The sequence below is a fragment of the Onychostruthus taczanowskii genome, unplaced genomic scaffold (assembly GCF_017590055.1).
Source record: "Onychostruthus taczanowskii isolate IOZ18803 unplaced genomic scaffold, ASM1759005v1 scaffold52, whole genome shotgun sequence".
Classification (NCBI taxonomy): domain Eukaryota; kingdom Metazoa; phylum Chordata; class Aves; order Passeriformes; family Passeridae; genus Onychostruthus; species Onychostruthus taczanowskii.
The window spans coordinates 3,852,190-4,096,108 of record NW_024502791.1 but is presented as its reverse complement, the minus strand read 5'-3'; the positions used below and the strand labels follow the sequence as shown (position 1 = coordinate 4,096,108).

At 37.1% G+C, this 243,919-nt stretch overlaps 1 protein-coding gene across 1 annotated transcript; it reads left to right on the top strand.

Annotated features, from left to right (window-relative positions):
- The first annotated feature begins 395 nt into the window (after positions 1-395).
- ANOS1 (anosmin 1) lies at positions 396-127,263 on the top strand. Its single transcript, XM_041416523.1, has 14 exons — positions 396-584; positions 24,758-24,805; positions 70,156-70,218; positions 73,432-73,654; positions 78,203-78,387; positions 85,449-85,578; positions 94,873-95,075; positions 97,554-97,701; positions 102,477-102,626; positions 121,070-121,164; positions 123,176-123,347; positions 124,511-124,731; positions 126,333-126,474; positions 127,152-127,263. The coding sequence occupies exons 1-14, from the start codon at positions 396-398 to the stop codon at positions 127,208-127,210; spliced, it is 2,028 nt and encodes a 675-aa protein (XP_041272457.1). The 3' UTR covers positions 127,211-127,263.
- The last annotated feature ends 116,656 nt before the right edge of the window (positions 127,264-243,919 follow it).

Sequence of the window (243,919 nt, the reverse complement as noted above, 5' to 3'; positions counted from 1 at the left end):
CAGAGCCGGCCCCCCCGCGGCGGGGGGGGGCGGGCGGTGGGCCGGGGCGGGCGGGGGGAGGACGAGGGTGAGGGGAGTTGAATGATTGAACTTTCTTGTGTAGTTTCTGCGGCGCGGAGGTGTCCGTCCCCGGCGCAGCCCGGCACCAGCCCAGCGAGCGGGAGCCAGCTCACTCCGGTGCCTGCAGCCCCCCGCGGTGGGCCGGGGCGGGCGGGGGGAGGACGAGGGTGAGGGGAGTTGAATGATTGAACTTTCTTGTGTAGTTTCTGCGGCGCGGAGGTGTCCGTCCCCGGCGCAGCCCGGCACCAGCCCAGCGAGCGGGAGCCAGCTCACTCCGGTGCCTGCAGCCCCCCGCGCCGCCCGGCCGCCCCTCTGCCCTCCTCTCCAGCAGAGCGATGGTGCGGAGGGCGCCCGGCGTGTCCCTCGCCCTGCTCCTCTGGGTGACGGCCGCCTGCGGCAGCCCCGACGGGCCGGGGGCCGCCGCCGCCCGAAGGCAGGACGAGGCTTTCGCCACCGCCAGATGCACCTCCAGGTGCCTGAGCCTCCAGATCACCCGCATCTCCGCCTTCTTCAAGCATTTCCAGGTAGGGGCATGGCACAGCGCAGGGAGCCTCTCTGCCACCGTCCGGAGAGCGAGTGTCCCCCGGGGCGCGGGGTGGGGGCGAAAAGGACGGCCGGGCTGGGGCTTGGCGAACGTGGGGGCCCGCACCCCCAGGGGATGGCCGGCACCTGGAGGCGCCGGACAGGTGGGCACGGCCCCGCGGCAGCGCCGAGCCCCGTCGATGCCTGTGGGTGCCGGCCGGGCTCCCCGCCTGGCGGGTCGTGGGGCTCCTGGCACGCTCTGCCCTGGCTCCTCGCAGGTGCCCGGCGCTCCCGGCCGCTGCCTCCGGTGGTGTCCGCGGCGGCGGGGCGGGCGCACACGGCGCTCCCGGGCCGGCGGTGCGCTCGTCCTGCCGAGCGACGGGCGGTGCGGCGGTGATCCCGCGGGGCTCCGCCTGCCTGCCTGCGCGCCAGGCCGCCGCAGGTGGTTCGCTTCCCCAGCCCCGTGGGAAAGTTTGAGCCTATTTTTTAAGAGCGATAATCATGAACGTGTCGTACTTAGCTCTGACCTCCTGGAAGGTGAGGGTGGGGGTAACGCTATTTTTTTTTTTTTTTCTGGGACAGAGAGGCACATCTCTGGCTAACGGGACAAATAGGGATGAAGTGGGAAGAAATGGAATTGAAGTGGCGGGAGACCCGCTGGAAGCAGCGCGGAGCTAGTGCAAGAGCAGCGGGTGTCTGTCTCCCGGTCCTTTCCCCTCTTCTAGTTGCACACGTACCTATCCCTTTCCCCACCTGTTCTTCACTGCGCAAATATTAAACCTACTCGAATTCATGCAAATGACGGAAACCCTTCCGAGCTGCAAGCCGTTCTCCCTCCCCAGCGCCGCAGCCCCTTTGGGGAAGGGCTGGCCAGCTCGGTGTGAAGGGAGCCACCTCGGCCCTTCGGGGTGGCACGCCGGGGACACGCCGCTCGCTCACCCCCGGCTTGCCGGGCGGTGAGAAACCGGGAGCGCCCGGACAAGTGCTTTGGGTGGAGTTGCGTTCGGTGCAAAGGTGTTGGCACCAGAGGCAGGTCTCAGAGGTATTTAAGGATAAACTGATTTAAAAAGAAAAAAAAAAAAAAAGGCGTGGGGGAGTATTAACTGAGAGCTGAGTGTGTGCGTTGTAAGGGCAGCAGCAAGTTGGTTGGGTGCCTGCAACCAGGTTTGGGTTGAAGAGACTGGGTTTGCGAGCCGAGACGGCCGGAGAAGGGGCCGCCCTGCCCTGTCCTGCCCGCTGCTCGGCGGGGCTCGGCCGGGGGCGGCTGTCAGCGTGCTCCGTGCATCGCGGGATGGCCTGAAAGGAGGATACCCATTAATATAGTTCATTGTCCCGGAGAGCGGTTAGTGTTTTTTATTGCGTTGTCAAGCGGTTGTAACTTACTTGTTTTACAGTTTCAGTGGCTAAAGAGGCAGTTTAGATCAAGCCGATTCATAGTGAAAGGCTTTTTTTTTTCTTTCTTTTTTTGTGTGTTTTCTTGGCAAGATTTCTTTTTCAACGTAAAACTGCTGACTGAATGCGCACTGCAAACAATCGTGATTACGTTTTAATTAGCTAGAGTAAAATAAGTAGAGAATTACTCAGTTTGGACTTGATAACTGGCTGTTTTTTGTAATCAATTGAAAATCTCAGAGTTTTAACCCCAACCTCCTAAAGCATGTGGTAATTTATCTTAATTACTACGGATTAAACTCCTGTTAGACATGAAACGACTGTAATGTTTGGAAGATAAAGTGCTCTCGTTTATAAAAGTTAAGCTCTCCATTGTCTTATAATGAGGAAAAGGAGGAGAGTTTTAAAGTACATCAAGCATCCAGTGTTCTCATAGGAGACTGATAAAGCAGTGTGGCCTGTAGGATGTGCAGGTTTGGGCCAGATTATTCCATGTGGGCTAAAGGGTATGATGTTCCATTCCTTTCTCTTCTCCCTCCTTCTAGCCATTCCCCTCCCCTTTTCATCTCAACTGGTAGCAATTTCTGGAGTTCTTTTCATTTCAGATGTCCACTTATCTTGTAATCTGATTCAGCCTTTGAAGCAAACTAAACACTAGCTCTTCCCAATCAGAGCAGGAAGGAACTCTAGTGTCTCCCAGTTAGGCAAGAATTGAAAGACTGACCCACTCATTTCTCAGCCCTGCTTTAGATACGGCCTCAGTGGTGGGGGTTAGGGTGACAGCAGCTGGACATGCTTTGCAAGAGGTGATGTCCCCAAAACTTCACAGAGACTTAATTTCACATAGTTTATGGTACTAAAATCACGTTACTAACGACTTTTTAAAGAGAATCAGGTAGTATGAATAAGAAGTCTGTCTCTTGTTTGAATGGCGGCTAATCTTATAAATGTTCATAAGGGATTTTAACTCATTCCCACCCCCCCGTCCCCGGGAGATGTTTCACCTATTTTTCTTTACTATCCTTATTCTTAAAAGTTTCAAGAGAGGTATTCTTTCTAAAAAAACCTATTTGTTAATTTGCACTTGGGAAGCAATTCTAAGCCTATTTTAAATGTACATTGACAGTAGAAATTATTTTAACTGAAGCATAGGTCAAATAATATTTTTTTTCCATGTAGACTATTGATGTAGGCTAGAAGAAGAATTGTTTGCCTAAATCAAAAATCTTTCATCTTCAGAATACTTGATGAAGGGGCATGGATGCCTGCTTATTCCTATAAAATCTCCATGGCTAGGGGGGTGTTCCAGTTCTGGTGATGTTGGGAAGTTCCATGTAGAGGTTATACCAAAGGATACATGACATTATTATGAGAGTTATGTACCACGTGGGTCTTAGACCCAATGAAATGTGTGTGTTTTATATCTAGGGCATATTTCCAGGCCATGATCTTTCACAGAGAGCATGCTAGCCCAAAGGTCTTTCATCCTAAGCAATCAAACAAAAAATTGTAATCAGGAGGGGTCACAGTGGATTCTTCTTTTATATAAAACTTATTGATTACATGCTCATCCACAGTAGAGAATTATGTTTAATCTTTAAATGAATGGGCTCCAACATATCTCTTCTGTCTTACTGGAATGCATTCAGTAGTGGGCTTTAGCTTGGTCTGAAATTTTGCAGATGAGAGCATTTTTATCCCAGCTGTGTGACTTAGGCCCCTGGACAGCACCGAATGAAGCATTCATTGACCTGTGACCAAAAAGAGTAAGGGCAAAGAGAACTCATCTCTTTAGCCTTATGTTCAGAGTACTTATTTAAGCCATTTTAGGTGTTGACACTAGAGTTTTACTATGACTGTTGCAAAAGATGTATGAGGGAGTAATTGGAGCATTCACTGGAACCTGTGCTCTTGATAAAGCAGAGTTCCTAGTGGCGTGTTTCTTTTTCTGACAAAATTCTCTCTAAAACACCTGAACAGGGCAGGATGGCAAGAATGCTCTTCCAGTAAGCTTGAGCTTTACCATCAAATGGCCTGCTTAGGAGAAGGTGCAGATTTGAGCCTTGAAGTCCTATATCATAATCAGCATTGTGTGCATTTGGCTGTTAGCTAAAAGAGCATGCCTGGGTATTAGCATGGTGCCCTTATAAGATGGGAAGGGCAACTCCTCCTCTAGTCTGAAATGAGAGGAAGGACTAAGGTGTCTAGCTCCATAAGAAACACCAAGACTGTGAATCCTGTGTGGAAAAAAGGCATACTCTTTTTGGGACTGAAGTTGAACGGTAATGTCATTGGATATATTCTTTCCTCAACATTTTCTTATTAAGGCAGTTTCTGTCTCAGGGTTTTAGTTGATCTCCAGGAAAAAGGTACAAATTTTAATTTGATTTATTCAAAGTTTGTTTGTGAATCTAGTTTTATAGTAATTTAGTACAGTAGGTAAAGCCCCCATGAAGATCAGGTCAGTTACTGCACAAGTTTTTGTTTTTTTTGAAAAGGGTATGAGTATAAACAGGGACTGCATACAGCCAGCTGGATAAGAGGCCTGAATGCTCAGATTAGTTTTGGTAGGGCTTTTCTGCATAACCTGTTTTAGTGGAGTGAGATTAAACTCCTTGCATTGCTATCTGTGGGCGTAGCCTTTCCCATGTGTGATATTAATTGTGGATGAACTTGTTTTGTTTTGGGGGAGCACACATGGCAGTGACCTTTTTAGTGTTTTGTTTTCAAGCTGAGTGAAAAAAACAATTTGGATTTTAATCTCTAATCCCAGCCATCTGAGACATGTTTTACAACTGGCATGATTAAAATTTTCTTTGTGAATAAGAGCTTGAAAATCACTGTAACTACTTAGGCTAAAAATGTTATGGTGAGCAAACTTTACTTTGACCTGTGGACTCGTTGATCTTTGTCTCAGCTGGGATCTGTTATAGACCTCTCAAGCTCAAGTGCCTTCCTGCATAATATGTGCAACTTGATAATTTACTTAATACAGAGGACTGGTCAGTCTTGTTTACTGGGTCAAAAGCTGAGAGGGTGGTAGAACATGTCTTAAGAATTTGGGGTAGTTGCCAGTAAAATTGCCTGTGTTTGTGGTGTGGAGTCGCTGGAGAGGTTACAGCTCACAGAGTATATGCTGAGGTTGAACACCAACTCACGGCAACTTGTTCTAGCTAGCATTTAACCACCCTCACAGTAACAAAGAAGGTGTTTTCTACTGTTCACCACCTCATGGCAACTTGTTCTAGCATTTAACCACCCTCACAGTAACAAAAAAGGTGTTTTCTACTGTTCAGATGAAGTTTCCCATGTTTCAAATTTGGCCATTGCCTCTTGTTGTGTTACTGGGCTTCACTGAGAGGAGTCTGGCTTCATTTTCTTTACTCTTTCCCATCAGGTACTTAGAAGCATTGATGAGAAACCATTGAGGTTTTTCTATTCCAGATTAAACATTCCCAGTTCTTTTAGCTTCTTCTCATGTGAGAGATATTACTATTCCTTTTCAGGGCTCCGTCCACTAAGTCCATCTCTTTCCATGTAATGGGGAGCCCAGTACTGGACCTAGCACTGCAGGTGTGGAGGAGTGACTAGAACAGAGAACAGGATTAGTACATTTTAAAGATATAATGCCTTCCAAATGCATTTTCAGGATTTAGGTTTTCTTACATGAATTCATATATGACTGTTTATGATTGTCATTGCTTTAAAACCACAATGCTAATGCTAAATCAAATTTTTTCCATCTTTTTAGATATTGGTACATCTCACTATAGGTTTAAATTTTTTTGAGGGGGTAATCTTCAGTAGTAAATTGAATCTTAGCAGATCCATTTCTTCATTCATCAGGGGAAAGTCCAGGTACATGGAGTTGTAGACATGTTTTGTGATCCAGCATTGTGATAGCTGCTTGAACAGGCTCATGAGAGATAGTTTAAACTTGTTAAAATGGGCACACCATGGATGACCTTGGTCACAATGGGGTTCTGTGTTCATGTTGACTTATTTGTGAAGTGGATGAATTGTAGCTGAAAATTTTGACACAACATAGACATCCCTCAAGTGGTAAGCCAATTTTGTGATATATGGAAGGAAATTAGAGAGAAATTACCTCTTGTAAATGTGATTTAGTGTAAATCTAATAGTAATATACTATGATTTAGTACTTAGGAATTAGTACTAAGCTAGATGAGCCAAGGCTAACTCAAAATTGTTTTTGAAAGTATGGAAAAATATTGTTTTAAGCTAATAGAACCATATGTTGCATAATGTTTAGTAGCTGTAAAAGGGAAGAGTAAGGCCTTAGCAGTATGTTATATCGAATGATTGATAACTATATGGTGGTAGGAGGTTGTTTTTAGTGTTGTAGAAGGACTCTTGCCTTTCAGGACAACTGAAGTTTTTGAAGAAAAACAGGCAATTCTTTTAAGTAAGTAATAAAAGGTTCTCAGATTTTATATCTGCAAGCAAATAATGTGCAAGTGATTACCTCTAGATAAGCAATACCAGATTTCACCTACAAGTCAGGAAGCTAGTTGTCTCCATGCCAGCACATCTGCCTTCAAATTGCCTGTAACTCTGAAGTGACTGCACCTGCAATAATCTGCAATGGGTCCCAGCTGGGAAAGTGGTGGCCAGGCTGAAAGTCCAGGATGCATGTGTCTCTCTATGCTCTGCTGTAGAGAAGCTGGAAATTTTAGAGAAACCATTTATTGTAACTGGCTTGAATAACTGTGAAACTATAAATTGTTTTTTATTAAATCTTTTGAAAAGATATGTGGTACTTCTGTAATGATATGTGGTAGATATGTATTGTCTTATTCCCCAAATGTTTCAGTTCCAGTGGACAGGCTGCCCAGGCACTGAATTTGCTTAGTTCTGTGACATGTTCACAACCTTTTCTAAATGTGAGGATGTGTGCCATCTGCTTTTGTTGCTGTTTCAGTACTCATCTCCTTTCCAAAAATAGCTCTTGTGTTGAGTAATTCTGACTTTCATATGTCTTGCAAAGCACACTGCTCCTAATTTATTTCCACAGACAAATTGTAGCATTTGTCATTACTTTGTTTTTCTCAAAACTCATTAAAAGGCCCAATCATTCTCCTGTTTTTTTATGTTCATATGGCATATGATCTGGATCATTATTCTGGCATTTGGTGTGCCCTGATTATCAAGATCTGCAATAGTGAACAAAAGCTGCACAGATCTAACAGAATCCTGGGTAAAACCTGTGAAAATGAAAGGTTTGTTTTGAATGACAATGGTTACATCTAGTGAAAACAGCTGCATTGTTCAGTGTATTGTGTAACTGAGCCATAGTTAGTCTTTGCTGTTGTAACCTGCTCCGGTATGAACCTCCCTGATTTCTGATTTGAACCTCCCTAAGTGGAGGTTTTAACTCTCATAACCAAATCTCTTTGCCCTCACTGGATGCTTGCATAGTTGATATGAGTGCAGAGGTTTACATCGTCTGGTCATTATTTTCTAGCGACTTTGACTCAGAGTTGCTCATTGCTTTCCTAAATGAAAATATTTGTCAGTGTCTCAAGTGTACGTTTAAATGCAAATCAAGTGAACTGTATGAAAATGTAAGTAAATGGTGAGCAATTGTACTGAACAATGGGAGTTGCCAAGATATTTTTCTCACATTTACTTGTGTATTCTTACATATTAAGAAAAAAATTTCTTTACGCTTATGTTCATAAAATTAAAATTGCTGTTAATTTGGTCAATGTGCAAAGGTGTAATAAGCCCAACAGGAATTACTAATAGGTTTTAAAGCAGACATTTTATGTATAGAAAATATTGGGAAAGAATAGTTTGAATGTCACAGTCATGTTGGTGAGGGGGAGGAAATGCTGCTTTTGAAAAGCATTAGAAAATTTCTGAAAGAAAAACGCTGTCAGTTCTAAAATGTAAGTCTTTTTCCATTGGAAGATATAGCCACTTAATACAGAGCAAAAGATTTTTCATATGGGTAGTGTTCATATTAAAACTATTGCTAAAGCGTTATTTGTTGTCAGAATGTGGGTTGCCACTGTGATTAACTAGTACTCTGAACTCAATTTAAATGTATTTGATTTTGCAAGTGTTGTATAAGGAAAAAACCCCCAAAACATTAGATTTCTGAGACAACTTGAAAAGCAGACTGATTTTCCAGATGCTCATCATTTGTCATTTTGTAAAGGGCATCTTCTTAAGATTGAGTGCTGAAATCATGTTTACTGATAGACTGTTACTCACATTCTGACCTACATCTCCACTGGCCATTCTATGTGAATTTTTACTGTTTCACTAGCTGAATTGGAGTACATAGCCAACTTTTGTAAACAGAAGAAAGTGCTATAATTTAGCATCTGTATCTTTAAAAATTGGAAGTAGGAGTAAGTATCAGGAGCATCTTACAGAAGACACGCACATCTGTATCGATATTGAGTAGCTGGTGCCTAGCAAATGTAAACCTTGCACTAAAATGCCTTGCCTAGGAGTTTACACCAAGAATCTTCATTTTTTGATCTCTCCCACAGCTGAGCCTTATAAGGCTTTATACTTCAAAAACCTTTGAAGTCTGTGAAAAGCCTTCTGTTGATTTCAGCTGGATCAGGTCCATGTGTGAGCACTAGGCCATGTAGTCAACAAAGTAGAGTGCTGTGAACTTGGTGTCCCAGCTTCAGTTGTATCTGTTTTTCAGTCTTTTAATGACCAAGAGGTCACAAGACACAGAGATGGAGAACTGGGGGTGTTGAAAGGTAAGTGGACCCTTTAAACTTGAAAGTAGAGTACTGTTCTTTTAATCTGTGATTAAAAAGAATCACACATTCTTTCCATCCACTGAAAAGAATATCAGATATTTCCAGATTTGGGGAACAACCCCAGTAAAGTTTTAATCGCATTTCTGTTGTCTTCTGTGAATAACATTTTCACCAATGCATCTCTCTAGACTGTCAAAGAGATGTGACATCAAAGTTATGTACATGCATGTGTAATTACATTCCTTTAAAAAAGAAGAGACTTGTCTCAAGTTTGCAAAGGACAGGACTCCTCTGGTAAGCAGCTGACATTGCTGAGGAGCACATGTCTTCAGAACTTGTAGGAGAAGCAAGAAAAGGGATGGAGTCTCAGAATGGAGAAAGGTGGAGATAGGTGGACTTTAGCAGGCTTGCAATAATGAAAGGAGAAATTATGTGAGAGTAGAGGGCACTGCAAAATTTCCTGTGACACAGTTAATTCAAATTAAGGAATTATGGAAGCAGAGAACAGAGGTAATGGGTCTGTAGGAAGAGTAATGTAACTGTTTCTTGTGAACATGTTTTATTTCTGTCCTTTCTCATCTGCTTGAAATTTTACTTGGTTTAAAAAATGTAATTTTTCTTTTTTGAAACATAGTAAACATGCTTTGAAAACCCTTTTGTCTTCATTGAAGCGGTCACTTACAGGAAAGGCTGCTATGAAAATTCACAACAAAGCTCTAGCTGACATTGTCTTTCATGTCAGAACTCAGACAAACTGCTGCCACTGTAATTCCTCAAGTGGTCACTGCTGAAACTGCAAACCTGGCCAAGGTGGTGAAGCCTGGTTTTTCTGCCAGTGAGGGCTGCAATCTAGCTGTCATGGATCCTGTAATAAGATAATAGGAGGGAAAAAGGATTGCTTTGGAGCAAATGTCTTCTGTCCAGACAGTCAGAAATTGAGGCTGATGGTGAAGATTGGATGAGAATAATGTACTCATTTAGTCTAGTGCAAACATAGTTCAACTTTCCTTGCCATTCTTATGAGAATTTAGAAGCATAGTTCTGTTTTTCTTTTTTTGATATATTACTCTGTAGGGAAGTTATCTTCACAGTAATTTATATTTGAAAAAAAGAAAAGCAATCTCAGTTCATGTACATGAATGTGATTTCTCAGCTAGTGATTTAGGCCATGAGCATAGAGCAATATGTCATTTGTATTTAACTGATCATGTTTTTTAACTGCTAATGACTGGAACATTCCAGTCAGGCCTCAGGGCATTTTTGGACCTAGACACTACAAAATTCATTTTTTTGACCTCGGTGCTGCAAGACTTTGGGTTTCCTTTAAATTTAGCACATGGCTGAACAGATATGTGAAGCAGCAAACAGTGAAGAAGGGGTGATAACAATGTATTATTATGATGATGATGTCTTAATACAGTGACTATTTGTCATTCTCTTCCCTAGAATTTGTATCCCTATATATAAACTATTTCAACTGTGTGGCTTTTTTTTTTTCTTTTTTGATTAGGTGATGGTTGTTGCTCCTTTGACAACAATAAAATCATGTTAATGTGTAACTACAACTACAACAATAATGAATCACACCATTATCTGCCCCCATTTTAATTAGTTACAAAGAGTGTATAATATGTTGACATTTAATTTGTACCTAACAATTTTGGGAAGGGAACTGGAACTAAAAGAGCTTGAGGCTTTCTTCTCTTTTGAAATTTCCTTCTATGCAGCTGTGAACTGAGATCAAGAATTAGCCAAACATTGGTCAGTCTGGATATGCAGTAGGTGGAAGAAACGTTTGGGCTTAGACAAACTGACACAAAGAGGTAAAAATAATCCAATTAATGAAGAGTGTGTCACTTCATATAGTACTTAGGAGCAGCTATGGGACATGTTTGTCAGGGTAGATAAGGAAAGAAGATGCAGATTTTTACAGCTAGGAGCTTATTGCTGGATTTTTTCTTTGAGTTAAAAAGTTGAATACACAATGAGAAAGACAGTAGCTTTCTGGTAAGTTTCATGGGTTTTCTGTCCAGTGGATCCTCACTGACCAAGTGGAGCAGAAATGCACACATGCTGTACATGCAGCATATTAACTCATCTTGTAAAAAAAGGTTTGGATTATTCATAGATTCACACCTGTGTGTTTGAGCCCTGGACAGCATCAAAGCCAGAATTTTCAGTAGCAGTTGATGCGGAACAGCAAACAATAATTATTTGAAGTCTTCTTCCTGTGTTCCAAACTGTCCTTATGTAGAAAAAAAAAAAAAGCAGCAGTGTGAACTAAACTTGAAAGTTAAACTTAACCTCAGCTGTTTTCCGAATTGTAGAAAAGTGAACATTTACAGTTTCCTAAAGGATATGCTGGCTGCCTTTGTTTTGGAATAGAAAACATGACTTGATTAGTTTAAAAAACTGAAGAGCTTTAAAAACTAATGTAGGGTAGGCTCATGTTGTTTAATTCAACTGGGGGTCTTTCAGATTTCTGACTGATACTCATTGATTCTTCCATTTATATAGTTAATAGCTTAAGATGGGATTTTTCTGAAGTTATTGTTTCTGGCCTGAGTCTGATATCTCTACGCTTGATAGTAATGCATCCAATGGTTTCAATGGAAACAAGCTTAGGCCAGTGAAAATATACTAGAAATATCTGTTTAGAGTTTATTGATAAAAACAAGAAAGTTCTCAGTATGCTGTTTAAAGAAGATTAGCTTCGTGTCATGACATCTTTCTTTTCAGTTCAGTGGTAGTAAATAACACAATGCCATTAGAACAAAGTAAAACGGAATTGCCAGTTATATGCTAGATGCAAAGCACCTTTAAATATTTGTAGAAGAGATTCTCTCAGATGACAAGGGAAGGTAGAAGCAATTTAATGTAACCAGAGCTAAGTACCTCTAAAGACAATAGACAAATATTTTTTTAAAAGGTGAGATACTGCCCAGTTTCTGATTGTTACTCCATGTATCCAGGTGTCTTCAGGGATTCCAAAGTATCCCTTTAAGTTTCATCAACAGGCGTGGCTTGTGCTCTTAATAATAGGAGCAGATGTCAAATTTTTATGCCTCTTAAGATGCTTAGTCATACCTAGGAGATCCATCTGGTATAGATTGAGCCTCAGTTAACTTGTTCTCACCCATGAACTTCCCACTGAGAAAGTAAATCGAGCAGAGCTCCTCAGTCCAATGAAAAAGAAACATGAATATTATCAATCTACATATAGTACCAGAACCCCCTTCACTGGCTTTCTTTCTTGGTTGCTTTACACAGGTGACAAAGCTAGTAAAATGGAAGGAAACTTTATAATTGGGACATAATTCCTGGAGCATATCACCAGTACAAGTGACTTTCCAAAAAGGAACAACTGAAATATTTGTCAGTTCTGCAGAAAAATGTGATTTAAGAAAGAGAAACAGAATCTTAATAAAAAATGCCTGCTGATAGCACAAGTGATTGACAACTGGTATTAACTGCAGTCATCCACATTTTATGAGCTTAAGGATATATATTACAATATATATCCTTATTCTTTTGTGGCTGTTGATTTAGATTAAAGATATAAAAGCAAATGCTGGGCTTCACAAGTGGTGTGATCCCTGCAGTGGAATTCTGTGAAATTCCATATCCAATTGTTTACATTAACTGAAGGCTTTAAAATGCTGTGGCTTGGGTAGGGACTTAGGTTGTGCTTTGACATCTCTCATGTTACAAGCCTTTCAATAACTTCAATGCAAATTAACATGATTTAATTTTTAGCTCTTTCACCTGGTGCCAGGAAGGTCTGAAACATGATGGACTTGTCAGCAAATGCTTGTTCTGCATAACAGCTACATCTCTGGTAACCATATGTGTTAATGACAAATGCTTCAGTTCTGCCTTGAAAGGAGATTTATTTTCCTTTAATGGTATGTCTTCATTAGTTAGTTATAAGACTGTATTCTAAAACTCTAACATATGATGTGCTTTTATGTTTGTGGGAAATTTTATGGCAATGTGATGAAGCAACATAAATTTCCCACTGAAGATTGTCAGTGAAGAAAGATCAAGTTAATACCCCTGTACCTTGAATTGTATGAGTAGTTTTAGTATTTTGCTATCAGTAGAAGGTAATGTTGATTTCTTCTCTCTGTCATCTGTCCTTTCACAGTCTTAGGTGGCTTGCAAGGTGGTCTGGGACACTGGACTGCAGTAATTGTCCCATGGAATATAAATTTTTTGTAGCATACAGTTCTTAAAGTGGAAAAAGTCCCAAAGAAAACGGGAAGAATCTATTGTAACTTGCATTAAAAGGCTGTTTCTCTCAGGAATATACTGGCAGTATTGCAGGCCCAAAGGGGCTCAGCTAGGATCAGGTTAGCAGATGTGTTAAATTTCAAGTGGAAAGGCAAAGACTCACCCACCCTTCAGTGTGCTTCTTTGCTCGGGGCCTGTTTTTCATCCATTGTCACCACAATGTCATCGCAACTTCTGCTGTTGTGGGATCTATTACCATTCCTTAAAACAGGAATGGAGTAAGAATGTGGTCTACACACAAACACCAACAGGGTTTTCATGTCTGGGAGCTGGGGAAAGACAGCAGCACTGGCTGGTTGGAGAAAGGCATCATGACTTCCTCCGCTTGCGTGCCACTGTTGGGAGAAGGACGTTCAGTAAGTGATGTGATGTGCGGTATCTGAGCAGATGCTACTGGCATCTCCTAGTCTTCAATAAAGGTTTAATTTAGAAGCCGTGTGTGTTGGCCTTCTGCAGAAGTGAGAGCTGCGTTGCGAAGGGACAGGCCAAGGACCAAAAAAATAGGAGCAATGGAGAGATGAGTGTTAACCTCTCTGATAAAATTTTTGTTGAGCTGTGCTTTAGAGATGAAACAATAAATTGTGGCCTTATCAGACTGCACCCATGACATCTTTTCTGTCTCCCTGCAACATCTACAGTGAAGGCAGATATATGGAAAGATTAATAATTAAAATATATCAGGGAAATAATACTTGTTGGTTTTTTTTCAGAAATGCTGCTTTAACAATTATGGTGAAAGACTCTTTTTGTGTGTGTGTGGTTTCTAACAATGTTGTGATGGATTTGGTTCAGATTGCAGATAAGCAAAAACTATTGTGGTGAAAGACTCTTTTTGTGTGTGTGTGGTTTCTAACAATATTGTGAGGGGTTTGGTTCAGATTGCAGATAAGCAAAGTAGCCTAAGTCCAAGGGTCGTTTTTATTTGAAAAAATCTCTTAATTCCTGAACGGCCACAACCCTTTTGCAAATGTTTCTAGGAAATCCCAGGTCTGGTGAGGTGCACTTCACTCACTGAGACAGTTCTTCTGTGGAAAATGGAACAAAAATCCCCAAAGACCATTTACACAACTCTTAGACCTCCAAGGACTGTGTTAAGTTTTACACTTTACTTTTGAGAGCTTTTCTTTGCACTTTAATAATTCATCCAAAATATGATTTTGTATAAAAAAATGTTACAAATATTAATAGGTCTCTGGAGCTACCAATGAATAGTTATGGTCAAATTTTAGACTGCATATTTCGTCTGTAGAATTTGTGCTAAATTTTACTGCTGAAATTATACTTTAATACATGCTTTAAAAATATTAAAAGATAATGAAACACAGTATTCATATTGGCAATTATATTTATTGAGTTTATTGCCTTCAAAGAGGAAAAATTTTATAGTAATACATCAAGACAATAGGAATAAGGAGATACTTGTCACAAATATTTTATGTTGAGAAAGGTGCTTCATGGAATTAGTATTTTCATTTGTGTTCCTTTAAAAGGGAAATGAAAATATATGTATCCATCAGCCTGTGGAGATGTGGCTGCTAGTGTGGTTTGAAATATTTAGTGTCTTGTAAACTAGTAACACATGCCAAAAGCAAGGAAATGCATTCCTGAAATTTATCGTGTGAATTTCTTGTGATTCTATTGGAAATAAGTAGTCTCTTAAGCCCAAGAATGTGAGTGTATAATTTGATGATACCTGACTGAGTCATAGTAATATGGCTACTGAAGAGGTGCTAAATTTGAAGGACAGGTGTGTGTGTCCATACTCTTGCTGTAGTTAAAAGTGTAGTATATAATGATGTCCCTCTCATACGTGCCAGAACAGAATAGGAGAAAATGCAGTGAAACGTCACATGGCCAGTATGTGGTACAGTACAGTGCATGGAACACCCATGTATGTTGCACTGTCATGGAGTAATTTCTGATTCCAGTTTTTGGAATCAGAAATTACTCCATGACAGTGCAACATACATGGGTATTCCATGTTTGTGTAGTTTATGGTTAGACTATAATGGGCATTTTACTTGATATAAAAATGCATAGTTGTTATTCTTATTGTGTGTGTGTGGTTAGTTTCTTAAGGATGTGAGGCAACAGAACCTTAAGCATTTTGCGAGTTCAGAAGGGAAAGCTGCCCTGACTGACTCTGAAACTGTGGCTTTTGAGGAAATTCAGTGTAATAGGAAGCACTGAATTACTAGTCTTGTGTGTTTGGGAGATGTTAGAAATGTCTGAGATCCAACTGCACATTAGTGTTTTAATGTGGATCAGAGTTTGCCTTGGGAGTGAGTCTCTTAAGTATCATGATCACCTTTTCTTTCTCATTATGGACCAGTCTGAGAGTTCATGCACTGGACTTCTGGATTAACATAACTGGGAGAGATAATCCAGGGGGATATAATGTGCTTTAGCAACTAATGGGCATAGTGTCCGTGGGACCAGACTAGAATTAGTTGAAGGAAAGGGGAAAGTTGAAATATGTGTAGTGCATACAATCAAGCCCATCAAGACCAGGTGTTTTGCTCAATAGATGTGTTTCTGTGGTCCACATGACTTCCTAGGGGGTTTGTAGCTGATTCTGGAATGCTCTCTTGGTAGGCAGTGGAGGCAAATGCAGCCTATGATAAATAAAAATAAACCACATCACATGCTGTGGGGACTCGCCCAGCTAACCAGTAATCTTCTACAGAATAGTAATATGGACTGTAGTTTTCAGTTATAAAATCAAATCAGCATTCAAAGCAGCATGCAAACATTTCTGAAGCTTTGAATCCTACAGTATATTGAGAACCAGCTGTAGGTTGTATATGTCTACATTTATATTGTATTTTACATAAGCAAGCATTATGTTTTTAGAATGCATTTTGTACTTTTTGATGTTAATTTCCCAAGGCTACACTTCTGTCACATCCTTGAGCCAGCATATACTTTTATTATCTCATTATTTCATATGAATAGCAAATCTAGTTTATGACACAACAGAAGAGGTGCATTAGCATTTTGAAAGTGTGGGGATTTTGAAATAGAGCTTATGAACAAGTAGTTGACAAGCTATCTTTTACTTCCCATATTAATGCTGTTAGACTAGTTTCTGTTCACTTCAACTGGATCCCAAAAAATGGGTTCGAAATTTGGCCCAAATATAGTTTGAGATTCAATATATAGCTTTAATACCTTCAAATTAGTGTCTGTGTGTTTAATTTCTCCTGTTGCATGGAGAAGTGAAATTTATTTCATCTGGATTCTTTTACGGATTGGTAAAGACTTCTGCTAAAGAGAATAAGACCTCGGTTGAGATCAGTCTTAGAAGTGGTAAGAGTGAAGTCTGTGAAACCACAAGAAGGCAGTCATAACTCACAAGTGTGTGGAGACACAAGGATTCCTGTGCTCATTTGTTTTTACAGCTTGTGTTTATTGAGTAGTTTTTCTGTGCATTTGAGAAGACAGTGCTCTAAAAAGAGTAAAGGTGTCCCATACTTAGAGATGCAAATATAATCCAAGTAATGCATAGTCTATTTTCAAAACTACTGATCTTTTGCTGTTTTGTTGGTAATGGCCTTTGGATTTTGATGATTGTCTTTCTAGGAACCTACTGATGATGACAGCCAGAGAGCAAATAGTGTTGTGGTTTGTGATAGAGGTGATAATTGGTAATTTTCTGAATTTCTTTTTTAATTACTCTGGTCTAATTTTTTTTTTTTTCTGTTTTTGGTGTATGTGAAGTTGTATCTTTTAATAGTTTGGTCTGTAACAACAATAAAGGTTGATTTTGTATAAACTGTTTAGGAAATATCAACGCAAAGTTTAGGACAATATAGTTCTATTTTTAGCCATCCATCTACAGGAGGACCCACCATATCTTGTGATAGGAGCTAGCACATTACAGATGATGGCAATGTCCCATAAATCCAAAAGAAAACCTGACTAAGACTTTCTAAAAAAACTATTTGCGATATCCATTTTCTGGTGTCAAATCCAGATGTTTAAAATTAGGTGGCAGTGAGAGTCACACTGTGACCCATGATAAATTAATTTTGGTTTATAGTTGCGAATTCAGAGAACAAATTTTTAGGATGATCCTTTTTATAAGTATTTCTTGCATTCAGTCATTTCTTTTACTTAATTACTTTGGATTAATCGGTAACCAGCATTGACTTTTCTATGGTTTAAACATCTGTGGTATAAAAATGGTTTCCTCTCAGGTCATTGTACATTTGATTTAGTTGTAAGGTATCACAGTTAATTACAGTAACAGAATAACTTCAGGTGTTTGTTCCAAAATGTGTTCTTGCCCTCATCTTCTTTTTTCAGGATACTGTTGCTTGGTGGTTTTTTTTTTGGTTTTTTCATGTTTTTTTAAGAGTTGTATGTCATTCTAAGATGGCAGAGGAAATATATATGCATAGTTAAGCTTAATGCTGAATTTCTACATGTGTTTATATAACACAGTCCTAAAGTTATTTGATAGTAATATATTAAACATTGTGATTAATATGGTGCTAAGTGCTGTTTGTGTTCCTACCTTTTCTCACATTAGAGTTCTATGCTGTATTTTTTTATTGCTGTTTTTGTTTTGTTCTGGTAGGTTTTATATGCCTTTTTGTTTTCTCTTGTTTGGGTCATCTTTATTTGGTTTTGGTGTTGAAGTTTTGCTTTGTGCTTTTGCTAACTAGGATAAGGGCATTACTTAAACATCAGAAAAAAATGAAGAAGTTATTTAGACCTTAAAGCAGACTTGTGCTGTGAGTCTCAGCCTGGGCTGGCTCCCAGGGTATTGAGAGCCAGGGGCTGGGGGTGACCTCATTGCAGGCTGTGGCCCCTGAGGGATGGGCAGAGCTGCGTGCTGGCATCCATCAGGGTCATCAACAGCCTCAGGCATGGCAAAAGATGATCCGGGGTCAGGGAATGCCAGGCTCAGCTGTGGGATGTGTGGGTTCATGGTGTGCTGGCTGAAGGACTGGGCTCAAGGGTTGTAATCGATGGGGCCACATCTGGCTGGTGTCTGGTCATCACTGGTGCTCCTCAGGGTTCAGTTCTAGAGCCAGCTCTGTTCAATACATTTATCAGTGCTCTGCATGCAGCAGGTGAATGCACCATTTGTGCAAGTTTGCTGATGATACCAAATTGGGAGGTGCTGGTGGTTCTTTTGAGGGATGAGAGGCCTTGCATAGGGATCTCGATAGGTTAGAGCATTGGGCAATGTTTAATAGGATGAAATTTGCTAAGTAAAAAATGCTGGATTTTGCATAATGCTGGGCATAAGTATAAACTGGCAGAGAAGGAGTTCAACAGCCCTGCAGAAAAAGACCTGGGGTGACTGGTCAGTATCAGGCTGAATAGGAATCCAAAGCAGCTGAGAGGGAAAATCACATCCTGGAGTTCATCAAACACAGCCCCACCAGCTGCTGAAAATGGTCATTATCCCACTGTATTCAGCATTGATGCAGCCTCACTGAGAGCGCTGTGTGCAGTTCTGGTCCCCACAATTTAAAAAGGATGTGAAAGTCCTTGAATGCTCCCAGCGGAGGGCAACAAAGCCAAGTGACAGGGCTGGAAGATGTCCTGAGAAGTGTGACTGAGAACTTTGGGCTTGTCTAGTTTGGAGAGGGAGAGGAGGCTGAAGGGTGACCTCATTGCTCTCTATCTGAAAAGGGGAAGTGGAGAGGAAGGTACTGATCTCTTCTTCCTGGGATCAACTGACAGAACAGATGAGAATGGCTCAAAGCTATGCGGTAACATTCAATTTATTATTCGTTGATGCTTACTTTTTTCAGTTTCATTCTTTATTAGAAGCATTATAAGGCAACAGAAATCCCTTACTAAGGAATTATTTCCGTAAAATACACAAAATGTACAATGAAATCAGAAACTGTATAAAGAGCAAAATGTAGTCCTTTCAGTTTGTATTTCCTTCCTTTCTTTACTGAACAGAAGCCAAGGAACCAGAATAGTATTGCTATTTTGTTGTATTTTACGGGTATTTCCATCTCATACTGTTCTTCTTTTATCCATGGCTTCTTCAATGAATGGTCCTCAAACTTGACATTCACTGGACAAGCATGTAGTAGAAACAATGCTAGAAATATGCCCATGAAAGAGCCAGTCCTGTTTCTGAGGTGGACCTCTCTATTGAACTTCATAACTTTGTCCTTCAACACCTGCAGTTCCATGTTTCTGCTGTTCATTTCTACAGAGTGGTTTGGTTTCACTGGCCAGGTTTTAGTCTTTACTCTAGCCTGTTGCTCAGTCATCTCAAAGTGCATAAGGGCTTAAATTTGCTGTAACTTGGTGAAAGACTTCTATGAAAGGTGTTCATAGTGTTGTATAAGAGGGTGTCCTCTCTTCATTTTCCTGCATTATTTTCAAATAAAAATATATTCCTGTTATTTATATACAAAAGCATAACTAAATACCACAGACCAGGAGAGGTGGTACTGTGGTTCTCCTGCCCATACGTTTACTACAAGTTTGTGTTTAATCTCGGTAGAAGGGCTTTGAGAAATAAGTTTATCTTTGGCATTTCCTATCTGTTGGTTTTGATATCTCTCCCCACTAAATGTACAGACTTACATGAAATTCATTCCTAAGTGCATACTTTTGTATTTGGGATCTGGGATGCCTAGTGTGATTCTGTTGATTCCATTTTGCACCTTAGTTCCACATTTCAGAGCTGGGCCTGGGGACACACAGCACTGACATAGATAAGTACCTGTATTAATTTGTGTCATAGTGAACATGCAGTCAGGAAATGCATGTTAAACCCAAGTTATACTTTACTGTTACTTTTAACTTCAAGCTGTTGAGATTTTTGAAGCGGTACAGAAAATGTATATTGAGCCTCTTTTTAAATTCATCATTGCAGCAGTTATTGATTTGTCTACTTAAATGTTCTGTTTTACTTCAGTGGGTACTGTTATTTGAAAGATTTATTTCTATGCTTTTTTGTCATTTTGAAAGAATTAGTGAGGTTGTCAGGAGAGGCCACTTCTGAGATACAGTGGTGGGCAGGGGAGAAGAGGCTTCCAAAACTGATAATAGATATGCAGCTACTGTCATAGCAGATGAAGTGGCTAGTTAATTTTCATATCTCATGTCTGGCATTTCAAAAGAAGGGTTGTATCTCCTAACGTAATTATGGACAGAGATGCAAATTGAGTAATTTTATACTAGTTTTTTTTTTTTTTTTTCTGCTGTTCCAATTAAAGACTGGTTTGTACTTGCTTGTGAATGTTATTAACTTTTTTGCCCCCCATGGGGCCCACTGTAGGTAGAAGAAGATTGATTTCTTTTTCTTGCTTCTCTACATGCATTTTTTTTCTTACAAGAAATGCTGGACAGCTTTCCTTTTTTCAAGGCACAGAATATAGATGTTTGTCTTAACTGTTTAGGACGAAGGGCATCTGTAGTTTAACGAAGGAAATCAAGTGTGCACAAATACTTGCTGAAATGAATCTTGTAATATAATCTTGTAATCCTATGAGTCTTGTAATATTTATCTGTTGCTTTGTTTTAGTTTTTTTCCCCTCCTGTTTTTGCTTTTGTAAGCTCTTTTTCTTGTACATGTCAAACAGCCCTGGTCTTTGAAGGTCTGATTCTTGAAGTTTGTCTACCATTTCCTTCCTGGCAGATTGAAAGTGTGTGGGGCTCAGGTGGTGACCCGAGTTCCTCTAATCCATCTCCTATATGCTGTTGGAGACTGCTTTAGTTTCCTCTGCCTGACATCTTTCATGTGATGTGTCAGGCCTGGGAAGATGGGATACTTGGAGTCTGCCCTGTTGAGTGCAGCTTGCTGTCTTCAGTATGCAGATTAGGATGTTTCAAGGTTGCCCTGAAGATATGCTGTGCAAGGTTTATAAATGGGTAGGAAAATTGGTATTTAACTCTTCCTTGAGGCCATTTTTGCACTGCAGATTGAAGCCACCACTAAAGATGAAGGCAAAAGTCTCACCAGCATAAGTCAAGTCAGAATTGGGTTTGAAGAAAAACAGACATGAGGGAACTGAGAATGCAATGTGGAAACATGTAAAATGCTACAGAGAAAACACAAATTGCTGATTATTTGAAATTATGGTTTCATCCAGGTACACTGGCATGAGCAATAATCACAGCTGAATGTTTGTGATGAACCATGTGTTAGGATGCAGATTGGAGGAGAGCCTTCATTTAGAGTTTGTGCTTGCTCTGATACCTTGCTGTTCAAAGGAAGCCTGTAGAATTTGTTTTTCCTTATGCAATGAAAGATCATTCACACCATGTTAGTTTGTATGACGTTGAAATGGCTTATCAATATTTTTACCTTTTGATAGACTTCCTTTTTAATTCAGGTGCTAGTAGGTTTCAGTAGAAAAATTAAAACAGTTGTAGATGTTGAAATTATCAAGTAGGGGAACCACACATCTGGGCATTTATGGTTTTATTGGCTCAAGTAACAGATCTAATTTAAAAGCAGAGGTGCATTTTCTAGTTCAGTGGAAAGTAGCAGTGTAACTGAAACAAAGTGGTGAGCTGCTACTGATCTGTTATTGCAATCAGCTACTTCTGTCACATTTTATGTGAAGAAGAAAGGGGGATATATTGAAACTAGCACATAAAATATTGTTGTAACATTGCTGCTGGCTAGATTTGTAAATGGAAATAATAAATCCTAATACAGCATTGAGAGTAATACTAAAGAATTCCCACTGGTTTATGTTATTTACAGCTGTTCTAAAGTTTTATTTCTTTTATTTATGTCTCTTTCCAAAGGGTTGGACCTGAGATGGTGCTCATAGTTAGCTAATCTTATGCTATCAAATCTCAGTTTTAGCTAAATTTTATGATAATGACAGATAAAATTGGTATTATGAAATCAGGTAGTATTGCATGGTAATCTGCTGGAAGATAAAATAAATTTTCAGAAAATATTGAAATTAAATGGTATGAACTGTTTGTTTTAAAGTGCTCCTAAATAACTGCAAATAAGTGAAAAGGAGTGAAAAAAAGTGAATATGTCTTTATGTTTATTATCCCCATAGCTTCCTTGGTAATACAGGAGTAGAAATTGTTAGCATTTCAGCTCATATGAAAAAAAAGACATATATAAATTTTCTGAGGTTCAGATTAAGGGTTGTGGTGAATGACAAATCATTCTATGATTCTGACTATGGAGATAGTTGAAGTCACAAAATGATGGAAATTGGAAGGGATCTTTAAAGACCATCTAGTTCATCCCTCCTGCCCTGGGATCTTCCATGAGCTCATATTGGTTGTTGAGCAGTTCTAATGATAGAGCATCCACCACTTCTCTGGGCAACCTGTTCCAGTATCTCACCACCTTTATCTAGGGAAGAAACTTTTTATGATCCAATCTGAATTTGCCCTCTCTGTTTTCCTGTGTTGCCCTTTGTTCTGTCCCTACAGGTCTTGGTCTGTCTTTCTTTCTTGCAAGTCCCCTTTATATAACAAAAGGCTGCAATAAGGTCTCTCTGGGGCGTTCTCTTCTCCAGGCCGAACAACCCCAAGTGTCTCAGCCTTTATTGAAAGGTGCTCTGATCCTCAGATCATTTTAGTGGCCCTTCCCTGGACCCGCTCCAACAGGTCCTTGACTTTCTTGTCCTGAGGATCCCAGATCTGCCTGCAGTTCTCCATGTGTGACTCATGAGAACAGACTAAAAGAGGACGATCCCTTCCCTTGACCTGCTGGCCACATCTTGGAAACTTTTGTGACTACATACTTGTATGAAGGCATGCACAAACATGATCTTCTTAAACATTCACAAAGAGAGATCCAGCTTCAAAGCATAGGCTTCATAGTTGTGGTAGAAAATCACTGTATTTAAGCTTACAGGCTTTGCTGAGATCAGAGCACAGTTTTGAAAAACTATTGTGGTTGTCTCCATTACATGATTCTAATGTTTCTATTTCTCCTTCTGAATTGTATATTGGCAGAATAATTTTTACTTAATCTGTGTGAGTTATCCATAAAAAGTTTTGTATTGTGATTAAGAGCTAGCTGGCAACTAAGCTTGACATGTGCTCATTCAGTTTATCTGTGGGTAGGACTGGGGAAAGTATCAGAACAGTAAAGGTAGAAAAACCTCATGGGTTGTGACAAAGACAGTTTAATAGGTAAAGCAAAAGCCATGCACACAAGCAAAGCAAGGAATTATTTCACTGTTTCACAGAAGCCATCCCCTTCATCATGCCTAGTGGTAATTTGGGAAGACAAACACCATCACTCCAAATACCCATCCCTTCCTCCTCCTTCTCTTGGCATTATATGTTGAGTGTGATGCCATGTTTTAAGGAATATCCCTTTAGTCAGTTGTGGTCATCTGTCACATCTGTGTCCCCTCCCAACTCCTTGTGCACCCCCAGCCCTTCCTGGTGGGATGGGGTGAGGAGCAGAAAAGGCCTTGATGCTGTTTGTGAGCACTGCTCAGCAGTAACAAAAACATCCTCATGTTATTAACACTGCTTCCAGCACAAATCCAAAGCACAGACCATACTGTGGGGGCAGTTATGCCAGATGAAACCAACATATGTAACATATGTATGTCATTCCATTATTTTCACTCTAACAAAAAAAAAAAAAAAAAGAAAGAAAAATGAGAGATATAGAGCTGCTGTACTTTGCATTCTGGCCTACCTGAATTCCTCCTCCTTGGAAACTGATTTCCAGATCTGTAGTTGGTGCCAACAGTGACAGAATACTGCAGTCACATTCCCTGTGGGAATACCTTGCCTAATTCCTATGAAAGGGTGTCCTTTTAGTCCCTCATGGAATTGTAGGCCAGTTCTGAACAGCAGATTTACCAGACTCTTCAGCCATTCTTTTTCCAGAGTATGGATTTATAAATGATGGAAGAAGTACATACATATAATGTCCTAAGTACGTCAGCTTAGGATATGTTGCAGGGTTTGTACCTCATTTCTCATGTTCAGTCATTTAGGTCTTCCTGATCTTGTTTCAATCTTCCACTCTACAGAAAGTAAATAATTACTTTGTTTCATCTTTTAACACCACTTCTGGGCTGTGAGTTTTTTCCAAAATTGACCTTTCAGAAACATCTCTAGAAGAACAAGAAGTTGTTGTTTGCCCCTTTGCCAGTTTCATACTTCTCTTTCTCTTCTCATCGTGTTTTCCTTTAGCTTAAATTATTATTTTGCATGTTATACTCTACTGCAGGTTGTTTTACTGCAGTCAGGATAAATCAGAGCTATACTGTTTCCTTATCTTGGAAATGCACTTTATTATCAAATGTATAAAATAACACTGACACAGGTGTCTTTTGGGAAACTCATATTGCATTTAAATGAATTTTCCATTTACATAAAGGTTGTTCATTATCTTTGCTTGACAATTTGTTTTCAATGTTGAGCAATATTGAAATGCAACTAATGGACTTTTCATGAATCACTACTAATCTATATAAATTTCTTAAATGCAAGTGTTACCTTTTGCCTGCTACTTAGCAATTCTAGACAGCAAGTGTTTACAAAGATGGACTGAAAGATGACTTTGTTCAGTTTTCCACCAAACTTGCCTGCTGAAATGCTTTCCTAACTTTTTAATGTTCACTTTACACTTGTGTGAGCCTTTAACTCCACAAAAGGGGCTAGCAGTCAGGATTGGTACTTATGTTGTGGCACAACATCATTATCTAAGCAGAACTGGATGGTGTATTCCATTTAAATATGTTAGGGTGAATATGTCTAGCCTGAAAGAAATATTGCAATTCATGTGCATTTCCTGTGTCTTTCAGAACAATGGGTCACTTGCTTGGTGCCAGAATCATAAACAGTGTTCAAAGGTAAGTCCTGTTTTTTCCTCTCTCATTTATGTTACCTATCTGCTTTCAGTCTCTTGACTGTAGATTAAATGCTTTTTTTCTTAGCTTGTTTTCAGAAGTAACTGTTTCTATTTTATTTGTAAACCTCAACCTGTAATAAAGTAACAAAAATAAAAACCAAGTGATTTACTCTTTCAGGACAAAGGAACCATGTTGGAGGATACATATCAAGTGTAGTTAAACCAACATAATTCTGTCATTTTAAGAAAGTTTACACTGGCTAGAAACTGGTGTCTCATTTGTGGTTTTGTCAGTATTTTTGGTCAGAAGAGAGTAAAACTGTCAATAACTTCAAAATCCTCCTCCAACAGCACCAGGGTATTTCAACATTCAACATTTAATTCAGTTTGGGTATTTAATTTTTATCTTGAACCTGAGTTTCTTGAAAAGTATTCTTGACTCAAATCCCAGTGGATCTACTGACGCCCCTTTCCCATTCTAGCATTTAAACCCTGAAAGCCTAAAGGGTAGATGGGCTAATTGTAAACTGATTCTCTTGTGCAAGGGTCTTCTGTGGTGCCTAGGTGGAAGCAACAACAATTTGGGAGCTTTAGTGGGTTTAGCTCAAGAGGAATTGCATATTTGTTGCTGACTGTTCATAAACCTCATGGAAGCTGCATTCATTGGAAATTTGCCTAAACGTCCTAAAAATGTGTTTCTATGACAATTTAGGCCTTTTTATTCATGAAGGTTGCACTGAAAATGGAAATAAATCTAAGTAGCATTGTTCTGCATTGTTTCAATAATGCAGTTGATGTTAAATGCTGAATGCTAACCTTTGATTTTAACACATGTTAATTTCTTGTGTACATTTAAAGAATGAGATTACACATTCGCTGATCTAGCTTCTGTTGACATAAAAGGGAAAATGGGCCAATTTCTTGACTGTTCTGTTGCAGGTAAATAAAACAAAGTTGATTGCTTTTATCAGTATTAAAATCCAGAGCATAACAGTGTCAATATAATAAAATAATGGAATGGAACATTTCCTATTATCTATGCCACATAATCCTGCTAAGGATTTCATGATAACTGAATTGCCTTTGCAGGAAAGCATGAGGGCCTTGTTCCATAGTGATCCATCACTTGTTCCATAGTTGGATATTGATCCTGATACATTTTTTAAAAAATTTTGTTGCAAAGCCTACTGTGGTAAGTAATCTGAAAGGTTTTCCAATGGTTTGTGCCTGCCCAACAAAGAAGGAATCACACAAGAAAAGTAGTCCAGGTTTTAAAGCAGGGCAGAGGTTACAAGAATCTCTCTGAGTCACTCCCAAGTTTATTGAATCCACATGAATTTTACCTTAAAATTGAATCAGTATCTTGAAACCAGTGTAAGAACGCTACAAATTAATATTATATTGTATTACAAAACAATGATATTTAAGTTTTAAATTACTTAAAATGTGCTTTGCAGTCATGTTACTCTATGTTTTTGATTCTTTCTTGGGAAGGTAATATATTTTCCTTAAGAAAGCAGCTTTGCTGTATTTAGAAAATAAATAAATGTAAACTTGGCCAAATTTTTAGCAGAGCTAAACTTAAGCATAATATTGTCTTTCCAGCATGGCTTTGATTTTCTGTGTTTTGCAATGCAAAGTTAAACAATTGCTTTAGCTAGCTAAAATTTTCAGAGTGATTCAGGGAATTCAGTTAGCGTTTTAAAAAATGCAAATTCCTTTTACTTCTTCTCAGCACCTCGGTGGAGGAGGTTTGTATGAGTGTGGCAGGTACTGGAAGATTCCACAAGGAACAGTGTGCTGCTCAACCTACTACAACTAACATGGAAGGCCTTGTTGGAGTTATAAAGGTTGAGGGCAGCCTTGGCTGCAGTGACAATGAGATTGTGGAATCCAGTATTAGGCAAGAAGGAGGCAGGGCAGCAAGTAAGCATGGACTTCAGGAAAGTAAGCTTTAGCCTCTTTAGGGATCTTCTTGGAAGAATCCTGTGGGGAAGAGGGATCCAGGACAGCTAGTTGATCTTAAGGATCACTTCTGCAAGGCTCAAGAATGATACATCCTGCTGAGCAAGAAATTTGGCAAAGTGGGCAAGAGACCTGTGTGGATGATTACAAAACTTGTGACATTTCTCCAATGTAAGTAGGAAATACACAGGAGATGGAAACAGGGGCAGACCACTTGGAATGAATACAGAGAGGTTGTCAGAGTGGGTAGAAATGAGGCAAGGAAGGCCACACATCTGGAATTAATGAAATGGGGACCGTGGTAACAGAGGACAAGGAGAAGGCAGAGTTGCTGAACTCCTTCCTTGCATCAATCTTCATTGACAAGACCAGCCTTCTGGAATCTCTGACACAGGAGATCTGGGTAAAGGAGTGTTTGTTGTAAGGTTTCCCTTGGTTAGGCTCTGATGGGATGCACCCACAAGTGCTCAGAGACCTGGTGAACACCGTAAGTAGACCAAACACAATCGCCTTTGAAAGGTTGTGACAATCGGGGGGAAGGGCCTGAGGACTGGAAGAAAACAAATGTCACCCCAGCCTTCAGAAGTGGCAAGAAGGAAGACCTAGGGAACTTACCAACCAGGCAGCCTCAATCTCTGAAAAAGTGGTGGAGTGCCTCACTCTGAAGTCCATCTCCACATGGATGACAAGTAGATTATCAGGAGCAGTCCTTGACCAACCTGATGGCCTTCTACAATGAAACAACTCATCTGGGTGCATGGGGAAATGAAGTGGACATTTTCTACCTCAATTTCAGCAAGGCTTTTGACATTTTCTCGCAATATCCTCATAAACAAGCTCAGGAAGGAAGGACTGGATGGATTGAGAACTGACTGGCAAATTGCAGAGGGATGTAATGGGGCACAGGGTCTGGCTGGGGCCTGGCACTTGTGGTAGCCCCCAGCGTTCACTACTGGGCCCAGTATTGTTTCTCTTGTTCATCAGTGACTTGGATGAGAGGGCAGATGCCTCCTCAGCAAGTTCACTGACAACACAAAGCTGTGAGGAGTGGCTGATAACCCAGAGTGCTGTGCAGCCCTTCAGGAGGATCTGGACAGACTGGAGAGGTGGGCAGGGAAGAACTGCCTGAAATTCAGCAAAGGCAGGGTCCTGCACCTGGGGAAGAACAGCCCTCTGTGCCAGGACAGGCTGGGGGCTGACCTGTTGGGGAGCAGCTCTGTGGAGAAGGACCTTGGGTGCTGGTGGACAACAAGCTGTCCATGAGCCAGCAGTGTGTCCTGGGGGCCAAGAAGGCCTGTGGGATCCTGGGGGGCATTAGGGAGAGCATTGCCAGCAGGGAGGTGATCCTGCCCCTCTGCTCAGCCCTGGTGAGGCCACCTCTGGAGTGCTGTGTCCAGTCAGGCCCTACCCATAGGAAGGTCTGCTGCCTGCTCCTGGGGGCCTGGGTAGGGATGCCACACAGAAATTTCCTAATCTGGAGCAGTCCTGAGACTACTACTCATTACTGATTTTCCACATAGGAGATGATGAAGTGGCAGCACGTAGTCCAAGGATGATCAAAAAGGACTTCAGCGCCTTGGAATGTTTGGCAAGGGAATCCGAGGCACAAGTTATAATTTCCTCTATACTTCCAGCTGAAGGCAGCAACGCTGGAAGAAACAAATGGGCTGAGTCTATTACTGCATGGCTCTGTGACTGGTATAACCACCAAAATTAGGGGTTTTTTTACCATGGAATGGTCTATGTAGCACCAGGCATGCTTGTACCAGTAAGGACTCACCTTTCTCAGGGAGGAGAGTTGCTGCTTTGAAACCAGAGGAATCTATTGATAGAGCTTTAAACTAGTTGTGATAGGGAATGGGTATAGTATCAGGTTTGTGCCTGGTGACCTGTGGGGTGAGAAGTGAAGGTTAAATGGACAGCATGCAAGGGGACCCTCTGCCAATGACTCTGAAATGTGTTGGCCACACTGGAATGCACTTGCAGTCTTATGGAGACTAGCCAGGGATTCCTGATGTAACAGAAACCAACAGGGAAACACCAGAGAATTATCTCAAAGGACTAAACCCTAAAGGGCTGTTCCTTTAGGAAGGCAACTGGCTGACAGGCCAGCTGAGGTGCCTTTACACCAGTGCATGCAGTGTGGGCAGCAGACAGGAGGAGCTGGAAGCCACTGTGCTGCTAGAAAGCTGTGGCCCTGTCGCTATTTCCTGACAAGGGGAATGGATTTGTGTGTTTGTGTAGAGGCATTTCAGCCTTCCACATTCCTGGGAGCTACTTAACTGTTCCCTCTAGCATTGACACACTCATTAAGATTGATACTACATGGTATAGAATTGTTTGTGTACTGAGGTTCCATTCATATTTGGTCTAGGTAATGAAAGTTAAAATATAGTATTTATTTTCTTTTCCTTTACCAGTAGATTGCTGCCAGCCTGTTGGAATTGCTGAGTAATGCAAAGGTGAACTCATAAACAACAGCATAAGGAATTAGAACTGCAAAGTGGAGAGGCTGAAAAAGAAAATGGGCTGGATTGAGCTGGGCTCCGTATTTCTTAACACAGTTAAGAACCAGCACCAGAATTCAGGACCAGCACCTGGATCTCAGTCAGCTCAACTCATTCCTAGACACCACAGGGGTAAAAAGCTTATCTGGGTTGAGAACCAGACAAACAGACACTCCCTTCTTTTTTTCTGTATACATGACTACATAAAACCCCAGTTCCTGTTGCTGACAGCTGGTTCAGCAAGGAATTGAAAATAGAACCTCTGCGAGGTTATTGTCTGGTTGAGGAAAGACAGTTAAAGCTTTAGATGAATCTAGTTTTCTTATGCATCTGGCCTAAAGTCTTCCATCACAGCCAAGTGTTTGGCAAAATATTGCAAAAAATACATTAATGCCTGTCATTTTCAGAGTGTCTTTAAATAATATTTTGACATGGGCTGTGCCTGTAGGTAGGCAAATATAACCTATTTTGGGCTTATTCCTCCTTTTCCCATCCCTCCGATTCCCATAGTTGGATAACTAATCGTATTTGTTATGATACATCAAACTCTGAGTAACCTAAGTGATTATTTTAAAGCATTATGAGGTACAGGTTATATACAGGATGAAGTAGTATCTGTATGTGTATAGATTTCATCTAAAACATAACTCAGCTTATTTCCAACACAGGTAGTCAGTCAGCTTTGCTACTGGAAGAGGTGCTTCTCCTATTTGGTAATTTTTGAGGCCCATGTCTGGATCAGCTCTAGGAGGAGCACATATTTCCTGTGCTGAGGAGCCCAGAGCTGGAAGCAGCACTCCAGGTGGGGTCTCACTGGAGCAGAGTAGAGGGACAGAATTACCTCCCTCAATCAGTTGATGACACTGCATGTGATGCAGCCCAGGATGCAGTTTGTGCAGGCACACGCTGTGGGCTCATATCCAGCTTTTCACCCACCACTACCCATAAGTCCTTTTCCAGGGAAGTTCTCAATCCTTTCATCCCCCAGCCTGTGTTGATACAAAGGATGGTCTCGCCTAGGTCAGCACTTTGCACTGGGTCTTGTTGATCCTCATAAAATTCCCATGAGCCCACTTTTTAACTTGTTCAATGCCCTCTGGATGGCATCAAGCGTGTCAGTCACACCACAGAGCTTGGTGTCATCTGCAGAGGGTCTTGCTTAGGGCCCCCTCAGTCCTGCTATGCCACAGATGACAATAGTAAGCCGTACTGATGCCCAGGGGTCTGTTAACCTCTAGGGAACACCACTATCTGGATGAGACCAGCCAACCAGTTTCTCTTCCACCAGAGTCCAACTATCAAATCCATCTCTCTAATTTGGAGAGAGGGATGTTTTGAGAAACCCTGTTAAAGGCCTGATTAAACCAAGCCATGCCATGTGTCTCAAATCACCTCCCTATTCTCCATGTGCCTTAGCCTAGCTCCTAGAAAGATCTGTTCCTTGATTTCCCAGGAACAAGGATGAGGCTGACAGGTTCATAGTTCCCAGAATCCTTCTTTCTACCTTTTTCAAAAATGGGTGCAGCTTTTCCCTTTTTCCAGCCACCTGGATCTTCACCTGTCTGCTGTGACTTTTCAAATATTATGGCAATACATCAGCCAATTCCCCCAGGTCTCTGGGAGACATTTCATCAGGTCTCATACACCATGCATGCTCCAGTTCCTCAGGTGGTTATGGGCCTGATCTTTGGTTACAGGTGGAGTGACTTTGCTCCTCCAGTCCCTCTCTTGCAGCCAATCCACTCGTGAGGTGTGGGGAAAAAAGGTTGCCTCTGAAGTCTGAGAGGAAAAATGCTGAAATACCTCAGCCTAACCCTATTTGACCGTGTCCTTGTATTCTTGCCCGGATAGATGTGCGTACTTCTACTGCCTGTGCATTTCCTTCTTGCCCTTTACCTTGACCAGAAGGTCTCCACTCATCTATGCAGGTCTCTTGCTATCCTTTCTTGATTTTTTACACTTGGGGATGAGAGTTCTTTTGCTGTGTGGAACATGTCCTTAAAGATCTGCCAGGTCTTTTCTGGTCCCTTGTCCTTTAGAGTACTTTCCCAGAGAGTCCTGTTGACTATCATCTTGAAGAGCTGGAAGTTTACTTTCCTAATATTTAGGGTCCTGACCTTATTCTTTTTCTGACCTTATTCTTTGCCTGATCCATATCCCTCAGGACTGTAAACTTCACTAGTCCATGAACATTGCATCCCAGGCTGCCTCTAACCTTCATATCACTGATTAACTAACTTGGTTAAAACATTACAATAGCCATTAAATTTGCTGATCAATCTTTCCCTAGCTGCTATATGTGGATTTAAGAACTACTTGATAGATGAAATACTGTCAAAACCTGGTCTAAGAAAATAATATGCAAGGCTGACTGAAGTAGTTCAAGGGTAACAACTTTGCACTGGAGGTTTGCTCTTTTTGTAAATAGCAATAAACTGTTCTGTGTTGTGTTTTGAATTCCTTCACTGACTTGACCTTTGCTCTTGGATTTAACTTTCACATCTTTACTTAATTCCTGGGTTGGGTTTTTTTGCCTCTCCTTAATTTACCCTCTAAAAATTTTTATGTGATATTTTGTCTCTTTCTCTCCACTAGTGTCACTATTATGTGTGCCTACCTATCTATCTGTTTGTTAAAAATATATCGAAGAATCAGTGCGATTGTTGGAAAACCCTTTTACATCTTTTAATGAGGGGTCAACTAGAGCAGGTTGTCCAGAACCGCATCCAGCTGGAATTTGAGTATCTCCATACATGAAGACCGCAACCTCTCTCAGCAGCTTATTCCAGTGTTTGACTACCTGCACAGTAGAAGAGTTTCTGTATTTCTTGTTTTTCGATTTGTGCTTATGGCCTCTTGTTTAGTCCATAGGCATGAGAAGAGCCTGGCTGCCTCCTTTTCATTGCATCTCAATTGATATTTATAAACATAAGTAAGATCCCTCTGAACCTTTTCTCCAGGCTCATCAGTCCCAGGTATCTGCACTTATTTGTATATGGCAGATGCTCCAGCTCCTTAATGAAATTCTTGGCCAATATATTCTTCTTCTTTTCTGCTTATGCTTTCTAAGCCCCAGATGACTCATTCCTTCTGCCATTTGCAAAGTTCTGTCCTTAAAATCCCATTGACTTCCAGTGGCCATTCTTGTTAAATTGGATGTAAATGCACAGCTTTTGCTGTTCCTGCTCCCTTTTTCCGGTTTGTTTTTACAGTGTGAGCTCCACAGTTCCAGCGCTGTTCTTGTCAAGTACTTGGAAGTGCTGAGTATATAACAGGTGCTTCCCTGTAAAAACAACAGAGCTGATTGCTGCTGAGAGTAACCTGAAAGGGCAGAGTTATGCATTGATGCTGGCTTAGTGAAAACTGTATTTTAGACCTAAGGTGGTATAAAAGGGGGATGAAATGACTGGGAAAGGCATTTCAAGAGTTTGTGAAGTAGACATAATTTTTTTTTTTTTTGTGGCTCCTTACACAAGGCTTTTTTTTTTGTAGGCAGCTGAAAGTCAAGAGACCAGTAGGCATAATTTAGAGCTGCATGTGCTGTGGCATTTACAAGGACTGGAGATAAATGGGGATCATCATAACACACTGTGAATTGCAATACAACTTTCTTGTTCCCAGTGGCCAAGGCCATGGTCCCTGATTGATTGATTGTGAGAGGGCTGAAAGGCTGTTTCATGAGTTTTCAGAACTGAGAGGAAAATGTGAAAATAAAGATAAACAATTTACAGATTCTGCAGCCAAATAAACATAGTGTTTGACTATCTCAAAAAGACAGTTTACTTTCTATTTAGAATAATATACACTCCTGAATTCTGTATTCCAGCAATTGTTTCAGGCTTCCAGCTGAGCTCTTTCCAGAGATAATGCAGGTGGAAAGATGAGTTAATGGTTTAAACAATTAGAGATTTGATGCAGTGTTCCATCTGTCAAAGCCCACTGAAATGAAAGCTCACAGTTTTAATTTGTGCCTCCAGCATCTAACTCAGTCTGAAATGGTGTCAGCGATTTGCCCTGCCCACAGTAGTGTTATTCTTATGTTAAGCATTCTGTGCACACATGCTGAGAGACTTCTATCAAACATATTAGTGTGCATTTGAGAGATCATTAGCCTGAAGTAGCTGAAACATTCTAGGTTTCTTAGCCAGGAGGCTCACATCTCTGCTGGAAAGTGTGTTGAGCCACTGTTATTTACACAATAAAGCTAGGGCAGGATAGGGATAGCTTTGTAAAGTTTAGCGGGAATAGTGATACTGTGATTGAAGTGGCACCCATAAAAGGGTGAGAAAATGAATATTTTGGTTTTTTGTCTAAAAAGATGGAAGGAATAAAAATTTCTTTCTTGATCTCCTAGACAGATAGCTTTTACTAGATGAAAGAAAAAACAAAGGTAGAGCCATTTAATAGAATCGGAGTTCATAAGACCTGATCAGATTATTGTTCTGCTAAATAGATAAAAAGTCATAAGCATATAAAAAATAAGGCAGATGTGATGTTTATTGTTGGCATTCTCATGGATGATTTTTTTTTTAATATTTAGCTATAAAAAGGTAGAGGGAACTGAGAGAACCATAGTGGTTAGATGATTAAAGCTGTACTAGCTAATAAATAGGGTGACTGAAGTTTCTGGATATTTGTTTGGGGAAATAGAAGAAAGAGCTTTGTGATTCAGTGTTTGTGTTTATATGATAGCATTAGTGTATAAGTGTGTTGTAATTACAGGGATCCCTTTGTTCCTAAGGGGCTTGAGAACTGGCAAATAAACAGAACTGAAATCCAAATAATATTTGCAGTACTCTGTAATACTCTGATGTATTGCTCTATGTTTGTAAATATCAAGTTTTATTTTTTGGGGTATTGAAAAAACAGTTGTGTTATAATATGAAATAAATGAACGTGAAGTATTCTTCACGTTCATATTCTTTACTATATTGCTATATTGGATCACATCAGTCATCCTTCTAGTCAAACACGTGAGTTGCCAGCTGGATTATCAATAGATAAGTAAACCTGTAGGTCTGGAATACCTACTGCTAGAAAAAAAAAAACAAACTAACTTAAGTCCTATTACTTGTTTTTGTGTGTTACTGTGCAACCTAAATGATACATCCTTTTCAGTTCAATAGTTTTGGCTTCTCAACTCTTGCTGCTTGCTGTTTTGTGCACCTTAATTTTTTTTGCCTTGGAAGAACAGATATCAGGACTTTATGGAAGGTGTTTTGCTTGGCCTTCTCTCTGAATGATGCTGCTGATAACTTTCTGTCTCTAGTAAATCTGGTTAGAATCAAATTACTTTTTTTTTTCCCCTTGCTAAAAGATTATCACGACTGCCCAAGCCCTTATGAGAGATAGAGAGGAAAGGATCAGATTGGTTTTATGTCCCTGTAGCCCAGGTTTTGTTAATGAGGAGTGCTGAGTTTCTCACTGATCTTTAGTATGGCTTTACAGAAAAGTTTGGTTCTTTGGAGCTTGTCCTTTTGGCCAGTTGTATCTGTTCTAAGGAGATAATCAACTGTGGTCACTGTGCTGTTTGAAATTTGAACTCCTGAATACTGAACAAACCGAGCCAATGCTGAGCAGAACCAGCTGAAGATTAAGTAACCCTCTTTCAGAGAAAGACACAAAATTGTCATTAATGACTGAATTGTGCCAACACTGGCTTTGAGGGTAATAGCATAGCAGTCTCAAGTCTGTTCTCAGAAAAGCAAGTGCTGGCTTTAGATTTAAATCTGCATACACAGTGGTAAATAGAGACAAACACTGCAGCTAAAGGGAGAAATGTGTGCATGGGGGTGCTCACATATAAACACAGCAGATATTATTGAAGCTGGCGTGCTGAAGCACTAAATGCTTCTTTAACTTAGCTTTATCTGCTTCAGTGAACACTCTTCAAAATCCAAGGACATTCAGACTGCGGAATCCTTTATTTAGAGGTATTTGAGCACAAAAATAATCCCTTCCTAGAAACTTCTGAAATACCAATGCAGCTATTCAGTCTAATCAACTGTAAATTTTTTGTCATTTGAAAAGCAGTTGATTAACATCTAGCAGAAGGATAATTATCATTGGAGCAACACTGGTCAGACAGTAAAGACAGACACAACTGCTGAGATTAAAGAGAATTAGCAGTAAATCTTCTTGAAACAAGCAGCAGATTTGTATTCCAAAATCTTCAGTTTTACCAGGTCTCCCACCACTCAGTTTGCTCAAAGCTTGTGCATATTTTTTTCTCGTCTTTCAATAACTTTGCATGCTACCTGCAGAGAGAAATATGTGACATGAAAGTGTATTTGGGATTTTGATTTCCCAAATACATTCTTAGTTTCCAAGGCTTGACTGCCTGAATTATTATTAGGAAATTTTAAGTCAGAGAATCTGTACAAAATTTATAAATTTGCAGTTGAGATGAGAATCTTAATTTTATCTTAATATGTTACATTTCATTAACCTAATTAATTTGTAGTGCAAAACAGGCTGTAATAGTCTGTTCAAATGTATGGTCCTTTTCTCTTTTGGGAGACAATTGCAGAGTTAGGTCAAATACAGCTCTAGTTAAGTGACAAAGACAAAATGTACTTGCATTGACCTTTAATGTAGTAATAAAATACATTCAAGCCACTGGAAAGGGACATATGTCTGTACCTTAACCATGACTTCAAAAAGAGTTTTGCTTGATTAGACCCAGGGCATTATTCAAAACCCATTGAAGTAAGGAATACTGACTTTCAACAAGCTTTATACCCATCTATAAGTTAAGATTGTGCTTTTTCAAGTGACCTCCCTTGGAGTTTCTGCATTATTCTAACATTGAAGGAGATATAAAAGTGTGCTTAAGTCGATGGAGTTACTGTGCTGGGAGGGAGGCAACGGTCTTTGAGGCAGACAGGCAGGGATGGAAGTGCCCTTTTCTCCACACATTCATTGAAGTGTAAGGAAGGCATTAAGCTGGAAATGAGAGCTATGACTCTTTTCTACTTTTGAGTGCCTGCAAAGAATTGAAAAGCTGTCTGAGCACAGAGGCGTGATCTGTCCTTAAACAGAAATTGCAGGTTTTATTTGGTAACACTAACTGTGATATTTAATCGGACGCTGAAGAGTTAATTGCCATTTAGCACTGTCTGTATATTAGAATAACTCTCTGTGCACAACAGACAAAAATGCTTCTGAAAGGGTGCAGTGTTAAAGAGCGGGTTTTGTGCTATGAATTTTAAGTAGATCTCCTTATTGAGTTTCCTTAAAAACGTTCTGCTTAAAGTCAATTCAGGGTGTAGTCTCAGGTGAACGGGTCAGAAAGGTAATTGGTTCTGACAGTTTTTCCATAATATTCACACCTACTATATGGATTACAAGCATACATTCTGATCTTAGTAATATCAAATGTTTTTAGCTATTTCTGTGGCCTGAGGAATTTTAAGTGCACAGTGGAAGCATAAAACTGTACAGATAGAAGTCCCAATATGGAGAGAGTGACAGGGAAATATTCGGCCCTTTCTTCTGATACCATAAACTTTCTGAAGTCTGCAATGGTCCTAAAGGCAACTTCCTGCAGTGTAATTTACATTTGGTTTGCATCCTCATTTTAAACTAGTGAACTATTACTTGGGGTGTAAAGTGAAAGGGAAATTCAAAGCCATATTTATTGAATGCTGACATATGCATTTAATCCATATGGAAGATGTGAAGCAGTGTTTTGGGTTCATGTTCAGCGTAAGGAATTGCCCATGCAGGAGTGCCAGCAGGATCCACTACACTGAAACAAAAGAAGACATGGATAACTATTCAGCCTTGTTTTGATGCTGGTGTGTGTGTGCAAAATGGATTTCTTGCTTCAGGTAGGTGTTTTCAGCTTATGCATTTAGAAATTAAAGGATTGCTGTAATGAAATCTGTAAATAAATTTTTTTCCTGTGGAGTGTGAACCAGAAGACTGAGTTATGAACAAGGACCCTTTCCCAAATATATCTAATATTCTGTTTGCTTTAAGTTGTAAAACCCATGGGTTCCAAAGAATGTTGGAGTTTGCAGCTCCTGACTTTGAATAACGAATATAGCTGACTATGTTTATTTTTCCCATAGATGTGATATTGTTATATCTAAAATCCGTTAAATTTCAAAATCCACAAGAAGTCAGGGTATGGGCAGGAAAAGAAAACTGGGTTACAGCACTTGGGATTTGAACTGCACCCTCCAAAAACAGTAGAAATTTTCCAGAGCTAGGAAAGAAGAATCAAATTTTAAAGTGGTTTCATATTAGGAATGAAATATTTTCATTTTTTTGGTTTATGTGAAACATTTAGCTGCATTGGTTCTCACTGAACTTTGAGCATCTTCAGGAAGGAGATAGACTTAATTTTGTTTTACATAAATATAACCACCTTGTTAAGCCTAGTAAACAACAAAATATTGGTTAAACAGTAGTTACTGCTTTATAATTTTTTTTTCAACTTTTTCCACTTCAATCAGGCTTTAGCATTGCATGGATTCTCATGTGTGCTTTTCCTAAATCTGGAATTCTTTCAGTTTGGCCTGAGAACCCGATGCAGAGCACCAAACACATCCCTGGCCTGGTTCATGCAGTTTGGCTGGAAGAACTAACCAGGTTTGCTTGCAGGAATGCTCATGGGAGGGATGGTCAGACCCAGCAGGCAGAGCTCGGTCTGGCTACACTTGTTGCCTTTTGTTTGGTTCTGGACCATACATCACTCATTGTTGAGTGATATCGGAGGATATCGTTATTCACTCACCAGGAGGCAGGTCTAGAGCTCCTAAAGGGCCAGCAGCAAGGGAGGGAATTGCAGTTTTTTGGGTGCGATTTTTGAAATGTTAGGATTTGTATCTGTAAAGAAGTGCTGAGACAATAGACCTGATGAGTAACTGTTTCAATCATTGAAGGCGCTACCAAACCTGGCTCACCAAACCTGGCTCAGCAAATGTTTCTTAAAGAAACATTGTTTTTTCAGAGAAACTCTTCAGCATCATTCCACTGCTGATCTATTCTGCTTATATATTATTCAGTGTTCTATTTTCCTTTCCTAATTATTGTTGCAGGTATCTGCATGACAGAAGTATTGTGTTTCTTTAGAGTTCAGCTTCTCCTGCTGTACAATTTCCTCATCCAAAGTCATATTTCAATTTGTGTCAAATACAACTCCTATGATAATTGTAACCTATGGTTTTGGAGGGGCCATGATACAGAAAAGAATACCCTTTTAATTGCTTATTTTCTTCAAAAGATGAATTAAATCTTTCTGTATCATAACTGAATATTTAAAAATTAATCTATAGTTAAATAACATATTTGAATAAAAAATGAGTGTTTTTTAAAAGAAAACATATTTAGTTGGTAGCTTTCTTGCCTTACTTTTTCCTTTTCAATTTCTACCCCTCCCATTAAATAAACTGAAACCAGGAAAACTAAATTGGTGTAGCTTTATTGTGGAGCTACAGTTTTTGTTAAATAATAATAGTGGTGCAAAAAATCACAATTCAAGTCATATCCATTTGTAAGGGAAATCATCAGATTTTCATGTTTTCTCAGTTTAGGAAGTGTTTGAACATATTGCAGATTGAGGACTTCAATTCCTTAAATGGCAAGTAAGTAGGTCATCATCATCTTCAGGGAAAGACTTATTTGTCCTCATTATTCCTGGGATCCAACATTATGCAAATTTACTTCATAATACACTTGAAAGTGCTTATTGTAAGGAAGTGGGTGTATCTATAGGCAGTAGTTTAAGGATTTTTATCCTGACAACAACTACAGCAAATAGATTTGCAAACACTATTCATATACATGAATGTTTTTAATCACTAATAGGGGAAGATTGAATTAATTAGAAATTCAGCTTTTCTTCCCCCTTTTTACTGGTTCTATGGTAGAAAGATTGTCAGATATAATACTGATTTAAAAGGTTTAGTGACTTGAAAATGTACTAATGGCTATTTAAACTTCTACTTTTAGCAGATTAAATAAAAATGTTAAAAGACATTCATGGTACTCTGTAAAAAAAAAAAAAAAAGTAAGGGCACAGCAGGGTGGTGAAAGAGCAATGAACAGGCAGCATACTAGTGTAGGCAGATCACATACTTGCATCTTTACCAACAAATGTCAGGGACCATTCCTGCTCTGCCAACAGGATCCTAGTGGAGGCATTTTGCACCTCTGCCATCTGCCTACCACACCTTCCTCTTCTTAAAAAAAGGAGTTGTGTTTTTAATTGTCTAGCTCTTATTAAAACAAATTAAAAAAAAAAAAAAGGAAAAAAGAAGTTGTTCGCCATGGAATTGAAGGAAGGAAGAAAGAAAGAAAGAAAGTGCCATACTGTAATAATTTGAAGGCTTTTTTACCCCCATTGTTGTCAGTTTTCTGGGTAGGTCAGTGCAATTCAAACAATTGCGTGTGTGGCAAGTGTATTTTCTGTTTGCCCAGAAACTCTTAATTGATCACTTAGACTGGGGTGACATTTTTAGTGCATTATAGTTTGGTTTGTTGGGGTGTTTTCCCTGGGGAAATGATGAAAAACCTCAATATAGTTGTACTTTTAGTTTTATCAAATAGTGAGTTTAGGCATAAGCTCTTGAGTATGTTTTATTATGCTGTCACGGAAAGCTAGTGCATTTTTTCTTTATTGCTAACATTTGTTGGGTGATGACAGGTTATCAAACAGTACAGAGCTGTTTAACACCTTGGAAGAAGACAATAAAGAAACTGGTGACACTTGCTTAACAAGAAGCACAGTGTGTTTTGGGAAATCTGTCAGTGAGAAGACAGGCCTGTAAAGATGTCAGGCCTATTTTGACCTTTCTGCCCCTTGTTTGTATTCTACTGTTTCAGCTTTGCAGATGACTCCACATTTGGTACTTGAATTGAAAGTAGGCATCACATAGCAAGAAAAGGACACAAATAAGTTTTAGACAAGTATTGGAAAATGAAAAAGATGGATACTCAGAAAATTATTATGCATTTTTTTTCATGGCTCCATAACACTATTAAAGGAAATAATTTTAAAAAAATTTAAATGAATGATGTATGCAGTTATTTTGGCGTGGTCTGTCAAAGTGGAGGATGTTGCATTAAGTCCAACTACTACTGAAGCATGTACTGTGTGCCTACAGTAATGTGAGCTCTCTGTAATGATGTATGACATTCACTCTGCATGCTCAGTGCTGTATTTTATCCACCATTTGGATAGCATGATATTCTGACCTTGTCTGATTGGTGATCTCATTTTCTGTGAATGTTGCAAGAACAGTAAACAAAGCCTCGAAGAATTGTCAAGCTGACAAGTTGTATTGCTATGTATCTTTTCAAGACAAAGCCATAGAAATTTATGTGTCTTGACACCTTTGTCTCTTGTATTAAGAAAGCTTTAACTAACTTCTCCTAGATTCTGTAGTCCACTGTCTAAAAATGCCACATCTTATAAAGATAACAGATAGATTGTCTTTTAAGGAGAGACTTCAGAGAGATGGAATAAGTTAGGAAAAAACCAGCAGCAGCTAAATTGTGGAAGGAATTCCAAGACTAACAGGAGTCCCTCATCAGAAGAGTGTATGAAACATTTAAATGACAATTCTGTATTAAAATTTATGCATGGCTATGTATAAATATGTTTTACAAATATGTTGAGTAGAATAGTAGAATTTGAATTCTATTCAAATATGTTGAATAGAATCGCTGTGCATGAATCCCACAGCGATTTACAATTGTCAGTGATTGCAGAAATGGTTTTGTTTTATTGTGTTTTCCTTTCACCTTCCTCTCTCACTCCCTCAAGAAACATATAAAAGAGAAATGTTCTACTCTGTTGAAACCGTGTGGGGGTTTTGCATCTGGAAAATTAGAACCTAAATCTGTATGTAACTTACTTTGAGTTGAATACTGAGCTTGTTTAATTTGCATTATTTAAACTCTATGTTTGAAAGATAAATTATTGGATATAGAATTACATCTGGATAATGTAGTTGTACTTTAATTGCTTAGACTGGCTTTAGTAACTATTTTTGCTTTTAATGGGAAGCTGCTATTGACTATACACATTTTCAGCAGGTATTTATAAACAATGAGAACTTCAAAAGTGAGGGAAATATATGGCTAAGTGGCAGTCTGAATCCAAAGTGGGATTACAGCATACTTCTACTGGGATTTGGGTGTAAGGTCTCTAATTTATTTATAACAAAGTTAAATCATCTTCTAGTTGAGCAGTTAAATACTGAGGACATCTCTTTTTGGAGTCGTCTTATGCTTCAGCCAATTGACAGAAGATAAGCTTCTGTACCCATCCCTCCCAGCACTTTCAAAGCGCAGTGGAGCTTATTATAAATGAATGACTCATACACAGGGTGGAACAAATGCACCATTGGTAGCCTACAGAGATAATAACACTGACCTCCGGTCATTTTACAAGGGAGCTCTCTCGTGTAGGTCGACTTCCCACTGCTTTAAACCCAACCTAAATAGACTATTCACAAGCAACTGGATTGACAGATTAGAGATTTATATGCACAAGTGTGGGCATTAGCAGCATGGTCCCTGCACATCGGGACATGAGAAGTAGTAGTTGAAATATCTGACCACTAAAAGCAGAGGGACATTTTTCTGTAAAGAAGTAGGTTTCTAAACTTTCTTCAAACTTTTGAAATATGGGTGGTAGGGCAGTCATAAAAGTCCAAGCTTTCAGTGTCTGTTTATGCAGGACTTCCAATAATGTGAAATTGTTTGGAAATAAGGGTTATGGTAGGGCTGCCACTTCCCAGGGAACAGTGGAGTAGGTGAAAAGAAGACATGATTTTAGGTTCTAAGTCAAAATATGCTGTATTTGCTTTCTCCTCTTCAATATGTATATATACACAAAGTGAATAAGCAGAAATAATTTTGTAAAAGCATGAAGTTTAATATTTGTCAAATTATACCAGTTTTAGGAGGAGCTTGTGGTACTGAATGTAAGCATGAGAATACAAACGTGATAATTTTTACTAACTCAGTGTTTTGTACAAGGTATGATATAAGTGTGTCAAATGTCTTCATCTTTCAACTGTGTTAATGATAATGAAATACAATTTGGCAGTAGAACTCATCCACCCAGCGTGTACTAGAAATTCAATTTGTGCCTTTCTGCAGAAGGAGATGTGTTCTATTGCCTGATCTTAACAAAAGGTTATATTGAAAGGAATGATTTCAAAGCAGATGACAAATTACTGAAAAGACATTTTTATTGTACAAAAGCATGCTCCCACAAAGAAAAACAAGGAGTGAGTGGGACACAGTGCTGTTCCCCTCCAACATTCTCTAACACTAATTTAAGGAAAAACACATTAAGAGACAACCTTCAGTGGATTTATTATTTTCATTTCTTTAGAAGAATCTTAACAGGTTCTTTTTTTTTGCTTGGGCCAAAAGACATTGGAGACATTAGGACAGGCAGCTGGATCTCCCAAGAAAGGTTGTTTTCTAAAATTGTTATTCCTGGTTATAGTCTATCTGCAGAATATGCGGCAAATACATTAATGATACTTGATTTGTAGAGACAGAAATTATAAAAATGTGTTGGAAATCTGTTTGAAAGATAATTGTGAAACAACTGAGTAACTCTGTCTCTCTATCTACTATCTACTGTCAGTCCAAGTGTAGATAAACCAGCCTGACCCCCTTAGTCAGCCTTTATGTAGAATATGAGAATTTTCAGATATTCCTAGCTCTGATAATGTAATGATAAGGAAAACATATCATAATGTGATATGTTTTCAAGGTTCTAATTATCTAAATATGTTCTGATACCATAGTTCCTGACTTTTACTGAAAGCAGTGAAACTTTTCCTGCTTTTTTCACAGGTTTCTATGCTCTGAACTTGTTCATTTAATGCCTGAGATTTGTAATGCAGTATGCAGATTGTCAATGCTGTATATATGTATCTAGATATTTATTTGAAAATATGTAATTTTTATTCTCCCTGAAGCAAGTGAATTGACATTGGCAGTGATATTCAATTATCTGGCCCCGGGAGGCTTTTGTTGAGACCTGAATCCAGAGGCCTTTGCTTGGTCACACCTCCCAGCGAACAAATCCGGCACAGCAATTTCCTGGGCTTTTCCTTACTTTGTATCCAGGCAAAAATTTGGTGAAACTCAAGAAACTGTAGTCATACAAAGTCTTCCTCCAGCAATTATGTCCTTTGAATTGAAGATTTTGCAAGTGGGCTTCAAACTCGCAATTTTTCTCTTTGGAAGTTGCAGGCTGCAGCTGGGATAATGCATACATATTCATTCTCTGTGACTGGGTTATGGTGGATGTTTTTACCAAATATCAGGTTTTACACAGAATTCATATTTCAAGTCTGGTTGTCTTGTCCCATATCTGAGCTTTTAACAAATAACAAATAATAAAGTTGAAACTCGTGTCTGGGAGAGATAGAACATTTTCCCCTGTATTTCTGCTTATCTGCTTATTTCTGTTATCTACATGAACAAGCATCCACCTAAGTAGAAATGCACAACTCTCAAAGATGCTAATCTGTCCTGCTTTCTAATTTCCACTTGCTTAAATTCTAATTTGAAAGGGCCATGTGTTTGGAGAATCTTTTGATTCTTCAAGTATGTGGATTAGTCTTAACCTTTGTCATGACTTTGCTAGCATTTACAAGCATGTGCCTTTGATCATTAGAGTTGCTGTGAAAAGGAAGAAGCACAAACATTTGGTGTTTTCTGCTTGCACATGTCCTACACATCATCTCAACTCATCTTTCAGCTTCCATTCTGTAGTGTCACTTCCCTGAAAAAATTTAACTGCCTTACCCTGAGTCCAGTATTTCATTCAGATAAGTAGAGGCATCCTTTTCTTCCTAGAAAACTTCCTTGAAAACTGTGATTTTTAGTTGGTTCTAAGTACAGATTAATTTTTTCTCTCTGTATCTGTTCTTATTTTTGCTGCTTCACAAAATGTTGCTTTCATACTACAAGAGATGATAGCCTGTGGCACACTGAGAAAATTGTTTGGGACTTTTGCCTCTCTTTGAGCTTCTGAAATGAGTAAAACAAACTGCTCATCTTGGTAAATACATTAGTTCCTGTGAAGTTTTTGTCTGCTTGTTTCTTTAACATTACACAATATTTCCAAACTCTATTTGTTTTGCTTGCAATGCAGTTGGCGAGTCATCCTGATTTTCATTTTTGTTTTAGAGTATTTGTTTTTATAAGGCATGGCCAGACAAGCATATGTCCAAAATGGCCATATTTCCTCTTGACTGTAATAAGGCTTCCAAAATAATGACAACCATCAGGATATTCTGAGAGAAAACATTTTTTAAGAGACTGTGCAGTGAGAGGTTCCAGTGAAAAACTAGAAATGTGTTAAATTTGTAATCGTGCATCATAGATTTTTCCACTGGGGCCCCAATTTAGAGGTACTTGTACATGCTTTCTTTACTGTGTTTTTCAGGTAAAAATCCAGTCCCCAAGGAAGTCAGTGTAATTTTCTCTGAAAGTGTCAGTGTGGTAACAGCACTGAAGTTCATTGGACTTGCAGCACCATCTTTGCAGATAGTGTAATTCTGAAGTTAAACAGTGGCGCTCTACTTGGAGCAGTTCTTACTACTTCAGGACTTGCTTTTCTTTGTTGATGCAGAAATACTTACAGAGGATTACAGCCTGAGCTCCTAGAAACTATGGAGTGCTATTTGCAAGAAAGTCTAGATAAAATGTCTATGCATGTATAAACTCCATCTTACTGAAGAATTACATCTGTCTAAAATACTAGGATGATACTGAAGTTGTTGTTGCTATTTATAAAATAGGTTAAATATCTGTTAGTAACTGATATATCTAGTTAGGCAGAATTACAAGAAGAAAATTGCTAAATGCCTAATGTTGCTTTATTTATCTTTCTGTCCAGTATCTAATTCATGTCTAAAAGTGAATCCTCAAGTAGTGCTGTTCCAGGCATAACCTGAAGCATTCCCATGTCTTGGCCTTGGGCAGCCCTTAAAACACAGCAGTTTGGTGGCTTTTTATGACAGTATCATTTGATTTATCTCTAGTGTTACGTTTGTTCTGGTGGTTCTGCTCTATGGTGAAACAGACACTCTGTGAAGGCTGAGCATATCTGTAATTATAGTTACTTTTTTATGTATAGTGCTGTAGTCTTTTGTTGAATAATTTTTATTTGCATGGGAAACAAAGGAATTATTTCTTATGGAGCTTTTGTGCATGTAGCAATACAAGATCCTAATATAATCAAAGAATGACCCCTCTCTGTAGCATAAAAGCATATACAATAGCAATACTCTTTTCTTTCTGTATGAAACAACTTGCTTTAATGGACTCTGCTTTGAGCAGAGGGAGTTGGACTAGATGCTCTCTGGAGATCATTTCCAGCTTTAACTATTCCATGAAGTAGCTATAGGTATCATCTTGAAGTACTATCTAAATTAGAAAACAGACCCTCTGATTGTTTATAATATTATGTGCTTATTTGGACAACACATTTCTTACCAGCCAAATTAATGGATTTAAGATGAAAAATTGAAAAGAGGAGATAAGAAACGTGAAACACAAAAGGAAGAGTAGGCAGATACGCTCTTTATTATCTAACATAAAAATGTCTATTTCCTTTGAAATGCAGATTTTGTTTAAAAGAGGAAAAATAAGAGAAGCCGCATTTAATTCATATTCAGGTTGATGTGAATATTTTAAAGGCATGGATAAGACACCTTGGAGGAGGGTGATGTGCTAATTTTAGGTTTGCACATGCTGTTTTTTGAGCTGCAAGAAAGTATCATTTAATTCTTAGCAGTCTACATCACCAAGGAGTATTGCAGGTAGGACTGATAGTTATTTGGTCACTTTATAATTGCAGGTGACTTTATTCTCAAGGGCACACTGCTTGCACTTTTGGAATTCATAGTTGTAAGAGGAATACAGAAAAAATATATATTACTCTAAACTGAGTTGTGATAGGACCATATTGTTATTACAAAGAGTTATGCCAGTGTTAAATTGCACAATAGCTACCCTGCTAAATTATGTCCTTGTTTTTTTGATTTACATTCACACTTGTGAGAGGCTGCCTTAAGTCCATGGATGAGAATTAAATCAATCACTTTTTCTCCTCTCCTTTGAAACTTGTAATTTACCTTCAACCTGTTCTATTACTAACTTCTTCTAGTTCAGTTGGCTGGGCTATCTCACAGTGAGCATTCACTTAGCAATTGTTCAGAGCTCAGGTTAGTGCAGTGCTAACCAGGTAAATTCTCCTCCTAGCACCTTTCTTGCAAGCTGGACTACGGATTCTGGTTTGTGCACTGTTCTTTCTGGGATTCTTACAGTACCACTGAAGAGGTTATTGTCCCCCAGCTGATTATCATTTCTTCCCTCTCTGCACTATCCCCATGATTACTGCTTCTTCATTCTGCTGCTGCAATGAGCACATCCTAACCTGTTTCAGTCAAAAGAAGTTAATCTGGACAAATTTACAGTTTTTGATAAGCAGCTTAATTTTGATTGGAAAAAGTCAAAAGACCCACCTGCTTGAGGAAATCTCAGGGTACAGTATTCTGTTCTGCAGAAGACAGAGGTGGGATATGGGGATCACCACAGCAAAATCTGAACGTAGTACTTCAGGCTTGGGGATGTCTGTGCCGTCACCTGGGGATAGAAAATTATTTTAAATGGTGAGTTGCTTATAGGTGTCTGTAACTCAGGTGGGAGTAAGGTTCTTTTGATTTACCTGCAGTTGAGAAATGCACATTCTTATTGCTGATAAACTTGAAGTTGCACAAGTTCTGTGCTCTCTGTATTCTATAACTTCCCTGGATCTGTAAAATGGAATAATATATACCTCCCATTCTTTGTAGAATGAAGTATTTCAGTGAACATAGGAGGCTTATACTGTCTAGTGTCTTTGTTAGGAGTCTGCACCAGCTCAAGTCTGGTATGAATTTATGGAAGTAAGCAATGAGACACAGGGAAGAAAGAAATATGAGTACACAACACATTAACAGAATAGCATCCAAGGGCAGCTCTGGTTGGAAGGAAGCTTAATTTCTTGTCATATGTTAGTCCTAGTTTTATATTGCTTTTTGGTTTTTTTCCCCAAGTAAGAATAAGACAGTAAAGTTATTTTTAGGCTGCACATGCAGGCATATAGGGTGCTCGTCACTAGTGTCTTCTTGGATAATTAATACTATCAATACTATATCATTTAATACTATAATCATTTTTTCATGGTAGCTGGTCTAGTACAAGGAAGAAATAAAGAGTAGCAAATAACACAACAATGAAAAAGACTCATTATAATCTCTACCAAGAAAATCATTTACCTTTTTCACAGTTTCATGTAATTATATTAGTGTTTATGTTTTATTGTGCTAGGTAGGTGAAGGATTACACTATGGTATAAATGGCTTTCCCAAAGTGGAAGCTTTACTGGCATATTTATGGACTATTCCATGTATTATAATGTAAGATATGTTCCTCTTTGCCTGGATTTGCATTTTGGATTAATTCTGGCTTTTTTCCCTGCTTTTGGATAATAACTGACACCACAATAAACTGATAGGAGTGAAAAAAATCTGCCATAGTTTGTTTTTCTATTTCCAGCACTACAGCTAGATGGATAAAGAACTTGATTCTTCTTACATGTCATCAACTGTTCTAATAGATTGTTTTAAATTAATGTCCTCTTAGTAATATTTCATGAGTTAATTTCAATTTAAAATATATACCTGTCTGTTGTGAACATTGACTGTGTTGATTGTAGTTAACTCCTGCTAACAATAGACAGTGAACTTCTTGCAGTTTATGGGTGTAATGTCTTTGGACAACAGTTGGCATAGTGGAATGAGAAGAGGACTAGTAGATTGGTGGCCTACATAGTATTTTGCCTGCTTTCACCTCTATATAAATCCTTGCCATCCTGACTGAAGTTGTCACATGCTGCTGTGTAAATCATCTCAGTCTTTTTAGTGATGGTGGTTGAAGCTGATGATGAAGATGTGAAATGTTATGAAAATATAGGTTTATTTCCTTTATTGTGAGCCAGAATGTAAAAGATACAGTAATAAGGTTCATAGGAAATCAAATGCTTTACTTCTCTTCCCTGTGAAACTAAAACTTTTGCTCTATTTTATGTTGCTCTCCTTTGTTTCTTTAGCTTGAGTAAAAAACTGGCTTTCATGTTCATATTTAAATCAGCTGTAAGAGACTAAGGAGCTACAGATTGAGTCTGAGACAAATCTAATTTAGAGTTCAGATTGAATAATTTAATACTGAAGCATCCTGTATGTCAGCTGAGTGTGGGAAACAATCATAGCTAACTTTTTTAAATATGCAAGGTGGGGGGATGAAGGAAGCATTTGGGTGAGCCTATAATGATAATTCTTCTAATTTTCTTTGAAAGCAAAACAGGTCTGGCCTGGCTGGATATTATTTAAGCTGCCAATTGTTCTAATGTGTCTTACAATGAGGAAAGAATTGACATCAGAAACCATCTGCAGCAGCTCTTTTGGAGTTAGCATAGAAGGGTGGTTACATAATGAAATAATCTACAAAGTTGTCTGCCAAGTCTTTGATCTGTGGATCTTGCTTTTTCCTAGATGGCATGTCTCCTAAAATTATGACAATATGCAAAACATATTGTATGACTCAGAAAATAAAAAGTGAAGTTAATATATAGTTGTTTCAGTCTCAGAGTATTTATACTAAAATTGACTTAAAAAATTCTTTACAGGATTTTCCATGTTTTTTTCACTCAACAGACAGAATTAATGCAACAGCAGTTTGCCTGCCTAACAAAAATGTGCAGTATGACAAATTCAAAATAAAAATACAGATGAAACTTATGTGCCTTGTGATACACACAAAAAGTGCTGTAGCTGTGACAAAGTGACACCGTCAAGCTTTCAGGGAGAAATTCTTGCTGTGTCCTAAATCCCAGACTAGGACATCGCATTAATTTCTTCTCAAGGCTGAGATAATACTTGAATCAGTTTCAATGTGACTGGGAAATTATTTGAAGCACTTCTACCCTTCAGAGGAAAATATTTAATCTGAGAAAGGCATAGAACAGCAGAGTCTTCTGGAGTGTTGTTCCCCATGTGGAGCCAGCTCTCTTCCCTGAGAATCCAGAGTCTCTTTGCAGACACACACAGGCAGGTCTGTGTCTAGGCACACAGTTCCTTCTTGCAGGAAGCTTCTATTGCTGTGTAATGTCAGATTCTCTGCATCCCATAAATCTTGCTAGCAAGCACTTCCAACCAGGCAGATACAGCTGGAGAAGCTGATGGGTCTGCAGGAATGTTGGGTGGGGGAATCCAGCTAGAGGGGCAGGCTTGAAGGGAAGGAGGAAGGGAGAGAGAACTTCAGGTGAAGGCCAGACTGCTGGGCATCTCTTCTGTCTCAGTAACTTGGCAGGTATGTTGTTTCACTCTTTTTGAGGGCAAATCAAGAGAAGTCATCTATTGCCCAAATCATAAACAGACTTCATAGGGGAAATCACATTTTAAATTCTTTGAGAGCTATTTCAGGAGCTTCTTCAGCACTTTTATAGAAGTATGGTGCAGTGCAGAAGTACTAATGCCACATATTGCTTCCATCATATAATTTCCATATATTTTAGACTTTGAAAGACAACCAAACATGGGAAAATATAAACTGTTGTGTATGTGCTTTTCTATTTTTGTAATAAGAAAGTCCTGTTAAGTTTTTAAAAATCTCATTGCTTGCTAAATGCCATAAATCCTCATAAAAATGTAATTGCATGTAATTTTCGCACATACAGTACTAGACACAACTTAACTGTATAATTAATTAGTGTATCAACCTAAATTTTTTTCTGCATCTGTTGTTGGAATCATCATATTGCAGAAGCTATACTTATAATCTGTATATATGTACAGACAAACATTTTGAAGAGGAGTCTGGTGTGTTTCAAATTTACATAAGATTATTTTTCTCAACATCTTTTCCTGTTTATTAAACTATAATGACGTTACATCATTTGGAGTCAAAGTAAGGAACTGTTGTAAATATAGATTAAGATTTCATCAGATATTATCAATAAACCTAGTCGAAATTGAATGTCTGGGAAGAATTCCAACTTTTATCAAATCGTACAACCATTTATAATACTTCAGAGAAAAATAACAGGAAACAAGAAAATGTAAACTCATAAGTTTTCAACAGGTCTTGGAATTTTTAAGTGCCAAACATGTTTTGTATGCTCAGAATCTATTGACCAAAATCCGTTTTGAATTACAAATTATTTTCAGGCTGAAAGCCTGTTGTTAGGGAAATGCAGCCTGTGAATACTAATTTGGATCTACTTTAGCAATTAAGAATTGTAGTTTGAGCTGGACACATTTTCTGTGAACAGTTCTTTATTATAACTGTAAATGCAACACCTAGAAGTTATGCTAATCAAGTTACTATCAGGTTTAAAAGACAATGTTAGTAATTAAACACAATATTTTTTAAAGCGGTAAAAAGTTATAGAAACCAGTACAGTTGTAAAGTTGTTGTAGAAATTTGTGTATTCTGCATTGCTAAGAAGCTTCAGCCGACAAGGTTCACTGTTAAATCCTGTGCAATATTTTAGGTACTCATTGAATGGTATAGACAAGAACTATGAGGACACAAGATTAATAAAATCACCACTTATTGAATTTTTTACAATAAAATATAAACATTTACATATAATATTTATTGCTTTAAAACTGCTGAAGTTTAGCAAACAAAGTTTTGAATGTTTCATATTTTGAAATTATGCTGAAAATGTGCTTCTCTGTGGAAAAAATTATCTTCTAATCCTTCACTGATAAAATGTAAAACTAATTGCACTGGAAAGAAATGGTAGGACAGAATTGCAACTTTTCTTTAAAGGGCAAGCTGTTTCACACCTCAGGTAAACAAATGCATAAAGAGAATTGAACAATGTAAAACTTTTACTTTAGAAGCTGCTGATGAAAAAATGCACACTTGGATAAGTATTTATATAAAAATTAATTCATTCAAACAACAGATGGTTTGAAATGAGTGGGGAAAAAAGACCTTTTGTGATTAATAGTCTCAATTTTCAACTATCTATTATCATGATGTGTATGATATGATCAGAAGTTATCTTTCAAGACTCAATTAAAGCAATTATAGTTGTATTGAAAACCTGCTGAAATAAATGCAGATATCATTCATGTCAGTTGACTTCGATTTTAAACCTTATTGGCTACTTGTGATTATCTTTTTCAGTTTTAAAAATCTTATTTCTTATGATAGAGTTTTCAGAATGTAATTCCTTGTCCTTCCTCTGATTGTTTTTTATTTTGCCAGTGGTATATCTTCATTTCTTCCATTTTAAGCTTTTCAGTGTTTGATAAAGATCTGTTAATTTATATTTTTGCTGTCTACCAAAATATCAGTTTTAGGAAAGATGAAAGATATTTTTCTCTCTCCTTCAGACTGGATTCTTCATGTTGCTGAGAAGCACTTGAGAAACTTCTGAGCTTTTTTTAAAAAAGAGAATTTCTGAAAACAGTTGCATATTGCCTAAAAGTCTTGAGAAAATGCAGAGCAAAGAGTGTGTAGTTGGCATGGAGGGTGAGATATTGTGGAGTGGTAAAAGGCAAGGACAGTTCACAGGTCGGCTGAGATTTGGAAATTGTTGCTGCAGACCATGGAGGCCAGAACTGAAACCTGGTAAATTCTCCAATTCCCATAACTTCTTGCTTTCAGAGGGGACATGTGAGATTAGAATAAAAAGCTTGACTTCGCCCCTTAATACAGGTGTCAGTTTGAAAATAAACTAAGAAGTTGAGATATATGCAATATAATATTGCAAACAGTATTGTCCAGCCTTAAAGTGTATAACCTTTTTGCCTGAATTAGTAGCAAATTAAACAGTATAAAAATGATTTAATTAATAAATTTTTTGTGTGAAAATTTGTTTATTAGACCAGTCATAAGCAGCATGGTGACATTAGTGTCTTATTTGTGAGTACATTTTCTAACTCTTGGATTGCTCAAATTTATGTGTCTGCATTTGAGAACTTGAGCAAAGGCACATCATGCTTTATTTAAAGTACAATACTCCTTTCAGGATTATTGCAGCAGTTCACATCTTCTAAAGGCAGGAGAAAAAAGTATTAGTGTTTCATTTTTTATTTGTTTAATGGTCACTTTAAAATCCCAAATTATTTTTCAGTTTAGTAAAAGGATGAGGAAAAAAGAAAATTTCCAAGACAAAATTTATTTTGTAGTTGGCTGTCCATAAGGCTGTTTTCTGTATCAGCTGATGTGTGAAGGGAAGGTCTTCCTCAGCTCCAGGTCCCATCCCAGTGCTTTGTGTTGACTTGGCAGTGGGCAAGGTCAGCTCACACATCCGGCTGGAAGCTGCTTGGACAGAGGAGAGGAGCAGGTGGAGGCTTTTCAGCACTGCCAGCCTAAAAGTGTGTTTACTTTTTAAACTGAAGTACTAAAGAGCAAACACAACGGGCAGCCCGGACAGGGGCAGAGCTTCTGCCCACAGTTGGTTTGGTTTATGCTGTTCTTGGAGCCTCACCTGCTCGTGTCTGCCAGCTGCTTGCTCACTCTGGTTATAAAGGACAATGGGAGTGAAGTCTCCTCTTGCTTGCAATACTTTACAACTGGGGGTGAGAATGCCATTTCTGGATTTCATATTGACTAATACTTTTGTATGCCTCTCACTTAACCTTCGCTGATTGCTTTATGAAGACTCCATCTCTCATTCCCAAACTGAATTAAATGAGTTGGAAGCCACTGTTGTTGTGTTTTCCTATCACTTGGGTTGTGCTTGGTTGGAATGGCTCTACAAGAAGCAAAGCACTGGAAGGTAAAGCCCACTACAGGTCTTGTGCTGTGCATGGTCTGCATAAAGTTCAATAAAGATTTTGTAAAGCATTAGCATAATTTGGTGATGATGATGGTGGTGGAGTGTGTGGAACTAAACAAAAAAACACTGAAAAGCTTTAGCATATACACACTCTCAAGCATATTTATATATAGGGAGATGATGGTAAGTATTCTGGACTGATGATATGTTCCTTGTGTAGACTTGGAAAGTAAATGCCACTGTTTAGTCTGCTGTTGCTTTCCTATGTTTCTGAAGACATGTTTCAAGCATTAAATGTCCCTATCTTCTCTACTATGTATGCTGTTATATTAGTCAAAGCGATCCTTTTAAAACTACATTTCTGGTTTTTTTTTTAAAGGAAATCTTGCTATAAGGTAGTTATCATTTAGAAAAAACTCAGTAAAATGCTGTGATGGGCGAAATAGCTTTTGGACATTCATATAGGAAATTTAATGATTGATTGTCCTTCTTGGGAATAACTGGAGCAGTTTGAGTTATTAATATGGTACATAACAAACTTCAGGGCATTTTTTTTCTTCTGAGATATTACATGGAAGTTTGCAGAGTAAATGAAATTTAGTTCTACTATTACAGTGGGAAAGGGCAAAATGTGCCAAAAGTATCCATGAAGGAAATAAAATAAAGCTCTTAAAAGAAAGCCTTAGATTATAGTATTTGCAGTGCAAGTCAGTTACTTGAGAACAGTTAGTGCTAATAAATTAGCTTAAAATGCATTACAGATGAGGCTGGTATGTTTTTTCTCTTCAGCTTCTTGGATTGGATTTGTGCCTGAAGAGATATGGTGACATTTTTCCAGAACTGAGCTATAGTGGTTTTTGGCTAGAAGTGTTCTGCTTTAAAGGATACTTTAATGGCCTTAACACCATACCTTTGTCACACAGTTGTCAGGTCCAGGAGAGGAGACAAATACAGAATTTTATCAGCAGCTGGTTTGGCAGTATAGAGCTTTTCAATACTCCTCTATCAAAATACTTACAGGGATGTAATTAAAATGGCATAAAAGGGCTTTTACTGGCACAGACTATTTCAACTTAACTGTAATAGGCTCTGCCTTTAAGAGCACATTTTATGGTATTGTAAGATTTGTCTAGATTAGAATGACTTTGTGTGTATCGTGTGTCTTAGTAACCAAAATAAAGCCTGAGATATACTCAAGAAGTTTAGATTTTCTAACACAGATGAAGTCCATCTCTGCCTATTCAGATGCTCCCTTGCTGGAAAAGCACTTACGTTGAAAATACCTTGATGTATTTGTTTGTCTTTGTTGGTCATCTTCAGGCCTGGAAAGGACTGCAGTAGTAACAATAAGCAAGAAAATGCATGAAGGGGATGAGAAAGAATAAGTAAGTCTACTGTAATGGCTTCAGTTTAGGATAATAGAATCTTTAAGCTGCTTTTTAATGTCTGAAGGAAAATTATATTCATAGAAGGAAATGAAAAAAGACATTATTTGAAGTGTCTTAAAAATTCAGGTATAGATTAGTCTAAGAGGTTAAAATTGAAAAGAGATTGATGTATTTGGACAATGAGTTGTGACAGCTGTTACTGCTCTTGCCTTTTGTAAGACTATGAGTAGAAAGATTGTTTATGTAAATGGCTTGGCCTAAATGTCATTTTGGAATTTGTGCCAAATACATAAATTATTCTTAAGATACTTTGAGCCAAAATCTGTCTCCTTGATTGCCTAGGCGGCTTATACTAATTTTAATGAAGATTGCATGTTTTAATTGAAGTACAAAATTGGGTCTCTGATACTGAGGTTGTTTCTATATGAATGTGTAAGCAATTTTAGGATACTTGAAGAGCACATTTGTCAGATGCATGCACACTTTTATAGCCTTCCATTAGGCAATTGTAAAATGCAGAACAGAGGGATTATATTTCTTCAGTCAGGCATTATTCAGATGTTTTTAGTTGTCAAATTCTGAAATATTCTTCATTCTCATGTATCTAAAACCTCTAGTCAAAACTTTTTGAGCTATTCCCTAAAAGGGTTGTTTTTTCCTGATTTGATTTGTAACAATTGGCATTTACAATAAAGACTGTATATTTATTTTATGTTACAAGTAATTCTATAAACATTTTCAGTGTACTAGTAGTTTTGTCTCTAGGCCATGACAATTTTTCGTGGTGGTAGGAAACTTTTATCTAACTGTCTTGTGGAGGTTAGTGAAAATGGAGAATTAGTTTTTATTATACATTATCAATTGATGCATTTATTCAGACAAATATAGGATGGTTACCATAAGGTGCTTATATATTAACCTCTAGCAATTTGCCCAAAGTACTGTGGAAAAAATAAGAAGACAAAACCAATTTGCTTGAATAAACAAAAACTAGTGTCTTGTTCATTCCATATATAGACCTAAACATATTTGAAATGTTACAGCACCATAAAATTATATAAATTAAAATTTGGTTGAGGGAATAAATATGAGTAAAATCATGTAGCATGTAAAATCATGTGTCTGGTGGTGAAACATTATATTTTATGTCTTGTACAGAAGTCTCTTCTTGAGAAGTTTTCTGTCTACTTTTCTGAGTATTCTTGTATTTGAGAAACAGAATATAGCTACAAGATTGTAAATGTATGCCTGAAATAGTAGTTACAGAAGTATTCTGTTTTCAGGAATATGCTGGAATATTACGGTTGCTGGGTTAGAAATGGTTACTCAACTATAATTCCTCCATGCCAGTGAAATTAACAATACGTTGACCAGTGATAGGATTTGAGATTCAGACACCTGAATTTGAATTCTGTACAGGTTATGTGATGGAGATATCCAGGCTGTTGTCAACAAGGATCAAATTAGTAACCTGCAGAGAGATAATTATCCTGTCCTGTAGTAAACACCTGGGTGTCATCCACTTAGTGGTTCTTCACATGCCATTGAGTGTATTGATGAGATCCCCATCAGCTAATGACAAGTTCAGTTCCTGTCACTTGTCTCATGCAGCTTAGATATCTGAGCCTGAGTCCTGCAGAAGGGCCATATTGTTTTTTACACATGAACACCTGGTTCCATTGGAGCCTTTTTAGAGTTCTGGAGGCATCCATGTGGGGCTGACAGGTGTGAGATACCTAAGAAGTTTGGCTTCAGGAGTAGTAGCTGGAAGCTAGTTGCCATTATATTGGGTGTAGGTATCTGTGAATGGATAATGGTTCTTGGTACTTTCTTTCCTGATGTTTGGTTTCAAAAGGAGAAGTTAACTAATAAAAGAAAATCCCTAGAATATTTAATTAAAAGAGCTATAGAGAAAATAAAGTTATTAGAAAATAAAAGACATGGTAATATCCTGACTGAGTGAAAAGCTGCAGTATTTGTTTATGTACTGCAGTCCTTACAGATGACTTCACACAGAAAGGTTTGCAGGACTGTTTTTTTTGCATTCCCACCCCCTTTTCTATTACCCCTCATCAATTGTTTTGTTTCTTCCAATTGAGGGAGTCCTCCAACCTGCCATCTTATCAGTCCTGCCCAACCTAACCCTGTTTTGTATGGAGATGTGTGGTAAAAAAAAATCATCCAGTTAGAGCTGTTGCAACTCCAGAGCTCTGAAGTAAAGATTTTTCAAGATTGTCAAATTGTGCAGTTTACAATGACAGTAGCTACAGGCCAGCTCACAGCTACATGCTTTCTGTACTACATTGAGCATTCTGGTACTCTTATCTAGAAATGCCATACTGTGAGATTTAGGATGCCTCTAGGCAATCAGAGGGAGTCAGTTCCTGAGATTGGTGGGCACCTGCAATCTGTGCTGATTTAATCTGGAATTATGACTTCTGGTTCAGACCCTTTGGCTGTAGTTCATTAACTAGTGTGCCTTTCCTTGCATATATTTGCATAAAAAGGCAAGCTATCCTTTTTGTCTGCCAGCATAGTGCTGTGCAATGTGCTGCTTTCAAGACAGTTGTTCTCTGGGGGTTTAATGCCAACTTGCTTCCATAATCTTGCTCTCTGATTCCTCTGAGAACTTGCCCAAGAGTCCTGTTAAGATAAATGGCAGAAAACTAGGTGAAGCATTACATGTCCCAAATGCCCACAGAACATTTTTTTGCTGTGCTACAGCATCACCTTTATCACAATTATATTCCATTTCAAAGAGTCATGGAATCATTTAGGTAGGAAAGCTCATCACGTTCAAGTGTTAAAGATCATTTCATGATCTTTACATCTGCACACTATGATAGTTCACTTTAGGATGTCTAGAAGTGTATTACTCTCAGTCTTTGCCTTTATGTATTGCAGTTCGTGACAGGAAAGATCAGCGTGTTTGAATAACATTTGAAATCAGTAGATAATTAATGAAAATACACAGCTTCCAAGTTAAAGTTAAAAAAACCCCATACCCTTTGAGTCACAATTCTAGAGTACTTTTAGGAATGATGTGTGATACCTATCAGCTAAATTTCAAATTTAAGCAAAGCTTTAGGAGAATTTTGTTTACCCAGTTATCAATCTAAGTTTATACAGTGATGAAATGTAGTGATGCCTCCTTGAGCTGCAGAGGTGAACTATAAAATTCATGTGCACTGAAAGCTGAGTGTACTCCTGTGGTGCAGTCTGTGACAGTCTGGACAGCCAAATTGTCTTCCCTACTGCCTTGGAAGTAGAAATGCCCAGACTATTGACAGGGAAAATGTATCCAGCTCAATTCTTCCAGCACAAGGCTGAAGTTTGATTTAACAGTTTATGTTCTATGACAGTTTAATCAGAACTATTTATTTATTAACTCAGCTGCTAGTTTGTCCTGCTTACCTCTCAGCACCATAATGTTAACCTTCATTACTCAGCCTTGGAGGGAAAATCAGATATTAGTTGGTTTTTAGACTGTGGTTTTATGGCTGGCTTAAGCTGTTTTAAGTTCAGACTCTCAGTTAAAGAGGTGTGTACAGACTCCTCTCCCGTTCCTTTTTGCCCAGGTCCCCAACCCAGACATCTGATTTTTATACTACTGAGTGAGTTGAGTGGGGAAATTTGCTTACCTAAAAACTGGTCCGTTTTTCATCTAGAATGCCTCTTTTAGCGCATTTACATCAAAAGAAGTAAGCCAGTAGGAGCTAGTCCCAGTTCAGGACTGCCACTGTTTTGATGGCATTATGGATTTAGATTTGCTTATGCTCATCACATAATCATAACCTAAAAATCCATTACAATTAGAGATAAAGAAATTTAGTATGGATCTGTAGCCTTCCTTGTTCATATGTAGCATGTATTGAAAAATAATAGGAGAAGTGGCAGTTTTTAATAGCTTGAAAAGATTTGAAACAAAATAGCTATTTCAGATTTTTTTCCCCCTCAACTAATATGTGGAACTATCTAACCTTTAAAGTATTTCCAAGCAGTGTTTCTTTTATGAATTATCATTCAAACTAAAAGAATTGTAGCAATTTCAATATTTCATTAGACTGTGTTAAGATACATGAAGAGATTATTGTGAAAGGATTCACATTGTCTCTTCACAAAAGATTCAGTGAATACAATAGGCTTTCTAAACATGGGACAGAAAAACATTCAGTGTATAGAGAGAATATGTCCGAAAAAAGCCAAGATAAATGTAGAAAACTGCAGGAATTTCCTGTAACGTTTTGCCTTTTTCTTCCTGTTGTACTTGGGATTAATGGAATTATAACTTCTGCTTTTATAGAATTAGGCAATATTTCTATTACATAAACAGAATGCAATTCTAAAAGTACCTGTAGGAGCACCATATTGTTTGTTATTGCTGATCATCTTCACTGGTTTATTCTGAAATTTAGAAGTTTGCAAATTTATTGTCCTTAGATTTTTTTTCCTTCCTCTCAGATATTTGTATCATCAGTCTACTTTAGGTCAATAGATCTTCCATTAAAACAACAAGCATAATTTCTGAGTACAATGAAAACTTTCTAGCGTTACTATTATTAGAATGATTGGTCTATCAATGAGGTGGACAAGAAATATATTTAAAACTATTTAGCCAGGCAGTAGAATGTGAATCACATGCTTCAGAGTAGGGGGATTAATATTTTTTTTTTCTAGACAACCTCCTTTTTAATTTTTCTCTTCCTTTTCCTCCCTCTTTTGCCATAATTGCATGAAGAGGCACACACAGATGCCTGCTGCCAGCGTGTGATGCTTAACCTGACCATCAGAGCAGCCTCACAAAGGAAGGCTTTTCAGGTCCCCCAGTGAAACAACCACTGCATTTTATTGTGGCGTGAAATTAGAAGTGAAAAGCCCTATGGCTCTTGCTGTTTAGTAATGCAGAATATGTCGTTTCTGATGGTGATGGTAGTGCTGGGAGGGAAATGGAAAGCCGGGGGAGAGAAACAAAGTAACAATTTAGACAAAGAGGGCCTCCCTTTTTTTTTGTCCTCTCTGATTGTTCGGTGGTCTATAAAACCATAGAACTGTGGTGGATACAAGCAAAAAGAACATTTAGCTGCGGCTCTCTCATTCAGAAATGTATGTGTGAATTTGCAGGGTGATGTATAAGGCAAGTCATCTGTTATCAGAAGAGTTCACTAGTTTAACTCATTTATAAAATGGCAACAAAAAATTTGACTTTGCTTGGAGAGAACAGCGCTGCTCTGACAGACACTTTAAGTTGCACAGCAAGATGGTGTTTATAACAAGACTGTGTGTGGCTTTCTGAAGCTGCCTTGTAACAGATTGGAAGGGGAAAGTGCCAGCTTGAAGAGGCTTTCCCTTGTCTGTTTAAAATTAAAAGAATGATGTTTTCTTAATGGAAATTCTGTACGTATATAAAATGTCAAAATATTTATGCTCACTTTTACTTTAAAAGTATTATGTAATCACTAAAGCAAATGGTCAACTATTAGAAAATGAAAAGGCAGTTTATGATAAGACGTTTTAGTACATAAGATGGGTTTATTTTTTATAGAATCATAGAATCATTTATGTTGGAATATACCTTTAAGGTCATCAAGTGCAACCGTAAAGTTATCTGTGAGCTGAGCGCTATCACTGCTGCTGGAAACAACTGGTGAAAGTCCATCCACAATTCCCATGTCTGGAATGGAAAGGCTGCTACATTTTGCAGCCTTGTCCTGTTAGCAGTAAATATTACCCTTATTTTTATTCTATCTACATGGAAGTGGTGGCAGGGAACAGTGGCCTAGAAACAGTGGGGACATACAGGTGGAAATTTTCTAATTGTGTTGCTTACTGTCTAAGTTCCAGATGCAATCTCGGAGAAGCTTTAAAAGCAGAAAGGAAAGGTTGACTGATCTATGACAGATTGGTGGAACAGATGTATACATGGCAAATCAGTATATTGGTAAACTGCACTGCAGGACTGCAGCCTGAAGAAAGTTTGGACAGAGAAGCAAAACTGCGAATATTGTTTCATTCAGGGAGCTCATTTCACTGTTCATTAATACAGTAGCTACACTGCCAAAGTCTGTATGTAAGCAATAACACACAATAAAGCAGGAAAGACCTAAGCAGTTAAAGCTATTACCACTATCAGAAGGAGTATATTAAAGAGAGCTTCTTAATATTTTTAAAATGTATCACCCTTAGTTGGATTTAAAATAATTTATGCCCTTTGCTGCAGTATTATTTTGTGTCTGCACTTGTGTTCCAGGCTTGACTTGCTGCTTCATAGCATTTTGCCAATACTGTGCCTTATACCTTGGTAGGTGAGAACTCAGAATGTGGAGATTTAGAATAAGGGCTAGGAAGGGGTTTGAAAAAAAACCAAACAAATTAACTGTCTCTTGATGCAGCACACAGAAGCAAGGTAACAGAAGGATAGGGAAATGGTCTTTGAGGTAACAGTTTGAATAGGGGTAATTAGAACAACAGTTTTAAGTCCATGGTAGGTTGGTAGATGAATCAAAGATGTGAAAAAGAGTGTAAGAGAGTATTATCTCTGTAGCAAAGAAGTGGTGGTGGAAGAACTATGGCACTGAGAAAGAGCCAGAATATTTGTACCTATTCTAAGCATTTCAAAAGAATTCCAGGAGGATCAGAAATGCTGCTAGGGCATACCCCTCCATGGTGAAAGGCTGACATTTAAGTCTCTCTTCTAGAGAAGAGCTCATTGCTTATACAAGAGGAAACAACTTCAGCAGGAGAGAGAAGGCTCCATCATATACTCTATGTTTAGGAGATTAATATTGAAGGTAGGAGATTTGAGTTCAATTCCATGTTTCAAAATGAGGCAAAGTAAGAGCTCAAATTATTCATCTTCTTTGGAGACTGTTAAACTTCAGCTTATGAGGCAGAAAAAGAGAAGAAAGTACATGTCCTGGTTTCATATCCTGATACAAAATCTTGTAAACAAATTTTGACAAGAACTGGTCAGGAATGAACTAATGTTTGGGAGCCAACTTTCAGTTGACATCGATGGCCATGATTTTGATTTGGTAACAAAAGAATGTTTTCTAAAGAATAGAAACATAGAAAAGAGTCTTAGGATTATTCTGTCATTTTAAGCAAACACTTCTGCTGGCAAAATTTGACATGCCAGACAACTGAGCTATACAGATAGATACCAAGATGTCAGAGTTGAAAGTTGTTTTCATTCTAAAAGGATTTTGGTTGAAAGTCCTGCATTTCAACTGAAGTGTCATGGTATGACTTCCCTCTTTCTTTTTTCTATTTTTTTAATTTATTTTCTTTAATAGTAATTTACTTCTCAGATATTTAATGTCAAAACAGTTCCTTTTTCAACACTTGCAGTGATTCTTGCTTTCAGTATGTGTACAACTTTTCTGGCACCTTTTACTTTCTGTTTAATTTTGGGAATCAACAACAAAGGCTACATGGACTTCGAGAATATTTGACCTGAAGTTCTTGGCAATGATCTTGGTCTTTCTGGTGCCATAATTTTAGTAACAAAGCCTGTAATGCTACTTTGTGTATTTAAAGGTCTGACAGACTTAACTGATATACTGTGACTAGCCCTTTTCCTATCTCTGTTCCAGGAAATACTGGTACTGTTCCTAGTTAGATCCTATAGGTCCTGTATTTGCTTAGGTTATTGAAGGTATTCAGTAACTCAAATTGCTCACAGTTAATATTGTGGGACTGGCACCCTGATGTTGTGTACTGAAATGAACTGGGCAATTAAGAAAAATATATGTTGCAAGCTCATGTTTTTGTTAGATAACCAACAATTGGCTCTTCTGGATATTTCCTTTACTCTAAGTCCTAATTTGATACTCGTAAGTTTGCATAACCGTGCCGAGTGGTAATGCCTGTCTCTGTGTGTGCTTTCAGTCCCTCCACACCCAAGTAAAATAAATACACACCAAATGCAGCTATTTTCTATAGCAGTTTAAACTACGCTGCTCAACTTTGTACCCAGTTGAGTTTCTCAGAAATGTTCCATTCTGCTGTGAAATAATAATTTGAATGACGAGGCCACTCTCCAAAGTGCTGGTAACAGACAGGAGACAGTTACACCTAAATCTGCTGTAGGTTGCTTCACTAGCTGTGTTCCTAAGCCTTGTATGAGGCTGAGTGAGGTTTGACCTCGCTCAAAAAAACCTCAGGTTTTTGTGGTCAAGGTTTTGACCACATCTCTGCTAAAATAGAGCTTCAAAGAAGTGTGTCACTGCATTCTCCTTCTCTTACTTATCTGGATATTATTTTTAACTTTTTTTTCCTATGTCCTTCAGAACTCTGTAATTGGAAAATACTTACAGGTATATTCTGCATGGCTTGCTGAAGTGAAGGTTGTAGTGGACTGCCATGAGACACTGACAGTTCCATCTGCAGAAACCCTTTCCTGTTCATTGAGAGCACACTTCTTGGATGTGAAACCAGAAATTAAACTTTTTAATGCTGGTTTAGAAATGCAATTTTAAAAAGCATTTCATATCTAAAGTTAGTAGTATGTCTTAAGTTCTGTATTTCACCTGGAGGTTGTATATGTCATCCTCCTTAGATAAGAATTATGAAAAGTAAATCTCAGTTGCATATATAATATATTTTGTGTCTCTGATATACAGTTTTGTTATTATTTTCATAAGGGATGTAGCAAAATCTGCCAGGAAATACCCTCTTGACTAAGGTCAAGGCTGAATAGCTTATACTCCCTCTTATGTTTTGATGTTAGAACGCAAGACAAAATGCTGTATTCCTCAACCTAACCCTTGGCACTTTTAATGCCAAGTAGCTTTGCATGAGGTCCCATGTGAATTGACCAGGGAAGTCTATTGAAGTGTTCATCTCAGAATAATGCCAACCTCCAAGTGCACCCTTGTGTGGTGTGTTACAATATAATGTGATGGTGGCCATGTGGCTGCTGTTCCTTGTCCCTATCAATTTGTAATTGCTACTGTAGGACCTGGAGGTTTGTGCTTCATTGTTTTACCCTACAGTTGTTGATGATTCAGGATAGTTAAGGTAGCTGTGACTGCACCTCCAACAGAGACACCATTCCCTTCATTTCTGTGCCAGCCATTTTGTTGTTTCCTTGTTCTGAGCAGTAGACTTCTAAAAAGTACAACACAATCATTATTAGCCCTAAAACATAAGATTAGACTGTCTGAATGTTGGTTACAAATGAAGGATTTTTCTTTACGCATGTATATAAGCATTTATTAATTAGAATAAAGTTGTACTTGCAGATGATAAATTCCACGTTAGCAACCTGTTCTGTATCATCTATCCTACCACAATCCATATCAGGATGTCATCGATACAGAACAACAAGAAACACATTTCAAGAAATCTAAAACCATCTAACTATTTAAAACCTGGCTTTCATTCAAAACCAGCTCTACAATTAGCAATACTTTTAGACAGTATCAGCTGGATTCCCAGTGTACATGATAATGTCACAGAATAACCCCAACTGTAACTAATTTAATTAGGACTTGATCCTTGAATACAAAATCACTCCTTTTCACCAAATCGTGATGCTCACTGACCTACGGGAGAGAAAACAGGCAGCACAGACAGGGAACTATTCTCTGTCATTTAACCCTTTTGTTTATTCAGCTACAAGGGAAATATATTACTAGTGTAATTCTCATGAGTACCTTTTTAACATAAACAGAGGAGTAACTCCAGGTAGCCACATGAAACTACTATTTTACACAAAAAGATTACATTGCACAGTTGTTTCTATTAGGCTTTCAAAGTTTTGAAGATATGTAGACCTCTCCCAGTCTACATTGTGTAACTGAAGTGTAGGAGTTGGTTGTGGTTTAAACCGAGCTGACAACTAAGCCCCACACAGCCTCTCAGCCAGTTCCCCCCATGATGGGATGGGGCAGAGATTCAGACGAGTAAATATGATAAAACTTGTGGTTTGAGATAAACACAGTATCATAGGTAAAATAGAAATTGTGCATCTGAACAAAGCAAAACACTTCACTATTTCCCATGAACAGACAGGTGTTCAGCCATCTTCGGGAAAGCCAGGCTCCATCGCATGTAACAGTGACTTCGGGGGACAAAGGCCATTCCTCTGAATGCCCTGCGCTTCCTTCCTCTCCCATCATTATGTGCTCAGCACGATGCCACGTGGCATAGGATAGATATCCCTTGGGTTGGTTGGGATCAACTGTCCCTGCTGTGTCCCCTCCCAGCTCCTGCACCCCCAGCCCTCACTGGTGGGATGGGGTGAGGAGCAGAAAAGGTCTTGATGTGTATGTAAGCACTTGCAAGCACTGCTCAGCAGTAACAAAAACATCCCCATGTTATCAGCTTGTTTTTCCAGGACAAATCCAAAGCATATCCTGTACTAGTACTGTGAAGAAAATTAACTGTATCCCAGCTTAAACCAGCACAGAGCTAAAATGTCACACTGAGTTCTAGAAAGCTGATGACTAGTGCTCTGATGATTCATTCTGCTAATGAGGGAGGAGAGGGAAAAGAGAGAAGCAAGAGACTGACTCGACATAAAATGGATCTCACACAATGGTCAGAGGCTTCTTGAACAGCATACCTCAACCTACAAGCTAATATGACACCTACTGATTCTGCAGTAGAACCCTCCTCTTTGGGTTCATGGATTTTTTCAGCCTGAGTAACTGATTTTTTAGGTCATCTTTACTTCTAATAGTTTATTTTAAACAAGATAGCTGTGTTCAGGGGGTGCCTGACCTAATAGGGTGCGTGAGCACCTGAAATTGCTGAAATAGCTGAAGTGCTGCAATGCCTCATCTTTGGCACTTGGTCACAAGGAAAGTTGCTCACAAGCTGAGTGCAATACCATGTGATATACCATGAGCCACTCACCATGATACCGTGTGAAGCCTTTGAATTAGTCGAGCTGCCCAGTGTGGGTTTTGGAGAGCATTGGGAATGATCCACTGGGGCAATGAGATTCACCTACCTGCCTGTGTAGGATTCTTCACCCTTGAAATTCTCACTGCATATAGTCCTGTTGACCTGAGCTTTTAATATTATTACATACAGTCACACCTATGTTCCTCGGGGAAGAGATTAAAAAAAATAGAACAAGGGTCTTTAATAAAGTGTGTCTAACTTCAGTTTCAGAACCAAACACTTTCATTTTAATATACAGAATGCAAGTAATTTGCTGTTAATCTTATACCCATCTAAAAGTTTAGGAGGACACAAATTAACAGGAGAGACAAATGTGTAAATAGACTTTTATAAAATGAATTGACAAAAATGATGGACATTCCTCAAATGGGCAGCCAGACTCCTAATATTTTCCACCAAGCTACCATGCTGTTCATTGGTTTGAGCTAAGTAAATGTGCAGCCATGAATTTACTGTTCTTCAGACATCTCACAGTCTGATTTTTGAGAAAGATGTTTAAAAACATCTTAAAGATGTTAAAAAAAATTTTTTAAAACATTAAAGATGTGTAAAAAACCCCAAATATAAAAATTTTTATTTCTCTCTTGCTGTCTGTTTCTGTTTTATGTTTTTGGTTTACTGCCACTGTGCTGGGATTTCCAGATTCAGAATCACTTTTCTTGTGGTTCCATTGGCTGCAATTGTATATTTAAATGTACACATCACTGAATAATTCTCTCTAGGACTGATGAACACTATATTCTCCTTTGACTCTGGGTAAATTCCTGACTCTGTTCTCTCTGTAGTGTCTGATAGTGAGCAAATGCATTTTTCAGGTACTTGTTCTCATGCATGGCCAGTTATTAGGAGATTGTACAGAGAAAGCTGTTTTTTTTGTTTTTTTTTTTTTTTTTTTTCTCCCAAGCATCTAAGTTCCATTTAATTAAGTTCCATAGGACAGCAAAGCACTTATATTGTATATATATTGTAAACATAAGCCATTAATTTCTGACCTTGCTGTTGGGAGCAGTGAGAATGGTGAATGATAATGAAAAGGATAATTGTATTCCAGCTGTAATACTTAGATTCCATTGTTTTTACAACAGATTGCATATGTCTTGGTTTCCATTCTGATGAAGTAAAAAGCCTTTTTAGACAAAAATATTGTGGACAGTCTCTTCTACTTTGACAGAAATAATTTTTTTGCTGTATATATAGTTAAAAATGTGTCATTTTCTTCCATTTAATTTAAATATGATATTTTAATAAACATATAGTGATTGAATAAATATGTATTTCAGTACTTAAATTATGTTTTGCAATTCATTAGATTCTAAAAAGTGCTCTGTTAGTGTAGTTCTCTTCCACTCAGGTCAAAGGCATCATTTCCTAAGCAAAAGTCTTAGTAGACTTACTTTGAAAACCCCTTTAGTAACTAATGTAAATGGCATCCATCATATGCTAATCTCCTGGTTGCTTTATTTATAGATTAAAAATTAGAACAGAAAAGAATTCTCTAACATGACCCTTAAATGCACATTTTTTTAAAAAAGATGAAGTACAAAATGCAACCCAAAATATTTTAAAGCAATCACAACCCTTTTTCCTTGAATGAAACCGTATTTTGCTCTTGTTTCTAATTTTATGCAATCTAAATATCAGTAGGTCTGTAGTATTATATTATACATAGATTTGTACGTGTGAGAGTGTGTGCATGTACACATACCCTCCCACCTCTCCAAATTTTGAGGAATGACAAATACTGGGGTGCTTTCTATTAGCAATTGGCTTTTGATACAGTTGTTTAGTGCAGAATAATCACTCTGCAGCAGTCTGGACGAGGAAAAAAAGCCTCCAACTTCCAGATTTAAGCACTGGGTTTGATGAAACAAGCTCTTTAGGAGGATTTGAGTTATCAAGGCTGGTGTGATTAGCACTGATGATCCTCTGACGAGTGTCACTGTCCCGTAATGTTCAGTGCTGTGCCCTACATCTCATCCTGCCTCGGCAGTGCAGAGCCCACGTGTGGTGCTAGGTCAGGGTGAGTGATGGCCCCAAGGGACCAGTGGCACCTGCCAAGTGGATGGCTGGGATGCTCCCTGTGCCACTGCCCTGCTGCCTGCTGGAGCTCTGCCATCTTCATGCCTAAGCTTGGCTTCTGTGGCAGGTGGCTATGTCTGCAAGGTATTTTTTGTTAGATAAAGTAGAGCCCAAACCAGCTGCCAGCTGCTGCTCTGCCCAGATTCTTCTTATCCTGAATCCGATGACCAAGCAGTGGGAGGGATCTCAGGATCTCAGCTCATTTACATTTTTAAGTCGAGGACTCAAGGTGAGACCTGGATCCAAGCTTTCAATGTTTCTAGCTTCCCACTTCAGGGAAACCTCATAACAGGTTAGCCAGGAGGATGAATGCACAGACCTGTGTTTGTGAGGTGTCCTCATCTTTGCTATTGCAAGGTTAATAACTATCTCTTGAGCAAGACAGTTCCAGATCTTCTATTGGCAACTTTTTTGTCTGCTAGCAGCTACTCTTAACCCAACGTGATGCAATGGCACAGCTCCACTAAAGGCAGACAGTCGGCTTCTGCAGCTGCCTGTGGTGCCGGGCTAGCCCAGTGCTCTGGGGACTCCTCATACAGCAGGACTAGGGAGATTTTTTTTTGTTTGTGTAAGTGTTTAGGTAAGTGTGTACCCTAACCAGAGTCTGTAAGAGTCTATGTAGGCCTTATGACAGGCTCCACCATCTTTTTTCCTTGACATATTCTGAGAGCAGTCGGACTGCAGGGTGCTGCTCTGTGGATGCCAGGCAGTCAGGGAGAGAGAAATGGCAATCGTTTCTCACAATGGCTTGTGAGAATTTTTAGGGAGATGTAGGAATGTGATAACTTGTTAGTATAAACAATCTGCAGGTGGTGTTTTTCCACCTTGTTTTCCTGTTTTTCTCAAGGACAGTGTGTGAGAAAGGTGTTTTTTATTAACTAGCCAATCAAGTGAAATGTATCATATTGGTCTATAAAAACCAAAGAATTTTTTGTAATAAACCCTTCTTTTCTCCTCTTGCATTTGGGTTGTTCATCTGTTCTTGTGTCATTCTTGGCTCAAGGGTGACACTGCTCTGCCCTGGTTCATCTTGTCCATCTTCCCTTGAAGATGCCCATTGTCTCTGCCTGCCCTGAGGCAGGAGCTGCTGGGGCCCAGTGAAAGCAGCCTGGGCTGTCCTGACTGACTTTGGAAACAGAGTGACAGCCAGATAGGGTGCTGCAGCCTGACTTGCACTGGAGATACAGACTGGTACAAACACCTTGAACAAACCTGGCAGTCTTGAGCATCACTGATGAAGTTACAGAATGGTCAAAATGTGTCTCATTTTCTGTTTAAACCACTTGTACCGCAGTAATTTTTGGAGTACATTCATTGAACAGGAGTGCCGTAAAATGACATGATAGTGGAATTGAGCTCAAATGTGCCGTACCTACACCACAGGAGGAACAACACTGTGGAATTAATAGAGTTTACTGACTTCAGTGATATTTTATCATGTATCCTTCTAATTAATCTGTATACAACATGTGAATTTTGAAGAGCTAGAAACTAAGCCTAAAATATCAATATATATATATAAAGAAAATCATAAGTGGTATCTTTTTTTAAAAATATGCAACTTCTGTGATTAATGGTTTGAAGAGCTAGAAACTAAGCCTAAAATATCAATATATATATAAAGAAAATCATAAATATTTTAAAAAATATGCAACTTCTGTGATTAATGTTTTTATTACATATTTAGGCTTTGTTGCTAGTAAGAAAAATGCTTTATTTTAAAACACTATTGTTTTTACAACACTGATGATACACTCAGTGTAGCACTGAGATGCAGCCTATATGTATTCATGTTTGATTTTGAATAGCATGTGTATATTGATCCAGTCTAATACTATGCATAAAAGGAAACTACATAAATACTGCATTGCATGTTAAAGGCCTTTCGTTTTGGTATGATAAGTACTTTTCCACTATTACCAGGAGGAGTAGGCATCATTAGCTCCCAACAATGCTAGTATTTTTCAATGTTTTATGTTTAACAAAGGAAGAGAAAAGGTTTCTGGATGTGATTCTGAATTTATGTTTCAGCTGTTGTAAATGCTCTTAACAGTGTGATTTTTCTTTATGCTGTGTGAAGCTTAGCTCTGTATCTCAGCTCTCTGTATAACCATTGCAACAGAGATTGAAGGTGAAATAATGATAATATGGTACTTGAAATAAAGTGCTTTTGCTAACAGACCAGTGAACATTATCCATTTATACAGAAATTGTGTTTTAACCTCTGCTGAGTTTACTCCACAGCCTGATGAAATAGTTTCTCGCTTGGGAAGGCAATGTGCCTGTCTAATCTTTAGGCTGGTCAGTGAGGAGAAGATTTCACTTTCTGTAGTTCAGAGTAGTGCTTTTGACATTGTCTTTGTGATCCAGGAACATGGTGTTAGATGGTATTAAGACCTACATCCAGTAAGTTGGAAAGTAGGATGGCATAATAAACAATGAGTCAATTGCCTTGTATTCTAAGAAATACTGAAATTATTTATTGTGATCTAACCATGACTTCTCATGACCTTGTTCTGACACTATGACTCAATGACACAATTTTATCCCCAGGAGAAGTGGATTATTAACTTTCTGTGGGCTGAAAAACTGGAGAAGAAATTAGGTTATTTGTGGTTGTTTATTTCATTCTCTTTCTGACACTTCTCTGCCTCCTGATTCTTCCTAGTGCCTGGAGCCCTGCAAAGAGTCCTGGGACCTGAAGAAAAACCATTGCCAAAGCTTCTGTGAGGTAGGTCAGCCCAAGGGCAGGCTTTCTCACTTTGTTCTAGCAGTCTCTTGAATTTAAATTATTAGCTTCAAGGAGACAGCTGAAAACCATGGTATTTTTGCAGTATTTGCCTTATTTTGAAAGGACACACGTTTAACAATGTAGCCATATTAATTTTGAGTTATAAAAAGGGTTTTTCTGGCCAAATGCTTTATCTCAACTTGTAAAGACTCGATCTAGTCACACTTACATAGCATCTCCCAGAAGGTGCCCTGACATCCCTCCTCTAAGATGCTATTTCTACCATTTGCGCTTCTATCATTTCTGAACATGTGTAAGAAAGGCAATCTTTGTTTAAAAGATAAAATGTTATTTGTGTGAAAAATCCTTGTGCAGGATAGCTAGAGCAGATGACTTTTCTGTATGTGAAATTCAGTCTGATTTATAAGAGAGTATAAAAGTTCTCCAGAAGTAACTGAAGTTCAGAAGACTAATTGCAAAATATGTAATTATTCAAGAACAAATGTTTTCTTGAAAACTTTTGAACCATCTGTCAGAATAATCTGTGAAGAAGCAAACCTGAATCAGTCAAACCAGAGCAAAGAAGGAGATTTTTTATTGGATTTGAAACATGGCTCTGAGTTGGTGAAAGTGATCTGTTTCAGTTCTTAAGTGGTTTTTAGTTCAAAATGGAAGTATCAGCTCAATAGAAATTTGCCTTACTATAAAAAAGGTTCAAATATATCCAAGTCTATGAAAGTGAGTTCTTAGGAAGATTTTAATCTTTTTCTATAAAAAAAATAGAAGTGACCTTACTTGATACACTGATCTTACTGCTACACTGATTTAACTCCTTCTCTTCACTGTGGACACTTTTTTCTGTTATAAGAGAATGTCCTATATTTAAATTATTTTAAGCATCATGAAGATGATTAGGAATAGCTGTAATTTCAACTAAACAGATGTTAGATGCAACAATGTGTTAATAGGGATTACTGAATTACTGATCTATGTAGTTACAACAGAAGACAAAATAAAGGTTTCTCATGAAAACCAAGCCTTGCAAGAGTTTTTTTTAAATCCAGATTATTTGCTACTTTCTCATATACAAAATTCTAGAGTACTGTAAAAAAGCAGTTTTAGTGGGTCTAATTTGTGTTGTTCTTGTATATCGCTCTTCACTCAGATTATATGTTTCCAGATATGGGTGAAAATTTGTATAAAATTGGTTTAAAAGGAAAACATTTGTAGAACACTGTTCTATTGTAGTTCAAAACAGTGAGTGAGCATCCTTCTTTGATTAGTGTTTTGTGGTTAAAGCTAAATTTAGAACTTCAAAGGCCCATAATGAGGAGCAGCACATTTAGCAGCTAACTGAAAAATGAGCTGTGAAATAGGGTGAGGAGGAGAAGCCTTGAGGACGTATTATGCCTCAGGGAGCTATAACATTTTTAATTAAGTAGCTGCAAATTTGTGATGTTTTAGGATTTGAAATTAGCTTCAAACACAAAAGCCCGGGACCATTTTCCTTCATCTCCGACTCATGCATACTCCATAGACATTGATTGAGTGAAAGGAGGCTGTTTTCCTGTGAGAGTGTTTTCAATCTTTTTGTATTTTGTAAAAAATCTGGAAGCAACAATTTAGCTTTGTGTTTCTCAAAGTTCCTGCTTCATGTGTTACTTCTTATCTACCAAGTGAGTGTATTACTGAATGTTAAAGGAAACCTTATGTGTGAAGGACAATTTATCTGATTGCTTGTTTTTGTTTTTGGGGGTTTTTTTCCCCTATAAATTTAGTCTCCTACTCATTTAGTTTTTTAACTTGTTAACCATGGCATCAGGTGCATTCCAGTGGGGGGAACAGCAGGAGTGCATGGCCAAGAGTCACCGGGGTCAGTGGGAGACATAGAGCCTGCTCATTTTTGCAGCATTTAGGCTGGCTAAAGCCTGTAACACCCAAATCCATGCCTGAAAGCTTGGTTCAAAATTCTGGACTGTCTTGTATGAAAAATGGGAGAGGTAATGTAGGGCTACATTCTTGGGCCGCAGTGACTTTAGAGAACAGTCTGTGAAACACCTGGGCCTTGTGATAGCCAAGTCTTCCTCATTTCGCCAGAAATATGAGAGGAGTAAAAACAAGAAAGTAAAACATTTAAATATGGAAGAAGTTTCAGAAGTTATGTGGCTAGTTGGATATAGAGAGTGGGTTGTAACTCCTGTGTAGACTTAGGAACCTGTAAATTAGATCTGTCAGGGTGGAAGGTTTTTTGGTGCTTTAGTATTGTGTGGGCCAGCTACAGACAATGCCAGTTACATGCTGCACTCATTCTGAGGGAATCAATTGAGCTGGTTCTGCACCAAACTAAACATAGAGGAGATGTAATTTCCATGGCACACACAATATCCTCCCAGGGTTGTAGAAGCTGTTTTAAATACTGTTTTAAGTGGACCTTGCAAACCTCTGAGTATTACATATGCTGTAAAATGTCTGTGCATTGAAGCATCTTCTGAAATATCTAGGACTAGATTTCTCAAGTAAGTAGAATTCACTTTGATCTTTAATCAATATATTTAAAGCTTTTTTAAATTTTTATTTTCTGCTGATCATTTTATCATAAATGCAGTTCCAGTTCCATGAAGAATTATACAATTGCTAATATGCTGGCAAGAACATAAAGAAGCTGCAAAATCTTCTCTTAGCCAATTTAGTTCAAACAGTATAATGAAAGAAGATTTCTCTTATTTATCTAGAATGACATTACATCAGATATTGTGGGGAAAGTGTTGTAAAGTACGGAGGAAAGAATGTGGGGTAGTCCAAAAACAGCAGACTGTCTGACCATTGCTTCCCCTTTGTTTTGGGAGCGTTTTTAATCTGTCATTGAGCAACTTTATAGCCAGTCAATGTGAGGAAAACAAGGGAAAGCTGGCAGATATAAACAACATTGTTCCATTAAATATGGTGGTCTTACTTGAGGGAATTCATCATTCTGTACTTGGAATGCTTTTTCAGAAGTGGCTTGAATATATAAATATTCAGGGATAGTCTTGCAAAAGCTGGAAATCTGAATAATCCTTTAGGAGGTCTTGGAAAATTTATAACATTTTTTCTTTGATGGGGTTTGGTTGGGTTTTTTTTAGCTTTGTTGGTTTTTTGTTTTTTTTTTTTTTTTTTTTTTTTTGTTTTGATTGTTCCTGTTGAAAACATACCCTTCTTCTGTTTTCCTTTTAGCCTCTTTTTCCCAAGAAGAATTATGAATGCCTAACTAGCTGTGAATTCCTTAAGTACATCCTGTCTGTGAAGCAAGGGGACTGCCCAGCACCTGAGAAGGCCAGTGGTTTTGCAGCTGCCTGTGTTGAAAGCTGTGAAGCTGATATTGAATGTTCTGGAGTGAAGAAATGCTGTTCCAATGGATGTGGTCACACGTGCCAAATTCCAAAAAATCTGTATAAAGGTAGAGATTATTAATATGTACCATTACTGGGCTATGACTTCACTGTCATAGTGAAGTCTCTTAGTAAACCAGGGCTTCCATTTGCTGGGAGTTTGTATGGATGGAAAGAAAAAGGAGAGGTACCTGTAGAGATGTGGCTGCACAGTGAAAGGGCAGAAAACCAGAGAGAAATGCTGCTTAAATTTATGATTTGTTTTCCCCCTTGTGAAGCCCATGTCTGGAAATCTGTGGAATGCAAATTTGTGGCTGTTATGAGTCATCTAAAGTAGATCAAACTTTGCCAATTTAGGTGAAATCTCACGTAATTTGATGTGGATGAGAGAGAATGCAGCAGCAACATACTAATCAGAAAAAACTTTTATGTCTACAAGCCAAGCAGATGGGACTAACAAGTAGGAGCTGTGAAATAATCTGGTAAAAGAAAAATCAACACAGAACAACGTAGTGAAATATTATAATATCTCCATACAGATATATATTAATTTATTATCTGAATCTATGGCAATCTTATTCAAAAATTTTTAATTGACTTGAGTCCTGAGATTCTGTGAATAAACCTTTTCTTTGACATCCTTTGAAAAGAACATATAAGCAAAGAAATTTTTTTGCTTAGACAAATTCCAGATTTTAATTTACTGGAATTTAAAAAAGCTTTATACACGGAAATATTTGAAAAATGCTCTAATGCAGAAAAAGTAGCATTTGTGAAAAGAATATTATTTTACCACATGGTTGGTGTTTTTGAACAAGAATAAATTCTTCCTATGTTAGTGATAAAAAAATAAATATTATTCAGTTATTCACTTATTAATCAGATAGTGTGGGCTCTCTGTGGGAGCCTAATCAGCAGAACCCTGGTCTAAGCTCCAGGCTTAGGTTTGAATCCATGCTTATTTCCAAATGTGGGTAGAAACATGAGAAAATAGGTAAGGAGGATTGTGAATTTATTTTTAAGTTCATTATTTTAACTAAAATGTTAATAAATCTTTTTCAGTGTGTTCAGAAGGGAAACTCTCTTGTTTGCAGGATGCTTTAGAGCAGCCCCATTAAAACTATAAGGAATTAGTATACACCAGCACATAGCACCTTTCAAAATGAAAGTTATTAAAATGGATCACTTACTTATTTCTTTTGTCTTATTGAGACAAATGACCAGAGTGGTAAACAGGCATTCATGTTGTGTGTGTAATGATTTACACGTTCAAGCTCCATGCCACAACTGCAAAGCATTCCAGTAAATATATTAACTGGAAAAGGTAAAAACAAACAAACAAATAAAATAGGATTAAATGCTCCTGGAACTGACACAGCATATGACAGGATATGATACATTCTGTAACCACACACTGGAAGGTCTCCTCTCTTTGGCCTGATTAAATGGGAGCAGAGGTAACCTTCCCTAACATCTTATCACCGATCTGCAGGAGGTGCTGGCTTGTAAGAGCATATATGTCTTGCAGAGGAAGGGCAGGCTCAATACCCTACTGCCTTCTCAGCTGATGAATTCAGCTAATTAGCCTCTTCAACCTGTCTTTCTGCAACAAAAGACAAATAGAAGTGGAGCAGGCTTGCTATTCATTTCCTCCAGGGGTAAATGACCTTCCTGTCACTAAGGAAGAGCAAACTCTGCAAGCATGACTAAGATCTAGTGAATAAGTTCAGTACTTGTTCTTATCATTTTGACAGCACTCACAGCTTGAAAATGAACTCAGATTGAATCTAAGAGTCTGCAGAAGTTTCTATAGTTTTACTGTTGATCAAGTGCTGGAGATTAGTTACAACAGTAGACGTAAAATCCCCATCTGATTTGCTGAATTACCAAATTAAATTTACCTTCTAGTACTGTGTGCTAAATTCTAAAAAAATGTCAGTGTAAGTACACTGCCACCAAAGACATATTACAAATGGTTTTGGATTAACCTAGCAAGTACATTTGCATCTCTGTTGGGAGTATTACTATTTGGTTATGTAGTCTTTGCGTATTTATATCCCTTTAGTGGAGATATCAAATGTTCTCTCCTACTCTTCTATCACTGGACTCATCCCGCTTCTTTATACTGTCTCATCTAGTGAAGGACTTGAGAAAGTGTCTCTGCAAATCTGTGTTAAAAAAGGTAAATTGTGAAGGGAAGATTTGGATGATCAAAGGGTCTGATGGTGTTGCAAGACTATAGTAGGATAACTGGGGTCAGATGGTCACCCACAGTTTAATGACACTTTCCATGCTTAAAGAAAAATAGTTTTGTATTATAAACATAGTGTACAGTTTTAAAAGTGTCCACCTCTGAGTCCTTGCAGAACTGTGTTTACAGTTATGTTGATGCCATGGATTTACCCTTTACAAGGCCCTCCAATGGAAGCATTTTGAATTCTAGGGGAACCAATGTTTAAGATACAGGTTTTCATGACAGACCAATGTTCAGCTACTTTTCATGACACAGAGATGCATGTGGTGTTTGAAAGACATCTTTAGAACCATTTTTCCTGGACTCTGCTATTGCACACATACAGTGATCAGTGATTTGAATTCTTTGGTTAAGCACTGCAGACTTTGGACTAATGCAGACTTTGGGGCACCGCAGACTGAGGACTAATTTGTTCCAGCACGAAAAAAGGGGCTGACCATTTACATAATAAAAGGCACATTGGAGAGTAATTGGATCTTCACATCTGGATATTAAACTGATGGTGCTGGTTCCACAGAAGTATTTTAAAGTGCACTTGTGCTGTGCTCTCATTGTTTGTGCTGCCACGCTCCATCTGCATGCGATTACGTAACACCGAGATACTTGCAATCAAGTGAATCCAACTGCCCCTAATGCAAAGCAGATGGAAGTTTTCTGAACATGCAAATTGTAGGATTATTGTGTATCATAACTAAAGAAGGATTTGCAAATGTGGAAATCTGAAATCATGTTCATTATGTTAGACTAAGACTTTAGGCTATTGAAGGATTTCCAGGATCTAAACTGCTGTGATAGCCACATTTAGGTACTGTATTTTTTTTCAGGTGGATTTTAGGTTTCTTGAAGATCTACAAGATTATTTTATTTTATGTTTAGTTACTTGTATACTCAGATTTATAAGAACACACCTTAAAATGTAAAAGTGATTTGTTCACCTGAGAAAATTTTGGTACTAATTCATCAGTGGCGGACTGAGTAGGAAACAATTTCTCTAACCAATACATACAGCTGTCCTTATGTGGACACTCATTGAAACAACAAAATAACTAAAGTGCATATGATAACTTGCTAAGAAGGTTTATATGTCAACACAGAGATCTTATTTGTAACATACCCTCAAGTGACAAAATGCTGCACACTCAAATATAAATATTCCTAACGTCTGTCTAGAGAAATGTATCTTGATTTGTTGATTTAATCAAAATATGTCTAATTTGAAGAGTTGTTTTTTTCCTTCAAGCTACTGCAAGAGTTTTCAAAAAGGTGATATTACTGTCAGTATAAGAATATAAATAACCATCTTTTGGTGTCACTGTGTAATGAGAAATTGCAGTAATATTTTAGAAATATATCTTTTTTTCTGAAATGCAAGAATTTGACAATGTATATAACATATCTATTCCAAGTTGTTTTGGAATTACCTTTTCTAGCTCTTTAGGGAAGAATGGAGAGTGACACATCATGCAGTACAGCTGCAGCATGTGAGTCAATAAGATCATGCAGCCATGGAGAAGCAAACAGCTTTCTTAAGTACACCAGACTAATGTAAGATGTATGAAATAATCACACTTCACTGGTCTGCACTGCTAAGAGCTTTAACACAGTCTGCATCTAGTTTTAGGCTTGACTCTGGAGAAGGGCTTTTGGGCAACTGGAGAGTCTCCAGAGGCAACTGCAAGAATGAACAGGGGTCTGGGAATACCAATTTTAAAGGGAAATGGAGTGCACTGTGGTTATTAGACTGAAGAAGAAAACATTCAGAAGCATGATAACAGTCTTGTGGTACATGATAATCTTCTCCACAGATAAAAGAAAGAATCTGTTCCCCATGATCCACAAACATCTTGGACCAGTATTGACTTTATGATGCAGCTGAGGCAACTAAACAAGGCAGTGAGAAAGCTTTCTTGTAGAAAGGATGGAGAAGTAGTGAAATAGACTACTATGTGGTGCTATGGATATTTTCTTACTAGATGTGTTTAAGGATAAATTGGGTGAAAAACTGAACAACAGGTGTAGCTGATTCTGCTTGGGATCAAAGGGATCTTTCTCCGAGTTGTATTGGGCAAGTGATCTCTGTAAAGTCAGTTTTAGCTTTTAAGTTTCACATCCTTCAGTTTTTTAATGAAATAAATAATTTTGAAGATTTTTTTAAAAACAAATTTTAATGTTAACAGAGATGGGTTAGCTAGGAACAGTTCTGAAACTTCCATGCTTATCATTCCTCCCTTTTTGGCATTTTCTCTGAGAAGCAGGCTTTTTTTTTTTTTTTCAATTATTTTTTATACAGCTTTATCTACAAATGGCTTAAGCATATCTTGAAAATTACTCATATATTTTTATCTGTGTGTTCCTGCTACAGGTGTTCCACTGAAACCCCGGAAAGAATTAAAATTCATAGAACATCAGTCTGGAGACCTGGAGGTGAAGTGGTCTTCAAAATTCAATATTTCCATTGAGCCTGTGATCTATGTTGTTCAGAGGAGGTGGAATCAAGGAATCCATCCAAGTGAGGATGATGCTACGAACTGGCAAACTGTGGCACAGGTCAGTTCTTTGTAAGCAGTATGGATCCACTCTCAGAATGTCACAAATCTCTTGAAAAATGTAAAATTAGAGACCAAAATCCATCCAAGAAAGCACATTAGAGACATAGTCCTTCTGAGTTTAGTAGGACTCATTGCACAGTGTCCAAGGCATGGCTTGATTCTTGCCAAAAGTTAAAAAATCCAGCTGGTGAAAAGGCTATTTATCTTTAAAAAACCCAAAAAAACTAGAAAAACAAAAAGCAAAACAAAAAGAAAACAGAGTGAAAAACATACTAAAACCTTTATTCTTTGTAAAGTTGTTTTTCTCAGGTGTGATCCTCCCAGTTCAGAAAAGTCTGTGATGTCATGCTCTTATCACTCAGTGCAATCCAGACTGAAAATGTAAGATTCATGAGCAAATGTTTCTAAATGAGAAGCAGCCAACAGAGCATAAATTTTCACTTAGTTCCTTCCCAGTTTCAATCTGTTTTTTACCATGCTGACAGTCCACCTGGATGGCAGAGTTCCAATCATTTATCTTACTGCTTCACCTTTATCCCTGCTGACAAGAAAAATAAAATGCTGATTTTGAAAAGATCTGCAAAACATCATTATAGCTAGGGAAAAAAAGGAAAGAGAGACTAAGTAGAACCATCCACAAAATAGGGTAAGGGATTTAAATTCTGTGACAATTTGTGTTCATTCTCAATTCAGATTGTGTTGGAAAATGTTATCTTACAAAAACATGAAGCTTGTGAGACAGAACACTCAGTAGTGAATTTCTTAGCTTCAGCATGGTGCTAGAGGGAGCTGTCACTATGTTGTAGTCTTGTTCAGAAAAAGCCCCCTGCAGCAGACCCTGGCAGGAAACCTTGCTTGTGCAAGCTCATGAGAGTATGTGCAAAGCTGATCAAGTCACAGTGGTTTATGATCTCTCAGTTGAGGTGCAGGTCTTGAACCTGCATTCTCCATTCCAGGAAACAGCCTCCTGCCTTTGTTGCAAGGAAAATACCAAGTAGCAAAAAATGTGCCAGATCTGAATTACTCCTCTCTGTTACTGAACCATGGGTATGTGATCGACTGTAGAAGCTCAGCTGTTGTGGCTGGTGAATCCAGGCTGCAAAGGGAGCACAGTGCTCTGCTATTTCACATCCCAGGAACAGACCTCATGCACATTTCTGGGAACATGCGCTATAGATGCTCCACAGTAGCTGAACATACATGAACCCCTGCCTTGCAGTGGATCTGCAGGAGAGTGTTTCAGAGTGTTTGAGAAACATGTTCCTGTGCTAGAGCAATAAGAAGCCTGACAGCTGCCTTTCCTGGGATCCGGTGAATGCAGGCAGAAGGGGCTGAGTTAATCACTGTGGCAGGAGAAGCCTCCTCTGACTGACATCTTTCTGACAACTTCACTGTCCCTTCTGCATCACAGGAGACATGAGTTTGATTGTGTGGTGGACCCCACTGGGAATGTCAGTTTGGTGTACCCCACTGGGAATGTCAGTTCAAGGCACACTTCAGGAGCCTGACTGCCTTTGTGAACTGTGTGTACCTTATGGGACATGCAGGCTGGGCACCCTTGGGGGGGTGCTAGTAATCAGAATTTGTGTCTTTATAGAGTAGTGTACCTCCATGGTGTTTGTAGTTTTAGACATCCCACCAGGCAATCAGATTTGTTTGTCTGAATGTGATAGAATTTATTTTGTAATATCAGCAGCAAGGATGGATATCCAGTTTGACTACAGTGATTGTGTGCACAGCCTCCAGGCTTTCCTTGTCTGTGTAACTGAGATTTTTTTTTTCTTGTATGGTTCCAAAACATTGAAGTATGAGCCCTTACTTACAGGCAAAGGCTGAGAAGAGCTCAGCTCAGCCATTTAGCTGAGAATTCCTAGAGTATCTCAGTCCAGGGGAGATGATTCTGGCTTATGCTTTACTCTGCTACTGAAGGTAGAGACCGTGTAAAGAGTAATCAAAGATCAAAAAAGCTGTGGGTGAGGATCTGAATTTCTCTATGCTTATACCCATATATAGCATAAACAAAGTTACTGTTTGCATCTTCTTGTAAGAAATTTCATAATATTTCATCAGAGTTACTCATCTAATATTTTTTTTGTCTGTCCAAGAACAAATGTGGTTATAATTTTCAATAACTTTAAGGGATTTAAGTTAAAAAAAAAAACCACAACAACTTGCTGTATGCTATTGCCCTTAGAGGAGCTAACTTGCAAGTAATTTCTCATGTCTGACACAAATTTTTAATTTGTATTGAAAGAATAATTTTGAAAAAGTTTGTTTATTATTGTGCCATGTTTGTTGTGTCATCTTTATGTTTTCTTTTTAAGGAAGAAGGCTCAATCTATTAGTATACTATTTTGCTCTGCAATTTTATATGGAAAGAAAGCACATTGAAAACAATTTTAGTTATTTTTCACTTCTGGAGGAAGGGACTTTAATGTAGTTTTTTTACTGTGTATTTTGGAGAAAACTTGATATGATTAACCATTTGACTAATTTACATTGGTTAATATAAAAACTATGGTAACTAAGATGCTAGTTGGCCAAGCTGGCTGTGATGTATAGTGTCCTAAGTGTTATGTGACATTTCCTACAGTACTGTAATTTAAGATTTAGTCAGCTGAGCAGGACCTGCTGCATTATCCTATGGAAATAGGATTCACAAGATTCACAAGACTGCATGTCTTGTGAATAGACTTACCATTCCATTTGGTACTAATTCTCTCTAAAAATAGTAGCATTACTGTTTACATTGGAAATTCAGCTATTTAATCATATTACTGTAATATAATAAAGTTGATTAAAATATGCCAGACCAGTTATTTTCAGACAGAACGTGTCTGTGTTGTGTGAATGGATGTCATGTGCACACACACACGCATGCACACATACATATATATACACACATATATATACATATGGGCAGACAGTGATGAAGTATGTTTATTAGTCTAGTCTGTTAGTAAATCAAATAAGGGACAGTATTTACTGGTAGCTTGATTGTGACAGACCTTAGTGCTTCACCTTGCAGTGGTCTAAACTCTGTGGACAGCTACTCTGTTTCAAAAATAAAGCTTCTGAAACACCTGAAGTTCTGGTTCTGAGGTTCACAAGGAAGCTCTCAGCCCATGACAGTGAGAAATACCTGCTGGAGCTAACCACCAGTTCTGTACACTACAGGTTTATTTCTTCATCTCTCAGGGAGGCTTGCTTTGATGAGCGCTTTTAGAGTGTCCACCTTGTGTGGGATTGCATTCACATGAAACAGGGCAGGTCTGCTGTCCTCTGATAGAATAGTGGATACAATACTCAGAATTTCTTTTGTATCAGAGGAAACATAAACTCAGCTTTTCTGATACCGTGGAGGGTTTCCCTTCACTTTTTGAAATGCAAATTCTATTATCACCGTGTTGTTTCCGGAGGTGTAGAGCTGTGAACTCAGCAGGGTAAGGCTGTACTCTCCTATTTCTATTAAACCTTTGTGCTACAGAGAGGAGTCCAGAATTTGTAGTGGGGAAAGATAGGGAATGAGCACAGTGAAACAGTCCATTGATTACTGTAATCCTTGGATAGAGTCCTCTGTACAAGTCTTTGCTGTGAAGAGTTCTTTGCACCAATTTTTGACATATATACATAACATATATAGGCTGTTTGAAGTGTTGACACAAGAATCCCACCTGAATGGTCGAACTGCTATGCTGCTGGGTCAGATATTCTCTTTTTTTCTCCCTCTCAGTTGTAGTAAATCCCACCTTTCCCTTACAAGAAATTCTAACTTTCAGCCTTTCTTTCTCCAAGGAACAGTTTTGCTTGTAAATACATAACATGTTATAGTTCTAAATAGCATGCAACTATTTGGGTTGCTAGGGAAGGGTGCTAGGGAAGATCTTCCCCTTGCCTCTCATACGAAGGATGGAATTGAAGATAGGTCATCCGTGGATAGGTCATCCATGCTCTGGGATGCTCTTGATCACTAGTCAGTTGTAGGAGCAGCAGAGGGAGATTTCTGTAGCCATGTTGAAGACAATAACAGATAATCCACTTTTGAGATGAGGAGACTATTTACAGGAAAGGGCTCAGGATTTAAACAGTTAAGGTTAAGAGCCTGCTGAAAGAGGAGTAGTTAAGAGCTGCTGAAAGAGGAGTAGAATTGTCAGTGCTTCCTAAATGGAGCAGCTCTGGGCAAATCTCAGCCAAGTTCCCACAGAAAGCCCAACCTCTTTCTGCTTTCCAGCCACTGGCCGTGGCCTGTTGTCCCTTGGACCTAAAATGAGCTCTTGAGAAGTAATGTCAAGGTATTATGTGTATTGTCCAGCCTATGTCATTAAGGTTACATGCTTCTCTCATATGAAGTTGTATCCTAATATAATTAATAGGAATTTTCCCTTGTCTTCATTGAAATTTGCATGATACTGAAGGTGGACACGTTGGCCAGTTATTTTGTCTGAGGACTAATTTATTATTTTATTCCAAAGAAAATAGGATTTGAAGCTACCTTCCAAACATTCATCTTATAACTAAGCAATGCCAAATAAATGGTAATTATGGTTCTGTAATGATTTGAGTGGTGATCTTTAGTTTTTGTCTTTTATTTATGATTCTTAAAAATTCTATAAAATTTTTGTTTTTTTCTTACATATTCAGACAGAATTTTAGGTGTGTGATGAAATTTAACCATTAGTTATTTGGTACCACTCAGCATAGCTTTTAGTGGGTTTAAATTAATGTGAAAGATATTGAAAGGACTCTGAATATTATGATCACAGCTCCAAACATACTTAAGTAGTGAGAACTAACTAAACTAAAGAAATTAAACAGAAAAAAAAATAGATATAGCATTAAGGTAGTGTAAGATATCTCTGCAGTACTTAGTTATTTCTACAAATGTATTAATTCTATGTAAAAGGTACTTAGAGGTGCCAAAGGGGTTTATATCATGGCAGTTGGAGGTAAACCTCCTGCATGCCATTGAGCTTAGCAGGAGCTTGGCCAACAAAATGAATTATGAAAGTAATAAGCCCAAGGCATGTTCATAAGTTAAAATAATTTTGGCATTATGGATTGACAGTTTATTTGATTTTACATTATTTCATGGTTGCCATGGGAAACTGACACAACTGAAATACTTTCTTTTAATCAACAGAATATGAGCTGATGCCAGTGACAAATAACACTCCTTTGAGGAATTTGGGATTAAGTTTATTCCGATTGTGCTTGCCTTGTAACAAAGTTCAGCAAATATATTTTAAAAGCCCAGAATACTGTAACTAGTTATTTATGATTAAATATGGGTCCTGAACCTGTTTCCAGTTGCAGCAATAGGGGAGCTGTTGGAAAAAAATAAGACATTTGAGTGCTCCATAAAATAAAAATAATCACAAAAGTTGGTTCAGCTAGGCTCTTTCTTCCCTGGGGCAAACCTTGGATAATTCACTCTACAAGTAACATAACATTTAAAAAAAGAAAGGAGATGAGGTGGAGTGTCAGGACTGCTACTCCTGCTTAAGTTGAGAAGAGAGGGGTCTGAATGGAGAGGGCAATGAGTAGCAGCAATATATTATGGGCTCAGAGTCTACAACACTTCTGTCTGAGAGCAGTCAATAATATGGTTTTAGAAAGGGTCTCCTTTCCTTACATGCACACACAAATGAGATCTTTGTTTCCCTAAATTTTGTTTGTCACCAAATGAAGAGACAATTGGAGACTATCACCTACAAATTTTATTTATCAGGGCTCGAAAAGGCCATTGCTGAAGAGCTGAAGCAAATTCCTCAGTTTCTGGTATCTGACCTATGTCAGCAGCTTCTGGTTCCTTATACAGATTTGAAAGGGAACAAAAAGCAGAAATTAGATTGTGTCTTTTTCTGGGAGCTACTTAGTGTCATTACAAGTAATGTTGAATCCTATAAAGGGGAGGTGGCTTCTTGAAGTTGTATAAAACAGAGCTTGTAAAAAGAAATTGATGTAACTACATTTTTAATAAGTTTGCATGTTTGGTCAGTAATGGTAATCAGCAATGATTGTATAATATATTTAGACATATATATGACATCTGGTTCAGGTTTGCGTGTTACATTGATTAAAGTATTAAGTCAAAATGTAGTAAACGTGACATATTAAAGTAAATTGAAAACTGGATAATTGAGAGACAATTGTAAAAATTTCCAAGTGGATGTGTTTTTGATGAATTCTACAAAAATGCTACGTCTGTAGCTGGAAGTGATTCAGTGGTTACCAGGAGGCTGTGTTCAGCTCTGGTGTTTGTACCTTAGGGAAAAAAATGAAAGAATGCAAATGATAGCTCTTCAAAAGTTTAACGGGGTAAAAAAAATTGAAGAAAACAGGGCTCAGAATAAGAATGTGTAAAGCATTTCCTGCTGAAAGGATTCAGAGTATATCTATGCTTATGCCATATTTCAGTGGTTTTCCCCTCAGGATTTAGAAATTGAACTCATGACACTGGCAGTCTCAGTAGGTGTTGTTGGAGAAAAGGTCAGCTCCTATGACCTGAGAAAAGTCTTCAGGGAAGAGTTAAGGCTGTAAGTGTCTTTTTGACCTAAGTGCCAAAGATGTGAAGAAGGCTTACATTCTTTATCTGAGAGTTTTGTGTTTCCTATGAACTAGAAAAAGTGGCTTCTCACAGCATTGGATTTCATTAAGCTATTTTGGACCTCTAATTCTCTGAGAATTGAGGAAATCTGTCCTGTCACCTGGGGCAACAAGTTCTCTGAAATATCACCTGAACAATGAGACCCTAAACACTGGTGAAGTTTGTGATAACTGCAAAACTAATTGTGTGAATTTAACAGCACTTCACCTATTTTCTAAAGGCTACTTTTTCCCAGAAGAGGCCTGCAATGCACTGTAGAACTGGATGCTTTTATCATTTTGTTCACAGCTGTAAATGCTCTGCAGTGTAGAGTGATGGCTGGAGTCAGCTGAGGTGGTTGCATGCAGCCTGTGATGCTGGTGTGTGCTCAGCCAGACTGACGGGTGTTGCACAGCAGATGACAGGTAACCATGTCAGAACAACCAGTGTAAGTGTGACATTTTCCCCACCAGACCACGGACGAGCGTGTTCGGCTGCCGGACATCCGAGCGAGCAGGTGGTACCAGTTCCGCGTGGCTGCTGTGAACGTGCACGGGACGAGGGGCTTCACAGCACCCAGCAAGCACTTCCGTTCCTCCCGAGGTGAGTGTTCCCTCGTGCTGTCTGGTACTCACCTTCCTCTGGTACTCACCTTCCTCTCACTCCCACCTGGAGCCCAGTCTCATCTGCCTGCTGTTGTGGCAGAAGGTTTTGAGCAGGTGGGTTTTTAAGTAGTTTTGCCACTGACTTTAGAAATGGTGTGAGATTTGTTTGAAGTCAGTAAACAAAAGTTGAAGTGTCATTATTCTTTTATCAGTAAGGGTCTCCATGAATAAAAGTCCTTTGAAACATTTTCCACATGATTGGTATCAAACCCTGACCATGAAATATGGAAGAACTTGGGTTTCAATGTGTTAACCTGAGAGGTTTATCTTTTTTTCTTTTTAGTTATGAGAAATATTTGTTAGAGTATTGGAATATTTTGTTGCCTGTATCTAAATAATTGTAGCAGCATTGTTTTGCTGGAACTTTGGACCCTCTTAATATAATTTCCTCTTGCTAGCACTAATTGTAAGTGCTTAAGAATAAAAAAGAGCATAAATGCAAAGCAGCATGTTTCTGTTCATTACAAAGGCGTGCCTGATGATCCACAAAGTATTGTAGGAATTTTTGTTGATAGTTCTGGTTTTGCATCTGTTTGGATAATGAAATAACTTTCAAAATTATTTTTGTACCAGTAAATGGTACATGGGGGATGCAGGAGATACAAACGATTCTCCCATCCTGTGAAGTTCCTCACATTCTCCCTGGTGTCCTTTTGACCAACATGAAGAAGAATTTTCTCAGATAACTCTTAGGCATAGTATAGGGGTTAGCACAGGCCAGAAACTATTCTTATTAGACAGATGACCTGGATGTGGTCACCTTCTCTTAAAGGCAGTCAGTAATGAGGGCATATCCAGACCATGCTAGTTGACTTTAGTGCCAAACAATGGGATCCAGCACTCTTCACTCTACTAATAGAAGCAGTTTCTAATAGAAAAACTTGTTGCTATTTTAATAGTGACAGAATCTTTACACTGATACAACTTTGCATACTTTGAGGAATGTATTTCCTCCTCTCTGCAGACTGAATTATCTTGCAGTACAAGCAGTTGTCATCTTTGGGTTCCTGTGCTGGCTTTTAGCTTACTGTTTGGCCATATTCAGTCCTAGAAAAAATCTTTTTGGAGGTGCATTTACAGAGGCATGCAAATACTTTTGCTGGTATGGAAGGTTTAACCTCTTACTGAATATGTTATCCTTAATAGTTTTTTTGCTGCCCTAGCAGTATTTGTGGTAGGAAGGTTGGCTGGCATGGTTGTCCCGTTACTTCTGTGACCACAAACCTTTTCATACATAGAAGTATTATTTTAAGAACTATGATACTTAAGTGGCATACAATTTCAGAAACATAAAATAATGCATTAATAATTCCTATAATTCCTACTATAATAATTCCTTCGATCTGTGTTGAGTTTACTGTAAGAACTCTTCAGCAGCAGTACCTTTCTCTTCTTGAGCAGCACTTCAGCAGATACAGGAGTTTGTTGATGAAAGTTTGTTGAAACTTTCTTTTAAATTGAGATCATTGACAGCTGTTTTATTGAATTTGTAAATATTTTCCGACTATTCTGCTTGAAACCACTATTACTGCAATTACAGAAAGGTATGTCATGGTAGCACTGAGGTTTTGGCTTGAACATGACATTTTCAGGCAGGATTTGTATTACTTTCAAAAAAATTGGCCCCCTACTGAGTGTGCTAGCCATGCTCAAAATACCATCCTTGGTAATGAGTATGAGAATGTCCATGGAAAGTCATCCTGAGGGTTTCTTTAGCCTAGAATCTGACCCAGCCAGCGGTGGGTATCTGGATAACAGTGTAAGAGCAGGATATGGACATAGGGGTATTTCTTCAGAATAGTCTTCCAGCTGGCAGTAATTTGTGTTTCAGGAACTTGTGGTTTTGAAATCATTACATGAATACCAGAGTCCTCTTGTGGTCTCTGCAGCTACCCCTGAAGCACTTGCTCTCCTTGAGAACTGCTCGTGGCTGTCTAGTGCAGATGGAGAGCACTTTTAGGACTTTGCGACAAGGGCAGTAGGAGTCAGTAGTACCTCTGCATGCTCTTACCTAATAAAACAAAATTTTGATAATGGCAGCAAGTATGTAGCCAGCATTCTTCAAAAGGCTTCTGTTAACTCTCAAAATAACTGTTTTCAAATCTGAACTCCAGCCCTTGGCAGAGGATTGTGAATTGACAGACAGGCAGCAGGGAGTTCAGTTAGCTATCAGCTTCATAGCCCTTGCTGACAGCTCACTTGGCCATTGCAGGGGCTGTGGAACTGCCAGTGGCTCTTAGAAAGATGTCGAGTTTGCCAGATGAAATATGTAGTCACTCTAGGTGACTCACATGAAGATGCTGCTAGGTGCTGACTGCTGGGAACCATACTGGGATGCTTCTGTTGGTGTCTTTGAGCCTCCCTATCCCCAAGCAGACAGTCAGAGTGGTAACAGGTACCCTGTCACACTAACACCTAATTACGACTTTGGAGCTCAGCGGGAAATGACAGCCCCTGCTTGGTAGAGAGGCAAGAAACTGCTGCTCAGATGTGCCTAGTTTTTCGAGTGCCAGCATCTACTGGCCCCTGCTGAGCTCCTACAGGCACATTTAACCTCCAGTTTGGAAAAGAAAAGTGGATTTTGGCACATCACCTTTGGAAGTTTGCTGCTTTCTGTGCTATGTTTGTGTGAAGCGTGGACAGAATTTCACATCAGTGTTTCACTTCACCCTGTTGTGCCAAGAGCAAGAGAAGATTATTATCGTGGTCAAACTTAGCAGAAGGTTTCTTCAAAAATAAAGCCTTTGATCAGGAAACATGACAGTAATTCCTAAGACAGTTTCTCACGCAAGATACTGAACTTTTACCAATTGCTCATAAGTAATAATGAAGAGAAAATTATTTGTTTTTTTTTTTCCTTTAAAGGGGGACAAATATGGTATTTAATCTGAATCTAGGAAGAAGTATGGCACCACAAAGTCTCTGTCACTAAATATTTTAAAATGATAAGAGGAGTATTCAAAAATGTGCTGTAATTACTCAGAGAGAGAATTTTTGTCTGGTTACCACAATACTGTTTTATACTGTTTTGTCTTTTTGAAAATGCAAAAAACATGCTCTCTAAGTAGACACAGCAAAATATTCAGAATGATGTTAAGTCTTCTGAGGTAATTTCCATTAACTTATTTATCACTAAATAAAACTCCACATTTTCCAAAGTAATTTAATTTCTCAGTCATTAAAAAGACAAAACCAGGAAAACAAGAATATTTCATCAAGCATTTCAACTTGCCAGTCTTCATTTAGTTGTGTTTTGAGGTCTGATCCACTGCAGCTTTGGATGCTTTTATGCCATAAAGATTTGTGGTGAAGGTTTATTAGCTGTTCTACACTGCCTCATGTGTTCATCTAGGATGAACATTAATTTGTTGGCATTAGTTTGTAAATATTAAATAAAGTGACATGGCTGAGAATTTTTGAAATATTCAAAGCTTAGGCAGAGCTCATTTTTTAACGCTGTTTATTTATTTTTTATAAAGGAAACAAAGGGTTTGCATGCACTTGTCTGACATGACCCTTCACAGGGAATAAAGTGAAGCTTTGTTTTGCCAAAAAGGTGATTCCAAAATTACAAGAAACACAGGTTGGACTAGATCAGTCTGTGGTGGAGTGGTCGGAAAATTAAGTGAATGTTACTCCTAGAAAGTGAATTCTTTCATATAATTGGGACTGTGCACGTGGACTTTTACATTGATAGTGTCAACTAAAATTGATCAAAATTTTCTGCTATTTTGGCAGTGGTTTCCACTTCTTTTTTCAGTTTTTTTTTTTTTTTTTAAATTTTGTGTGCTTTCCTTTTATCTTTAATTGAGTGGCAACAATTTCCAATAACAGCAATAAATAAAGGTAACTGAATACCTGACAGAACATTTTTGATCCATAAAGATACAAATATCATTCTATTCATATTTAGACTGGCTCTCTCCAAGCTGTTTCCTTTCTTCTGGAAGAAGGAGAGAACTGTTCCTGCAATCCATAAATTAGTCTCCTTGGATGAAAATGACCTGTGTTTTTCTTTCAGTAAGCAGGCACTGGATAGCTTAACCTAACTGGTCAGAAGCTGCTTGGCACTAGTAACACAATTTTTAATTTGTTGCATTTGGTTCAGAGTTCTTAGGCTATTTTTTCCCTAGCTTTTTATAATTTGTGATGAGAATGAACTCTCAGTAGCTGAGACTTCAGTTAACTCTAGGACTCAGTGTTGGGCATTTCTGTGTCATATATTATCTCACTGGTCTGGAGGTTGGTACTGTGCCATTTCCAGAGACATGAAGATCAACACAATGAGCCCAAACCACCTGACCCCTCCACCTCTGCTAAAGGATTTTATCTTCACCATGAAGGTAGTTGCCAGCATACACTGGATGGATTGTCAAGCAAAAGGAAGCAGACAACATTGTTTTCACAGCACATAAGTACCAGGCTGGATGTGATTTCATGCATACATTACTGAGTGTTAGAAAAACCAGAACAGACACCCACTCATGGCAATAAAATTCTTTCTGTTGCTCCTTTGAGACCAATGATTTTTTTATGCTGTTGCACAGCTGGTTTATGTGTGCCATTTCCATTGGGCAGAGCCAGTCCTCCTGCTTACACCGTGGAACTGTTTAATGTTTGGAAACTTGTCTGCAGAGCAACTTCATCAGACTTTTAGAGTTGGAAGGTCTCATGTTGGAAAGATAGCAATGGGAGATCTATTTTAAGTCAGGAAAAATGCTCCATAAAAAAACCTGTTTAAATTATTGTCACACTTGCTCTCACTTTTACAGCTCAGAATGAGAATTCTGATTCCAATGCCATTATTCCCCCCACCCCCCGACATCTATTCCAAATCATTTACTGTTTTCACTACAGTTGCCACGTTGAAAGACAAAGTGGATGCACTGAAGCAGTGTATGATGTGATTCATGTGTATATCTAGTCCATACTGTTTTCTAAGATTTTACAAAGGTGTTTGCAAATACTGTTGATTAAAAGAATTTTGGAAAATGTAAACTATTAGTATGTTCACAAATATGAGTGTGGGAAGATGTTCATTTTGAAATGGTGATGATGTGAGTATTTTCTTTCTTTCCTTTATTTGCAGCAAGAAACCCTCCCTTTTGGGGACTGGAGACAGAATTTTGCTTGTGATGGCTGAGTAGTCAGCAAGACAGGAATTTAAGTCCTTTGGGTATACTCAAGCCAAACACAATCCAGACAAATGGAGTACTTACCCCATGTGCTGGAACAGCAGCTTCAGCCTTGACCTAATGAAGCTATCATTTCTAGCAGTGAGAAGCGATTTACTTGTCAGGCTGCTGAGACCAGAATTTTTTAGGAGTTGAGGACAGCTGTCTGTGCCAAATTCTAGGATATATCGAATGACTTGTAATTTATTTGCATTGTTGTATAAGCTGCAAAGAAAAAGCTGCAATTAGCATTACTCTTTCTGCAAACCAAAGAATTTGATTTAACACTCACATAAATTAATTTATATAAAGTATCAGTACTTTGCATATGAAAAACTGGCAGCAGTTTCCATTCCAGTAGTTTTACATCTGTGTATCTGAATTATACATGTAGGCAGTCAGTCAAAGGGATCTCAGGTATATGAAGACTAACAGTAGAATGGTTGTTAGCTTTATAGTCAGCAGAACATCACTTTAGCTTTAGAGTTAGGTTAACAAACACCTTATGTAGTCAGCTTTATGATTCAGTACCAGTTATTAGACCTTGAAGTATTTTCGCATGAGTTGTGTAGTGCTTTTAATGGCTACATGGACATAAGCAGAACAGACCACCTTGTAGAAGCATGACTTTTCCATTCAATAATGCAGAAAAAAACAACTAATCTGTTATGTGGTAACTGGCTGGCATACATTGTAGAGGAGCATGCTCATAAACATGTCACAGTTTTTTTTGTTTTTTTTCTGGGTTCTTGGTTTTTTTTTTTTGGGGGTTTTTTTTTTTTTTTTTTTTTTTTGGGGGAGGCCTAGGGGGTGTAGTTTTTTGTTTTTTGTTTTTTTTTTTTTTTGAGTGCTTTCTTTGAATGTGGGGTTTTGGTTGTTTGGTTTTTCTTCCTGTTAACAGAGATCACATTATCTTACCCTGCTATTCCTTTTCACTTGTCTGCTTTGCTGGTGAAACTAAATTCTTTCAAATGAAGAAATAATTAATATTCTTGGGTTCTTAACTTGCAAAATGATCATTCTGTCAGTTGTAATAGTGATGAGTGTCACAGAAATATATCAAAATAGATGAATAAATTATATGGTGGTATTGAAACACTTAATATGGAATGGATCCTAATCTGATATAAAATGCTTACTGAATGTCTTAATATTTCAGGTAATACACCCCAAATCCACAAAATATTTTACTGATGCACCCATACAAAAAGACAGGATTTTTTTTTTAGTTGATTAAATGCAAAACTGTAACACGTTTTGTTTATCGTCTATATTTGGTATCTTTATAGCTAATTATTTTCTTAATCTGTCTACTAGTTTTAATAAAGCTCTCATAGAAAATGTGTTACTTTCAGTGTCTCAGCTTTTCATGTCTGTTAGCTGCACATCTTCTCCTTTCTGTCTTCTACCACCACCACTGTTCTCGTTCAAAGGCATTTTTATGGTTGACATTTGAGATGCTTTCAGAAGAGTCTTTGAAGAAAAAGGGCACTCAGGAAAATATCTGCTATTGCTGTATTATTTCACATGTATATTCCTTCTAAAAGGACATTCTTTCTATGCTTAACTGTAATTACCCAATGATTTTTTATGCAATGTTTGTACTCTCACACAGCAAAGTAGAAACATTCATAGATTTTCCTTCAAATGTGGAGCATCATTTTGTCTGCTGCCTGGACTGTGTGCAGCGAGCACAGAAGAAATGCTACTGATAATGTTTTCAATAAACTGTGCAATTATAGAAAGTACAGATATGCTGGTGCTGTAGAATTTAGAAGAAATGATCTGTTGGCTTCAGTACACACATTGTTCTTTCTAACTGCTTTCTTTTGCTGCAATGGACATATAAACATTTGAAAAGAAAAAAAATCTAAATTTGGTCATTAGTTTTTAGACCTACAAAAAACTGGTGAAGAGAACTTCAAAATATTTTTAATCAACTGATACACTTTGTCCAAAGGAGCTATTTCATTTAACTTTTTAATCTTTTTTAAAATGACTCTCTATCTCTTGTAGATGCAGAATGAGGACAAACATGTTGTATAAGTTGAATTATTTTTGCTCATATCTGACCATTTAGGAAGATATATTCTCTGAAACACTTTTATTTTATGCCATATGTTTTGTATACATAATACATGATGCAGAGTACTTCTGGGAGATAACCTGAATAATTCACCTACAGTAATATGATCATGTTGCACTTCAGGTTATAAAAGTTTTATATCCCTAATATAATGTCATATAACATAAAAAAGCCCCTAACATTTTAAATAAGTGGAGATGAATGCTTAATAAATGTCTTACATGTGTGAATCATGATTCTGTTTATATTTAGTTTACCTAAATTATATTTTATACCTACCTTTTAAATAATAGAAGTAAATGAAAAATTGTGTGAGAGAATACTACAAACCTTTAGCTAATTTTTTCTTTAATTGTGGAATAAATAGTTTAATATACTTTAAGATGGAGTGGTTGGCAGCTTCACAGGTAAGGAAATGAGTGTAATAGCAGTGCTTCTCCAAAGCCAGAAAAAATAAACACAACTGACTTGCTAGTGGATTAAAAAACACAAGTGAGAAGTGAGGCATTATTACTATTTGGAAATTATGTTAAATTTCCAGAATACTTAAGTATGCTTTGTAACTTTTATGGCCAAAAGTTAGGATGAATTGTATGTGTGAGGAAACAGGAGTATCCATTATTATTTCAGCAAAAGTCCTGTTTAATAACAGGAATAAGTAATTTTTTCACATCTGCTGATCTTTAAAAGGAAAATTCTGTCTTTATTAATTCTGAATGTATCTTTTTTATAAACTAAATAATAGAATTTTTCAGTGAGATCATTTGTCATAGGGATTATCTGATTAATTACGTATGCGTGGAATATTTATTTAACAGTTCATTTACCAATTTAAAATAATGCAGGTGAACCATACAGTAAATTAATGAATGATGTCCCCTCCTCACACCTCCAGTTTTATTTCTGGCTCATATGGCTGTACATTCATAACCTGTCTTAATTGCTATGAATTTCTTTTACTCTTCTAATATGCTTTTAATTTTTTTTTTAGTCTCACTGCTTACTTCTGTGTAAATTTTGTTTTTGCAGTTTCCTTGTATTTTGTCATCAATTTTGGCTGACAGAGACATTTTTAAAAGGGTAAAAATTAAAAGTAGGAGTTGGTAAACAGCAAACTGGACTTTCAGAAGCTTTGTTGTAAAATCTTCATTGATTCACATTACTTGGGACCAGGATATTATATAGTGAATCCACAAGAAGAACCTTAAATTTAATATTGGAAAAGATTTGATATTTAATTGTATTCAAACTCTGACTGTTGTGTGTCCTTGACTCTAGAGTCAGCACAAAGACAACAGAAGGAATACTATCTCAGTTGATATTGACGAGGGATTGAACCAGAATAGTGAAATAAATCAAAGGGGTAGCTAATTGCTTTTTGACATTCTAAAAAAACCTCTATAGATTTCTACCACGGTGTAATATATCATTATGCTTTAATTACATTTTGTCTAAGGAAGTGTTTATGTCCCATGGTGGTAGATATCAATATTACAATTTTGAAGTAAGATTCAATATGTCAAAAAATAATTTTATTATCTGGCAATAAAAAAATATTCACTGTTTCAGCCATACAGTTCTGTGGTGACTCTACAAGGCCAGTTGTAGAACCTGAATGTTTTACACTCACTGTGTGTTTAAAGTGAGTGGCAGAAGGAAAACTGATAGTCTGGTACATTTTGATAAAGCTTCATCATGTTTGTGAACTATCAGCAGCACAGAATAATGACAAACTGGATGCTAACCCATAATTTTTATTTCAGTAGAGTTTGAATTTCTAGAATTTACAACCCATATCAGTTACAGGATGTCTTTGCCTGGATTTTCCTCAATGTATTTAAGAGTGTAGAGCTGGCTCATGAATGCCTCATAAATACACGAGGTGAAGATAATAAATACATGAGGTGAAGATAATCTTTAATGAACATAATTTTTCCCTTATACTATTTTCATTTTTTTTTTTAAATTCCAGATCCGTCTGCTCCACCAGCTCCATCTAATATCAGGATTGCCAATATCAGTGCAAACAATGATGGGAGTGTAAATGCAATGATTACTTGGGATCTTCCAGAAGAGCCTGATATCCCAGTGCACCACTACAAAGTGTTCTGGAGCTGGACATACAGCAAATATGTAATTCCAGCAAAAAAAAAGAGAAGGAAGATTACCGATGGGGTAAGAAAGAAATCAGTAACTGGGACAGAAATATGGTTTATTTTTTGCACAAAATAGAGTGTAAGTATAAAATGTGTGATAAGTTCCAATGATTTGGTAAAGAAGTGGTCCTAATTTTTAATATAATGAAGCCCATAGAAAATTTTGACCTCTCAATCCTTTTCTTACACTGAGCTCAGGGAGAGAAGTAAACTTCTGCCTTAGAATACAGGTAAACATGATAAGATTTTTCAGGAAAGATGAATGAAAAGTTAAATGTTGTTCATCCTCTAAATTTAGGCTTATTCAATTAGTGCTTCTTCAAGTGTTTATTTTATTTAAAAAGCCTGACATTGTCCGTCACATTCTTCTTTCAATATGCTAGTAAAACTTGTGACACAGTCATGGAGAAATCATTAAATAATCAGTATAGGTCCAAGGGAAAAACATACACAAAACTCTTTAAATAAACTGCTGTACCAAAGATCTGGCAATATTTCCTTAGCAGCAAGTTTCTTTGAGTTTCTTGAGTAATGTGTTAAATATTGCTTTACTGGAAAGCTTTTTGTTATGATATCCTTAAGCATGTTGCGTGTTATTTTAAATAAATTAATAGAAATAATTTGATAGAAATAACAGAAATCAGTTAGACATAACTTGATTCTCAGTGCTTTTGATAGTGAGAATTTGGTCCCATGTCTATGTTAACATTGTGTTTTGGCTCCTGCTGCCCATTGCACTGTGATGAATGACACTCAGAGGGACACAATTCCCCCTCTGTCCCTCAGTCATCAAACCCTGACAGCAATAAAGGCAGTGAAGGCTGTGTGATGAAATCATGCAAGTCAATTTGTACAGAAAGAAAGGTTAGTTCTTTATTGTCCTTTAAAAAAATAGTTGTGGCAAGATAGGAGTAGGGTTGGACTGTGCTGCATAGAAAAGTTTGTGTTCCTCAAGAAACCTTACACTGAGTAAAGACCTTGAAAGAGGCTTCAGCCTGAAGATAACAGGGAGCTTTTTCTCTGCAAGCTGGACAGTACATCAGAAACCCAGAGAATTTTAAAATTGGGCTGGGTCTTTAATACCTTTCTATAGGGTATTTCCTACATACAAATAATACTAAAAGAGGTCCATTAGAACATTAGGGTAATTCAGACGGAGTTCTGACCTTGAATACAGGGAAATATAAGGTGTATTTTATAGAAAAGGCGGGTTCTTACAATATCTCTCATATTACTCCTGCCTTGTACTTTTTCTTCTGCAGCAGTTGTGAAACTGCACAGCACTGCCAGTGAGATTCGGGACACTCCAGATGCTATAGCTAACCAATGGTCATTTGAATATTGTAGCAACTCCCAGGCTAAAGAATGGCAAATGCACAAACATTTAAAAAACGAAAAAAAGGAAAGGTGGAAAAATCTTAATTGTTAAAGATCACTGAAGATTAATTTTGTCCAGTTTTTACCTTTAGATAAAGCCCAACCCAAATAATTTTGTACTGATTTCTACATTAATTCATTCCAGGTAGACATTGAATTAGTTTGACTACAATACTGAGACTGTTAATCAAAAGTAATAGTCAATATATCAGCACTAGACAAGTAAAGATAATTAATACTAAATACTTTTTGGCAATCCCCTTTTATCATCCCAAGTGTTAAATATGGGGTGGTTACCTTGGTACATGGTACTTCTTTTACTCTATATGGATTGTCAAACTTGAAAGACACAGGAATTCTGCAATGAAAACATGCCACCTGGCATATGGACTAGAAGGATATTTTTATAATTAAATCTAGCAAAATAAAGTATAAGACTGAGAAGGCTGGACTCTACAATATCATGTGCCTTGCCTTAATATGTGGGTTTTTGATTGGAGAATGATAAATCTAATATGTTGTTTCTTCATTTTATACACTTCTGTAACATTGGAAATTGTACTTTTTCTGTTCCATTTTCCATTCTACACAGTAAAAATGTTCTTTCCAATGAGACGGTATTTTTGGTTGGTGATTGCTTTTTAAATTTTTATTTTCAAAAGCTGAAACAAATAGAATATATTGAAAAATGTATTAAATATTGGACTTTAGCTATCTTCAGACTGGCTGTCTCTAGAAAAAAGTTTTCAATTGGCTTTACTAACACAGAAATTGTGGAATAAAGTGCTTAAATTCCTTTTGCTAAAATGATTTTGGCATAAGAGAAAAACCTTGTTATATAGAAGAAAACCCCTTAGGTTTTGCCTAAACAATAGGTTTGGAATTGCCAAGAAACTGCCAAAATTATGCAAACATCAAGTAGGTTAGTATTTTTAAAATGACACAGGAAAACAGAGTCCAATTAAAGAAATCTTTTGCAGAAAGGAAATTTTTCTCTGAAATTTATATATGAGTTTTCTAACTTCAAAAAAGTGGTGTGCCTAAGATAACAAGCCTGCTTTTAATAAGAGCATGTGTTTCAGCAATATTATAACTGCTTTGTATATTTATTCTATTATAGGCCCAAAATTATGTGGTCCTGGAGGGGCTCCAACCCAACAGCAACTACAATGTAGAGCTGCAGGCAGTAACACGTTGGGGTCAGATACGCCTAAAAAGTGCTAAAGTTTCTCTCCATTTTAGCACAACTCAGGACATCAGGAATAATAGTGAGTAATCAAACACTTGAATTCTTTCTCTCTCCTTTATCTGGAATTTGAATGTTTTATATAATGATTTCTTAACTTTAAAAAAAAATAAATTTCTTTAAGTGGGCTGTTTCATAGCACAATGATCATCTCCTGGTCAAGCTGAGTGACCTTTTCTTGTTAAATTTCTTATTTAAAAATTGGTGACAGTTTTTGCCTAATTCTTTGAATTAGACTCTACTCACCTAAAATAAACAGTTGCAAAGAAAATGGAAGCCTTTGCATAACTGTAGTGTTAATATATTTTAGATTCAATACAGCTATAGATACTGACTGTGTTTCTAAATTGATGGAAAACCATTTTTGTGTGTCTTAACTAGACGGTATTAACCTGCAATGTTTTCCAAAATCCTGCCTATTTTTAGTAGCCCATTAAGTCAGATTCTTGGAACATAAAAGCTTACATCTACTATGAGTTGATATATAAAACACTGACTCTTCTTTTAGGGAATCTAAAACATTCCATGCATTCTCAAAATATTGCACACATAGGACCCACATTCAAATTAAAATCTCAAGGTGTTCAGATTTTAGGTTATATTAGAACCTCTCATACTGAGTAATATAATTGCAAACTGTATCTGAATCTGGCAGAAAACCATTATTCTTAGCCTTGTTTAAATGTATTTATACAGTTACAGTACAATATGGAGTTACTGCCCCAGTTGCTGATGGGTCTCTGATAACTAATGCAGCAGAGTTCTGAAAATAAGATGTTAAATAATATGATTTTAATTATTCTGCCCTGACTCCATTTCATTTTGTATTCATTTACACTTTTTCTTTAAAGTACACTCACAGTTTAAACTTGTAACCATTTTCATAAGAGAACTATAATTACTTTCAACCTCACTAATCAACTGCTGTTGTTGCCATATTCTGTTAGGGTATACATAAAATATTGTAATGTGATTGTTAGCTAACATAGACCTTTTGTCTGTGGTTGCTTCACTTACTAATGCACCAAGAATAAAAAACAAGCAGAAGTATCCATCTTTTTCCCTTATTAAACTAATCTTTACTACTTTTTGGGTCATTTTAAGAGACAGCAGAAGGTCAAGTTTTCATCTCTTCCATGCACTGAGTCTTTGCTTCAAATACATACCAGAATATCAGCTTGAATCTCCACTGTCTGTATATTAGGCAAGTTTGATTTAAATCCTCAGTGAAGCCCAACGTATGTGAATATAAGAGTTCTGCACTTTCCTTATTGGCCCTCCTAGATTGTACCTGTGCTTTTTTTCATCCCCTAGAAAAGGAGCTTAGTTTGCAGGACTGTGCATGATGTCAAAATCTTCTTGCAGTTATCACATTTTCTCCTTCTTTTTCCATATGTACATAGGAGATGTAATCGAGGAAAAAATAACCGTGGGAACTGGCTGTTTAATTCCATACACTGAGCCATTGAGCTCTGCTAGAAATATATCATTGGTGTTTGAGAGATTTCAAATTTTGCCGATTCTTTTCCTAAGAATTACTTGTGGCATTTGCGTCTTTTTTTTCCTTCTCTTTCTTCCTCCCCTGCAAAGTTCACTAGATAAACAAGCAAAAATTCTTTTCCACACCATCCCCCTACCCAATTTCCTACTCATTTTGATAAAATTTCTGTGAAATTCTGGCTCTTGGTGCTAAACGTTAAGGTTTTTAGTTTTCAGTCCAGTCATTTTGACTGTCATATCACCATGACATCACAGCTTTAAGGAAGAGCTCAACTCACAGCTGAGTTTATGATAATCAAAGGATCCTGATGCTGGGGTTTTAGCTATCTGAGATTCTTCTGTGTCCTGCTAAGTGGGAGAAAGTTCTAGATGCCATTGTATACAATTAGCCAAAGAGAAAATGGGCAAGCTTTTTAAGTTCTTTGTCTCATTTTGTTATTAGTATAGTTTTATAAATGTTTCCAACTTGAGTATTCTCAAGTTGAGCAGGGATAATTAATCAACTGACCTTTGTCATGCTTTATTGGTACTCCTGACATTAGGTCAGACCATCATAGTTTTTAAACATGGTAGTAAATAGAGACTTTCCATTTAACAAAAACCTTCTAAACTGAAGGTAATTGAGATATGAGCATGTCATTTTTTGTACTGTTTCATATTTACTGTGAGAAATCCTTTCAGTGGTAGGGCTATTTTAGCTCTCCGTGGCCTCACTAATGTTCTGACTCTCTTGGTCTATATCACCCCGGGTTTATGTTGGGAGAAAATTTTTGCTTCAGTTTCCCCTCTTCAAAACATTGTGTTTTTCAGAATCTGATGCAGGTCACATCTGAGTTATTACTTATAAATCCCCCACCAAATGGAGTTTATTTATGCTATACCTCACATGTGACTCCACTGCTTCATCGTTCTGTCCACTGCAGTGGCACCTCTTTCCTTTTGTTGTCGCAACTAGATTTAAATTCTTTCCACAATTTTGCTTGGATACCCTGCCCTCTCCATGGTTGTTTTGCTTCAGAAAACAGACCATCAGTAGTTTTTGAGAAAATCTGCTACTTACTTATGTCTAGTTAATACAGGCTTTCTAATGCCTTGTGCTTTATTTTGCTTTACTGGGGTGACCATCTTGTACTAAAAGGTTCATTAGTTGTTGTATTGTATTTTAAACTAGGGTAAAACTATATTGAGAACAGTATCTTTTTAATCTCGTATACTTCAAAAATTTTGACTGTTCAAAGTATGAACATCCATTTATTTAATGAGCAGCTTTTCTTTTTAACTGCAAATCAGTGCCTGTACCAACTAAAACACATATTTGTTTTAGAGTATTTCAGTAGTAAGTTTACAGAAAAATTTGAGCATCTCTTCTGTTAAAGCCATGAGGTAAAGGAGTCAAGATTCTTTGAACCTGAAACTCTAATATCACTCACTTTAATTGAAAGAGCACTCTACTGAGGGATGTATTTAGGCCTTTTTGGACATTTTTTTTAAATGGCTAGATTATGTTTTGCATAGAAGAGCCAGTAAAAACTACGCCTGGAGGAGATGCAAATTCATCTTCTCTATCTCACTCAGGTTAGTTAGGTACAGAGCCAGTCCTGCTTGATGTAATTTTGAGAATACTTAAGCAGATGGAGAAATATGAAAAAGAAAGAAAAAAATTTGCCTGAAATATTATCTAGGACATGATATCTTTGGCTTGTCTGTGTTTGGGACTTCCATGGACTTTGGGAAATAATTCCAGAAGCAACATGCCAATTTTGCTGAAGTCCCACTGTCAGATACTCTGCTCTGTGTGGAATTAAGCTCTGGTTTTTCGGTGCCTGGTCCTTTTGTCAGAATAGAGATAGCCCATATCCCTCTGAAGTAATTTAGTCCTACACACTTCTGTGAGCTTTGACCTCAGCCCTCTGGCTTTACATTTCCCCACACTCAGAAAGGCATTGCCTCACTATATTTGTGTGCTTCACTTCTGGGAAATGTAGCAAGATTCTTGCTTGATCTTTATATAGAAATATTCTAAATTGGTGTCCTGGTTTTTGTGGAAGTAGAGCAGACAGAGAATATCAAAGCAGAGGTTTAATAAAATTAAAATAATTTAAATTGAGGAATACCTAATAGATTTTAGTTTGTACTTCTCTCTATAATGTTTTAATTTTCATTTGGGTAGTAGTAACTTTGTGGTTACCTAAGAAAGAATTTAGTTTAATTTAAAACAAACAAACAAAATGAAACATCATATCAGATTCAGCAAAGGGCTGAGAAAGTAAAATTTGGCCATAAAGCGAGTTTCAGTTGAAGCTGCATATAAGGCAAAATGTTCAAGTTTATATATAACTCCTGACAATTATTGAAATCTGAATCTTTCCCTCTTTCTCTCAAGTATGTAGTTAATAATTTGCCTCTTCCTTATTATTGGACTCTTTAGTTTTAATTTAGGTGTAATATTGAATTAAATACATCTTTTTTTGTTGGTTATAATCTGATCCGCCTAATTAGATCAGATACATTTGCAAGTGTGCAATGAAAAGTGCAGTTTGAATGAACATTTCTTTCTTTTCAACTGAAAATATCTGTAAGTACTGTCAACCCTGCTAAATGATGATAAATTTTTACCAAACAAAATGCTTGATGAAGGACATCCAATTGCAATTGCTTGTTGGAAGCAAGGCATACAGCACCAAGGGAATTGCTGAAAGAAAAATCTGCTCCTGCAATGTTTTCCTAAGCCTTCACCATTCACTGCTGGGAACAGGAAAGTGGGCAAGACAGATCTTTAATCTGACCACAGTGTTCATATATAGCATACCAGAGGACTATATTTACTTTGATGTAGTAACCACATGTGGCACTCCGTGTGTTACATTCAATGCTGTCCTTGGATTTTGTGCATGTTCAAACACTGCATGAAGACTATAAAGACTGTGAAGTATTACAGAGAACTACTGGTAAATACCATGCCTGTTTAAAAAATCATTGTGTTAACATTTCTTGTTCTTGGGGATATAAAAACAGTCCATTTCCTTATTACTCTTCAGAAAATTTACAGAGCATTTCCCTGTGAAAACGTTTTGGTTTTTTTGGTCACTTTCTAAATTTGACTGAATTTCAAATGAGTGATTTTTCGACCATTTTGGACAGTTCATTCTTTATATTTATTTCATTTAGGTAAGAAATGGAAATAATGTCATTTGGAATAAAGATACTATTATTTTCTGAATTACACCAAATTCAGCACAGTCATTATACAGCACTGTAGTTAACTAAATAGTTTCCTGATTGGTCTGTGTATTGCAGAGGAACGGACATCTGCTGGGAAACCACATAAAGGATTGGTAGATCCTTACCCAGCCTTTCAAAGAAGGAAAACCACTCGTTTTCTTAAAATTGGAACTCCCTTCTATCAGGACAATCAACTTCAGGTCAAGGTCTACTGGAAGAAGACAGGTTTGTCGAATTTTGCTTTACAATTTTCTCTAAGGAGGACTCTTCCCATCCATCTCAGAGCTGTAAAACATTAACACAATATTATAAGTAATTGATAGTTGAATCCTACACCCATCCTTTCATTCCTTCATCTTCACATTGGAGGGAAACATTGCCTCTCTGTGTTATGTCTGTGTATATGTCTTATATGAGTCAGCTATCCAAAAATTATAGTCAGTTGGGACACTGCATCTTCACAGAGTGAGGCACTTTTTATTTTGGTAGGAATGACCTCTGTAAAGTTTTAAATAGCAGAATTTGACATTACCCACAAAAGTTCTGAGGAGCATATAAATGTTTAGCTTTATGCCAAACTTTATCAGTTGCCTTGATTTAGAACAGAATGGATAGCTGGTAAAAACCAGAAAACATTTTGAAGTTAGTTTTCTTCTAGGCTGCATCCTTCTGGTTTTCTGGTTCAGAAAAGTTTTAACAAAAAATTTATGGTTTAGTCCTCCAGTCAAAAGGAAAATGACATAAAGTGTCTATTCATATTCAGAAATCAAAAAAAGGATTTTCCTTTCTTGTTGTCTAAGAGCATATAGGTTTTTCCACTTTAGCCATAAAGGTTCATATGCTGTTATTTTAAAATGTGCTCACACTGTTCCTTTTTTAACTTGGATCAATCTACATGTGTATCAATACCACTAAATGAAATCCATTCAATTCTTGTCCTTGGAATCAAGGGCTACAAAGTGGATAGTCATGTTTTCATCTTGAATTTTTCAAAGAATTTCGGAAATATTTAAGTACTTTTGGGTTTACATGTGTGTGGCAACACCCTGAAAGATGACAGGCTATATAAATGTTCAATTATACTATGTAACATAGGAATATATCCACACTGGATACTGTGGATTGTGAGAGGTGTCCTTTGCTTCTTATCCTATGCCTGCCTTTTTAAATGGTTACCTTCCAGACCCTGCTATGCCAGTTACTTTCAAATCTATCCTTATTCCTCCCTAAAACCTGCAAGCTTGGTTCAGCTGAGTACGTGCACATTTTGTATATTTGTCCCTGTCTTGGCTATGTTAGTTTTTTTTCCTTCCTTTTCCCATTATATTTCATTTTTGGGTTGCTTCATGGAAAGCTGGAACAATTTAAAGTTCAAATAAAAGTTGAGGCAATTTTAATCCTGAATATTCAGTTTACAAAAAAAAAAAGTGGTTTTTGTTATCCAAAGTGAGATTTATATATTCTGAGCTTTATCAGGACTGATCACCTTAAACCTTAGCCTCTGCAAGTGAGATGTCAACTCATTGTCCAAGATTCTTTTATTGTTAGAATAGAAAAGCAGGTGACTTCTGCAGCAATTCATCCGCCACAGCAGCAGAATTGCTCTCTGGAGATGCCTCTCTTTACTGAGAACAGAGGGGAGCCTAGACAGCTCATTTGTAGAAAGCTTAGAGATGCCTAATGTCTCTCTGTGAGCTGAGGTTCTATTTTTGGCAGTCTGTGTTGAAAAAAATGAGGGACAGGATTCAAAGATGAGGAGACAACGATGTCTCCCACAGGCGTCAGACAGGGTTGTGCAACTCACAGTCTGCAGATTCAGCCCAGTGGAACAATCAATCCTGCTGCAGCTGTTTTCCTGCCAGCCTGCTGCCAGAAGAAAGAGCATGTGTCCTGTGACCGAAATGCCAGCACCCCTGCTGACATTCACCTTGTGAATAGTTTGCCAGAGTTAGTTATACTTAATGGAGGGAAAATCCTGAGCAGAACAGCAATATTCTTGTTCCAACACAGATATCTTGAACTAGGTGTCCACTATTTATAATGGTATTGTAACATAATTATTGAACTTAGAGGCATTGCACCATAGAAACCTAAATGTTTCCATCTAAATCTGGAGTAGAATCTCACTGTCTGCTACATATCTGGAGGTAATATTTGTATTAAAGGCTATAAATGTCTATGAAAAGAAATAAGGCATCCTTATAGTGACTCATAGTTTGGAAATAAGAGGATTTCAAAGTGGTGTAATTTCCAGAATTGGAGAATATCAAAGGCAGCTATGTCACAGACCTGTCAAAAATGACAAGGATTTTCATGCTGTCACCTTGTGCCAGGGGTGTACTTGCTGAGCTGCTGACTGTGCAGTGACTCATCTTGTGTGGAGCTGTGTGCATCCAGTGACATAAGGGGACACCCAGAAACCCATTTTGGCCCTGGGTGGAGGCAAATTCTGTGAGGTGCCCTGGGGTGTTTAGGTGCATGCCCCAGCCATGCAGTGGAAGATGCCTTCCTTTTTCCTGCAGAACAAGCAGTGATAGCAAAGGTGTGTGAAGAGGGGGCAGGATGTGGCAGTTCATCACTCTTACCTTCCTTTTTTTTTTTTTTTTTTTTTTTTTTAAAGAAAATATCAGTATTCTGAGTGACAGCACATGCAGTTACTCTGCAGGAGCCATTGCCTTGTGTGGAACTGAAATATAGAAGCCAGCAGATTTTATAAGTTCTTGCAAGGGTTTGGAGATTATGTAGTGCATGGATGAGGTACTGTAAATTTGCTAGTAACAATTTACTGCAGAGCAGGTCTGTGTGACTGTGCAAGGAACACAGCAGGAAAATCACATTGTCTTCTTGAAAAACAGCAGTTACTGAGACAGCTGTGCTGCGAGCTGAACCCACACATCTTTCGCCTTTATGAACTGCACTAGATTGTGTTTAGGGAGTTGTAGGAGGTAGTAGAATGCAGCAACTATAATAGGAAATACTGACAGAGATCTTACCTGAGCCTGTTCAGTGGCATGGCATCTATTTTTATTGCAGTAGGCAATTAGAGTTCAAATAGTTCCTGACAAAAAAACTGACCTGTTTGTCTCCTACATAGTGGGTGAACACAGAAGTCTTGGTTGTTGGCACTAATGCTCTCATTTTTGCTATTAAAAGTCAACGCTTTTTTTAGTGGAGAAACATATTTCTATATATTTCAGACATATTTCTATAGTCCTAAATTAGAATGTGTAACTTTAAACAGAAAAATTAAGAGGCCAGCATGATACCATGTGAAATAAGTAGGTTGATGTGTGTAAGAGTTACCATGGTAACAAAATAATTCAAGAAATAAATGTCTCAAGCTTAACTATGTTGGAAGTTTGTAAATTGATCAAATTTCAGTTGGTTTTAGTAGTTGCTTTGTCTGGTATGGTTTTCATGTACATTTGGAATTTCTGTGTTAGACTTCATGACACGAACAGGAGATGGTTGCAGAGATGATTAAATAATAAAAATGTTATTTAGATTTTGGTGGGGTTTTTTTTAGTGTTAAATATGGGGTTTTTCAATTTTAATCCTGAATATTCAGTTTACTTTTTTTGTTTTTTGTTTTTTGTTTTTTTATTTTTATTTTTTTTGTATGTATGAAGATGGTATCACAGAATTACAGAATGACTGGGTTTGGAGGGGACCTCTGGAGATGATCTAGTCCAACCTTTCTGCTAAAGCAGGTTCACTTGGAGTAGATTGCACAGGATCACATCTGGGCAGGTTTCAAATATCTCCAGAGAAAGAGACTCTACCACCCTTCTGGACATCCTGTTACAGTGTTATGTCACCCTCAAAGTAAAGGACGTTTTCCTCATTTAGATGAACATTTTTCTGTTTCAGCTTTTGCACGTTGTCCCTTGTCCTGTCACTGGGCAATGCTGAAAAGAGTGTTAACCCCATCTTCTTGATACCCACATGTAAGACATTTGTAAGCATTGATAAGATCCCCTCTCAGTCTCTCTTCTCAAGGCTGAACAGGCCCAGCTACCTCAGCCTTTCCTCATAAGAGGCTCCAGTCCCTCCGTCATCTTTGTTGCCCTCCACTGGACCAGCTCCAGGAGCTCCATATCTCTCTTGTGCTGAGGAGCCCAGAACTGGACACAGCACTCCAGAGGTGGCCTCACCAGGGCTGAGCAGAGGGGCAGGATCACCTCCCTGCTGGCAATGCTCTCCCTAATGCCCCCCAGGATCCCACTGGCCTTCTTGGCCCCCAGGACACACTGCTGGCTCATGGACAACTTGTTGTCCCCCAGCACCCAAGGTCCTTCTCCACAGAGCTGCTCCCCAGCAGGTCAGCCCCCAGCCTGTCCTGATGCAGAGGGTTGTTCTTCCCCAGTGCAGGACCCTGCCTTTGCTGAAATTTACTGAACTTTGTTCAACTCTACAGTTGCCCTTGCTGCATTGACATAGTTTCTTTTAGCTGTAATGAAAACTTTAATGGCTGCTATAACAGCGGTCTTTCTCTTAGTAAGAACAGTTATTACTTTTCTATATTAGTAACTGCTCAGGTTTTATTGTATTCCTAATTCAGTGGTCGTACCATTCTATGCAGACCAGATATTTTCTAAAATTTTTTAAAATTTCCTCCTAAACTGAGATGGCTCTCTAGAAGGGTTTTTTACTATGTCCTAACACTGTAGCCTCGCAGGATATCACAGATTACAGAAACAGAAGGAAAGACCTGTGTGGATTGCTTATATCATTTAAAGAAACACAAACATGCTCCTAAGGTTGTTTTAGATTATTTCTTTATTTTCACTGGTCCCATTTTAGCCAATAAGCTATTTTGCTTTTGAATTTGAATTATTTTACTCAGTCTAAGGAGCTAAATATAGGTCAGAGTCATAGAATAATTTAAATGGGCAGGAGGGACTTCTGGAGGTCAGCTGGTCCAAACACCTGCTCGAAGTCAAACTAACTGTGAAGTTACATCAAGTTATTCAATTCTGTCTCTAAGGCTCTGTAACAGATATTGCCACTGTTTTTTCAATTTATCCTCCACCAATACAAGCTGCAGAGGCCATCCAAGTTTATTGTAATGTGCCTTAGGATTTACAGAAGGTATGCACCTGCTCGAAGTCAAACTAACTGTGAAGTTACATCAAGTTATTCAGTTCTGTCTCTAAGGCTCTGTAACAGATATTGCCACTGTTTTTTCAATTTATCCTCCACCAATACAAGCTGCAGAGGCAATCCAAGTTTATTGTAATTAGGATTTACAGAAGGTATCGTGATGTCTCTTGATTATTCAAAGATAGTTCCTCCATGACTGAAGATGTGTTCCTCAGTGAACTTTGCAGATGAGCCTCTGGGAAGGCAGTGAAAAGACCACAGTGATGACATCAGGGCTGAAGCTCTCAGTTCTATATCATCCTTCTGAACAGAATTCATCAGACCTCTGTCCTGTGCAACAACTGCATCGGAGGGGGGGGGTGTTGCAAACTGTTATTAAACTAAACTATTACTGAGTTTATTATACAGCAAAGGGGTGACTGCATATCAGTACTCAGAAACTGAACACAGTGTTTGAATTAAAGTCCGAGTAAGGGGATGGATTTCCATTTATATGCATCATAATGTGCCACAATTTGGTAAGCAGGAAAGACTTATCTGGGCCTGTTCTTCAAGTGTCATTTCTTAAGTCCCATTAACTTTAGTATGCATAAGGCATGAATGGAATGTAGACTCTGGACTTTACATTAAAATAAAGCTCTTTGTGAAATACTCTTTCAGTTTGCATGCTTTGGTATGATGACAATAAAATCACTTCAGGATGTATGCTAGCAAAAATACCTTCACGCTTCAAGCAGTACAAGGTACTTAGCAAATGCACATGATGTTGCTAGACAGAGTCATCCAAAAGCATAGTGCATATGAATACAATAGCTTCTTTCTGAAGGAAAAAAAAAAGTCTTTTCCTTGCTCCCTTTCACTTAGGCCTGGGATTAGAGAAACAGTACATTCCTTAAACAGCATGAATCCCCCTTTTGTAAATGAAAAGTAGAATGTGTTCCATGGCCAGATATTTTGGCCATCTTGATGTTTGAAATTAGAAATTGCCAAGTAGTGGAATCAAATCAAACAAATCACTTTTAACTCCTTGGTGCTGAGGTCACAGAGTACCATCTGTTACCAAAAATGGATGCACTCTGAAACCCCTATTTAAAGGGATTAGATACTTGGGATGATTAAGAACCTCTGTATATTGTGCAGTAATCAAGGCTGAAAGTGTGAAAATAAAAAATGCTGAAGTTTTCTCTTTTTCTGTGATTGGGTAGAGAGCTGAGTACTGAACTTAGCTGAAAATCCCCCAAGTTGCTGCAAATCTGTGTATGAAAATAAAATTTTGCCCAGACAGAAGGAAAAAAATCCCACCTTTTATGAACTCTCTGCATCAATTTTCATCACTTGCTGTAATAATTATAATGCACTAAAATATCAGAATGTAATTTCTTTCCAAAGCGCTTGTCACAACAGTATTTTCTAAGTCATTATTCTGCCTTCACTGCAGTTTTCTCAGTGCCTGTTATTTGAATGTAATGCAACTGTCTTTGCTCAGGTAAAGCTTTAGCTTCCTTTTCTTTGAATTAAGTCTACGTGCTTTTACTTCCCCCTGTTTAAATTAAACATCTTAAGTACTTCTAGATATTCCAAAATCAATATATCTGCCTCTTGGTTTTGCTTAAAAAGACAAATATTTAAAATGCATTAAGACTTGGCTTCAGGCTTCTTTCTTTGTGTTTCTGTAAATGCTAAAGCAGAAGAAAAAAGAATACTTAAGGCAGGAAGAGGCAAAAAATCTACCATTGTCTGATAAATCAACCAAACAAGAATAATGAATTAAATTACAGAGAAGAATAAAACACAAGGCATGGCTAACCAAATAGAGAGCTAACACAAATGCTTTTAAACCCAGACCTTAGGAAAACAAAATTAACTTTCACTTAGTTCAGGGACATAAATGAAGTGACTGTGTGTGCTGACTCTTTGTTTGTAATAAGGTATTTCATATGGCAGGTTTTGAAGTGAAAGCTTTCCCATTGATAACACATGTCAAATGATCCTTTCTCATGGCAGTAGAGCCATTGAAGGTAAAGAAATCCTTCAGTGGCTGTTGGAGTTTCCAGCTCCTACTGTAAAGAATTCTGCAGTACTTGCTTGACACTAAAGCATTATTTAGTTTGGTACTAGCTGCTGCACTGGGCAGATTAGTGTTTGAGCAGCTGGCCATATTCTAATTATTGATATTCAAGCAGTAAAATACTTGTACTTCAAGATATCACTATGGTCCAGATGGTTCTTTCAAAAAAATGACCTGCCTGTTAATTATAGTGAAGTATACACTAATACATTGCCCTCAGACTTCCAGGAAAATACAGGGACTTTATCTCAGCAGTGGTTTATTGTGTGGGTATGTTTAATGTGCATTAGTACTTAGGGACTTAATTAGTAAAGCTGGCTCTAAGCACGGGACTCTCCAACTAGATGACCTCTTTAGAAAGGTACTGGTAGATATTACAGAATTTGCTTTTCCATATGTGCTATGCCTGTATCTTATGGGCTTCCACAGCATCGAGATACAGGGGGGATACAGGTAGTGCTGTGAGCTTTATTTATCATGGGAAATTATTCTGGAGTTAAAAGAACATCCTGTCAGAAGTGTCTGTGTGGTCCCTACCCCTCCCTAACTTTGTCTTTCTCCTTTACTGTCTTAATGTAGTTTCAGGAAAAAATCTCTTTGCCTTTTTTAAAAGAATGTAAAGGGTAGCATCTGACCATTTCTAGTTTTGCTTGCTTTACTTCATGAAGTGCCTATAGGACCGTGGTTTCTGTCCAAATGTGAAGTACTTACAATACTTAAAATGTTACTGGTGGGAGTCATGAAAAACATCAACCACAAATAATAGAATTTGGTAGAGCAGATGGTTTTCAAATTCTCAAATAGTCTGCAATTGATTAGTGGGGCCAGTTATAAAGTTTTAAAATTACATTTACAATGGTGGCAACCTCAGTGGCATCTCCCCTGCAAATGGGACCATACTGTAAAGTCTTTTCAAAGGCACAGTTTAGTGCATTCTTCATGATTTCACAGGCAGAACAGAAATCATTATTTGCTGCCTTGCACTTGCTTCCAAACCTCCATACCTTTCAGGGCAGGTGGTTAAAGCTCTTGGTGTGAGAGATTTAGATGCAAGTTTGTTCAACTGCTAGTCTCAGAATGTAATTGGAATTGATTCAAAGTCTGCCAGGAAATCAAATAATCACAAGTCAAATCAGAACTACCCACTGTGTTCCCCAGAGCACAGACAGCACAGAACACTGATTTTATTTAACAGGCACCCACTGATGTTTGCTGAAGGCTGTACTGGACTGGACACTTTGTAGGTTTATTGTTTAATTTTAAAATTTATGTAGTGTGGGTCCTCAGTATGACCTGAATCATACTCCAGAACATCTTTAGTCATTGTCAAAGTGCTTTTAATTTGACTTAATTTATGCATTAAAAAGAAGTTTTCTTTTTAATCTTAGATTTATTAACTGCTAGAAATTTAAGCCTTTAGACTTTAGTTTCTTTTGAATTTACATTAAAGGTTTAAATAGAAATGTAATTGCAAATTACCTGGTCCATGAGCAATCCAAAGACAGACCATCATTATGTGGAATGCGTATCTGCAGTCAGATTGCAGTCCATTGCAAAATCATTTATCAAGACTTAATCCCCTTGAAGACACTGAAAAAATTAACTGGCCAGCTAATAAATAAACTCTTTCCTGGTTTTTAATTCTTCAGGAAAAAATGCATTTTCAAAATGAATTTTCAGCATCTTTATGTACCTTCAATATGTCTATGTCTGACTGGTACAATTTTCTCAATTTCTGATTACTTCCTGAGTATTACCATAACATATAAAGCTAATTATTTTAACAACAAACACAGTACATTTTATATATATGCATACATATATAGTATCACTAAACTTGGCAATGGCAATATCTCATGTGAGGCAGTCTTGATAACTGAGGGGTAAAATGGCAAGCTTTTTACCATCCAAATATGGAATCACAGAATATTCTGGGTTGGAAGGGGCCCAGAAGGATCACTGAGTCCAGCTCTTGAGTGAGTGGCCCTTATGGGGATCAAGCCCACAACCTTGGCACTGTTAGCACCATGCTCTGACCAGCTGAGCTCTTCCTCTCCTTTTCCCAAACTGTATCACTAGGTCAGATTAAGTCAAAGCTCTGTCTCACAGGCTTACGCTCCCATACCTGGAGCAATCCTACCATTTCTACTGTGATTAAAAGGTACTGAGGTTCAGCAGTTTACAGGATGCTTCTCATGAGCTGTGATCTAATAACTGCTCATGAGTGGTCTCTTACCTGCCTAAGTTCTGGATAAAGCATTGATCTTTTGATCCAGGGGAGGTTAACCTATCAGCAGGGAGTCATCATGCTTATAGTGAAAGTGGTTTAAACTAATGAGTGTCCTCTTGTAAACTGGGTCAATTTTCCTCCACGTGCATCTTTTTAATCTGTATTTTTAATTAGCTGGTTTATAAGGTGGCCATAAAACCAGTCGCATAAACTCTACAAATAAGGGAAGGAAACAGGACTATTTGAAGGAATAGCTAGAGTTGGATGGAAAGAAACCAGAAAAAGGGTTTCTGAAACTGAAATTATAATCTAATTTTTAAGATGACCCAAATATGCAGCTGATGATGATAATGATTTGTTAATATCAGTTTCTTTTGCTCCTGTGACCGTAAACTGGATGCAAAAATATCCATAGTAGTGTAGACCAAAGATCCTACCCAACAGGTGTTCTGTCCTTGGCAGTGGCCAAAAGCAAATCCAAAGGAACGTAAGAATAGGGTAAGAGTGTAACCATATTTCTGCATATTATTGTCCCAGCTTCAGACAACTTCTAGTTAGTGAACATTCCTGAGCCCAATGTGATTTCACTGTATTTATTCACTTCTGATGAATTTATCTTCACAATAATATGCAGTGTCGTGTGAAGGTCACCAAGTTTCAGGGTGTCTGAAACATCCTGAGCAATGGAGTTCCAGAATTTTAAGTGCTTGTTCTATGTAGAGCCACTTTTTCTTCTTTGTCTTGAAGCCAATTCTTCCACATTTATATGAATCCTAATTCTTGCTCTGTTCACCTTGTCTGTATGCACAGGATTTTATAGATATTTAACCTGGTTTTGCTCTGTTGTATTTCTCGGAGACACGTCAATCTTAAACTGCAGATTTAGAAACTGCATATTAATGTCATAAAATTTTTGAATACCAGTTCAGCAAAGCAACGTCCTGCTGTGTCGTTCCATAATGCATATCAGGAAAGTCCAGTTTTGGAACTCCATGGATCACTGCATGCAAACCAACCCATACATGACTTTTGCATGAGGTCTGAGAGAGAAGGGAGTAGCTGGTCCATTTCTGCCTCTCTTCCCACTGTGGAATTAGGGGCAAGATGAGTCTGTACTTTTACTCTGGAAATGAGAGATATTCCAAGATTACTTACCCTCAATATAGTGACTTTATCCTCATAGTCTGCTTGTCTAAATTATTTGTCCACATTTTTCAAAGTTTTACAGAAGGCTGTGCCCGGTGATATTTTCAGTGTATGTATAACCTTGGTGAGCCTTGAACTTGTTTGTTTGGGGTTTTTTCCCCTTTTCCATTATATTCAGGTCTGGGATGCTTAGCTAGCTTTGAAAATCTAGCTATGAGGGAATAATGTAGAAAGCCTCTATTCAGGCTACAAGCAGCTATTGTGAGACTGGGAGCTTACAAGAGGCAAATTTCCTTGTAATGGAAAACCAGAATGAGATACTGTTGAACTCACTTTGTATAGGATGTTGTGTGTGGGAAAATAAGTAAGAGTAGAGGTAATCCGGCTTAGAGATGATCCCAGACTTAAATCCTTCAACATAAACATCTTCAAACCTTGAGGCGTCCTTGGTCTAGATATGGACAAAAATACTGTGTCTCAGGCCTGTCTTTAAATTACACAGTAATTGTTAATATCATTTTTGGAAAGGCTTACTGTTCTATTATACAAAGAATGTGTTCTACAGAAAGAAAGTTTGTTTTAAGTGGCATAATGCGAGAAACAAAATCTTTGTAATTTAATCGAAACTGCTTATATTCCATGTAAGAGCAGGAAACAGTATAGTTTGTCTTGCTAAGAATTGTTTGTTGAGTGAAGTTTAAATGTCAGCTGGAGGTTTTCGTGTTATTTTTAAACATACTGCTTGAATAGGTGATTATTAAAAAGCTTTTTTTCTCAGGAGGTGTCCCGAGTACTGTGAATTTTATAACCAAACAAAACTTTGGATTTTTTTTTTTACACTGTTGGGTGAATCAATGCAGAGGAAGCAAAAGACACAGAGCTGCTATAATTTAATTTTTTTCAAGAGAATTTACCTAAAATGCCTGTGACAAAACAAGTGGTTTTTACAAGGAAAAGGGGAGTGCAGAGAGACTTGCAATGCATTAGCACATCAATGTAGCATTTTAACATTAGTTGGAGGTAAATTGTTTTTACCTCATTTTTTGTTTGCTAAACCACCATGAGTAAAATAGCATTTCTTATTATATTATTACTTCTTGTTCTATCGCTAGATTCAGATTGCAATTGTTGGACACCATGAGTCAGAGTAATACAATGGCTTATGAACTAGTATATGAAGAAATAAATAAGTGTTATGATCTAGTACTGACTGAGATCATATTTTGCTTCTCTGCAGTACACTGAAGGATCTGTTTCCAAACTGGTCTTCCATCATGCTGTTATTTAAATGTAAAAAATGCAATGTGAATCACTTCACACTAATCATGTCTTCCAAACTGAAGGAACTAGTAGTAAATAACACTGCTTCATTTGTTCACTTGGATTTTGTCCATATTTCAGCCTTCCCTGCATATTTTTCAGGACCTCTCCAAAAGCTGAGTTTCATCAGAAAAAGCATTGATGGAAAACTGCATATATTAGATGTCTGTGTAGACATGGAAAACAATATTTGTCCAATAAACAGATGAACATGAGCCTGAGAGAGCAGCAGACACTTCATCACATTCTAGCTCAAATATTTCCTTTCTAGTCTGTGGGGTGGAAATGCAGGCAAGTGCTGCTGCAGGGCAGACCCTGCTGCTCATCCTCCTGCTGGAGTGGTGTATTGGAATAAGTGCTGGGTTACAACAGATGCCCATCCGTAAAGGGGGTTATATACTGGGAGAAGAAAGAGCAGGAACATTTCTTCAGGAAGCCTTTGCCTTGTACAAATCTTTGAGCACTTCAGAGTTGATAATATCTTTTGCTTTATGCAAGGCATCATTAATTTCACCATTTACCATTGCTACAGCTTTGCCATTCAATACAGCGAGGTAAATATTTTTCCCTGCATGGTATGCTGACTCAGGATTTATACAGAACTCTGAAAAATCACACTATGACTTTACAGTTGAATCTGTTAATCAAGCTTGTAGATACTGAGACATGTGCTTCATGTGCCCTGAGCAGATTCTGCCCTGTGTTGTGATATTAAATATAAAATATTTTCCTCTTGCTCTAGTCTATTTTTAGAGCAGTAATGCTTCAGGACACATAATCCAGAAAGGAAATTACTTAATTTTTTTATATTTCCTTCTTCCTATTAGTCTAAGATCATAAAAGACATGTTCAAGACCATCTTTTAATCATAGTTTTGATGGCCATTAGTGTCTTGTTCTTGCTAGGTTCGAAACTTGCTGGCCTGATCCCTTAATTATTGAGGTTAACACAACTGTTCATATGCCTAAGTGCTTTGTTGAATTAAGGCCCGTGTGCTCAGAAGCTTGTAAGAACAATCCTGCCAGTATGCAAAGAAAAACAGAAAACGTGTGGCCAGTCACAAAAAATTATTGTGGTTTGCTAGATGAAATATCGGATCTAACAAAATATAATAATATTTTAGCTGCACACAGAACAAATTATTTCAATACATTTCTTAATAGGTTCAGAGAGATTTCATCCTCCTTTTGGCATTCTGTTTGAAGAAATTTTAGCTTTGAATGAAGGCAACAGGTTTACATATGGCTCATTATCTTCCAAGCTTTGATAACAACTCCTTTTGACATACAGTTAGCATGTTAATTATGTGTATATATTTTGGAGGGAGTCAAAATTTGTTGAGGTATTGTGACAAAAAATACAGAATATTGTTTCTTTTTTTACTGAAATACTTATTTCAAAGGTGCTAGTTATTTGTATTAAATTACTAATTTTATGCTGGCAGGTAAAGGTTTTCATAGGTCTTATTTTATAATATTTACTTTTACACCATATTTTATTCTAATGGGAAAATCTATCAGACTCTGCATGTTAATTACTTTCAATCCTGTCATGATGCAGAAATCTACTTGATGTTACTGTGTTTATTGAAGCCAGACATTTTAAATGTAATTAAACCTTAATTTGTGCTGCTGTTGCCGAACAATTCTGCTGTGAAACCTTGTTTTCCAGCAAATCCCATTTGATTTTCCTTCTAATAAGTTTTTGTAATTTGGTTGCCTGCATAATAGTGCTGTCACAGCTGGTATTAATTGGCATTTTTGTACCAAATAGTAGAGACCCGCATCAGAATAACATGCAAGAGCTGAGATACTTTTACAACACACACCGTTACCATTTTCACCACTTAAAAGGGGTAGAACAGAAATAAAGAGTAGTGAAGTGGAATAAAGAGTCGTGAAGAAATGAAGAGTAGTGAAGCCTAAAGACCTCAAGCAAACCAGTGGCAGAAAGAGCCCCAGTTCCGGAAACAGTCTGCTGCAATTTTCTTGCTGTGGATCACAGGATACAAAGAAATGAACACCTCTGTTTACCTGGTTTTCTGGGGTAGCTCCATATTGATGGTGTTGGGCTGCATGAGCAAATTTCACTGCTGATATGCCCTGCTATGCCAGGTTTTCAGCTGCAAAGCTTCAGTTCCTTATGAGAGTCAATTTGGCACCCTCCTGGAACAGTAACTGCAATATAAAGGAGAAAAAAGTATTTGAGGCAGAGAAAGCTGTTTGCAGTAGCATGGTAAAAAAAAAAGAAGCCACATTAGATGAAATTATTCATACAGCTGGCAGAAACATCAACATGGAAGAGGCTGAAAAATATGAGAAAAAGAAAAGAAAAAACCTTTAAAATGTAGTTTGCTTCAAATAAACTGTAGAACGATTTAAACCAGAAGTTCTGTCTAGGAGAACTTGCAGAACTACCTGAAATTCTGATGGATTATTTTTCTGAATGACACTCAGAGCCTTAAATCTGTGGGGAGGTGATTTAGTCTTCTAGTAACTCTTGTGCAGCCATGGCTTAGGCTATGTTGAGGTCTATCAGTTTAAGATGCTTAAATTGTGCATATGAACCTGAAGTTTTCCAAGTGGCAAACACATGTAGTTGGCATTGGCGTTAGTAGAATTTTGGGCTGTTTTTACAGGTTGAAGATATAGAATAAATGCACATTTTCCATCCAGAAAAATCAGAAGGTTATTTATTTGTTTTTTATTAAAATTGAACTAAAGCATTTAAATTGGGGAGGGGGAGAAAGCACTAAAATGTGATGAAGAACATATGTCTAAACACTATTGATAGAGAGCTTAGTGGAGATACTCATGTGAAAATAAAGGCAGTTTGGGGTAAATTTAAAAAAAAATAACAACCATGCTTTAGAGCCTTCCCTGATCCATACATTTCTAATTGGAGATGTAAGATTTCTGTCCAACAAAGTTAGCTGCATACCCTTGTTGAGCAAAAGAGCTAAGAGTACATGGGATTTTAAGAACATGATCATGTGATGTCTGTACAGCCATTTTTCTTAAGTCTAGAAAGTCAATTTATACTTCAGAAAATCTACTTTAAAATCACAGTCAAAGTAATTAACATCAACTGTTAGTTTTTTTAAAAAAGATTAGTTGTGTGCATTTGTCTTACAGACTTAAAAATCTTTACTTTGGGCATATGGAGATAATTTCCATGTCAGTATCACTGAGAGATTTTTAAAGTAGTTGTCCTGGGTTGCCTTTATTTTTTTAATTTCTCTTTATGTAAATTTAAAATAATTATTTGAATAAGCAGTCTGATGTTTGTGCTAAGTGGCTATTTTGTTGACTAATTTCACAATCTTAGAGCTGCTGAAATGAGTGCTAGTACTTATTATGTCCTTCAGGTTCAGTGTTTCTATACAAATATTTTGAGTTCTGGGAAATACAAATGTTTGCTCTTTGTGCAAGCATCACTATTTCTAGTATCAAATGATAGACATTCTAACCATGAGAACAATGAAGTAAAAATGTTCTATAAAGACTCATAATTGAAAATTTAGAATCAAGAAAACTCCAGCTGTTCAGAAGGAGATTGATACTGTGACATCTGAAATACCAGGGAAGCAGAGTGAAGCAATCTGGCAATTTCTTGACAGTGTTTTGTACTTGTTATAACAGGAATAGCTGAGTTTTCTGACAAAACTCTCCAAAATCAGTCCCATTAGGTAATGAATATTCTGTTCATATTAACTACTCAAATGGCTTTTTGGAAAAAGATGTGGCTGTGGGCTCAGTGTATGAACCTTAGCTGAGCTTGATCCAGAACCCTTGGCTCTGGTGGCAGTGGCTGACATTCAGGTGGATGCAGCTTGAGCTCATCCATTATCTATCCCTCAGTTTGCACTGGACAGCTAAACCCAAAAATCAAAATAAAATTTATAGTAGTGATCTCACTGGGATAGTGTGCATTGCTGAAAGGAGGGCTGGGAGAAGCTTTTATCTTGCATGTCTTGTAAACACAAAATCAGCTGTATAATGTTTCATAAAACTTTAGAGTAATGATCTTTATGAGCACCTTTAAAGACAAAGGCATATTTTCATAATTTTTCTCAGCTTATTATTGGGCTTTTTAGATAATTTCATGCATTTTGTCTCCTTTTGCTCTTAAAAATATTAAAGGTAATTTCTTAGACAATCTTGTCATTTTATGTGTATGCTTCATGCATGCTTATACATTTTGAGTTTTTCCAGCTTCTAGCTTTATTTAATCACAAAATGTCCCACCTTTCCCTATTTTAAAAAAGTTTCTGTCTCAAGTAGAAGCTACTTCCTTACTGTATTTCATACTTTATTCTGTTTCATTGCATTGTATTAGTCAGACTTTAGACAGTGACAGGACAGATTTTTCAAAAGGAGAAAATTGGGGGGGTTTTGTTGTGAATTATTTTCACATTTCTCTTTTTAATACATGGCATTTAACCTGTGTATCTTCCATTTTTTTAGATAACAGCAATCATAAGTATAGAGGTGAGAACTGTGTCAGTTTTAGTCTTGCTGGCTGTCGTGATGCCTTCCAGTTTATAGCACTTGATGTACTTGCAGATGTGATACAAAAACCTTCTTCAGATAACCTTTACATACCCACTGAAAAGAAAAAAAATCCCCTTCAGTATATGTTGTTATCAGACTACCAGAATACTAAAAAAATTAAGATTCATTAGCTCAAATAAAACTAAGAAAATTATTAAGAAAACCTTCACCCTGCATTTACAGTACAAGCTGATAGGTTTTAAAAATGTATTTCTTATTTTCTATATTCTTCTTTAACCTACTTCTATTTTCTTCAAGTAGAGAAGTTATCAGAAACCACAGGTGTTTACAAATGTGTTACTCAGGGTTTGCTAATGCAGAAATGAAGGAAGGAAGAGAAGAACTGTCTGGGAGTAGAAGCTCTCATAATTAATGGATGTGGACCTGTCTGAAAATACAAAGAGGATTCCAATGTGCCAGTGGCTGGAAATAAATATTTTTTCCCACCCCAGGCAGTGTGCAGGGCTGGGTTGTACAAGGCATTGAGCAATCTGGTTTGGTGGGAGGTCTGGTGGGAGGTGTCCCTGCCCATGGCAGCGGGGTTGGAACTGAAGGATCCTTAAAGTCTCTTCCAACCCAAACCTTCTGACGATTCTGTGATTCTACCTTGAATTACATTTCTGAGCAGAGGCCTAGTAAACCTCTACACCAATATATCTGAATGCTGAGCTGTTGTAAGGTCTTGATGCTTGGGATTTGTCTTTTCCCAGTTGCCCATGTAGTGGTATTTTGTGACCTACCTTAGGGATGTGTTTTATCCAGGCCCTGAGTGCTGGACAATTACAAGATTTAATTGGCTTTGATAAATGTTTAGCCAAAGGAGAGTGATTTATTTATAGATTTCAAGTGAAAATATCACAAGCAAAAATGCACATTTTGTAGCTTTGCAAAGAGCAGTCCACCCATGAAGATAGTTTAAAATAATCAGAGAATGATAGAATGGTTTGGGTCAGAAGAGATCTTAAGAATCATTGAGCAGGTGATATTCTATAATGGAGTCAACTGGAAGAGATGAAGTCAGATGAAACCTACTGACACTGTGAGTTTTTGTCTTTATCCAATAGGCACATCAAGTGGGAAAACTTGAAGAGACATGCAAAAGCACATCCATTTCTTTATTTATTTTATATGAGAGGGAATAATCACAAAACAGGAAATGTACTTTTAATAGATTTCTTTTTGAAAGAAATATTGTTTCCAAAGAAATTGCAAAAATAATTAGCATACATATTGTTATGAAGAACAGCTACTGCAAAAATCTATTTCAAGGGGCCATTTCAGCTACTTTCCTACACTAGTAATTTTCTCTTTAGTTTACAATCCTTTTCTTCTGAATCCAAACTGCTCATAGCAGTCTCATACCAGATCAGCCCTTAAGGCATCAGAGATATTTGTTTTCCCTCCTGAAACCCACAGTCAGGCACATTAGTGACTTTGTCATACCAAGCTAATTAATAATAACAGACATAATTTTGCATCCCCTCTATAGAGAATGAAATCCAGAAAAACGTCAGGAACTGCTTGAACTACCTAATGTTTTCCTTCTTTTGTCAATTCTTTTTTGCTCTTTGTTTTGCTTCCTTATTCAGGCATTATTGGATGAAAAGCTAGAAGAGCTGGAAATAAGTTGAAAGCTTATACTGTTGGTACTACAGCAAGTTTTGTCATTGATTTAAATGGGAGTAAATTTAAGCCTTCAGTATTACTCATAAGAGTCAAGACTAGAATTTTATTTGGACAGATACTGAACAGGTTTTATGGCATATCCTGAAAAAAGAAAGCATGGGGATTTACAGGCATTTTCACATATTTTCAGGCACAGATTTCTCAAGCAGTGCCAGGCAGCAGTATTGCAATGCTCTAACAATATAAACAGTCAGGCAGTTGACACCAAGTCTGTCTCATTATTTGCAGGGTGATTAGAAGTAGCAGCATTGAGATTATTTTTTTTAGTTCTCAGTTTAAATTATTTTTTTTTCATGTAGGCAGTATATGGTAATGTAACTGAAAATGAAATTTCACTATTTATCTCCTTTAGCTGATACAAGTTTTAAATTTCATTGGTGTATAATATTTTCTTCATTATATTAAAGAGTTCTTAGCGAGGAGTTACCAACTCTACAATACTTAAAATTCCTTCTGTTTTTATTCAGAGAAGCCAGAAGAGTTGCAATGGTGAAAAGATACTTTAATGTATTTTGGTGAAAACATACTTATATGTATTTTCCTCTCTTTTTATATCATTTAGATATCAGCATGAATCAATTCCAAGTCCACTGGTTACTGGAGTCCTGTGCACACAATGACACCAAAGGACTTAGGAAAGTAACAGAGCTGACTTATGTAAGTCTCCATTCAGCCCTCTGCTTGACTCTGGCAGTAAGAGAAAGGATGGTTCTGTAAAATAACACAATATGTGTTTTACCCTGTTTCATAGATCAGTAAGGATGCTTTCTTTTCTATGTTCCTTTTTGGCGAAAGATAAAAATTATGTATCTGGAGTGGTTATGGGTTTCTTGGATTTCCTAAATCCACACTAGGCTAAAATATTTTATTTGTTTTTGTTATTCAGAAAATGAGACCAGACAAACTTCTTAACTAAGTACTTCTATATCTCTACAGGATATAGAAAATGGAGCTTTGTCTGCAATTAATAATGTAAGACTTTAGCACAGTGCAAATACTGAACAGTAATAATAGTAATTAATAAACCAGGTTTTCTTTTAGACATGCAGGTGAGTTTCAGGTGAGCATTCTCCCTGAGGAGAATTATAGATAAGAAAAGAAGGACTGTAGGTGACAAATACCAGATATTAAATCTGAAAGTTGGACAGATATCATATGGGGAGAAAAACTCCATGTAAGTACATGGCAGCCCAAATATATATTGCAGTGGCAGTACTTCCTACTGAATTTGTTGGCAATCTAGTGTCATCTGTCTCTATAACACATTATTTGAACAACAGAGTAATGTGATTGGTGCATCAGAATTGATTTAGTGTGTTATGAAAAATGGACAAAATCACAATTCACCTTTCCTTCTTACCCTGGTCTGTACTACCCCATCAATTCAGGAGACTTAATATCATGTGAAAGAGTAAATCAAAAGACATAATTTCTCACACAGGATGGTGTTAACTTGTAAGATTTACTGCTTCATGGGGTCAGCAAAGCCCAAATTAGAGGTGAATTGAAAAAAATTATTTTGACATTATGTTATGGAGATAGGAAAAAACATTTAAGAAGTTCATTTCCACTAGAGGTCAGGAAAGATTGTTTGGACATCTGTCCAAATGCATTGTGGGATTAATGAACTTATTTCCTTTTTTTTCCTTATTTCCAATCATTTTATGGTAATTCATCCAGTCTGTCTTGATAAATGAAAATAGTCCTGTCACAATTTTAAGGAGGCATCAAATCTGTTGGGCCACTCTCCCAGCAGGTGGAAGGCAGGGAGTCCACTCTCAGCTCAATGGGTGTGTCCCATGAAAATGACCTTCCAAGTGAAGGTTAGACTAATTTGCAATTAGAAAAAAGAGGGAGTTATGCAGAAGAACATGAGAAATTAGCGATTCTGAAGGGAATTAAAGATCTAAAAGGTAGCAAATGACTTTTGACCTTAGCCAGTAACATATTATTAGAGATTTTTTCAGGATAAAAGCCAACCAACCAAACATTTTTTTCCGTATATGATTTGTGTTAAAGCTTTCAGACTGTAATTTTCAAAAGTACTTCAGACAATGGTAAGAATTTAGAAGGACACTTACACTTTGTGTAAAGTTTTCTCCTCCACTCATTGTCCTTAACTAGAGACTTCTGCTTTGTATTTAGCTGTGGAGTTTTTCTTCCCGATAAGAATATAGAAGTACTTAATGTACTCAAGTGGAAAAATATGCATCCATAATGCTATGCTGACTTTAAATGTGCTTTTAAAAAGTTAAACATAGATGAAGCCTGTCATTTACAGCAGCTTAACTCAGCTTTCTTACATTTATTTAATTCGATTAGCATTTATATTCTCACATTGCTACCCCCACTGCCATCATTCACAGAGACTGTTCTAAATATTAGAAGTCAGTTGCTTTGATGCTGCGTGTCGAAGGAACTGTGTAGAATTGAAGGACATATTCAAATACCATACTAATATATTTTACTACTGAAAATAATCATGACATTGACAATACTTCTTTCTTCTCTGAGTTAAAACCACATTGGCATGTGTTAAGCATCCAGGAAAATATTTTTGTGGAGAGAACTTTTCATCTTTTGCCAAAGTTAGTTTTCAGTTTGTTCATTCTTTTTTTTCCTTGGGCTCTATTTGCAGCATGTGATCTTTTTGTTTTTCTCATTGTAGGAAAACTACATTATTCTGAAGGACCTGTCATTTTCATGCAAGTACAAAGTAACTGTTCTGCCTGCAAAATCTAAAGGTCGTTTTAAGGCTGAGAGTACTTTCTTTGTTACCCCACCTTGCTCTGCATTTAAAGAAAAAAAACACAAGCACATTAATTGTCCTGCTGAAGGAGGTAAGGCATGATCTGGAGAACTACCAAATAGTTCCAAAAGAATTTATAATCACCAAAAGAGAGTCTTAAAAAGCAGTTTTAGGATAGAGATCGAGAGATTCAAAATAAATAAAAATATCACTAATGGTTATGTGAAAATCAACAGAAATACACAACAGTATCGATTTTGGCTAGTACATTATTACTGGTTTGTCAATTAAGAGTAATTGTAGTGGGCATACACTAATATCTGTAATGGCATGGTTGGGGTTTTTTTGTAAGGAAGAATGGTTCCCCATTGAATTTATCATAATGATGGAGGAAAACTGTAAACATGATTATGATGGCATGACCCATCTTTTTAATATTTTGCTGCAAACACAAGCTGCTTTTTCAGTTTGATTTTGTTTAGGTTAATTCTGCTCTCAAATAAGAAATACAGGCCCTATTATCTTTTCCAGCATTGTCACAATGTGTAACTAGAGGGTTATGGGAGTTGCAGAATTATGCAGATATTAGGTGGAGAGGACCTCTGTGGTCAGCTGGTCCTGGCTCAGGTCAGCCATGGCTTTGCACTGCTGAGTGTGGATACTTCTCTCTCTGGCGGAGGGAAGCCCTCTCACCTTGAGTCGCTCCTGTTCCCAAGGGTGCCCCCCATGCTCCATAAGTCACTCAGAACCCTGCTGGCCTTCATGTTTCCAGCATTATAGCCTTCCTGGGCAACTGTAACTCAGGTATAACTTTCCCCTAATCAGAGTTCCCCTATTAACTTGTACTGCAGTTATACTGCATGAATTGTACTCTTTGGCTGAATTACGGAGTTCTGTGCTACCCTGTGCATTTTCTTATGGTCCCAAAACTTCCAGTCTGATTTCAGGTATTCTGAAATATGAGGAGCAGGAGAATGGTGCCCTTTACATGCCATAGCTTTCTTTTCTGTACCTGCAGCTGAGAGCGTTTTATTTGAAGTTTGAGTTTGGTCCAAAATGTCAGGGGAATGTATCAAACATAAGTTTTTAGTTAACACTGAAAATGTGGTGGTGGAAAGCTGCCTGCACCATGTGTAACACCAGAAATACAGCTCTGCCGGGCCTTGATTTCTGAAATTAAATGAATATTATTGAAGATTATCTCTAAAAGTCTAGCTTATCTTTTTTTTTTTTTTTTGCTTTCCAAATTTATAGTGCCAGTTCTACCCAAAGTGTTGGCCAAACCCGAGAATCTGTCTGCGTCTTTCATTGTTCAGGAAGGTAACATCACTGGTCACTTTTCCTGGAAGATATCTAAGGCAGACCTGCACCAGCCCATGACAGGCTTTCAAGTCACTTGGGCAGAAGTGACCACAGAGAGCCGGCAGAACAGTTTACCCAACAGCATCATTTCCCAGTCACAGATACTGCCAGCAGTAAGTTCTTTGTTACTTTCTTTTGCCAGTGGCTCCCTGAGTTTGTGTGTCTGTGCCTCATTTGTAATGTTTAGTGGTGATTCAGATGTCAAACACTGGTTCTGCAGGTAAGTTGGAGCAGGAAGTACTTAATTTTTCCTCCTTGATGGAGATACAAAGCATAGCTACTATTCTTGATGATACATCAAACATTTTAAACTGTGGAGTCTGCAGATGCCTTTAATTATCTATCACTGTATGTATCTCTATTTTTAGCACCTGGATAACTTGCAGAAGGTTATGATTTGAGTTGAAACAGTATTTTCTGTCTCTCAGAAACCACCAAAATTTAGGATATTTATACCAAGGACCATTCACTCTGACTGAAAATGTAGTATTTACACAACCAGGGCTGAAATGCTTAGGGCCCAGCTGGAGGAGCACCTGAATGAGCAGAGTGAGTGTACAAGTGCAATGTATGCACTCCTCTCTCTGCCCTACCTGTGCAGGATTTGGGTGAGATGAAACAGCTTCAGCCAGGTCTCATAAAGGCAGTCCCATCTCAGAATATGTGCTAATTTTTCAGGAAAACGTTTCCCCTCACTTTTTCTCTCTCTCCTTTCCTCTTTGCTATCTGCTCTGGCACTAGCAGCAAATTTTCCCACAGGAATAACCAAAGTTACCCCCACAATGTGCTTGGGCTTCCCCTCATGGGGCAGGTATAATGACAGCCAGAAGCACCTGTCCCGTGGATTCCTGGCCACACCAGCCTGGTGGTGGCAGGAACACCCTGTTGCCCACACTGTCCAGCATCACTTCTCCAGCTGTCCCCTTCCCAGGACTGGGCCTTTACAACTTGGAATAAGATGACTGATTGGTTCCAACTTAATGCAGATGATTTATAGTTTGGATTTTGATGTAGATGAATGACTTCTGATTCCCTAATATCTGTCAGTATTCCCTAATATCTTTAGCCAGATGTAGTCCCATGTGGAAGTTTCTATAAAATTACTTTGAAATTGTTTAATACGTGTCTAAGTGACCACAAAAGGTATGGAGCAGTGAAAAGTGAGTCCATCATGCTGTAAATGATGCCTTAAGAGCAGAAGGCAAATTCTTATGGTGTAACTGGGACAAATCTGAAATTAGTGTGGTCACCCTTTTTTTTTCCCACGAGCTGCAGAAGTGGCCCCAGGCCAGCCACTACTTAAATTACCAATTAGTAGAATCCACATGCAAATCCAAAATAAAAACAAGTATATGTAATGAACATGTTTGTTAAAAAAAATGGTTAAGAAAATACATTTTGATTCATTTTTTACTGATGAGCGCATCACTAAAGTGATCAGCACACTTTCCATAAAAGTCTGTAACAACTTGGGCCTTGTACACATGAAACCATAGTATTATGGTTAAAAATGTGTTTGTTCAAAGGGAAAAAATTCAAATATACTCACTCAACAAAGTGATGCATACATTAAATCCTTTTAAAAAAATTCTATAAAAATAATCTGTGGCTGCTGACAGTGACAGAACTGTTTAAACTGCTGATGTGTGTGAGCAGAGCAACTGTGTTTTATTCTTCAGTGGTCTGAGAATTGAAGTGATGTATTTATTTTTAGGATCATTACATACTCACCGTGCCCAACCTGAGGCCCTCCATGCTGTACCGCTTGGAAGTTCAGGTGCTGACGACTGGTGGGGAAGGGCCAGCCACGATTAAATCCTTCCGAACGCCCGACCTTCCTCCATTTGCACCCCACAGTAAGCGCTGCACTCTTCTGACTTGTGCTCCTGACATGTTACAGAATTTTGATCTTCCACATGTAAAGAGTGGAAGCCTTTCTCAAGCCTTAAAGTTTTTCCTGATTCCAGTAGCATTCCATAAACTTAAGATATGTGAAAATCCCCTGATAACTGTCCATCAGCAAATACAGTCTTTCTCTCACTCAGTTTCTGTGGTCTAACATTTGCCTTTAGTTGCAGCCACAGCTGTTTGGCTTATGCCTATAGCACTTGGGGTTCAGAGTTGGTCTGTTCTCCAGGGGCAGCCTGGAGGATTTCATAGCTTTCAAGGTTAGGTTTTTCTGGGTTCACTCAGTCCAGCATAGCTAGAGCTTAAACATATTTCTAAAGCAAGGCAAACCTCTTAATGGCCATTTCCAGCACTTCATGTGTTTCTGAATAATACAGCTCAGTGTTGCAAAGCCAAGTAAAAAATACAATTAGTTCAAAATCTGTCTGCTTGAGTATTTTTGTCCTTTTAAAGGCCTGCTGAAGTTGTCTGGACTGAGCATACACATAGTTGCCAGCAGAGACTCAGCACTTACAAGCTAAAGGATTGAAAGCTGAAGGTCTCACAAAGCCTTTTCAGTATGGATTCAGTTGGCATTACATATCCAGGGTTTGATACATGCATAATTTCCTGTTCTTTTGTTTAGGACCTCATCTGAAGCAGCATCATCCACATCACTACAAGCCATCCCCAGAGAAATATTAGACTGTTTCAGATGATTATACAAATAACTGAGGGGAAAAAAACTGAGCTCCCAAATGAGGGCTGGGTAACAGCACATCTGTTGGAGCAGTGAACCCAGTTTTCCAATGGAAGTTACCATCCTGTATGATCTGTATCTACTTCTCTGTAGTTTAGACATGAAGAATTATGTTTGCACCATGACCAGGATGAATCACACAGCAAGTATCATTTCTGTACCAGCACTATTCAACAAACTGAAGACCACATCCAACTTAACACCTGTGAGAAATATTAATGATACTGTTCATTATAATGTTTTCATATTCTGTGTTTAAAGTAGGTTAAAAGGGTGCAGTGTATACAGCTTTTTCTCTTATTTAATTCAGTGTTACTATTTGCAAGGTCCTGTGATGTATACATACTTCTGAAAGATTTTCTCATTAATGGATTTAAATTATCTATTTTACTTAAAGCCCTGCCTGTCACCAATTTAAGGTCTAGTGTGTTTTGCTATTAAAGAACATCTCAATTTGTCTGAAATAAGCACATAAGTAAAATAAATACCAGTGGCAGAAACCCTGAAATACCCAGTTTTTAATAATTCTATTGTCATCATGGAGGAGGATGATGATACATATGTATTACCCATCTGGTCTAAAGTGATAATGTTCTGTCATGTAGATCTTCTATTAATATAGTTAATAGTTAAAGGGTATACAGGGTAGAAATACCGTTGTAGAGAAACAAATGACAATTAATAGAATTGTTTAAAATGTATGGCAATGAATGCAATTAATTGATAGGTCCTAGAAGAATAACTTTTAAAATATTACAATACTTTTGCTGCATAATATTTCAAGGTATAATATTATCTTGAATACAAACACCAATTTCCTAGTGAAAAATCTGAATAGTTAACATCAAAGTTTTACAAATTGAATTTTTGAGGCACATTTATTATTATAGTAGCTGTATAGCTACTTTTTGGCTTTGAATTTTGATGCACATATTTCTTTTCCCTGTGGATCTTTAGAACAGAAGGATGGATGTATTGGCTCTATTTTGCTGTTCTGCTTACAGAAAGAATTATGTGACAATATTCTGGCATCTGGAAAACATTGGCTTATAGTTTATTTGAATTCATTTTTCAAATTTAGACAGAAGGGTGCCCTTTTTAACCATAAGGGAATTCATATTGCCTTATTGTGCAATATAAACTGTCTAGAATAATTTGTCACACAGAGACACATGTCTCAATAGTAAACAGAAACTGCTTGGATTTATTATTGAGAGGGTGGAAAGTAGCTGCCAATAAACATCCATACATATACCCATAATCAGCTCTTAATGTTCAAGATGTTCAAAGTGCTCCTGGATTCTTTGGCACCATTTCCATTGCTCCTTGAATCATCACATCAGGGTAATGTACCTCAAAATTTGACTCCAACTGGACAAAGTGGCCACTTTTTCTACCAGCAGATGATACAGACTCATCTGTGCTTCATGTTTTTCTGAGATATTCAATAAGAGGAGCTTGGACATTAGTGGTACATGTATTTCCCTTGTCTTGATGACAAACTGTTTTGTAAAAAACAAATATGAAGAAATACCTATCTGAAACTGAGGATCAGGCTGTGTTTGTCATAGTAGAATGTTCATGAAATATTCAGTTTGTCTATACTGAAGTTTACAGCATTTATACCACATGGGGGAAGGAAACTGCATTAATTTCTGATTGCTTGCTCATTACATTTTTTTTACAATTTTACCTTCAGTTTTAAAGGGCTCTTTTGCATTCTTTTTCTATTTTGGTTGCTGTCTTTTTAGATATTCACTTAGTGACCAAGAATTTTCCCAGACTTTTTCTATTGCTGCGTGGTTTGCAAAGTCCTTTAACAATAGCTTAAAATACATTAAAGGCTATGGTGCTTTGAATTCCTTCCTCTATTTTCCAAAATACATTAACAAATCAGCAGATGAACTCTTATTCCAAAAATCTGTAGTGTAAAGGTTTATTTTCAGTTTTTTCAGAATGCCATAGTCTGTGACCTTTTTGTCAGGATAAGAGTGTTTCATGTGTATGTTTTACAAAGAAAACAAAATTTGCATTGGACCGGTGTGCAGCACTGCTTTCACATTTGGATTGCACAGGGCATAGATGAGTCTAGAAGTGATCTTTGTGGTGTTTGCTGGATCAGCAGGATCAGAGAAAGTAATTACCTCAGTCTTCTCTGAAGAATTCTGTCCAAACCTTTCAATCACAGTCTGTTCTACTCGTGCTGGATCAAATTGACAGCGACTTGATTAATGTTAATGAAATTACATTTCATTCATAGCGGCACTGTAGAGCATAGATGTTGCTCTTTGGTGCAATGATGCCAATTCATTGGAGATAAGCAGGAAGTTAGGAGCCCTGAGTCCTCACGAAATCATCCTTCTGAGAAGAATCAAAATGGTTGGTTTCTGTTTGCTGATGCCATTCCCTCTGAGGCATTCTTCTGTTCAAAGTAACAGTGTACTTTTGAAGAGCACTGAGACGTTTTCCCTTCTGAATTAGATTGATCAAAACCAAAAGTTGAAAGTAGAAATGTAGTGATCAAGTGAATTGTATTGAGTCTGCTAAGATGTAAATTATTTTTTTCCTTCTACAAATGATCTTATCAACTCACCTTTCAAGTCACCCTCCAAATCAAATATGAAAAATACAAAGTCAACAAAGCTCATGCATGGATGTTAAATTCCCAGCTGTGAATGATTTTCTGATTATTTTTTTAAAATTAGCAGTACAGATTTGAAGTTTTTAGTGCCTAATTCTAAAGCTTTCTTTGCCGAATCACACAGGGTATTGTCCTAATTTACTAGACTAAGCCACATTAAACATTTAATTCAGCAATATAGGTGCAATTACTACTTAATTCCCTAGTTAAAGATTTATTTTCTCTAATGGTGTTGTGTAATTCAGAGTTAATATTGGGAGGATATTAGAGATATTGGGATGTTTTAAGATACTCTGCACCTTTACACTAATGTATTATTTACTGTGTACGATTCTGATGGATTAGTCAGTTGAATTCAGGATGCATTTTGTTTATCTTTATTTCTTAAAGGAGAATTATAAGATTATGCTATTTTTGCTAACTGCTTTGTGAAGTGATTTTTTTGTTCGTTGGTGATTTTTGTATAAGAAGAAACTGGTTTGTTCTTGTTATATCTTTTTTTTTTACCATTTTTGAGTTGTTTCTAGAGCAGGAGAAAATAAGACAGAACTTGTGCTGTATCATCCACGTGTACTAACTTGAATATTCATTAAGAATATAGCACACAGACAATAAATAAGAAGTCTGATTTTTTAAATGCTGAACACCCTCAACTTTGTGGCTTCAGAAGGAGCTGAGGACCTGGTATGGCAATGCTGACATTGACACGGATACTTGGTGTGGTCACATACAAAGTCATTGCTAATGTGAGTGGGAATTTGGCAACTCTGCTAATTGGTATTAGCAGAACTTTATAGAAACCTTAATACTGAGTCAATTTATTTCACAATACTTTCGTCTTCATGGTCCTAGCTGGAGTCAGGGAGGGTTTCCAATAAGCAGGTCCTGATTCAGGAAGGTTGGCACAAAGGAAGTCAGTGGGATGGAAGTAAACCTGTGCGGTTAAGAACGAGCTTTAGTGATGCTTCAAATCAAGCATGGATGTCAGAGTTTGTTTGAATAATGTCTTAAATCAGGGCCTTGTAAAACAAAGTGGGGGAACCAGACAGTTCTAAATTCTGTGTAAAACACCATAAAAATGTTTATTTTTGTGTATATGTAAATGTCATAGTGATATTGACTTATTTATTAATTCATTTTCTTATACTATGTGCCAAGTATGTTCCTACCCTTTTGATCAGTACCTGTGAACATCAATTACTAAAAATAATGTTAAGCAAAACTTGTGCATTTTAACCAGGAATATGCTACTAATAATCTGTTGCATGTAGTTTTCAATGATTAAGAAAACCCTTTATTTAAAAAAATGTAAATGGATACCTGCAGATGTTGATGATTATATGTGGGTTTGCATGCCAAAACTCATTGTTCAGTTGTGGGCATGAAATGTAACGACTGTATTGCCTCTACTGATATATTAGTAAGGTACAATTTGCAAAGTAATTAACAGAGCTCTATATGTAAATTTTTTCCTTTTTACTTAATTATATTGTAGTAAAGGTAACAAATGCTTCTCTGTTACCCGAATTGGCTGTAGAAATTATGTTCCTATAACAGTCATTTAAAGTCAATATTTATTTATGTATGTAATGCAAAAAGATTGGTCTTATGTGTTTGTCCTGTTATTTAGAGAAAAAATATACACTTGTAAAAACATTTTGTAAAAAAAAAATAAATGTAAATAGAGTCTGATTTCTTTTACTCACTATTTTCATGTTTAGAATTTGTACATACTGTTTATGTAATAAACTATCCTACATCAAAATATTGCTATATTATGTCCTCCATACAGAATTTAGAATTTTGCTTTTTTTGAGTTGAAGAGATAGAGCCATGTTAGAAAAATTAGTGTCATACCAAGTACCTCTGCTTCATCTAAATTTCATTGTGTCTGAAGTCATACCATTTTATTCTCTCTTTACTGCAGCATTGTGTTTTCTTTGATAATCTCAGAATAATGTGAAAATAAATTCAAATATTATTTGGGTCATTTACATTTAAACCAGTACTAGAAGTAAAAAGTCATTCATAAGAGTTTGCCCTTTCTCTAGTCTAACTGGATAGTTCACAGTGAAGATTTGTTGATCCTTTTGTTATGCTAACTTAAATTAATTAAGTTGCAGATCTTTGCCAGTGGCTTGATCTTGCAAGCCAAGATTTTAATGACTGAAACTCATGGTGAGTCTGTGTATGCACTAGATTTAGAGTGTTTTCTATTCTAAAGTGCAGTATCCCATGGTTTGAATTCTGTATTTTTTACAAATATTAATATCTGTCTTAGTAAAAATATTTAACTGTTTCAAATTCTATAGATGCACTGTTATTCTCAGGTGCATTATCCTTAGTTTGGAGATGCACCTTTGGGTAACTCTTGACTTACCTAATAAGCATTTCTTTTTTGTGAAATTCATCAAAACCTCCAAAATTTCCTGGTATTTCTATCTGATTAGAATAACTGCTTATATTTCTAGTTTTGATTTTCTTCTTACATAAATGAATAATATTTAGAAGCATCCCTATTTTTAAATTTCTCTGCAAGTTGGACTATTTCTATGGTATTTGCTGTTGTGGCTCAGTAAACCCAGATAAGAATGATATATCACTTGAACAGATGAATGGGTAAGTTGTCAAAATAAATGGTTGAGTTGTTCTATACACACTGTAATTCAGAATAACAATTCATTTTTTCATTCCATGTCCTCAAAGAAAGATTTTATTCTACATTGGTTTAAAGGACACGGTGACTGGATTAAATAAAGCATATGAAATAAAGCAAATGCACTATATATTGAACAGTATTCGTCATTTTGGGGGTGGTACAACCTGGCTTTTGTGCACCTAAAACCAGAATACACGCGAAATATTCCATTTCATATAAAAAAAAAAAAAAATGAACACGATGAAAGCTTGCTCCAGTACAAAACCAATCCTCCATATTTCTATTTTCTGATTACGGGTGTCGTATTGTCATTTTCTGAATCTATGTCAGCCTCCTTGAGGAAGGCCGTGGGCCAAAACAGTGGCTGCAGCCCCTCGGTGGCAGTGCAGTTCCTGGAGGGTAAAGCAAGCACCAGGGAGAGCAGCGAGAATGTCAGCTTTGGAACAGAGCCAACGTGCAAGGAGTGAATTGCTGTGTCCCCTTTGCATTGTGCTTAATTTCCTTCTTGCTCCTGCTCAAGGTGCTGGCAGGAGTGTAGATGAATATTTAATACACACCTTGCTGTAAGCATTTACTGAGAGTGCTGTGAGGCACAGAAACTAAAGAATTTATGAATGCTTTCTGTACCCAGTTCCTTACCTGTGCTGGTGATTTATTCATGTTACTTAATAATGAGCTGCATTCAGCAGGTCTGTTTCTTCTCAATGGAAAATCAACTTTGGAAGCAGTGGACTGTCATTTTTCAGGAGAGTTAGGCAAATATGCTGCACACAAATATCCCTTTATATTTGTGTGCAAATGTATTTGTGCAGCAAATAGAGCTTGCTTGTCTTTTGCACAAGCTGTTCAGCATTAATATGTGTGCAATAGGTTCAAAATTTTCAATCTTTCATCGTAACTCTGAGTTTGCTGATTAGTAATGATTAGTCAACATTTTTATCGTAATTTTATATTTTATTTAGAAAATGTTGCCTGATTGAAATGGTTCAGACTGCACAGTTGTGAGCAGATGCAGAGTGATAAGCTGGAATTTCCATGCTGTCATTTTCTGTAAGTGAAAGGTAGAGGAGGCACTGGGAACAGAAGAGCATAAGATGACACAAAAAGATTCTGCTCACCTGATGTATTGTTTGCCAACATCCAATTTCTAGTATTAATTCCAGTATTTGTAATCATCTGCAAACATTCAAATTAATATTTTAAATTTCTTTTCTGAGACGTGCTGCAAGACTTGCTTGAAATATAAATATTTCAGATTTTCAGTGAATGTGCCTGCAAGATCTGCTAGACTGTAAAACAGTAATTTACAAGAAAAAAATAATGTGGTGAGTGTTAGTTGTCGTCTCAGAGCAGTGACAACTGTTATTTTTGCTTGGTGTTTATTGAATCAGACTGCAGACAAAGAAGATCCATACACATTTTTCCCATGCTTTGAGGGAAAGACCTCTTGTCACAAAGGATAGAATTTAACTAGTGGAAGTGCTTCATGAATGGCTGAGTTCACCAGAGGCTTACAGAAGTTTTATACTAGAGAATGAGCCCTGTGGTTTTTTATTTGTCTGAAGATGGTGTTAATTTCTCTTGTCTTTTAACCTGAACTTGAAGGGAGTTTTGGTTTTGCTTTATAGTGGATCTGTGTGCATTACTGTTGTTGTGAAAGACTTGCCTCTGTTAGTATTCTTAGTCCTCCTACATGACACACTGAAAGCATGTTTCTCTTCACTGCCTGATAATGTAAAGATTTAGGTTTATGATAACTTTCCAATAGAAAAGAAATCCATTAAGATGATACATATTAAAGTATTCAGAGCACATTTCAGTAAAAGATTCCTTGTCAGCAATGTAAGATTTGTTTTTCGATATAAAGAATATTTAAATTATTATGTACACAATATAGTTTTGTTTGTAAAACAGAAAAACCTATCTCTCTACACATCAGCCATGCTGGCCACAAGAAATTGTGGTGAACACACATATACTTAAGTGTCTAGATAAAACTCATATTTGCATTGATAAATGCCATTAAGAATAATTTATGTTCAGGTTAACTAAATATGTCATGCTGAGTAAAGTGGATCCCAGTTCATCTGCAAAACTTTGATAAAATCCTGAGGTGATCCCATATTTATTTTGTTGGTGATTGTGTAACATTCATTAGTAACTTTGTAAAATATGTGAAACAAATAACAATTTTTATTTCAGAATTTTATATACATTGCGAAAGTATGAGTCAAACAACATAATCAGTGTGTTCATTAGCTCCAGATTTTATTTAGGAGACTTGTTCTTTAATCTCAAAATCTAACCTCAAAATCTCTAGAACATCTCTGTCATAGATGATGGGTTGCTCAGAGCCTTGTCCTTTCATGTCTTGGAAATAATGAAGAATGGGGATTCTGCATCCTCTCATTAATGACTTATGAAACAACAGTAAGGCAAGCAGTGACATCTTAAATATCAAGGAAATTGTATGAAAAAAATGTGGCATAAACAACTTCAATTGTGTTATGGACCTGTCAAATTATAAAAAAAATTGAAAAATATTCTTTTAAAGCAAAAGCTTATATGCTCTTGTATTTTCAGTAGTTTTGTGATTAAACCCTTTGCACACTGTCCCTGGGAATGCAAAGCTAAAAGAAAATGAAACCTGAAACTTCTCAATATATCTTTATTTTGTCAGACATTACTTATCTCTCAAATCTTGAGAAATGAGAACTTGATCAGCCATATTTCTAGAGAAATTACTGGTTGCTTAATTTGCAAAACTGTGTGAATTAGGAGTCATGGGATATTTGACCAAATCAACATTCAATGAGTTTTTCAACATTAAACTGACGATGGCAATGGCCCATTGGTGTTGTCTCTTTTATAGATCTGATGTTGTTGGTTTGAGGAACTCCAGCTGCCAAAATTGTACTCCTTGGTCAGGTAGCACATTTCTCTTAGCAGGGTAGGAGCTTCTGAGGGGACCACTGAGGGTTCAGGAGAGCTCAGCTGAGGGGAGTGGGTCAGGTTGCTGTAGCTGAGTGTGCTGGGCACCCAGCTCTGCCTGTGTCACAGGTGTCCCCAAGTTTGGGGATGTTAGGGAGGCAGGGCGTGGCTGTCTGGGACCAGAAAGAGTGCTTTCAGTGAAAATGCTGTGGAAAGGCCACTTATCCTGCTGCAAAGCTGTACACAGAAGGGAAGAAAGATTCAGCACAGAGGTGCCCACTAACCCAAGCTGGGAGAGGTGCAATGACTGCATGAGCACAGCCTTGGCAAAAGAAGCAAAGAGGTTGTAAAGCCATCCTGGTCACAGGGAGATGCCCCTGCTGTTGAAGCAGAGTATGTCCACAGCAAGGGCAGAGATGAGCCCTCCACGCTCCCTACACTATCTCTGAGGAGGTTCACTGAGAGGGAGAGGTGGACATGATGCAAGAAAGACTGGCACAAATCCCATCACACTGGAATCTGTGCAGACCTTCTGCCATGGAACTTTGGTTTGTGGATGTTTCATTCAAATACCTGTTTGCCATTAGCCCAGACATCTGCAGATGCAGACCTGCAACTCTGGGACCTCAGTACAGAGTGTCACCATGGCTGGGGTACTAAATGGGACTAAAGACAAAGGAAGGCAGGTGTGAATTTTGGTCTCCCTGCACATCTCTGCTGTGCGTTTGGACTGCTCAGGATATAGCCAGGCTGCCCACAAATACAATAATTGTGCCACTGACATGGGACAGCACTATGTAAAGAACAAAGAAAGCTGCTTCTGGTCTATGTCAAACTGCTCTCATTGTTCTACTAAACTCTCCTATGGTATACATATGGAATAAGCATATACTCCCATGGAATACTTAGCTATCTTTTAAATGAACAGATCCATGTCTTGAGAAAAGATAATTTCTTAAGCCACTGTGGGAAGAAACCTATACTAAAATGACTTAAAGGGGAACAAGAAATATTTTAATGAGGTAAAAAGTGAAAAAAATATGATTCAAATAACCTTATTTTTCTTTAACATATTACTTAGGCATCAGAAAATTATGGAAATATATAAAGAATGAAGTGACAAAATCTGTCAGAAACTTGGAGAGAACATTTCTGCAATTCTATATTGTCAATCTGTGAAATATGTTTCTAAGGTGTCATGGGAATCAGAAAAACACCTGTATAATGTTTGGAAGCCTTTAGTTGCAGCATTTTAGTAAGGCTGGACATTTTTGAATATTGCAGTTATTTAATACCATTGTATTATTGTTAACACATTTTTACGCTGTTAAGAAATGTATATATGGCTTAGCTAAGCGATGACTAACACCAACTCTGAGAGGCCCACTACACTGTCAGTTTAGTAATGACTGCTGCTTTGGTGTTTCCATGTTCTTTAGCCAGATGAGCAGAAAGAATGGCAAAAATGCATAAGCAAAAGGCATGAAAAAGGGTCCCATGATTTCAGGCCATTATTTCCAGATTTAGTCCAAGCTTCTTCCAATTGCTTTTAATCTCCTCAATGACTGTGATTTAGTTAAGGGTTTCAGTGTCTGGAATCCTATTAGTGCTGAGTTTGTTGAAGGCACAGGCCGTCCCTATGTCACTGAGGTAGACTTTGCACTGAACAAGGCAACTCCTGTGTCTCCAGGGCTACTGAGCACTGTCTGTAACCACTCCATCTGGTTCCAGGGATCATCTCTTGTGAAGTCTCTTTACACATTATAGTCACCTCTGCCCTTAGATCCATTTTAAATTTAATAGTAGCACTGCCAGATTTGAAACCAACAAATGAAACCTGCTTATCATTGTTGACTTTGAAAACAGATCCTTAGGTCTGTGAACCACTTACCCTTTATTTGGTGATTTTTCTAATTTCTTTTTGAGAGACAATCCTTCTGGCTTTTCCTTTGCACATCCTGGATGTTGACAGCTTCTGTTGTCTGAACCTCTGTCCTCTCTGCTGTGTTCTGCCTTGCCCCTAAGAGCCATAATTCTGCTATGGGAAGTCCACTCTTCTAAAAAGCATTTTTATGAGTTCCTTATTTCTTTAGGGACCTTGCTTTTCTTTTTCTTGACTGCTGTTCCCCTATTTTTTAATTGGATAACTTGAATTTTGTCTGGATTAGACAGTGATGCTTCTCCATTATTCATTTAAGACAAAGTACAATTAGTAGCTGCAAGATGTTTTTTAAAATTCCAGTTACAAAATATGCTGTCATGTATACCTCAGTCACAAATTTTCAATTTCTTGTTTATAGATTAACAATTTTTTTTATGCTAGAATTAAAGAAAGAAACATCTTCCCAGCAGCTAATCAGTATGTCACAAAAAGATTGATTTGATGTTATACTAGGTTTCCCTTAAAATGTTTCCAAAGGATGACATTGTCTATGGACTGCACTCCATGTGTATGAGTTCATTTTACTGTAAACTTGGATTTTTTACAAGAGTCTTTTTCAGGAAGTATTTCAGGAATTCCATCAGAGGTTTGCTAAAGCAAAAGATTATAACTAAAGAATTTTATCTTCTCTTCAACCTCTTACCCCTAAGGATAGATGAGTTTGGATCCTTTTATTCTACAGTACTTTTAATTGTCATTGGTAAAATAATTACTGGAATTACCAAACTCATATGTGCTTTAAAGAGTACTAGACTTCTCTAAAGAGAGAAAACATGAGGTTTCATATAGTTTAGTTTTTTTGTTTGTTTGTTTGGTTTTTTTTGGTTTTTTTTTTTTTTTATTTTAATTTACCTTCTGGTTTATTGACAATCAATATTTGTGAGCTTTTTTTCCCCCTGTAAACAGAAAAGTTATAACTTCAAAAGAGTGAGAGAAATAGAGAGAGAGGTTGGAAGAGAAGAATGTGAAATTCTCATGAAAGTAAGAATTTAAAGGATTAGGTTGAATGAGGAGCACCAAGTAACACCATTTCTGTTATGAGATTATAAGATTTGCCAGTGGCAGTGGTGATGAGCCTGACAATGTGACCCATCTGTTGACGTGGCTTGACATTTTAGGACACATGTTTGCTCTGAGGAACCCAAATCCTTGGTGATACTGAAATATTGCCAAGACTCCTCCAACCCTCTGGACACTCCTCCAAGCTTATGTTCCATGTGGGTGTTTATAACACTACTGGGAGTGGGTTTTCACAGATTAGAAGCTACTGTAAGGATATGGAATGGGGAGGTGAAGGGGTCAAGAGCTCAGGTGGCTTTTTTTTTAATTCTGCTGATCAAAGGTCAAGTCTTAGGAACAGATGTGACATGGAGAAAAATATGGCTGTGAACAGATGGTGCTGCCAGCAGAATGTCAACTGCATTGACCATGTAATAATGTTCCATAAACCCTATGATACAAAGAAGCACTGCACCTCTCTCACACTAATTTACTGATTTATTGAGACAGGTTCACAAAACTCACTAGACTGGTAAGAGCTATTCTGCTCTTACAAAAATTCTAAATATTGGCAAAAAAAGTATTTACCTTAAGGTCAGAGAAGGGACAAAAAAGAGAATGATGAGCTGGTTAACAAATATATTTGATAGTGCAGGGATTAACTAGGAGGAAGAAGAGGCTTTAATACATGGGCAACATTTTACTGTCGATGACATTTGGTTGATTAAAAAATTCTTGGGTTCTTGACATGTGTCATAGCATTAATAATTGAGGGATATGAAAAGGCAAGCAGAAGACTCATGCAGAAGCAGGATGATGAATATTTAATGGACTCAAAGTATTTGGGAAATATTTTATATTAGTGGAGAAAATACAGCACTAGGGAACCTGGCCTGAAGAGATTCTATGTGGTTTCCTGGGTTTAAGAGGAACTGAAATCAACTGCAACCATTTTTATTAATTTCATTTTGTTTTCAGGAATGTGAATGTTAAAAGAAATGCTAAAAAGCCTTAGCCAGCATTAAATATATGAGGACTAGGCTCCTACTTCATTTCTGAAAGAATTTTTTTCATGAGAGGTGTATATCTGGGTAGATGCAGCACAAGTAAAATGAACAGTGAGAAAGTCCCCAAGAAGTACGATCAGACACTTTGAGCTCATTTCATTTGCCAGTCTGCTACTGTTTCCTTAATAGTCATGTACTGGTTACTTGTGTTGTCATTACAAAAGGATAAAAATGCTCTTTTCTTGCATTAATAATCTCTATTTTTTGTTTAACCTTATAGCCGTGACTTTCATTTTACATTCAGTTTTGGTTTTCAGTGTAAATCAGCAAAGCTATCAGCTGCACACACTTAATGTGATTGCTGCACATGCACTTTCTGTGTCCTATCCACAATGCATTGTTCTTCATTCAATCATTGTGCTGCATGTTTCAAAGTTTAGGAATCTGTCTCACTGTTCAAACTTAGTGTCCTTGAAGACCATTCCTAGACCTGTTCCAGTTCGCAGCTGAATCCTGAGTGTCACCTTTACCTATTGCATCTGGTGTTCCCAGGCAGTGGAGCGCCATTTCTCAGTCCAGTATCCAAGCAAAGCACTGTGTCTGCTTCACTTAGAAAAAGTGAAAGCAGGTTAACACCCTGCCTGCAGGAAGCTTTCGCAGTTCTTCTTCTCATAAATGCCTGCATATCTTTTCTCCAACGTTTTAGTGCATCCGTCAAGGAACTCCAAAGTTATTCTCGTTGGTTCCCAAAAGACTTGAAGAGAAAATGGCAGGATGGAAAGCACAATTTGCCAAATTTAAAGTGATTAAAATTATTTAATGCAAAATGATGATAGATAACTTTATATTGAAATTAGCTTGGGCAGGACTGGAATGCAATGTCAAACAAATTCTGAAAACTGAAATTTTTAGGATGAATAACAAATGCAGAGGGAGAAAGTATAAGTCATATATTTGTAAAGCAGGTAACTGCAGAATTAGCCCTTCTTTAAGGATTCAAATCAATGATTCTCTTCAATTTTTCAGTATGTATTACTATTTGAAACAAAGAAGCTCTTACTGCTAAATCAAAAATTACTGACTTCCAACATGCTGCTTATATTTTTGTTCTATTTAGAACTTGAATTCCTAGCTCTGGATAAGCTATTATACTTAGAAAATAGGTGAAGCAGTGTATAGAATTCTAACTATACTGTTACTAGTGCAAGATTGCTTCTGATTGCTTTTATGAAGGGTCTCATTTTTAAGAGGATTGCTGTTAAAATAGAAAGAGGTCATAGGATCTCATTACTTTTAAGAGCAGTTCCTTTGACTTTAGTGAATATAGAGTACTTACGTAAAACTGCTTCATAGTATGAAATGGAGATCTCAAGAAGAACCTGTCCTGTGTACAGTAGTTTTTATTTTAATTGAATTTTGTCTGCATCATTATTGCACTGGTGTAATAGATGTGCAAGAGTACAAGACTTAATAGCTTCTTTGGAATTTTTCATTACATGGAAAGATAATTTTTACATATATAGATATCTAGGCATGTTTCTTATGTCAGTAAGAATAATCCTATTAATAAATTAATAAATCCTAGCCTTAGTCAACTCTCATTTTTACCATACTTTTGCAGGAATGTTATCTAAGCTGGTCATGGTATATTTTCACTGGTTTTCAAGCAAAGTTATGACTGAAGGATGAAAGATACCAGATGTATTTTAGAAACTTTTTGTCACCTCAGAATGTAAAGCTGATGTTGCAGGAGGCCATACATTATTATTTGCTTTATGTAAAAAATGTTTTAAAATTTCTTGTAAATTAAGTAAAGCTTTGGGAAAAAGGTTAGACTGCACTCAATTTGTATCAGTATTCAGTATGCACTCTGTACTCTAGAATTTTTTATTTTATTAGATATTTAAAAAAAATCCAAATTTAATTTATTTAATAAGGTAATTAAGGCCTGCTGCTAGGACAAGCAATCTATAGTACATGATAAATTATTCCCTTCTGGTCATCTTTTCTCTCTTCTGCTTGCTTTTTCCCCTTCCAACTTTCTTCACCAATCCTACTATTATGGATACAGTACAGCTGGTGTCCTCCCCATTTGCATATGTTCAGGAGGAGAAAGAAGTAGATGTTCCTACAAAATTATACATGTATTCAGCAAATGTACAATCCCAAGCTGTTTTTTCTGAACTGGCAACAGTTAGAAAAATCAATACAGAGAGAACATAGCGTCTTGGAGGATCTTGGATTGATTAGAGCTGTGTTAGAAACATGAAAGTAAAAAACAAGAGGAGTATTGTTTATTCAGAAATTCAATAGACATGTGGCTAGTCAGCAAAATTGTGCTCTGAGCCCTGATTTACCTTTTGCATCATGTCACAGATATTTTCAACTCTTTCAGTTCTGCTGCTTGATGTGGAAGTCCAATATTTGGGATGCCAGAGGTTTTATTAATCTCCTCACAGCTACTACAGCATCTCAGAGTCTGTGTAGACATATTTTTTCCTTTAATAATGCTCATAATATTCACTACCACCTACAGTACTGTTATTAAGACAGAACTGTGTTTTATATATGAGTTTCTCTCAGACTGGGTTGTTTCTGTCCAGCCAAAGAGGAATGTAAGAATACCTGGGTTAAATATCTAAAACTAGAGCTGAACTGATTGCTAGTGGTAGAAAAGGAAACATCCTTCCTTGCCATGACCCAATTGGGAAAGAGTTTGTATTCTCATTAGAAATCAGAACGACCATAGAAATATTAATCTACATATGGGAAACAATGTTTTTTATGACAGTTATCCCTCAAGGTCAAGAGCAAGTTGACAAGTTCATCTTTCATTCCATAAGGCAAGAGCACTGATGTTGAAGTCCTTAGAATTGAGCTTACAATGAGAAAATACAGCGCCATTTCCTTTTAGCCAGTATCATCAAAGATGTAATCAATAAATTCGCCCTGTAGCAGCGTCCCTATACTAAAAAACTGTCCTGAGGGAAATAATATTACTTCATTCCTATATAATTCAAAGTTCCTTGGACTGGAGCTCTTTGAAGATAAAAGTCTACCTTCTTTGCTACTGTAAATCAGCATAGCTATTTTGACTCTAAGGTACTACCAACTAAAGCATATTTTTGCAAGACTCCATTATCCTCTTGCTCAATAGTGACTTTAATAATGTTTTATTTAGTCTCTACTGGTTTATGTTATCTGGTCACACCATAAAGAATGAGGCAGTTCTTTTCCTCCCAGGTATTACTTTCCTTGGTGAAGGTCTTCAGCCACAAATTAATTTTATTGTGAAGTTGTTTTATAGGAACTGATTCTCACAAATCCTTGCTGGGATTGCACTCCTATGTTGCTGTTACATTATTTCACTCTTAGCAGGATTATTTTGCATTTGGCTCTGGCTTGCTGAATTACATTACCTTAATTGGTAAGTATTCTTAGGTTTTTCTCTTTCCATGCTGAAAGAGTTGGCATACCACCACATTCCTCACAAACCAAACTTTTCCACAGCAGGCAGTTTCTCTGAATATATTTTTAGATCTTTCCTAAGACTGGAATCAACATAATGAGAAGGAACATGAAGGAGGTTAATAAAGGTTTATTAAATGAGAACCTTTGACTACATCATGTTCCTTCATTTCAGTCCGCTCTGTCTCCCAGAGTGGCTCAGCCTCATTAGAACAAACAGACAACTTAGGTCACACAGGACAAAAAAAAAAAGAAATTTGTTGACAGATGGTTAGAATGAAAAAAGTTATTCAGAATTTCCCAATTTTTCTTTATAGTCAATGGATACGTGATGGAAAAGACTTGACTTCTTATCTATGTTTTTACAGATCTGAAGTATTTCCACATTACACATTCTTGGCATAAACTCTTCCCTGGGTAGGACCAAAGTAGGTTACACCTAATTTAATTTTAATTAAAAAAAAATAGGCTAGGCTTTACAAGAAAGGTGAAATTATGGAAAATGTACAATATTGGACTTGAAGATATGTATATTTATTTATAATATATATAGTAAAAGTGTGATCATATAGAATTTTAATTTTTCAAATTAATTTGTACATATTTAGCATTACAATATCAATAATAGAAAATACTGTCAGTATTTAAGAGTGCATATTCAAAAATATTTTATAATCTAATAATTCTAGTATATGGTATTGAAATTATCACATATTTAACCATTTTATATTCTAATACATTTGCCAAATACACAATATAATTAATTTCCATTCATAAAATTATTATAAACAGCAATCATGTTTGCCAAGATATGATCTAATTCTCCTTGCATGGAGAATTAATTAATTCCCAACTTGAGTTTTACCAATACAAATTCAAAGGCAATTAGGTGATTTCAGGGTCCAAGCAGTGCTATTTCACATTTTTATGTACATAATCATGACTAAAATCTGCTGTGATTATAATATTTTACTTAGCTTGTTGTTTCATTGGCTTCATTTATTTAAGTGATTTGAGGGGCATGCAAATGGTAATAGCATTCCCTGTAATCTTAGCATTATGCAGTTACCCCAAAGCTGCAACAGATTAACTTCTGACTCAGATACTGATAACATGATAGCTGATAACATGAAAGCCTAATTCAAAGCAAAGTAAGGAACTGTGAAAATCTTTTATGCTTGTTACCCTTAAATATGTGTCTCTGTGTGAGTGAATAAATACGTACGCAGAAGTTGTTTAGCACCAACAGCATACTTGATCCTATATTTCTACACAAGATTAATTTACCTCTCCCACCTTGCAAAATGCAGACTAAGAGGAAATAATCAGGTAATTTTTCCTTTTTCTTTCACAGTAAATAAACTCTTAGATGTGCACAGAGAGTTTTTTAAATAGAGAGTTGGCGCTGTTAACTGTGCAAACAAGGTGAAGGGGATGGTCATGAGGTATATTCAAGGAATTAGAGTAGAGCTGAGCAAACAAAACTAAAAGCAAAGAAAGTATCAATTTCCAGTAGTTAGGAATTAAATAGAGGAAGCGACTCTGAAATAACTTACTGAAAAGAGACATAAAGGTACCATGAGCAGGGATATGCATTTTAGACAATCTGAAATGAAGGGAGGTGGTATATGTGCTTCTCCCAGAACACCTCACATATTTTAAAATAAATGTCAAGGCTAGGTGAGAGGCAAATTAAGCATCTTTATTGCCCTGGCCTCAAGGTAGATGATCTAATGACATGAGAAGAGTCAATATTATTGTTACAGAGCAGAATAGCAAAGAGGCACCCAAAGAATAGATTTTTTGTTCTTATCTTCAAAGAAAGAGAAACGCTGCTTGTTCAAAACAGTTGTAATATAAAAGTAAATGGCTGCTTTTCACTTACTGTCAAATATTCAAAAAGATGTGCAAAAAAAGAAGAAAAATGCAACAAAAAGCTCTGACTGCTGTCGGTTTCACATTGCTAGGAAAGCAGTATTCTGATGTTGTCGTGAAATGAGAACAGCAGGTGTGTAACTATGATCATGTTTTATTTTTAACAAACAAAGGGTGGTGAAAGATGGGAGGAGAATAGCACTAAAAGCAGGGCAGAGTAGGTGAGGGATTCAAACAGCAGTGGATTAATAGGATATTGAGAAGAGAGAGCACTAAACACAAGCATAAAGGCAGATAATCTAAACCCTACCATATAAAAAACACTCATTTTCAGATCTTTGATTATGAAACCAACCAAGCAGTGAGTACACCTTTAAAAAAAATAAAATTAATTACTCCATTAGTAAACACATATGCATGGGTGGGGTGAGGCAAATGCACAGCTCTAACACTGATAACCCCTGTACTGCTTCAGCTGTCCTCTGGGCAGAACCTCCCAAAAGGCTTTTCTTCCATCCAACCACTACTAAAACCACAGATGCCAGGACCGCAGTGGCATTCCAATGCTGGCTTCCCTGGAATGCAGAGAAAATTGTGAGCTATTCCTACAGAGAACTTCACTTCTTTGCACAACTCTATAGTGCACAGCACCGGCTTTTTGTGTGTCTATGTGTGGGGATCCAGAAGCTTTGCAATCACGAGAATCCAAAGATCTCAGAATACAGTTAGACCTCCCAAGAATTTACAGAAAATTATCATTAACCCAAAACATTAGCTTCCTTCGTTTCTTAAAATCATCCCTTTCTTCCCCAGCATGTGTTTACATTACCCCACTGAGTTGCTTCTTCCTTATTGTTGTAACTTTCTGTGGTTAACAATACTACTGAGAGTATTGTCCTCTGTGCTTAAAAACTCTGGCTTAAGCTTTTATATCACCACAAATGAACAAGCTTTTCCTTTTTGCCCAAAGCACGAGCAGAGATTTCATCCTTTGAGAATTCATGTATATGCAAAACAGAGCAGCCTTTAGTAAGGGCAATGATGGCTTTGGAACCTGAGAAACCCCAGTGATAATTTAATGGTTATAAAATGACCAAAAAATTTGGCTTCTCTGTGATCTTTCCTTTCAAGTTGAAGCAAGAGTATTTGCTTGGGTGTCTACCTTTTGCAGGCATATAGAAAATGTTGATTAAACTCACTGACTCATTACACATGCATACACCAAGCTTTGGGAAAACCCAGTGAACAAAACTTCTGCAACCACAGATGACTCCAGGTACCTCAGACTTCACTTACAAATTGTAGTATTAGCACAAAGAGTAAATACCATATCAATATTCCAGGCATTTTGAAGTGTCTGCATGTTGATTCCATTCCAATTGGAGGGACTGCTGCCCCAACAAATACTACACAGCAGCTCTGTTTACATGTTGGATAAGGAGGTTTCCCAGCCCTGCTAGGGTTTTGGAAGAGGGTTTTTTCTGAAAAGCTGGTTTCATGCTGCATGACTTTCCATAGCTGACACCCACATCATCTGGGACCCCAAATGCTAAAGGTTTTTATGCTAAAGGTAACCCAGGAGAGGGCTTTTCCTTATTTACTTTCTTTCCCTTTTTCCTTACTTCTTGGTCTTTAACAGCCACCTCCCTACCAGAACCATAGTTTGGCATGGTTAGGATACATTCTACGAATGGTGTATAAGAAACATATGAAAATAAGGCTGCCTAAATCTATGATTTTCCTTTCCTCTTGAAGAAATTAAGATTTTCACCCTGAATGTTCAAATAGCTGTTTACATATAGCTTATTTTTCCTTGCTGTTTTTTTCTTATTTTGTGAATTCCTTTACATTTGTCATTGCAGCTCCCACACTAAGAAACCCCACCACCAAATATGCCCTTCTTTTTGTTGTCCTTTCTCACACAGAGCTGAGGAGCCAACAGAGACACTGACAGTCCACTGTTAACGGAGGCCATATGGGTCACTGCAGCTGTGTCTGGTTCAAAACTAGAAGTTTTATAATTATCAAAATAATTACTATAGTCTAGAGCCATGGAAATGCTAAAATATTTTTCTTTTTTAAACCACCTCATCCCCACTCGGTTTTCTCCTTCCATTTCCGTAACTCCTTCACCCATCTGAGAACAGTTTGTAGAATTAGTACCATGAGAACTGCTGAGCATAATAGTAGCAGACAGTTTGCTCAGCAAACTGCCTTCTACCAGTGAGGGCATGGCTCTCCTTCTAAAAGAGAAAGAGAAATCTGAAGAGCTTTTTAGTAGAAAAATGGGGACCACAAAATTTTTCTATGTCTTATCTAAGTTCTGTGTATGATTTAAAGAATTCTCCTGAAGTGATTCCATTATGTATAGTATAAAGTAAGCATAAAGCAATACATTTTTTTGGAATTAATGAAAACATGAATGGAACAAGCCTGGAGATATATACATTGAAGGTATTGTGTCTGCCAAACTCACCTCCACAATGTTAAATGGCAAAAAATTAGGGCTTTGATGTAAATGCTTTGAACAACTCTTGTTGAAAGTAAGCTTCCAGGCATGTGACAATACCTGCCCCCCCAGTGACCGTTTCTAAGCATGCATTCTGTAAGATTTTGGTGGACTAGAGACTGACTGAATTCGCTTAAAAATACACATCACTGAATATTAAAGCTGTGTTCTTCACAACTAATAAGAAGCTTACCTTCAGCAGCCAAATTAACTGCAGAAGTGAGAAGCAGTCCCTTCCAGTTAAAGTTGTTGTCAAGTGTTTATTCAGCAAAATCTAAGCAAGAGCTGTGTGCTGAATGCTAAAGGTGTGCTCATTGGTCAAGTCAAACTAGTGAGGCTGGAAGTCAATTTTGCTATCATGACAGTGGTATTCAGGTGGTTGCAAAAAACCAAAGAGATGTTTGCAGGACTTCAGCTGTTGACTATACTCAAAAAACCCCCAGTATTTTAACTACAATAAATCATTCTAGAATTAAAAACATGGTATTGAGTGTAGTAACATTTCAGGATATTTCTATAACATAAGGAGTTGAAAATGCTCAAATGATATGACTATGCATTATAACCACTTTTAGAGGTTACTGTAAGGATATTTACTAGTGGAGTGTGAGCACAGACATTCATTACATAATAGATTAATGTATTAATCATGTAAGGAAACATTTATGTAACTTGCTGCTGCTATTTCAAAATAAATATATAACATTGCTATTTCTGGCCATTAATGACAGGATGGTTTTTCATAGCTATTGCACTTTGTGAACTGGATATTTTCCAGAGTAGTTTAATCCAGAGTCTGTTATAAATTATTGGTTTGCATAACCCAAGGGAGGGACAAAAGGAAAATAAAACAAAAGAAGAAAGCAGTAATCAATTACTGTTCTCCCCTGAATCTTTGAAGCAACCTCCAAATTACAGCAGCCTGAGGTGGAATCCAGGGGTTTTATGATGCAAAGGAAGATTTTTGGAATGATTTGAGAGCAAGGCCCATTTTCTCTCTGAATATTTCCCAGGTTATTCGTAAAGAGTGCTCTGTGCTGGGAGGACTGGCTAACACTCAGGTTTTGCATCTTTAAGTGAGAGGCTAATGGAGGTGTCTAGTTCCACTTCACAAACTGGTAAAATAGGGCCATAGAGAGGTTAGGATTTAATGATTTGAATGGCATGGAAGGAGCTTAAGAGTCTTTTACAAAATCTCTGTATTTCTGCATTACTGCAGAAATAAATAAATGCATTTCTGCATTTTATTTCAGAAAAAAAGTTAAGAAATCCACCTGAATTTCACTGCAAGGCATGGCCTCTGGATTCAAAGAGCAACACATCAATATAGCAGGATTAATCAGCACAAGAAATTGCTGCACTGTATTTGTAATTACTAAGGCTGCATGTCTTGCTTGTTGGTATATCAGTAAAAAAGCTAGACAGCATTAAATGTGCACAACTGGTAGATGGGAGTTAAGTTTTTTAAGGTCTGGTATAGAAAAATCAAGTCAATTTTATAAGAAACCACTTTGGTGAGTTTAGTTTCTCAAATGTCTACCTCCTTGCCCTCTTTTTTTCCTACAAAATGATTTATTAATCCAAGGAATAGACATGTGGAGTTTTGGAATACTTCTGGAAGAAATTGACTGATCACATTGCAGTACAATTCATTTACATCAGCCAAATCATATTACATTATACTTAATGCAAAACAATGCCTTTCTTCCCCTTCCTTTTTTGAAAAGGCAATTAAGGTTTTGGAGATACTGAATGATTTAATTAATATTAATTCATGATAGAGCAAGCACTTTAGTCTATAGAAGAGTTGAATACTTTTCCAAAACAGCCTCAGGTAGATAAATAGCTGTTTGAAGAGTGTTTTGGTCCATCAGTTGTTACAGTACCACCATAAGCAGTATCTTCTATCTTGCTTTACATTTTTTAAACTTCTTTTTTGACTGAAAAAACCTGCAAATGTGGGTGTGTTATCCTTTTCTAAAGTCTTTCCCCAGTTAAATAGCTGTTTAGCTCATGAAAGCCATTAGATTGATGTAAAATCTCAAATTACCTGAGGCTTTGTTTCACACTGAAATATGTGATGGATTGTTATTTCCCATTTCTAAACCAGTACATTTTATTAGGGCCATGCACATCATTTGCTACAGATAAAAAAATCCTTAACTATTAACTATATTACTCTTCATAGGCCCTGGTAGCTCTGATGTTATCAATACTGTAATGCAAGCAGAAATTCTGTGGTTTCTGGCAGCACAAATGCAGCTGAGCCTTGTCTTGGTACTGCTGTTAGAAAAAAAACCCCACTTAATATAACATTAAAAGCTTAATAAACACTTAATATAGCCTTATAACCTTAACATCTTCTGCAACTAATCTTGTACTTGAGAGACTTAGTACTCAGCTCAGTGAATCACTGGGACTGGAACAGAGATGTTTCTGTAGCACAGTCCACATTCTATCACTTCTGCCTTTCAGGATATTCTAGCTCTGAGACTGTAAAGGCAACATATTTACATGTAAAAATTAAGACCAAGATGAATGGAACATTATACTGTGTTATTATAAAGAAGAATTTCTATGAGGACCAGTGCAACCAAAGCAGTGGAGTACTGTTTCTCTGGCTTTGAAAAAAGGGGCAAACCCCCGTGTGACTGAATGTTGATAAAGTCAGTGTTAGTGTAAAGAACCAGACAGGGAGAAATATATCCTTGTGACACACTCTTAGAAGAAAAAAGAAAAAGCTTTGAAATGGAAATTTGCTTCCTAAAATAATTCTCATGTTTAAAAGTACATGGAAGTGTTGATACTGTCTCAGTTAAAATACCAGTATATGCACTGTGTGCATGGACAAATATGAATATTTTTGTGGCTATAATTAATTAGGTGCTTTTGGCCTTTCATTCTGTCATCAAATTTGTGCTTTCGGTCACTAAAGCCAACACCTAAGCAAGAAGCTGGGACATTAGGTGAAAGAAGAGATTGTGTTTCTAAAGGTCACATACTTAATGACATACATACTGTTTTTATTTTAGGTGATTGGCAAAAAATATGGACTAATTGTTCATATACTTTAATGATACTTCTGATTACAATTTTGTTTGAAAATTGTGATGATTTGAAAATAGAAATATTTTATTCTCTTCTCAAACTGATAGAATAATGTTTTTTCTTATAATGTAAAGTTAAAAAAAGGAAAGAAAATACTATCTGTAAACATCTTTTTCAATGATAAAGCTCAGAAGTCATAATGCCACCAGTTATGCTTACAACATTTATTTTCTCCCTACGCCTGTTTGAACTATGCTGAACAAATACCACAAGGTTAAAAATTACTGCCATTAATGAAGAAAAATTCATGGAGCAAATGGTATTCTTTAAAGATGTAGTTAACCAAGGTCAAAAGGTCAAAAGAGGTCAATAATCCTGCTGCATTAGTGTTTGCAATAAAACATTGCAAAGGATTGTTATAAGCCACTTTGTTTCTCTTCACATGTTTTGGGAAAGAGATTATTTTTTACTTCAGTGTAGCTAGTAAAGCACAGCTCAAACTGGGAATGCAATTTCTCTCTCACTCTATCAAATCCTCTACCCAGAAAAAGTAAGGATTGTTTGGAGAACTTCCATACTCTACAAGGCAACAAGGCTGGCCATGGAAAAGCAGACATCCAGCCCATAAAAAAGAAAATGTTATTGTTCAAATACCTCCTTGCAATGATGGAGACCCAGCTGTAAGTCCGCTCTGTGATGTAATCCTTTGCCTCGTTCCTCTTACTGGCAATTTTATTCTGGTTTTGATAAACATTTTTATTATAGATACATAGAAATTCAAACTTTTTGAGGCAAAGATTTTAGTTTATATTTACTGGTATTTTCAGGTGCAAAAATGTTAGATATAGAACATTTTTAGGCAAAATATGTTCTCTGAATTCCCATTCAGAGTGACCTCCTGATGTACAGGTAAAACCCGGAAAATCAGAATGGGATGGATATGGAGGTGTCTTGTGAGGCTTTTTCATGGTTCTGCTTTAGTTTTTTTTCTGCATTAGGTGTTTGCATATAGATGAGAAACTGAATGGGAGCTAATCCCAGCAGAAGCTTTTTGTTGTGCACAGAAAAATCGAGTCTTTCAATCCAATTTATTGTGTTATAAAAACTCAAAGCATTAAGTCTGCTCTAGGCGAAGAATGCTCTTTTCCTCCTACAAATATTGCTGTACTCTTTAGTGAGGACACATCCATTAAGGGATGCTAATGTCATGGATGCAACTTCAGTGACAAGTAAAACTGATGAAAAACTACATTCGCTTTTTTAAATAAGTAGCAGTTTACATGTGAGCCCTTACTGTGGCCTCTGCCCTGCACTGCTCAGAGGGAAAGACCTGCTCCAAAACATAGTGGAGCTTTGAATTTCAGATTTCTCATCGGTACCTACACACAACCACTACTTTTCTCTTCCAGAGGTACCATCTTTTCACCTGCTGTGAATTTTCTCCTCCCATCTTTCTTTTACCAGGTCTTAGGCTATAAATCCTTACTGTTATCAAAGCACACAGCTATCAGTAAGGGTACTTTTGCTACCCTCATAACCAAGACCCTCCTTCATGTATCTTCTCTTGTGAAAGAAAGAAGCTTTTTTCTAACTGGTGTTTCGCACCTCAACTGGACTTGCTTCTGGACCAGGAACCTACTCACTGGGAAAGATGAGCTCCAGATTTCCTCATCCTGAGTAGAGGCAGGGACAGCTGAAGAGCCTGAAGTTTACTATTCAGAGGTCATAACTAGGAGAAAGCCATCATATGAAAGGGATCTGCTTATAGCAATTTAGTGGCTTAACCCCAGCTGTCAGCTAAGTGCCACAGTAAAGTGAACTCATTTCCCCATCCCCAGCACTAAAGGGATAAGGAGGAGAATTACGGAAGAAAATAGAACTTGTGGGTCAAAATAAGAACAGGTTAATAGTTGAAACAAAGTAAAAGCAGATAATAATGTTAATGCTGCTGCTACAACTACTTAGAATAATTGTAATAAAAAAGAGAGGGAGATAACCCCCAAGACAGAGAAGCGGTGCACAATACAATTGCTAAACCACCCAGTGCCAAATGTCCAGCCCATCCTCAAGCAGTGATTGGCAGCTCCCATCCAACTCCCCCAGTTTATGTACTGGCATGATTTTTCACGGTTTGGAATATCCTTTTGGCCAGTCTGGGTCAGCTGTCCTGACCATGCATCCTCCTTTTTGTGCACCTGCTCACTGGCTGTGCATGGGAAATTGGAAAGTCCTGGAGCTTGTGTAAGCGCTGCTCAGAAACAACTAAAATGTCACCATGTTACTGACATTACTCTCATACTGAATCTGAAATACAGCACAGTACCAGCCACTAGGAATAAAATGAGCTATATCCAAGCCAAAATCAGGATAGCAACCTCTGTGTATGAACATACCAACTGTTGAATTTTGTTGCAGCAATTAAGTAGTCTTGATATTTTATAATTTAATATTGAAAATGGGATACAAAAATAACCCTTTGGTCTAAACCGTAGTTGTTAATAGAGGTAAAATTTTCTGATCAAGCCAGGCCAGTAGTAAAAGCCATGCTGTCAAGAATGTCTGGCAACTGCATTTCTGTGTTTGCCCAGGTACTGTAACTCCAAAGTCCATGAGAACCAAGAAGAGGCAAAACTCTTGAAACATTCCCATTTTTTCAGGTCTCATGTTTATTTCCTGCCCTCCTCCCCCCCTGCCTTTTAACATAGGCAAATTAAAATTTTTTAACCAAGGAATACTAGTAGAGAAAGAAGTAAAACAAATCGGAGCCCTAATTCAGTGAAATTACCTTTGTAGCCTTGCTCAGAAAGCTTATAAATGTTGGAATTATGAACATAACTGTTCTCTCTTAAGTAAAATCAAGATGCTGATGGATTTTGAAAAGGTAGAAAAATTAGCCACAAAAAACTAGTTATGACGTGAGACTGGGTAAATTTATAATTTGTACATGAATAATATGCATTTGTTTAAAGTTTATTGTCTGTAAATAATTTTAAAGGCTACACATAGTTTTTTCATCAGGTAGTGTTCTTATCAGTTCATGCTCTTTGGAGAAGGGTCTGTAGCTAGTATTTTAATTAAATGGTGGTGTGCTTACTCCTAGCTCTGAAGCCTTGAAAGGATGTTCATTTGACTGATGACAGTATTTTGGCCATCGTGCTAATTTATTGCCTGAAAGCTGAAATTTACATACTTAAAAATATTTCAAGTATCAGTATTTACCATGTTACAGGTCATACACTGTAGTAGTATACTGAAAGTTTCACTTACAACTGCTTCAGTGTCTAAATGCTAATAGAGACACAATTAATCCCCCCCTGACACATCTAAACCAGTAATTACTTAATATCACTCACATGGTGTGGGGTTAATTGAAAGAGGTCCTGACATCCATGACCTGTCAGTTTTACCTCATCAGCTTGACCCAGGTCAGAGATTCTCCCTGACAACTTTAGCTTATCAATAAAGCCTTACTTTATCTAGAAACAGCAGGAGTGTGTATATATATATATATATATACGTATACATACATACATACATACACACACACATCTATATCTATGTGTGTACACATAAGTGTTGTGTGTGTGTATATATATATATATATACACACATACATACACATATATTTGCATGCACAATAACAGATAAATATAAAGATTAAATGTTTGTGCCATTGATTTTAAAATTTTATTTTTCTTTTTAACTAATATAGGAATAATGTAAACTGAAAAGTGAAGACTGTCTTACTTTTTTATGTAGCTAAAATATTATACCAAAGCAGATTTACTAGATGAAGCTAAAACAAATTTATTGTTGCTTATGTTATCACAAATATTTCTGAGGAAAGAATTTGTCTGACATAAGGTTTTTAAGTGCTAATATATATTAAACTAAGTCCTCTTTAATGTAAAACAGTTCTTAGTGACTGATGAACCTGTTAGAAGGGAGCAAGATTGAGATACTTCTTGAATTTTATGCTGTGTTATAAATAGAAGGAAATATGTATTCCATTATATCTCCCAAACTTATTAAAATGTATTTCCCTGTGAATATCAGAAAACACTTTTTCACAATGAGAGTGACCAAGCACTGGCTCAGGTTGCCTGGGGAGATTGTGAAATCTCCATCCCTGGAGATATTTAAAAGCTGTCTGCACACAGTCTGCCTGAGAAGCTCTAGAGGGTCCTACTTGAGCAGGGGGCTCCAACCAGGTGACTTCCAGAGGTCCCTTCCAAGCCCAGCCATTTTGTGATGCTGTGATAAGTAAGTGGAATTAAGAAAACCATCTTAACCTCTCTGGCAGGATATGCTCAGTTGCTTTGTAATTAAGATGCATGTGCTGCCTCCATGGCTATGAGAGACATTGAGGGAGGAAGCTCCAGTACCAGATGCTTGACCAGCCACATCACTTAATTGTTGGTTTATTTCTTACCCTAGGTAGGATTGCTCAAACTAGAAAGGCCTGGGACAGAGCCCTGAGTTTGGATAAGTTTCCTTTGACACTACTCTGCAGAGGCAGTGGAGAAAAGAAGGAATGAGGGTGTTCTGTTAAACCACACCAGTTGGGTCCCCCTGCTGGCTCACCCTAGCACCCCTCCACACACCAACTCCGGGTGTGTCACTTATTCCCCAGTCCCATTTTACAGTAAAAACACTCTAGTGGGTTACAGCACAATCCTCCCATTGTTCCAGAGAGGTTAGGACAAACAACACAATAGCAATGATGATGCAGGAAGCAGGGAGAGCCAGTGCTGGGGTGGACTCTCAGCAGCACGGCTGAGTCAGCCTCCCTGCAGTCTGGCCCCAGGAAAGGTGGGGGAGCCCAGGTGGGCTGGGGGTATCCTCCAGTCCCAGCAGCAGCCAGTTACAATCATCCCGTGAATCAACCACTCCCAATCCATGTGGGACTTAGTTTTTCACAGCCATCCAGTCTTCTGTTCACTTACCTACATCTAATTCTGTGTTAATCACACTTTAAAGCTGCAGCTGTCAATATAACATTTATAATACTTCTAAGATGAACCATAATGCACAAAGTTATTAGTGCATTGTCAGTGAAGATTTGCTAGTAGGTTACTCTGCCTTCAGAGAAAAAGAGCAGATACAGCAAAGTGACCTGGCAGAGGCCCTCTGCATACTTAACCCTCAGTTCTTTATGTATCACATGCACTGTAATCTTGTTTTCTCTGACATTTCTCAGATGGACTAATCCTTTCATCTGGTGTGATCAAATCTGAACCCTCATTGATTTTATGCTAAGGCAACCCGTGGGTCCCTTAGACTGTAACTTCTGTTCACCGCCTGTAGCTGGTCAGTTGTGGTTTCTGTCTATTTCCTCAATGTAAAAGTACATTTTACTGGTTAATTCACCTACTAAATCTGACTCAAAATGCTGATTTGCATCTGTTTCACCTATTGGCTTATGTGTAGTTATTCTGAATGTATATTAAAGTAAATCATATTACTGAAGGCTGTATTTTCTTACATCAAAGGGCTAAAAGGCAGACTGTGCTGCCAGTCCTGTCCCTGGAGCAGGTATCCCCATAAATACTTTGTGAACCAGACAGGAGAAAAAGAGACTGCTGTCAATAATATAGTGTGTTGTGCCTGTCCATCACTGACAAATGGAAAGTATCTTCCAGTTCCAACAAGAGCTGAGATTCTTCACAGGCAGAATAAATTAAAGAGCAAAAGACATTTTGTAGTACACAGGAAACATACAACAGTTGACAAGGCACTAACAAAATATTTATAATCAGGTACAACTGATATAGCTGTCAGTATTCTTTTTCTTTTGTATACAGCAATGTTCCCCAGTTCCCTCTGTTAAGTGAGATGAGAAAGCTTTAGAAGTAGGTAGAAAAAGTGGCTGGTTTTCTAAAATGCTTATTGGAGATTCTAGGGAAGCAAGTTCTTGTCAACAATATTTATGAAAAAAAAAATTGTTATGGAATTGATTTTGTTGAATTTCCCAAAATTGTACACTTTATCCCATGAGTAGTCCCAGGAAAGTAGGTTGTATTTCTCAGATATCCTGGTTCTACCTTCTAACAGGTATAATTTGGCTTCATATTACAATAAATTTGTAGAAATGGGATATTTCATTACTGATATCTGCTCAATATCTCTATATCAGCTCTGAAAATTTGTCACTGAAAACTCTTAATTTGTCTTCTATTTGTCTTTTGTTTTTCTCTGCACCTTCTCTTTTCAGTTCACCTCAGCCCTCTCTTTTTCTCACATGTTTTATCTCCATGGTATTTTTGAACCCTGATGCATTAGATATAAAAATCATCTGAATCTGCCAGCCACTGAAATAAAATCTCTTAGGTATATCAGGATACGCTTCTCTCTTGTTTTTGTAGATTTATATATATACTCCCCACCTAGTCAATGAGATGCATGTGTCTCTGGTGTTTGGGTACCTTTTGAACATGTAGTAAATATTACTCCTGGCACGTGTGTTACTGATTGTTTCCAGAAGGAGCAAAACATAAGGCAGCACCATTATGTCTGTTAGATGCAGGCCACACGCTCAACAGTGGTCTTGTTTCTATAAATTAGTTAAATGGTTTCCAGAGAATGATGTGCTGGAATATTTGGGACACATTTCTTTTAAGAAAATGATGAAAGGATTTCCAAGTAGTTCCAAATGGTGCAAATTTACCCTGTTTAACATTCAGGCATTCTAGTCACCTGGAAAGTGTCTATAAAAGATTGAGGTTGTGACAGAGTAATTTACTTTTATTTAATCTTTACTTTGATTCTAAGCACTGCATTTGTACCTAATAAGACATTACCATATTAATAAGGATTTAATATAAAGTCATGAATAGAATAATTTTGTTTATGGCTTAAACCTCTATGAAGTGTTTCTTTACACATATTTGCATTTTAAGGAACTGCTCACCTTATGTTCAGAGATAAAATTGTTGTCTCATTCTGGCAGAGAATACAGGATATGTTTTTGTAAAATGGTAAATCTCAGACTTCATGTGAATAAGAAATAAAGTTTTGTAATGAATGGAGTTTTTTTGTGTGTTGATGGCATAAAGGAGCTAACAGAAAGAATTTGCTTACTCTGAATTGCTTTACTTCCTACCAGTTTATAAAAGATATAAGAACAAAGTGATAGAAATATTACAAAATTATCATGGTTCACAGGATTGCCTACACCAATATATCAAACTAAGAAAAAACATAGCCTTTGTTTTCATCTTTAATTTTGTATTCTGAAAATAATTTCCTTGCAAAATACCTCCAGAATGAATGTTTCTTGTCCCAAAGGAAACTGGTTTTTATTGCATTTGCAATACTGATTGGGTGACACTGAGATCTTTCATTATTTAAAATTATTATAATGGTCTCTATTGGAATCTGAAGAATGAAACAAGGAGAGAATTCTTTAAACAGCAAGAATAGAGCAGCATTTAACCTGTCCACATATAAACAAATCTTTTGTGTTGATAGGAATCTGTATGCTTTCCTATAAAAGAAAATATCAGTGTTCCAAAAGCTAACTTTTTGCTTTAACATGACCAGATGGAATGAGGCAATGACAAACATCTTTTTCTAATGTTTATTCCCTAGTTTCTGATGGTCTGGAATTTCTTATTATTCTTAAGTTAGGGATTTCCTCATATTTCCTAGATATACAAAGAATATGCAGCAACGTATCTCTTGTGAATTAGCATCTAATTCTAACAGAAACTGTTTTATGCAAGATTAATTAATTTTGAATATCTATTTTTCAATATGTATTTGTGTTTAGACAGCTGCATAAAATGTTCACCTAAGAAAACAGAAAACAGAAGGAAAAATCTGCTGATTCTGAGTGTGATTTGCTTACACTGTTCTCAGGAACTGCTTCACAAATATGAATGGTTATTGTCCTGATAAAGTCTGTACCTGGTAACTCACACCTTTGCCTTTAACAGGCTCACTGATTGCCAAATATTTCATATTTACCTAAACTAAGAAGGAAAAAAATAAAAATTCAATTTTCCGTAAGAAGAAAGTCAACAGTTCATTAATATTCCAAAGAGAAAACAAAATACTGGGGAATCAGGAAATGGATTGAGGCATGTCTCTAGGAATCAACACATTCTTCTGAAACTCCTTTTCAAGAGAAGATTGCCAACTTTCTTGGAGTTACATCTTGAACCTGCTTTGGGATTATTTTGTTCTGTTCTTTTGCAAAGAAAAAGATTCATTTTTTCCCAATTCACACGTTAACTGGCTGCTGTTCAAAGTTGTACTTTCAGGTAAAAGCTCACCATAAAGCAAAGCCAGCAATTTGCATTACCAGAGCTATGTTGCTTTTGTTGCCATTGCACACAACATGGACTTTCATTATAAACCTGCTTCATAATGCAAACTTTTTCTTCCCCAACTACTAATCCCACAGCCTTTCATTAAAATCCTCCTTTAAAAGTGTAACTCTGAAATAATGATGATCAGCAATGCCAGAGACTGACTTAATCTCTAAACAGTGCCAGCAGCTTTTAGAACAGCTCAATGTGCTAATTACTTCATACACTTTTCACAATATGGTCTTTCATTTCTGTATTTTGTACAGTGAAATGCTTTGAGATTCCAATGACTATTTCTTTCTGCTTTATGTAGTATAATTGTAAAAGAACTGAAGAACTTGCAAGCTGAGAAAGGTAAACTAGATTAAATGAATCCTATGAAAGGGTTTTGTTTCATTTTATCATGACAATAATTGTGAATGCAACACAGCCTTTGCCATCAGTAGAAGTCTCTTTTAACTGGTAGATTTTCTAAAGGAGTAAAGAGAGAATTTAATGCAGTGACCTTTTATAAACAAGTATATATTTTAATAATAAAACCAAAAGGAAGCATCACTTCCCTTATGGGTGTGGCAGGGGCAGAAGGATTACTTTGTTAGTAACTGAGGATCAGGAAGCTTATGTGAAACTTGCATGTACACCCAGAACCAGTTTGGACAGACAACATAATTATTCCACCTTAGTTTATGTTCAAGGAGACAATTAAGTCTCCTGGCTGCCTGGAGAGGAAGAAGAGCTTTACTACTTTATCATGTCGGTTCTTGCTGAAAAAAGTTCTTATGTCTCTGATCATATAAATCCTAGAAGCTAGACCACTATTGCTCAATTTTTAAAATAATTAGATTGAAGCCCTTTTAAAAACTTCTCCTTGGTTCTACATGAACCTTGACTAACTGAAGAATAGATTCTGTTTTCCCCATTTCCCTACAGTTCAACCTGAAGTAGAGTGGATAAGTGGCAACCTGACAGAGGTGTTTTCTCCATCTCGCTCACTATACTTCATGTAGTCAGATAATTTATTGAACAGAGAGAGAAATTAAATTGCTATTAACATTTCTGAGTCAGTGATCTCAATACTGAGGTCAGAGTATACTGAGATCAGCCATCTTGGCCATTTGTCCCATGTAATCTGAAAATAGGTCCCAGAACTGACATTTAGTTTTAACATAAAAAAGCTGGCTTACTCAGAATTTCACTGAATAGATTAATTTGGATTGTCTAGTCTCTTTGAATTGTCTAGTCCAGTTTTCCTGCTCAAGCAGAGTCCATTACAGCAAGCTGCTCTGTGCTGTGTTCATGCAGGTTTGAGTATCTCCAAGGACAGGAACTCCGCCAATACCCTGGGCAGCTGTTACAGTGCTGAATCACTCTCACAGTAAAAAAGTCTACTGATGTTCATAGATTCATGTTCATGCCTTTGTCCTCTCAGTGGATACTACTGAGAAATGTCTGTCTCACTCTTCTTTATTTTCCCCATTGCATATTTACTCTCATGGGCAAATATCATCCTCCCTGAACCTTCTCTTCTCCAGGCTGAATAGCTCAAACTCTCTCAGCCTCTCCTTATGTATAGGATATTCCATTCATTTAATCCCCTTTGTGGTCTTTTGCTGCACTCACTCCATTATGCCTACATCTATTTTTTTACGGGAAGCCCAGAACTGATCCCAGCACTCCAGATAAGTCTCACCAGTGCTGAGCAAAGAGGAAGGATCACTTTCTTGGACCTGCTGGCAATGTTTTGCCTAATGCAGTCTAGGCTGTTACTGGCTTTCATTGACACAAGAGAACACTACAGATTCGTGGTCAATATGTTGTCCATCTGGATTGAAAAGTCTTCCTTTGTCAGAGTTCTTTCAAGCCATTTTGCAGTCAGGTTTTATTCCTCCTCGGGAGGACTTTGCTTTTCCCTTTGCTGAACTTCATACATTCTTCTTTGCTACTTTCTCCATCCTTTTGAGGCTCCTCTGAATGATGGCACAGACATCTGGGTATGAAGCACTCCTCCCAACTTTGAATCCTCTGCAAACTTGCTGAGAGCACAACACTCCCATCATTCAGATCATAAATGGAGATGTTGAACACTATAAGAGCCAGCAGTGGTCCCTGAGACAGAGTCCTAATGACAGGATTAGGATTTTTCAGTCCTAGATAATAGACAACTCTTCCATTCAAAAGAAGGAAAAAAAATCCTTCAGGGGATATGAAATGGATATAGATAAAGTGTCACTCATACTCTTTTGAAGTACTTGATGTTTATTTAGATAATTTGTAGTGGACACATGTCCTGCAGACCATCTTAATTATTTCCTCTTGTAAATAACTGTGAGTCTAGAGATTCACTTGAGAAAGACAGTCTTTCTGTTATTTTTCTTAGGGATATTTATCAGATATAATTTTCACCAGACCTAATACTAGGGTGGGTGAGAGAGGCATTAACAGAGAACTATCCTGAAGTGGAATTAGGTGGGAACCTGTAAACTTGTTCATTCTCAGATATTTCTGTTCCTAGATACTCACATCTTTTCCATCAGAGTAAAGGAGTTCCTACTTAAGTTAGAATCATTCTTACAACAGAACAATAGGAATAAAAATGTAGGGACACTTACAAGAAACCATGACTTTTTGGTACACTAAAAACTGAGCTAGAAAAGAACTTTTGCAGATTATGTAAATTACAGATTTTTTTAAAATGGATTTTTCTTCTTCCATGATATTAAAGAGTTTTTCAGTATGCAAATTTTCAAATTATATAGAGTGGGATATCTCAAGAACCTGCAAGCACAAATAGTGATCTTTTGTCATACCATGACATTGCAATGTGTTAAAATGAACTTGTGTTTTGAGCCTCATACCTGAGCTATGCCACCCCTGTGCCTTAGATTACTTGGAATGAATTTCAAGAGTTAACAGAGAGGAAACATCAGTTTCTTCAGCAGATTGGCTTGTCTGGAACAGTAAGGTTATCAGCATTACAGGTGTTGTCATTGAAGATGACTGGATAAATCCCAGTTTTTAAGAGATTCAGATAAAATAATTTATCTAAGAAAATAAGGCTGGGCATTCAATTAATGCTCTGCAACATTAAAGTTTGCAGTACATAAAGAACCTGACCTCCAAACACTAAGGCTTACAAAGGGCAAGCTTGCCACATTTAAAATCCTAGGGACTTTAGAGGCTTATCAGTCTTAGTTGAAAGGCACGGACTTTGTCATGCACTTTTGTGGTAGAAAGAAGCAAAGAAAAAGTTGTGCCTAAATAGGAAAGATAATCCTAACGATGATCAGATAAGTGGGAAGAACTAATGACTCAATTAGGATGCTCTAGATAACTGAGTAAGATTTATAATTTGGCAAAGGCTCAGCAGAAAATTGTTTTATACATTATGCAGTGGAAGAATAATTAGGATGTGTTTATAGCAAAGGCATGTAGGATCTTATCCTGGGCAGCCTTCTTTGCTGCCGAAATTGTTCATTGATTTCGGTGTGACTTCAGGTCCTTAGTGAGTGAGAACTACTAACTTGAGAGGGAGAGGTACTGCTCAGAATATGGTATGATTGCTACATTTACTGCGCTCATCTCTGCCAAGATGGTCACAAGGCACAGACAGGTGGTAAAGGGCGGTGGGACAGGTGCCATTTACGTCACTGTGCACACACAGTCCCTGGTACATAGGGAGAGGTGACCCACAAGCATATCAAAGCAGCTTTGTGTGCTCCCACAGCAGAACCCTTTCCCAAATAGACTATGCTTCTGAAATGTCAAAGTGTGTATCACTGCATAATGTTTACCTTTCAGGAACCCTGCCCCTCCCCAACAAACCAACACTCTTCCCCTGCCAAAAACCCCCTGAAGATGCTATTCACAATGGAGTTCCCAGGAAGCTTGATAGACAACACAGATCTGTGGGATTTTATGGGGGCTTACATATGACATCCTTACAATGGCCCAGACTGCAAACCCTAAGAAAAAAACAGTTTTATCCTGGGATCTCAAATCACTGTATAAGCAGATAGAAGTATTACTGCCACAAGTGGACAGAGTTTTTTTTTTTTTTTTTTTTTTTTTTTTTTTTTTTTTGCCAAGAGTTTATAGTGGGCTTTTCCTCCACTGGGTATTCCAAATGGGAGCAAGTCCATAGGTAAACAGGTGAATTAAGCCACTAAGCACATAAAGCATTAGCATGTAACAGGCAAGTGTACTGGTGTTTTTAACAGTCTACATTAAACTGAAATATAAAGTTTGATCATATAAAGTTTGAGTCTGCAAAAGGTCAACATTTTGGTGTTATAAATCATACTGTTTGAGTACTTTTAGTTTTGGCTTCTTTAAGAATCCTTGCAGAGTGATTGCAGTCACAGGGCTATGAGGAGGCCAGTTCATTAAATTGCTCACTTGGCTGCTTGCAGATGTTTCAGGCAGGTGTTCTGTGCGGACCAGGGAGTTTGCTTTCTTCTGCAGCGTGTTGCACTGCAGGTCAGAGGTGACACCTCAATGGCAAGGTCTCAACTGCATGGCAAGTCTCAGAGGTGTTTGTTAAGGGAGAAAAAGAATTCAGTCTCCTTAAAATTTATGTACTGCAAAAGATAACTGCACCTGCAGACTGCTGCTCTTATTGGAAACATGTGGTGGCGGTTGGAAGAAACATAAAATGCTACTCTGCAGTTCCTGTTGAGAATATGCAGGAACTGCAAATGATCAGTATTAGACCAGAGATACCTACAAGATTCATGATTCCAACAGCACACAGTTCTGGTACAAAGTGTATGTTTTTATCATATGCTTAAGGATTTGTGCAAATCCACGTGTTTAAAAATCGACTGTGGCCAGTGTTGTATTACCATCCAACACTGTTGCCTAATATAAAGTATGCCAGCAGGCATTCCCAATGACCCAGCTAGTTCATAATTAGAAAAGGTTAGTCCAGTCTTTCCTGGCCACCTGTATGTTGGCTTTGTAACTTTTCAAATGGAAAGAGCAAAGAGAGATTCTTCTAGGTGCTGGAAATCCTGTGAAAAGGACCACCCATATTAGAGAATCTTCTGCTTTAGAAGACCATTGTAGGTTTACTGGGTAAAAAAAAAATGTTTTGTTCTTAATAGAAATAGCCTCCAGCAAACAAGTTTTGGTCAGTTCATGTTACATTAGTCAGGTATAAGCACTAGAATCATAGAATGATTGGTGTTAGAAGGGACATTACAGCTCTTACAGTGAACCTACATAGTCATATCCAGAAATCCATTTTAAGTGCTAGTAATGAGATAACTTTTGTCAAGTGTTGATTAATAGGGCCAATGAAGCTGGCTGGCATATTTGGCAAGAAAAACAACTATGAGTTTATGTAATTGGAATGATGTTTTTCAGAACACTTAATATTTGCTACTGCTCCATTCTGTTCTCACAAATCATGACTTACTGCCAACCACGAAGCCCTGATAGAGAAACAACATTGAACAGTGTTTCATTCAGTTCTTTGTGAAATATTTTTATACCTATCAGACAGTGTACTTTTGAAGGTTATCAAGACTTCTACAGTCATATTTACCAAAGGACAACAAGGATCTCTATGAGGCTTGACATTATCTGCAATGTGGTAAAGGATGGAGGAAAAAATCCTGCACAAATATTATCTCTAAGTAGAATATGAGGGCAGTGTGGTGCAGAACTAGATTCAGAGCTGGCAGCATGGTGAGTGAGGAGTCATATAAACTAATATAGTAGCGAACATTAAGAATAGAAGATGCTTTTTAACACTATTTTTTTCATAACATCTCTTTTCAGTTTATAAGAAGGAACCTTCTCCAACTGGAATGGCTTTTAAAAATTAAACAATATTGGGGAATTTTATAGAAACCATTTTTTCAGACAAAAATAGAGGACTTTAGTTTTGTTTACTGTATTTATATTTGTAGCACTCATCTAGGATTTAGGAAACTAAATATTAGTTCCTTTTCTATCTGAAAAAATTCACTCCACATTCCTCACTATCATTCTCATTTATGTTATATCTTAAAATAATTTTCTTTATAGATTTGAGTAATTTCAATGGCTATGAGTGATAGCAGGTTTAACCAGTCTTATATTTTTCCTCTTGCATATATCTCTGTCCACCATGTTAACAGTGGTGAATGTTCACAGTCTCCATTCTGACAAGTCACTTTTTCTGTTGAAACTCTGTTTTACCAAAGCAATTACAGACACCTGTTTTCCCAAATTCTCCATTGCATATTAGCCTGGTATGGAATTGGAGCAGAGTAGACAGTGGCTTTAGGTTTATGGTCTGATAAGAGTCAGAATGGATAAACAGGATGGGAGAGACAAAATGGAGTGTTCTGCCACTAAGGTGAGAGAGCTAACACACACTTAGACCACATTTGCATCCCTTGCATTAAAAGAACATGGTATTAACTTATCCTGTTAAAAGCAAAGCTGGTCAATTTTGTTCACAATTTCAAAATTAGACATGTGGGGCACATTTGCAGGCATTAATTCTTCAGTTAGCTTGCTAGGCCCTGCTTATTATTGTTGTTATGATGCTAATGCCTTATTGTGCATCATATAAATTCTGTTTTAGGGAACATCTTTTTATGTTGCCCATGTTGTTACGTTGCTCGGATTACTCAGTCATTTGAGTCTCACATTAGGACACATACAGAAGCCCAAGTATAAATCTGTCACCACTTGCACTATGAATCTGAATGTTTTAACGATTTCTTTTTTTGTCTCAACTGTTTTAATTTGGACTGGAATATGCAGCATTTCAAGTATCAAGAAGCTTTCTGCTTTTCTAATTTCCTAATGTATAGAAGTATCATTTGGGGGTTTTAGTACATTACATTAAAACTATGCTGTTTCTTCCTGTTTAGAAGAAAATGCAGTCATATGGTGCAACAATAAAATATATTCCAAGTGTTATTTTATTTTACTAATTCTGCAGGTGAATTTCTTCAGCTGAGAATATGTGATGTTAAAGTAAAACTTTTTCCTGCTAAATAAATGCAACCCCTCCCAAAACCTAAATAAGAAAGCAAAAAAAACCCAAACAAATAAAACAAACAAAAAAACCAAGCCCTCCTCCCCAAAACCTAGCCATAAAAGAGGAAATTTTTAATGAGGAAAATGTTTTAAGTATAATCACTTTATACAGCATAGGTGACTTCTTACACATTGTCAAGTGAATCTGGTCCTCGAATGTTATGAAAATGAGAGTGTGATTGATATTTATCAGTTTTTTTCTCAGGGCAGAACTGCTTCTTTGTAAATTGCTTGAGATCTACGAAAGACTGTTCTTTCTCAGTGTTGCAAATAGCAGCAAAGTGTATATAGAGCACCCAGTTCTGCAGATTAATTCTGATGTGTGCAAAGCCCCATTTACATGAATTTCACCTTCTAAGTTAGCAGTTCACTTTCCATCTCCTTGTCTCTGTAATAATTCTTATTTTCCTCTCTTTAGTTGGTCCCTGCTAGTTTTTAAATATTAATCAGTTATAATACTCACTGTCTGACCATTATTACTGGCTGAGCTTCCAGGCAAAAAATGAATCCCTAATTCACTTGGAGCATGACCTATTTTCCATTTAAGCTATCGGTGTCTTAGGGAAGCTATGGATGAGAACAACATTCTAAAGATGCAACAATTTTAGATTTCTGTCTTAACACTCCTCTTAGACTCTCTCCAGATTAGATAGCCTTCAGCAAGTCATCTGGATCAAAGTAACTGAACACAAACACCACCAGATGATTTCTGCTTGAAGATCTGTGCTGTTGTGTTTCTGCAGCTGAAGGACAGAATTCAGGTTTCATACATTAGAAACGATTAGTTTAGTTCACAGAATAGTCCAGTGGTGTGTCATGAAGTCTAAAGGTTCTTGCTCGGAATGCAGCTCACCCTGTGTTTTATTTACTGGTATGAGCTTCTATGAGGGTCATAAGGATGGACATGGGACCTTTAAGGAACCATGAGCCACACATAGTTGCTTGTTCTAAAAAAACAAGTAAGTGTATGGAAATAAACACTGCATTTGAAAGATAAATAAAATCATAATAAAGGCTCATCCTTACAACGTATCACAATATAACAAATCATATGGCTATTTCCCAGATAACCTCCTAATGTAACTAACTGCCTTACTATTTAACTCTACACAACATTATAAGACAAAGCAGCTGCTATTTACATTAATCTTTTATACCAAATCTCAATAGGATTTCCAACATACCCAGATTCCCTGCAGAAGCCGTTAGGGAAAACAGCTTGTGATTAATTTCAACAACATGTCAACCTGTGATAAAAGAAATTGAGCCCCCAAACCCAACAAGCTCACTTGTTATGAATGAGTGTGTGTGTAATACTTGCCGAGACACATGATTTAAAAGAACTGACTCATGGATGTGCCAGGCAACTAGGAATTGCAGTGCAGGAGGTCTTTCTGAGACCTTTCAGCAAATGTTATTGTAATAAGGTTGTGCTGCCTGGGGGCCTTGGAAAAAGCTTAACATATCTTTGCAGAAGGAAACAATGATAAGATGAATGAAGTATAACAGAATCTAAAGAAATTTTTTCCATGTTTGTTTCATAACTCAAGAAGGGTTTGATAGCATCTTTCTGCAGAAAGCTTTAGGTTAGAGGTCAAATGTCCAAAAAGCTAACTAAAGGAAAAAAGAGCTCTTAAAGGGGCTAAAGAAGTTTTTCTCATATGCTTAGCACCACAGAAAGCCCCTGTCTGTATGAACTGCACATAGCCATTTTGGTATTTCTGTTCACAAGTAAAATATGTAACTTTGCTAACTCTAAAATACGAAACTGCAGTAACTCTGAAAATCTGTACGTGTGGCAAATGCATTTATATTTGAATGCATTGCGACATTTATGTTATGTTTGCTAAAATGATCTTGGGAAGTCATAACCTGTTTTCCTAGGCTATCAACTTTTCTTCATAAAGTAAAACATTTTCATCTGCTTCATTCTCATTCTACCCTCACCCTCTGTTTATTCTTGTTTTGTGGTGGCTTGACAACTATATCAGGAAGGTAAAAGACAGCTAGAGGGGGATGGCTAAGGGAACTTTGGCCTTCTCCCCTCCCCAACAGGAATCATCATAATATATAAGAGGAATTGAGAAAAGTGTTCAGTTTATTATGTTGCGTGAACGTGGGTGAAAAATACTTCTTAAAAATTAATATGTAAAAACAACAGTTTACAAACCTGCAAATTTTATTTCAATAATCTCAGCTCTGGATTTCCAGGCATATTTTCTGACACAGAGAAGCTCCATGTTGTTGGCCTCACACCGTGTGCGTAGGTGTTATTCTGTCTGTTACAGAATATCACAGAAGGAATTAAACTGTCCACAGCAATAGCCTCCCCTTCTGCTGTCATCAGAATCTTTCTTTGTCATCTTGATTGCTTTGAAAAAACAATGATACTGCATTTGGCTCAACAGAGGCCCTCCTGAAAAAATTCAGTGTTCTTTCTGCAAGATGACATTTGTCCTACAGAGCTGAGATGGAATAATTTCATTTCATCTTGATTGACAGTAGAAACATTTTGAAGGAACATTTTGAACTTGCTTATGTCTTATATTTGCTTCTTTGGTAGAGTTCCAAGACAAGTAAATGGTTTGATCTTGACTGAATACCAGACATTTCATGATCTATTACTTTGAGGTGGTATATGAAGGATTACTTTTTGTGTGATGAGTTTAGGTGGCTTGATTATGTTGCTTTTGTTTTCCTTGAGAAGTTTGGCTTTCTCACTGTATCTGACCTTAAACTTCTCTGATGATCTTCCTTCCAGAAGGAACTGTAGTTCCTATCTGATCAGCTGGACTGAGTTAAACTGTTGTGCCTTTTAAGTTTGAGACATTAAGGTAGATAAGCTGTGTTTATGTTCTTTTGACTTAGAGCCTTGGAAAAATAAAATATTTCTGTGGAAGTTGCTGTCCAGAACATTGCATATCACATTCCAAGATCCTTAGCAGCATACCAAATTGCATCTAATGCCAGAAACTGAAAGCGGTGCTTCTGCTAGTCTGTTCAGTTAAGCAAGGCAAAACACACATCCAGTGATGTGACTGACATTTCACATTTTATGTCCTGACATATAAACTTTCATTTGGATAGTTCATGAACAATTCCTGAAGTATGCATACACAATGCTATTTTTGCTAGATTCTGGCATGCAAAATTCAGAACAATGAGAATATTTAGCTTTTGATTCATTTAACTTCATTTTTTGGGGTAATATTTGTTTCCCAAGGCTATTACCAATAGTTGTACTATATAATAGTTTTCTTGACAATTGTTGATAGACATATTTAAAGTCAATATTACATCATTCATGACTGGTATACTTTTGGTAAAATACAAATTATCTTATATAAGTCAATAAATTAAGGAAAAATAATGTCATCACGCACATATGATACCCATATAACTCCTCTCCTTGTCTTAATCTGTTTTATTTAACCTGCCATAATTACATGCATAATTTTTCAGCAATTGCTCAAGAATAATCTCTCATGATTTTTCAGAGCTACTGTTACCATTATGTCATTTTGAATGGCAGGAATTTATATTGACTTTCTTTCACTCACTTTGATGTGAGTGAAAGATAAACACTTTATTCTTCTTACAAAACAATCAGTAAAATGAAGTAATATCTGAATTCTTTTACTGAGCTATTTTCCATTTTTTTAAGACACCATCTTGAAGTTCAAGTCCTTTTCAGCAAGGTGATAGGTATAAAAAGTCCTTCTTTTTTTTTTTTTTTCCTTTTGTGACAACAATAACTTTCGGTTATCTTATTTTTAATTTTTTGGGACGTGTCAGCTAATCCTCAGTACACTCACTACCCTTAAAACTATTTTGCAAATTATAATCAGCTGAAGAAGATATTTGCTCACTGTGCACAGTCAAAAACAATTTGTATCCAAAACTACAGCAAAACTTTTTCACAAATTTCAAAACTACAGAGCTTAGAGCACTACTGGATGTGGAGAGTGGCTTTATTTTCTGTGCAAGACAGAAATTGAGTGTATATGGGAATTCCTAACAGCCCTCCTAAAGGCTGAGTTAGCTAGTATATGATTGTTGGAAATACTTTTAAGGAAATTATGTTCCATCTCATCAGGAAATTTATGTTGCATCTCATCAGGAAGACATCCAAGGAAGTTTATCTTCTTGTTTTGGATTTGTTTTCTTTCTTATTGTTTAGCCATATTTTACGTGTTTCAAATCAAGAATGTGAAAATGTACTGTCATTTTGTTGGTCATTAACCATTAGATAAGACTTAACTGGGATTGCAGAAGGTAACACACAGAATATTCACCAGACTGAAACATTTGTCTGGTTTCATGATCTGATTTCTGCTTTTGGGAGTCAGTCAAGAAAAAGACAGGAAAAATGAAAACAACTTCTGAACTTGGCAGTACAATAAAGATTCTAATTTTATGTTTTGTTTATTTACCCCTTTAAAATAGAGAAAGGGCTACTTAAAACCTAAATTGGTCCTTTTCAAAGTAATTTTTTCTTCCAGGTTTTCAGGCATTCTATCAATCCTGAGACAGAGGAATGGTAGCCTATTTTAGCTACCAGAAGCTAAAGACAGAAGAGAAAGACAGAGAGACTGAGAAATCCATGTGTTGAGCTAAAAAGATTTCATAACCTTTACAATACAAGAGAGATCATGAAGACAAAAAGTAGAGGAGGAATGATCTTTAGCAAGGCACGTTGCAAAGGGAGCTTAATTTACTGAGCTATTTCCCAACTGTGGAAGCTGAAGTTCCATCTATATTGCTAAATAAAAGTCCAGGGATTGATCTTTTGCTGAAAGGCTCACTCCTGCCAGCTGGCTGTGGTCCACAATGCTTATGGCTAGTGGCCTCTGTAAGAAATTTGTCTTGGAGAGAGCAAGCTGGAGTATTCCAAAAAAAAAAAAAAGGAGCCAGGAAGTGCTGTGGACAATTAGGCATTAAAGGTCATGTGGTCCAGTGTTGACCTCAGCCTTTGGACCTTTTTCAAATACAGTATGGAAGTATCCAGAGAGAACTGGCATTATCCACTAGAAGTCGTCTGATTCTCCAGATGAGAGAAGGACATTTCAAACAAAGACCAGTACGAATGGTGTATGACTAGTTCCATTTAAGAATCCATATCCAACTTATATCAATTAGAGTAAAAATTAAACTCAAGTATTCTTTTTTTTAACCTATTATCAGAAATGTTTCTGACATTCTTCCTGATTTATAATGTTCTGGTTTATTTTGTTTTTACTGCTTTCAATGTTATAACAAAGATTCTATTGAAAACCTTGAACTGGCTCCATGCTCAGTTATATATTTGATTTTGAATTCTTCTGCTGAATGTAATGAGAATATTAAGAAATATTAAGAGCTTCACTGGATTGGGGCCAAGATTAACATTGCTGGATAGACTAAGCTATATTTTACATAAGCTTTAACTGAACGTTCATAGTCTTTCTCCGTAATGTTGAAAATGAAAATCAGTCCCAGCTAAGCAGACTACAGACATTACACAGTGTACCACAGCAGGAAGGGTAAGTTGAAGGTTGTCAGTTTTCTTAATGCTGAACGAAAACAAAGGGCTGTTTCTAAATGTTTCAAATAATAGGACCATCGGGCATCTCAAATCCAGTTTAATCCTCTTTGGCAGCATAATACATTTCTAAAGCCTCATAATCAAAGGGTGGGGAAGAAAATGATCAGTTTTAATAGACGCACTAGAATTTAGATCTCTGTATGAAACCTACATGTTTCATACATAATTTAGCAGATGCATTTTTCTTATACATATTCTTATATATGAGAAAATACACAATTTCTTTAAGACTTTGGTGAGTCAGTAATTTTTCTTTCTTCTTCTATTTTTTTTTTTTTTTTTGCTCCCCAAAGAATCTTTTTTTACCAGCGTTCTCCTTCTGGTGAAACAACCTTTCCAGCATTTCCCCTGAAGAGCTGTGCTTTACAGGACTAACAATGTCAAGTTGATTGTAGGCATGTATTGCAAAGTTAGCCCTTTCAAAGTCAGGATTTTATTTCCTAGTCTTGAAAATAATAAATTTGATACATTTTTATTAATGGTCACAATTTTTATTATTGAGTCCTGGTGACTTGTAAACTCTCAGGAATTGGGGCACATTGCATTAAGTACTATAATGCCTCTCCTAACCTTATTGAAGTCCAAATAAATAGTGAAAGAAAGATCAAAAAGCCAGACGTACAACACTGTGAAAGGTTAGTTTTGTGGCATACAACACCATTCTAGAGGTATAATTTCAGGAAGGGAAATTGTAGGATGTGATTGTCTAAGTGCTTAAACAAAGTAAAAGGAGAAAAAAGGTCATGCAAATTAATGAAGAAGTTGTAGGGCAAAAATTGGTCAGAAAGCGACTGCTGGAGTGAATTCAAACCGAAGGTACTCTGAGGAGAGTGATCAGGGGGAATGGGACTGAAATGCTTCAGGACAGAGCTGGGTGGCTCCTACCAGACCCCAGCCTTTAGGTCTCTGTTTTAGCTGACTGCATGCTCCTTCTCCTAGATTAAAGTGGGAAAGAAATACTTTAACTATTCAGCTTTAGAGTCTCCTCTGTGTGAAATCTTGTTTACTACGGTCTGTGTATTAGAAGAGAAGTAATTGAGGTTAGTACTCCTTAATGTTAATTAACTTTTTTTTTTTAAATCATCAACCCTGCCAGTGTTGAAAAACATGCTTGTAAACAGTATATGGACTTGGTTCATTTGCAGAGTCTCAGATTAAGGATGACATATATTCACTGACACAGTTTCTGTTGTAGTTTACTTTCCTAGTGATCCATGTGAGTAAGGTCTCTGTAAGCATGAAGGGATACAATCATTAATAACTTTTGTAATCTTTGTAAATAATTCATGGGTAAGGACAATTTATCTTGTATTTTGATTTGGTCAGAGTCTAGCAAGTGACAGCAATGCATTTAATATAAGAAATATAAGTTCCACTTAAATGTTTCTGCGTTTTTAATCATGTCATGTCATAGGAAAATAACAATAACATCTGCATGAAAGAATGTTTATTTCAAGACACAATTGCAAGATATTATCTGTCTTCTTCATGATATTTGTTTAAGTTTTGAAAGAATTTGGCAATGAATGTTTGGTTTTTTATATCTTTGCAATCTAAATCAATATTTTTACCATCAAAGATAGTACATACATAACCTTTTTGTGCAACTTCATGGTGAAGGATTTGATAGTAGGAAAATACACATAGACAAACACATAGTATTGTGTTGCATAAAATGTATAAATTAATGGCCAATTTGACATCTAGTGGGAAATACTTCTTAGGTGAGTTAGCTTCTTTTGAAAATGGGTCATATTTTGCTGAGATATTTCAGGACTTTTGAAAATTCTGCTCAGTAAAATGAGAACCCTAAGATACCAATCTAACTGAAATCACAATTTTAAAAGAATAAAAGTGTACATATCAAATTTCATGCATGGCCAAGATCCTGTCTGTGCAGTTCTGTTTCCTAGTGTTAGAGATGTTGTGAATTAGCCATTATGGAGGGCTGTTCAGATCCCTTTCAGCTGGATTTTGAACTTGATATTTTTTCATACTTTTTCACACACATTTGCCAGATGTAATTCGTGTGCTGATTGGATGTGTCTGTTAAGTTAATACACAAACTTTTATTGTTTATCTTATGTAACATAATATTGCTCATTTCATATTTCAATAATGGTCTTGTTTAGGACTCAAATTACGTGAGTTACTCTCATAAAAAGAATTTAAAATTCATCCATCTGATGTATAGCGCCAGTTTAAGAAATCGTGGGGGTTTTGGATGAAATTATCCTTACCTGTGTGCACAGACTAATGTGGATTTTGAAACAGAACATGAATCACAAAATCACAGAATAATTTATGTTGTAAGAGACCTCTTGACACAATTTAATTCGACTCCCCTCTTGAGGCAGATCAGGTTGATGAGGGCTTTTTCAAATCTCGAAATCTCCAAGGAGATAGATCACATAGCTTCTCTAAAAAACTTGGGCCAGTGTTTGATCACTGTCATTATAAAAAAATTTCCTTTTTTCTAATCAGAATCTCCCTGCAGCAAGATGTGTCTATTGCACAGTTTATTTCTCTTGAACACTAAATGTGTTGGGGGTGGTACTTGTGTGCTGAGGGCAGATGTGTACAGCTGATGTGGAATAGACCACATTTGTTACATTCAGCCATCTTGTCCTGCAAAAGTAGGGGTTGCAATCAAACTTGGTTGTTGATGGGTCCTAGCCCATGCCAGCTCTTGTCTCGTCCTTGGAATGGTTTGGGAGTAAAATATGAAGGCGAAAAATATACACAGGACATACCAGAGATTCTGCTTGTTTAACAGTATGGATCAAGTTCCAGAGCCTGGAAATGCTAAAATTGAATAACTTTTCCCTTGATACAATCTTCATTTTTCATGTCGCATCATCAGTACCTCTTGGTGGAACATATTACAGTTTGTAAGTCTTGGAGACTGGCTTTTTACTGAGGAAACTCTCGATCTGCAGGGTAAACAAATCCATTTTCATCACAGAATCATCATAGAATTATAGAATAATTTGAGCTGGGAGAAACCTTTAAAGGTCATCTAGTTGAATCACTCCACAATGAGTACAGACATTTTCCACCAGATCATAAAGCCTCATCCAGCTTGACCCTGACTCTTTCCAGGGATGGGGAAACCACCTCTCTGGACAACCTTCTCTAGTTTCCTCATTGTAAAAGATTATTTTCGAATTTCTTCTCTAAATTAACTCTTTGGTTTAAATCCATTGCCCCTTGTCCTATTGCAATAAACCTTGCTAAAACTTTTGTCCCCATCTTTTCCATAAGCCCTGTTTAAGTACTGAAAAGCTACAACAAAGTCTCCGCAGAGCCTTCTCTTCTCCAGTGTGAGCAACCTCATCTCAGCCTTTCCTCATAGGAGAAGGGCTCCAGTCCTTTGATCATTTTTGTGTTCCTCCTCTGAACTCACTCCACCAGGTCCCCGATTTCCCTATATTGTGAGCTCCTGAGCTAGATACAGGACTCCAGGTGGGATCTCATGGGAGAATAGCAGAGGGGGAACATCACCTCCATCAACCTGCTGTCTGTGCTTCTTTTGGTGCAGCCTGGAACACGATTGGCTTTCCGGGCTGCAAGTACATCTTTGCTGTCTTTCAAGCTCGCTCTTCTCAGCTGCTGCTGACTTTCCCCTGTATTTTGATCAGGTCTTTTTCAGTTTTCACAGAGACAGCTGCTGCAGCTGGGCTATGTTTTAAGTGTTTGCACAGCTTTACCTACATCATCTGTCAGACACTGTTACATGTAGATGTAAAATGTTTACAAAACTATCCCTGCATAATGCTCTCTTAATGACCAGATGTGTGCACCAGATAAAGAGTTTGGAAGAAATTTCATGACTGCCTCTTAGCACTTATCAAAATGTTTATTTTAATGTAACTCTTTGAGTATTGCCAAACATTAGTAGCTAAGAGTGGTCCAATCAACCACACATGAATTATTCTTTTTTAGAGCCTAGATGGTGCAACAAGTTTTCCCATAGTGGGTAATATGCCAGTTTTAGCTGAAGCCTGGTTCTAAAGACAGAGGAGTCATAATAAAAAATGAGTGACTTAAATGTGCATTGTAATTTTAATTTCTTAAATTCTAGTCTAGTCAGTTCTTTAGGTCTCAACTAAAGTCATTCAAAGTCATTACAATCTGTAGCTTTCCAGTGACTGTTGTTACTGAAATGAATTAACACAAACGATCTGTTTCCTATTAAGTTTATAACAATGAGAAAAGTACCAGCTCATGCTTTCGTTAGCAGTTTTATGGGACACATACTTGAAGCAGAGCTCCCTTCTCAGCATAGAACTCATCTCAATTCTGTCTACCTGAAAGACAGATCTTCAGATTTCCTCTCTTAATAATTTTCCCTTTAGGCCCCATTAGTAGATGATTCCAAAAGCCTACAGCGTATATATATCTGAATAGTTCAAAACATGTGCTTTATTGTCCATGGCACTTAAGTTTTAATTTTTTGTTACACTGTTCCATGTGTTATCCATGCATCTCTCCAAGGAAAAGTCTATATCATTTGAACATGTATCAAACTTTTCCAGATCTATCTGTTGCAGAGGCTCTCTACTGCGTTTCTCAATGATTGGCCTCAAGTCTGAGGGCTGTACGCTTGCAGTGTGTGTAAACCCTTGAAACTTAATGGCCATTTTGTTACAATGGGATTTCTTTATTCCAGCCTGATGGAATGCATTTTAATATAGTGCTGGTGCATTAATATTAATTGCTGCAATATGTACAGTAAGTATGCTTAAAATGTTAGTTCAACTTCTAGGATAACCTCTCTGTTTTGAAGTCTGACAAATATAATTTAGTATGCCAGCTGGTAGCAGTTTTAACCCATAATGAACTTTATATCTTTACATGCTGTGTATACACTTGGAACAATAAAACAATAAATATGTATATATAAACTTTACTCCCCAAAACCAGTGTTTGGATTGGTTGGTGAGCTTTTGGGTTTATCAGACATTAGACTGAAAAAAAGCAGTTCTTCATACGTGCTCCTTTTGTTAACATTCTTTGCTCTCCAAGTGTGCCCATTTGACCTATAGGTTTTATTTTCTTAAAAACACCTTTGATCCTCAGTTGTTTAACTACCTCAAAGAGAATCCAAATAGTTGGCCAGAAAGAAGTCTGGGCCAAAAATTTCATCTATCAGTACATGTGCATGTATATATGTAAAAAAATTCCATACATATGAGATTTTTGTCTTACTAGTCTATCTGTCTATCTATCATCTATCTATCTATCTATCTATCTATCTATCTATCTATCTATCTATCTATCTATCTCCAAATATGTGCATCAAAAAAAGGCTTTTGTTACTTAAGACAGACCTTTGTTTTTCATTTCTGTGTGTTCACTCACACCCATCTCACTTCAACTAATTTCATTTCATCAGATTTTTTTGATTTATACTGAAACAAACATAACAGAATTCTCTTAAATCTATTATTTTGCCAGCAGAATCAGTTTACAATAACTGAGACATGAGGAAAGTAAACGCCTCAGTTATTACATGATGTATTGACTAGACTCCTGTTAGCATATTATGAACCATATTAACTGCTTTCTCATATGGATTTGGATAACCTAATATGGAAAGTAAATGTGGTTATGTTATAAACAAAAAAAGAAACAAATGTCTATTTTTGCCTAGGATATAAGTTCTGTAAACAGGGTTGAATATGAATACCAACCTAAGTCTTGCACTAGAGCTGTGTGGATGTCTTTATGGAAGAGATGGGTCTGTCTGGGCAAAAGAAGCCAGAAAGGACAGAGGGTGTGGAAGTTTTACATGGTTTATTGCTTCTTTATTTTATAAATTCTGCTGGGGCTAAAAAGAAAGGACCACTATTTACATTTTTCTCTCTCTGTGTAATGTATTTAGAGTTGTCATTGCTCTGCAGAAGTCCTGGGTAATACCTGTGCCCATTGTTGTTTTAAAGGAGGCTCAGTTTTGAAGTCACGGCGGTTTCTCCCACAGCTACAGGAGTCCTTGTTCTGAATCCTTGTTCTGAGGCCTCTCAGAACATTTGGACTGCATGTATAACTAAGATGAGAATGTATGTCTGTGGTTTATGGTGGCGATGAATGATGGTTTGGGAATAATTTTTGATATTAATTAGAGATAAATATAATTCATATATGCTTCTACTTAACATGACATGATTAGGTTGCAGTCCTGTCAGAAAGAAAACCCAGAAGAGAAAGCACACTTTGGATTTTGAGTAAGCTTATGGTTTTTTGAATGAGTTTATCCTTTCTCAAATATAATGCGATATTCCATATAACAAACATTAAGATAAAGTCTAAAATAGTGCATCATACTCACATTATCTTTAAAAATATTCATATCCATATACATTTGTTATAATGCTGGCTGGGACTCACCACACGGACACCTGCTTGAAGAGGATATTTCTCTCTCTACTGAAACATCAAGGTGCAGATTGGATTCTATATCTTAATTTTCTTTTTATTGGTCTATTAAAAATTCATATTAGCCTAATTTAATTTATCATTTTGCCTGCTTTCCTTATAGTTCTGTCACAGGCTTTTTCATTATCCTTAGCTCAATTTATATGTGATGAAAAACTTGCTCTTTTACTTTTTTTGATTATTATTCTGGCAAGAATACTTTATTATTTCTGTAATTTTCATGGTTTCATTCTAGCTGAAATCCTTAAACCATTCTTTTCAATGCACTTTACAGTTTAATGGAAATTTGTAACAAAATTTATTTGAATTTTTTGAATGCATCCTTTTCAATTTATGGATGCATTACTTATTTAATTATGTCCATGAGTATACAAAGCCATGTGTAACGGTAGTTTGTTAGAAAAAACCCACAAATATTTCCAAGCTGGGAAAAAAAACCCAAAACAATCCTTAATACAACCTCCTCTGCTTTATTGCTATCTGAAACACAAACAACAACAAAAAACAAACAAACAAAAACCCCAAACAAAGAAACAAACAAAAAACCCACTTCCCCAAACAAAATAAACCAACCAATCAAACAAATACCCCCCCCCCCCCACCCCCCCAAAATCCGCCAAGAACAAATATATTGAGATTTAATCACATATATTAACACGATTTACTGGAAAACTTTATATTCAAGAAGTATGATACATTTCTTTGCACATTAATTTAATTTGCCAGGACACCTCGGAACTCATGGGACCCTCCATGGAAGGCATCAAGGCCTGTCAGCCAGGACTTATCCCAGTCCAGTCAGGAGCAGGGCAGCCAGGGGCTGGAACATTCCATGTGTTTCATCATTTTGCTTCTTTTTTTTCCTGGAAATGAAAAAAATGAAAAAATTATTGACTATGCCATTAGAAATAGGATTTCATTAGTAATCAGAGTATGTATGAACATGCTAATATATGAATGAACATGAAGATAAATTTAATGTACCTGTTGTAAAATGAGAATGACATTTTCTGTGCATTGCTGATTCTGAAGCAGGACCCTGAGATGCTGTTCAGCCATCATTATTTGCATAATTTTTCTTTTTTTGCAAGAAAAATATACAGGAATGTCTAGACATGGTGGGTTTTGTGCTTTTAGGTTTTTCTTACCCCGTAACATAAAACTTTCTATTTTTGTTATTACATTAAAATATACACAGTTGGTACATTCATCAAAACTGTTAACCAAGAATCATCTTTGACAGATGATACTACGGAAAGATTTGACATGAGAAGGAAGTCCTGAACTGAAAGAACAGTTATAAATTGACCTGAAGCCTCGTGGTCAGAGAGTGAATGTCAGGCCACTTTGATAGAGTCAGAGATCCATGGAGAGCTCTGTGTAATATTTTGCAGGACCCTAGAAAACAGATGTCTCCACATTCCAGTGAGGAGGAGAGATCTCTGCTGAAATGCCTCAATAGAATGGAAGATGGAATAAATGCATCACGTCATAAAATGGTCAGAAGTTGTAGGAACAGCATTAAATGGCAGGGCTGCAGCAACTGTGATAAATAGCAGGTTTTAAGACAAAGTAATGTTTTTCCCCTTACTTTTTCCTTTTTTATGTATAAAACTAAGAATCTGATTGTTTGCTGTGCATATGACTGATCAAAACCAAAGCCACTAGGTATATTTTAAAGGGATTAATAAGACTTTATGAAAAACTACTAGCTTTTAGAATCCTACTATTCTGATTCTTAATTTGAAGATTTGTCTTTGTTTATATCCTGATGCCCCTGACATGTAAATCTCATCATATTTGTCTGTAGCTGATTTCTAGAGAATTAAAGTCCAGTGATTCTAGCATTTGCACAATAATTACCAGGCTCCTATTTAACTTATAATATCTTTTGTGTTAGTATTCCTATGAATACCTGTAAGAAAAAACCTAGAAAGATGTTTAGAATATAACAATTTTGAAATGTTGAATGTCTATAGTATATTGATTGACAGTCTTTCCTGTACTCTATTAGAATTTAAGCCCTTTAAAAGCAAGTACACAAAACAGCCTAATATAGGTTTATTTTTTTGCTACAGTGTAGTGTAATTTGAAAAGTTTTAAAGACATCAGTTGCTTATACCTTGGATTTTGTGCATTTAAAGAGAGTCTTTTAAGGGCATATAATATAAATAAATATCTAACCTGTCTAATCTTTTCCATATAAAGACATAGTTCTTCAACTACATATAAATTAACAATCTAACAATTAGTCTAGAATGTTGAACTCTTCATGCGTTCAAAATGAAGAATTCAGTCAACTGTGAAGTGAAAAATAGGTTTGTTCTCTTTTTTTTTTTCTGTCAAACAAATCTTACAAGGTTAATTGTCATGTAGTTGCTCAATAGTTGCTTTAAAATAGTAAAACACACCAAAGAAAACAAGGAATGTACATGGCATAGAAGCTATATCATGAAACTAGGTTTCATTTGACCAGGTAAAAGTGTAGTTTAACTCTTCATGTGAGCTTGTTTTCTAGAATGTCTCCAGAGTCAGTAAAAAAGGAGGAAATTATATGTTTAGATGCATGCAAGTTTATGAGCCCAGTTGTGATTCACCCAAGTATACTGAAGGAGCTGCTTTTCACCATTTATCAGGAGTCCTGGCAAACTGGTAAGGTTCTGGTTGGCTGGAGGTTGGTAAATTTGATGCCCACCTACAAGAATGGCCAGAAAGAGCATTCAGGGGGCAAAAGGTCTCTCAGACATTTCTTTTTTAGAACTCATTCCATTTCTAGAATAGAGAAAGATCCCGGGATACAACTCAGATGCTTGAACAGAAAATATCTAAAAGTTACTCACCTGGCTTTAACAAAGTGTCCAATGGAAACTTAGACTAGGGCCAAATTACCACAGATAAAGACAGAATTTTTCCTCAGGTAGGCAGCTTCCAAAAAGTTAGCTCATGAGTAGGGAGCCATTACTATTGATAGGGAACATTAAACCCAAATGTGTTTGTTTTTCTGCCCATTCTGAGACACCAGAAGAAAAAAAAAAGATCTCTAAAGGACAAAATAAATGCAAACCCCCTCTTTCATGACTAGACATTGAGTTAAACAAGAAGATTTGTGTTTTCAGTTCTGTGTTGCCAAGTTTGCCTTTGTTTATGTTTTGTGACTGGAATGAAAAAGTGGAAAAATCTGTGTCAGTTTAGGACAGAGAGTTCCCAGCAGAGAACTAACCTGACACTGCCAATCATGTTGGCACTGTGCTCTTGTCTAATGGTTTACCAGGCTGACTTCTGGCTACTTTCAGGTATTTTGCATGCAGGTAATAAAAACATTCTCCTGGAAGATGAGCCACATATATTTAAAAATCCTTAGTCTGTTTGCAGTCCAGAATCTTGAAGTTGTTTTTTTTTTTTTTCTGAATGCTTTCCTGCCCTCCACCAAAATCTTCTGTATTCTCACTTTTTCTGCACTATAAGCAGAAATGCAACAATGTTTTTCGATGTTTTTTTTCTGAACTGAAAATAATCTAAGTGACCTGTTTTACACTGTGGCCTCATACAAGATTGTATTAAGAATAATGAATATAGCATTAATATCAGAATGAACACGAAAATAGGGAGGGGCAAATATACTTTAGCTAACTCATCTACCAGAGAGAACACATTGTGTAACTGCACCCCTTGTTAGAGAAAATGAAGATTTAGTAAGCCAAGGATTTGAAATATTTGGCTAATAATTGAATTGATTAACTGTCTGAAATAATTAGCTGTTGATAGATATATAGAAGGATTATTTTGCAAAAGATATAGTGCCTAGAATGCTAGAATTCCCTACCAGATGTGGTTTTTGATGCTATGGGATCTATTTTGACAGAACTAACACATTTTTTATGGTCAATCAAATTAATACAACATGTAAATAGGAAATATCTTGTTGGGTTTGATTACCCATTTCAGTTGTATAATAATGGCGGTTATCAGAACTTTACTTGTGTATTTATTGCTGTACAATGCAAAGCTCTGAAACAAGAGTAGACCATGCAAACTCCTTGAAGTGAATTATGCTCAAGGTTAAACAACCTTGTTAAAATTTATGCAATAGGCACATGTGAGTTGCTCTAAAAGGGTTATACATATAATGGAAGTAAATGCACTCTGGCTGTTTCCACTGATGTCGATGGACGTTCTCATATGTACTCACATGATAAGAAAGAATGAACAAAATGAAAGCCATACTTCTTAGCAGCTGCTTGCAAGCAAGCAGCAAACTTCAGGGATTCATGGAACCCCAGAAAAACCCATTTTATAAACTTGATGACAAGATCAGAGGTTTCTCAAAGCACCTTACTGACTTGCACAATAAATATGAAGCAGTAAACATGCCAGGCTCCCACTGCACTTTACAGGTAGAGCAGTTGCTATATCTTGATGCAGCAGTACTTTTTCAAAGTAACCTGTGCACTGAGTATGATGTATGGTCATGTGTGCTTTATCTCCACAAATTTATTTTTATTTTTTGAACATTTCTATTAAACTTGGAAACTACTTATTTGGGAGGAAATCTGTTGCCAATTAGACTGATTCACAGAGTCCTACAGTGCCTCTTCTTTAATGTGGTATTTCACATATATGCTCTCCCTAGGCATAAATGGCAGTCCTGGGATTTAATCTACTGCTTCCTTTTGTCCCTATTACTAGTGCACTCAGGAGGAAGTGTCCTTACATTTATTTCAAATTCACATCTGTTTCTCCAGTTGGATAAATTTCTAAGGTTTAAATATGATGGTGCAGCTGCTGCCCTTTTGCACATGCTGTCTCCTTCTTGGGGAACTGAGAATTAATTTTCTCCTTTTACAGAACAAAGATACAAATACTGTTATTTGGGGGCTAGTTTTCATCAGGCTCTTCTCACACTCAGCTTGATAGAAGGGCAATTCTCAGAACACTTTTCCATTCCTGTGGAAGGAAGGAAGGTTCCGTCGCTGCTCCCTTGTTTAATTTGCAATAGAGAGAAGTCATCACAGAAGTTCAAAGCCAAAGACATCGTGTCCCATAACTGTGGGCAAGCAAATTCTATTGGAAGATGGAAGAACAGAAAATAATTTTCCTGGACATAGAAAACCATATATTTATGATATGCAAATGAACCCAAAGTTCATTTTGCAGACCATATTGCATTAAAATACTACTGCAAGCTTTCATGGTCACCCAGAGAAATGTGTTTATATATGCCATTTTTTGCCTCAAGCCATATTGTATATGTGTCTGATCCTTTAGCTTTCTTCACTTTCAAATATATGGTGACTTGTGTGTGTGGGAGGCTTGGGGAGGCATTTTTCACAGGGAGGCACTGGCAAACTGAAAACATGAATGAAAGTTAATTACAGTAATTCTTTCATTGAAATGTTTTAAAACAACAAAATAATATAAATTATAATTTCATGTTCTTTCAGCTTACTGATAATACACAGTAATACTTTCCTATGAAAATTCATTCTGAACTTTAGTGCAGTTTTAAGGTGAGTTTTTTTACTGCCCTGAATACTGTTTTGTAACATTCCTTTGTGTTTTAGAGTGTATGCCAGGATATTTTTTGAATTAAGAATGGATGATTTCAGTACCCTGAGAGAACTAATGAAGATTAGTACAAGTAGCTCGATGAGGCATGAAAACAGTGAGATTTTGGAGAAAAGATGACAAATCAAGGTTAAATTTTGCCTCCACAGAAGAATGAATATGTAGTCAAAGTATCTAACAAGGGCTGTAGAATCTTTTTCTAAGAGAAATGGAAAAAATCTTTTTCATTACATTCCTGTGATTTGTTCTAATCCTGCTGACACAGGCTATTAAAAACCTTGTTTTTGTTTTAGAGACATTTTAAAGAGCACTTTGGTGCTTTATAGCATTTGTAGATGTTCTTTATAGTTAAAATTACAAGCTGAGATGGCAGGCTGCTGAGCTAATATATTGTTACACTGATTAAATTGATTAAAAGCTTCATTTTTGACAGGCAAATTGTAGAGGCTTAGATTTCTTTATCACACATTCCAGTAATTCAGCTCATGTCTTGTCCTATCTAATAATCACTTCTTTGCCTCCCTGTTTAGGACTCATCTCAGCAGCGGGTACATTTTCAAACAGCATATTAGCTTCACATCTGAATTACATGAGTCACAGTGCATTGGCATTACAAAAGCCTTATTCAAGGTAATGGCTTAGTCAGTGAAACACTTGAAATATATTCCATTTTGGGTTTTTTTCTTGCTATACTGTGAACAAAGAAAGGGACCCTTGATTTTTAGATTAGAAAATAAGTGATTGCTCTTACCATAGCTGTGGATTGATGGCAGAGGTCATAGTGCAGAAACATTTAATGTCCTACTCAGAACAACATATGATTACTTAATAATGAGTGAGAGAACAGAGCAAAATCCTTACAAGAAATTACTGAAAATATAACAGGCAGATAAAGAAGAAGATTCAGAAACTTAAATCAGCTGCAGAGGTGTTTTGCAACAAATATGGAAATAAGGAGAGGGTGCTTAAAAAAATTAGTAAACCTAAATTGCTCTAAATAAATGTAGAAGACTACAGAATTTTCTTCTGATGTCTGTGCAAAGTGTTCACAGCTTGCAAAGAGGAGACTTGGAAGGCAGTCCAAAAATGTGAGCTGGCTGCTGATAATACCACACAGATAGGGATGGTAGGGGGCAGCTACAAACTGTACTTCTGCACAGAACATTCTGAATTTGATACAGGCATCAAATATTTTTCAGAGTAAAAGCAGACTTGTTTAGCTAAAGATCAGTGCCCATCACAATGGCTCTATTAAAAGAAAAATACATTTCTTGCTTGCATTACAGCATGCAAAGTAAGAAGATGAAGCTGGTCTACACGGTTCAGACTGAAACTCTGTTAGCTCAGTACCCCAAATTGCTGACTGTCAACAAATCATATAACCCAGATTCTGGTTATTACAAGATTAAAACTTCTGAAATGGACGTGACATTCTATTTACTCTATTTGGATGCCTCTGATGAAGCTCATCTTTGGATTTTGCTCTTTGAAGCTATTGACTGTGTCAGCCATATGGTATTCTGTGACACTGAATTCAACAACTGAGTTATGTTTAATTTTAAACCTGTCATTTTATTTGGAGACCTGTTTTTCTTTTATTTTGATGACTGATAATGAATCATTTCACTTCTCAATTTCATCATAATATCTATCATGTCAAAGAGCTCTGGCTGTCTCCATGCATTATGTTGGTAAAGCATCCCAAACACAGACAATAATGTTTCCAAAAGTGCTCTAAAACCACTGGCAGATGACAGAGAAAATAATGCAGGCATAAAGACAGTTTAAATGCTCATATCTTTCCTTCTGCAAACAGAAATCTAAAAGGAGAAATACAAAGAAAAAAAATAGCTTGTGTTTGGCTTGGAAATAGGTAAAGAAAGCATTGGAATCATATAGAACTCTCAGCCATATGAAAATCTGGGAGACTGTATTCTCCAGAAGCTAGAAGTTTATATTGTTTGGTCTTAATATCTATAAATGCCTCTGGAAAAATGGAGACAGAGAAGGGATGGGAGGACCTGCTATACAAGACAGACCACTGGGATCTGCCTGACGCTAGCAGAATAAACAGTGTCCACAGAAATTGCAGGAAGGGACTAAGAACAACAAAGTCTTCTTTCTTTATTTTTTTTTTTAATTTATTTTTAATAATCTAGGAAATATAATGAAAGTTTAGATTTCATACAGGGCAGAAATGGGAATGTGTAGAGGTGATGATGGTCATTCTGGCAGCATTTGGACTAGCACCAGGCAACATGTTTCTCATCCCCAGTGCTACAGCAAAGAATATCATTCATACAGAGTGCAGGGAATTATTTATAGGAAGTTACACTATTATCAGCCCCCTCCCTAATCTGTACATATGTGTTAACAGGCACATCAGGTATTTTTGATCCCATCTACAAAAGATATTCTCCACAATCCACAGATTTGGAACTTCTTAGATCAACCCAGCTCTTAGTCCAACAGTGAATTACATGTCTTTCTTTCCTGTACCCCTATGAAAGAACTTGCTTAGTAGCCTCTAAAGCAAGTTAAGACGTAATTTTGGAATTACTTCATCAAACAGGTATTCAGAAGGTCTCTTTCTGCTAAATCTGTGCCAAATAATGGTGCCAAATCATAGAATCATAGAATATTACAGGTATGAAGGGATCATATAGATTATCTTGTCCCAGCCTTCCCTGCCAAGGTCAGGGACACTTTGAGCAGGTTGCTCAAAGGTTGCTTATCCAACCTACCTTGAACACTGCCAGGGTTTGGACATCCACAACCTCCCTGGACAACCTGTTCCAATGCCACACTACCGTCACAGTAAAAAAATTCTTCCTAATATCTAACCTGAATTTCCCCTCTTTCAATTTGTACCCATTATTATTTGTCCTATGACTACAGTTCCTGATAAAGAGAAGCCTCTCTGGCTTCCCACTTGGCCCCCTCCAGATACTAAAAAGTGCTTTGAGGTCTCCACACAACCTTCTCTTCTCCAGGCTGAACAGACCCAACCTTCTCATCCTGCCTTTGTAGAGGAGGTGTTCTAGTCCTCCTAACAACTTCATGGCCCTCCTCTGGATGTGCTCCAACACTTCCATGTCCTTCTTATGTTGAGGGCACCAGAGGTGAATGCAGAACTCAGGTGTGACCTCATGGAGCAGAGTAGAGGAGGAGAATCCCCTCCTTTGACCTGCAGGCCACGCTGCTTTGGGTACAGCTCAGGCTCTGGGCTGTGAACAAACATTGCCAGCTCATGCTGAGGTTTTCATCTACCATCATCCCAAGTTCTTTTCCACAGGGCTGCTCTCAGTCAACTCCACTCAGCCTGCAGATGTGCCTAGGATTGCCATGACCTATATATCTCCTTGAGTGAAGGATATTTGTGTGTTTTAAGACATAATTTGACCTGCTATGTAAGCCTTATCAGCAGCTAGGAAAACCCTTAAAACATTTATCTGTAGTTAAAAGTACAGCACCACATGAGCCTATGAGAACAATACAGGGTATAAAGAAAATTTATGCCCAATAGGCTTATTCTTTCTTCATCAGCCACTATAAAAGACTACACATTGAAGTTTTTCATTTAATGAGGTAGAGATTTTACTGATTACTCATGCTGAATTATCCCACACACCAGTGATTTGTAAACCCTATTGACTCTTCTTTCTTACCCTCCTATAACCCAGAGATTTTTTCACCAGAAGTCTCCTTGTGAATAAGCCACCATGCTTCAGATGATATTTTAATTTCTGTATTTTGTGCAATTGCACATCTCTAAAAATACATTTATTATTTCATTAAGGAGACTGAAAGCAGAGCCAGGAGAGCTTTAAGAAACAGTTATTACAAATTCCTTTCTTCTTTAGCCAATTAACCCTCTTCTGCCTTTTTCCACATTTTGCACTGTTGCCTGCCATGTTAATTTTAAAGGCAAAATTTACAGAAAATGGAGGGACTACACAATCAGGCTGTAAGATTTGTTGTTATATTCCTCATCATAATTTGGCCAATTTTAAGAGCAGGGGCATATATTCAATCATAAAATTATTCCAGACTGTTTGTTTTTTGACTTTCATCCAATCTAATTTTTCTTAAATTGGAAACTTCACTACGTTTGTTTGCATATTCAGCAAAGAGGTCCTTTTGATTGCCATGAGGAATCTCCACAACCTAATTTTAGGCACCTAACTTTGTTTTCCCCTTTCTTTCCTCTAAATATGGTGATTCAGGGCAGGAACATATTTGGAGTAGTCTACATCTTTTCAGTGTCTCTGTATGGATTCTGGCAAGACTGTCCTGCTGATTGAGACCCATTAATCAGTTTCATAATGGTAGGTGATGTAAATATTCCTTTCCACAGAGGACTGGCTTTCTACTCAAGTGCACAGTTTCTTTGGGATCTGGGGACCTACTGAGGATATCACTGGTGTACAATAAACTGTTTTGGATTTAGGCATGGGACAAATATATATGTGTTTGGCTGATTGCACACTGTTTCTCTTGCAGTGATGTGCACTTTATTGTTACCATCTAAAATTTTTAAATCTGGACTCAAATGAGAATATGTTTGTAAATTTTATCCTTGTTTCTCATTCTTTACAGTCTGTGTCCTTGCAATTTTTAACTGTTAGTCAATACAGAAGAAATACTTCTTTGTCTTGGGACCTTGATGATTGTTAATATTTACAGAATGAAGAACGTATTTTAACAAGTGTATATCCATCTGGCTCTGGACACCTTGGGAAATAACACAGATGTATGGGAAAAATGAATGTAAAGACAAAACAGAGCAGTAAACTGTACATGACATTTTTCTGAAATGTTTTTTTTTTTTCTTAGGTCAAGCAATTGAAAGTAACTTTTGGAACTTTATATGACAGAGAAAGGAAAATTCAAATGAAGAAGATAACATTCCTAGAATTCTTTGGAACTGAATTGACATATTCTAGCAGGAATACTCTGAGCTGTCATTATTAATATGCCAAATGATGTGGACATCTACTAATCACTTCAAAATCACTGGATAATATTGAAACCATCCCTAAAGAGATATGTTTCTTATTACAAAAGCGAATGACACTCCTGGATCCGACAGCCTGCAAACCTACAAAAAAAATTCATTATCCCAGATTATTTTGGATCGTTGCTGGAATCCATGTATCTCCTCTTTACCTATCCATTACTCATCAGACCTCAAAGGCTTAAGAAAATTGCTGTTGTATATTTATCAGATTTGAAACAGACCACTCTGGAAGATTCCAGAGTTCCATTCAGACTAGATATTAGAAATAGTTTTTTTCATAAAGAAGAAATTTTTTACCATGAGGGTGGTGGAACACTGTAAATGCTTCATCCCTGGAAGCATTCAAGGTCAGACTGGATGAGGCTCGGAGCAATGTTATCTCACTAAAGGTGTTCCCACTCATTAGAGGGGGATTGGACTAGATGACTTTTAAGATCCCTCCCAGCTCAAACTATTTTATGAGTTTATGGTTATTTCCAGTGAGAAACTAAATTACACTACTAGAAGCATTATGAATGTTAATTTGTATTGTGATTATTCTGAAAGATGAAGTCAGTTTTCTAATTCTTAACTGAAGATCCTAAAGGATAACAAGCTCAATTTCTTTACCCTATAGAAAACTTTATGGATTTTCCTATCTTCATCAACCTACATTTAGGGCAAAAGTCCAGCCCTGAGAATGCATTCTTGGTCTTGCATTGCTTGTGAATGCTAAGCAACTGGAGAAAAAGCTAGAAAAATGGTTTCAGAGATGGTGCTGAATAATTGGAAACACATATGACCTCCCATTAAAATTCAATAGTACCTTCTCATCTGAAGCTATGTGGTACACTCTGGTGGATAGCAGAAATAGAGATTTCTTCAGAAAACCTGGCCAGAACAAAGAAAAAATCTGGAAGGAACAGTGAGTCACTGAAAGGTCTTTTCATTCATTTAAACAAAGTTTTCTTTGCTCAGTTCTTCACAAAAACACAGTTTGCATTTATACAGAACTTGTAAAACAAAAAGTCAGAACATCTGAATAAATTCTACAAAGAAATGGCTTCAACCATAAAAAAAATGGAGATAAATTTGAATGTATTTTCAGTTTAATGTAGTTTATCCATAGAAATGCTGCAAATACTACTCAGTTCATTCCAAATGTAATGAGTTTATCCTATATATTTTCTGCAGTCTTAACCCTTTCACAGAATCACAGAAAAACAGAATCATAGAATCACCAAGGTAGTAAGATACCTTCAAGATCATTCAGTTCAACCATCAATGCAGCATCACCATAATCACTCCTACACTGCATCCCCAAGTGCCATATCCAAATGCCTCTCGAACACTTACAGAGAAAGTCACTCCATCACCTACCTGGCCAAATTATTCCAATACCTAACCACTCTTCCAGTGAAAACTGTTTTTCTAATACCCAGTCTGACTTCCAGGCACAACTTAAGGCCATTTCCTCTTGTTCTTCCCTTTGAGACACAGCAGAAGAGACCAACCCCCATGTCACTACAACCTCCTTTCAGGTGACTGTAAAGAGCTGTAAGGTCTCCCCTCCTCTTCTCCAGAAAAAATTACCCAGTTCCCTCAGCTGATCCTCAGGGGAGGTTCTTTCTAGACCCTTCACCAGTTTCACTGCCCTTGTCTGAACATGCCCCAGCACCTCAATACACTTTTTCAAGTGAGGGGCGCAGAAATTGATACATTTCTTAAGGTGTGGTTTAAACCAATGCTGAGTACTGTGAGACATTCACTTCCCTAATCCTACTGGCTACAGTATTCTTGGTACAGGCCAAGATGCCGCTGGGCTTCTTGGCCACCTGTGCACATGCTGGCTCATATCCTGCTAGCTTTTAAACAGTACCCCCAAGTGCCTTTCAGCTGAGCAGCTCTTAAAATGGGGTCACATGCGGTTCTTGTAACTCAGAAGAAGGACTTGTTACTTTGCTTTGTTGATCCTTATGCTGCTCTACTCTTACTATTGATCCAGCCTGTCCAGGTCCCTCTGTCAGAGCCTTCATGCTCCCCAGTAGATCAACACTTCCACCTAACTTGGTCATCTTCAGACTTACTGAGGACGCACTCAAGCTCCTTGTCCAAATCATTGATAAAGATATGGAACAGGATTGACCCCATTACTGAGCCCTGGGGTACAGCACCAGTGTACTAGAACTGGATTTACTTCCATCCATCACCATTCTCCTGGCCCAGCCCTCAGCCAGTTTTCCACCCACTGAAGACCACACCTGTCCGAGCCATGAGCAGCCATTCTCTCCAGGACAATGCTGTGGGAGATAGTGTCAGATGCTTTAATGAAGTCTAGGTAAACAACGTCCACAACTTTTTTCTCGTCCACAGAGGGGGTCACTTTGTCATAAGAAAGAGATCAGGTTGGTCAAGCAGTACCTGCCTTTCATAACCCCATGTTGTCTGATTCCCTGGTTGTCCTGCAGAGGTATGACGGTACCTAGGATGATCTGTTCCATTAGCTTTCTCTACAAGGACATTATTTGTTTTTTATTACTTAAAATATAACAGGTATAACAGGTACAGAGCTGACAAGGTGGTCATGAGACAGAGCACAGTTATGCTTTTATGTAGGCAAAGTGTATCTCTGCATAGATTGGGAACTTCATGGCAGTGAATGCAATGCTGATAGTTCATCAGCAATTCAGAATAACTGACTAAAACCCCATAAGAAGTTTTTCAGGATGCATATGGTTGACTTGCTCTGATTGGCAATGAGGACAGCCATAAGCAGAAGACTGCAATATGCAAAAGAGCATGCTAATGGAAAAAATCATGATTGCAACTAGAGTAACTTTCATGAAGAGAAAATAGAAATCTTCATTCTACTTTCAGTTTACACAGAGAAACATCCACACAGGAGAGTAACAGGTGTTTTCTAAGATTTATTAAGGATAAAACTGACTTGAGATGCTAAATGAAAATTTTCATGATTGGGAAGGTATTCTTCAGTGAATGCTTGAATTTCTCTCAGGACAGTGTTAGAAAAGTGTGTTGTATTTTTTCCTATGATACTGGCAAAAATTTTGAATTACTTGATCTCATACATGTCAATGTTTATCACAGAATGTGTAAGAGTGTAAGGGTGAAAAATAATAACAAAAATAACTGAAAGGTAGTGAATATAAACTTTACTGAAACTATCAAGGCAAAGGAAGGAATTTGTATGAATATATATACCAGGTATTCATTCTCATATTCAGGGATTTCAGCAGGCATAATTAGTGTAACCAGATTAAACTGTACCTCTGAATAAAATGTTAACTTTACAAGAGGTCATAAGCACTACTGAAGGGTTGAGTCTTGGCAAAAGGCGAGGTATGAATAATTTGTATGAGGAATGCTATGTACTTATGCATGTGTGTGCACATAGCCATACACACACTCACGTTTGTGTGGTTCAGAAATATGCACAGGAAATGAAGTTCAGGTCAATGTCCTAATCCAGCTTCTCTAAATATCACTGAATTTACAGAATTATGTACATTTTTTATTATTATTACTTTAAATACAACATTTGAAAGAGTATTGTATAAACACACTTGTTCAGATTACAGAAGCTTGTTAAATATCAATTCCACTAAGGTTTAGCTTCCAACTCAAGTCAATTTAATTATGTTTTTTCTTACTATTGCCATCATTTTGCTTGCTTCCTTACTTGCAGTTAACAAAATGCGCTGGAATGAAAAAAAAAATAATTGCCTTTTCTTTATAGTACTCATAATTCAGGGAAGGTATTTGTAGCAATTGTACATATAATGAGTTTTATGAATTAATGATAAAATATATTGGACTATATTAACTTTAGTATCATTTTCAAAACAAAGCTGAAGGTTGTGAAAATTGAAGTATAATGTTATTGGAAGTAAAAATGGGCATTTATGATATACAAGTTTGAAATATACTAAAGGAAGGACTTTTTTTTTTTTTCGTGTACGGTGCCATTTTATTTAAAATATTGCCATTTATTGTACTAGATTCTAATTTGCATTCAAGAAAATGGAGTCACACAGCTTCTGCTGACTTCTGAGGTGAGAGCTGACCATCCCTCTTTTGAGGAGAATGAAGCTCTCTATTGTGTCATTAAGAGATGGTCAAGACCTTGTCATTAAAACAATCTGCAAACAATCACTCTTGAGCTCTCTATAGCAGTGAGATGGCACCTGGCACTTGAAGATGCGAAGAAGCAGGAATCAGAACTTCTCTGACTTACCTATAAACAGCAAATACAGAGAGAATTGGAGTCAGGTTGTGTAATAGAGCAGTAAAGGGATTTAAGCTGATTGTGGTATGGCAGATGTCTGGAATAAACTTTCTAGATCATGTTGCCTTGGAGAAAAAGACCTGGGGTAGGAATTTCCCAAAATATAAAAGTTACATGACCAAGAATAAGAAAATAGTTTAATTGGATTTTTCTCAGATCTTGAAGAGAGGAAGGCTACATCTTTTCTGCAAAATGAGAAAATTATTTGTTAATCATTCTCTGAATATGTGTCTAAGTGGCAAACCAAGATTTACAGCCACACACCTAAAATCTCTTCCAAAACATTGTAGAAACATTGGCATTACCTATCTAAAGCAAACCCCACATACACAGGCATTGTCTGGGGCACAGTTAGCTGCCAGACAGGTCAGAAATGCATCAGAAGATAAATTCAAAGGCAGGGTATGACGTGTATTACCATTCTTCTAGAGAAAGCAGATAGCATGTTGTTGCTGTCTGGCTTCAAAGAAGTAAGACCTCTACAGAGATTACTCACGGGAAAAATCTCTCACTTTGCATCATTCCTTCTTTAAGTGAGGAACAAATCTTTTAAGTCTGAAGAACATTCAACTTTGCTTTTATCTGATCGTGCAAGCAGAGGATAGTGACAACAGAAGTAAATCCGGCTCAAAGTGGGTTCAGATTTCCTACATTCTTTTCTTTGTTAAGTTTATGCCATTTTTCATTTTTGTAGATTACCCTTACGTATTACATCATATTTCAGTCATAAAAATCTCTTCCAGTTAAACATCAAAGGATATTCTATGCTAAAGAATGTATATTTAGTGGATCATATGTTTAAATCCAACTGCAGTTATTGAGAAGCTCATAATTCAAAATAACAGCATAAACTTCTGCTTTGGTTTGTGGGCTGCTCTCTTGTCTGCTTTGACGACGAGACATTGATTCACAGCCTCAAGACAGACTGTGGTGCTGCACCCTACAAAGGAGTAGTAGCTGTTGGTTAGTTCTCCCAGCAGCAGGATGATTGAGGGTGGGATCTGAGACAAGGACTATGATACAGCTTAAGGTGGATAAATTTATGGGTGACTGAAAGAGACTGAACTCAAAGAGTCATTTGTGTTTCTAGACCAAGACAATAATTGGTAATTATCTAAAACAAAAAAGCCAAAACTGTAATTGCAACTGTTGTGATGGAAATCCGAGTGTGTTTTTAGAAAGATTATTTTCATTCAGGCCGTTTAGTAATTCAGAACAGGTTGGAGCTATGCTGTTTTAATACCTGGGTTCAGTAAAAATAGTAGATGCTGTAAGGAAATGTTGTCTCAATTAACAATGGTTTTATTTAGTTTAGATTACTTTCTTACAGTATCTCATATAAACTTCAAGTCAGATGTAAACTCTTTGGGTACATTCCTGCTCTTGCCAGTTGGGAAGAAACAAGAAGATCTTCTAGCAGCCAGAATGATTATTAATAGAGTGTCATTCAGTTGCTATGCTCCCACTGCCAAATGGTGGGAGGCTTTCATGAATCAGACAGTGAGACACCACTTGGAAGAAAAGAAAGAAAAGAAAGGCAGAAATGAACTGCAGGGATAAAAGGGAAAGAAATTGCTAAACTTCTTCAAAAAATTTTGGCTCAATTTTTTGGAAACGGGAGCCCAGGGGACACGGAATCTTTCCTTCTAAGTTGCTGGGAAGCTCATAGAGGTCTCAGGGGAAGAAAAGTTACAAAGCTGGGAAATGTCACTAACAATATATCTGTCTGTTTTCCCTCTCTCACTCCTACTTTCTTCCCATTTCCAATGATTTAAAGTGGGCTGTGATTAGCCTGGTGACCCTGGTGGGTGATTTCCCTAAAGAGAAAATAAACTACAATATTTAAATGTAGAGTCTGATGTAAGTGCGAGCCAAGCATCACCTTTTTATGGCTGGAAAAGAAGGAAACACAAGAGACTTATGATTTCACTATAACAGTTATGCTAATAGCCAGATTGGCTGGTGTCAGTGTGCCTGACAGGCCTCAGCATTTTTCTAGTGTAAAGGAAGAAATCACAAGAGACACTCTTTTTCCATGTCTTAACCAGGTGTTTGTTATTTGACCTCAGTAGTGGATAGAATTGTGTATCCTCTTTATTTCCTCTTTTGCGTATATTGGGTGCTCAATCTTTCTCCACAGAAACATGTTTTAAAAGTTTTATTCTGGTGGCTATTAAAAGCTAGAAGAAAGCAAAAAAGACTTTTAGCTGAACACTAGCTGTACTGGACAAGTTTTAGTTTTGTGGAACACAAAAATTAATTGACAACAGTCCTCAGTATACTTGTGAAAAAAAAATGAAGAGAAGTATTTAGAAATGTAGGGCTTGCCATACTAAGTCTGGCTTGAGGTCCATATTGTCTAGCATTTTGTCTCTGGGAGTGGCCAGATGTTAATTAAAGTAGTGTTTTTACATAAAATTTGAACGTGTGATTCCCTGCTCTGTTGCCAATAAAACATCAATTTTGGCAGAGGAAATACATGGCATCTGTTATTAGGCAACCAAAAGGAGCTTATGAAGGAAATGAAAATAATGTGTCTTTGGCTTTGTTTGTGTAAAATAATTCATGTTTAATTGTTAGCAGATACTGCACTGAAATACTGGGTTACATCCTAAGCTGATGCAAATCTTAGAGCTCCATAGCAATCAGCAGGGCTGTTCTGAGAGACATATGCTCATGGTGTGATTCACAGTGAGAAAGACCGATTGCCATAACAGAAATTCCAGTTGGGAGTTAACTTTTCTTCACTTTTTCCCCTCTTTGAAGTCTATTTTAACGTCCTTTTCACTTTCAATTCAAAAAGTTATACTTCATTTGAATTTATATAGCAAGTTAAACAGAAGCTTAATCTCAGTCTGATTCTCTACTGTTCAGTACCCTTTGTAGCCACTTCAGAATAAATGTGAAAGGTTTCCACTCGTATTTAGTGGCATTTGGTATTCATTTCATCCAAGTCTAAATGACAAAAAGGATAGAGGGCAACATATGATAGAAGTACAAAGCCCCAGTAGAACTAAAGCAAAGCAGTGTCTGTTTCTGTTCGTGCTTCTTTGATGGCAGTAGATTCATGGCAAAAAAATAGTTACGTGATTTGTGAAAACCAGGAGCACAGTATGTTCTGTGCTAGGTCAGAATGCTCTCTTTATAGGATTGTTTACAACAGACAACCAAAAGAGGCATAAAACTGTATCAGCCTTATAAAATGTCAATGCTAATTACATGTAAATTAGTATACACTTCCATTCATATTAAGCATCTAAAAGTCAGACTGGTTTCAAAATCCAGAAAAACAGAGTTGTCAACAGTATAGCCTCAAGCGGTTTAAAACATATAAAAAGACTTTCAGCTACATTTATATAATATCTGACTTTAAATATATTTTCTAGCAAGGCCATACAGAAAAAGAACATCAAAATATGAAATGCAAACATTCAGAGAGATGAGATTATAAATTTAACTTGATTTCTTGGTGTCTTAAGCAGATTATTGTTATTTATTAAGGATGAGAATTTCTAGTAAAACAAGCTATTTATTTGTTGTCAGCTTTCAAACTACAGTTTTTTATTGCTATTTGCTTCGTGCACCAAACATATCATATACTCCACAACATGCTAACACTTTGAATTGGTTACTTCAAACCTGTTAAGCGATGTATACTTTGGCAAAGGAAGAGAGAACACTCCTACTAAAAGACTCTGCAAATATGGAGAATGTTTTTCATAAGTTCCAAAGAAAAGTTAATTAACAAAGCATCTGGGAGTAAATAGGAATGAAAAAATATGCTGTGCTAGCATAAAGACAGCAGACTGAATAAAGGCAATCATATGTGCGCTCCAGAGGAGAAATAAAAGCACTGTTTTTTCATTCAGAAAGCACCTCTGAGTCTGATACAGTAACTCTGGTAATAATATCTTTGTGACTTATGGTGAAACGCAAAATGGTTTTAAGCTTTTTCATTGAAAAGTATGATCTAGAGAAACATTCCTCAGTAGCTCTCTGTAACTGGAAGCCCTCTGGCAAGGGAGTTCTCCTGTGCCTGCAGCTCTCTATACACATTAGCAGGGCTGCCTGGCCTCAAAAGCTGGTTTCCCTTGCACTCACCTAAATCTGGCCAGATCTAAATTAAAACCTCTAGATCAAACTCAATATGGTCACTTGAAAAAACATCATCAATACACGTGACATTATGTGCAATTAAAAGTTCACAGAACAAAAGAATTCTTGGCAAATTCCAAAGGAGAAGGCAATGTATCTGACTGAACATCAGTACTGGAGAGCTGCTGCTAGATGCTCAGCATGCAGGATGGGTTACTATGCCCCATCCAGTTTGGGCACCCTCACCAGAGCTGGGGCTTGCAGAAGCCACAGCTTGGTAGTAGTGTTCATCTCAGGTGCAGGGCTGCTTGAGTGTAGCTTTTGCCACCAAGACTGTGGGGCTTGGGTTGGTGGAGGTTTTGTGTGGTGTTGGGTTCTGGTTTTTTTCTCTTCTACAGTGGTTATCTTTTTAAACTAATGTAATGTCTAATTCAGGTAGATGGGAGATCAGAATATCCTTAGACTGAAACAGAAACTAAACCCAGATTATTTACTTTCTGGACAAAAGGTTCAAGCTACTATATAACATTTTTAGTGAAGAAGACAATAATAAATATGGTTTAATTTTATTTACTCATTTTTACAATCCCTTAAACATCTGTCCTCAGGAGCAGCTTAAACATTTGAGCACAGCTTCTCATGTGACTAGGAGAAAAATTACATTTGATTAATTTCCATCATGTCCTCACCTACCTCTGAGGGCTAAAGATTGAAGATCTCTGGTCCTGTTAAAAATCAGTACAACATAACTTCCTAAATATGCATCAGTTTAGTAAAAGAAGTTGCTGTCCCACATCAGACACCCAAGCCCTCCACATGCTCAGTCCTTGTGAATGACAAGTGTATTCCAGCACAAGGATTCACCTGGAACAGGCAGAACAGGGATATTGTATTACAGCAACTAGTGAAAAGATTTGGTGGGTCATATGGTACTCATTTATGGTGTTGTTACCTATGTGGATATGGAAAGGAACCCACATAAATATTTAATGTATACCATTAATGAAACCCATAGAAACTCCAAAAAGCATGTGTTTTACCTCATTCCATTATGAGTAATTAGAGTAATACCTAGAACTGTAATTGAAATCAAGCCTTACTCGTATAAAGCAATATGCAAACATATAATGAGGGATTATTCTGACCTTGAAAAAATCATAGAAAACATTAAATTTCAACATTCTTGCAGTATCTTAAACAAACTCCCTGGGCTAAACTTGAAATTCCAAGAAAGATATAAAAGAGTATTTCAGCATATTTAAAGCTATTCTATCCTATGACAACTGGGTCATAATTAACATCTTAGCTGGGGAATAATTAATATGGGTTGCATTTCATCATATTTATGTGTTAAGTGCAAAGGTTAACATTAATATTCTCTGCATATTCACAGAAGGTAAGAATAGATTCATTTGCGGCTGTGCCTGTGAACTAAGTCAAATCTCCTTTCCGAGTTTGAAATTGTCTTGGAGGTAGTGCACAAACAAAGTATTTTGGGTACAGTGCTTAACAACCTATTTGATTTAATCTGTAGCATCTTTGTGCAAATCTTTGCAGTCAAAAGTTTAACATTCCAAGTAATCAGGAGCTATTAGGGGAACTTCAAGTTTATTTCCTGTAAACATCACTACAGGACAAGCTCATTCAACATTGAAGCAAAAAACCCAGGTCAGATTAATTCTTCTGTTCAAAGACAGAGTACTGTGCAGTTCTAAATCAGCTCTGAAAATGTCTCACAATGTCCCCCAATGCTGATATAGTGAAGATTTCTTAGTGTGAGAAAAAAAATTCGGAGCTTTTTTTTCCCCTTTTTTTCTTTTTTTTCCTTACTACTGAATTCAACTATAAACATTACAAAGAAATAAACTTACTGCTTCAAAGACAGAAAATACATGAATGTTTAAACCTCATATTGAGGGCGTGTGAAGAAATCAAATTTTGAAAAGTAGAGCAGATGCTCACTTTGGAAACTGCTGTGAAAGTTGCTCAATCGGTATCTCAGGTGGGTCTAGCTGGGAAGGTTTGTGGGAAGGTGGGAGCAGAAGTGATTCCTGCCCAGAGAAACTGCTGTGAGAGGAGGTATCACACCAAGAGCCTGGAGAGATCTAGCCCTGTGCCCCACGGGCAGTACCACACTGGGGCAGCAGCCCCACAGAGCCCAGCACGAGTGAGAAAGGTCGTTCCATCTGAGCAGCAAGGCTCTGCTGAGCAAGGCTCATCCAGCCCCCACTGCAAGAGGCTGCATCTAAACCACTGGTAAACTGGGAACAGAAGCAGATGTACGTGCAACTCACATGCCTGTCACGTTTTGCAGAGGTGTGGGATGGGGAAACCCTGAGGTGTACATCTGGCAGTCAGGGGCATTTATTGCCTGTGCATGTAAGGATCAAAACCAAGACAAAGCAAGGATTGCTGCAAGATTTCAAACGCAACCCTCTCCCTGGGATGTCTGTTTACCCCTCTGCAGCATCTGTCTCTGTCTGACTTGTCTTCTTGGTTCTGAACTGCTGATTTCACAGCAGAGCAGAGCTCAGAGGAGAATAAATCATCCTGAAGAAGCGGATTTTTCAGTTTAGGTTGAGCACCAGTTGACTGCCCCCTAATTTGAAGCTTGAAATGAACTAGTTTGAGTATATCTGTATTTGTAACCCCCTGGGAGGGTAATTTGGGAAGGTGAAAGTGTATCACAATTGTGTAATTCTGTCTCAATTTTACTCAATTTAGATAAATGCTGACCTAACTCTTCTGAATTTCATAAGTATTTAAAATGCTGACTGGCACACAAAAATAGTTTTTAAGCTCCAATTACAGATAAGAATTTCACCTCATTTAAAGATCAAAATTTAAACATCTGATTAGTCTTAAATTAAATTTTGCTGAATACAGCTGGCTTGCTGGATAGGTATCCTAATGACCTAACAGATTTTAGGTGACTAATTCCTTCAGATATTGCAACATTACTAAGTGCTGCCAGAACAGTGCTTGGCTTCTCTCATGGGTGAGAGGGAAGAGCAGTACCACGGGTACGAATGCAGCATCATTTCAGGAGGAGCAGCAGAAACACAGCCTAGGAGTGCTCTGGGTAGGAATGGCAAGGAGCAAAAAATGCAGACAAAATAATTTGCTCTTGCCATGCTGAAGAGTAGAAAAGCAACTTTCCAGAGCACAGACACAGTACCCAATTTGGCAGAAAAAATTTAGAGTAAAATAAATTTGAAGACAAAGAACTCACTAGAAATTGAAGTCCAGCTTGCTTGTGAGACATTATTTCAGTCCAAGGTATCCAGAAGGAAAGGTGATCTCATGTGGAATTTCTGGACTCAGGAGTCAATAATGAGATGGCTACTAATAGTATCAGGTTCTGTCTGAGAAACTAGGCATAGTATTTACTCAAAATAAAAATAAAAGCTGCCAAGAAGCTTACACGCCTTAACTGCAATAGTTAAAAGGCCTAAATAATACTAGAAAAATAAACAAGTAAATAATTCCACAATTTCTGAATCATTGCCCCTGAAGTACCACTTTTTTGTCTTGAAAGTCGTCTTTTTGTACATATACTAAGATGCTGAATAACAAGAAGAGATTCAACACAGATATATCCATGGAAGTCAGTTTTTAAAGCGAGTTTATAAATCATGGCAGAATTTGTATGCAAGCAACAGTGACAACTCCATCAGAATTAAACCTTTATTTAAGATTATAAATTGAGGCATCAAGAAACTTCAAATCTGTGACAAAGTCCAATCAAACAATATTGCTAAAGAATGCATATTATAAACCCAAAATGTCAGGGTAAGTGGTTGAACATCACAGATACTCTTTATTTCCTATTAGTTTTTTTTTTCTTTTGTGAGATTAATATGTTGCTAGAATTTACTATTTTTCCAGACCCTGATGGATTACTGGTATGCTTTGTTAAGCCTTATTTGTATAGTGTTTTCTCATAAAGCTTTACTAAAACTGAAAAATGACGACTGTTGATATTCTTGGAATTATATAACCTTAATAGTGGCCAGCTACAACAATCATAATTACTCTTTTTACTATCTCTGCTATTCTCATTTTGTACCTACATAGTGTCAGGCTTTCAGTACTGTCAAGAAATGGAGGAAGCAATTAGAGCTTTTTGGCACGTGCTTCTACAATAAATGTATTTCTTAATCTGGGATTTGGGTTATTTTTCAGGCAAAGTAATACTAGGAAAAAAATGATCCTCTGTAAAACAGAAAGGTATATTCAGGGAGAATTGAGACAGCAATAGGGGGACAGAGAAACTGAGATATTAAAAAATAAAAAGGTAAAATAAAAGGACATGGAAGGTCAAAATAAAAGAAGTTTGAATATCATTTCAATGTGGGAGCAGAGGGAATTTGTTACCACCAATGCCCAGATCCTCAACAGCACAGTAACTGTGACAGAGGAGATCACTATGAATTCTTTCCTTCCCATACCTGTCGTGGAATACTGGGGGTTTATTTTCCATACATTCCAAGACAAACACTGTAAATAACAATGGCAATTTAAAAGCTCATCTGATCAAAAAATAAAAAAAATTAATCAGGTCGAGTATTATTGTATACTAACATGTTCAAAGAAGGTATATATTGTTACTATTCTGTGCATATGTATCATTCCTTATGGTTATGAACAAGCTTTTTCTAGGAAATACAACCTTCTGCCACACTTACACTTCAAATTTATTCAAAAGAGAATAAATAACAGGTATCCCAGAATAGGTGCACACAAAACATTGACGGTAATTTTCCTCCAATTCATAAATCAATGCATAAAATGGGTTCTCATTTAATGAGTGCTCAGTTTCTGTAATGACCTATAATAAAAACCTGATAAATAACTTTTGGGCACTTAAATAGGCTATATCTGCTGGGTTTTCCTTATAAACACTGAAGTTGACCTCAGTTTGAGGAGTGAAAATATATTTTTGAGGTAGAACTTTCATAAGTGTATGAGAAACACTGTGTTCACAATTGCCAAGTAAATTATATTTTTGTGTGTCTATTATTTTTAATATTAATATAAATTTTCATATTTGTTAGAGGTTTATTTGAATTAGAACTTGCTGAATTTCTTCATAATCTCTTTTATTATATAAAACCATTTCTATATATTAATCATCAGATAAAAATTTCCTTCGAGATTTCAACTGAAACATAGGAGGATATATTTTAGAACAAATTTCCCAGATTTTCTTTTAATATATTTAAGTTGATAACTCCTCATCCCACTGTTTTACTAAAGAATTCTATGCAAAGCTTAACTTCTATCTCTATTATGATTTTTCTAAAATAAGAAACACTATATAAACATTGATTACAGCATTTAAATGGCAAGAATTGACATATTTGTTATCATTATTTCTGTTCATGAACCTAAGCATTATTACTTCTTTTAGAATCATAACAATTTAGCAAGTTACAGCTACTGCCTAAAGCTTGCAAGACGAGTATGTGCCATACTTTAACCTAAGGTTGTCATGGAATGTGTGATGTTCAGTGACTTGCTAATAGCCACTGGTTCTTTTTTTCCCTTAAACACTTAACAATTTACAATTTTTACTTTAGAAAATTGGCTTTTCTAACCTTGATTTTGACATAACACATAATGATAGTTTAATAGCACATTTGGAAGCAGTTATTGATTTTTAAGGTCCTTGGCATAAGCTTGTAACAATTTCCAGTACTGTTAATGAGAGAGAATATTGTGACTATTTGTGGTGTTGTATGGTATATTTTTACAGTGTTGTTTTAACATATAGGAGAAAGATATTTTTCTCTACATACCTTATTTATCTCTACAAAGAATGACCCACAGTTGTCCATTTTTGGAAGTAATTTCTGTGTCTTAACTTTTTCATCAGGGCATCCTGAAGAAATAGAACTCTCAGATTCTTTATGAACACAAAATTGTTGTATCGTACAATTCCATTAAGAATAAATCTAACAAAACATGAATTGATTCAACATCTAACTTTTGATGAAAAATGCAATGTAATATTTTTATATACTTTTTTTATAAAGTTAAAGCATCAATCTTTCCATCCCAATAGTGCACTATGAACACAGCAGCAATGTATATACCAAAGTTTATCTTCTCACCTAAGGTGAGAACAGACTAAACTGTTTACAAATGAATTGATCAAAACATTTATTTGCAAATTCCTTTCAACCTACAGTTATTTGAGAACTCTTCACTATGATAATTGGTGTCAATATTTCATATTCTCAGTCTGATCTGAAGCTTATTCTTGAAGATTGGTGATCTGAGGTGCCTTCAGTGAGGATGGTTCGAAAAGCCATCTGTGACAGTGTTGGTGACACACAGATCAGTATCTGGGTGTGAATTCTGGCATCTTAAAGTGATGTCAGCACATTGTCAGCAGTGTGATCACCATAGGAGGAATGGTGTACATTCTGGTTATCCTAACCTGGGAAGGGTGAACAGGGAAGACAATCTTTCAGAACAGTTTTAGGATATTTTTTGTAATTCTAAGAAATAGCGGGAACAGTGCATCTAAATCTACATTCACAAAAATGTCACTATTTTTTCCCCCCACAAATACTCTTGAGGAAGAAGAAAAAAAAAAAAAACATCAAATAGCTATTGTATGTATTACAGGAATGAACTTACAGCAAATCTGTGAGAGTTCTGTGGGCATTTCAAAGACAAAGACTACCTTTTTTCCTGAATGTAATCTTATCCTGAGAACTTTAATTCAATTTAAATACAAGTTATTCCTTTAAAAGTGGTGGAACTGCTCCATATCTTTCAGGAAAGAAAAACTTCCTTCAAATAAGGTGAAACTGAATGACACATTCTACGTCTTCATCTCAAGAACTAGAAATAGGAGAAAAAAATAATTAGTCATTGTATGGTAAATAGAGAGTAGTGAGATGCCTTTTTTAGAAAAGAGTGCTTCAAAACATTATAGCATTATATATAGTGACCACAATACCGTATTTTTGTGGCATCTTCTCATTTGCCCATCTAGAATGTAAGGGCAACTTTATCTATTTCAAGTGCTTTGAACATTAAACTCAAATATTTGTTATTATCTAGATATCTTTAATGATATAATTTAAGTTACTGCTACTAGTAAAATTTTCTGAAAATATTGTTATAATACTGTGCTGGAATAGAGAGGGGGTTTCATATTCCTCTTACTGATTCTTTTTCTCACAGCTACTCTTTCAATGATAAGATTTGAGATATTATTCTTGTACTTGAATACTCATTGCACAAAATGTCTACATCTAGCTGAAACTTCTGAAGCTGATTATTAGAAACTGAGCCATCTGATGTTGCTACTCACTTCGTGAAGTTGAAACGTGGCTAAGCTGTAGAATTTACTGTCTCTGGGACACTGATTTGAAAGATCCCTTGAGATTTTTGCTGCTGCCTGAAGACAGTTTTCCACATTTATCACAGGTTACATGGGCTGGAGAGAAGATTAGCATAGATTCTCTGCTCTTTCCTCCTTGAATTGCAAAAGTGATTAATGGCCATGTTTTCCCAGAGCTTTGCAACTCCTTGCTTCAGCCTAGACTTCTTAATTTCCCACATTTCCCACCATGTAATTAATTTCTCAGAAAAGGAAACTAAAAGATAGTACTGGCTCACTCTCAAGGTCAGGTAGTGAGGACTTTGCAGGCTAAATGCTGAGGACTGAAGCTCAATGTCCACACAGCTTAAAGGCAGCCAGAGAATTTTCAAGAGAGATGAGGCTGTTCATAAATTTCCTAGTATTTCCATGTTCAATTGTCATACTAGGAGCAAAAAACCTGTGGTTTATCTCCCTTCAACATGTTTCTATTAATTGGTCTGGGAGGAGGATCAAAAACGTGTACAGGCAACACCCTGACCTGCTGAGCTCAACGCAACAGTAAAGACCTGCAGATCCATTGTGGAAAAGACTTCTACACTTGGAACAACACCAAATCCTCTGACCCTCCTTCTTATAATTGTTTCCATTAATACCCGTGTTCTTTAACCTCTGGTGATAAATCAGGGTTAAATTTTTATCCTGTAGAATCATTAATGCTTGCAATAGGTATCCCCCTTACTAAAAAGATTGCTGGATCAATAAATATATCATAGAACTACAGATTCATAGAATGGTTTGGGTTGGGAAAGGACCTTAGAGATCCTTGCATTCCAACTCTCCTACCATGGGCAGAGACACCTTCCATTAGACCAGGTTGCTCAGAGTCCCACCCAACCTGGATTTGGGTTCTTCCAGGGATGGAGCATCCACAGCTTCTCTGGGCTACCTGTTCCAGTGCCTCACCACCCTCACAATGAAAAATTATTTTCCTAATACCTAATCTAAACCACCCTCTTTCCTTTTAAACCCATTTTCCCTTGTCTTGTCTCTACATATTGTTGTAAATAGTCTTGCCCCATCTTCCCTGTAAGTTCCGTTCAGGTACTGGAAGGCCACAGTTATGTCACCCTGAAGCTTTCTCTTTTCCAGGTTGACAATCCAAATTTTCTCAACCTTTCCTCATAGGAGAGGTGCTCCATCCCTTTGATGAATTTTATGGCCCCCTCTGAACTTGCTCCAACAGGTCCATGTCCTTTCTGTGCTGGGGACCCCAGAGCTGGAAGCAGCACTCCAGGTGGGATCTCACCAGAGTGGAGGAGAGGGGCAGAATCCCCTGCCTCACCCTGCAGGCCACGCTGCTTTGGATGCAGCCCAGGGTACAACTGGCTTTGTGGGATGTAAGGGAGTAATGCCAGCTGACATCCAGCCTCTCACGCACCAGCACCCCCGTCTCCCTCTTGGCAGAACTGCTCTCAAACCCTTCATCCCTCAGCCTGTGTGGACACCTGGGCTGCCCCAACCCAGGTGCAGTGCCTTGCACTTGGTCTTGTTAAACTGTACGAGGTTCCCATGCACCCGCCTCTCCAGCCTGTAGAATACACCCAACCACGGGGATTCCTCTTGCATTTTGGCAGCAGAAAAGATGGTTTTGCTATCGTTTCTTCCTAGCCCTAATAACTGAAAAATTATTTTCAGTGGCAAGAAGAGATTTTTTCCTCCATTAATTGTAGTAATAATTCACTTTATTTAACTATTTTATAGTTATCTGAATTTGCTATTTTTCTCCAGTGAGATTTCTATTCTGGGTCCTTAAATATATTCCAAAGTTGCATGCTACCATATAGTTCTTCAGGGACTGAATTAATTTACTCAAGTGGCACTGATTGCACTTTCCAGGGTCTTTCTCATTTTAACTCTATCTCACAAACATTGACGTTATGTCAGCATTTTCACAGTTAGCTAAATTACTAGCTATTTATAGTTGAGTGGCAAAATTTCTCAGAAGGTTTGGAACTGAATGGAAGAGCTTCAGGGTAGGGTTTAATCTGAGAAGTGCCAATGAAATAATGCAAGAACTTAAGATGTTTTGAGGGAATGTAGAGTGTAGGTATATGTGTGCAACTAGCAGTTGCACCCATTTTCCGATGAAGTTTTGGGCCTGGAACGGGATGGATATCGTTTTGAAGTTTATAGTTGTTTATAAATTAAAAATAAAGCTCAAAATCCTTTTTTATTTTACTTTTATTTTTAACTGTTATAGCTTAAAAATGTTGTGCATTTTAGTTTGGTATTTAAATATTCATTGTACAAATACAGTGTTGAGTTTGAGTGGCCTAAGTGAATTAAACAGCACTCCCAGACATTTAGACAATTTATGAAAGGATTTTTAAAAATTATATTATAACTTCTAAGGAAAGGAGAGATTCAACATCCTGAAGAGAATGTTTTAATCAGCAGAAATTATGAGGTCCGGAGGAAGGTCCCCAAGGCAGTGGGACTGGAGCACTTCCCCTGTTAGGAGGGACTTGGACAGCTTGGCTGTGTCCAGGAAAAGGGATGGCTTCAGGGGCAACTGACAGCCCCTGCTTATCTACAAGGGGTCATCAAAGAGATGGAGCTGGGTGCCTCACAGTGGTGTGGGGTGGGAGGGCAAGAGAAAACAAATACAAATTGTAAGAAGTCCATGCTGGGCATAAAAATAATTTTTTCTTCAGTGTTTCCATGGGGAGTGAGGCAGTGGAGAAGGTCACCCAGAGAGGCTGTACTGTCTCTCTCCTTAGAAAGTTTCAGTCCCTGACTGATGCATGACCTGAACAGCCAGGTCGGTCCCCAGGGCTGTAGTTTTAGAATTACATTAAATAAGACTCTGTGGCCCAGCTATAGGCCTCTGAAATGAGAATCAGATTTTTATGGGGATATCTTTTTTCTTTCAAGTTATATTACTTTACCCTGGTTGTCTGTTTAATGGTAATAATGCTTTATGAATTTTGTGGTCAGGGAAAAATATCCAATGTAAATACTGTAAGTAATTTGATAGACAGAAGGTCCCAGTTACTCCAGAGAACTGAACTTATCATTTGATAGACCATCTAGTAGTCACTGCAGAGTGTTTATCAGGAAAAGCAAACAAAGAGCAGAGTGGTTCAATTCTTCCAGGATTTGAGATCTGCTATCTTACACTAGGAAAAATACCAGATCACTGTCAATCCTTGTAGCTTGCCATGACACTCAGCTCTTTAAATTTTTTTCTCTTTCCTTTATTCTACAGGCAATGGGAAGGGAGAGATTTCCCAAACACAAGCAGTGATCTATAGGTCCTGATCCCTAATCCCAGGGTCACACCCATGAAAATAACAGCAGTCTTCCCTCTGAGTTCCACAGACTTTGGATCTAGGTTAGGATAAACTGGAGATTGGTTCCTTATCTCATTTGGTGCTAAAACCAATGGGAAACGTCTCATACTAGTCAGCAGTCCTGCTAAGTATTTTCTTTCACTTTTCTTGTAGTTTCAACTGTGATGTTTGAATCATACTTAGACAAAACATTTTTTTGACATCTCTGAATTGCATTCTTGGTTAATGTAACATTTTCCAAATATTTTTGATGTGACACTTCTATCAAGTTATTATGGTAAACCACTTCCCTTAAGAAATCTGTCCTGACTGGCCTATGACTTATTTGTTGTTCAGGGACAGCTTTTAAGTGAACTTGAACTCTGACCACAATTATGGTCTCCATATTTTTCTGGACAGCTAGATCTGCTGCTACCTACATATTTTAATACGCACTTGCCTGTGAAATCTAATGAGGTAACCATAACCACTAACTTCCAGTCTCCCAAGAAGAAAGGACCCTTATTGTTTTGCATAGCAGCATTGCAAAGTAACCATTACTTAATTTATCTTTTAAAATAATATTTATTTTTATTGCCCATGAGGTGAAACTGTCATGGGCAATACAAATAAAGAAATTACTCATTTTGGTTGATATCACCCAGAAACATTTCTGCCATAGATGTTTGTCATGCTGCTAACATGACCAGCAGGAAGACAAAATTGCTGAACCATCAAAGTGTAATAGAAATGCCTCTGTATATGCTTCGCTTACTGGTGGCTGAAACAACAAATAAAAATTAGTTGTCTTCTGTAAGAGCTTCAGACTCTCTTACCACAGCACTGTTTCTAGCATTGCCAGTAAGAGATTCAGAGGACTGGAAAAATTTAAAACTACCCAAATAGTCCCAGACTGAGAACAACTGGGAATAAATATTTTCTTCAAAGAAAAAGCTGATTTAGACTATCAGAAACATAGACAGTGGAACTGTGTTTTAAAAGTCAGTTTTTCATAACAACTAAAGACTCAGCTGATTTATATCTTCAGTATTGGGTCTGATTTCATGAAAAGTTTGTCTGATCCTTCTCAGAAAATTTCTGCAGAAAAATAGGCTTACATTACAACCATAATTCTTGATCAGTGAGCTTGTATCTGATGTTTTTCACACATACAGCAACATTTATCTCACCTTAACCTGGCTCTAAATTTGAATCAGTCATCAAAGAAACCTTCAGCTGAAGAAAGCTCTCAGGAGAGAGTGTATCTGACTCAATGGGGTTTTTTGAAGTTTTTTTTTAATTTTAAAGGGGCACATCTTAGGTGGATTGTTTCTCTCCATCAGGTGTGAAGAAGCCTAGTCTTGCGAAGGACTAGCCCCGATGTTTAAATGAGTTCCATCAGCACTATCCTTTCAGGGGAAAATGGCACACTCACAGGTATTTTCAAAGGGATATTTTATGTGATTTATGTTTGTCTGAAGCTGTGAAGCATTCGGTTCTGCTATCCTGGGATGGATTTGTTAATGTCTGAACACACTGTAGGAAATCCCCAAGTACTGTGGAATGATACAGAATGGTACTAATGGTACAGATATATATAGCTGCCACTTAAAGTCTGCTCTCAAATTCAGAGAAGGTTTTACATCCTGTGCCAGTGATTGTGTCATTCCCACAGTATGTACCAACAGAATCTTGCTGTCTTCTCTTTGATGGTTGCCAGCTACATTTAAATAGCTTGAAAATTGCTCACCTGTTTTGATATAAAAGTATTCAAACATCTATTCTGAGTGTGTGAATACATGCCAAGCACTTCCTGCAGCATCTCGAGAATCATCTGCTCTAAATATGAATTTGTATTTTCCACATGAATGGAACTATAACAGTATTCCATTCTACTGTTTCTTAAAGATTTAAAAGACCAAAAAAATTCTTTTAATAAGAAGCAAAATTTACACACTACTTCCAACCAAAATACGGTTTGTTTGTCCATTTAAGAAACCACTGAATAAGCACATTTTGCATTTTGCTCTACTGATCGAATTATTTATTTCATGGTCTTTTTAGCTCATGCCCAGATTGCATCAGCTTCAGAACACAGCTCTAATGAAATAGAGTGAATTGTGAAAGTGTTCTACATAGCTGACTGCAATACATTTCCTAAATAAATACAAATTAAAATCATAAAAGTAGACTGTGCATCAAAGCCTTCTTTCTGAATTCTTGGCATCTGTGGGACTTGGCCAGTATTCTGTTTTGCCAGTTGAACCAAGTATGAGTTGGTATAATGATCCTACTCAGTCTGACCAACATCTTTTGTGTATCCTTGGAGGTTTTCCTCATTGCTTGTGACTTACAGCTGAACAGGGAAGAATGTTTACAGTGCCCAGACACTGCAACACAGTGCTTAGATGAATAGTTCCTTTTAAGAAAAAGGATCAGTACAATTTTTCTTCACATTCATATCTCCCACATGAAAGTAAGAATTTGAACTGTAACTTAATGCTGTTTCTGAGCTTAAGAAAACTCTTCACTGATAAAGGATTTATTCTATTTATTTTTCCTTAAAAATGCAACTTGTTCATGGGAAAGTTAAGGCTATATAAGGCTATATTTTGTTCTGTCATTATGAAAAAGCTTAATTTATATTACATAAATTAAACAATTAGCTAGAGACCAGAATGTACCTCATAGTTTATAAAAATGCAAAATACTGCTTTTCAAGAGTTTTTTGTAGAAAAATATTATGGCTAAATGATAGCCATTTGTCTGAATAGCTCCATGAAATCCACACTTACAGATATAATTTATCAACTTGATCACAGTCATTTAAGTATCTTCACTTTATTTCCCCCCAAAATTAATTCCCTCTCTTCTTGAACAGAACTGAGCAAAGTCCACAGCACTGCTGAGAGTGGCAGTGCATGACACATCTCAGCTATGCACATGGCTGAGGGACTCATCCCAAATCCCTTCCTCAATCAGTGTGAGCTCTTGCTGATTTTCTTGCAATGCCCTCAAGGGCCAAACTCTCCTCTTCTGTACTCCAGCAAATGTGAGATTTCATTCACTAGCACGAGCTTGTGGCCCTGACACTTGAATTGTTTGAAAACACAGCGGGGCTTCGTGGAGAGGGTCTATGAAACATGAATTTCAGCATGGAGACTAAACTGGAAGCCTGATATATTCCAGAAGATATGCTGGTATGGGAAGTGCAGCCAAGACCAGAATAACATGAGGTAGTTGGGATACTGAAAGGCCTGGCATTAGAAATGGCATTTGACCAGAGATTGTAGAAGGAGGTACACAAGTGAGCAAGTGATTTGCATAAGTAATTTCTAAGGTGGGTTAGTCAGGAAATAAATTCAGAATGATAAAGAGAGAATTAAATGGAGGACTCTTTTTCAAACCCAAACAGATTACGGTTCTCTTATGAAGAACATCTGAGGGGTGTTCTCAAATACTATAGAGAACTTTTACAAAAAAGGGTTCTCTAAAAATACAGCATCAAAATACCTGTTGAGGAAGAAAGTATCTTGTAAAAGTGAAAACTGCTTGTGGTGGGTTGGATCTTACAGTTTCTGTGGGCTTCACTGAGGAGCATAAACTAGATGAGTAGATAAATTTTGTCTGGTGCACAGAACTTTGTACATGACACAATGTTTAAGCAGGTGACCTGGAGTCAAACATCTCCTTGCACTGGAAGGTTGGGAGTTCAATCCCCATCTGGGGTTAAGGCCCAGCCTTGGCCTCTGACATGAATGTAACTGAAATCTGCTCCATCTTCAAGGAGCTAAAAAAACCTTGGCAGTTTGAGTAAATAATTGGAAGATCAAAGATAGCTACCTTTCTGTACTGAGGTTGCAGGAGAAGAATGATCCTCATTTAGCATTATCTGGCCTTCAGGCCATATTTTCATACACACCATAATACTACTTTGGATAAAAAGACATTTTAATTCTCTCCCCCTAATACAAAATTACACTGAATTAAAATATACTCGTACCTTTGTGTAATGCACAAATCAGCAACTGGAAAATTTTCTCTCTCCTCTCCTTCCTGAGCTATTTTTACTGCAGCAAATACAGTATTTCTGTAATTTAAAGCTGTGTTCTGGAATACATTTTTTTTCATTATCACTGTATGGTAAAAACTTGGGTTTTTTTTCAACTTCTCTCTGAACCTCTGAGCTAGAGAAAAGTTTTGAGTTGTTGTTTCAATGGTAAAACAGTTTTACTCAGCAAAGAATCAGAAAAAATACTTTCCTAGAGAGATGAAAAGACTTTGTCATGCAATATTAACACTCAAAGCATTGGAAAAAAATCTGTATCAAGTCACAAAATATTCCTTTTTTTTTTTTTTTTTCCCTCTTTGTGCATACCAATAATCCTGCTACAACTCAACAATGCATCTGAGAATTCACATCTAATTTAGATGGTTTCCATTCTGTTGTTTCACAAGAAGTTCTGGCTAAGGCATTCACGAGCATCTCTGGAATTCAAGTTATCATGCTTACTGAGAGCAAGACAGCACCTTGTCAGCACACTAAATGTTAAAGTAGTGCAGGTCCTTTGGTCTTGAACAGCATAGCAGACTTCACAGTGCAGTGGTAATTCAATTCATGTAGGATAGTCCTGACTCCTAATCCTCTCTCTCAGTACAGTTCAAATATTTTGAAATTAAAAACTACGGCAGCTTTATGAGTTGTATATCTAAATGCTTAGAGTACACACACTGTAGTAATTTCTGCAACACACAACTCAAATCATGGCTTATTTAATTTAAAGGCCTCTCCATTGCAATCTCCACCCTAGTCCTTTCAAACCAGATTATCTGGTTTATCATTGGAATGAACTCCTCCCTTTGTCCCCAGCCTGACCAATAACGACAGATTCCTGCTGCAGCCCACCATTTGTATGGCCCTGCTCTGTGGGAAATGGTGCAGGGAACAGCACTCCTGGGATGCCATGGGAAGATCCCTGTGTGTGAGTCAGAGTGAGATAGTGGTTCACTCTCCCATGATCCCTCACTCCCACAAGCAAATGACCATGTGCCAGTCATCCCCACTTTCTAGAAAGTTCTGTAACACCGTCCCGACTCCACCCCATCCTTCCCATTGGTTGAATTGCACCCTGACCCCTCCTATCCCTCCCTGGTTTATATGCATTGAACCCATGGCCACTGGGGTGGCTTTTTGTCTCAGCTCTTAGGGTTTTCTGTCAGCTAGTGTGTGATCAGCTCCTAGTTTGCTGTCCCTGATTCCCTCACCAGCAGTTGTCATCCTACTTCTTTCCCACCTTCTCCTTGCATCACTTGATCCTTCCTGCGCCTCTCCATGACATCTGTACCCTCAGATTCTCCTGCAACAAACTCTGGTGAACTGTCATACAGCGAGTGCGCCTGTCTCTCATTGGTGAGGACATTTTATTACTACATCTAGGCACAGGTGGAAGGTTGGCTGTGGGGACTGGACACAGCGGCTGGGTAAGCCCATTTGGGTTTGTGGACACCCTGTCAGGACCGGCCTGGGTAGCTTGCACTCATCCTAGTTCTCCCTGGGCTCTGGGGGCTGCTTCACTGCGGTCTGCACTGCAGGCTTCAAGGGAATCTCTGCTTCCCCTGTTCCCACATGGGTTGCCACCCACAGGTGACAGTCCTCCTTGAACTTCTCCAGCGAGGGTCCTTCCCATGGGTAGAGTTCTTCGTGAACTGTTCCTTGTGGTGTCACAAGGCCTGCCAGCAAACCTGCTCCAACACAGGTTTCCCAGAGGATCACAAGTTCCATTCTCCCTCAGGCATCCACCTGCTCTGGTGTGGGGCCCTGCATGGCCTTCAGGTGGGTCTCTGGTCCAGTGTGGACTCCTTCAGGTGTCACAGTCCCTTCAACTCAAGTTCACGCTGGGGTTCCAACGTGTCTGGCAAAGCAGCACAGAAAACTGCAGCAACACCCTGGCCACCTGCCAGCCCAGGAACATTGCCATGGCTGTTATCAAAACATTCTCAGGCACAATTCAGTAAGTGATCAGCAGTACAGCCCTACAGCAAGCAGCAAAAGCAAAAAGTGGCTAACAAGCTCTAGATTCTAATATGCAGTAAGAAAAGTGAGCCCCATGGCAAGGACAGGAGCTTGCTCGTTACTAGCTAAACAACACAAACAGCTATAAATTCAAACCAGAGTATCCCAATTGAATCTGTCGCTATCTGCAACATTTTGAGCATCATGTTAGGTGCCAAAAAGGACTGTTGTGGTTTAACCTCAAGCCAGCAGCTGAGCCCCATGCAGCCACTCGCTCACTGCCCCACCAGAGAGACTGGGGAGGGAATTGGAAGGGTAAAAGCAGGAAAACTCGTGGGTTGACATAAAGACAGTTTAATAGGGAAAGCAGAAGACACACACACAAGCAAAGCTAAGCAAAGAATTCACTGCTTCCCATGGGCAGGCAGGTGTTCAGCCATCTCCAGGAGAGCAGGCACCCATCATGCATAGCTGTGACTTGGGAAGACAAACACCATCATTCCAAATGTCCCCCCTTCCTCCTGATTCCACCCACTTTATATACTGAGCATGACATCAGATGGTCTGGAATATTCCTCTGGTCAGTTGGGGTCACCTGTCCTGGCTGTTTCTCCTCCCAGTCTCCCATGCACTCTCTCTCCTTCCCAGTGTGGCAACAGGAAAAGCAGAAAAGCCCTCAGCTCTGTCAGCCCTGCTCAGCAATATCAAACCCATCTCTGTATTATCAACCCTGGGTTCAGCATGAATCCAAAACATAGCCCTGTACCAGCCACTATGAAGAAAATTAACTCTACCCCAGCTGAAAATGAGCAGTTTAAAAAACTTACTCAATTTCACTTTTTCTCAAAAATGCACTATTATATTTAATGAGAATAAAATTAGATACTTTCTGCAAAAAAATCATATATACATGCTTAATGTTCTACACATGGATAGTTTCAATGAAGTTAATGGAGTTTAGTTGTTATTGGAGGTAAATGAGAATTCATTATATGAGAAGGCTGCCTCTATTTAGAGGAAGTAAAATTCAAACTATACATCTAAAAGAAATGGGCTTGCTATAGATCAGCTATTTTATTGTATTGTTATGGTTGAGCAATTAAATTAAAACCAAGACTAAGAATGCGCAGGAAATCAAATCTGATTAATCTGATCTTCAGCTAGTGCAAACTCATACAGATTAAAGAAAGTCAAGGATGCAGTCTTTGAACCATATGACTCATTGGTGAAATGTTTCTATAGCAAAATAATCAAAAATGTCTAGTTTATTAAATATCTTAAAATTAGTACATAGTTCCATCTGAGGAGATTGTTCTAATGTACAAAATTCTGAGTGATTCCAAATAGCTACAGTAACTTTGAAAAGGCTATGACATACATAATCTTTCTTCACATTAGAAGTCTATTATTTTCTCAGCAGAATAAATCTGGTCTTAAAACTTTGTAGATTTTAAATTTGTGCACAGTGACAAATACAGCTTTGAAAGCTTCCAAATTACCTGGAAAGATCTACTTTCATGAAAAATTTTTCTTTGGACCTGCCAATGAACTCAGCCTAAGTCCCATCAAGCTCACATGCTTGAGTATAGACTTTTACGAGATACTTAAAGAATTCATGTTCTCACTAAAATTCTCGGAAAATCTTAATTTTTTTCTTTTCAAAAATATGAAGCAACATGTTAGCAATTTTGATCATGTACCCATCATTCTTCATAGTGATACAGATTAATGTAAAAAAAAAATCTAAAACCAAAACCTTTGAGCATTTTACTAAAAAGGGCATGTACTTCATTACATTCATCTGAAGTGTTTTTAAACAAAGCAAAAAAAAATATTTCTGAAATATTGATGACTTTGAACATTATAAACTCATATGAAAGGTCGATGAGGTCTCTGCTATGGAGTTATACTGTACAAGAGGCTTATCAGAAATATTTGCTTTGAAGTATATCATATGGCTGTCTACTTGGGGAGGGGAGGAGAGGGAAGGAGAGGAGAGGGAGAGAGAGAGGGAGAGGGGCTGAAGAAGGCAGGGGGTGGAGTTGCTCCAGATGTTGGAACAAAGATTCCCCTGAAGCCCATGGTGTAGCCCATTGTGAGGCAGGTGTGCCCCTGCAGCCCATGGAAGCTGACATTGAGATCCACCTGCAACCCATGGACAACCCCATGCCAGAGCAGATGGATGCCCAGAGGAGTCTGTGACCCCATGGAAAGCATGTGCTGGAGCAGGCTTCTGGCAGGACCTGTGGATCTGTGGAGAGAGAAGTCCATGCTGGATCAAGTTTGCTGGTTGTGACCCTGGGGAGAGCTGGAGCAGCTGATTCCTGAAGGACTGCACCCTGTGGAAGGGACCAGTGCTGGAGTACTGGGTGAAGAACTGCAGCCTGTGGGAATGGCTTGTATTGAAGAAATTCATAGGGGACTGTTTCCAGCGGGAGAGAGCCCATGGTGGAATAGGGGAAGAGTGTGAGGGGTCCTCCTGCTGAGGAGGAAGGAGCAGCAGAAACAATGTGTGATGAACTGACCACAGCCCCCACTCCTCTGTGCAAATGTTGGAGAGAAGGTAGAGCAATAGGAAATAAAGCTGAACCTGGAAAGAAGGGAAGGGTAGTTGGAAGGTGTTTTAAGGTTTGGTTTTATTCATCATCTCCCTACTCTGATTTGGTTGTAATAAACTAAACCAACTTTCCCAATCTGAGTCTGTTTTGCCCATGAGGGCAATTGGTGAGTGAGGGTAACTCCCTGACTTTATCATAACCACGAGCCTTTTGCTATATTTTTTCTTCTTTCTTTACAGCCGAGGAGTGACAGAGCAGCTTTGATGGGCACCTGGAGGGCAGCCAGGGTCAACCCACAACAACAGCTAAGCTTGCTCTTTTAAGTTGTATTCATACCTTCAATAAGCAAATAAGTTTGTCTTTATTGAACACAACTGTATGCTAATTCTATCTCCAGAAATCTTTCACTTCCAAATTAAAAGACATGTTTTTGACCACATGGGAAAGTTGTGTGCATAAATATACTGCTTGGTATTTCAGAGAAATCTCCAGGTCACACAGGACCTTGTAACAGAGGTGTAACAGAGGCATAGCAGTGTTGAAACTGTCTATATTCTGTACTACTTGTCTTTTTCACTTCAGCTGATGCAAATTTTCCCACTTCAAAAAGACACAAGAACGTTTTCTCAAAAAGATAAGAGGCCCATCCTTGCTCACCTTTCACTATGACCTTTGTGTGCTAGTTAGGAAGAACTTTGTGTTTATGCTTGATAGCTGCACTTGGAGACCTTTCCTGACCTATGTTCCAGTGAATCCCATATTTATTTAGATGTCACAGATGGGTTATTTAAAATCTGTGGAATTCATGTCCTTTAAATTTAGTTTCTGTGGTGATTAATTCAAAATTTATATTCAGCACTGTGAATAATTTCATGTTGCTGATAGTTATCCATTTCTTTCCTCACTGTATGTGCTGCAGCACAGTTGAAGTGGTTATTTAATAGCAGTAAAAGAAGATGTTTAACTTATATGACAGACTTCACATCCTGTATTTACGCTACCTGTGATCTGTTTATAAAGGAGATTTGAGGATTTTCTGGAGCAGCAGATTAAGCCTGCTCCAACAGAGAGGTCTGCCTAAAGTCCAGGAAGATAGGCAGGCAGTCATGCAGGTGCTGGAGACAGCTCATGTATTTCAAGGTTCGGATAAGACAGAGCATGAAAACGTGACCTATGAGTACAGATTGTGCTATCACACTTTTAAATATAATGCCACCATGGTGATCACCGAATACCATGCCGTTTAGGGTTATTAACTTTTTAATGATTTATTGCTTGCAATACATGATGAGAAAGTTTGATCTCATACTCCTGTCTTAATTTGAATTGATTTTTCTTTGCTGTTAAAGAAATTACCACTTGAAAAGGCCTCAGTCAGGAGAGTAGAATGCATGTCAGTTTAACAGAAACTGAAGGAAATAAAAACCACTTCTATCTGCATGTTTTAGAAGTTTGGCCCTGAACACAGTAATAGCACTCCAGAGCAGTTAGTCACAAGGGTATCCAGCTGTTAAAAAAAAGGTTCAGCTTTGGCTTTAAGTCAGGAACAACAGTTTCTCAGCAGAACTGGAAATGTACAAAGCATAAAATGTTATTTTGATAGTGTCAGAAAGAGTGTAATTTACTTGGAACTCAGCACTACAGTATGGGACTCCACCTCCCAGCCCCCCAAGTTTTGAGAGTAGATGCAGTTGTGCAGACTAATGGTCTTGATGTCTGCAAAAGGTACAAAAATTAATTTTCTTCAGCAACCAATAGCGGTACTCCCATTTATATTTTGCATTATTCATTTACCATGAAATGGGAATATGCTCAAATAAAGCATATTGAAAGCAGTATTTTCTCTGTGAATGAGGTTTTTATTGTTTAGATGGAAAACTTTCCCTGAAGCAGGGAATAAATCCACACTTTTTCATGCTTTTTTCATGTCGTTATCCTTTATATTATGCATCCTACTAAGAATGCATATTGGTTTGCTATCAGCTTTATTTCTCATTGTTTCAAAGATAATAAAACCTGCCCTATGATAAGCTTTTTTGTTTTTCTAGACTGGTTTATTGGATGATGCAAGAGAAATTCCTAGGTATGTGTTTCCAAGAGAGAGTGGAAGTTTTATTGTTCTTGTTGCTACTTGTGTTTTTAAGTGGACAGATATATTTCTAAAATAATTGTTCCAGTTTTGGAGTCTGTTTTGATTAAGACAGAAAACTGCTAAATAGAAGTGTGCATGAACAGCTCACATGTTCAGGTATGAACTTTTATACCCCACTGACATGTATCACCTTTCTTCCCCTTTGTCTGCTTTCTCTCAAGACTTCCAGCAACACACTTCTAGCAGGCCAGCTCGTTCCTGCTTTATAACTTGCTTGTTCTAGTTCTTAAGAATTACTTCTCCTCCTCCTGCAGATCATTTTCATGCTCGCCCTGTCCCCACTAAAGGTCATCACTGCTACTCTTGTGTGACATCAGTAGTGGGTTATGTAGTCCCTTGTCCCTCTTCCTGACATTTTCTAAATTTACTGTTAGCTTTGGTAGTGATCATTCAAAAACTGTATCTTGTTTCTGGTTTCTACTTTTAATGGCAGTGTATATTTGTAATTATCATAGAATCATAGAAGGGAAGGGTTGACTGGACCTTTAAAATCGTCTGGTTCCACATCCTCTGCCACATGCAAGGACACCTTTCACTAGACCACACTGCTTAAAGCCCCATCCACCTGGCCATGAACACTGCCAGGGATGTGGCAACCACGGGTCCTCTGGATAACCTGTTCCAGTGCCTCACCCCCCTCACAGTAAAGGATTTGTTCCTAGTATCTAAGCTATACCCAGTCTCTTTCAGCTTAAGGTTTATATTTCTTGTCCTTCCATGCTTTTGTAAAAAGTCCCTCTCCAGCTTCTTTGTAGGCCACCTGTAGGTATGGGAAGGCTTCTGTAAGGTCTCCACAGAACTTCCGCTTCTCTGGGCTGAACCATCCCAATTCCCAAAGTGTTTCCTCATGGAAAAGGTTCCCCACCTCTTTAATCATCTTGCTGGCCTTCCTCTGGAGGACCACCCCAACAGATTCATGTCCTTCATGTACTGGGGGACCCCACAGCTGGATGCAGTAATCCAGGTGGGAAGCAGTATTACAGGTGGGAGCATTATATATATTATAATTGTATAGAATAAGTGATATTTCCATAAAATGGTTATATCTTTTCATGAAAGCTTGCTTTACTTTGACCTCTTTTGTGAGAAAGAACTGACTACACATGTACAAGGCATTGGAATGTATTAATGTAAGAGCTTATTCTGCAAATGCTCTTTGTGTGAGAGCAACCCAGCTGTCTGACCTTTAAAGAGGAACAAATTCTTCAGGAAATTATGCTTTCAGAAAGACACTGTAAATTCAGGGAAAGCTGGTGAATACAAAGCACATGATAACAGAGATTGGACCCAAACCCAGCTATATTTTAGATTTAGAGAACTTTTTTTTTATGTCTCTACACTAGACTTTTTTCTTTGTTTGTGCATTGTCTCTTTCTAGCATCTAGATTAGGAAAAGAAAAAAAGGATGCCAACATAGCTTATATTCTGTCACAACATAAAAAACTCCAGGCATTAAATGTGACTGTAAGTTTCCATGGCCCAGTACAAATTCACTCATTGTTCTACTCATGGAATCTAATGTCTGCTTTTGATATTTGAGTGTGCTTGAGAGCCACTTAAATTTTCCACTCTGAGACATGAATTCCTACAATCTCTGAATGTCATGTGCCTGGCTGGAGCAAGAGAAGCACTCAGGTGAGGCAGGAATTCAGTGAGGCAGCAGCAGCAGCTGACAAGACAGAGGACGTTTGAGATTTTGAGCAGGGTTGGGAACAATTGTACAGCCCTGAGGCTGTGATGGATAAAGCAGAGCCATGTCACAGTGCCCAGAACTTGCTAGGATGGCTTGAAGCTCAGCTCAAACTTGCTGCCAGAGCTCTTACCTAGTTTATCAGCCAGGTTTGGCTGCACAGTGTCATATTCTGTCATAGCTGTATTACTTGCAGCATCCATCACTCTCATTTTAAAGGGAATTTTGCAAGGTAATGACAGCTTTTCAGTTGCCTGAGGTTGAAGACAGAAGAGCAACAGAGAGAAATTTTGAATAAGAGGATGCCTTTTTTTATTTGGGCCCTGTACAAAGAGGATACTAGCCTAAAATGCATACCCCAAAAATGGGTGTCTTTCTTCTTACCCAAGGCTGGGAAAATGAAGTGCTAGGGACGCAGATTGTGAGACAGACACACAGAAAGCCCACTGCTCTGCAAGAGAATCCTAAAAAAGATGTAGTGCCCCCAAAGACTTTTCCCATGACATTTGTCCAGAGTAGAACATCAGATCTCTGTTTATACAACCCACAACATAATGAAATCTGAGCTTCCTTCTTCTAGATGCAACATTGGGGGCCCAGATCTGCTTAGAAAGTATAAGAGGTGAGTTTGTACCAGACATCTAGTGATACCTTTCTTTGCACTGATTTTCTTTGCAACTGAGACCAGAGACTTGGGAGTCAAGGTTAAAACTTGAACATAACATAAATAGGTAAATTAAAAAAAAAAAAATAGCTGTCTTGATGCCTTCACCTCTTAAAAAAATAAAAAATCTTGCCCCAAATTACTGCTTAACATTAATGTTTCCTCTCTTCTCCCACTATCAGTGCATTCAAAACTTTGCTACAGTACAACCTGTCCTATCCTCTTCCTGTAGGGAAAGGAGACGTACTTAGATATCACACAAAAGAGGTTTTGGTGTTCTTTAACCTGTAAGAGGAGTTACCCTAATAGCAGTTGTAGAAAAATATGAATGTTGACCTTATAGTGTGAATTTGCACTTTGGATTATGCTGGACCATCTTAAAAAACATGGCAATGAAAGTTAAGATTTCCCTTCTCTGTTTATCTGATGATGATGTGTTACATTTATCCTGGCACACTGAGAATATGTGCTTTTCACAACAGGTAGAAACCATCTCTTTTTCCCAGCTGATAGCATCACATTGAACTTCCATAACACAGTGTGAGAAAGTATGAATTTTCTTGGAGTCATTTGATGAGAGCCCTGAAGGGGGAAGGGCAGAAAGGATTTATGTATGAAATACTTAAATAATGGTATTAATAGTAATGAGAGAGCACGAAGACAGAGTGATACAAAGAGGGGCTAGGTAAATATAATAGAGGAAAATAAGGAATCAGAAAATATTATATAGGTTATAGAAGGAATTTCCTTAGGAAGAAAATCCTGCCTATTATTAATAATTTCACATGTTTGCCTCCAAACAAATGCACTAAAAGTACTGCTGAAAAATTAGAGGAAAAGAATAAAAAATGTTTGAGATATATGATAGGGACATGCCAAAGTTTCATGGGCTCAGCCAAATTTTTATTGCCATCATTCAGAGTCCATATGGAAAAACATGGACTTGTGTTTACCTCTGTCTTTCTCATCATGACAATAACTTTTATTTCTTTTCAGTCATACCTTTCTTGCAGATTATTTTTCTCTCCAGATACTACCTCCAGTGAACCATCCTTTAGGCTTTTCTTTCTCATTTGTTTCTGTTCCTTCTGTGGACAGAGGTATAATTTCTGTCTTTACGCCAGCTTTATGATTGTTGCTCAGTGGAAGCTTTTGTGAGGCAGCAAACTGCATCAGAATTTATGATTTTTGGAGCACTTCTCACTAGAAAGTTGTGATGTCCTAAGCAAGTAAGAAAAAAAGCTTTCTCTGTGATATGGAGATACACACTGCACATTTTAGGAGAGTCTTTTCCCTCTTAATGGCTTTTTCTAGTTTTGTTTTTCTAGAACTGTAGCAGAACTGTATTTTCCTTCTTTCTACACCTGTTTTCATTCTTTTCCTCCATTTTTGTCTCCCTACTTCCTTATTCCAGTAGTTTATTTCCTTCTGCAATAATTCTCAGCGAAGTTCAGTGCATTGCATCATTTAGCCAGAAATCAGTTTAAGATGACAGTGATAATTTACATCAAAGACTGTGCTTGCTCTTGTTGCCAGGGGGAATATGTGATAACACCCATTCTCACGGAACATTTTATTTTCCTGCTGCTGCCCACAATATGAGCCACCACAGGAGGAAGGTCAGGAGGAAGGCTGGAAGACATCCTTGAACTTCTTTACCAGGCAGTTGCTCCTATACTCCTATATAAGTGAAAACTTCTTAACTCCTTATCTCTTTGAGCACTGTCTATGATTTCTTTCCAGCTGGCTTTCTGATCCTTTTTCCTTGCTTGGTCCTTTTTCACTCTGCTGAAAATTTAGATCACATAAATTGATTGCACCAGCAAAATGTGTCATGCTTTCCTGCTTCTCAGTTTCTTGCCCCAGACTCATATTGCAAATTAAATTTATCTGATTTACAGTGTCTGTCACTTAATTTTTATTTTCCCCTTTTCTTCTCACCTGAAAAATTTCTGTGGGAGTGGACTACTGACGAAACAATTTCAATATGCTGTGAAGATTACATATTTCTGAAATTACTGATGACACTCTCAAAATCTTAAAGCAGATTTTAAATCTTCCGGTAAAAACTTGACTGTCTTCTGGCAAAGAAGGAGGTATTCAAGTGATTTTTGTGCATGTATTTTTAGAAAAAAAATTAAACTTGATTTATTAAAATACTAGTAAAATAGAAAAATAAATCTAAGAAAAATCACACTAGCTTTGGTAAGTGAAATAGACTTGCTTTTCTTTAAAAACTGTGACGAAAGATTGTTTTAAACTGATGTTATTCTGGCTCTTAGAATGTGGGCAAAACATAAAAGTGTTTTAGACAGGATTCAGGTTGTATTCTGACTTACCATTAACCTGTTTAGAGTCTGAGTACTTCAAAGGCTCCAAGAAAAAACAAGTATCCTGTAACATTGCCAGAGAATAACTTACTGAATCATTTCAAAGGTCAGAACACCTAAAATTTCTCAGTTCTTTGTGTGTATTACTCGTACTGTAACATACCCTTCTGAAAATAGTAGATGTTATTACTGGACCACAGCTTAGTAGTTACAGCTTTTGATTTCCTGTAATAAGAAAAAAAGAACATTGTTTTGTATAAAGAGACACTTTCAAAAACACTAAAATATGATGTTGAGAAAGAATTCCTCCTCAGAACCTTATTATTAAGTTTTCATGACCTTATATGTCATAAAGAAAATACAGACTTTGTTGTTTGCTTTGATGTTAGAACCATGAGGAATCAATGACATTGCTGGGGATGTAGTGTGAAATATAAGGTAATACTTGGTTATTTTAAGGCATTTTGAGCAGTGACCCTTTCCAGAACAATGCAACAGGTGCCAGATTCCAAATATCATCCTGCTAAATTTGACACAAATTCTTACCAAACCCAGAAGTGACTTTATGGCTGCAAGGTGAGGATGCATTTTGTCTCTTTTACAAGATGAATCCATGCAAATGTTTTTGTATTCCTTCTCTTAATGTCACAGAGAAGTGCCTTTCTGAAGGAGAAACTCACTGGGTTGCTGAACTTAAAATAAGAAAAATCTTCTTACATGAAGATTTCATTTATTTCATTTGGGTGAACAGCTTCTTACAGTAAAAACCTAAAACAAATGACAGGGTGTACAAAATGATTGTTTAATGAACTGTCACAATACAGTGCAATAGAGACCTCAGGTCTGCTGATACATAAATCCTCTTTATACTGCTTGACCAATTACACTGGATACTGGATTTGTGACTGACAACTGTGGATAAATATCTTAGTTTGTAATGTGGCCAGACTCAGGTTTTATGGCTGAGAAGTCCATTAAATGCTACCATACCAATTTCTCTTCTCCATGCATTTTTTAGCAGCATTCAGGGGATAGAACAAGTTGACATCTTCTGGGTACCAAAAATTTCAATGTGTGTATATTAGTTCGCAAAAAAAAAAAAAAAAAAAAAAATCATACTTTCTCTAATTTCTCATTTAGTGGAACTTGTTTATTCCAGCTAGACAATTTGCCTTTAGCCCATTTGTTTTAACAAGTGGAGTACTATAATGTATTGTGGGAAAGGTAAACTCCCTGTTTTTCTTGCTGACTGGAATTTGGAAGTGATTCTTGTTGGAATGAATGCATATCCTCCCTACTATGTCTTCAGCTATTTCAAGTCACATATCACAGTGTTATTTGGAATGCATAGTTTTATACATAGTGTTTAATCTGATTACTATTACTTGGGTGTTCCTGACTGCTACGATTCCTAAATTACACCTACCACACAATGGGGTATGTACAATAGAATCTTAGAATTGCTTCGGTTGGAAAAGACAAGATCTTCAAGTCCAACCATTAACCTACCATGGTAGGGGCATAGGGATCTCCACAGGCTGCAGGTGGATCTCTGCTCGAGTGTGGGTCTCCATGGGCTGCTGTGGCACAGCTGCCTCACGTGGGCTGCCTCTGTCATGGGCTGAAGAGGAATCCCTGTTCCAGCACTGGAGCAGCTCCTCTGCCTTCTTCACCTCGGTGTCTGCAGGGCACTTTGACTCATATCTTCTCACTTCTGTCTTGGTGTGCAGTTGTTTCTCTGCAGTAACCCCTTTCCCTTTCCTAAATGCATTATCCCAGAGACTCGCCACCACTGATGGGCCCCTTTGTCGTGGATCTGGCTGGCATCACATCTGTTGGATGTGGGGAAAGCTTCTGGCAGCTGCTCACAGAAGTCACTCTTCCATCCTCTCACTGCAAAAACCTTGCCACATGAACCCAGTACATTAAGACAAGGAATTTAATTTTCCTGGCACTTTGAAAGAATAAATGGAAAATATTTGCTTCCTAGGTTTGGATTTTTTAGTATTGCTTAACTTTTCTTCTCAGGAAAACATATTTAAACAGAAAAGGGAGCTTTGTGAAAACAAAATGGTTTTTTTCACTTGGGTTGTCTAGTTTGCAGTGGTTTTATTGATGGGCACCTTAAAAAAATTCTTTAGTGAAAAAAAAGAACTCACACCCAAAATTCTGAATTCTGGATCACACTACTGATTTTAACTGTTAGTGTAAGTTTAAGCATGCAGGCACATATGAATTCTGAAGACTTAAAGCTGACACATCTGCTTCAATTGAGGCACATCTTTTGGTTTGTAATTCATTTGGTTTGGGATGAATTACCCAACTTACTGACTGTTGACTGAATTTCAGAGAATCTCCATTGTACTTAAAAAGAAGAGTACAAAAAAGCTACCTGAATCCTCAAGTTGCTTGTCCAGGGAATTTTGTGCCTGAGAATAAAGGTCTGCAGCCATGACTTCCACAATTTTTTTTCTGTCATCATCAACCCCCTAATTAGCTTTTATTCACCTTCTCTCTCTATAGTAGGGGAAGATTTTTCAACAGAATGACAAGTAATTGCCATTGTTCATGACAAGATGTGGTAGGTGATTTGTGTTGCAGGATAACCAGATGCACATTTCACATTTTTTAATCCAGAGCATAATCAGTTTTCACGGATGGGTATATAAAATCTCTGGGCTTCTGGTACGTTACTTAGAAGAGGGCAGTAATACTTCTGGTCTTAGTGCCAAAATAACAACCTTTCCAGGTGTCATTATTAGAAAATAGGAAATAGTTGTTTTGAGATTTTTATGAGTAGAGACAACTCAGACAACTTAAATATTTGGTTTCACTGTCAGGAAAATTCAACTGTTTAATTTCTACTATTGAAGAATGACAAGTTTTCAGTTATTCTTTATTTACAAAACTCAATTTCCAGAGATCCAAACTGCACTCTGAGAGAAATATGGCTTCAATTTGTCTCTTGGATGGAGTGGTTTTATCAACAAACAGAATTTCTTGTAAAATAGATCCTAGAGAGAATATAAAAAAAACCCCCCAAAATTAATGTTTTTCTAAATGCTCCATCTGATTGACATATTCCCAGCAGTGTTTTAACTGCTTCATTGCTGTGACTTTTACATTAACATTGACAGCAGAAGTTTTACACTTTTGCAAAGCAAAATGGGAAAGTTTAGAGTAAAAGTTTAGCTGATATTTGGTGCTGAAAATCAAGGGAAAAAATTCTGTCCCCTCTGGTGCCATTACCAACTGGATGTTTTACAGGAAACCAGAGTGTAATTCTGCATTTTATTGTACTGGTTCATTGTGTTCATTTTGTTTCTGCAGTACTTGACATTAATTTCTTTTTTTTATCAATATGAAACTGTTTATAACTGTTTTTCCTGGAAATTTATATTTTGAGTTGATTATATCTATTCATCGCACGCTTTGGAGACTTAATTCAGTCCCCAGATTAGCTGTCGTAGCTCATTATGAACTTTTGGGAATCCTCAGATAAATTAAGTTGTCCTAGCTCTACTGGCTTAAATGGAAATATGATAATTTATGGTTAAATATCTCCACCCCAACAATTGTTAACTTTAACATATGAAGATCCAAATCACAAAGAAAATAGACATTGCTGTCACAACTCAACCTGAAAAACAACACAAGCTGACATCTGCAGCTTTTTAAGATTATTAATTTCATATGAGTTTATTTAACAGTTTGGAGAGAACAGATTTGGGAAACATACATACATACCCTAAATTCTGAGAAAGTTATACTTAAGAGCTTAAAGCAGTCAGTTAGTTATGGGGATTATTTCAAGGTGTATTCCTGCCTTCTGTGTCTTCTTTTCCCTTAATAATGTGGCTTTAGTTCATGATGTCTTATTTATTGACCAAGGACCTTAATTTAATTCTGTGCTGCGTTGTTACTTCTCATTTTCTTAAAAGAGAAAAAAAATTAAATATGTATGTTTGTAGAGTGCAGAAAACTAGACCAAGTGTGACGAAACTCATCAAATATTCAAACACATTCCAGCTCTGAATAAAATAGAACTTGATTTCATGGCACGTAGGTTAAATGTTGTTGTTCCATCAAAAGCAGTCTTTAATATTTTCTGTCCACGCTTCCCTTTCATCAAACCAAATACAGTGCTCCTGGAGAACCAGACAGAAAACAAAACCAGGTTCATGAGCATATGATTAAGCAAGGGCTGGTTTTCTTAGCAATGAAAACCTAATTTGTTAGTTCATATGCATGCAATCTAAAGCAGCAAATAAAAACAATATTGTAACATTTTGATTTGATATCAAATGGGAAATATTATATTTGTTGCTTTGTTACAAGCTTGTTAGAAAAATGACAGAGTAATATAATGGAATTAAATAGAGGGAAACATCTTGGAATATAAAATTTAAATCATCTGAACACGCAGAGCTAAAATAAGTCAGATAAATCATACCTTACAACTAAGGGTTTCTCTCAAGGGTTGGCTTTCAAGTCAGCTAGATTTAATGCTTGGGCCTAGGCATCTACATTGCTGATGCCTAAAACAAGGTTGGATGAATCCTACTACACCAGACAAATGTATCAGAATCCTTCCTTCTGTAGCAGCCGATTATTTTTGTCCTGTCATATCCTGGCTTATGAGCACTTCAGGTAGCACAAAAAATAATGATTTCCAGAGAAAGTATTTAAAGTTCATTTCTGTTTACCACCTCAAAGAGCACAAATTGGTCATCAGCCCGTGGACCTGTCAGCTGTTAGGTTTCCCTGCATTCTAAGCAGAGGACATGTTTCAGTACAATGCAAATTAGCCAGGAGTTAAAAATACTGGAGACATTTCACACGCATAAAAATTATTTTAAAAGTAAACATAATCTCTGGAACAACAGCTTGAAAATTGCAGTATTTGTAATAACGTACACACAGAGAGGCAGGCCAGGCTGTTTCAGAACTGACTATTTTATCTCTGACCATTATATTATGATATGGAAGTCCTATCTTTTACTGTTATACTGCTGCTACCAGTAAGTTTTGTATTATTCTGATCGTACAGACATTTATACTCTGTGATATTATTCACTTCACAGATGTCCATTTTTTTGTCTTTTCAGTAAACCACCTTCAGAGATGAATTTTAAAAATTTCCTTTTCAGTATATTTTAAAGCAAAACTCACCATAGATTAGTTTAGAAGTTTTGCAGCATGCATATTGCAATCAGATGCTTTAATAGTAATTAATTAAATAATTCTGATGATTATTTAGATATGGGTAAAGAAATTTGCCCATGGTACTTTTCAAGCCTTGGAATATTTCAGGTACTTAGGATTATATTTTAAGTTGCAATAAGAGTGTCATTCACTTTCTCCTGAGCTGTAGAATATTGGATGGTCATTGCACAGTTTGAGGGATTTGGGGGTTTTTTGGTTTTTTTTTTGTTTTTTTTTGCCTAAAATCATGTTCATTAACGCAGATTATAGCTCATTAAAAATATGTGTTTCTGAAAAATTTCAGAAGTATCTCTTGTAAAAATTTGAGATTAAATAGAGTATAATAAAAAAAACCCCTCCCCCATACAAATTCCAAAGTTTGGAAAGTCCCTCTATGCTTTTCTCCTCCCACACAGCAGATTTAAGAGAAAAGAAAATCCTCAGCATTTTCTGCTGCCTCTGCTTGCAATTTTTGGCAGATCCCTAATTAACACTCACAGTAGTATTGTATGTCGAGAATCTGTCAATTTTTTGTTCGCTGTTAATTACTGCTATGTTAGATAAATATTGTTGTACTCTATACAATCTTGGAAGTCAGACTGTTAATACAGTTTTTCACAGTGCATATTAAACCACAAAAAAAAAAAAAGTGTTCTGGTATTTTTTATTTGTTTCAGAGCTTATTTCAGTAACAAACTACTTAAAATCACTGCAGTAATTAATAACATTTAAATTAATTGTGATGTCATAATATATATTTAACTTTATATGCCTTAGAAAACGTTTATTTATTCAAATGGATGATTGGTTGATTTTACAGCATTACTTTTTAAAAATAAAACCAGTCAAAAATGTCAACTAATTGAACTGCTTTGCATGGACATCCTTTGAGTTTACAAACCATGGCCTTTTCCTAAGTGTGGCATTTGGCTGTAGTCCCACCTGCAAGGGACTGCAGTTCCACCTCCCAGGACACTTATTCCTTCTTGCTTGTGCTGCAAAAGACAGAATTGCTCTCAGGTGAGTTCATGAGCTCAGCTGGAAGCTTCAGTGAATGTCAGGCATTACCGGACATTCCCTCTTGCACATAAGTGCTGAGGGAGGGAAAGCACTTTGGGAAGAGAGGTTCCTGCAGCAGATGGCGTGTGTGGAGGTGCTCTGAGTGCACTTTCCCTGACCCACTAAGGAGATAGGAGCATATGCAGTCTGTGTAGGAGTTGAATTTAAATGTATGTCCAATCATGTTGTTTAAGTACTCTGCCATTCAGGACTCAACATTCTCTGCCCATTGCATCCTCCAACAGATGCCTCTAAACTTTGTGACAGTTTTTTATCTTTTAGGTAGCATTATGTGAAAGAATTCTGTAGGCTCTCTTATTTTTACAAGCCCTTACATTAATTTAGGGTGGCCTTGCTCACGTTTTGGTGGACTGTTGTGATAAATTGGTGTGATTCGTGCTGATAAAATTGAAACAATAATTAATGTGGATATAGTAATCAATATTTGGAGAAAACAAAATGGTTAAATGGTAAAAAGCTAGGAAAGCAGAGGGGAAAGGTCCGCCCCCCCCATTATCTTTTGCAGGTGTTCAAGGCAGGAAAAGGAGTCAGATAAAGCTTGCTAAAATTAACTGAAAGAGGGGAAACTTGGGTGGAAATCAGAAATATGTTAATTTACAAGATTTATTATATTGGCTTATATAACTTTGGTTTGGCATATATGATATTAGCTTGGTGCGCATGTGTAACCCAAAGGGGAAATAAAGGACACCTGATGAAGAGGAGCGGCCTTCATCTGGACGGCCCCCAAAAAAGATAGTGGCGCATGTGCGGTGAAATGGCCTTTTATTTTGTGATTGGATAATTGGGCAAACATAACACTGTGAACCCAAATTTCATAGGGTTTGTGTTGAGTTCTTATGTTGAGTTTAGAAGAATAAACTATTGCTCCAGTTTGAGTTTGGCTTGGTTTTGGGTTTTTGGCACTTTTTGGTTTATTTATTTTCTTTAATAGCTGGTTCTTATTCATGTAACAGACATTTAGGTTTTGTGGTGGGACAGGAGACTTGCATTATAATTCGTCTTTGAAGAATCTCAGACACAATAGTGAACTGATTATCTGTAGATGTGTTTTTTTTTTGTCTGCCTGTTTGTAAAACAAACAAGTGGGCTTGAAGTATTTCTGCAGAGCTATATAATTTAAGCTTGCAAATTATGATTGGGGTGTATACAACTGTGTTCTTGCTCTGTGTCAATTCCTGAAGGAAACATATTTCTTGACAGAAGCAGAAAGCATCCTGCAGCAATCTGTCTGTCAAATGATTGGTCATATAAATCCTTCATTGAAGTATGTGTATATGTATGATCTTTATAGAATATTCAATAACATTTGTTGAATTAATATGCTTATAGTTTACAGCAGGAATAATACCTACTCAGCTGTTGCAGAAAATCTTTAATCTGTCTTAAATCAGAATCTGGATAGTTTACAAGAAACTACTTCCAAATTACCTCCTAATGCTAACAATCTCCAGGTCCACTGGATCTCAAATTTCTGGATGGCTCATAGTCCAAACTATGGAGAGCACTGGACTTGATGAAAAATAACTTTCTCCTGACCAAAGGAAAGACTCTATTCATACCATGGAAAAACTACAGAGGAAAAACTATTTCATACCATTAATATTTTCTTTTCCAGCTTTTCTCTTTAAAATGTAGATATTAGGCAGAAATTGATTAAAAAAACCCCAGCAAAACAAAACCAAAAATCTAACCCTTTCAGTGTAGTTTTAGAGAACAGGTCAAAATTACAAAAACAGCTTAGCAAATAAAACGACATCACCTTAGAAACCAAAAATGTACCTATATGGTGAGGACTGTTCACAGTCTGAGTGAATCTTTGAACTTTTTACTCCCCCAGAATTTCTCAACTAGAGAATGAGATTAATTAAAGAGCCAAACCACGTAAGCTAGATGGTTTTTTGGCTGTGGTGATCCAGTCATTCAAATTCCTGTCTGGACTTCTGTAATTCCTTATAGCTTGTGTCTGAGCCCACAATCCTTGCAAATATTTCACTAAGTACAGAAACCGGCAGTAGTGTTGTTTTCATAGAATTATAGATTCATAGAATAGCTTGGATTGGAAGGGACCTTAAAGATCACCTCATTCTAACCCCCCTGCCATGGGCAGGGACACCTTTCACTAGACTCAAAGCTCCATCCAGCCTGTCCATGAGCACTTCCAGGGATGGGACAAACATGACTTCTCTTGGCAATGTGTTCCATTCATCTTTGGACCTTCCACAGAGTGGCTCTGCTCATGAATGAGATTTCATGAGTTTTGCAATGAAAGCAGCTTTTCTCAAAATTGTGTTCCACAAGAGCCAGGTGAACTTGATAAAATCATCTGCTTAAAAGGTGAAATCATAGCATCATGGACCTGAGAAATAAACCCTGGGCTCTGAAGCCTTACAAGAGGAAAAATAACTGGATATTTTCAGACTCTGCAGCCTCAAAATGAATATAATATTCACTGTTTTGGTTCATTACCTCTGTAGGAAGAGCTGTGAGTATGAAGGAAGAAAACATATTAAATAAAAGCGGGGGGGGGGGCATTTGAAAGAAGCTAAGAGTAAAGTGAGATAACAATAGAAGTGTAATAAAAATAAAGGGGAAAATGGTGAAAGTAAGTAGAAAATAACTATAAAACCCAGAGAAGCTGTACTGAATATTTGTACAGAGGAAAAAAATACATCGTTGCCTACTATTGTTATGAAAACCTCCAGGCGTGCGAATTGAAGGTATAGACATACTAAAAAATGAAGAAGGGATGTGAAAAAATCTTCTTAATAGTACAATGATTACCATGAAGATTTGTCATTAATTTTGGTCTTAAACTGTTCTCCCTGTGGCAAAGAAGGAATATTGACTGAAAATTCTTTGAGATTGTAGCAAGTGGGTAACAGTCTCTTCTTGAAATAACCAAGATGCAGAAGATGGAAGGATTATACAGAAACAACAACAACAACAAAAAAGTACAACGTCTAAATTTTTGAGATAGGAAACCAAAAGTTCACACCTTGCTTTCTGTTTATTCAAAAATGAATTAAACAGGTTTGTTGTGTTGATTCCTATGGGACTTTTTCCCACAGCATCTCTTCTGCTATAAAATCCTATTCATGCCATCAATTCTAACAGCAAGGAATAACAAGTAATTTTGGCTCACTGATATCAGAAAACCTGTAGATTTATAGACAGGTCTCTTGCAAAAACAAAGAGGTTAGCAAACAAAGTAATGAGCACACTCTTTCACTATCATTGTGATGAAAGTAATTACCATTGCCCACATTTTAGGGGATGTATATTAAAAGAATGTTCAACAGTTAAGTGATTTTTCTCAGGGGGAAGGTGGAGTAAATTTTATCTGATCAATACATAAAGTTCTTGGCTTCTAACTCCACAGTCTAATTCCAACATGAGATAAATACAGTGTCCAATATTCTGTGTAGATAGCCACATAAAGGGTCATTGTGTATTTATTATTGAAAGAAATTTTAAAGTTCAATGCCCTCTTTACACCAAAACAGCAGAATATCATCAGTTTCCTTAACCTTTTTATTACATACTAGAAACATAAGGTTTAGTCTTCAAAGGAGAATATTAACAGACTGTAGCATGAATAGCCCAAGGGATGAGATGGATTCATAGAAAAATAAACTGTGATTTAACAACCATGTCTGATCTTGTGTGAAAAAGCTCCAGTATTTGGATATGTCTGGGCAAGATGCTGTCTTTCAATTATTCACAAGAAACACACATATTTCAGCTTAATTCATGCAGCACTAATGCCTCCTTTTACAATGCTCACATTTTTCACTGTATTAAGGTGTTCATTTCCAGAAGTAAACCAGAGAAATATAAATGAGTTTTTATCATAGACAAAGTAATGGTATGTGCTTAGTTCCAGCTGTTGTAAGTCACTAGGGTTCTCTGAATCAAAGGCCAAAGAGGTAATCAAGGCTTTAGAAATACCTAAATTTTAGAAATACCTAAAAGAAGGTGGCAGAAACCTAAACTGTATAGTCCTGCAACATGCAGGCTTTGTAGCATTTGAAAATCAGTCACTCTCAGGAAGGAAATAAATTCTCTTTTTTTTCCCCACTTCAAAACTCTGCAGTACTTGCAGATGGTATCATAAAAAATGGAAATCTAATCATGTTCTGACTTGTGATATTCTTTAATTTTGCAGGGACATATTTTATCATAGCAAGATAAACTGTTTGTGGACACTGGAATTTATACTGGAGTTGCACTCACCACTGATTCAAAGCTCTCCAAGAGTTAGGAACAGCAGTCTCTTATCATAAGATAAGTGACCCATTTGCCAAAGATGTGGGATGAGATTTCACTCACGGATGGAGCACCATGAGAAATGGCATCAGACAAAGCCTGTGAGATATCTGTGGCTTTACACTGGGTATAGTATGATAAGAAAATAGCCAACATATTAAAGCAAGATCGGCAATGTTGCTAACACTTGCTAGAGGATCACATTACATCTGCAAATGGAACATATTCACAAGATTGGAGGTTCAAACAGTATTCCACAGATCTTTGCAACACAAAAAGAAAGACCGACAACTTAATTTATAAACTCCAGTGACAGGATGTTTACTCACAGAGGTGAATAAATATATCAACAATTACATATTCTAGTGCTACTGAGTTAACATGTGTTGAGGAGGTAGAAGTATGCACATGCTCCTGGAGCTATTCACCTGTGCTCAAACCTGCCCATTAATCTTTGGATTAACTAATAAAAGAAGGATAAGGTAAACGACCAAAAGTCAAGGACTTTCACACTAAAGACAACAACAGAACAGGATGAATAGACAGAAATTATACCTCATCTCTATTTCCACATAAGTGTATGGAAACTTGATTCAAATATCAGAACATTAAAATAAAAGCCGTTTCACCAGTGTTATAGGAGGTCAAATAAGGATTATTACAATGCTCCTCTCCATCTGCAATCCATGATATTATTAACCTTGTTGTAGAAGAAGTTTGAAAATGCATTTTTAATTATACTGTGTAAACTGGAAAAAAAATTAAGAGAAAATAGATCTAGGCTGACACATTATAGTTGATTACTAATGTTATTAACATTGTGTTTCAGAAACAACAAGAGCCTTTGTAGGAAAAGTTCTTATTTCATGGTGTTTTCTTTTGCTCAATTTTAGGATATTTTTACTTTTTATCCTGTACTAATCTTTCTTTATACAGCTGTCTCAGATTGTCAGATTTCCCCTCTTTATTTCCCCCTCTTTCTATAATATAGTAAGACTAAAAATACCATATAGCCTTCAAAATCAGTTAAGAAAAGGACTATGGTTGAAATCAAGTTAAAAAAGTACCAGTATTATGGATGATAAAAAACCTAAATGAAAATTAAAAAAACCTTACTAGTGTAGGAAGTGTATTCTTGTTCAAGGGAATAATGCATATGCATTTCTTATTATTTATTATGGAATATAGAATTTAAAAAAATTGCAATGTTTACTGAAGTGCTGTGTAATTGCAACGAGAACTAATTCTGAATTCTTTGCTGTGCCTGTGCCTTTGAAGCTTAGAAGAGAACCCAAAGTCACTTCCAGCAGCAGCAGAAACACTGCAGTCCCAGCTGCAGCTAAATAGCTCCAGCCTTAGAAGACAATGAAAAAGTAAATAGTCAGCATTAATTAAAATGTAACATTAGGTAATGTAGAGACAGATCTCCAATAAAATGAGCATATAAGAAGGGAATTTAAATCTCCAGGTTGTCTGAAAATATCTACACTATGCAGCAAAACTGATATCAGTGACCGCTAGGATCGTTCTGAAGGATCTTTTTCAAAGAGTAGGAACTTCCTAATTTACTGAAAATGTGGTTTGTTTATCCTGTTACTGACATAGCTGGATGACATATTCAACATCCAGCCCATGACAACTTAGCCTTGAGTTATGACTTGCTGAGCTTCTAATTTACCTGTCAAATTGTAAGCATGTCAGAAATGGAACTTTCCCTTTAAAAACACACACAAAGTTCTAGCAGTGAGTTAGACTTGAACAGTGCTGAATGGATGAAGCACAAGCTGATTAATCAGTTAATTCAACAGAAAATAAATAGTGTCCTATAAGGTGAAATGAGTATTTCACTGTCGTCTTGGAAGACAGGTCTGAAAAAGTACGCTTCAATAAAATTTCATCCTTAAATTAGAAAATCTCCTATTTAGTGCACTAACTATACATGTTATGCATGACCCTAGAGTAAACTGAGGCATATTCCACTGATTTAATAGTTTATCTATATTTAGACATGTATCTTCCATTAAGTACCTTCAAGTTTCTAAGTTAACATATTCCAATCTACACTCAACTAATCTGTAATTATAGTACTGCTACATTAATGAAAAACTAAATATTCTTCATGGCAAAAGTAAATTTTTCTTTCTTATTTGTGATAAAATATCCTGGTGGATTGGTTCTTAGCCCTGCTAACTCCAAACCTTTCTCTTACTTACATAGAGAAAACTACTAAAAAGACAACATGCAGGTGTTCTGCTTCCAGCCAGAGCAGGGTTAAATTTTGCAGTAGGTGGGAGGAGACATGGCTAAGACACAGAAGTTACTCATTATTAGTCAGTCTGTAAAATGTTTGATAGAATCAAATTCATTTGATATAACTATAAAAAGTAGAGTTTATCCTGTATTTTATGCAAACATGTATAAGCTATGCTTATACACCTCATCTGAAATATCTTTCCTCCATTTCTGTGACTTATTGAAATAACTTACTAGTTACTCCATTCATGCACTAGAATTTTTTTAAATTAAGTTTTCTAATGCATGACATTTTTCTATCATTGCCCATGTAGTGACAAGGTCTAACTTTAATCTGTTAATATAAAGATCTGAAAGACAAAGAAACAACTTCAGTCTAGCAGATATAAACAAGAAAATTATTAAATTTCCCATTATATTTAATATTTGAAAAGATGGAATCATAAGTAAAAGTTTGATTTGGAATTCTAAAGTAGATGTTATTCCAGTGTAAACCATCTGGCAAGTTCAAACTGCAGGAAGAAATAGAAAGCAAAATGTATTAAACTGACTTTATTTGATCTTGAAAACATAAATACATATCACATGAGGGCATTACAGATAATATGTTTGTTGATAAAGTGGGTATTGTGGTATACAGTTGTTGGACTGATATGTTAACATGATTCCCTAATACAAATTTTAATACTCATATGCCATGTAGAAAAATAACATATGTATGCAAAATAGAGTTTAGAATATTTTTTTAAAATCGCTAGGAGGGTAGATTTTCACTGTATCCCTACTTCAAAGATTTTGCTTTACAGTCATAACATTAAATAACCTTAAAGTTATTCAGTCTAGTGATTCTCAAATAATTAGATAAACTGGAAAATTTTAATTCTTTCTTTAATTAAAAACCCAAAACACAACCCTAAACATGGAATCATACAATCATAGAATCATAGAAGGGTTTGTTTAGTTGAAAAATTTTGCTTACTGTATTTTTATTTCTAACTGTTACCATAAATCAGTTCATCAAAATAATGACATATTTCACATTGATTTCAATAGGCTTTATATCAGGTTCAACACGGCTTCATTTGGGAAACTGGGAGGTAATCAAAAAAGGCAATCTGAGGCTGAAAATGATACAATTGGGATATCTATAAATTCACCATTTAGTGAAATATCAATTTTAAATCAGAAAGTATGAGATAAAATAATCCTCTACTACTAGATTTTTTACATAAAGCCCAGGGGATATGAAGAAGAAAAAAAAAATTACCTAGATAATGTTGTTTAGTAATTATTTTTTTAGTATATAACCTCACTATGGAAAGTAAAATTATATATTAATATAACTTGGAATTAAATGCATGGGTATTAAATATGCAATCATATTAAACCCAAAGTACTTATCAGATTAACTGTCACCTTTAATCCTTCTGTGCATTTATCTCTGGAGTCAGAGGTCTTACAGAAAAAGTACATTGGAGATTTAAAAAGGAATCTCAGGATAAACCACAACTTGATTCTAAGAAGCTTTTAATATCCTGAGACACATCAGTCATATTAGTGAGGTAATTAACCTAAAATGTCAGAAAGTACTTGATACTGGCTAAAAATTGTATGGTGGTCAAAAAAGAAAAAAAAAAAGTAAATTATTTTAAAAAAATTAAAAATATTACAGACATTGAAAGACTGTCTGTAGGTGCTGTTTTCCTAAGATTTCCATTTCTCATGATTGATCAAAAGAAATTTGAATTAAAAACTTAGAAATTGAAGTTTTGGCTGTTTCACATTTCTAATGCTTTCTACAGAACTCAACGTGAAAACAGATTTTTTTAAGATTAACCATCCCAGATGGCTCACTTGTATGGTTATTCTTAGACATCCTATTTCTCCACTGCAACCATAACATATCTACAATAGGAGAAGAATTGTATAAAATAGTGTGTATTTTTTTCACTAGTAATACAATTTATTATCCACGTGCAATATATTATGTGCTAAAAGCAAATGTCATCATTACTCTTGTGCTGATGAATGTACCATTCCTCTTTTTAATTTCAAATTTCTTTTTAAATGTTTGTATGAAATATAAATTTTACTTTAATTTCATTCATAACCATGTAAACCAAACTGTAGGATAACAACTAATCAATAAGATAATGAAACAATTTTAAATAAGAGCACAACTTTTTCAGTTGAATTTGGATGAAGATTCTGGAGATGTTTATCTATTTGATGATGATTATTATTTTTTTTAGCAGTAGTAATAGTAATAGTAGTAGTAGTAGTAGTAAATGTATTTACTACGTATTTGTCTAATCTGTGCTGATTTTCTCTTTATAGCCACTTCTAGGTGTATAAGATGAAGACACAATGGCATTTCTTTCTTTCTTATGATATGAAAATATATCAAGTCTGCATTAATTTTTTTTGTGATATAAATGACTATATGTCTAGAGTGTCTCAATGAGTCTGGGTCAAATTTTCAACCATACATGTTATCAATATGAGCAATAACTCATGATCTAGTGGCCTAAAGAGTTTTGTAAAAATAGGACTGATGATTTATCGAGCCAGAAACACTGTAAGTGAGAACTATTTTAAACAAAGCTGAAGTAGTTTGGAGAATCTTGTATAAAATAGTGATAAAGTAATAGAGATTGTAACAACTGCAAGCAACTGAACAAATCCTGTTCACCACCTGAATAACTCAAAAAATATTAAACACTATTTTTCACTTGCCATAGAAATTTAAGCATGGAGAACTGAAAACTAAATAAGTAGAATCTCAAAAATCAGAAGTGTATATGGACAGAAGAAAAAAATACTTGTTAAGAAGAAATATTTTATTGGGTGGAAAGGAGAAGATGTCAAGAATGAGGGAGAAAATGTTTCACTTACAGTAACTTTGAAATGGGATTTAATAAAACAGAGAGTGAAAATATAGTGATTCATGTTTTACTAAGTGCTTTGTAACTTTTTCTAGTGCACAAATGCTAAGCAGCCTTTTGGGAAATGCCTTAGTCACAAGCCAGTCTGGCAGACTCTGCTCTATGAAAACAGACTTTTTAAAAATATATAGTTGCCTGAAATTAAGTTTTGAATTTCAAATAAATCTTAAGAAGTATCAGGAATCCAGAATATTATTGAAGTCATTATGAACTTTGTGTATTCAGCAGATTTTTTCTAACTTGTGGATTTAAGGCTTCAGAGACAAGCCTGAAATATTTGGCTGAAGTATTTTCACTCCTCAGCTGAATTACAAAATGGGTGAAGATGGGATTTTATGAGTTTAATATAAAATTATCATTCTGAGAGAGTTGTATGCATTAGGAATAGCAAATTTCCCATTGCAATACTTACCACTACACTGTCGAAAGAATTATTGGCATCTGGTGCCTTCAAAGATTAGCATTCACATTGCCTAATCAGTTTGACTAGGAGAGAATCATTAAAGTAGGAAAGGTAGTCAGGTGGGCAGATATGTTCAAAGGGACAGGAAGGAGAATATATAACCTCAGAGTAGTTGTATTTAATTTACAATTAAATATTCTGATGGTAAATATTCTGCTGCTGATCCACCCAGGCATGGGTAACAATGAGGTGATTACCTGGCAAACACAGTAGCAAATAAATAAATAAATAAATAAATAAATAAATAAATACATTTTGAATGCAATTATTTCCTTTATTTATTTTGCTCATAAAGCAGTCAATTAAACTGAATTTCACAATTTTTCTCTTCCTTCAGTGAATGTATTAATTCTGCAATTCTGGGAGTGCAAGGAAGAACAGATGTGTTTACTGCTTGTCAGACTGATTGATAACTGATGAAGAAAGCACTCATAAGAATTATTTATAAAATATTAGAAGACATATCTCCACTCAGACACACACACACAGAAAGGAATAAACCATCTTTTTCTATAGATGTTAACAGCCATGAACAACGCATTACATATTTAACTTAATAGCAGAAAATAAAAAACTAGAGGTAGTATGTCAGTGGCTCAGGTAGTGGCAACATAAGCTGTTGACTTGAATTTTCATCATGAATAGGACAGGGTGAATCCTGAATTATTTGCCCTGTAAAATATGGGATTCACCCTGTCACTTGAACAATAGACCAAGAGGCCTCTGACTTTTGTCATGCCTTTTTCCCTAGACTGTCACAGAAGTCCTTGCTACAGCACCTGTGAAGCTGCTTTTCTTATTCTGGAATGAACATCTGAAAGAGATAAAATGAGGCCCAACAGAGATGTATCTCCTCCTCTCCACTGACTGCAATCAGGTAACTTATAGCGTGGGTTAAAGCCATCCAACAACCCTTGACTTTGGATATAACAGAACAAGTAATTTCTTGCACTTTATTACTTACACATAATATGAACAAATGCTCTTAAAATAGCATAAATAATCTTATATATCTATGTATATATATATCTCTATATCTATCTTATAATATCTATAAAAAATAGATAAAATAATCTTTTGTGAATCACAACTCAGTACAGAGGAGTAAGAATATGTCCTATAAGTCATGGAGTATGTCCTTAGGACAGAGCTCCAAGCTGAGAGCTTCATGCCATCCTTGAGGCTACAACTTTCTTCATATTATTCCTTAGCTAATGTTAAAAGAGGTTTTTGCTTCCTTTGGCAGAAGTGCAGAGGTTGGTGGTATAGATGCATAAAGTGAGAAACATTTTATTTCTTTTCAACACATGCTTATGACAGTCCCAGCTCAATCTGGGCCTGCAAAGTACTCTAATTTCTGCACAAGGTTCAGAAAATCTCACCATTTTCTCTGGACACTGACACTTTTGAGAGAGAAAGACCCTTCTGTCAAGGTCATTGGAATCTATAGCCCTGTTTTCATCTACTCCTCCTCCATGCAGGTCTGCTTAACAAGCCTAGAATTGACAGAATGTCTAAAGCCAAAGGTAACCCTTTGAAGAGCAGGGTGGTAACAAAGTCCCTTAACCCCCACCTTTGATTAATTACCAATTACTCCTGGGGAGATTCTGATTGAACAAAAGAGGAGGATTTTTCACAATCAGCAATTTGAGTAACCTCCCCTGCGGAAATGGTGGATTATCCAACATTGCACTCTTCTAAGATATGGCTGCTCAGGATGCTGAACCATCTTGTCTAGACCATGTTTTTGACAGAAAAGATTGGACTGGATGATCCTTGAAGTGTCTTTCAACCTGGTATTCTATGATTCTATGTTTCTATGAATATACCATGTTACATTTCATTGTACTTTCCAAATTTCAATGAAACAGTTTTAGAAAAACTCTTTTTAATGTGTCTTATTTTAATAAGTATTTTCTGATCAATCAAAATTTGACATTGTTAAAAAACTACCTAAATTTTTAGAGAATTTTATTTCAAAACAGACTCATGAACTCCTGGGTATTTGTTCTAAGTGTTGAGCTCTTGCTGTTGAACTGTTATGAGACATAAGCAAATTTGTTATATATATGTAAAGAGTATGATTTTAATGTTAAATACTAAATGAAATTATTTAATTATACACACATATGTAAAGAAAAAAATTATGCATGCCTACACATACACGATACAGCTTTATCTCTGTTATATGCATACATTATATGTGGCAGACAGGACATGAACATTTTGCTCTAATTACTGTCTGTTAAGACTTAAGAATTATTAGAGAATTTGGGGGTTTTCAGTCATGTACTAGAACTTATATAACATGTTTAAAATGGAATTGTGATGAGAAGATGTGAAATGAGATCCTGACTCAATTTTTTTTTTTTTTTTTGTTATGTACTGTTCACTCATGGTCTGTTAATAATTTTTCTCCAGCAAGCAGATTTTTTGTCTTGATGTACCATGGCTGTGTTTCAGAACAGACTGACATTTACCATAAATTTATCACTGTATTTCTAAAGGTGGAGATAAAGAACATTATTCATTTTCCTGTCAAATCGACATTTAATGGAAGCTTGAGGCTTTGTCCTGTGTGAGGTAAAAGAGAAAAAAACCCCAAGCAGCAAATTAAGGGCAGGCTGGGGTTTTTATTACTTTGGAGAAAAGTTCTTAAAACAAGGCCAGTGAGACTGTAACCAGAACGAAAAATTAATAAGGCATTCTAGATGGAATCCATTTAAATGGCTTATAGTCAAGAAAATATATCATTGTATTTTAAGAACTCTGTATAGTTAAAACCATATGGGAACTTTTACAGTTCCTTTGGCATTGGCATGATCGTAATTTGTTCCTAAAGGTGATATGTTGTCATCAGTAAAACCTTCCAAGGTTACCCCTATTTACATAGAAAGAAGGATGTTCCTGTGTTTGAACTGGTGCCAAACAGCATAACTCTGTCCAGTTCTGAGAAGTGTGATAATACAAAAATCGATAGAAAATATTAAATGTCTTTTTTCTTAGAATAAGTGTGAAGAAGAGCAATGTAAAAATAAAGGTGTTTTAGCTAAATTCTTAGTAATTCTCACTAGATTAATACATTCCATAAATCTGGAGAAAACAGTTGGGCAACTTGGACTAAGGATAAGTATACAAATAACAGCAATTAGACATTCTGACATGTATTTTGTTCCTATTTCATTATATTTATTTTAATGAGACAGGACTATCTTGATATTCTGTGTGGTTTTTTTACCATAAAATCATAATATATAGCTGTCAGATGTGTGGGAACACTATAAAAATATGAATTAAGGTTAATAATTTCAGTGTATCATCAGTTGCTGACTGGTAAGGGAAGACTATTTTCATTAAATTTTACTATTAAAATTACATTAAAGAAAATAGCAGTGTTTTTTTTTTATTTTTGCTAAAAATGTTATTTTACATGGCTTTAGGTAGGAACATGATATGTTCACTGGCATGTAGCTTTTGATACTTTCATCCCAATAGGTGTCACCTGGAACTCTAATTCAGAATTACTTTAATGATCCTATATAGGGTAAAGTTGAAATTACTGTGTCTGAGTGAATCTAAAACTGTATTGTTAGCCAAGACCACACTGACTGCATACTCAAAATTTATACTTCAAAAGAGAATGTATATTTCTGGTTTTAGGCTTTTGGCTTAGCTGAATATTGTGACACCCATGTTTTTCATTAAGTAGAGTCTGGAATTTAAACAGCTAGTTAATCTGCTTCTGCTATTTCAGAGGACTTTACAGCAGCCATTTCTTGTGCAAAACACTTCTATTTAGAGAGAATTGCTTGGAGATTACAGATGTTCAAAAATAGTGCTTCAATCTTTAAAGACTTTTTAAAAAGCCTTTTGACTTGTCTCAACATATGCATAAAATGCCAAAGCTCAGTAGCTAGGCAAATGGAGAAACATGCAGGTTTCTGAAGAAATCAACTTAGCTAATTCTGGCATTGTTTTAACATCTCAGTCTTTAGAGTCATTTATTGTACATAGAGAGAACACCATGAAATGGAACAAAACTTGAAAGGCTAAGTTTTTAAACTAAAATTAATGATAATAGCTCTGAAATTAACACCTTGATATAGGATACAATCTGGGGCAAAGGCTTCAGTGACTACAAGAAAAAAGTCACAATAATAGAATTGTACTGAAGGTTATTAAGACCGCTGCAAAGGAAGCTTACCATGTTTCAACATTAAGTTGTACAGTATTGACAAATAACAAATATGTAACAGGAAATTTTATTTCATTCTATGTAAAATGAAATTTTCCCTGCTGCAAGGTGTTTAGAGTAGAACTGGATGAATTCATTCCTTCTTAGAAAGCTATACAATGCTTATCGGGTAGGAAAATGCAAAAAAATTCCATTTTAAGGGTCACTTGACATATGTTTTGTATCAAAAGTCCAAAAACCAAATAGCATTTCTATTCCTAGCTTCATAATACTCAGCCTAAAGTTAAAAATTTGACTATCATGCATCCATATTGACAAAAATATCTAACACAACATAATAGTCATTTCCATCTCTAATTCCAGGTGGCCTGTACAATTTTATGTCCAATTGCCATACTTTTTAGGTGTGATTATGAAATTATCTATGCATTTCAAAATCTCTTTGAAGACAGAATAACTTAATTAAATTAATTAATTTCTGGACTACATCCAGCATTGTACCCTAAGTAGCATGAATGTAGAGATAATTTTCTATCCACAGTAAATTAAAATGTCAATGTAAGCAAATTTGAGTGGGAAAAAAAATCATTATTTTTATTTAGACTTATATCATCTTGACATCCTTATGGTCACTGAAGTTTCTGTAAACGTGTCCTTCTGTGAGCTGTTTCCCAAACCTGCAAATAGGAATAAAGAGAAAAACCCAGGAAGAAAACTAAAAATTTCTGTTTTATAAAGATAATACCTGGA

Bases quoted from the DNA above. Each gene is read 5' to 3' on its own strand.
- ANOS1 (XM_041416523.1), top strand. From the start codon at position 396: ATGGTGCGGAGGGCGCCCGGCGTGTCCCTCGCCCTGCTCCTCTGGGTG. The intron at 123,348-124,510 runs GTAAGGCATGAT...CCAAATTTATAG, and splicing joins TAATTGTCCTGCTGAAGGAG to TGCCAGTTCTACCCAAAGTG. The intron at 124,732-126,332 runs GTAAGTTCTTTG...ATTTATTTTTAG, and splicing joins AGTCACAGATACTGCCAGCA to GATCATTACATACTCACCGT.